The sequence below is a fragment of the Urtica dioica genome, chromosome 12, assembly GCF_054948205.1.
Source record: "Urtica dioica subsp. dioica isolate 48M chromosome 12, U.dioica_male_clone48M_v1_H2, whole genome shotgun sequence".
Taxonomy (NCBI): domain Eukaryota; kingdom Viridiplantae; phylum Streptophyta; class Magnoliopsida; order Rosales; family Urticaceae; genus Urtica; species Urtica dioica.
This window is the reverse complement of record NC_142767.1, coordinates 17,152,090-17,433,858: the sequence shown is the minus strand read 5'-3', so window position 1 is coordinate 17,433,858 and position 281,769 is coordinate 17,152,090. Positions and strand designations below refer to the sequence as shown.

The window sequence follows — 281,769 nt, the reverse complement described above, 5'->3', positions numbered from 1 at the left end:
CGAGTTTATCGGCCTCTTTCAAGCAGAACTTATCTTCCAAAACATCGTAAGAATTCCCGGTCCGAACCTCCTGAGCGAGAGAGCACCAGCAACAGCAAAGCCACAGAGCACAGTCGCTCAACGCGGGTTTCCCGAAACAGAACGTATAAGCTGGCAACCCGAACCGGTTCCTCATTTGGATCCTCCAAAACCCGCCGTAGAGGAGCCCGAAAACGCAGAGAACGAGCCCCGTGACGACGAGAGCCTCTCTGACGACCTCGTCGTCGATGTTGACCGCCGCGAGGCTGAATATCCAGAACGGAGCCGCGCAGAAGAGGGCGAAAGTCGCGATGTGGACGTACATGTTCCCGAACCCGAGCCTCTCCATATTCCACCCGAACACGCAGAACGTGCAGAAGAGAGAGAGGTACGCGAGAGAGATATCCTCCCAGAAGTCGAATATCCCTCCCCTCCACTCGGGTCTCGTCACGAGTACCACCGAGGAATCGCTCGGCGCGAATGAATATCTCCGCTCGAACGATTTCAGCCTCCGGTGGCGATCCACGGACCCTTCTTCTTCGTGCTCTTGGGCTTCCTCGTCCGGGCCCGAGTCGTAGTCCTTCCCGAGCGGGCTGACGATCTGGTACAGGCCCGCGATCGCCGGAGCGGCGATCGCGAAGGAAATGCAAACCCCGACCCCGAGAGGCGGTCTTTCGGATCTCTTGTACCCAATATTGAGGCCGCAGAGAGCGTATTGAGCGAAGCAGTTCAAGTGGAGAAGAAGGACCACGACCATCATGTGGGCCCACTCGTGGGGCTTGTAGGTCCCGTTCTTGCAGTAGATCGCCCTGAGCTTCGACACGTCCTTCGGGCCCCACCGGCAGAGAAGGACGAGGTGGTAGAATCGCTTCGGGTGCTGATAGAGGCACATGAGAGTGAAGAGCGCGTTGAGAATCTGGTTGTTGACCTCGAACCAGGCGTTGCGTTGGGTCTTGCTCGGGAGAACCTTGTTGAGCATTCCGGTCATGACGAGGAAGAGGATCGCGCCGGAGACCGCCACGACGACGATCCACAGAAACAAGGCCATGTTCATCGGGTCTCTTATCCACTCCTTGCTCATCTTCGCCAGAGAAGCCCAGTCGATCTTCCGGGAGAACACGCCGCTCAGGCGGTCTTTCAGGCCGTGTCCGTCCGAGGAGGCCACGGAGCGCGACATCTCGTCTCTCTCCTCGGCCAGCTTCTTGAACCTCGTCGATGCCGACCCGAACTTGAAGAATCTCGCTTTATCGGGACTGGCGGCGGAGGCATTTTTGAAATTCCTCGGGGGTTTTTCGTCTTTTAGAAGCGTTCTTTGGGAGGTTGAGATGTCGAGAGGGACTGGGGTTTTGCTGCCAGATACCTCGATCTCTCCGTTGGGTATTCCGTTTTCGGTCAATCCCATTTCTATGTGCTGAGATTTGAAGTCCAAAGGACTGGTTTTTATTCCTCAATGTGTCCAATGAGGTTGAAATGCCTAGCAGTACATCCCAACTCAGATGCACTTCTGCTCTATCCTAATAAAGCCATCAAAATTGGAAAGAAAAAAAGTGTTAACAAAAACAGAGTAAACAGAAGTCTATAGGTTAAATAATATTGAAAATTACTTGAAAGAATAAGAAACATGAAAATTAAATTTAGGATTTGACATTTGATATTGAAACGTGAGTGTTTGAAACACATACAACTCTCATAAATTAAACAGTTAATGAGCAACCTCCAGAAAGAAAAGAAACCGTCGACATAATTATTAAAGTTTTTATTTTTTTTTTATTTAATTTTTTTTTTTGCGCATAAATTTGAATTATGATCTTCGTTACGAAGCTAGGTTGAGGATTTTTAAAATAAAATTGCTACTTAATTTTTCAAATACTTCTGCAATTACATGGATCGACAATTACTTAAGCACTTGAAAATTAGAAGACCATTCTTCTTTCAAATGGACAGAAACGAATAATAAAGTGGAAAAAGAAAAACCTAAATACATCTTTCTCCCACAAAAAAAAAAAAAAAAAAAAAAAAAAAAAAAAATCTGATACAATACGAATTGGTACAACGGAAAAGTAAGATAAACGTAAGCAACTATTGAGGCGTGGCAAGAACAATCAAATTCGAAAGCTTAAAACGCAGAAATAGAGTCAAAGGTTAAGAAAAGCCATACCTACAGTGATACCGAAACAAAGGGAAGCTTAAAGAGACCTTGATATTTTGTTATTCAACTATCAATCAATATCTTCTCTCCCTCTCTCTCTCTCTCTCTCTCGCTGGCTTCTTCTTGGGCTGTGAGTTATACGACAAAAAGTTGAGTTTTGAGAAACGCAGAGTCTGTAAAGACAGCCTATGTTCTGTATTGCTCTTCACATTAAAGCGACATTCCGAATCTCGTCGTTTTTGGTAGTTGAAAAGAATAAATACCAGCAATGTTTCTTAATTCATTACATTGGCAACCAATAACCATGTGCAAAAGTTGATGATGGAGTCATAAACGGTCAATTTACTTTACATTAGTACCGTTGGGTCAATTTTAAACCCTTCTTATTAACGTTAATTAAACACATAATATTTGTTTGCTAATTTTCTGTAAAAAGTAAATGGTCAATCTGGATTAACTGAGCTTAAATTTAGTCAAATATTTTCAAACGATTTTTCTTGAAGTACATCTAACTTTTACATCTTTAAAAGTTCATAAACAATTGTCTAATAATTCATCTGTTTTTATTTTCTGAACAATTCAATCTTTATTTTTCACATCAAGAACAATTCAAATTCTTGTTTGGATGGCATACAAATACGAAGCTTTTTCAACGTCATCAAAATTTTCAACACAAACTCGATATTTTAAAATGAAACAAAGACTAAATTTTTTTTTTTTCTTATCTTTCCTTTTATATCAAACACCTTTGTTTTGCTTCCCCACTCGGTTTCCATATGACGTTTCCTCTTTATTTATTAAACTATTATAAAGTGTTCAAATTGGCATTAATTAAAAATAAAAATGTTATAATTATCGCTGTCCTCTCTTACGGATATTCTTAACTCATGTCGTTTAACTGTTCTGCCCTTTTCTTTAAGGCAGCTACAGAATCCAGCACCAATTAGCTGTCATTTTTTTTTCTTCTTTATTTGGTGCAAAACCAATCAGTCGTATTCTCACCCAAGATATCAAATAGGGAAGTATGAATTAAACAACAGAATATCTGATAGCTTTAGGTACACAAAACAATCAAACGAGTCGTTGATTAAATACTCCAACACAACACCAACCCCAACCCAGATTTGCTAAAAATTCCAAATTTAAAATAAATCTTGGAATTGACACATTATTGTTGAGGAAAAAACACTTCTATGGACCACAGTAAAACGCAAGAAAAAGAAAAAAAAAATAAACACGAAAATAATAGATGAATCACAAACACTCTGATATGATCCAAATGAATATAAACTGCAACCACAAATGCTCATTTCAATGCAATGATCAACTGTAACCCGAAAACCACACAATAGTTTGTTTTTTTTTTTTTTTCGTTTTTTTCTTTTACCATATTTATGTAAGATCGTCCTCCTCTAATTCCTTGGCCTTGAGTTTTTCATTTACCCTCGGCAGTAGGGTGGTCTTCCACGAGTCCTACACGAGCAAAACAACGGTAAATTATGGGTTTTCTTAAGGAACAAGAAACACGCAAGTGAAGAACCGTGATGATAAGCAAAAAATACCAGTGGGGTCATGCTATCGAACTCCTTGACCATATCAGTGAGTCTTGCCACGTCTTCCTCGTCCGTTGCGGAACCAATATCCTGCCACAGAACAAATAAATTAGAGTCTGTTGATATTAGTTGTGCCTTAACCACGGTTTTAGGTTAGTTAGTATACGTGTAAGCTAACTTGACCATGGTTTATAAATGGTTGATTTAGTATTAGGCTTAAGTTAGTTAGGCTGGGTTGTTATATGTACTGTGCTAACGGCTTTATTGACACACAGACACAAAGAAAAGAAAGAGAGAGAGAGAAACTGATTTAGAGTTTGAGCGAGAGAGTTGGGGAAACAATTCTTGGGTAGTTCATCTTCTTCTCCATCTCTGTTCTTAGGTTGGGAGGTCTCGGATTGTGAGATCACCAGGGAGAGTGTTTGTAACGGGTTTAATCATAGTGCACCGAATTCCGAGAGGGGAATTCCGGGGAATAGGTCGTTTTGACCGAACCTCGTAAACAATCTGCTGTGTTCTTGTGTGCTTGTGCGTCTGAGTTTTTCGTTTAGAGAGGAAGAATAACATAACAGTGGTATCAGAGCCTCGTCGGCGTTTTCTCTCAAATCACGCCTCGTGAAACAAGTCTTTTCAAGCTGGCGGAACAAGAGTCAACATCGGATCAGATCAAGAAAGAAGCCTTTGACCAAGAATCTGTGGAAGGTGGAGATACAGGGGCGATTCAGAGTCGAAGCCGTGGTGAAATCCAGTTGTTCTCGAATTCAACTCCGACGAACAACATGAGAATCGACATCGACAAATTTGATGGTTCTGGAGACTATCGAATATGGCGGAGGAAAATCAAAGCTCTTATCGCACAACAACGTCTTCTCAAGGCGATCGAAGATCTGATAATCTGGCCAGAAGGGACGACTGAGGATCAGAAGAACGAGATCCTTGAAACAGCTACAGGTACCCTGATATTTCATCTCTCAGATTCAATAATTCGCCAGATAGATAGTGATGATACACCGGCTAAAATCTGGAAGAGACTTGATGATCTTTTTCAAGTAAAATCTTTAACAAACAAAATTTTTCTGAAAGAAAGGCTGTTTGGTTTCAAAATGAACTCTTCCAAATCTTTAGATGAAAATCTTGATGAATTTCGAAAACTCACTATTGAACTTGCTAACTCTGGCGAAAAGGAATCAATGAGTGATGAAAATCAGGCTATTATTATTCTTAATTCTTTGACTGACACCTATAAGGAAGTGAAATATGCTATCAAGTATGGTCGAGCACAAATTACCCTAGATGAGGTTGTATCTGCTCTGAGATCCAAGGAATTTAAGATAAAATCAGAGAAGGCAACCTCATCTGGAGCAGAGGCACATTATGGGCAGGACAAGGGTCAAAACAAGAATCCAAATAAGAGTAATAAAGGAAAGTCTAGAAGCAAGAGTCCTCAAAAGTCATCCAGATGGGAAGGAGACAAGAACTTGCTTCTATTGCAAGAAACCTGGACACCTAAAGAAAGACTGCTACAAATGGCTGAAGAAGGAGAAGGATAAGACCAACACAAGCACCAGTCAACAAGATTCAGCAAACTATGGGGATGGATATGACAGTGGAGAAGTCCTGGTCATACCAAATCAAAAGGAGAAAAGTGACTGGATCTTAGATTCTGGTTGTACTTATCATATGACTTACAATAAAGATTATCTTACAGATTTCAGGAGACTCCAAGGAGGCAAAGTTGTGCTAGGAAACAGTGACACTTGTCTAGTGGAGGGTATTGGCACTGTAAACTTCAAGATGTTTGATGGGTGCTGCAGAGTTCTCAAGGATGTGAGATATGTCCCTAGCCTCTCAAGGAATCTGGTGTCTCTGGGAGTTCTTGATGATTTAGGCTATAGCAACAAGACTGAGAAGGGGGTCATGAGAATCTCCAAGGGGTCTATAACAGTCATTAAGGGAGTCAAGACTGATGGCCTATATTAAATTGTTGGAAAAACTATCTCTGGCTCAGCAGCAACAGTGACCAACTCACCAAAAGATCTCAAAGCAATCATGTGGCGCAGAAGACTAGGACACATTAGTGACAAAGGCCTCCAAGTTTTGAAAGACAGTCAATACTTTGGTAAGGATAAAATCTCCAGCGTTGGCTTCTGTGAACACTGTGTTCTGGGAAAACACCACCGTCTGAAGTTCAAGGTGGGAAAACACACATCTACACGTATCCTTGAGTACATCCACTCGGACTTGTGGGGCCCTGAAAGGAACCCTACTCATGGTGGTAACGTGTATTTTCTTTCCTTAATTGATGATTTTTCCAGGAAAGTATGGGTCTTTTTGCTGAAAAATAAAAATGATGCTTTTGAAAAATTTAAGAATTGGAAAACTCTGGTTGAAAACTTGTCTGATAAAATAATAAAATTCTTGAGGACTGACAATGGTTTAGAGTTTTGCAATGAGGTTTTTGACTCTTATTGCAAGGAAGCAGGTATTCAAAGGCATCACTCAGTGAGACACACTCCACAGCAAAATGGAGTGGCTGAAAGAATGAACAGGACTCTACTAGACAAGTCAAGATGCATGTTATTCAGCTCAAGGCTACCTAAGAACTTCTGGGGTGAAGCTGTTGTGACAGCTGCTTATCTCATCAATAGGAGTCCATCCAGTGCACTTGAGTTCAAAACACCTGAAGAGGTGTGGTCTGGTAAAATACCTGATATTTCACATTTAAGAATTTTTGGTTTTTCTAGGCTATCCTGATGGTACTAAAGGCTATAGACTGTGGGTTAAGGGTGAAAGAGGTTTTAAGGTCATTAATAGCAGGGATGTTATATTTAATGAAAATGTTTTTCCTTGCCTTGATGATTCTGATATAGTATCTAGTTCTGTGCCTAGTTCCTCTAACCTCTTAGGTATTGTAACAAGTGAAGTTACAAATCTTCAAAGGCATGAGGTGGCTCATCCGGTGGAGCCTAGACAAACTCCTCGACCGAGTCATGAAAGTGATGCTGAAGAAACATACAGTGCACATCAGACTCCAAAGAAGAATGAAGACTTTGAAGAAGAAAGTGGCCTCAAAACTCCCTCAAGTTACCAGCTAGTCAGAGATAGAGAAAGAAGGGAACACAAACCTGTTGAAAGATATGGGTTTTCAGCTTACACTGAACTTCTTGCCTATGCTTTCATGGCAGCAGTAGAGATCAGTAAGACTGAACCAGAAACCTTCACACAAGCCGTGAGGTGCAAGGAGTCCAAGCAATGGAGACTTGCTATGAATGAAGAAATTGAGTCACTTCACAAAAATCAGACTTGGGAAGTGGTAAAGAGACCTAAAGACAAGTCTACTGTTGATTGCAAGTGGATCTTCAAGGTGAAAGAAGGGGCTGTGGATGGTGAACCAGTAAGGTACAAGGCTTGCTTAGTGGCAAAAGGGTTCACACAAAAGGAAGGAATTGATTACAACGAGATATTCTCACCTGTGGTCAAGTATAAGACTATAAGGGTGATGCTATCTCTTGTAACTCAATTTGATTTTGAGCTTGAAAAGATGGACGTCAAGACGGCTTTTCTTCACGGAGACTTAGATGAAGTCATCTATATGGAGCAGCCTGAAGGGTATGAGCATCAGAGGAACAAGACATGGTGTGTCTTCTCAAGAAATCCCTATATGGACTCAAACAGTCTCCTAGGCAGTGGTACATTCGCTTTGACACCTTTATCACTGCACAAGGCTTCTGTAAGAGTTTCTATGATCCCTGCCTGTATTTCAGAGGGTCAAGTCCTTTAGACTCAGAGTTTCTCTTGCTTTATGTGGATGATATGCTCCTCATCAGTAAAGAAAGGCACAGAGTGAACAAAATGAAGGACTTGCTGAAGTCAGAATTTGACATGAAGGATCTTGGTGCAGCAGGGGAGATCTTAGGGATGAGGATTGAAAGAAACAGGAATGAATCAAAGTTGTTTATGAATCAGCAAGGTTACTTGGAAAAACTGGTTGAAAAGTTTGGAGTTGCAGGTGCTAAATGCAACAGTTTACCTCTTGGAAACCATGTGCAGTTGTCAAAGTCTCAGAGTCCAACTGATGATGAAGGAGTTCGGTTTATGGCTGACAAGCCTTACTCGAATGTGGTTGGGTCTGTCATGTACGCTATGACTTGTACGCGTCCTGATTTGGCCTTTGCCATCAGCTCTCTCAGTCGTTACATGGCTAACCCAGGAAAGTTCCACCGGTTTTCAATTATGGGATTATTGAAGTACATAGCAGGGTCAACTCGAACTGGCTTAGTGTACTGTGGTAATTCAAATGAAGGGGTAAGCCTGCATGGTTTTGTGGACTCAGATTATGCAGGTGACAAGGACACAAGAAGGTCCACGTCAGCATACTATTTCCTCGTTGGCAAAAATTGTGTGAGCTGGAGATCTCAACTGCAATCAGTGGTTACTCTTTCAACCGATGAGGCTGAATATGTAGTTGCTACTGAAGCCGTAAAAGAAGGGATTTGGTTACAAGGGATGCTCAGAGAGCTGAAATTCTTTATTGGAAAAACAACCATATTCTCAGACAGTCAGAGTGCTATACATCTCTGCAGAAATCCTGTATTTCATGATCGAACGAGACATGTTGAAATAAAGTACCACTTCATCAGAGAAAAGGTGGGACAAGGAGTGGTGGATATACAGAAGGTTGGGACTGAAGACAATCCAGCAGACTGTGGGACGAAGGTTCTTCCACTAAGTAAGTTCAAGCACTGCTTGAAGTTACTTGGTGTTCAAGCAAGAAGATAGAAGGCTGAATGATGATCCTCTCGGAGCTATGCACTGTGATTGGTGGTCAAGGAACAACTAAGGTGGAGTTTGTTGATAATAGTTGTGCCTTAACCACGGTTTTAGGTTAGTTAGTATACCTGTAAGCTAACTTGACCATGGTTTATAAATGGTTGAGTTAGTATTGGGCTTAAGTTAGTTAGGCTGGGTTGTTATATGTACTGTGCTAACGGCTTTATTGACACACAGACACAAAGAAAAGAAAGAGAGAGAGAGAGAGAGAATTGATTTAGAGTTTGAGCGAGAGAGTTGGGGAAACAATTCTTGGGTAGTTCATCTTCTTCTCCATCTCTGTTCTTAGGTTGGGAGGTCTCGGATTGTGAGATCACCCGGGAGAGTGTTTGTAACGGGTTTAATCATAGTGCACCGAATTCCGAGAGGGGAATTCCGGGGAGTAGGTCGTTTTGACCGAACCTGTAAACAATCTGCTGTGTTCTTGTGTGCTTGTGCGTCTGAGTTTTTCGTTTAAAGAGGAAGAATAACATAACAGAGTCACAGAGCTGTTTTCTAATCAGTTCTATCAGGCATATTTACCAATCTAGTTACAATGATTAAAGAAACGAAAAAAACTCACTGCCAGTAATTTGAACTCCCGGATGCCAGAAAAAAGTTGGATCCAGAAAAAAGTTGGTCCAAATCCACGTATCCTCCTTCGGTTCCGGTCTCGGCTTGACTCGGAGAATTTTCTCTCCAAAATGGGGCTTAAATATCTGTTGCACTTTGCTTACTTCGATGAACAATTTCTTTACTGAGCCACTGATGAACATCCTATCTCTGTTGAGAGTAGACTCAATGCTCGGGATCCAATTTCCATCCCACAAATCAACAAGTTCTCATCACCGCCGAGCCATGTCGAAGTAAAATGTCCGTCGACACGATTGCTCGCCACACCATCGAACCACTTAATTTATCCTTCGGGAAAGGGCCAAATTTATTGACTTCATATTTGGTGCTAAGTACCGACTACTCACACGAGAACCCGCCCACCAAAAACTAGACCCCCGTGTCATTTACTTCAGCAAGTTATTGTTCAGTGATTGGCGAGCTATCTCTTCGTAAATCTCGATTGCCTTCTGATATCTGCATATCACAGGCCAGAAATGTTCATGGGTGTTTGAAGACGTTATTAGCAACATGAAAGCACACCAATAATAAACCTTTAGAATGCGTTTAGTCATCTTGCTTTATACAAAAAAAAATGTATCAAGAGAAAAAGATGTAAATAACATGTCAAGGTTTTGTAACAACTTTCTTTCTATTTTAATCTTCTGCGCCACTTGTCTTGGGAAAAGTTAAACTTCTGTCTAGTCTAGACCAGCGTTGAGCTTTTACGTTGAGATTTTGGAGCTAAATATACATATAAATACCCTCATTTGAGAGTGGAAAAACTAGCGAATCAAATCAAATAATAAAATAGTTTTGGTTATGTTTGATTTGATTCCGTAGCATGTAACTTTGTTTATTACTACCAAAAAGATATGAGATCAGAGAGCAGGTAAGCCTAATCACATCATGTGTGGAGAAGTTAAAACAAACAAACTCATGAAGTCATACCAGCTTATCTTCTTCATTATATACAAGAAAATAGGACAGCATTAAGTCCAAAGTAAAAGAAATGGAAGCAATCCAAACATCCAATATTCAGCCAGGAAGCACATTCTTATGGGAAGCATGGCCTGGAATACCCAAAAGAGACTGGAAACCAGACCCTTTATATTTTTCTTCTTCATCTTCGTCTTCGGTTCAGGAGTCCCACCAGTGAAGCTCATCGCTTTGGTCCCTTTCCTATCAGAAGAAAAGCCCGGGTAGCCATTGCCGTCGTAAGACCTAGTTATGTACAAGTACATTTTGGGAGATTTCGACAACGAAAACATCGACTACCTTGACGATGATGGCGACGAAGATCCAGAGATTTCAATTTTGGCTCCCCAAACAAAAGGCGGTTCCTTTCGCTCCTCGGAAACTTCCTAGTCTCGTCGCTGGAGATTTTCCGCTGTTCCGCGGCAGATATGGAATTGGAATCGGAAACCGGGAGCGGTAATACGAGCAGGTATTTGACCGGGCATTCGGTTGTCTTTACTGGAATGCCTATTCCCTTTGCTTCCGCCGAATTCCGGGTTTCTCGGGAAAGCCATTGGGTGCTAGGACGACGATGATCTGCATAAATCGCCGCTGAGTTCTGATATCGGAAAATCGATCTCGAGAGCAACGGGAGCGTCGCGCCAAGGAGGCTGTCGACTCTGGGAGAGCTCATCATGATGAACTGACAGAGACGTTGCCGGAGAAAGGGCAATTGCATCACAGCATACAATTTCTCGATGGTACTAATTAATAACTTATTGATTCTACTTCTGCTTCATTTTATTACCTGAAACAATAAATCAGTGAAGTTCAATATTCGGTTGCTTATGACATAAGTAATGAAATCGGGATGATAAAAAAATTAACGATATTAGGTGAGTATTAACACTTGCCTGGATGATCATGGCAGGAATTGAGCAAGTCCGGAGTTTTAGGTTGCTGCGGCTTTGGAAACGGTGGTAATCTAAAGCAATTGCTGCGTTAAAACTGGCGTGGCATAAACAGAAGCATCAAATTGAATTGTTCCTTGCAAGTGGGGCTACATTGAAATAAACTAAAGTTCTTTGGAATGATTGCTAAACAAGTCTGTTTTTCCTTCTACTTTTACAAGGACGTGTGTCCATTAATATAGAAAATGTTAATCTATTTTCTAGTTTTGAAGAGGGTGTGAAATAGTGAAATCAAAATTCAAATCTTTTGTTCTTTTGGTACATTTCTTTTCTTCCAAGTCGAGTAAGCATGACAGGACTGAACAATAAAAAAAAAAAAAAAAAAAAAAAAACACTTCCAAAAAATAAAAACTTTTATAAACAAAAGTATCAAAAAGCTGGAATGAGACAGAACTTGCAAAATGCTAATTCGTAAAAAACATGTATAGTCTAAGAAACGTTATTCCGATCTTCAACTGCGCGGCTGACTGGTTTTCGCAACTCTTCTGACACGATCCAACATGAGAGGAATAACATCTCGGTTCATCATAGCGAAGCAACAACTGAACCAACCGGGCTCTATGCTGTGGCAAGCCGAGCCAGGAGTCACATTGATCTCAACCTCTTCTTGGTGATCTCCAAGTACTCGTCAATGAATCTCGTGCCCGAGAGCACCGAGATCATAAGCCTCTGAAGCGGACCCGAAACGAAACAGAATCTGGTCAGCTTTTTCGCTGCCTCCAAAACACCCTCGGTGTATGAATAAATTACGCCGACTTTGAATCCCGGAATGGACAGGTCTTTCGAGAGCCCGTACACATTGTGAGCCCTGTTCTTGTCGAAACTCTCTGTCTCGATTACTTCGGCGATGCTCGTGAGATCCTTGCCCCTGTGTACGGAACCCGCTAATATCTCGCCGCAGATTACTTGAATTTTCTTCTCCTGGGCAAACTCTAGAACGCTGAACAGAGTTTCTCGGGAAAATATATTACCGACTGGATTTGCAGGATTGGATATGAGTAGCACGCAGAGTTTCACACTGCGTTTCCTTGCTTGGTTATAAGCTGTTCGAGGGTCGTATTATTCAAAGCGAAGTTGTCGGTGCTGCGACAATGTACCAGGATTAACTCCCCTCATGTTCTCCATCTAACATCGCCGTAACTGAGCCAAAGAGAAACTGATGAAATCCTATTAATGGCAGAGATGGATTAGTTTGACTGGTTTGAGACATAGGATTGGCATTTGATTTTGCAAAAGGAAAGCATTTCTCATTGAAGATTACATCTCTGGCAATAAACAATCTTCCTTTTTCACTTAGACATTTGAATCCTTTGTGTTTTAGACTGTAGCCTAGAAAGGTGCATGGTGAGGATCTAAAGTCTAGCTTATGTTTATTATAAGGTCTCAGATAGGGAAAGCATAAGCAGCCAAAGGTTTTGAGGGTTGAATAGTCAGGATGTTTGTTGTATAGTGTGTACAGAGGTGTTTTGAAATCCAAGACTACAGTGGGCAGTCTATTTATGAGATACACAGCAGTCCTATAGGCTTCATCCCAGAATTTTAAGGGCATGGAGGCTTGGGCAAGAATGGTTAAACCACAGTCAACAATATGTATTTTGTTTTCTTTCAAACTTTCCATTCTGTTCATGAATGTGTGGGCAAGGATGTTGGTGATGGATTCCTTGTGAGTTAAGGTACTTAGTGTAGGCTCTATATTCCCCACCCCAGTCAGTTTGTAGGGTTTTGATTTTGTGCCCAAGTTGAAGTTCTGCTTGTGTTTTGAACAGGATGAAAGTATCTAAAGCTTCAGATTTTTGTTTGATCATGTAAACCCAGGTGTATCTAGAGAACCTGTCTATGAAATGTATGTAATATATGTACCCACTACTTGAAGGCATAGGTGAGGGTCCCCAAATATCCGAGTAAATCATTTCAAGAGGAGTAGTGTGTTTGGTACTAGAATTTGGAAAAAGGAGATTTATGCAATTTACCAAGATTACAGGACTTCAGGACCTTCTTCACAACAGTTTCAGAAAGATGTCCTAGTCTATTGTGCCATAACAAAAAATCTCTAGAACTAGACTCATTACTACTAGTAGTTGAGGATAAGAGACATGATACATGTGACAGTTGAGACTTGTTCTGTGAGACTTGACATTGATGTGAGGCTCTTTGTGGTCTTCTAGCTGAGGCAGGAAGGGTCATTTGAGAGGAGTCAAACACGTATAGCCCTGCCTTAACAGTCCCCTTCATTAAAGTAGCTTTGTTGGTGAGATCCTTGACAACACAAAATGAGGGGTGAAATTCAAAGAACACTTGATTATCTTTGGCAAACTGAGATACTGATAATATATTTTTAGTTATCTTAGGCACATGTAGGAGTTTTTAAAGATCAGTGTTTTAGATGCAACATAGGGTGAGTTAAAGTATGAATTTCCAATATGAGAAATGCACAAACCCTTACCATCTTCCATGTGGACTTGATCCTGGCCGTAGAATTCTGATTTGTTGTTGAAGTTGCTTGAATCTGCAGTGAGATGGTTTGTAGCTCCTGAGTCCGGGTACCATTCTGATCCCGAGTTGCAAGTTGTCCACATTGCTTCTCCATTGTCAGGTGTAGCCATCATAGCATACATCTGATCTTCATCGTGTGAGTCAGCTTTAAGTCCTGTTGGAGAGGAGATTGCAGCCAGATTGCCTTGCGCTCTGTTTGGTTGCAGTTGAGCTGGTCCTGTGAAGCTGTGATCAAATCTGTAAAAGCATTACATTATTGTGTGACCAAGCTTTCCACACAGTTATCTTGGATCCTTGATTCTTGAATCCTTCTCTACCCCGGCCTCGAGCTTGAGAATTCCTGTTGAAGTTGTTGTTGTTGTTGTTGACAAATCTTGATGGTCCTTGGCTGTAGTTGTTGTGATTCACTGATTGGCCTGGGCTTGGATTTCTTCTTCTCTTGTTGTTGTAGCTTTGCCTCCCTGAGAAGGTAAGATTGGCCATGGGATTGTCTATAGACAATTGATCCAGAGTAAGATCAGCACTCCTGTTGCGACTCCGAATGTGTGCTTCTTGAGCCAGAAGAAGAGATTCAATCTCATCCACTGAGTATAGATCGAGTCTTGAATTCACAGCCACCATGAAACTATTTTCAGCGTGTTTCCAATGCGTCAATGACAATAAGAGAAACTATTTTTGACAACTGAAGAGGATAATTGAAATTTTGAGGTGTTATAGACCAAAGAAAAATTCAAGTTATGGAAAGGAAAAGAAATACCCACGATTGAGCGTCGGGCCATTGAAAGCCGAATTTGACGAGGTGATGCTAGACTAAACTTGTCGTATATATAAAATTATCTAAAACCTTAAACCAAACTATAAAACAACATGTTGCAGCTGCTCAAGATCAGGCTTCCTTAAAAAATGAAGACGAGCTTTTTTACAATGATTAAAAAAAAACTTCAGCAGCGTGGTGACTTGCTGCCTGAGTGAGAAGGCCTCAAAACTGACCTTGCTTCAGAGATTTTAGCCGGAAAATGGAAAGTGTCGCCGCTTCGTCGTACTCTTCGCAAGCCATTTCCAATTGCTGAACTCTAAAGCTCTCTTCATTCCCGTTTCTAGGCCTCCCCTTTTCTCTCATCCTCACTTTCACGTACTCGTGCACCGTTCAATCAATTATTTTCTATCGACATATTACTGTCCATACATGATTATCTACCTTTTTTCATCACATCGCCGCTTCATCTCCTGGAACAGAACACCATTATACAATGAGTACATAAACAACATAAAGAAGATAAATTAAGATGTTTGATTCAACACAAACGACAAAGACCTCGAATGTGTGAAGTTCGTTAAGAAGAAACTTTGAAGGCACTGTGATCGTCAGAGAAATATTGGAACGCTGAAACCATGGGAAAAAAAATTAAGAATGCATATTAACTAAGCTTATCAGAAAAACCAATCAGAAAGAATTTAGAAGAAAAAAAATCACGAGAATAGTTACATAGTCGACGACAAGCTTTGGGATTTTGTATGGCACTTTCCCGAGCATGAAATGTACTCTGACTGAACCACAAGAAGACAACACACAACCCACATTAATACGATATATCAATGATGAAGAGTGACATTACCGCTGTCTTCATCGTCGTTCAGCGCGATTTTCTCAAGACAAGCACCCAATTCACGTAACAACTCGGAGTACTCTGCAAGATTTTGATGAATAGAACCCATAAATAACCAACAAAAAAAACGTGATGGTAAAAGATATTTCATGAGTTGGAAAAGAAATGTATCATATGAGCTATTCAGTCGCAGCGACTGCAGAGAGTAAGCTATCATAGCAGTCTCTCATATCCTCCAAATCCTTCATTAGTACGCAAAAAATCAAACAGATTAACACTCACTTGAAAACTACACACATATAAAATTTGGAAAAATGGGTCAATCTACCTACGCCTAAAGCTTCAATCTTTATGATCTGATTGAAATTTCTTTATTCAGTTATTTCATCGAACACATGGTGGACGAAATATACCTTTGAAAGAAAGATTCACAATCTTGTATTTTGCGGGAAGTAACGCAATCGTTCTGTTCATAATCATCTTTTTCTTTTCCTTGATTTGGGATCAAAACCTGCACACTAAATCGAATCTATATACCGATTAAAAAAACAAAATACCAATTAACATAGATTACATGGACACGAAAATAATGATGATATTTTAGGCACCTTCTATATATTCTCGTGTTTTTAAAATATCACAAGATTCATAAGATATGACTCAGTATCAGCAACAAATATTCACAATAATCACAAAAACATTCAGCTTCACAATTAATAGAATGAACTGAAAATATAGATAAATGGAACTAATGAAGATAAGCGTGATCTTGAACAAGAACTCCTCTTGCTCTGACTCGTCTTCTCCTCCTCCTCGGCCCATCTGCGTTAAAAGAATTGATTAACTAATAAAGTATGCATAGTGACCGCTTTACTTTATTATTATCCAGCGTAATAAGATTTAAAGCCTACAAATTTGGTTTCCTTTTTGAAGCAAAAAAAATCGGAGTAGGATTGATTTCTACTTTCCATAAACAAATCCGACTTTCCTTTTATATTTCACGTAAGCCAAAATCACAGCACATGGCTATATATAGAGTCGCATAACCTGCAATACACTACACAAGTCTCATATCACGATTCTCGCCTTTAGTCTTTATTCGATGTTTCCCAGCATGGAATTCCAAGGAATCCCCTCAAGAAAACCGAGAATGAGAGTCTCTGCTACCATGCAATACCCTGAGTTCGACGAATCTCTCAGCTTCTATGATCCACCCAATATCGACCGGTACGGCTACGGCGACGAATTTGATGCACCGGACAACATCGACGACGACTTGATGGAGGTCGAGGAAGAGCGCGAGAAAGATCTCGACGGTGCTGACGTGGAGGAACGCGCCGAGAATGTGGAAGAAGGAGAGGAACGGGAAGTTGAGTCCGGGCCTGGTCGGAAACGACAGTGTCGTTGCTGGCCCAAGCAACCTTAGGTTTTTTATGTGGAAACAAGTTTTTTACATGACTCATCAAACATTGGATGAACATGCAGTTTAACAATGCAGTTTATGTTTTTATTATTATATATATATAATTTTTTTTTTTTATTCTTCCATTTATGTATTTTTTATTTATTTGGATCTTGTTGGATTAATCAAGATATGTAAGATAGATAAATAGTATTTGAGCTGTAATTAAGATGCACCCCATGTTCTATAATTTGAATTTTATATCAAGGATCGAAGCATACCGCACAACTTTTCCATTTGACAAAAACGCATTCCATAATATAAAAACAATAAGAATAGATGTTAAAAGTTTGGAAATAATGTCATAATTTGCTATACATATTAATTAACATTAACATGGAATAATAACAGCAAAAAATAGATATAATTTTATATACTTTATTTCTCCGAGTACATATAATTATTTTGAGTTACAATCGCTCTAATAACAAGAGATATTAACATAGAAGAATTAAGTAATGAGACGGTTGAACTTGTGTTTAACCATTCAGATCTAAAGTGCTTATGAGTAGGGGTTGAGATACACGCATATGTGAACTAGGATTCACATCTGCCTCAACGAATTTAATCATTATGAGTTCACAAGTCTACCAATTCTAAGTTAATATGCCAATGCCAAGAGGGTGAGATCTGTGGCAGCCACGACATTGCTGCATATTCACCTTTGTTACTTAATTGTAGAAGACTTGAGAGTCTCGAAGAAAATGTTATTAGGTCTACACTTTACCTGACTTGTCGAACAGTTGCTCCTTTTCTTCCATGGTCGTAGAAGCATGTGAAAATTCCTTTATCATAGGCAAGTTTCCATATCACACCATGACCACCGGGCTTGCATACAGGTGAAAAAGGTTTGCTAACAATCCATTCTCCTTCTTCTGCGCTAACAGTTGGTACAAGGGGCTGGAAATTCACATAAATACGAATGTACAAAACCATCGAGCCAAATTTAATATACCTCTTCAATTGGAGGTAAGAATAGAGCATATATACTCGAGAACAATTCAAATAAAAATAATAACAAAAACCTGTTCAAAAAGTTGAAATCTTGATTGACCTCTTCCAAACCATTCATGCCTTTCACAAAGAGAAGTAACATGTTTGTGGTTGTTCTTTGCAGAGCTCGTCATAATTGCAACAGGGGTGATACACAGTTTTCCATAAAGCTTGAAGTACAAGAATTCTCTAGCCTTTCACAAAGAGCAGTAACATGTTTGTAGCTTGTAATGATTTTGTTACGCATATGTTTAAAATTACCCTTTTTTTTGCAACTCCTAGGTTGAACTAACACCTTCTGTTGTCCTAATTTACATACTTATGTTATTAGTCAAAGTTGAAACGAATTATTCAAACTCAGAGTCAGAACTCCCAAATAAAAAAGCTAAAATTTAAAAAATAATAATTAGATTATATACTATATACAAAACGTTGGGATTATCCGACACATTCCGAGGCAAAAATGTTATTGAAGAAGATGAGGGTTCAATTTATTGAGCACAACAAAAAATGAAAAGAGAAAAAAAAAACAAAATATGAATTTGCAGTATCTCGCCATCGGAGAGGGAGGCCGGAGGTGAAACCATGAATAATTGCCGAGTAGAAAAGAAACGAACTTGAATTCTACAAAAACAAAATTCAGAAATACCCAAAAACCTCGATTAGGTGAGAGAGACTGAGAGACAAACTTAACGTTTTGAACAGCCATATCAAAAGAACCAATGAATGTCACACTCTGTAAATGTCAATGAATGTCGAATAACGCTTGCCATCCTGAACGGCCAAAACATGCGACGTTTCATTCACTTCCACGAGCAGATTTTAAAGTACACGAAATAATAGGTTCATTTTCATCAAATAATATGTTTTAAGATAAGATAATGACATGTCCCATACGCTAAAAACGATTAGGAATAGTCTATGAATAGTAACTAATTCATTGTGACTTATTATATTACTAGTCTGAAACACGTGTTTCGCACGTGATGGTTGTAGTTGTAATCAGTAAATAATTATAATATGTATGATTTAATTTACCAAGTTTTTTTCAAAGCATGAGGTTATAAATGAATATTAAGATATCAAATATTTCAATCATACATAATAAGTGCAAACATTTCAAGTAAATATATAGTCAATGGCATACTTTAAAATAAGAAAAATTGACATAAGTATATAAAAGGCCAAAAGTTTGGTGTTTTGATAGACAAAAAAAAGGAAAAATTAACAAATCAAAAAGTTTAAAAGTCACTTAAGAAACATGTTTTTACTCAAATTTTTTGCCTGGGCAGGTGGCGGCGCTCACGGGCCCGACGGTGGCATTATCACTAATTGCTCCTTGATGAACTCCTTCAACCTACATTTAACATCCCATGAATTTTGCTTTAGGGTTGTTCTATTACCACCCCCACAATAATAGGTGCCTATCATACATATTAGAGGAAATTTATGCAGATAGATATTAGTATAGGGTTGTCAAACACAGAAACAATATGCTTCACCTTTAGAGCTAATAAATGGACAGTTTTAATTCTATGCTTACCAAGCAGAGCATGCCCGGTGTACTTTCCGAGTAAAATGTGGTGCTTGCGACAATATTATTTGGATTCAGATCCTGAACAAGAGACCCAATGTGAGTAAGCCTCTTAGACAGCACGGCTTGAAAAATCGCAACAAAAAATGGTGAAGAGTAGACTTACAAGCCCTGGACAAACTATTAACCTCAAATTGTTTAATAGATTAGTCATTTCTGGAAGTGATAGTGGTTTTACACCCCTAATCTGCACAAGTGAAGTGATCGCGAAATGTATCAAAAATCAAATGCAGTAATAAAACAAAATAATATGACTAAGTTACTCTTTTTATTAAAAATTCAATTCTCCGGTAACAGAGCATATATGTATACTTAGGACAAAAGGTCTCAGGCCATCGTATGCGGACTCATACCACTTCTTGGAGCTTCAAAGGTGGTCCTGAGACCAATCTCCATTGGGGAAAGAACTCTTCCGCGGATACAGTAATGGGATGAAGAAATTTGTTCAAGACTGCTGGGAGGCGAAGCTTCACATTGACCTGCAGAAGCAGATAATGAGACATTTTCAATTTACAAAACATCAGCTCTCCGAGATGGAAACTACAAGCAGAGAATTTAAAATTACCATTTTGGTTCCAACATGTAAGAGAAGTCGAGAACTGCCACATCCCTGCTTGGACGTAGATTCGTAACTTCAAGTGGACATTGCACCTATAAATCAAGAGATATATACAAGATCACGATCTATATGTGCATTGTATACCAGATTACCACAACATACAAATTGTGTTTACCTGTGCCCTGGGAGGAATAGTTTCCGGTACTAAAGATAGCTCAACCTTCAAATGTGACGGAGGCAAAATTACGGCATGAACTGAGTCGAGTGGAGAAATATTTTTGTTTCCCAAGAAAAGAATAAGGCGTCCATGATGCATTCGCCAATATGCTTTTATGCCAATCTAGAATACCACAAGAAGACAATATTTATGGTAAAAAGCGTCGCTCCGTGGCTCAATTAAAAGAGAGAAATTTAGAAGTTGAATTTTACGATGCCCAACGAATACAGATAAATTCATCAACCAAAAACGCAACACCTGTCTGATGAGAGAAAAAAAAATATACAGAAAATGGAAGTACAATTGATGGACCTGGATATACGGATCCTCGTAAAGAACGCCACTATCCTTCAAGCACAAAGCATAAAATCTTTCTGCAGTATTTCCTATCGGCTGCAAATGAGATCAAAACATTAGCGAACAGACAATTGATCAAAATTTACATCTTGTGATAAAAGCATGTATATCAATCTGATGAATTTCCGACTACAACAGAAGCTCTCTCATAACACATAATGGGCAGTCTGTTGTGAATACCAGAAATATAAATGTGTGAAGCAACGGAGTGGAAGCACATAAATATAACAACGCGGCAAGGAAATTTAGATGTTCGGCTATATACAAAACAAGAGTCGAGAACAATCAACCAGTCCTTGTAAATTCAAAGGGTCAGTATGTGGAGCACCTTCCAATTCCACCAACACCTTCAAACGCTAAGAAGCGAGTATAAATGGTCAAGATAGAGGCCGAGAAAGTACTTGCACATAATTATGTGGCTCGTCAACAGTCACTATGGCCGCTGTATCTGCTGCATGATCTCCTTCCAATCCCGGGACTACATTATGGTGAGACTGTACATCACTACTTGGAGGCCTTCAATAGCCAGAGGACCCAATAGATCACCAAGAAGATCATCTGAAGGTGGTTGTGGTTGTGGGTCAACTTTACTCAAAGCCCCATTTTCCTGGGTCAATTCTCGATCGGATGAATTGACATCCTGTTATGAAAGAAAGAAAGAGCACATTAAATTCCATCCTTTCAACGTAATTCTACATATGAGGAGGAGATAATGTCACTCCTCCTAATTATACAGCAACATATAATCAAGAAAATAACATAGAAAACAGAACTAACCTCATCGTACAACTCAAACCTGATTAAGAAAGCAGTATCAATTTCAGTGTCTTCAGCCTTTTTAATCAAAGATGACTGATTCAAATGAAAATATATTATTAAGTGAGAATAATTCCGGAGACGACTTTGATCGATACTTATATTGTACAAAATGAAGCTATAAAATCACAAGTAAGCTAATTAAGAACTGGACGAAGACAACTCAAACCTGTCGCTCAGGGAACTTGGGCATTTCAGCCAAGATATCCATCAGCACAGCACCTTTCCTACTCAAGGCAAAATACTCCGCCGCTCGTTGCTGTATTTCAACATCAATGCAGCTGTCATATCTAAGAGAGAGAAAATGTTTGTTATGTAATGGAACCTTTAGAAAAAGTAAATTAAACTCCTGAGATAAACAAATATATAAGAATATGAATCTCACTTGTTGAATATCAACCATATCTGATTATGCAGTTCGGCATCTGGAGGCTGTGTGTGCATCAAGATCTTAGCATATGTGGAAAGAAGAAATAAAATTGTAGAGGTTATGCAAAATAATAAAAGTGGATCAACATATAATACTTGAACTACGATACAGTCGGCGCGAGGAAGCGTAGAAGGGCTTACGATACACAGAAGGAAGCTTCTCGTGTATAATGCTAAATAAATCTTTTGGGCCACATCCAGGACGTCTCGCCAATAAGTGCCCGAATTCTCCAATGAGATAAGCACTTACCTGTCATGTGCACATTCAAAGCCCGGTTAAAACTTGACTCATTCAGATTTAGATACATGTCAACATCAAAATAAATCATGCACTTCATGGAAATATAAGTAATCACCACATAGAACCACCTAAGTAGAGCTTAGGTTCTGTTTTCAAGCATGCGCTGACTATCAATATATATATATATATATATATATATATCGAGCAAGTTAGGTTTTCGGGAATTATAGGGTTAGCTGAGTTTTTTGGGGGCAGAGAGAGAGCGGGCTTCTGGTCAGAGAGCGTTAATTTTCGGGGAAGATATTGAGACTAAGAAAACGGAGAGACAGAGAGAGAGAGATTAATGACGTGTAAGTGACGTGAGTTAGGATTGGTTAAAAACAAGATGAATAGTCTATTCATAGTAATTATATTATATAGATATATATATATATATATCTCATTTTAAATAAAATTAGATGAATTTATTTTTATTTTAAATGAAAGTATAAACAATTAAAAGAAACTTTAATGAAACTATACACAGTTCAAAATATTCTAATAAGTAATATAAAGAAAAAATTCACGGATCAAGCCACTTAAAAACGTGACTACCCTTATCACAAATAGTCTAAATGCATATATAATATATATTTATCGTAGTCTTCTAGAAATTACCCGATAAAAAATCGTCGTGAGGGCTTATGTAAAATTTACATGTTATTTTTGTGATTTGTGCGCCAATATAAATCTTTCCTCTCCTATATAATAATAATGTGTTTGATAATTGATTAGGTAATGATATGAGATGGGGACGAATGATTTTTCTTCTTCTTAAAGAAGTAAGTATGAATTATGAAGTTGCCAAAAAAAAATGATACAAAGCCTATACGGTATATATTTTATGGGAAATGATTTTTGTCCCGTGAAGTGGGGAACGATCCACTCGTGAGTTGACACGTGTCAACTTACGAGTGGATCGTTCCCACTCGTGAATCGGGACAAATAGCATAACTCATATTTTATAGGTACAGGCTATACCTATAAAAATATATAATAAAAAAAGTTAAAGTTTTGGGATTTTTCGGTTAGCCGAAGAGGATAAACAAAACCAGAAGGAACCAAAAAAATCCAAAATCTTCCGAGCAAAAAAAAAAACCCAAAATCGGATTAGTAAAAACAAAACCTCAAATTCCGGGAACCGAATCGACGGTGCTTTATGGGAAAGTCTCTTCCTTCGTCGTCCAGATTCCAAGAACTCGCCAGAATCGTCTCGTCGCTTGACAAACCCCGACAGCCTAGCCTAGTTAACCCAAATCCCGTTCGAGCGAATTACGGTCAACGCAAGGCCAACTCGGAGATGGACCGGGTTGACCCGGATCGAACTCGACAGCCTCTATCGCTGGTCGTCGCGGATTGCGCTAAGCGATGGTTTCACGACACTCTCAAGGAGGCCAAAGCCGGCGATACTTCCATGCAAGTCCTTGTCGGTCAAATGTACTATAATGGCTATGGCGTTCCCAAAGACCCAAACAAGGTTTTATGTCTTTACGGCAAAATTGTTTCAGTTTTGGTGAAGTTGTTATTGAATATGAATTCTTACACTTTTAATTTGGCTGATTTGAAGAGATTTAAAGCGTTATCTGTTTTCTTTTTCTGCCATTAAAGGGACGTGCTTGGATTAGTAAAGCTTCGAAGAGTCGAGCTTCGGTTTGGAGGGTTGGAGATAAACAACCAGGTTCTCTCTCTCTCTCTCTCTCTCTCTCTCTGTGTTTGTTACTGTGTTGTGTTGTTGTGTTGAATTGTGATCATATTTGATCTTTATTAGGCTACAATGCTAGCGACTCTGATTCAGTTTCAGACGAAGTGAAAGACGCAACAAATACGGTCAGGCAATAGAGTTTATACCCTTTGAATTAGTCTCTTTGTTCTACAAATGTAAAAGGAAAGAGCAATTGTTGAAACTTTTTGCTTTCTTTCTTTCTTCTTTTTCTTTTGTAATGATTCACACCTTTTTATTTTTTTGTATGTGAAGGATTAGCAAATTTGTATGTCAATTAGTACGATAAATATGGTCTGAAGAGTTCATATCATTTATAACAAGTTTTTTTGGGGGTACATTATACATATTGCATACATGTTTCTTAAACTTAAATATTCCTGTTGAATTACAGTTCTGGTGTTTGTTTATTATGTATGGTGTGAATTATACAAGCTCTCAGTATGAACTATCCACTGAATTCGAACTTCGAAGCAGTCATATAAAGAAAAAATTGACTGAAGTATATTATCAGAAATTTCTTCAGCAAATCAACGGCCTTCTCGTTTGTCCTTTCGGTACTCCCACGGCTTCTCGGGGTTCGAGGACGCCCATAACCCTACTCGTTTAGCTCGGGCTGAACTTTCCCACTGACCATAATTTCACAGTGGTTCAAGTTAGGTGGTGAACAAGCTTCTTGATTTTCGAAAAAAAAAATAGAAAAAAAATGCAATTACCTTTGCAAGTTCGGGCCGTTTGTCGTAGGCCGAGTAGTGCCAAGCGAACCCTTTCTTAAGCATGACTTCCTGGTTTGATTACAAATTAGGAAAAGTCATATAAGTTTTTTTTTTATTATTATCTTTTTAATTTTAATTATTATAGCGATGTTGTAGTACTAGTCTAGTAGTAGTACCTGAACGAAGACCCCGTTTGAATATATATCGCCCACACAACGCCCATATCGATCCTGGTCGTAGACGAGGACTCTCAAGCACTGGCCCAAAACGAGCTTGCTGAGCGCTTCCTTTGCTTCTTTTCCGTACGGCATTTTGCTCTCCGGCGAATCGATCCCCCTATAGATAAACATGTCATCGCCAAATCCAACATAAAAAAAAAAAAAAAAAAAAAAACAAGGTTTCTTTTTTCGTTACCTGAGTCGAATCCGATACTTTCGGGCGAGAACATCCTCTCCGTTTTCAACACTTATCACCCTAACAAAAGCATAGGAAACCAATCAGTCCATGACCGAAATTAGTGTTTTATTTTTTTTCGTGCAAAGGATTTTTAACGTACCGATATCCGGATTCCACGATCTGCTTGTGGATCGCGTCTGCAGTGGCGTAGTCCCTCCGAGCCCGCGCTTGAGCTCTCTGGGCATGAGCCACTTGTACCTCTCTGGGCACGGAGGAAGACTCTCTGGGGTCCTCCGTGCTAACATACACCGTTACCGTGTCCCCATCAGCGATCGATTTCGGATCAATCTGATTGGAGGACCCAAAAAAAAAAAAAAAAATCTATAAGCAAGCGCAGATGGACAAAAGGAAAGAAAAAAAATCGGGAAAAGACTTTTACAGGTAATGATCGCAGTTCGAACTTCACGCCCTGAGACAGTGATGGGGCTGGAGGCCCGGTAGGGATAGGGATATCGGGCCGAGAATTAGGGTGAGGGAGTCCATAGAAGACCAAAAGTCCCTGCAAAATTATTTTACAAAAAAAAAAAAAAACATTAACATTATAAATCATTTTTGAAGGACATCTGATGTATTGTTCTCTGTATTATTGTAATTACCTCAACATCTACTTTTTGGTGTCCCTTTAGTGTTTGAACCACAAACCTACCCGTCTCTTCAGGCGTTCTCGGAGGCGGTTTCGCTTCTCTCCATGCCTCACCCAATTTTCTATACCTTCTCACATTTAAATAAAATAAAATAAAAATAAAGCTAAATCTTTTTTCACAAACTCAATAGCTAAGAAGTAAGGTGAGTTTAATTTGCAAAATCTTTTACCAGTTTGCTTGAGCTTTCTTTGACGATGAGACATGTTGGCTTAGTCCATCTGGGACCTTTACAAAAGCATGTCAAATCTTAAGCATCATTTACTAAACTATAAACAGCAGCTTAGTAATTTCAAAATAATAGAAAAATTTAAGATTTGTTTATTTAATGTTTAGCTTACCTGAGAAGTGACCTCGAATTGATAGATGTCGCGAGCGAGGGCCGAGACTCCGGCGGCGGTACCGTGGGGTCCGTAGTAGGCTCCGCCGCCCGTGGCGGAGTCTGCGTGTGGCTTGTAACAATGCTGGTACAGAAATCTCAGGGCATTTCCCATGTCTTAATAATTTAAATTCAGATCACCAAGGAAAGAAAAATTAAAAAGTAATCTGAATATTGAATTGTATTTGGTTTAGGGAAAGAGGAAAAGATCTCTTTCGTTTGTTGCAAAGTCGTTGTTTGATTTGATGATTAACTAACAGCAGCAATAAAAATAAAAGGCCAAACAAAACGTAAAAGAGAATCAGCCTTGGGAATTGGGATTAAGGAAAGAAGGAAAAAATATCAGCCAGTTGAAGGAGAGTTTGAGTACGTGGCTGTTTGTGATTTGATGTGGCTGAGAGCATATAGAGGACACGTTTCTTAGCTGGCGAAATGCGTGATTAATAAACTTCGGATTATACAAAATAAGTCAACGGTTCGAAGCTTCGTTTGTAAGAGAAAGAAAAAAAGTGTAGAGATGGTTGGGAATTAATATAGGAAGAACAACACGGTATTGAGCCCAAAGTTGGCTTTGCTTCGCGACCATGCCAAGCCGTATAATTTTCATTGACACATTTCTACAATAAAATTGTTCCAAGATGCTAATTTTCTAAGTACATACCCTTCTTTTTTTTAAGGGTTTATTAGACATATAATCATATTTACAGTTTTACATTGCTATATAGTTAATGTTTCGTAAATCTTAGATAAATAATCACGTCCATATATTTACATGCATAAATTTATGTAAAAATCTCATTTTTTTTATTACAATAAAAGGGTAAACCAGAAATATCACATCATCTTTATGATTATTTAATATTTACGAAACGTTGGCTATATAGCAATCTCAAACATTTAAGTTGACTAATTATCTAATTTTTTAACTTTTCCGAAATACATTTTTTTTTAATGTTAAAAAAAGTTTAATGAATTTGGAAACAGTGAGGAAAAAAAATCAATTAAAACTGTAAATAACAGGGAATATTCTGAAGAAAAAAAAGTATGCAAAAATTATAAAATAAATGAGTTATTTGAAGAATTAAATATGTCAAGAAGGTAAATGACGCCAGTTCCAAAATTTCCACGCTGCATAATAAGGTACTGAAGATAAATTATTATTAAAAAAAATTATAATATTTTTGTAGGATATGCAATACAATCCATGTTATAACCATTTTCCATCTACTAATTAATTCGCGGAAACTTGATTGTCATTGGAGAACAGAACTTTACGTGAATGATTTAAAAAAAGTAAATAAGAACAAAACCTTACCCGTGATATAATATCATATGTAATGAGAAATTATATAATACTCGGTCCGACCATCAGTAAAGTGTGGTAGTCACTTAGTTTGAGCAAAAATAAAGCAAAAAAATAATAATTGCATTTTGATAACATTGTGAAGAATTTTGTACAGAAAAATTTCATAGAGTGGACTTAATAATTAACAAAATATTGGTTAGATTTGCTATTTTAAAAATATTTAAAATTTGACTTTTGTTTCAAAAGTGGACAAAAATATCTTTTAGACCAAATAATCATTAGTTTTTCTTTTCTTTTTTCTCTAATTTTCACTCTCCCTCCCTCTCACTCAACCAATTTCATGAAGATTTTTTTACAGCTTTGACGTGGGTTTGACGTTCTCGCGTGGATTTGAGCCGGACCCCTGTGGACTGCCAAAAAAAGGTATGAATTTCTTGTTTATTTCGTGTTCCATTACTTAGGTTAAAACGGTATTTTGTCTGCTTTTTTTTATCAAAGATCTAGTTTTACATCGATGGTGTATGATGGCGTACGTGAAGTCTATTTTATGAAATTTCTCTTTGTAAATGTAAGAGCAGAGTAGCAGAAAATCCATTATATTCATTTATTAAAAATAAAATTAAAAAAAAAAAACGTTATCATGTCTGTTCCCGTAGGAAATGCAATATATTCCCTCACAAGTTGCAAATCCAGTTGATCAGCACAAAAATTAATTTTTTCTAATCCAAAATTAATATGTTACTACTAGGGGCCCTAGTTACTACTACTATGTCTCAACTCTCAAGTTATCACTTGTCTATCAAACCGTAACATTATGTATGTGAAAGTGCGGCTACAAATAGAGAGGCCGGACTGAATTTCATAGCTTATAATTGAGTAAAAATAAAAACCTGGATCTTAAATTTATAAACAAATTATAGTTCATAACTTTTAGTTTATTTCAATAATTAAAATTCCATTTTTTCGATTGGGTGTATAGATGTAACAACACAAATGATGATCTCTTTGCGTTTGTTGCAGGTGAAGTAAATAAAAGACCAAGTCAACTTCCTGTACGGAATGATAATTTGGAGTCAATCAACCTCGATTATTGGAGTGTTGAGATGCCTCGACAAAACGAACTTCAAGATAGTTATCAAATGTGTCGCTATAGCGTTAATGCTGTGTTTCAATTTTTTCAAAACGGGATTGCTTGTGAAACACGCAACAGATTTACCTTTAGTTCGATCAACAACCAGCAATGAGTTCTAATCCACCATTATTTACAAATGAGTACAGGACCAAACTCCAATTACAACTTCTTGGGAAATCACCACTTCTAAAATCTAACTTTGAATTCATGAACTTCTTGATTCTTGAAGAGACGAGAGCGTTCTTTCTGTTTTTAATTCACTACTCCTTTACACACGTTACTCTATTTATAATAAATGGAAGAAAGTGTTTACAATGATGATTTGTATCCCAAGCTAACCCGATGATGAAGATCCGACGTTCATCTCGCTGCATTTATGCTAGATTTAGTCTGATCTCACGGCTGTGATTGATCTGACGCTTTTAGAATATAATCATCAGCTCAAAGTGGCCTCGGAGCTCAACATATGCAAAAGAAGTTAGAAGCTCCATATGAGTTCACGGCTAAGTCTTTCTATAGAGATACACTCGGGGACGAAGCCATATATTTTCTTTAAGGAGGGACTAAATTTTCTATTAAAATAATTATAATGTTGCAGATTATATAATTATTTTAAGTTTCTACTTCAAAAAAAAAAAAAAAAAAAAAAAAACTATGACTCAAAATTCTTTTTCTTAGTTGGGGATTGGGGGTCCTTCTGAAGGAGCTAGTTCCCCTTTCTAAAGATAAGCGATTTTATGTAGTTATTTTTCTTAAAATAGTGTGTATATCTAAACAAAACACATAAATGTATCTAAAAGCTTAGGTGGGCGTAATTATTTGTATTTTGTATGGTGCTTACCTATATATTATTTTGTTGCAATGTATATTATCAGTAATAATTTCTTATGATGCAGTTGTATACAACTTTTTATTTAGAAACTCATTTTGGTGACTTGAGCTTATACAAAATTAAGATCAACCGCTAACTAATTTACGTTATACTTCAAATCGAGGGCGCTAAAGCCTCCCCTTGCACACACCACTCGGAGGGAAGTTGCCTCAATCAACGATGTCGATGGTTTCAGACTCAATCTCATAACCACACATTTTCCGATTGCAAATACAATCACTTAATTATTTTTGCATTCACGACGAGATGTGGTTAGCTTCTCTCGTTATCTCCCGGATTTAATGACGCTCACGTAATCATTATGCAAGACTATACAAGGAACATTCTAATGTTGAAAGGGGGTTTCGACTTATTAGACAGCTTTACATTCAAATGTTTTGTATTTTTGATGCTGATGATATAGTGAAATTCGTACGCCAAAGCTCCAAAGGCGAGATATTCATATTTTGAGGCGAGCTTCTATAATTTGTGTTCATTTATTTTCCACACCAGCATATATTATTCTGACGGTTGATTCACGAATTTCCACTGGCAGACACTTTTCATTTCTTAAATGCTAAAGGAAAGCTCTTGGTATATGAAGAGGGACAAAAGACATAAACGCTATATGAAACCATGGAAATAATCCCGTGAAGATAGGATTGCCTTTTGCCATTCCAACGGCTATGAGCTATGTCCAAGTCCTTGTCATTTCCCTCGTGAATTTTTACAGCTATATCCCTCTAAAATACTCTAAAGTCTTTGTTAAAAAGTGGGAGAATATAAAGAGGTATGGACATTAGGAATTCTAAAGCTTCTGCGTCAAGATGACCCGGCAGGGTAATGATTTTTGCCTGCCCGCTTCCACGGAATAAAAAGCTTATAAAGAAAAAGACAAAATAATATAAGATTTTATTTCCATTGCGTAAAGAATCTATTACCTTTTTACCCCACTAACGTTTCAGTATATATGCAAGTTTTGGTTTCACTGGTGGTAGTATAAGAAAGCTGAGAAGAACATTCAGAGAATTCCAATTTAGGAGTTCATCAATGACTAATGTAAGCCACTCAAAAAGCAAAAGAAAAAGAAATCCCAGCTCAATACACAACTATTCTTTTCTTGTGCATATCAGTAACATTAATTCTTTTCTTCTTTTTCTCTTTTTGGTGAAATTGTTGTTTTTAGCTGGTGGAGTTGAAGGTGGGATTACATTGTGAAGATTGCATCAAGAAAATCTTAAAGGCCATCAAGAAAATCGAAGGTAAACCAAATTATAGTACTCATAGACAAATTTTCTGATCTTTTCTTAATTTCTTCTTCTATTTTATAATTATTAATTTTATTTATAATTGTGATTCAGTCCAGTTACTTCAATTTTTTTTTCCACCATGGCAGATATTGAGACATACAACGTCGATACAAAGCTCAACAAAGTAATCGTCACCGGCAATATTACAACCGAACAAGTCATTAAAGCCCTTCAAAAAATTGGAAAATCTGCATCAACTTGGAACAGTCTTGACGAGGAAACGAGCAACTTGGAACAAGTCATTAAATAGCCAATACTAGATCATACACTTGTAATGCGTTCATTGTTCGAATTATTTACAGATCATCAAGTATAGTTATCATGCTCGTGAACTCGTGAATCGTGATTGAACAAATTTCTTTTGGTGTAATTTGGTTTCTTTTTTTCTTTCTAATCTTACTTTATTTATTACTCAAACTACAAAAGAGGAACGACGAAAACAACATAAGCACGGAGATTAGGTTTAAACGAACTAAAAAAAGAGTCGCGACTCTCACAGTCTCACTCTTTCTCTGTACATATAGATTTACAAAAGCAGATTTCTTTCTGAACGATAAAAGACTAGACTGTACTAGACTAGACCTAGACTCATCGAGTTAGTCACACTAACTCGATCTACCTCGGTTGCTGGATCGTCCTCGGACTCATCTTCGTCTTCACGATCTTCGGAGCTTTCTCGATGAACCTCGGCGAATCGGCAAGAACACGGCCTTTCCTCCACTTTTCAGATCCGACACGAACAATCTCCTTCGCATAACCACTCTCTTCTTCTCCTTCTTCTTCTGAAGAGAAAACAAACAGAAACGAAATGAATGAGTTAGATCGGAACAATTCGAAGCAGATCGGATCGGATCGGATCGGATCGGAACGGATCTAGCTCTTACCAGCAGCAAAGTCAACGTCGTCTTCGAAGTCAAGGAGAGAATCGAGGTCCGGGAGGGTAGGATCGTAAAAATCGAGAAAGGAAGGGTCGGTTTGGGGATCGCAGAATCGCTCTTTGAGCCAATAATCGCGGAACCACGGCGATGTCTGGACCAGAGTCCACCACTCGTCGGAGAAATCCTCCACCGTCCGATACGCCAGCGGTACGAACATCGGAGCGTTCGGATTCAGCGTCGACGACGGAAGACTTCCACAAATTACGTCTGTTGCCATTCCTTCAATCGGTGAACGCAAAACATAAGTTCAGTGACTGATATTAAGACAATAAAAAATGAGAAAGATAATAGGAACCTTAAGATGATGACGAAAGAGTTGAGGATAAGACTGATAAATTGATAAAAATATCTTTGCCGATATTGCTATATATATAGCGATGGTAAAAGAGAAATAGACCTCGCTGTAGATTTTATTACGAAAACGCCACTGTCTTGTGATTACAAGAAGACAAACGAGATAAAGAAGAGCTTCAAGGAAAAAAAGCGAACAATCAGTGAAATGTGGGCCATATGATAATTGATTTGCGCTTTTTTAATTTAGATCAAGAGAACCTGGTTTTCCTTTTCTTTGTATTTGTGCACATAGGATTAAATACGATTGATATAGTATGTGTGTATATAAATTATAAAAATAAATATTTGTAATTTATTCTGAATGTTAAATGCTTGTAATTTGGAATGTGGATTGGTAGTGACTGCCACGTTTGGCATTAGTGCGGAGGCAAAAGGTTGGCCCACTTTTCATTTCCTAAGAAGGAGACTTGCTCTCACACGTCTTTGTTCTTATCCGTTATTAGCTTTTTTTTTTTTTTGCTTTAATCTCTTACATTTTAAATTTCCAAGTGAGATGACCAACCAAACTTTTGCAGGTGTGATGTTTGTTGTTATTAGGACCTGGGCCGAGTATTTAATGGGCTCTAAAGTATTGGGTTATTATTATTGGGCTCTCTCTCTCCTTTTTAGTCCATGGATTTCTTTTGTTGACGTGACAGCTCTTGTTAGTGAGGAGGATGGAAATAAAATAAAAAAAGATTTAGACGGATTCATAATTCATCCGGCCAACTAATTTTAATCTTACCTATCATTCTTTCATTTCTACCAAAATACCTAAGAAATTATTTAATTTTTTCTTCTTTCTCCTGTAAGAAAATTCATCCATCCCCTCTTAATCATTCTTACCAAACAAGACCTGAGGGAAACCATTTGGTCTAAGTTATAAATCCCACGTTTAAAACAATATTATTTTTGCAAACTCATAATGGCATCGTTTGGTATAGCTTTGTTTTAAAAAAAAACGCTTTTAGATTCAGTTTTTGGAAAAAACTGTTTTTTTTTTAATTGACAAGTGTTTGGTAATCTGTTTATAAAACAGTTGTTGCTGGTAACAAAAGCTGATTTTGCGTTTGGTAAAATAAATATATTATAGTAAAAAGACTAAAATAGACATAAAATAAATATTTAACAGTGCTATGGATAATCACGTGAGGATATTAAAGTAATTTTATATCAAATACAAAAACGTTTTTTCTAAAAGCTAAGATTCGTAGCTTGTGTGACTCATGTACAATTTTTAAAATCGTTTTTGAAATTTTTTCTAAAAATTGTTTTACCAAACAGTAAGATTGCAGTTTGGTTTTTGTTAACAGCAAAAACAGGCTTAAAAAAGCTGTGCCAAACACGCCCAATATGACGACGGTGATGACTATGGTGTAGTAAGAAGAGGTCTGCAACTATGGTCTTTGGGCGGTGGTCGGACAGCGACATAGGGGCAATAGCAATGGGTGGCATAAGTGTGATATGACAATTGTTGGTTGTGATTTTGGTTGTTAGTGGTGGTGTAGTGAGAGTCGTCGTGGTCAATAGTACATCTGAATAATGGCATGCGGTTTGGTGCGTGTTTTTGTATATTTTGTGTGAGCAAAACTTTCGGGGTAATAGGTCTTCCATAGTTGTAGAGTTTCCACCTCGCATATTTCTCGAATTAAGTTTTCGCATCAAGTTTTCATCATTGTCGCACGTCGTTGTCACAAGATACTCGTTGCTGCCTTGAGGCTTTCCTCATATTTCGATAAATAAAATATTTTTCATTATAAAATTATATTGAATTAAATTATATGTAGTGATTACTTGTGTTACGTTTAGCAACTTGATTTGAGTTAGTAATTACATTTAAATTAAATTATTTAGTGATTGATTAAAGTTAGCAATAAGTCGCTCTTTCTTCACCTGCCATTTGGCGGGAGTTTGTTTTCATTTCCTCATTCCCCAGTTACATACGCAATTAGTTGTGTTTATTCATGACGTCTTAAATCAGTTGCGTCTGTTTCGTTTTGGACACGGACAAATAAATGTGACCCAAGTTGCATCTGTTCGAGAAACATACGCGGTTAGGGGTTTAGAGAGGATTTTTGTCGCATCTAAAACTCATTTTGTCATAGTATTAAGAGAGGGAGGATAAACAAGAAATATACATTTAAAATATTTGGACGGAGTTTATGCGGCCCGCTAGTGGAATTGAGGTGGCGGCATAGTGTGGCGGCGTCGACGATGGATGTGATTTGCAGACTACGTCAAGACCATTGGTTCGGTTATTGTGGTAGAGCAACGTGGGACGTGAGTCTATTGTAGGTGGTGTGCAGGGCCGGCCCGATGTCATCCGGGGCCCTAGGCGAATAAAAATTTTGGGGCCTTTTGAAATTAAATTCTAATCGCTTGATATCTACACTTTAACTCAAACACCAATTCTAATTGTCCTATGTATACTCAAACTCAAATCCAAGCAGCCAAGCTCACACGCAAATTCTAATTGTCCTGCATATACAACCAGAGAGAAGGATCAGCCAAAGATAAAAGTATCGGATATGAACAGTATAAATATTTTCTACATTGTCTTGTTGTAAAACTTGTAACTATCATCTGAAGCAAATAAAAGCATAATTTGAGCATCCATGGCAACAATGAGTATTGAATATCAAGTCAAAGTACATACCCACAATCGCACAATTCAATACCTACAATTCAATTAAATTTGAGCTTCAGTAAAGAAGTAACACTGCAATTCAAATCCCTACATATATCAAGTCAAATTACATTCCCACATCAATTAAATATGAGCTTCAGTAAAGAGGTAAGACTGCAATTCAAATCCCTAAATTCAAAATCAAATCCCTAATTTTCAAATCCATTCTCAATATTCCAAATCCCTAATTTTCCTCACCTTGATTTAGTACGACTCGGTCGGACTCGGAGATGCACTGCTCGTTCGTTTGGGTCGCGCGGAGATGGCGCACTCGGCGTTCGCCTGGGTCGCGCGGGGCGGAGTCGGTGCGTTCGGCGTTCGTCTGGGTCGCGCGGGGGGAAGACGGCGCGTTCGGCGTTCGTCTGGGTCGCGCGGGGCGGAGACGGCGCGTTCGGCGTTCGTCTGGGTCGCGCGGGGCGGAGTCGGCGCGTTCGGCGTTCGCCTGGGTCGCGCGGGGTGGAGACGGCGCGTTCGGCGTTCGTCTGGGTCGCGCGGAGCCGGAGGAGAGGGTCGTTTGGGTCGCGCGGAGCCGGAGGAGAGGAGACGGCGCGGAGGAGACGACGCAGAGGAGAGGGACGTCTTGGGTCGCGCCAGGGATTGAGAGACTCGTTCGTTCGTCTAGGTCGCGCTGAGGGAAGGTTAAATAGAAATTTTTTTTTGGGGCCCATCTATATTTGGGGGCCCTAGGCTTGGGCCTAGCTCGCCTTAGCCCAGGGCCAGCACTGGTGGTGTGATGTGGGGAAATTTGCGTCAATGTCACAAATTCGTCGGGTTTTTGCATTTGTGTCACAAAATTGTCAAAATTGCATTTGTGTCACGTATTTACATTCGTGTCACATGTGCAAATTTCAAATTACTCTTTCTCGTCATTTAATCTTTTTATTAGTTACTCCATGTCTTCTGAATTTTTACAATACTTCATTAAAAATCATTTCATCTTCCTCTAAAACTTTCTAAAAATTTTGCATGTGACTTATTTGCAATTGGATTGCCAATTTGTGACATAAGATGCAAATACCACTGTGATGTGGGTCTCTATCATTGCAGTGGTAGATCAATATCCATGCCATTGTAGTGGCTCGTAGGGGTGTACAAAAATTGACCGAAAATTGGTTAAACCGATAACCGAACCGATCCGGAACCGAAATTCGGTGCCACGTCATCAAACCGAAAATTCGGTTCGGTTAACCGAAACCGAATTTAAGAATCGGTTCGGTTATCGGTTTTGAAAATCCAAAAATTCGGTTATCGGTTATTTAACCGATTTTTTTTATCCGGTTTTGAAACCGGATAACCAGTTTTAAAACCGGATAACCGATTTTAATCGGTTAACCGATTTGAACCGGATAACCGATTTGGATAATTGTAACATCTTTAAAACTGGTTAACCAGTTTTGAAATCGGTTAACCGATTTTTTCGGTTAACCGGTTTCAAAACTGGTTAACCAGTTTTAAAACGGTTATAAAACCGGTTATCGGTTTTACAAAACCGGTTAACCGAATTTTCGGTTAACCGATTTTCGGTTTTGGACCAATTCGGTTCGGTCATTGGTCCAAAATTTTCAAAACCGAAAATTCGGTTTCGGTTTTCAAATTGGTCCAAAACCGAACCGAACCGAACCGATTTCACCCCTAGTGGCTCGATGTCGATATCCAATTCTTTTTTTTTTCGGGATTATTTTATTTTTCAACATTTTATCAAGCCATTGTGTTTTGAATGTTTTTGTTTTGAATTGTAATTGATTTAACCATTATAAATGTTTTTTTTATAAGTTAAAGAATCATATTTTTAATGATTAAATGATCTCTCTAATCTTATAAATACCATTGCAAACAGCTATATTTATAGTTCAATTCGATTCAACATAGATGTTCTATACTTTATTTGTTTGTGTTTCAGTCTATTTCAAATAGAGTACTCAATGCCCACTCTCTAGGCAAGTAAAACATTTGCTTTTCGCCTCACTTCAAAGAAGGCCTACACATTTGTATTTCAGGCAAATACATTGAGAAAAATAAAAATTGACAGTCAAATACTTTGCACGGCCCATCAAAGCAATGGGTTATTAGTTTTTTTTTTTTTTTTTTTCTTTCTTGAAATTAGGAAAGTGTAGAGACCTCAAACCTATTGTCTTGATTACCACATTTAGTAATTCAAACATTTTTTGCTCCTTATTTTTTGTTTACACAATATTCATATGCTCATTTTTTTACAAATAAAAATCAAATGTTCATTTTATCATCCTCCTTTACAATTTCAAGCTTCTATCTTTTTTTATTATTGTGTGGGTTTATTGTTTGTATTCGATGGTATTGTCAATTTTTCTTGGTTTAGTTTAGTTTAATTTATCATGTCTAGTAAGAAAATATATGACTGGGGTATGATAAAATTAAAAAAGAAAAGAAGAATCCGTATTCAATATCAAGTGATTATATTTATCAAAAAAAAAAATATCAAGTGATTATCTAATCACTAATGTATAAATGATCGGTTTAATTTGGAATTGAAGTTGATCAAAAAGTAAAGTAATTAAACATGCTCAAAACTAATCGCAAAAAGAGAAACTAACTTTGAATGGTTGTTTGATAAATCATTTTTATTTATTATCATGTTTGAATTTATTTTGTGTGTTTAAAAAAACAGTAAGATGCAAACATAATTGATAAAGAGAAAAACGTTGGAGGCGTGTCTCGTTACGTTATTTTTATTATTATCATATTTAAATTTCTTATGTGTAAAAAAAATATTATAAAAAACCTTATATTAAATTTCCGCTTTAGGATTTGAAATGTGTTAAGCCGGCCTGCTACATGCAATTTAAAAAAAAAATACTTTATGCTATATGCAGGGACGGAGTTACAATTATCGAAGAGACTAATGAGAAGATCGCGATCATTCAGCAACGATTGAAAACAGCTCAGAGTCGGCAGAAGAGCTATGCTGATAAGAGACGAAGGCCACTCGAATTTGAGGTAGGAGACTACGTACTTTTGAAGGTATCTCCACGTAAAGGTATTTCCCGCTTTGGAAAGAAAGGAAAATTGTCTCCTCGATACGTAGGACCTTGTCAGATTACTGTTCGAATAGGTCTCGTAGCTTATCGACTTGCTCTACCGCCAGTGTTATCGGTTGTGCACGATGTTTTTCATGTGTCAATGCTTCGGAAGAGTGAACCCTATCCTACAGCTATCGTTCAACTTGAAGATGTACCAATTCAAGAGGATGTCACTTACGATGAAGTTCCAACCCAGGTTGTTGATAGGAAAATGAAAAGTCTTCGTAACCGTGAGATTCCGTTGGTGAAGGTTTTGTGGACACATCATGGAAGCGAAGAAGCGACTTGGGAGCTGAAAAGCGAAATGATGGAAAAATATCCGTACTTATTCCATGTACCCAATTAGATCTTAAATTTCGGGACGAAATTTCTCTAAAGAAAGGAGAGCCGTAACGACTCGAAATTTTAAGCTTAATGTTGTAAATTAAGTTTATTAGAAGGATGAGGAAATTATGTAAATTAATTTTCTAAGAATCGTTTCCATTATTTTTGGTGGGAGTGATAAGTTTATCGAGTGATTTAAGATATTATAAGGTAAGGGAAAATCTCATTCCGATTGATCGAGTTATGGCGTGGCGAGACAGACCGAGAGTGAGCTCTTTCAGAGAAACACGGAGAATGAAGACGAAAAAGAACAACGGGGTGGCTGTGTGGGGTCCACAGAGAAACACCCCATCCACATTGTAACTCTTAAATCTTAAAACTGAAGAGAGCCTTTGACTTTTCACCCACTAAAAGCCACAACACCACAAAACAAAAACAAAAAAAAAAGCCACGTCACCTTCAAGCTCATCGTCGTCGTTACAAAAAATGGGCATGAAGATAGGCATAGTCGGATTCGGATCTTTCGCCCAGTTCTTGGCCAAAACGATGATCAAGCAAGGCCACACTCTCACAGCCACGTCACGCTCCGACTACTCAGATCTCTGCGCCGATCTCGGCGTCTCTTTCTTCGCCGATGTGGAATCCTTCCTCGGAGTGGAAAACGACGTCGTATTGATCTGCACCTCAATTCTGTCCTCGTCGGAGGTTCTCGTGTCGATGCCGATACGGCGGTGCCTGAAACGACGATCCACTCTGTTCGTCGACGTGTTGTCGGTCAAGGAATATCCCAAGGAGCTTCTTCTCAGAGTGAGTAAAGTCTCTGCTTTTTTCTGTGCTTGATAAGATATTCTTAAATAATATTGTGGAGTGTGTTTGGTTTTGCTGTGGTTAGGTTTTGCCGGAAGAGTGTGACGTGTTGTGCACGCATCCAATGTTCGGGCCGGAGAGTGGGAAAAATGGGTGGCGAGATCTGACTTTAGTGTACGACAGAGTTCGGATAAGGAATCGAGAACTCTGTTCAAGCTTTCTACACATTTTTGAAACAGAGGTTTTTATTTTCTTATTAATCTTAATCTGGTTTGTGATTTTGACGACTGACTGACTGGAGTGTTGTTATCAGGGTTGTAATATGGTGGAAATGACTTGTGAAGAACATGACAAATTGGCTGCCAAAAGCCAATTTCTCACTCATACTATTGGAAGGTATTTGTTTTTTTTTATATTCTCTTTTAAAATATAGAAAATTACCATGAGGGGTAATATCTAAAGGTTGATTTTGCAGGGTATTGGCGGAAATGGAGGTTGAATCTACGCCCGTTAATACAAAAGGATTTGAGTCACTGATCCAATTGGTATGAAGATGGAACTATGAATTTACACAAATAATGATATATTTCGTGTAACTCAATGGTCTTTTTCTCTTTTTCCTGCAGAAAGAGAACACTGTGAAGGATAGTTTTGACCTGTACAGTGGGTTATTTGTGAGAAGCAAGTTTGCCAAAGAAGAGGTGTGTGAATTAGTTCCTCGCTCAAAATAACGATTAACAAAAACAACCTGAATGCTTTTGATGAAATGTTCACTCTTAATGCAGTTGGAAAATCTAGAAGTCGCGTTCAAGAAGGTCAAGCAGAAGCTGTTAGATAAGATGACTGAAGAGCGAGAAGCTGATGGTCTTGAACGACTTTCACTTACAGAATGACAAGAAAACGAAGAAGACGTTCACAAGAGATATCAAACATTTGGATATACTCGATCAGATATTGTTTTACAGTTTTATTTTGTTATATAATTATACTTTTGAAAATCCGTTGCAAGGTTAGCTGTACTAAGGTATTCAAATACCCGCGGAACCGTCAGACAAGCCAGCGAACGAACATTACTGAAATGACTTTAAACCAAATATTCAGAATTTTACAAAGATCCATGAATCTGCTGGAAGCAAATACTCAGCCTAAATTTATATGAAGCTAAATGCATTCAAAGTGTCTACAGCCTAAAATGGCTGGTCTTTAAATAAATTATGCAATGAATTATATTATATCCTGCATCGTCATGAAAATAAATCGAATATTTTCAATGACTGATGTACAACAGTTGACAAAATGTATCTACGATCCATTTCCTCTCGTTTTTTATTTATACCAATTTCTTCAGATAATCTGAAGGAGAAAAAATAATTACAACATTCTATACGAGAATGTGTTACGGGTTATCACCTCACTTGTTTTGAATTTCGTCTACATTGGGATCTTCTATTGTATTGCATTCCAAGGCCACTGGAGTCGTAGACTCTGTCACTTCTAAGGAGGGTGATTCATCACTCTTACGAGTTTGAAGTCCCGTACTCCGTGCAAGATCAATCCATTGCTGCAACATTCAACAATCAATATCATGGTCATGATTTTCTTGTTCTTTTACAGAAGAATTAAATCAATGATATGAGGCACAATTATATTATGCATTGAGTTTGTAAACTGATCAACACAAAAAGGAAAATTTGAATTAGGGAAAGAGAAGAGTGTAACCTGAGTTCCCCAGTACGAGTTGATTATCCGAGCGACAAAAGATATCGTATTAACCAAAAATTCTTGAGACGCAAATTCATCAGATATGCGATGCTCAATGATGCCGGCGATAAACTGAAGTACAATCAATAGAAGGCAATGTCAAAACAGCCATACAGAAATATAAAGACACAATTCGTTGTACTACTAAAATAAAACTATAGGCAGAGTCATGTTACAATATTCAAGTTTGTTACAGAATATTGCATTTATTAGAGGATATCACTTAGTGATTATACAGAATATTATGTTGTTAATGTAGAATATTAGGTAGTTATTGCTTTTCTTGTATGTTACACAATTGTATGTGTATATATAGCCATACCATGAATAAAGAAATCACAGCCTTTTTCTCTCCAAATCTCTCTGAGTACAAAGTTTAAGCATAAGCTATTTGGTGATGTACCTGATAACGGAGATTAGCTGATATTCCAAGGAAGGCTGAGTAAACAAATGCCGTCTTAAGTATTGGTGATCTTTTAGTTTGCTGGTTAACAATAACTTCTGGGTTAAGGAATCGACGAATGGCAAACAGGGAGTTTGAGGACGCGACGGCACCGATGCTGGAAATAAATCCAACACTGGCAAGTTTCAGACCACCAAAAAGAACCGAAAGAACTCTAATATTGAGATTCCAGTCCTTCCCGACGGGGCTCTTTTGAAATGCGTTATCTGGGATCGATCCAAGGAGACCCGTTATACCGCCCGACCCATTAAGTTCGTTGGCAGACGAAAAGAAGGACAACGTTGGTGCGGGAAGCCATACTGTAAAGAAGTCGACTACTATTCCTCTCACAGTATCTGTTACAACGTAATCGAGCTCTTCAAAGAAGTTTTCTTTTCGCCTCTCGTACTGTGCTAAAAGGTTTGTAGTAATTGAGATAGATTCTTCGATGGCTAATCGGTTCAAGAATTTAGGATCTGCCAACAATCTTTCCCTAAAACCCTACATGAAAGTGAAAATGGGTTAACTCATTTGTTCTTCATCACCACCAACAACTGATTTTTCAAATAGTAAACTCAAGATAAATAGCATGGCCAAGAGGTAGGGTTTTTTTTTTTGTTTTTTTTTTATGGATAATAAATTAACAATTATATCAGTTTTTTCAAGAAAAAAAACTTTGGCCAAGACGTAGTTTTTATTTTTTTTTATGTATAAGAAAGTAACAATATATAAGTTTTTTTCAAGCATACCTGGAAACGATTTGTGAGTTCTGAAAGAAGAGGATTCTGCTCCAAATCAAAAAAGTTCTGTAGTACTTCTGGTGGTACCAAACCACTATCCAATCCTTGCTGAAGATCCTGATAAACATGTCACGATTGATCCAGTAATTATGATTAGTTCATAAAATTAAAGTCATAATGCCATATTTTCATTCAGCTCAAATTGTAAGAGTAACCAAATACCTAACAGCATCATTATCTTAGGAATTATAAGACCATACATCATATACATCAATGCTTGACCAAAAAAAAAAGTAACCTGAGGAAGGTTATCCCGTGTCCTGCCAGCAGCGTTCATAACCCGAGCAATTTCGACACGATCGAAGCAGTTGTGATTGCAGGGTCTTGCAGCAGAATACCAAAGAAAATCAGCAGCCGGGACTTCTCCTTCTCTTCTTATTAGCTGCCTCTCGGGGTCGAGTAATATAACCACTTGGTTTTTCTTTGGAATTTTCTTCGAAATCCTCGCCGGTAAACCAGTTCCTCTGGGCCCGTACATGACGTGGCTCGAACCTGTCACCACCACCATCATACCCTTTTCCACGGAGGCTTCCAAGATCGTCCGAGACATGGTATGGTCCTCGACTGCTCTCGCTTGTGCCGAAAGGAACGAACTTGGTGCGAAAGGGACGGGTTGGTAAGGAAAATTCAGGTCAAGCATCGATTGGCGTGCTACAGAATTGAAACCGGAGATGAAGCCCGAACCCATTGGAGGTGCATAGAGTTTGCGATCGGCCTTCGAGAGTCCGTTTATTCCTTCAGCTTGTACGGTCCTTAAAACCTATTGTTTTCGAATAATTAGAATCTTCATTCAACCAGCAAAAACACCATTTAAAAAAAAAAAATTGAATATGAGAATGCAGCTAAAAATGACCCGAGATATTAGGAAATTCCAAGCTTGTCTCGATATATTTATATGAACAATGTAAAGTACCTCCAGTGGAGTACCACAAGCTACGATTCGAACCGCATTATCGCGGCAGTAACTCAGAAGAGGTTCGTACTCCTGCCACCGCTCGGTTGGCCAAAAATATACGTAAGTCTTCAACGTTTCAACATCTATCCTGTATCATGTATAATTGTTTTCTCACGATCAATTTTTTTATTTTTTAAGGGTTTATTTATCATTACTTATTGATGACAACGAACTTGAGAATCTTTCTATATATAGCAGATGACTATCAGACTGCTTTTTTAGCTGGCAAGAAGAAAATAACTACTGAAAAAAATTAGTATAAATCTCAGTCAAACTCGACCAATTATATAAGAAAATAACTACTCGTGACTTCATTTTACAGTCCTAATCAACACAGATAAAAATAAACTAATATTAATAGCAACTAAAGCCATTTGTACTAAAAAAATTCGCCAAATTACTTCAGACGCGAATAATAAACGAAAATGCGATACCTTTTGTCCATGAACTGGTCGATCTGGTTCTGAAAATCGCAAGAAAAAGCTTCGAGAGCCAAAGAAACCGGGCGATCGATCTCGACGCATCGCTTCTTGAGATTCCTAACAATCTCCAACTCCAAATCCCTGTCGTCGCGAATCGGAACCTGCTCCGCTTCGCCCAAATACACGACCCTCGCGCTCATCAGCTTCTCCCAAACCTTGCTCGTCTTGTCCTTACCCACCGCCATAGGCTCTCCGATCGCCGTCGCGTCGTAAATCCTCGAGTTTATCACTTCCTCTTCAACCACCGCCGGCGCGGAAGAATCCTCCGCAGTCACCGTCGCCGGCGCAGTCGCTGGCGCGTCGTCTGCACTCGCCAGCTTCGATCGGAGAATCCAAGCGCCGAGCGCGAGCGACGGCGCGAGAATCGCTTGCCTCCTCGAAAGCTCCGGTCGCTTTGTCCCTTCGTCGCTCACGCGGCATTGGACGGCGCGTGAGCTCCGCCTCGGCGCGACGGAGACTCGCCGGGAAACGGAAGTTTTTCCGGCGAAAAATCTTCCAGAATTCGACCGAGAATTGGCTACGTACGACGATACAGGTCCGTCGAAGCCATTACCGTGAGAGCTCTGGAGCTTCATTTTCGCGGCTGAGAAGGGTCAAATCTCAAAACGTCATCGTTTTTAGACAGATGAAACGAGAGAGAGAGGACTCGGAGATCCGATTTTGGGCTTTTTCTTTATAGTACTACCCATTTCCCGTGCGCCTCGTAAAATATTATCGCTTTTTTCCTAGTCACATAAATTAAGATAAACGTGACATGTCAGTCTCTAAACTACAGATTTTATTTGCTTGTTTTACTTTCCTATTAGTCTTCAATTTTGCTATTGGATGATTGCTGACCATATGCTAGAAAGTTGGTTTAAGTGGTGGGAGTTTTTGCATTGTCTAGAGTTTTTGTTTCTTTTCCATCTCTCTTTTTCCACCTGGTCACACTCACACCGGACTCTATTCAGATATTGGAAATCTAAAATATATTGTAAAGAGCTTACGCGGAATTGACAAACGAAATCAATCGTACAATATGAGGTTCTCTGTCTTTCTTACTAATGAAGAAATCAAAATAATAAATGTAAAAATTGAAATTACAGTCATTTGAGTGTTTGTTACAAATATGTTTCATGTGATTTATGTAACATGCGCTAAAATTAATGAGAATATAAAGTGAACGTAAATAATGCAGAATAGTAAACGATCGCACAGATTGGTCACTCAATTCGACAAATCATTCTTACGTTTGAGGATTTTTACCAGGTAAAAAAAGAATTTATTACGATTATGTGTTATAGTATGATTTTACTCTCAACGACTCTCTCACTAACTACTTAACGTATGTTTATCATTTTCAACTGCAACTTAGGCTCCCCTAAGTCTTAGATGCCCTCGCTTCTACATAATATCTCTTATGAGACTTCTACAAACGTGTTCCCCGTTCTCACAAAGAACAATAAACCTTAACCTCTTCTTCTAATACGCTCAAACCCGTATAGAATAAACCCCAACAGAGAAACAATACACACTCAAGAGAGTAAGTAACACAAGCCGTTTTTTACTCTCAACAAGATATTTCTAAATTATAAAATATGAGTGCGTGACCTTCTAAGGATTTGTTACATTTCCAAACTTTGAATCGGATTAGGAGTTGCTTGGGCTGAATCGTCGAGTAGATTGTTACAACAGTTTTGGCAACAATTTCGCCGAAAAAGTCCAATAGGCCCATTACGACCTATAAGTTGTTTTGCTCATCAACCCAACTAATAAATGTGCAGTAACAATTGTCAATGTATATATTTTAGCATTATATATATAAGAGATGATTTTATAATAAACAAGTAATTGATGGTATATGTGATCGATTTGAAAACTCATGAGTTATTTTTATTGTGATGCGGTGACAATCTTACACGAATAAATGATTTTTTTTACAAGATCAATATGTTACTACAATCTTAATAGTTAATATGAGTAATCATGAGGTGTTTGTGTGAACCTGACCGTTAGTTAATTTTGATATCATGTGTTGGATCCTATGTGGCATGGTGTGTTTGGCAAAATAATTTGTGTTTAAGTTGTTCAAGTCAAGCTGCAAGAAGATGTTCAAGACCCGGGTTACTTTATCTATACTGTTCTCTCGCGCGAATAAAATTGAAAACTTCATGTTAGAATATTGGGTATATATTATTGGATATTTGGTTTCCAATTCTCTTAAATTCAAGAGAGATATGAGGCTTTACATAATATAAAACTCCTCCAGAGTCGAATTAGGTCATTGTCCTTCTTATAGGTAAATTCGCGTTGCCTTATACATGTAGCTAGTCTCTTTATTCTGGAGATCTTCATCGACAAGTAGCTATTGATGCTTGCAACTTTCTAAGTCATTCTTTGATAAACTTTCTAATTTCACTATGGTATTGTTACACATGAGCGTACAATACAAGTCATACACTATTACATTGAATGTAAAAATATATACGAAACCAAGAAACGAGAATGCTCTTATGAAGTCATACAATTTGTTCGTTTATGGCAGTTGAACATATCTATGAAGAGAAAAATTGCAACAATAACGACATTTCATACACACTAGAATGAGTCACTTCAATAGCAATTCAACTCGTATATATTAATTTTGATCAATAAAATATGTGTATTCTTTATTCGTTAGAGATTCAATGTTGTGCGATCCGTTTTATAAATTTTGATGTATGTTGATGATATTCTCATAATTCGAAATCAGTCTTACGTTTAATTGTTGGCTTGATGGTCTCCCTCCATCGATCAATATTCTTGATAAAGACATGTACGTCCTTTAAGTGTTTTAAGTCTATAAATACGAACCCATTTTCATCTGCTTTAGTTTCATGACCATATTCACAAAGCAAATGTCCAAGCCTCCAAGGGCAATCTTGTGCCAACCAATATGCTTCGACTAAAATTAGTTTTTAGGTCGCAATATAGAACTCATATATAGTTCTAATAAAATGTTATAAGGTTCTTTAGTGCGTATGATTAGTTCCGAGATTACCTACAATTGAACTTTTAAGTTAAATTCAACATTGAAAAGTTGCGAAGCACATTATTATTAATTTTTTTTTTATCTACTTTGCTTGCTACATAGTGCCGAGATTTTTGAAGGTGCATCTTAAGAAGTATCCAAGCTGACACATATTCGAAATTGGATGCACAGCTATTTTCCATCCTAAGATTCGATTTGACATAGTTCGTCTAAAGATACTTATAAAAATAAGATAGACAAACTAAATATAGAACTTCGAACGTAATAAGAAAACTGTTCCGTCCCAAAAAGAATATATTCTAACGCCACGTGAACAAAACTTTTCATAATAAGAAAACTGTTCCGTCCCAAATTAGACCGATTCTTTTCCGTTCTAGTACTACTCATTTAAAACAAATTAAAACCGATATATCCTCTGGTAAAAGGAAAAGATTATGTGACCGGAATAATGAAATTCCATTCCCACACTGCTCACAAAAAAAATCAAACATATATTTAAAAATAAAAATCAGTAGTATAGCTTCTTGGCATGCTTAGCGAAGGTGTGAAACCTGCGAATAATCTCCTTGAAGGCTTTTGAGAACTTCCACAGATTCGGCTTTCGCATATTTCCCGCCGAAAACTTCAGCGCCATTAAGCAACACAGCTTCCCATTCGTCCCATCGTCATTATCCACGTCACCACCATTACATTTGCCATGCAAATAGTCACCATTTTTACTATCACCACTCTCAATAATTCCCTTCTTCTTGCTATCGTCGTTTTTCGGGGTCACGTTGTTGTCGTTTTTCGGGGTCACGTTGATGTCGTTTCTCGGGGTCGCGTTGATGTTGTTTTTCGGGATCGCGTTGTTGTCGTTTTTCGGGATCGCGTTGTTGTCGTTTCTCCGGTCATAGTCCTCGAAGATCTCCCACAGCATGTCCATTCTTTCTTCGTCGTCGCTGAGTCGCTCCTCGAACAGCTTGCAATTATCGGCGATGAGATTGGCGGTGGTGAGGAGAGAGAGGGTAAGTTTAAGTACGGTGGAGAAGAGAGGAAATAGGAAGGAGAAGAGCTTGAAGAGGTACGGAGAGAAGAAGATATGGTATGCTAAGTAGAGCGGGTTTGACAGAGGAAATACCAGTCCTTCAGATTTCTGCTTCGTCGTCATGGCGTTTGACGAGGAAGAAGAAGAAGAAATTAATTCCGACATTGGTTGAGAGTGAAGAAAAAAAAAGTAGTGAAAGAGCGTGCCGTTATTAAAGGAATACGATTGAGATGAAAAGAGAAACTAATTTATTTCGACAGTAAATAAAGGGTAATTTCGTTTATTAACGATATTGTAATTGGAAAGTACCCATAATATCAATATTAATTACGTATATTGAAATATTTTATGCATTATTAGTCATCAAGCCATGTGTGATACCCCAATTTATTCCAAGATACTATTTAAGTTTTATAAGATTCAATAGTACATATGCCATTTATAAATTATGTATAGAGAAGCCCTTAAAAAAAATTACGTATAGAACACATATATAAAAATGGTGCGTGTGGTTGTGATACGGATATATATATATATATATATATATATATATATATATATATATATATATATATCTTATATTATATACTGGTTATTTAGCGGTTAGTAATTCACACGTTTTTATATTATTTATTTACTGGAAGTATATATATGTAAAGTGATAAAAAGTTGTGTGTAATAATAAATTTAAGCTGATATATAATAATAATAATTTTTTATAATAATAATAATATAGTGGATTAGTTTAGTTTCCAACGATCCAATTCCAATGCTTTAAGCATTATTGCTTTTGAATATATGTATATATAATTTATAATCCGGAGGAGTTTGGGATTATTTTGAAAGAGTTTGTTTTTTTTTCCTAGTCAATACGAGAAACAGGTTAACAATAATAAAGTAGAGATAAATATATTAGTTCTCTAGTTTTTATATCTGGTGGAGATATTATGAACTATTTTAGGAACCATATTATATAATTTTTTTTTTGAAGCAGTTAAATGTTAAGTCACGTTTTTTTTTTTTTGAAGCTAAAATGTTAAGTCACGTTAAAAGTGCGTTTTCTCATTCAGCTATCCCTCTGATATCTTCCTCCTTACGAGCTCTCCCTCTCGCACTTTAATTTTTCTTCTTTCTCTCCCTATTCCCTATTCTATCTCCCTTTCCACAATATAAAGTCTAACCACAAATTTTAGATCTATTATCTTCCGGAGCCTAAAACTGTTAAGAAGCTTTTCTCTTCATCTCTATCAAAGTAACTCGTTATTATAAATTTTGAAATGTGTGGGGCTAACGGACAACATGATGTTTTCCTACAGAAATCGCGCGGCGTGTGTGGTCAATTTCTTCTATTCTCCTCCCTGAAACCTCTGTTTTGACTCTCCGTTGCGTCAAAGCGTCGAGAAATAATTCAACAACGGCCTTAACACCAAGATACTCCTCCAAACTTGTAAATCATCATAAACACACACAAAATCATCACAAACAGCCACAAACTTGTATAAATTCAAGTCCGAACATAAGTGATATGTTCGTATAAAACTCTTTTATCGGGTATTGGGATGATGAGGGTTGTGGGTTATAAGATAACATATGATCGGAGAGGTGGTAGATGGCGAGTCCGTGGTCACCGAGAGAGAGAGAGAGAGAGAGAGAGAGAGAGAGCAATTGGTGGAGCGGGTGGTGAAGCAGGGTGGCCAATATGGATAGTGTTAGAGGGGACAACGGAGCCATGATTCGGTCAAGAGATAGAGGTCCGAGGGTGGTCAATCGCGATGAAGACGGAGGTTGAGGGCTCATTGAGTGAGAGACATGAAAATTATGAGACATGGACGATTAATAAAATGTATAAATCGATTAATAAGATGTATAAAACATTATTAATTACTATACGATTTTTAATACAATATTGCTCGATACCGTGGTTTTTCGAGCTTAAAAAAATATAAAGATTAGAAAAGAGAAGTAATTTGCTCATATATATATATATATATATATATATATATATATAATTGAGTAATCGAATAACCATTATCTTGTAATTGAAAAAAAAACATTTCCTAGGAAAAAAATAATAATTTATTGCTTTATTTTATTTCTCGATAAATTATAATTGAATATTATATCTAGGTCTTTTATTGAAAGAATATAGTGGATGTAACTAACTTAGGGATTCTTGATAATTAAATTAAGCTTTATATTTAATCATCCAAAAATCCGACATTGATCTTTTGATCTCCAAAATTTCAGGAAAGATGCTTAGCCCATTGAAGTGGACATATTGCAACTTTAACATAAAGGTTATTTGTTTCAATAGATATCAACTAGTTCGCTCGAGCAAATAATAGAACAAATATATTTTTTCGGGACTTAGTTAAGATGTTGATGCAGGCGGAAGCTAAAGGCGAGGTGATAATTTCGATTGTTGTTTCGGCGCACGAATACCCAACCAAAACTCTTCCAAGTCGTTGTTGATTCGTCGAACGAATGCCAAAACTCGGGCAACAAAATTCGAATTCAAAGAAAACGAAAATTGGAATTTTTTTTGTGAAATATTTATTTCATTAAACTGCCTCCCCAAGTCTGAAAACGAGGAATAAATACAAACCAAAAGAGAAACCGAAAAGGCAAAGAAAACCAAAAGACAAGAAAGCGAAAAGTCACACAATTAACACATTACATTAAACTCGAATTAAGTGCAGTAAATGGCGTTTTTAGGAGCCGAAAATTTGTTGCCGACAGACTTGAAAACGGTTGTTGCCAATAGCAAAACTGATGCTCGAGTCAACCGGTGCGCTCCTTCAAAGTCGTGCGTGCTTGGAACATTTCTCAAATCGTTCCAGAAACGTCAAAGCGTGTTCGATGTGGGGCTGGACTGCATCAGATGTTTAAGTAGTATGTATGACTTGTATATATTAGTGGCTATGAAGGCGGACGGAACAATTTTTGCGGTTAGATTGTTCTCGATGATGGCCACGGCAACTTTGTAGGTGGAGCTAAAGACAGTTTAAGGAGCGTGTAGGTGGGCTCGTGAGGCGGATATTGTCTTGGCGTGGCTTGCTCTGACTCGTCCAAATGTCCGGACTGGACCCTTATCGGAGCTCTTGACGAATGTAATACTCTTTTTTTTGTAAAGCTTTTCTTTGTCTTGGTTATCTAGACTTTTGAATGAAGCTGCTCACTTGGCTTCTAAGTGGGTGACAAAAACTCATTATTTTGGCACCATCTCAATGCAGGAGTTCGCTGTGATTACTGAGATGACTTAGAGTTTTATGAAGTAGCTTATTTTCGATAAAAAAAAGACTTGTATATATTAGTTATTGTATTTATCAGACCATCGTATTTTGTAGTACTTTAGTATTAGTTTTGTAATAGTTGATGTAAAACTCTGCGACTAATGATGACGTGTACATGAAGGCTTCTACGTCTACTTCAAGTTAGCTGAGGGTTTAATTGTAATTCACTAATACCTGGTATATAAAGGTATTTTGAAAATTGGGATCGAGAAACAAAGAAGAAGAAGATTGTAGATTCTAAGGTTGGGAAACACGAGAGAAAATGAGAGGAAGCAATTGAATCAATCTTTGATCAATTGTTTGAGCATGCTTATTGTACTGTGTTGTACTTGTGTTAGAATCGTCTTTCTGGTAAATCTTTGGACGATTCTGAGAGAACTGTCTGGATTAGGTCTTTTTTATGACCGAACTAGGGTAAATCGCCTTGTGTTTGTGTGCCGTGATTCGTGTTCTTCCATTGTTGTCAAGATTTCGCACAGAAGATCAACAAGTTTCTATGACACGTGTACAAATTTTACATTCTCGTACTTAAGTTAATTTTTTTATAATTTTATTTTGATATTATATTTCATCACTCTAATAATTAATTTTTAAAAAAATACAAATACACGCGACTTATCGCATCTGTATTCTCTGTCGTCATTTGGTGAGAGATTATTTTCGTATCCTGATTTTGAGGTATAGACGCAATTTATCATGTATGTGACTTGTCGCATCGAATTAATTTAGCAACGGTCATGATTTATCGCATCGAATTAATTTTAGACAAGGATCTTAAGATGTGGTTAGTGTCGTGTCTGTTTGAGAAACATACACAACTTTCAAAGCTTTTGACGGATAAAATGTGTCTAAACCCTTTTTGTTATATTTTATGAGATAATTCGTGTATAGACTATACAGCTATTTATAACAAAAACACAAATTCAAACTAGCTGTTGGAGTTACCTGGGCATAAAAAGTGGATAATCACTCAAGCTCCTCCAATCCAAGGAAAAAAACTAAAAAAAAAAAACAAAAAAATAAATAATAACATTCAAGAAGCTTCTATACAGCAGCGGGATTAGGAATTCAGGTTCACCTATTGTGGGCATGCATTTGCCAGCGTGATTTTACTACAATAACCCTTTAGCATTACTTCGGATTTTAATATTTTACATAAACGTTGTTAATGTTCATGAACTTAAGGTAAACAAATTCGGAGAAAATTAATTTATCTAAAAATATAAAGTTGACCAAAATTATCTAAGCAATTCGTGAGATTTCAGCTAATGTGAGTTCTATTTGGCCTACTCCAAATACTAGAACAACTCCTTGTTTGTAACTATTTAATTAAGCACATAATGATATGTAATTGTACTTGGTGTAAGCATTGTTCGGGTAATATAAAGATTAATTTTGAATCATAATATAGTGATTAATTAAGGACGCCTAAACAAGGTGTCTTTGGAAATATAATTACACCACACATACCACGTAACCAAGTGAGAGCTGAAAGATTAGAACAAATTACTTCTCTTTTATAATCTTTATTGTTTAAGCTCGGAGCGCGTATTAACTATTAATGTTTTATACATCATCTAACGCTCATTAATGTTTTATACAAAACTCGCATCACACCATTGGATATAAATTAATGCCAATGGTATCAGACGGCCATAATGCAACCACTACCAGTGTTTGAAAAAAACTCTTTTGCAACATAAACACAAACCTCGCCATTTTTGGCAATAAGAGTAGGACCACCAAATGGAATCACACTCGCGATCCTCACCGTCGGATCGTCGCGAAACCGAGACCAGTCAAACCATCAACGCTCCATCGGACGGCCAAGATAGGCGAGTGGTCGATACGCGCGCGTCGGGAAATGACAACACGGAAAATAGACTGAGAAAATCAGAGAGGTTATGATACATTTTCGCGCTCTTTGATTTAGTGTCGCGACACGCTGAGTCCACTCGGTGTTTGCTTTTTCAGTTTTCCGAAAATGAGTCCTTCATGAGACGACCTTCATGCTTTTCTACTCTGCACAAATATTCCGTTTTCTGATCGCTCCTCCAAAGTAAATAAATAGCCTCGTTTTCCTTCGTTTTCTTTTTCTTACTCTCAGAAGCGAGAAACAAACGCGCACACACACAAGGAAAAGGACGAGCAAATTTCTTTTCAACTAGGAGCTTTTGAGAAAATCGACTGTAATGTATGTGCTTCTCGGTCATGGTTATATTTTATTATTTTTTTTATTTATTTACTTTTGCATGTTCATTCGTAAGAAAGGTTTTTTTTTTTTTTTGCACTGATTAGAGATATAAGATCGTAATTTATGTGTTTCTCGTCTTTCATTTTAGTTTTAGGTTTTTTTTTTTTGCGTGATCATCTGTAAGAAAGGCGTTTCTGGTTTCAAAAAGAAAATTATGAGTTTGTGTTTTTTTTTTTTTTTTTTTTTTATAGAACTTTTAAGTATTTAGAGAATCGATCGGGATGTATGTGAATCTCGGCATTGTTTTTAAAATTTTGAATTTCATTTTATTTTCGCTTGATTATCATCTGAGTAAACGGGGTTTCTTGTTGCAAAGAGGTGATTCTGGTTTTGTGTGTTCTTCGTCTTTCTTTTTGGCTGAATTTTAAGTGTTTATTTTTTTTTTTCCACTCATTGCTACAAGTGTAATCCAACATGAAACCTGTATTGCATGCTTGTTTATTTTAAGTGGCGCTGAACTAAAAGAGAAGAAAAGAAGAATAAATTGTTAGTAATAAGAACTTTTCCTCTCATGCTTTTTGTAACTCTTTCTTTTGCTTTTTTGCATTCCTCTTTAATTGGGTTGGTATAGTTAAATTCTTGAGCAGAGATACTAATTTTCCACGTTGACGAATCCATATATGTTTCTATTTCTTTTCCTTACAAGTGACTTCTTTGTCTTGATCTCTGAAATTTATTCGTCAAAGTAAAAGAATTATATGAGTAATCAGTTTATATGAAGGGAAAAAAGGGAGAGAAAAGAATCTCGGCCATTTTAAGCTTAACTGTTGAATTTCTTAACTACAGCCCTCTTTAACTTTTGACCACTTAAGAAAAATTATGCAATCAGTCCAAAATATAGTTGTGTGTAGAAGAAAACCATATAAACCTCATAAGTTTTTTAATTAAATTTTTACATATATAACATATAAAACAAAACCATCATAAGGGGATGAGGAACAGAACTAAAATCTAATTTTTTTTTACTGTTTGGGTTTTGCTTTGCCATTTTTGGCCCGTAACTCTTATGCTTAATAGTTTATCTTTTTTGGAATAGAAGATATTACAACCTCTTTCTCACAAGTGAACTGTTTCTTTGAAGAAGAAGAAGAAGAGGAAGGAAGATCAGAATGGGCGCTGGAAGAAAAACGCATACTTTCACATTACCAGAAAAGTCTGTCGCAGAAAAATATGAAACTCACGGGCACGGCTCATCAACAGTCTACTGTCCTCCCATTTTCAGGAATCTGAAGAAAAGCGATCTCGGCGGAGTTATTTTCGGCTGCACAAATAGCACCGTGCAAGAGTGTCGCAACAGAAAGTTATTCGGTTCGTCTGTTTCATCTTCAATCTCCATGCCTTTTTTTTTGGACACCATATATTGTGAATCTTCTTAACTTTTTTTTTTTTTTTTCTCCTCTCACTTGATTAGGATTACCAAGTACACATTTTTCGTATGTGAAGAACATAGGCCCTGGTTTACCATTGTTTTTGTTCAACTACACTGAGAAGTTTCTCTACGGAATCTTCGAGGCCGTGAGCGACGGACAGTTTAAAATCGAGCCGAGAGCTTGGACTGGGAATGAGCGTGAAATTACCCTGTATCCTGCACAAGTATAAACTGATTTTTTCCTCACTGTTTTTGTTGTTATCTTTTTAACTAATAATTTTTCTAAATGCCTGAGATTTTTTTATTTTTAAATTAAGGTGAAGATTGGAATCAAGGATCAATGCCCGGCGCTGCCCGAAATACAGTTCAAGCAAATAATTAAAGACAACTACTACGAGGAAAAGCACTTTCACTTTGAGCTTGATCGGGCTCAGACACAGAAGCTAATCGCTTTGTTTAGGACTTCCAAAACGACTGCAAGTACTTCGGTACCACAATATACACATACGGTGAAGCCGGAGCCTAAGCCCAGAGCTATTCCTCCGCCGAACACTCTTGGCTTTGCACATCCTGGCAGGAACAGAAACGGAAATCACACCTCTGGTTGGGGCACTTATGATGCCAAAGACCTCGCGGAGAAAGTGGCGGTTAGTGTACTTCTCGAAGACAAAGTTGGAGAAGTCAAGCGTCGGAATCCGTGCCCTCCGACTTGGTCTTCAGTATTGTTCAAGACTGAAAAGAGAAGTCCGGATGTGAACATTTCGGTCCCGCGCAGTTCTGATCATGCTGCTTTGGGATGGGTATCCGATCCTGTTTCAGACAATGCGGTAAATAATTCTTCAAAAGCTTCTTTAGACGAGTCGGAGAAAAACCGGGCGGGACATTTGGGCGCGGGGCAGAGCAATGGAGCTTTGAATTCCTTCAACCCAATTGTCGGAAGTTCCTCTTCTTCTCACAAGGCTTCACATGCTAAGGCCACGTCTAGTAGTTCAGAGTCGAATACAGATTGCAGCTCTGAAGATTTAGATAGTGAAAACCGCCCTTTGGAAGTCACAGAAGAAAGATCAAATCTCTTGGAATCCAAGTCTTTTGATATTTGCTCTATCGTGAGCCAGGTAATTGACTTTCCGCGTTATACGCTTAAGCTTTATGATTTATTCTCCGTTCATAATTATGTTTAACTTGGTATTGCTGTGCATGAATGACTAAAAGCTGGTTGGTGAAGTTGGCAAGCTGAAATTGTCTCATCGCGAACAACAGAAGAATATTTCTAAGTTGGAGCAGGATGTGGTATGGTGCTTGTGAAACTCTTGTATTTTATGATATGTTTTGAAGTTTATGTAGCTTAGTTAGCAAGTCATGGTGCTTTTTTTTCATTTTGATCATTTGTGCAGGTAAGGTCGAGACTCGAGATTCAGTGTTTGAAAGGTAAATGGGAGGGAGTTGATGGCCAGCTGATCGAAAAGACTGGGAGTCTCAAGGAAGAACCAGAATCGACCGACGATCAGACACTTGGTAGCTCTATTATTGTAGTTGGAGGACACGACGGTTCTTCGTATTTGAAAAGTACGGAGTGCTATGTTCCTTCTATAGACCTCACGGAACCCCGTTGTCCCATGCGTGTCTTACTCAAACATTCCTCTGCCACAAAGTTGAGGGACGAGATTTATCTTCTAGGCGGTGGAATCAATCAAGCCTGGCACGATGAAGGTATTTACTTCCATTCGACTTTTGCTTCGCATTTTCCATTTTTTTTATGCAGGACTTTTGCAGATTCGAGATATCTGACTTTGTTTTTCTGTTCTTGGGGTGATATGAAGTTGAATCATATAACCCATTTAGCGACAAGTGGACCAGTTTTCCTTCGTTGAGACGAAAAAAAGGAAACCTAGCAAGTGTTTCATTCAATGACAAGATTTATGCTATCGGCGGTAGCGATGGCGATGAATGTTTCTCTGAGGTGGATATGTATCTTCTGGATTATGGTTCGTGGACTTCTTCCAAACCGATGCTGCAACAGGTATTTTGTCCGTTTAGTGAATATATATTCAGCTGCATATCCTGAATGGCATTTTTACCAGCTGAGCACATTTTGAAACAGATTTTTTAACTTATAAATGTTTGATAAAATTGCAAAGTTTACCTTTCCCAGTACTCGGAATTTTTTTTTTTTTTTTTTTTTGAATGTTTCTGACTATTTATCCCGATGCATTTTAATTTCACCCTGGAGAATCTTTTTTTTGTCAGAGGATTTCTCACGGCGCTGCGGAAATCAATGGGGCGATGTATGTTGTCGGAGGATTTGATCGAAATGTCTACCTAAGGTACTATCACCTTCTGATTGGTGGTCCTTTTCGTAATTCCTTCCTATATTTATTTTGTAGATGAATAGTCAGTTATTCTTTTTCTAGAGGCAGTCACTCAATAATAATATCTGTTAGTTGCATGCAACCTTTCCTCTCAGACCATATTCATAACACCTTAACAAAAATACATTCCCTCAATGTCTCAGCTCAGTGGAGCGGTTCGATCCAAGAGAACGTTCATGGACGAGACTCGAGAGCATGCCAACCAGTAGGGCCTGCCATTCTCTGGTTGTGCTCAACGAAAAGCTGTGAGTTTTATATTTCATGTCTCACTAGTTAGAATAACAATATGTGTATGTGGTTGGTGAAATGAATATCAAACTGTTTGTTATAGGTTTGCTGTGGGAGGGTATGATGGGAATAAATCTGTGTCGACGGTCGATATTTTCGATCCTCGTAGAGGCTCGTGGATGGCTGGAGAGCCCATGAATGATTGTCGGCTCTACGCCACCGCTGTTGTGGTCGAAGATCGAATTTATGCCCTCGGTGGCATGACAGACAATCGTGACTTCCTCAACACAGTATGCCCTTTTTTTTTCCCATGTAAAAATTAGTTATATCTTTTTTTTTTTTTAATAATAGCGATTTCATGAAAATGGAGTTTGTTGCATTGCTTCATTTTTCAGGTGGAGTACTACAAAGAAGGGCATGGATGGGAAGCCACTAAGTTGAAAGGCATAGGCAAAAGGTTGTACTTCTCTGCCATTGCCTTGTAATGAATCTTGGAAGAAGAGGGCTTTTTTTTTCTTTTTTTTAATAACAGCTAGCTGGGATGGTGGTTAATCTTTTGTTAATAATAATAATATGTATATACTATGGTTACAATTGCAGGCTTTATATCACTTCCAAGAATGACTTAACTGCAAACAGTGGCTAATCGGCACATGAGAAAAACGTACTCGTTAATCAACTAGTAGTAATTATATTATAAGATATATCGCTTAAAATGTAATAGTGACTAAAAAGGAATCGATTTCATATAATTTGCTAATACTGGCACGAGTACTTGTGACTTATGTGGTGCTTTGTTTATCAAGTTATAAGACTTAATATTATTATTGCTATTATTAAAGAGAAATTTGATCTTTTATAAGTGGTTTGATTTTATAAAAAAAAAATAATAATAATAATAATAAGTGGTCTGATTTTGAGTTCTATCTCAGTCTAAAATTCTAAAATTGCGAAATTAAATTAAACTTAATTTGACAGCATACTCTTAAAAATAGGCATACTCTATATTTGACTACACAATTAAGTTTATAAACTTTGAAGTAAATGTCAAAATTACGTACATTTCTTCAAAGTTTATAAACTTATTCGTGGGGACATTTCCTTACTAGGACTAAATTAAGGCAAAATTTCATTTTCCTATTTTTTTTCAAAAATTTACCAAACTAGGACTAATAAAAAAAAAAATTTGTTTTTTCGATGAGATGAACGGGAAAATAGAAAGAAAGAGAAAAAATAAGAGATTTTATTGGAGAAGATTGTAAGTTGGTAATTAGTATGATGGTATAATAGGTAGATTTTTGTGTATCTCTCATTTGACTTTTGTTTGACCGGTCCTAGTTTGGTAAATTTTTGAAAAAAATAGGAAAATGGAATTTTGCCTTAATTTAGTCCACCTTTTGGCAATTTTCCTTCAGTAAACGAACTGGATGGGACAATTTTGCATTGTTGACATAGAAACCGTAATTTGATACATTATTAAACTGAAATTCCCCCTTGTTAAATTCATTAGAAACTTGGGCATATGTTAAAAAAAATAAAAAATAAAAAATAAAAGTAAAAATCCTGTCCATGTATGGGGCCCATAGTAATGCTTTTGATAAATTATTTGTTATGGATGCCAAATATTTTTGAGTGACCAGAAAACAACATAAATAACAAAATCAATTACACCAGCGTCCCAATAAACAACACAGGTACATAAAAAAAAAAAGATAAAATAAAACTAAAAAAAAGGAATGAAAATGACTCTAGAACTGGGAAAGCCTCAAAGATCTGCAAGCAACTAGAATACTATTGGAGAGTAACTTCACCTGATACCATGAAATGATGGCAGGACAGCAATAAGAGGTTCTCCGTAACCAACAGCCTCTGTTAACAGAATGAGATTTACGACTTAATTAAGCACGTATTTGTTAAAGATCTGAACCTACCATAGCCCTTCATATAAATGACACAAAAACTGATGGCAAATTTTGGCTCATCATACTCAGTGAATTCTTTGATTTTATCTTTTAGGGTAGAAGATGAAATACAATTCCCAAATAAAAAACCCAACATCAGAGAGAATAATGCATACAAAAGCATAGCTGTTTGTTTTTCACTAACCTCCATCGGCAAAGAGGAGCTTCAGAACTTCACCACCGACATCGGTCTGCTCATCATAATAAGAGCATGTCATCATGAGATAGGTTCGAGGTCTATTCTATTTCTAACACTAGAAAAACACACATCGGAGGTGAAGATAGAAACCATACCTTCACCGGAAGTTCAGTGCCGAATTGATCCACGTATCCAATTACTTGTCCCTCTTTAATTAGATCTCCCTGGAAATCCCAAATCAAGAAGACGAAAAAAAAAACCCGATTCAGACTCGCAAGTTATCTCGGTCAAATTTACATCAGATATACCTCTTTACAGATGGGTGGTAGCCTTTTTCCTTTCAGCTTTCTTCCCCTTCGGAATGATCCGACCTGAAAACGAAAATAACCGATTGCAGATATAGCAATCAATATTCTTACGCAGCACACGGAAATGAAGTGAAGGGTTCTTCAAACAGCCAGAAGAGAGTTTACCGTTGGAGAAGGAACGAGTACATAAGCATTAGATCCAGAAGCTTCCAAGGCCGCCAACTTCGATGAATTGACCAGAGAGGTGTTTGCGAACGGGCTTGATTTTGGAGGAGAAGCTTTGGGAGGCGATGGCTGTGGCGGAGAAGGAGAAGAGTCAACCATCGGTTTGGATGGAATCGGAGGTGGTGACATTGGCGAGATGTTGGACATAGGTGCTATGGTAGCTCCGATGTTTCGCTTCATATGCATTTCAAACCCTCCAACCTATTATTACAAAATAATAATAAAAAAAACCCGGCTGATCAAGGATAATGGAGTGTATAACAAGAAAGTGGTTCTGAATTTTAGGTTCTTAAGAGGTGTTTCGTAATTACTTGGGTATATTTACTCTCATGAAAGTACTTACTTAAAACTTGCAGGACTTTTTGCATGCAAATAACTTCCACAGTAAATTTTGGTTTCTTAATAAGACTTTCGAGGCTTACCTTCAATTTCAATTCGGCAATCTCTGTCTCGTCACAGACCTCTAGCATCAATGCCTTGTGATTCAAAACAATAATAGTAAGTCAAATGTACCGTAGTAAAGATATCACTTCAATTGTATTGAAAATATAATTATGAACACACACAATTATCACCACGACTACAGGATAAATATGATAGCTGAATATAGTCGGAGTTAACAATTGCTAGAAAATGTTTATAATATGTCTAGGTTAGGATTATATTCATATTAATGCGTTTGAACGAAATTAGTTGTGATAATGGTCGTGGTAAAAAATAGATAAATGTTGATCCTGAAAAGTATACTTACTTCAAATCCGCTGGGAAAAGTTGCACTTGATGGAGTTTTCTCCAACGAACCTTGCAGAGCTGAATCTGATACAACAAATAATCACGAGCATGAATGGGGTTGAAAAATATACGAAATAAATAAAAGGCTAATCATGGAACAACATATATTAGATTAGATTAGAGAATCAATGGAAAAAAAAAAACAAATAAACACAAATCAAAACAACAGATTAAATATGAGTAGATGCCATTGAAAGCATTATTCCTATTTAATCAGTCCCCATAGTTCCACACACCACAACAACATCCTCAAAGGAAAAAAAGTATTAGCAAAGCAAACGAACATCGAACTTCACAATTTCAGTCAAACATGATTTAAGCCGGAACAAAAAACCCCCCCAACTATTCAAGATAAATATGAATATGAATCTGAGTTTGAAAATCACAGTAACCTCACCATTGGACTCATCAATCTTCTTAGGCTCGGATGTCTTCACACATGATACAATAAGTCCCTTCTGCCTTTTCTGAGAATAGGTTAATTTGCGACTCGTAGACAAGCTTGAAGCGCCAAATCTACTTGGTTTAAGGGGTCTCGTTTGCACAATAGTCCCAACCGAACCTGATTGTTCAAAGTCCCACGAGACATAATACATAAATAAATATTAGGCAAGCTCATCTTTGCTTAGACAACTCAAAGTTAAGCTCAGCGGATTACCGACACCTGAAAGTGCACGTCTACAACAGCTTCAAAGAACAGTATCTAACATTCGAGTTTTAAGATTTTTTGTTGGTTCGAAATGGAAAGTAATAAAAAAAATGAAAACTATTTAATGAGGCATGTAAACTATTTTCGATCGAAAATTCTATGTCAAGCGTGTAAATTCGAATCACATTAAGATGGAATGACCTGAGATTTTGCAACTCTTTATTGAAGTCAATCAATTCAATCACATACGTAAAAAATAAATTAAAAGAGACGTTAATCACATACACTCAATTAGAATTTCAGATCCATTAGCTTAAAAAAAAAAAAGAAGCCACGTTATCCATCAACACAAGTGAAAGATCCAAATAAAACGCAAATGAAGATCATAGGAACTAAAATCTAGAACCTATGTCCCTAGAACTTGATTCTAACGAAAGAAAATATTCAAAAGAGAAAAAAGAAACGTTCACTTCAATCCTCCGAAGAAGAAGCTTGCCAGCAAATTGAGAACCAAAATATAAATCACGAACCTTGCAGGAAAGTCCGTACTTTCCCTCCAAATTTCATAGTCGTAAACCGAACATCTAAGCTAAAAACCCACTGAAACCTCGTCGATAAAACGATACAGTATTACTCAGATCGGTTGAGATATCGATGAGTGACTTACAGTGAAAGGATCGGAGAACTGCAGAGGAATCCATGAGAGACGCGAATCAGAGAGAAATGTCAGATGCGAAGAACCGAAATGTATTTATATATGAGAGAGAGGGAGAGAGTTGGGGTTGGTTTAAGCGCAGTTGGGTTCGTCTTTGTAATATCCGCCTAATTCACTCACTCATCAGTTTCTCCGTTTCTCTACGGACACCTCCTTTGCTATCGTGCGCATATTAAAAAAAAAAACACATATTTATGTTACATTCTAAGTTTATGATTTTGTCAATTAAAACGGATTATATTATATACAAGTATTTGTTTGTTGTAACTAACTTATTTTTTTTACCTCATTTTAAAAATTTAGTTTAAATTTGAAGTAAATAATTCACATATTTTCGTAAGTACAGTTATTCTATTGTGAAAAAGAGTTAAGTTAATTTACTTTTACAGTTAATTTAATTTGCTGCGAAGTTAGTTTGATTTAATATGTAATTAATTTAATTTTACTTTTCCAATTAATTTTATTAACTTCAAAGTTAATTTAATTTTCTGTTTAGGTTAATTTAATTTATTATCGGTCCAAATTTTCTCCATCATCGAGTCCAAACAGCCTTCGCCGATTTCGGATTAGAACTTTGCCGTTTTGTTTTGTGAGATAAGCACCATTTTCAAATGATTTTATTCACAAACAACGTGAAGGTTTGAAGAATTAACAGACCTTATTTGACAAGATACAAACATGGATTTCAATATTATCTCACTGTTTAATACATCAGAAAATACCCTCAGGCCTAGTTTTGCAGCAGAGAGAGGCGAACCAAGGCGACATCGGAGAAATCTTTTGCTCTCTGAGGGGAGCAAATGGTCGAAGCTTCCTCCGACGAAGCCAGAAGTCTCATTGAACGCTTGGGATTCAAATTCATCGGAATCGAGTGTCGTAAGATCGCGATCAACGTCACCGACGACGAGGACGACCGTCGACCAGAGGAGCGAGATCCGAGTCCAAAGCGTGAGTCGGATTTGGATTTGTGGCCATAGATGAACCTCGCGACGGCTCTGGCGGCAGAGAGGCAGTCCGATCCGGGGGAGGAGATTCGGTGGCAGCGGGGAGGAACTGATGAGGCTACTAAAGGATTCGGAGAAGTGCGGCGGAGAGGTGGGTGAGGAGGTGAGTAGTTTTGCGTGTGTGTTTCAATATGGGAGATAAGAGGGCTATATTACTGATTGTAAAATTATGGTGGGCTATATTCACAATAAAAACAAACTTTGACTACTTTACAAAATGTTGATGTTGGCTAATAGGTTAACTCACCCTATATATACTAATTTTTTTAAGAATAAGTTGATAGATTTTGTATTATATATTTTTTTTGTTTAAGAAATATTAAAAAAATTTATTATCTAAACACTCTTTGATTCAGTTTAGTGAAATCAGGAATCCAAAAAAAATAAGGTCATAGATGATTAATATATTTTCCTTATCTGGGGCGCTGCTTGGGGATTCACAACGGAAGATACCTTATCAAACGGTGCGTCGTATGGAAAAAGTATGAGACAAACGACATTGTGAAGTGGCTGTCCTCTATTGGGAATTTTATTGACACTTCATCTGCTTTGTATATGTTTTTTTATCAGAATTGATTTTTGGCACGATTTACGACTCAAAACGATCCACTCACGTGTTGACACGTGGCAATGAACTGCCACGTGTCAACACGTGAGTGGATCGTTTTGAATCGTAAATCGTGCCGAATAGCTTTACTCTTTTTTTATTGAAGAGAAAGACTGAAAACTTTTTATTACTTCTCAACAAGGAAAGCATGGCCAATACAAGGAGGAGTCTCAAACCAAGTAGCGATAAAACATGAGTGTAAATTACAATGAGATAACTGATGTGCCACTCTATTTCAACAAAGCAAAACCTTGAATCAGAATCCTTGGTTAATGGAACAATGTCTTCGACAACGAAGCCTTCTTCGCTGGCTGTAAAATCTCGGCGTTGTAGAAAACGAAATCGCAGTCTTGAAATCGGATTTTTATATCCACTTTTTATCGCATACCCGCCTTTCTTTCCAAAATGCTCTCTCGCCATAGAGAGAGGATGTTGTCCTCTTCAAAAGGATGAGAAAGGATCCCGAATAAGTTTCGCATTCCATTTCCCGTGAGTCTAAAATAAGCTCGTTGATTGTGGAGTTTATGTTAAGTCTGCGGGGATTGGACTTTGAAACTCGTAGGTGAGAGAATCCATCTATCCTAATATCCGAGAGATTTTCAGTTTTTCCAATGAACCGTTTCTTATCGTTCTCTTGCCCCACCAGAAATCCGCACAAGCCCCCTCAATTTCCTCGTGAATTCCGATCGGCACCTTAAATGAGCTCATACATGTGGGAATTGATTGAATCACAGACTTTATGAGCCCGATTTAGAGAAGATCATTTTGTAGAGGCGATTATTTTCGACATTCCAGTAAAATGATGGTTTGGCATTGTCTATAAATTTTACCGTTTTATTGCAGTCCTCCCAAGAGGAGTTCGATACTAACCTTAAAACACTTTATAATATATTGTTTATCAATTCTAAGTTAATCCGAAAACAAAAAATTACTAATGACAGAGTGAGAGCCATAAGATAAAAACTTAGTCAAATAAGTTTGGAATCGAACTCCGGAGCTGCCATGAAATACAGCGAAGCTTTACTGTTCATCTTCAGCTTCCTGGCCCGCCATGACTTGCTTGCTTTGTGGCCACATCAGAGTTCAAAAGCATCATTTCTTTGCACATCTTGATCAAACTCTCTGTGCATTTCAATAGTTTCAGAAACGAAACTTAAAGAAGAAATAGATTGCAAGTCAAGTATACTTCAAAACGCGCAATCAGGAAGAAAAAAAATAACAAAAGAAAAAGGAAGTCACTGCATACTCGGGAGTTGGAATCATAAATCTTCTGCTATATGCATCGAATTCCCAAATCATCTATAGATTTAATTAACACAGAACCGCACCTTCAATTTCCAGTTCTACTACCATTGTACTCCAAATACCCAAATCAAATTACATAAAAAAAAAGTGAGAAAAAATATATTGATACAAACAGTGGCCAAAAGAACTAAGTTTCTCTCAATCAGGAGGAATTACAAGTCTCTCCGAACAAATTAGGTTCAGACTTCAGATCCGAATCAAAACAATCCCTAATTCCTCAATCCAAAACCGCCGAAATAATAAACAATTTAAATTTTTCTTCAACTTCCATTTCACTACACGCGGGCGGCGAAGGACGGCGCGGCAGCCGAAGCGGCGGCGCCGCCAAGGAACGAGAGGAATCCGGCGTTCGCCGGCTCCTGATCGTCGAGGAAAAGATCCTCGGGAGCCCTAAACGCGCCGTGAGCGCAAACGAGAGCGAATCCAACGCTGAGAGCGGAGATCAGAAGCGATCCGACGCTGGAGACGAAGACGACGAGGACGGTAACGACGACGAGTCCGATGAGCGTCTCGGCGTCGGAGAATGTCCGGCCGAAGAGAACCAGCGGCTGATCGGCGGGCCTGAAGAGGTAGAGGAAGGCCCAGGCGGAGAGGAGCGAAGCGAGGACGATGAGAGAGAAGGGATGGGTGATGAGAGAGAGGCACACGACGAGGGCGACCAAGGTGGCGTAGTTGACTCGGAAGTAGGTCAGATTCTTGCGGATCCGGGAGACGGCGTCGGAGACGGAGTCCGGCCGGGACATGGCGGAGCGGTCCACGAGCTCGAGCCACGGGCGGCGCTGCGCGAGGCCGCCGCGGACGGTGGCGGAGAGGCGCGAGACGAACGTGCGGAAGGCGGGGTTGGAGACCGGTGCGGTCGAGGCGGCGGCGCCGGAGGAGGCCGTGGGCTGGGCGTTCGAGATCGGGAGTGTCGGTGGAGACGCCATGGATGATGGGTTACGTGGTGGAGGAGAGAGAACGTGTGGGGTTTTTGAGTTAGAGAGAGAGAGGGAGAGAACTGTATATTTGTTAAAAAGTCAATTCTAGAATTAATAGCAGCGAAATGAAAGGGGACTATAGACGGTGGTGAGTTGAAAACGGCGTCGTATTTACGAGGGTAAGGACAATCGTAAAAATGCCTTATGTTTTTCTTTAACAACAATTACCGAAAATGGTAAATTTCCCTCTTCATATTTTCTTCTTTAGAAATGTCGGACATTTATAAGTTAAAAAAAAAAGGTAATCTTCTTCATTTCTCAGGATAACTGTGTAGTAAACGACAAGATAACCATAACCTCAGTCGTTGAGAAATTAGTAAGACACTTAGTCATAATTGCACAAAATATACAAAATAGTCCTAAAAACTAATTGTGTAACAAAATAGTCAAAATCTTAAGTTTTCAACAAAATAATCAAAGTTATTGTCAAATATTTTTATTGATGCTATGATTAACATTTTTAACTATTTATAGAAGTGATTTGTTACTTTCAAAAACCTTAATCACATGATACTTGCATATTTTAGTTATTTAATTTATTTTAAACAAATCTTTGCTATTTTACAAATTCATTTGGCTATTTAGCTATAGCACATCTTTTTTAGAGGTAGGAATTTTATGTCATTTTTTTATTTATTGTCAAATGAATATCTATTTAAGTGTTAAATTGTACAAAACTTAAACTAACTAAGGCACTTGTATCATTAGAATTGCATTTTTTTTAATTACATTCTAGCAAAAGTTTCAAGAATTTTTTTTAATACTAGTAGTGAAGCATATTTTTTTGACTATTTTTTTATTTATACATTGTATATTTAATTGCATGGAAGATTTTTAAGCCCAGATTACAAAGACTTTGCAAATTGCCTTTGCGGGGACTTAAACTCATGTCTTCGCGCATGAGGAGACCTCACAGGCAGGAGGTAGTGCAACCCAAGCTAGATGTTTGGAGGGTAGTGAAGCAAATTATTTTGTACATAATATAGCTAGCTAATTAGATTTATTTTTAAAATAAAATCCTAATTGATATTCATCTTTCCAAAAATTTAGGCTGTCGGAGTGATAAAATTACAAGTCATTGCTCTCTCTCTCTCTCTCTCTCTCTCTCTCTCTCTCTCTCTCTCTCACACACACACACACACGCGCGCGCGAGCGAGCACACACACATTGGCCCAGTTTGGCATTGTTGTGCTGCTTTCAGAATTGTTTTTAAAAAGTACTATCAGAAAAAGTGCTGTCAGATAAAGTAATGTACTGTTTGGTTAATCAAAATCAAAAGCAGTTGATTTTCTAAAAAGTTACTGTTTAGTGTTTGGTAAACAGTTTTATTTAATTAGCTTCTAACGTCAAAAAAGACTAAAGTAAATCTAAATAATATTAGGTAAATCTCAATATTAATATAAATAGCAAAAATAAATAATTTAAATAATTTAATAATTTTTAAATAATATAAAATAAAATCTCATCTGTCTAGAAAAAAATATCATTAAACGAATAAAAATTACTGTCCCATCAAACTTGCAGCAATATGATCCCTTAAAATTTTCATCTCTAAAATTCCTGAATTATCTTGACCTTCGCCATCTTCATTGCCGTCGTGATCATCATCTATAGTAATGTTATCTTCAGTTGTATCTTCAAAATCCATATCATAATTTGCGTACTTCCTGATAAAGTTATGCAAAGACATTGTTGCGATAACTATTTTTACTTGTTTGCCAAATGGGTAGCTAGGCATATCGCGTAGTACCTTCCACTTTTTCTTCCAAACTCCAAATGTTCTCTCAATCACACTTCTAAGAGAGGAATGCGCATGATTAAATACTTCTTGGTAACCATTTGGTTGTCCACTTGAACGAAATACTGGAAGATGATATCTTTCGCCTTTGTATGGTCCTAAAAATCCCTTAATTAATGGATATCCAGCATCAACCAAGTAATATTTACCTATGAAATAAAAATAAATTTCAAAACATAGAAATAATAAATTGTTATTAAAATTCGAAAAAAAGTATACTTGATGTGAAACGAACCTGTAGGCGGCTTTTCTCTTTGATCATGAACAACCTGGTTGTAAATAAATGTAACTCGCTACATATCTCCACTCCAGGTAAGGAAGTGACAATTTTCATAACAGTGGCTATGCTAGAATCAAGTTGATCATTTGATGTGGTTGTCGGTGCACTCCTTTTTTCGACAGCTTCACATAAGCGATCAATTTGTGCTGAAAATTTCACCGCACCTCCGATTTTCTCACTTTTTCTCTCTCTTTTTCTTTTCAAGGAACCGAATTCACCTGATTTAGAGTTAAATTTTTTCTTGGTACTCGAATCATGTGACTCGTTATCACTCTCAAGTGGAGCAACATCTTATACTCCGTTGCTAACCTCACTTGGAATAGTTCCAAAGGCAGGTGTCCACGCATGATCACCAGTTGCTGTGGTATTCATAAACATCCTATCTAACATCTTTACAAATTCTGGTTGAAAACCTTCTTTTCGAAATTTCGCTGCATTAGGGTGCATCTGTAAAATGAATGATGAATTTTTAGATTGATAAATGCTCACAAAATGTAGATAAATTCTAAATATTTGATAATTACCTGTAATTTCTTGTCCCACCATTCATCACTTGCATCGATTGTTCTCTTTTGAATGTTCCAGCCAAGACCAGTTTCTTTGCCAATGAGTTGTTTCCACAATTTCCATTCATTTTTTAGAGAATCCCATTTATTTTTCAATTGAACTTTATCGTATGTCTTTCCGGTGTTAATTTTGAATTTTGATCAAATTTTCTCATCCAACCTTCGTAAAATGAGTTCCTGGTCGTTGTCCACCTTCAACTTCTTTAACGCACAACTCACAAAATAAATTGAGAGTCTGCGCGTCCCAAACCGCTTTCACTCTTGATTTAATATTCTTATTTTCTACTTGGTTGTGCTTCCTCACAAATTATAATAACAAAATATACTACTGATGAAAGTTAAGTTAGCTTTCAAAGCCCATATTAATTTTGGATGAAATTCTGTATATAGCTATATTGATAACAATAAGATATTTTAAAATAATAATCTACTTATAATGTAATATGAGGAATCGTAATTTAAGAGAATTATCATATAAACAACCATGTATATAACAAAATATGGTGACTATCTTCATGGTTTTTACACTACTATAAACAGTATAAACATATTCTAAAATTTTTACTCATATTCTAAACATTAAACAGTACATGTATTAAAATTGATACAAACCTAAGTAGTCATATATTATTTCAAACAGTACATGTCATTTATATTATTTTAATATATTATTTTATGTGGTAACGTATGGATGTGTGTATGGAGGGGTTTTTTTTGTTGTGGTAACATTATTATGTATTATTATTTTAATATGTATATAGGATGTGTGTACGTTTTAGTTGCTGAAACTTGAATTGATTTGATAAAATATTATAATTAAAATTTACATGTATTATTTTGGCTTTAGATGGATAGCCAAAACAACAACAAAACGTAACCCAACCGTGAGCTTTTAATGGAACAGTTATCAATAGCAACCTAAGTAGTAATTTCAAACAGTACAAGCGCAGCAATGTACGACTAACCCTAAGGATCCTATTGACTACGTACAATAAAATAATATATTAAAATATGTCATTTATGAGCCTATATATGACTATGCATATAATATCAGGCTTGTGTAATAAAATATGTGTTTTGTATTGTGTACGTCTGAAAGTCTACCACATAAAAAAAAACTCTCCATATATTAAAATAATATAAATGACATGTGACTAATTGAAAGCAATTGAAAGCAAAACAAAAAACATGGAAACTAGCGGAGAATTGTAAACATGGATGTAACCACAGATAATTAATATAAAAAGAGATTTGTAAGTAACTACTCAACTTTAAACATGTGATTTTGGATCTAGGCTATGTTTGACAATTTTTAGAAATATAGTCAAATGACTTATGTGGCAATAATTAAGGTCTGATTTGCTCTTATTTATTAACAAATTCGTCACTTTCTCTCTCCTATTTTTTTCAAATAATTTTTTTTTGTATCAAAACTTCAAAAATTCATATCTTTCTCATACGAACTCAAAATTGAGTGATTTCAGATCCTACAAATCCGTGGCGTCGAGATCTTCAAAAATAGACCCATTGTGTTTGATGAAAAATTATGTTTAATGCATCATAGTTACGTTTCCATTTATTTTTTTTGATAATTTTAAAAATTTCCAGTTATTTCCATATTTAAGGTAATAACGTGATTTTTATACATCTATGGTATTAAACATGATTTTTCATCAAACACAATGGATCTATTTTTGAAGATCTCGGTGTCACGAATCCGTAGGATTTGGAATCACTCAATTTCGAGTTCATATGAGATAGATATGGTTTTTTGAAGTTTTTATGTAAAAAAAAATGTAGGAAAAAAGTAGGAAAGAGAAAGTGACGAACTTGTTAATAAAAAAAGGTAAATCAGACCTTAATTATTGCCACATAAGTCTGTTGGCTATTTCCCTAAAAATTGTGAAACATAGGCTAAAAACAAATTTCATAGTTTCATTTTGGCTATTTCGCTGCACTGCCCAAATAAAAATCACATACCTTTTGATTTTTTTTTTGTTGCAGAGAATTGTGAGAAGAGTTGCGGAAAGAAACCAAGTCACGGAAAGAAACCCTAAAAATAAAAGTTACGGAAAGAAAAATAAATAGTAGGTGGAGGGAGAAACTAATCCCTACAAAAGTGGCTTTTAGAAAAAGTATCAAATATCTGCTTTTAAAATTTGCCTAAAAAAAAGCAGAACTTTTTATTAAAGTGTTTTTATTTTAACTTACCAAACATAAAAATTGACTTAAAATTCTAAAAAAAGCAAAAACACCTAAAAATAAGCAACGCCAAACGCACCCAATAACTTCTACAAAATAGAAATTTAGAAGCAGGATGATTTTATAGGGTGACATGTCGATTCTAATTAGAACTGACATTTCACTTTTAGAGGCTACATGTCGCTTCTAAATGTATCACCGAGGTTAAGATAAATATGAGTTTTAAAGTTGATTTTTAAAAAAACTTTATAAGCAAATGTTGCTTCTAAAAAATTTCCGCACTTTTAGAAGCGAGATGTCGCTTCTAAATTTGCGAAAGTTGAGTAGGTCAAAACTCCTCCTTTTTAGTTTCATAGCTTTTAGAAGTGACTTTAAATTAGAATCATTATAATATGTTATATGAAAATCAAAGATGAGATTGAGAGAATGATAGAAAAGGAGATAGAGAGAGAACCGAGAGAAAGAAAATCATTATAATATTTCGGAAAAGGAGAGGCATAAAATAAAAACTCGTGGAATCTTGTCTTGGTGAGTTTATTCTCTTCTCTAATTCAAAAAATATGAGGAATGACAAGTTAGGGTTTCATTTTGATATCATGTTTGAATGTCGATATTGAAGCCGAAGAAGAAAGAGCTGAGAAGATTTTTAGAAAAAAGTTATGAGTGAGGAACATCAGAAAACAAGCTTGAAGGTAAAATCCATCTCCCTCCCCTTCTGGTTCGATATCCATAGCATGAAGTTCTACTAGGGTCTGGATGTAAGTTCATAATTCGATTATGATGCAAAATTGGCTGCCTTGATTTTCCCTCTTGATACTATGTGTTTGGATTCAATATTGAGTTCAAATAATTATATTATTCCTGAGTTTTCAATGTCTTATTTCATTTAGAAGTGGTGTTTTAGAAACGACGTTTGTCTCTTCTAAAAAACTTTTTAGAAGCGACTTTAATGTATTTAGAAACGCCTTCTGTCGCTTCTAAAGACTATTCTCTCTCTCTCTCTCTCTCTCTCTCTCTCTCTCTCTCTCTCTCTCTATATATATATATATATATATATATATACACACACACACGAATGTCTTCGTACCGTGCAGCATGTTCTTGTTTGAAGTTTGAACCACGGCCTATGACCTGCTGCCACCCACCCAAACCCAGCCCGGTGACCCATGAGAGCCTCACCTTCGTCTTTTTTTCTACTTCTTTGAAAATCCACAATGGGATTGTTAGGTTTTTTTATTATTATTATTTGAGTAAAATCGAAACTAAAATTATTAGGTTTGAAATTGATGATTGATCAAGATGGTTGATGATTGATTCGCTGTTTGATTGGATTTTCTTCTTGAATTAATTGGGGATGTCCAAATTTATCTTGAAATTAGGGAGTCTATCATTTATGAAGAGTTTGTTTGTAATTGATAAAATTTAGGTTTGATTAATTTTGTCTCTTGATTTTATGAAATTAAAATATGGAATGCAATTTGAGATGGATGCAATTTAAATCAAATGATAATGCAAATAATCTTTTCAGGGAGCGATTTTCTAAAAAAAAAAAAAGGTGAGGGTAAATAAATTGGTTTTGTTCATGGGAGATTTGTTGAACATAAATATGTTAGAGTCATTGATGCTACTTGGCTACAGCACCAAAAGTTAACTAATACGTAATATCTATGTTTCAATTTGGGTACTTGGTTACAAACGTAAATGTGGGAGTTATAGTGTAAGAAAAACATGAAAATGTGCATAAAAATCTATATTTCCAAAAAAATAAAGATAAGTAATGCAATTTTTAAAATTTAGTAACGACGTGTTTGAAAGGGGTGATATTGTGTAATCTGGTAAGTTATAAAGTTCTGGACATTGCCATATCTTTCTTAAAAACTAGTTTTATGCTTAGATTTTGGATACAGTTGTCCCATTTTTTAGCATTTATAAGTCTATATTATTGTTTTGAATAAATCTCATTTTTACCCCCTGCACTCGTACCTTCGTTACATTTAGCCCACTGGACTCGAAAATGTTGCACAACTCAACTCAAAACTCATATACGTGTTACAAGGCCCCACTTCCGTCAGTATTTGGACGTTAAGTTATCACGTTTTGATGGCGTGTCATGATTTTAAAGGGTATAATAGTATTTCTGGTTATTCTAAATACTTTTAATATTTAAAATTGTTTACCAAATTGTTATTATAACAGTTCGTGTCACAACATAGGAAAAAGAAAAAAAAATGAGGACGAAGAAGACGAGGGGTCGGAGAAGGAAGCAAACCCATTCACTTCACGCGATTTCCAACGTTTCTCTTCTTCTCCGGCGTGAATTCTCGGCCTCCCTCCTTTTCTCGCGAGTTCTCTCTTTCTTCTTCTTGATTTCGCTCAGCCCTCACCCACGCTATCTCTCCTACTCACTCTCTATGTCGCTATCTTCTTCTTTCCCTCTCGCTCATCTTCTTCTTCTTTCTTTCTTTTTTTTTTCTTCGGTCGTGGTTCTTTCTTCATTCTCTTTTGCGTATTTTTTTTTCTTTTTCCTATGTTTCTTCTCTGGGGCGTGACAGTTCGATTTTGATTGTTCATCAAAGCTTCGCCGTGAATCCATGGACGGAGGGAAGTGATTTTTGCCTGATATCTTCGGTGATTCACACAGCTAGGTAAAAACCCATGGAAATCCCTGTTTTTCCTTCGAAAATTATGGTTTTCTTATTTCAAATTTGGGGCTTTTGTATCTATGTAGATGATGCGATTTAGAAGTATTTACTTGAGTTTGGATTTTGCTCGAATTTGTGGAAATTGTGAGAAAGGAATATCAGTTTCCGAAATTGTTTGTTTGGTCCGAATGTCTATGTGTTTATATGATAGTTTGAATTTTGGAATCGGGGCCTTAGTTTCATCGAGTTGATTTCTTAATCGTGATTCCGTTGGGCTCAGGTTCTATTTGATTCCGTGAGATGGAATTGTAATATTTTCGGAAGCCGACTCAAGTGGCGAGTCACGCTCATAAGTACTTTCTCCGGAGAAGTAACAACAATCGCCAGCGACGCATATCTAGCTTCTTCGGTGAATAAGAGCAGAGCTCGGATTGCTATTGGTGTTGCGATTTGGGGCTTTCTTTGTGTTTTCAGATGGAAAGCTCTGGAGAGGCGAGCAATAAGGCCATCAATGCTTTGGTGGGAGGGTTGGTTCAGGAGAGAAGAAAAAGAAGAAGAAATGGAGGGGACATGCCTCGGAGAAGGAGAAAGAGAAGAAGAGAAGAGAAAGAAGAGTTTTTTTGTAATTTATTATTATAAAAATAATAAAACAAGGGTATATTGATAATTGCACATATTTTAAATCTCACGTGACAAAAAACGTGACATTTAACGTCCAAAATTAGACAGAAGTGGCAACGTGTAATAACGCCATTAGTTAAGAGATTCTCAATGCAACATTTTCGAGTAAAGGGGGTGAAATGTAACCGAAGTACAAGTTCAGGGGGTAAAAATGAGATTTATTCTATTGTTTTTTATAGTATTAAATTATTATATAAAATATAGTGTATTAATATGTTAAAACATAGAAAGAGCTTTATGTGCTAAGCTCTCGTGCTCTACTTTATGTTTGTTGTCAAAATGATGTTCACATTTCATGTTCAAATATTAATTTATCCATGATCATTATTTTTTCATTGAGTGTAAATTAGAATTATTTTAAAATTTTCCCGTTACGGTTATTTTACTAAATAATTAATTTTAAATGAAAATGGATTATAATTCTCTAATATATATGCAAAACATATCTATGATCATGACTTCCACCGGTTTTGCCGCGCGATTCAACAAGTGACCAGTACATGGGTGAGAAGTAGACTTTTAAGACATGGTGTTATGAAATAACCCGACCTTATGACAAGCTAGTCCGGAAATCGTGTTGGAAGTTTTATATATATATATATATATATATATATATATATATATATATATATATATATATATTAAGGAGTCTGGGAAGGTTTTTAGGCCATATGAATGTTTTGAGTGAATGGTTCATTGTTATACCAAAAAAAAAAAAAAAAAAAAAAAAAAAGGCTGAAAGACAAAATGAAAAATTTAAATAGTTTATTCAAGTATCATCTCATCTATTTGACTATTTTTTTAATAAGTTTTCAAATGTTGGTTATATCTCAAACGTGATGTTTGAAATGGCCTAATAAGTTACAAATTTTAAAAAATTAATATATATATATATATATATATATATATATATATATAAACATACTATTATATTATACTCAGTTTAATAGTATATATTCATATATAATATATATAGATATTATTGTGTTTAACGTGTCCAAAATATCTTATATATATTTTGTTATATTCAATTTAAAATAAATAAACAGAGTTTTTAAAGCCTAAATCAACTTAAAATATTATTTTCATATAAAATTTTAACCTTTTTATCTTCTATAAATATTAGTATATTGTGCAGTATATATATACATATAATTCATATGGACATAGATATGAACATAAATTAGAGCTAGCTAATTAAAATATTTATATTTTACATTAAGTGTCTTTATGTGTAAATCTATGTATAAATTTCAGTATTGTTATTTTCAGTATATAAAATCATTTAATATGAAAATAAATAAAAAGTCATATATAATTTATAGATTAGATTTTTTTTTCATTATATATAATGACAATAATCTTTTATATGACAATAAATAAAAGGTCATAATTTATAGCTTATAATTTTATTATTTTACTACATATATTTTCTTTCAAAGTACGCAGTTGTATTTTATAGTCATTTACAATTGTTTTGATATACGTTTAACATTGTAAAACATATTTTTATAATAGATATATTACAAGTATATGAAATTTAATTCCTCTGCAAAGCGCGGACTAAAAAGGCTTGTTATCTATTATATATAATCAAAACTCCATTTGAAAATAGAAAGAAATATTTTAAAAATAGTAACTAAATTTTAAAAAATTGAAGACCTTTTGGGCCCCTTAGATGCGGGTCCGACCCACATTGTCACGCTGCTCATCTTGGCTATTGGAAAGAAATGGAAATTTCATTTCCAATAAGTCACCTTCCATTGCTTATTGGAAATGACATTTCCATTAGCCATTCTAGTGCCTTCCATTGCTTCTTGGAAATGGAATTTCCGTTAAGCTTAATGGAAATATGGATTTCCTTTAACTTCCATTAAGTAATTAAAAAAATTAAAAAATCAAATTTAAATGGTAAATAAAAGGGACTAAACTGTTAAAATTTTAAAAGAAGGTATCAATATGTAAACTGAATTTCATCTTTATTAATAACTTTTTTTTTTAAATAATAAAGTTAAAACATTATAACAATATTATGAATAAAATATTACAACAAGACTACATTTCATTAATAGTCATGTTTTGAAAGTTAATATCAAAGTTATCAACAAGATCAATGTTCAGGTGGTCGATGAGGTGACTCGTGTTGAGGTGGTGTAGGTGATGGTTTGTGTTGAGGTGGTGGAGGTGCATGTTGTTGTTGTTCTTCAAATCTACGGAGTTGTTCTCGGTACACCATGTAAGGATCTTCGTGTGGATTTTGATGTGAGCTAGAAGGTTGGTCGTGAGGAGGATTATGTTGTGTACCATATTGTTCGTGAATTGGACGGGGAGGAGATGGAGGTTGTTGTGAAAGAAATTGTCGTAGATATTCAGGTTGATAATGGGAGATCGGGGCGATTCGGGCTAATTCTAGAAGGACATTTGGTGGATGCTATTGTGGTCATTGGAATTCGATGAAATTGGGATTTTCATAAAGGTTTAACCAATTTTGTGGAAATTGGTGAGGTGGAGAGGGTCGTTGAAATTTGTCGTGTTGCTCGTCTTGTTGTTGTGATTGCGACGGAGTGACAGTGCGACTAGAACTTCGGCGCGATTCACATGAACCTCGACGGGAACCTCGGTGAGATGATGATTCTCCAGACATTATAAATTTTTTATAAACTATAATTAATTAAAACGTAACTATATAATAAATTTTAAAAAACAAACTTAAGTATATGATATAAAAATTATATAAACGTAACTATTTAAAAAAAAAAATAAGAACACTAGCTTAAGTATATAATAAATATTTTATAAACTTAATTATCTTACAAAAATTATAATACTAACTTAAGTATATAATAAATATTTTATAAACTTAATTATCTAAAAAAAATTTAAATTAGTAACTTAAGTATATAAAATTAAGTAGAAAAATACTTAAGTATATACTAATTATTTTTAAACTTAACTATAAAAATAATTTTAGAATACAAACTTATAAACTTTGTATGTGGAGAATATGAGAGAATTTGAGAGATTTTGAGAGTTTGAGAGATTGAGTTGTGATTAAAATTGTTAGAATTCGGATGTATTTATATGAGAAATAAAAAGTGGGTTAAAAATTAAAGAATTGTGTAAATTCGGAGGGTCAACGGTCAAATAACGGATAAATTATTTCAGCCGTCCAAATCATAACCGTTGATGATCTAACGGTTGAGATTTAATAAAAAATACAAAAATAAATGCTGAACATTGATTATAGCCGTTGTCCTTATATGCTGAAGATTACACGCCAATGACACGCCAACGGTACTAAACGCTGACAACCATTTCCGAGTGCCCCTCCCAATTTCCGCCACTTTCAGAAGGAACATTTCCGTGTGTCAGTCACACAGAACATGGTAATTCCGTAAGGCTTCACGCGCGCCACGGATCCCGTCCTTCCGTGGGCGTGTTGTCCGAGAAGCAATCGATGACATGCTGCATGTCATGAACTTGTACTCGGTGTTCAAATTTAAAGACTTTACTTAGAAGTAATCAATTTAAAGCATAGATAAGGATTTTGTATAATTTCCTTTCAAATCATTCACATGATTTGCAATGGTAGTTATAGCAATTATTTTTACGTATGCATTTCTTGCAAGTAATGTCTACAATATATCTGAATTTATGAAGGCACCCTCTTACTTCTTTTTTTTTTCTTCTTCTTCTTCTTCTTTGCATTTATGGTCTTTAACTTGTTGGTCATTGCACTTTGATTCTTAAAATTATTTTTGGGTTACTTTTCATGTGTATGTAAGCAACATCATCACTAACAATGTCATCAAATAAACAATAATAGAACAAATTATTTAACAACATTTTGTATGTACTTTGTGTTTTAAATAATATATTTAATAAAACGGTTAGTGATATTGTTAGAATAAGCACAATATTGATAAACAAAGACCATAGTATTATGAACGATATTTTAAAGGCTAAATATTCAAAATCAAAAGCTAAAAATGTCGAATGTATAAAAATAATGATAAACAAACCAAAATGAAATTATGAGACAAATGAAAAGAACACCAGTTGCAAAAAGGAATTAAATAAAACGTGTAAAACAAATACTATACTCAACCAATGCTTATAACGTAGAAAGACTTCAAACATTCTTTTGAGGAAAAAATGTACATGCATATAACACAGTCAAATATATGTATTTTCACCACGTACACGCCTCTGAAGATACCTTGGTCTCGATGCTGGTCAAACGTAACTCACCGATCGCTATCTATAGAGCATATTTATTACCACATGCATATAGATAAGATATAATAGGGTTAGAACGAATCCTTGTCCTTCACAATTCTCCCTCCTTTAAAAAAAATAACTTCTCTGATTTTATATTAATATGCTTTGTGCAATGTACTACTAGCTTTCGTTTTTAATTAGCCAACGAATCATGTGCTTCTTTTTGATTGGTGAAAAGGATTTCATTAATTAATACAATTACGTAGAAAACGAATGTCTAAACCTATCTTAATATTTTTTAAATAAATGTTGCTCTATTATATATATACACACTACATGTTGATCTGACGCTTGCACTATATATAGCTAGCAAAGTAAGAGAGGTAAACCAAAAAAACTGATCAAAAGAATCCCACATTTTTATTTATTGTTTTACTAAAATAATGGCTTCTCGTACTATTCCTAGCATATTATCATGGATCCAAAACCTCCCACCAATTCATCAATGGAAAACAAGTAATTATTCCATATCTCTCTGCTCTTCGTCTTCACCGTCTCAATTGCCCTCTCTCAACCTCACAATATCGAAAACCAACAACAATAACAACTTGATCAACACCGTTCGTCTCTCCATAGTCGCGAATTTCAGCGTTCCGATCTCTCTCTGGACCTCGAAGCCGACAAACCCTAATTACAAGTCACTGAGAGACCAACAAGCCCTACTCTCTCTCCTCCTGAACTTCATCGAAGACGTCCTTCGCTACGGCTCGAACAGCAGCGACAACAACTCTTTCTCGTTCCTGAGGATCGAGAGCTCCGAGGCCGTCGGAGAGACGTTCGACATGGCGTTCGTGACTCTGCTCTTCCTCGTGTGCATCTACGAGGCTCCATCAGAGCTCCGGCGAGAGGGTCTCGATGTGGTGAAGAACAGCCTCGTCGACTGTCGGACGAGGAAAGCCACAAAGATGCTGATGAAGATGATCGGTACGTTCACCAAACTGCTAATTAGTGTCCCTCGTTTCTTGTCTCTTTATCTTTCAAGCTTAACATGGTAAACCATGCTTAAGCTTGAAGGAGTATATTAGCCACTTAGAATTTTCTACTGTTTAAGAGTTGTTAATTATATGATTGTAGTTAGTTAGTTATCCTTCCATTAGAATTTGTGAATTCTATTGTTTTGATCTGAAAAAATTATACATAAAAAAAAAAAAAAATAGAATCTTTGTATTTTTTTTCGCATGTTTTGAATTTAGGAAAATTTTAAGAGTATATACTAAGGAAAATGATATATATATATATATATATATATATATATATATCAAAATGAAACGTCTGAGTTTAACTTTTTATTTTAAAAAATGTCAAATTTGTAGTTCTTGTTTAATTAAAATGATGAAATTATAAATTAAAATAGATAACTGCGTTATAAATCATATTTTTTTATTAACTTTTCATTAATGTTAATAATGATATTTATATGTGAATCATATTTTACACTTATTCATTCACGTCTTATAATTTCACATGTAATTTATTTAAAAATAAAAATAAAAATCAATCTCCAACTCTCAATTTTGTAATCGAACTAAATCAAAATAGAGTAATAAAAAATTCATACCTCACAAACCGCGAGTTTGATTCTTGTATTTCACGTTCGAATCAATGATTTTGATGATTTTCAAATGTTGATTTTTATCATTTTCTCTGTATGTATTCCCCACGATATTTCAAATTTCAGATATCGTTGTTTTTTAACAATAAATTACATATATGACTATAATTAAAGAGTGAATGAATAAATGTAAAATAAGATTCACATATAAATATCAGAGTTAACATTAATAAAAAGTCAATAAAAAGAATATTTTGACACAATTATCTATTTTGGGATACAATTTGATCATTTTTATTAAACATAGGATATAAATTCGGTATTTTTTAAAACTAAAAGTTAAATTCGATATTTAATTTAAACATATGATATATATATGTCATTTTCCCTAAATACTAATATAAGAAAAAAAAATGTATAACTAAAATGAGATTATATTTTAAACAGAAAATGAAAATCCATCATCAATTTTTTTCTTGCCTTATATACATGAAAAAAATACAATATTAACTTTGATTTTCGTTTAAATTTACATTTTTTTATAAAAATTTTACTTCAAACTTACCATCTAGCTCTAATTAATTGTATGAGTCAATATTCGTAAAAGTCAACGCAATGTTGTCAGGGTCAAACTTGGAGGAGCGGTGGATGAGGTCGGTGAACTTGGCGGTGACGAACTGGATCGTGGAGCTGCGGTTTCATCGGCGGCCGTGTGCTTTGGGAACGCCGTCGCCGCTGTTCTCGTACGCCGTGTCTACGGTGGGGATGTGGAAGGTGCAGCTCTACTGTCCGCTCATCACCATGACCTCCGATTCCAAGGCCGAAGATCAACGGCTCAGATTCTCTCTCGATTACCACCAGCTTCAGGGCGTTATTCAGTTTAACTATAAGATTGTGCCTCAGGAGATGTGGGTCGGTGTCATGGTCAACACGGACAACATAAGGTATATATATATAATTTGTATTTATTTATTTATTTTTTTGCAGTTCCTTAATACAGTACTGCAGTAAAAAAAAAAAGAATTTTATTAAATTTTTAAAATGTAATTTACACTTATCACGTATTGGCATTATTAGGTTTAGGGAAAGTGTCAATTATTTAACTTAAAATTGGAGATTAATTTTTTTTCTTCTTCAAGCAGTTGACCGGAAGGAGAGAGATTTACCAGTCCGTCTATCAAATCAAACTTTACATTTTATGAATAATGTTTTCCTCTTTTTAAATTACTAATTTAGCCTCACAGCGTTTCTATAATTACGTATGTTAATTAACTATCTTAGCTGTTATTATATATGGAGATTTCAAATAACTCAAAATAATATAAGCCAATCAACTAGTAGTGGATTGTTTGATTGGATATCAGCATACATGCAATATATTAAACGTACTTTATATTTTTTCATCTTTTTCCAAAATATATATAATGTGACTACTTTGTACTTTAAGGGCTTTTTGGCTTTCTTTCAACTTGCACATTACCTCTTGATTTCATCTTTTTTTTCTGTTTTTTTTTTTACATAATCTCTTGAATTTTTATATCTTAACATGTTTATTCCTTATATTTTTACTTTTATTATGGCTACTTAGAAAAGTCACTCCTATTTAATATAATTAAAAAGAAAAAAATACAAATAAAAACTTTAAAAAATATTTTTTAAATATATTTAATGAAATATTTAGTGATAATACTAAGAAAACACATTAAAGTCGTAAGTTTGTCGTTGAAAACGTCAACTAAAACGTCTAGATAAGTTAAAAAAATTCGTTAAGGTAAAAGGAGGGAAAAAATGTCAAAACTACAAGCAAAACTATAAATATTCATTGCTATCTATTGGAGCGTTGATCATTTTAATATCTAAGCTAGCTAGGATTTACTTTTTCTTTTATCCTTTTTTTCGTTCCGGCAGAGAACCAAATTGAGAAGAATCTATGCCTGCCTAACAAAATAAAGCCATATATATTCTACAATATCTTAAACTTTCCATCACCATATTCCCTTGGTCCCAACATGCAGATGTGACGTGGTCAAGCTCGTGAACGAGAATCTACTTTCCGAACGAGGCGTGGGGTCATCGGAAAAGCACTTCCCGTCGAGAATCTCCGTCCAACTCACACCCACCGTGCAAACCCACGTCCTAAGCGTGTCCGTAAGCAAATCCTCGGAGAATCCCACTATAGAAATCGGAGTCGAAAAGTCCATAGAAGCCGGGTTCGAGCCTCCGAACCCTTACCCCGCAATTAGGGTTTCAGCGGGAGAGACGATAACGACGAGCCTGAGGCCATGGAAGTTCGAGGAGTCTGTACAAGGCTACAGCGCGAGACTGAGCTGGTTCCTCCACGACAGCGTGGACGGCCGAGAGGTGTTCGGGTCGAGGCCGTCCAGGCTGGCGATGATGAACCCCAGGGCTTGGTTCAAGAACCGATACTCGAGCGCTCACCGCCCTTTCACCAGGCAAGGCGGCGTGGTTTTCGCCGGAGACGAGTACGGCGAGAGCGTGCTTTGGAAGGTCGATAAGGCCGCGGTTGGGAAGACTATGGAGTGGGAGATCAAGGGTTGGGTTTGGTTGACTTATTGGCCTAATAAGTACAAGACTTTTTATACCGAGACTCGGAGGTTGGAGTTTAGGGAAGTTCTTAGCCTTGTCATTTCTTGATTGATTAATGTATGAGTGTGTTGTGTGATGCTATATTGTTATTGTGTTGGTATAATTTAATTACGAGCTCAATTTGTCACGTACGGACTATGTTGTTTATTCTCTTCTTATTCGCTACCGGTTTTATACACTATTTCAAAAGTTTCAAAAATCGCCATTGTTTGAAGATTTTCCGATTTAAAATTAATTCAAAACTCGATTTTCAGTCAAAAATGACTCCCCGTGATTCTTGAATTCTCAAAATTTCTGTCGCTCCACCTTCGCAAGGGTAAAGAACTATTTATCCCCGTCTCTTGATTGTGAAAGATTTGCTAAAAAACCAATCCTTGTTTTCCAACCACTTACATTGTCTATATACTAGCGACCTAATATAAGTCATTTCATTACATTATTGATTGCAAATAATAATAAAATTCATAGAACTGCCGGGGAAAACCTTGGACATTCCGATATTTTTTTATTTATATGTTTTTTGAAATGACAAGATTTCCATAAGAAAATCAAGATATATTTCGAAAATTCTATTAAAATTTTATAATCAGTCATAAGATTTTCATCAGCATTCTCATTGATCGTCGGCATCTAAACTAAAATGATTGGCTTACCATCGCATTTTAAACATTAAAGTGTTATTTTGCAACCCAATATCAGTCATATTGCAAAGATAAGGGTCCACCAGCACGAAAGTGAGGATTTATTAGAAAATGGATTCATAGCCGCACAGATATATACTCACACGCTAACAAAAGTCATTTGCAATCCTATTGGCGATTTTCTCCTGAGAAGCTGTATGAATAATTTGGAGTGTGATAACGTGGATTTATATTATACAGCGCTTTTATCATTCAAACTTTTTTTTTTTTTGTTGTTACCACTGAATTTTAGAGACTTTCAATAGTCTAAAGTATAAGCTCAAAATAAATGGTTAGGTTTCGTACCTGACCAATAGAGTGTAGTGGAACCGGGCGAGCTAGCATTGTTTGGAAATAATAATAAAGTAGTATAAACGCCTAATTTGAGGATCTTTGACACAAGCTATAAAATTAATTGAATATATATTTTTATTTTCTTTAAAAATTGGTACGTATAGTTCACTTTTAATTAGCTACGGTTAATTTAAAATATAATACGATTAAAAATAGATATTCACCGATGTTAAAATAATCATCTGCTCGAGATATTCATCTAGGTACTAAGTTTAATTAAAACAAAGGTCTAGAATCTAGATCACGAGTAATGATTTTTTAGACTATACAACGAGAGAGAATATACATTTATTTAATTTATAAAAACGTGATTATTAAATTTAGTACACTTTAAGAATTAGATTTCTATCTAACCTTCGTGAATAATAAATCTAGTGTGGAAGAATTGGAAATTATATATCGTCCCACATTGTTTGCATATGAATAGAATTTTCAATATACCTACATATAAATACCTACCGCTATTAAAAAAATATTCAGATATTTTGAGAATCTAACTCGATTTGATACTCGATTGATAGTTGAGACAGAGGATTGGAGATGAGAGTGAATTGAGCGGGAAAATATTTCTATTTCATTTTGTTTGAAGGAAGTGATGTCGTAATAAAATCTTAATTGAAAAAGGCAAATTAGAATTTCATTAATTAGTCATGAAAAGTATTAAAATACATAAGAATTTATTCTCTAATTATACAAAGTATATTTTGTTAAATGGATCATCCAAATATTAGTTATTTAGATTTCAAATTTCATATTATTATCACTGAATATATAATGAAATTTGTTAATAACTAGTCTTTTAAAGTGATTTAAAATATAAAAAATTAGCAAAATAGCCAACTCAAACCTTAAAAATTGCTAAATAGCCAATGTTTTGTAAATATTAAATAAATAACAACTCGGATGACGTGGCTCAATTACATGTTTTTTCTATACCGAACCTTGCTCTTTTAAAATTTTAAATTCTGAAATTTTTGAATTTTGAATTGTTTTGTATTTTCGAAAGGTTTATATGAGGGAATTTCAAAAAGTTCCTTATTTGTAGCAACTATTTAAACGTGGCTGACTATTTGTTGAATGGTTTCTTTATATATTTTTTCTTTATTCCTTTGTTTATTGTTCTAATTATTTCTTAACTTTTTAATTTAATGGCCGAAAATCATTCACAGGTCTGAACATATCACTGATCCTCAAGATGGCCGGGTTTTCTCTGAATGAATCAGGTAGTGTATTTTTCTCATTTTTTTTTAATTTTAGTCTATTCTCGCACTGGTTTACATAAAATTACTTTTGTATTTACGTATATTTACTGTCGCTGTTATGTTGCAGTGAAGCTTTTTGAACGTCAATAGCTGGAAAATCATAACTCATTGTCAGGTGGTGTAAATACAGAATGTAATCAAAATGATTTACAAACTGTTTTCGGTAGACGGCGTTATTATGAGCTTCTATATCTGACGGCAGCTATTTTCATTCTTGTCATCGTGGTTAAGCCCTATTAACCATGTTTTACAGTAAATACGTGTTAATATTCCAATTTAGTTAATTATAACAAATTCAGAACTAGACATATTATGCAGTAAATATATGTAAATATACAAACACACATCAGGCCATTTACAACCTGAACCACCAAATCTCGTCCGAAATTTCTAGGGTATATGGAAAATTTTTTTTGGATTATGAATAAGCTATATACGAATATTAACATCCATTTACAATACATGAATCTTTATCGACGAGGAAGATGATTAACACAATATAAATGTTTTCAGAAATCGAATAAAAAATCCAGGTTATCTTTCCACTTTTTGTGTAATTCTTTCTCTGAAATTAGTAAATACTTGTAAAACTATCAAGAACATCTACAAATCCATACCTGAGAGAGTCGCTACCGCCGAAATCGGAGGTCGACGATGGTGGACTGGATTTCGTCGGAGGAGAGACAAAGATTTTTCTTTTTCTTTGAGAGCTTTTTTTTTTTTTTTTTTTGACCGAGTAAATGGTCCAGCGGTTAATGAAGAGGTTTAATAACCTAGAATCTCGGGAATAGAAATTTCCTGATTTTTTTCATCATTAAATGGGCGAATGGGCATGAATTTTTTTTTTTTGGGTATTTTAGTAATCTTGGACGGGTAGTTAATTTCTGCTGGCTATTTACTTAATATTTACAAAACTTTGGCTATTTAGTAATTTCTAAGGTTTGAGTTGGCTATTTTGCTAAATTACCCTTTAAAATAATAACCTACCCATCAACGTATTTACGAAAATGCCAATATTAATTTGAGTTGCCGAAATTGCCCCTTTTCCCCAAATTAATCTCTCCTACATTTAATACAACCGTGGCCACGGCAGAGATTCGATGTCTTCGTCGCCAGAGCAGGAATCGTACGCGTGGCAGAGATCGTGGACGACCGAGTCCAACGATCGGGGAGGGGAGCGATCTCGCTGAGCGAGGTGCACCGGAAATTTCCGATCCACGCCGCGTCCTTCGGCGCGCTCCAGTTCAGCTTCAGAAATGTCGCGCAGCCGAGAGCCTCGACCGAGGCTTTCACAGCAAGCTCGAGCTCCGAGAACGATGGCAGTTTTGGTCCGTCGTCGTCAGAGCCATCAGAGAGCTGACAATCGTTATCTACGTCGGAGTTACGGACTCTGTTGGGAAGAGCGTTGTTGTCGACGACAGAGACGGGAAGGAGAAACGGCTTGGAGTCGTCGAGGAGATAGTCGACGACATGTTCAGGTAAGCGATGGAATCTAATATGGGCTAGATAGCTAGCCTGCCCATATATAATTATAATTGTAACAATATATTTTGCTAGATTTTATACGCTATCATCGTTTAAATAAATTAAGAAGTTTTATCTTAGGCGCATCAAAATAGTGCAAACATGAGAGATATTTTTCTTAGTTAAAATATCTTATTTCATTAATGTTATTCTGATTATGTTTTTTGTTCCAAAATTATTGGACTCATTGCAGAACTTTTTGTTGGCCAAAATATCATTTTGTTTCAGGCGCAATCCACACAAGTCAAAGAGAACTAGAAGAAAATAAGGATAGGAGTACTTGTATTTAAGAATATATAGATCTTTATTAGCTCTTATATTTGGACTTCTAGACTATAAATTGAAATGAAGGTCCATAAATAATAATCCACCATTTTATTATCAACATGATTTTGTTATGATTCATTTAAGAGTTTATTCACCGTGTTCCTCAACAAATTTGTGTGATCTACGTACCAATTTGGTTGGAGATTAAATTAATATCATGCTCATCTCGAAGGCTCATGATGATGTGGACCATGATTGAAGTTTAGGGAAGTTCTTAGCCTTCTAATTTCGTGGTTTAGGGTTGAATATTGTAGCAATGCGCTGATAATGCTACTAAGTAGCATGTTCTCATCCAAAATTACACCGTGGCCAATTTCAAACTATTATTTTCAGTCAATACTTCTCATTTTCTCCTGTGCTATTTGCTTTTGGAAGTTTATATTTTGTAAAGAAATTATAAATTTATGATTAAAATTGTTGGATTCTCAGTGACATGGTTTTATGTTCGAAAAAGAATTGTAAAGTTGTTCAAGACATTATGCAACAAGCTGTTCAAGACTTCGGGTTACTTAAGTCACTTGTCCTCCCGCAAGAATCAATATCTAAAAATATTATGTCTTTAGTTGCAAGATTTATGGATAGATAGATATGGTCAGATTTGGTTTTTCGTTATGCAAATTCGCGGAAGATTTTGTTTCAAACCTAGGTTTGCCACTTTTCTGTTTGGTTGATTCGCGTCGAATTATTCTTGAGATAGTCTTCATTTGCCATGGAGATCTTCATTAACAACTGGTTCAAGTAATTGCTTGCTATTGTAGTACTTTATTTGTATAGAGTTTGTGAGTGCGTGTGTTTGCATTGATTTGCTAAGTCAATCTCCGAGAGAGAATTGTATGGAAAATAGAGGGATGATCTAAGAGGAACTTAAATTCCAATTCATCAGAGAATGAAGGAGACGGCAATTTGGGAGGGAGTTTACAAACGTGAGTATTTGTATATTTGAATGGTTATTATTGGATTGTTTTTCACCGCTGGACGTATAAGTATCATTGACTAAGTGCTTTATCACTGAACATATATGGTTCGCAAATCTCTGTGTCATTTATTATTTTCTGCTTGTTTGATTGTTTGTTTATATGATCATGCTTAAACAATAAGTTGTTCAACTACTTATCATAACCAATAGTTGAATGACTGTGTTTTAACGTGTTTCATAATTTCAAAGATTAATATAAATTTTTATTTGACAATTAGAGAATATTTTTATTGATCCGAAACCAAAAGGTCTTTTCAACAAGACCCCTCCGACACATGTAGATTATACTCTAAAGAGCTTGAAGTGGTGTGGGCTACATCAATTCAAGATCTCGGAATGTTAAAAACTCCAAAACATCAAAACACAATGAAATAAAAAGTAATTTCCTTTAAAGAATAGTTCCCAAAACAAAAGCTCCATTCTTGATCACTCTTAAATAATCTATTTTTTTAATCACAGAAGCTCCATTCAAAACAAAATGATACTCATGAACAAAATACATCGAAATAGAAAACCACAAAAACTAAACTGATTAAATCAGCCAAAAAAGTTGTCGCATGAGGACCACCGTGACATAAACGCATGACCAAACTTACTTGGGATTTGTCGAAGCGTATCCCTATCTCGTAACATGAGATAAATTCATAAACTCCTATGAACACAAGGTGACAAAAATAAAACAATCACCTAAGCATCACACCGAAAAAAATAATATCAGCCTCCACAAACAGGACCACCTCCTCAAGTTCGAAAAGAACCTCAGTGGAACAACGCATATTGTCAAGAAAGAAACTCAGTTAGCTAGCTAAAACCACAATAAACTTATCTAGACTAAATCATAAGAAAAATACTATTAAGAGGCATAACATACTTAATATAATAAATAAAAGCACTATATCCTCTAGGATCTCTTCAACCACCAACCGCACTCCTACCTATAACCGATTAGTACAAGATTTCTAAAACAATTTGATTGTATACGCACTTTCTTCCTCCAATTCAAGTCACTTGCCCAAAGAACACCATTGCGAATGGCGCTGCCTCAGCGAGTCTAATTGCTTTGATTTCAATAGCTACAATTGAAACTCGATTAAAAATTTTGTTGTCCACCAAAAAAAGCTTGCAGCTGAAATTAATAGTAATGAAATAAAATATGCAATCATCGAAGGAAACTTAACACGTCCTAAATGCTTTCACCAACTATACAATCAATTCAAAAGGAACCAAAAGGCACAACTTCCATCAACTTTAACTGGACCACAAAAATGATGACGATTATGACCATTTCTCTTAACTCCGATCTTCAGACCATTATTCATTTGCCAATATGGAATTTCCAACTCAAAAGCTTATCCTGATCGAAAAGTTCCTCTTTGAATCACTTCCCAATTTCTTCAATTTATCTGTTGTCCAAGTTCCAACGGTGTCAAATCAAACTCAAAGTTTTTCTATATCCAACAAAGGCTCTTCCAAATAATCATACTTCACTTTTTATCATGCACATTTACGAAAACACCCCTGACGAGATTTGAGAGGATAGGGGTAATATGGTATTTCCAATCTTCACCTGAAGCCCGTACGCATTTGTAGTTTCTTCTTTCTTCTGCTATGTGGGACCCAGTGCAAAAAATAGCCGTTGAGACTTGAGAGGAGCGGTTGAAGCAATAAAACGAACTCGGGATTCAACCCCAACAGCACAGACATAACCATTAGATCGTTGCACTAACAAAATAAAATAAAAACATTAGATTCGAGAGGGTCAAATTAAAAAATTTCCGATATAATGTAGTACCCAGAGAAGAGCAAATATAAACATACATAGAGCTAGATTTCATTATATTATATAGAAAACTAGCCGTTAGGGTCTGTGGGGAAAAATCAGCAGCCCTGGCACCTTAATGAGTCACCACCAGACAGTTTCTCTCTCCCAATACAAGATTCTCTCTCTCTCTAGAAACACCTCACGTGCCACTTCGCAGTCACAGGAAACCCCACCTTTCTAAAGCTCTCTCATTCACACACCTCATCAGTACTTAAACATTCTTCCCAATTGTGTAGCCCCATTTTTCTCATTCCTTCCGCTTTCAAAGGAGTAACTAAGTAGTATCACTCTAGTGACTACTACTTCTATCCAAAAAAAACCAAAATTAAAACGTAACCAACATGAGAAGAACAACATGGGAGTGGAAAAGGAAGATCTCCTTCTGGTTTTCCATGGCGGTGATCGTCATTTGGGCGTCTGAGCCGGCTTCGGGGCAAGATTGGGACGGCGTGATCGTCACCGCGGCCGATTTCCAAGCCCTCCAAGCTTTCAAGCATGAGCTCGACGACCCGAGAGGAGTTCTGAGGAGCTGGAACGATTCGGGGTTCGGAGCGTGCTCGGGCGGGTGGGCCGGGATCAAGTGCGCGCAGGGACAGGTTATCGTCATACAGCTCCCATGGAAAGGCCTCGGCGGTCGAGTCTCCGAGAAGATCGGTCAACTTCAAGCCCTGAGAAAGCTGAGCCTACACAACAACGACCTCGAAGGTCCGATCCCTTACTCTTTGGGTCTCCTTCCCAGCCTCAGAGGCCTTCAATTGTTCAACAATCGCCTCTCGGGGTTGATTCCTTCTTCGCTGGGTCTCAGTCCTTTTCTTCAGACTCTGGATTTGGGTAACAACTCTCTCACTGGCTCTATCCCTAACGCTCTCGCCAATTCCACTAGGCTTCTGAGGGTTAATGTGAGTCACAACTCGCTCTCTGGTTCGATTCCGGAGAGTCTTTTGAAGTCCGAGTCGTTGACCTTCCTTGCTCTTGACCACAACTCTCTCTCCGGCTCTATCTCCCAAGAGATTGGGAGGTTGAGAAACCTTTCTGTCCTCAACCTCAGAGGAAACAGATTGACCGGTCAAATCCCCAAATCCATCGGTGGAATTTCCGCGCTCACGTTTCTCGATCTCTCGCACAACAAGCTGAGCAGAGAGATTCCTGATTCCATCGGAGAGTTACCGAATCTCAGGCTCTTCAACGTCTCGTACAACAATCTCTCCGGCTCGGTTCCGATTCCTCTTTCCCGAAAATTCAACCCTAGCTCGTTCATCGGAAACGTCGAGCTGTGCGGCTTCGTCGGCGAATCGAAACCCTGCACATCCACGCAGATACCTTCGCAAGGCTCCGAAGCTCCGGGGCCGGAAATCTCCGGTCACCGCCACCGTCGTCACCGTCACAGACTCAGCACCAAAGACGCGATCCTCATCGCAGCCGGTTCTCTCCTCGTGATTCTGCTCATAATTTGCTGCGTTCTGCTGATCTGTCTTCTGAGAAGAAGAAAGAGGGACTCGACGACGACGACGACGGCGAGGAGGGACGGCGGGCGAGCGGAGAAGGGAATTCCGGCGGCCGGAGCTGAGGCATCCGGAGGAGAGGCCGGAGGGAAGCTGGTGCACTTCGACGGAGCGGCGGTGTTCACGGCGGACGATCTGCTGTGTGCGACGGCGGAGATAATGGGGAAGAGCACGTTCGGGACTGTGTACAAGGCGACATTGGAGGACGGTCACCAAGTGGCGGTGAAGCGGCTGAGAGAGAAGATCACGAAAGGTCAAAAGGAGTTCGAGACGGAGGTCAACGTTCTCGGCAGAATCAGGCATCCGAATCTCCTGGCGATGAGGGCTTACTACACCGGCCCTAAAGGAGAGAAGCTTCTTGTCTTTGACTACATGCCACGTGGAAGCCTCTCTTCCTTTCTCCACGGTACCCTAATATAAATCTCTTTTCATTTATTTATTTTAAAATCTTTTTGTTTAATTGGATAATAATATATGTCCATACTTTTTTTTATAAAATAACCATTTTATTTTCCTTTTCCATATGCTTACTAAAGTTGTTTTTTTTTTGTTTTTGAAAACCTACTTAAATTACAGTTATAGGGATCAATTTTAGTTTCATAACTCAAAAGGGAAAAATTGTATCCACTATAATATAACTTAGGGACTTAAAAGACTGTAGCATCAATTTCACCATTAATTTTTATAAAGATCAAAGCGATTGATAATGAATAACCTGTTATTTTTCTTATTATCCAACCATAGGGTTATTGATGTCCGAGTTATCTTGTGATTTTTTTGCTACTACCAAACTTTCCGGGCACTAATTCTTGTTTCTTCTCGTCAATAAATTTTTTGACATGTTCCCGGCTTTTTTTCTTTTTCTTTTTCGAACAGCTCGGGGACCGAATAGCCCGATAGACTGGCCAACCCGGATGAGAATAGCCCAAGGCACGGCCCGCGGCCTTCTATACCTCCAATCCCACGAGAACGTGATCCACGGAAACCTAACGTCCAGCAACATCTTGCTTGACTCGCAAGCAACCCCGAGGGTGGCCGATTTTGGGCTCTCCCGCCTCGTCACCGCCGCGGCGGCCTCGAACGTGATCGCGGCCTCGGCGGCCCTCGGGTACCGTGCCCCCGAGCTTTCCAAGCTCAAGAAAGCGACGTTCAAGAGCGACGTGTACAGCCTCGGTGTGGTGATCCTGGAGCTTCTCACGGGGAAGCCCCCGGGGGATCAGGCCGAGGGAGGGACCGATCTCCCGCAGTGGGTCGCGTCGATCGTAAAAGAGGAGTGGACCAACGAGGTGTTTGATGTCGAGCTCATGAGAGACGCTCCGATGATCGGGGACGAGCTTTTGAACACTTTGAAGCTTGCTCTTCATTGTGTTGACCCGTCTCCGTCGGCCCGGCCGGATTTGCCTCAGCTCCTCCGCCAGCTGGAGGAGATTCGGCCGCCGGATTCCCTTGCCGCCGTGACCTCCGGCGATGATGACGATTTTGATGATGAGGATGATGATCATGATCATGGTACTGGAATTCCTTCCACTAGTAATCATCAGTGACTAGGTAGTTAGTTTTGATGAATTCTTTCATTCTTCTTTCTTTTGATATTGATTTTGGTTTGTTTTATGGTGTAAAATGTAAATATAGTCAGTTTTTTTTTTCTTTTCTTTTTCTTAAGTAGCTTTTCCACTGAGTGGCTGTCGTTTTTGTTTTGTTGTCGTCGTTCTCAATCCATGAGAAAGTTAGGGTGGGACTTGTTCAATTAATGTAATTGAATAATAATAGCTGAGTTGTTCTTTTTGTTGGAATATCTGTCACAGAAAGGAACACCCAAATTATAATGATGATGATGATGGTCAAATTACCAATTTGATATTTATGGTTACATCAAAGCACAATTTATATATTTTCCCAAAACTCACGGTATATTTAAAAATTTTATTCCAAACTCAATAAAATTCCTATCAATATTGAAATGAATAAAATAATTTTTTTTTCAGTCAAACTCCAAATTTTCATGGAAATGAAAATGCATTCTCTACCCCAAAGCCCATATTTATCACAATGGTTTTAATTTTTAAATATTCTAAATTTTACTTTTGAGTTGAATTTCTATGCTTCATTATCCTATTTCCGTGACGTGTTATTTTATTTAGGTTGGTGTTAAGGAATGATCATACGGAGAGAACGAACAAAGAGACACAAAACAAAGAGAAAAAGTGGCATAACATAATCGAGGTTAAATTAAAATTAAGAAAGTAAAAAAAAAAAAAAAAAAGTGATTTTTATTCTCACTATCCATAATATTCCTAAATCGAAATAGAATGATAAAGTACAATAGCCATGGCGACGGAGGAGCTTCCGATCTCATCGAATCCCCGGACGAAATGGAATCCCTCCCTCTCCACGAACCACCTCCGCCGATCGCCGATCCTCCTCCGTTCTCTTCCGACTCATCGAGTCTTCATCGAAACCCTAACCCCTCCGATTTCGTAAGAGTATGGGTCTCCGAGCCCCGGCAAGAGCATGACCAGACCGGCCGAACCGCTTTCTTCACTTACCTGATCACGACGAGCACAGACGTCGTCGAGTTTGGAGGTTCCGAGTTCTGCGTCCGACGGCGATTCAAGGACGTGGTGGCTCTGTCGGAGCTGCTGTCGGAGAAGTTGAGAGGCTTTTTCGTTCCGGTGAGGCCGGAGAAGGGGATTTCGGTTCAGTCTTTGGATTTCTTGGAGCGACGGAGGTCGGAGCTCGAGAAGTACCTGAACCGCCTGGCGTCGCACCCGGCGATCCGCCGGAGCGACGAGCTTAGAGCTTTTTTGGGCGCAGAGGTCGGAGAATCTGCGGCGGCGAAGGAGGGGAGAGGAGGGAGGAGGGAGTTGGTGAAGGCGTTGAAGGAGATGAGGCAGTTTGTGGCGAATGATTGGGGGAGAGTGAAGCCTCTGGTTGTTGAGGGAGACAAGGGTTTCTTGGAGAGGAAGGAATGGCTGTCGGAGTTTGAGAATCGCCTTTGCAATACGTCTCAACAGGTTTGTGCCTTGATCTTTTACTAGAAGTGCAGTATTTTATTTCAATGAAACAGAGTGAGTAAAGAGGGTTTTTGACGCAGCTGTTGGTATTGATTTGGTGACTTTTAAATTTGTAGTTACAAATTAGGAAAATAGATTGGTGTTCTTGTTTTAGTTCATATGGAAATGTTTGATGTTAAAGATGGGAAAATAGAAAGAAAATTAGCAACGTACTACACTCACAATAATACCCAAGCTTCTTTTTTTTTTTTTTTACTATTTAAGAAAATACCTAATTATCATCACAGTACAATTTCTTGTAATGATTTAAACATTGAAGTGATCACTCTATTTGTAATAATGGAAACATTTAAATGACATTGATGTTAGTCTTTGTGGCTTTTTTTAGGCTGAGTCCCTAGTAAAAGCCCAACAAGATATGGGAGAGACGATGAACGATTTGGGATTAGCGTTCATGAAACTATCTGTGTTCGAGGCTGACGAGGCCGTGTTGGATTCACAAAGAGAAAGAGCTTCAGATATGAAAAAGGTGGCGACTTGTGCGGCCAAATCGGGGAGATCTTACCAGGAATTGAATAAGCAAACGGTCAAACATTTGGTACCAAGATTTGTGTTTTTCTTGAAATCTTAACGTGTTTATGAGTCAGTGTATGTATTTAACTAGATCAACGTCTTGGATGTGGTGCAGGATATACTCCACGATTATCTCGGAGCAGTTTTAGCCGCCAGCAATGCTTTCTCTGATCGCTCAAGTGCTTTACTCACAGTTCAGAGCTTGTCGTCGGAGTCGAGTTCCTTAAAGTCTAAGATTGAGAAGCTTGAGGCCGCGTCTTCCAAAATATTCGGCGGAGACAGATCAAGGATGCGCAAGATAGATGAGTTAAGGGAAACTCTAAGGCTTACCGAGAATGCTAAAATTTGTGCAATTAAAGAGTACGAAGAAATCAAAGTAAGGAATTTCTTTCTGTTTATTTTCTTTTCGTCCATCGCTTTTCAGTGACTGCAAACAGTAATAAATGAAGAGGATAGGATTTAGCAGCTTGAGGTGATTATTAGTGGCTAACTTGGTGAAAGTATTTCGCTTTCTGGTCTGTAAATTGCTTTCGGTGAATCAATTACCGGTATTATTCCAGTCTACAATTTAGCTTGTAAAGTGACTTTTGTGTGTATTGCTCGTGATAATTAGGCCTAGATATTATCCAACATTATGGTATTTTACACTGGCAGCTAGATATTTTTTGCCATCATCCATCCTCTCGTTCAAAAAAATAATCTCACCGAACCATTTCACCATCGAAAATTATATGTACAATATTTTTCCCATGCGATAGTGTTTGTTTTCAAATTTGGAACTTTAGTGACTCTGCTATATATATTATGCAGGGAAACAATCGGAAGGAGCTTGATAGGTTTGACAGGGAGAGGCATAATGATTTCATGAGCATGTTGCGAGGGTTCGTCCTCAATGAGGTATCTTCTGCTTAATATATGGGGTTAATAACTGAATGGTGGTCCCTGAACCTTCTTATTTTTAGTCCCTCTTTAGTTTTCTATTTTTTTCTTTTGAAAGTGAGGTTACCCCTATACTTAATATTAAAAATTGCAGCAATTTAATTAATATTAAAAATTGCAGCAATTTAATTAATATTAAAAATTGCAGCAATTTAATTAATATTAAAAATTGCAGCAATTTAATTAATATTAAAAATTGCAGCAATTTAATTAATATTAAAAATCCATGAATTAGGGACAGCATTTTACTCAGTACCTAGTACTTGCCCGATATCCCTTACAAATTAGGTCGGGTAATATTTGGCATAAGCAAATAATGTCGTAAAGGAGTATTATTATAAATGGATAAACATGAGGGTACCGGTTACAGTATTCTGTATAAGGTATACGAAGGGTTTCAGGTATAGTGTTTCATTAAATAGCGGATAAATTTGGTAAGGAATGGGAAAATTAATATGAAAATAATTTAAGCTAACTAATTTTGTCATTAGGCCAAATATAGGATAATTGGGTTTGGAATGGCTATAAAACAGACACACACACACACACACCACCACAACCTTTATCCATTCATAATTGTACTTACCTGATCCGGTTGTGATAGATAGCGGATGAGTAACCATTGAAATGGAATCTATAATTCAGGGTACTAAAAAAGTAATCAGGACTTAATTGCATAAAATTAAAGTGTTATTTAAAGGTTTAGGTTAGTCTAAATATTAATAACAAAAGAAATAAGAGAGGGATTAGGGACTCGAATTTTCCCAGTTAGAAAGTTCAGTGTACTCGCTTAATTTAAAAATAAAAAAGGGTCCAAAGACCAAAGAGCTAGAAAATTCAGGGACCATATGGGTTATTAACCTGTGTCTCATTGAGGTCCAAAAATTTATTTGCACGGTTAATACTTTGTGGCATTTTATTTCGCTCAACATTACTTGCCGGAAAAATATGGTAGTCTCATGAATTTTACTACAGGCAGTATTTGCAGAAAAGATGGCAAGCGTTTGGGAGTTACTTGCAAATGAAACCAGTGGACACATCAGAGATTGGAGCTGAGAAATTACAACTCCGAATCTCTGTTTTCAGAGTCTCCGGCGCTGGAGATCGTAGAGGAAACCCTGTTGATGCTAATCTGACGAACTTGTTAATACAAACCTATGACAACGTGTTAGCGCTGATCTCCACTTTTTAGCTTAAAAAAAAGTATAGAATCACTTCTAACTTTCTTCTTCCAAGAAGTCGTGTGAACACACTGGATCCACGTCTTTGTTATGAAAAAAAAAAATGTCATGTATAAATCATCAAAATAATGATGACCAAACCACACGTGAAGGTAAATTGTCGCATCAAAATCTAATTGTAGGGCTTGCACAGCAATGTAATACATTTCTTTGTCGTTGTATTTTGTTGAGTGTTAATGAATCCCTAATCATTATATATAGTGCTAGTTCTTCTTTTTTCTGTTATGCTTAACCAAGTTAAAACAAAATCGGGCTAGTATAGGAAAGTAAAGTCAACGTTTGAGCCTAAGCCATTGACTGAATTCATCTTTGTTTATTGTAATTTGTGGTCGCAGGAAGATCACATTCTTTAAATGATCTGGGATTGCAAAGTTTATTTAGCAATGAATTAAGATGCTAATTAATCAACTTTTCAAGCTTTATTCTAGACTGAACTCAGGAGTGGTGGCCAAATTCAAAACTTTACATACAAAATATATATATATATATATATATATATATATCGAAATGAATAATAATGATTATATTTACAGCACGAAATTTTCTACCGTTTTGTCTTTCTTTCTTGTGTTGAATAATTACCACGTAGTTAAAATATTCAAGCAGTTAGTTACTTGTAATTAATGCAAATGAAATGTAAACATCATTTAGAACCAAGATGATAACAGCTCATTCAGTAACTTGTTGACCTTTTCTTAAAAGAATTTTCAATATGGAGTTTACAAGATACACGTTTTCCTAATTGCAAGAATTTAAAATAACTGTCTTTTCCTAGAGTGTAACCTTCTAATAAATCAATCGATGGGTTAGTCACAATTGAAACAATAATCAAAACTTAGAAGTTCGTACCCACCAACAACTACCCATGAAAATGAAAACTCAAGAAAAGGACCCAAACATGAGAGCACACTAAGAATGAAACACAAAGCAAGCAGAGAGACGTTTGACTATAGAACTCAAAGTCTTTGCATTTGATCGCCACTGATTTACGTGTCTTTTTTTCATTCTTTTTTTCAATCGCATTACTTATAACGACCTCACTAAATACTTTCTTCTATTCTCGCACGTTTCCTCCGAAACAAACAGACAAAAATAAAAGCAAGCCATAACAAACTCTAGCGACTTAATTTGTATGCCGTCCTTTATTAATTCTTGTTCACCTATCTTATCTCTCTCTCTCTGACATGCTTCGATTCAAAGAGTCTAACGGAATGTTAATCTGCGAGTTCTCTACGCAGATTGGCTTTGTAACATAGTTGAAGAATATACCATAAAACGTGTCAGACACACATGAATGATTATGAAGAAGACGAGAGACAAAATGTTATCATTAAATGAATGGTTTTTTCGTTTGGTTTTAATAACCATTTCAAAAAGTGGTATGGAAAATAAAAATTTTAATCCATTATCATTATGCAATCTAAGGCTAAAAAGCATTGAGCTCTTTAGGTTCTCATTAGTTAGTAGCGATTTACGTACGTTATAAGAGAGGTAAACAACATGTTACTTAAAATGGGTCATCAATACGTTAGCTGTGTTCATCCATGTAAACCTATATATAGAACTTAAATAATGGGGGATTAGTATTGCCGAATATACAATTATTCCGTTTAGAAAATGTACGAGTTCCAACGGGATATTTATTTCTCTTTGGAGTTCATTGGGATAATAATTTTCAAATTTAGAATCTATTCAACCCTATATTAGCTTGGACAAATATGGTAATTCTTTCAAGCACTGATCTCCTTTTAATTTACCATTTATTGGTTTATATTCATGACAAAGCATTCCACACTTCCATATTATGCATGCACATCATAGGATATTATACAAAGTTATTAATTTCTCGACCATCAATCCCAAACAAATTTACATGTAGTGAATATATAATCAAAGTTTTCTAAGAATAATTATACTATACGAATATTTAACTGATAAACTTGACGTATAATATATATAAATGATATGTGTGTGTGTTTTTATTTAGAAATTACGAAGAATAGTGTTTAAAAAGTGTAATATTTATAAAATAACGAGAGTTTTGAATTCAATAGTATTTTATTTTTCAAACCGTAAATAATAATTTTCCTTATAAATACCTATGTATAATTTAAACAAAGTTAAGTACAGCCTAAAACACTAGACAATTTGTTTTAAAAAATATAAGTAAACATCAAGAAAAATAAATATATTTATAAATTGAAAAAAATACTATTTTTGCAATAATAAATCTAACGCTATTCTCGCGATTAGTTAACAAAATATTAGGACGTGCAATTTTTAACATTTTTCCCCTAGGAGTAAATATACTAAGTCTGCTTTCACTTTGTCTTAAATTCCCATAATATTTGGTAGAGTTATAAGAATATATATAGCACAAATAACAGGTTCGTAAAGTTTTTTATTTTTTTTTATTTTTTCTTTCTTTCTTTTCTAGCAGAAAAGACGTAGATTTACATAGATTTCAATTATAATTAGGTGAATGGAATGGAAGTATATTGTTCGGTGACTGACCACCTAATTTTTACACGATTACTTAATTATATCATATAAATATCGTTCCATAACTGAATGTTGTTAGACCCTACCAAATCTCCCATTGGTTAAATGGCAAGATTCTCATATTTCTCTTTCAAATGTGACATTGTTCGATCTATTTTAAAATAGTCCACGTCTTAACCACTTTGTAATAATTATGGCTCTAGTTTTTGTGTAACCACCATGAACATGTGAGATATACACAGTCCTCTTACTTGGAGGGTGTTAGACTAACACTACAATATAACAATGTTTAAAAATATGCTAGGCATATATAATTGTCGTGATAAAATCATATTTCTCTGGTTTAAAAAACTTATATATATATATATATATATATAATATAATATGTAGTTTGAAATATTAGAATGTTTTGCAATATTAAAATTGTCATTGATAAAAAAATACTAGTTCTTTTTGTTCTCTTAGGATGTTATTCAGACAAATGTATTAATCATTTCGGCCATTTTCTTGGTTAATTTATCGACATATATAGCTTCATCATGCGCGACATTCACCACGAACGTTCATTTTCACCATTTGAAGGGATACTTAATTAATTCCTAACTAATGCGAGAACTTTTATGCCGTAAACTATATTTTTAATTAAAAAAAAACCTTTTGACGTAAATAGACAAACTGGAAATTTGTTTTTTATATTATAAATTGAAGTTAGTCAAACGGTGTGTTAAGATTTTGAGTGCATGACAAACACGGATGTACAAGACTTCTCATACAAGGTGATTTTCGATGTTAAGAACTTACGAATAAAGCATAGTTATTGAAAGCATTAAGTTATATACATGGGTGGTTAATAAAGAATAATATGTATACGGTTGACTATAACGTATATACATACGTAGTAAATATATAATAATAAAATAATAATAATAATAATATATAAGCACTTTTGGCCTGGCCTTTTTGGACCAACGCGGTTTGTCATGCAGTATAAAAATGGTATATCGTCTTTAGCCTTTTTTAAACGTTAAGTTGTGGTATTTAGCACCAAAGTAGGCCATCATGATCAAGAATGCGTATACAGTTGTGAACAAAGTTTCTTTATTCAAATATACATATAAAGAGTATTATATATTCGATATACTGTACATTTAGAAAACTAAAATGTTTAATTTGCTTAAGCATCATATCGATAATAATGACACTCGCATGAAAATTTCAACCCATGAAAGGAAGGCTTCATATGCAAGCAAAATGTTGAAAAAGTTATTTGCTTTCTAATCGGCCAGTGGGTGCAACAACTTCCAAAGGGTTGAACTAAGTTTTAGCTTTTTTTTCTTTCTTTCTTTCTCTCTTAACTATGAATTAATAATCTGACCTTAAAATTTTCAAATATTTTTGTCTTGCTGAATATATCAAAATAACCTAATCTTGCCAACCTTAAACAACTTTTTCTCTACGAATCTCCACTATAAAATGAGCATATCCATTGTCTCTTCTCACATCCACTCTCATTGATCAGTTTTCACAAACTATCAAGTAACCAATTATATATCGGAAACAACAAAATCAAGCACCATGATCGTCAAGACCGCTTTGGCAACTTTATCCCTTTGTATTTTTTTCTTCAGTCCGGCATTATCCACCAGTGTCAGAACTCACTACCATGACTTTGTTGTAAGTTAAATACATATCTATGTCACATATGCATGCACATATATAGTATAAATAATTAAATCTAATCTACACTTTGCATGGAATAGATTCAAGCGACGCCAGTGAAGAGGCTGTGCAAAACACACAACAGCATAACGGTCAACGGCCAATTCCCTGGCCCAACCTTGGAAGTCAACAACGGCGACACCTTGGTCGTCAAAGTCACAAACAGAGCTAGATACAATATCACCATTCATTGGTAATTATTCAAAACACGTAAATACATATTAGGGTTTTCGGGTTTGCATGGGACATGCAGTGAAAATGTTGTTTTGTTTGGTTTCTCTCTCTATATATATAGGCATGGGATACGACAGATGAGGACGGCTTGGGCCGACGGACCGGAATTCGTGACGCAATGCCCGATAAGGCCCGGCAAAAGCTACACTTATCGGTTCACGATCGAGAATCAAGAAGGGACTTTGTGGTGGCACGCTCACAGCTCGTGGCTCAGAGCAACCGTCTACGGTGCTCTCATCATTCAACCCAGGATTGGAGAGTCCTATCCTTTCCCTAAGCCCCACCGCCAAACACCAATTCTTCTAGGTATAAATAATAAGTACATAATATACATATATATATATATACATATATATATATACATATATATATATATACATATATATATATATACATATATATATATATATATATATATATATTATACAGGTACGAAGCCACATATAGTGTTCAGGGACTGCAATAGCCCCCCTTAAAAAAATTACACTTTTTTTTTACAGTTTTAATTTTTTTTTTTTAAAATTTACCTCAAATATTTACAGATTAGCCCTCTTTCAATTTTTTTTCGTATATTAGCCCTCCGAATTCCTGACTTCGTCCCCTATCTATATATATATATATATATCTATATATATATATATATATATATTCATATCACTGTTGCATTTATAATATACGGTCATCATATATGAATGTAGGAGAATGGTGGGATGCGAATCCAATTGATGTGGTGAGACAAGCAGCTAGAACCGGAGCTGCACCAAATATATCTGATGCCTATACTATCAACGGTCAACCCGGTGACCTTTACAAATGTTCCTCCAAAGGTATTTAATTATTTTTTTTTTCGATTAGTTTGGTGATAAAAAAAAATTAATGAATATTAATAAGTTATTTGTTTCGTGTAATAAAAAAATATCCATGAGTTGATACTATTTAATGCCAAAAAAAAAATGGTCCATGAATATTAATGTATGATATTATAGTTTTTTGCCCAACTTTTTGAATGATGAAAATATTAATATTGAGGACAACAAATAAAAATGAAGGCTAGATGTTTACCACTCAAAAAGTTGTGATCAAATATCTCTCGTTTTTTTTACACTTTCTAAAAAATGACTGTGTTTTAGACACCGTGATCGTCCCGATCGACTCCGGGGAGACGAACCTCCTTCGAGTAATCAACTCGGGACTGAACCAACCGCTGTTCTTCTCGGTGGCGAACCACAAAATGACGGTGGTCGGAGCCGACGCTTCGTACTTGAAACCCTTCTCGACCTCGGTCCTAATGCTAGGCCCCGGCCAGACCACCGACGTCCTCATCTCCGGCGACCAACCCCCCAACCGGTACTACATGGCCGCCGCCGCCTACGCCACCGCCCAAAACGCCCCGTTCGACAACACCACAACCACCGCGATCCTCCGCTACTCCTCCGCCCCGTGCTGCGCTCCCAACGCCCCCCGCCCCGCCACCGCCCCCCTCCCCGCCTTCAACGACACCCCCACCGTCACCGCTTTCTCCCGAAAATTCCGATTCCCGAGGAAAGCCGACGTCCCCTCCGAGGTCGACGAGAGCCTCTTCTTCACCGTCGGGTTAGGCCTCAACCGATGCCCCAGGAACGCGCGGGCCCGGAACTGCCAGGGCCCGAACGGGACTCGCTTCACCTCGAGCATGAACAACCAATCCTTTGTCCTTCCTTCCTCCGTCTCGATTCTCCAGGCGTTTCGGCAGAGCATCCCCGGCGTTTTCACGGCCGATTTCCCGGCTAATCCTCCGGTGACGTTTGACTACACCGGGAATGTTAGCCGGTCGCTGTGGCAGCCTGTTCCCGGGACTCGGGGCTACCCGCTTAAGTACGGCTCGCGGGTTCAGATTGTCATTCAGGATACGAGCATTGTCACGCCGGAGAATCACCCGATTCACCTCCACGGCTACGACTTCTTCATTATTGCCGAGGGGTTCGGGAACTTTGACCCGAATAACGACCCTAAGAAGTTCAACCTTTTTGACCCGCCCATGAGGAACACTGTCGCCGTGCCGTCCAACGGCTGGGCCGTCATCAGATTCGTCGCCGACAATCCAGGTAATATAATAGTCAAAAACATATAATTAAAAATATTAATGACCTGTAATAATATTTAGAGTTATTCATAACCTTTTTAAGACAAAAAAGAGAGAGAGAAAATATCCAAATTCAAATATATTATTTCGTTTATTTTAATGTGTGTATGTCACAATATTCTCTCATATATATAATATATAACGTATGTATATGTATAGGTGCTTGGTTGATGCATTGTCACTTGGACGTTCACATAACATGGGGTTTGGCTATGGTGTTCTTGGTGGACAATGGAGTCGGAAACCTGCAGAGCATAGAGCCGCCTCCGTTGGATTATCCCACGTGCTAGCCAAATTTATCACTATCTCCTCCGACCGATCATATGATCATACTTGAGTTCGGGATCGGAATAAATTTATTGAGGCTATTATTATTAAGAATTTTTTTCCTTTTTTTAGTCATGTGGTTTTTACATTGTTTTCTGTCCCTGCATTTGGGGATCTATTTTTTTTTTTTTTTAAATGTTTGTGTTTTGGTGATTAAGGTTTTGGCTACAGAAAGAGAAGCGGGTTAGTAGAGTATAATTTGATATTTCATTAGCTGCCCTAGTTATATTTGGTTGCTTTGTATGTTGATTAGAATATTGTATTATTATTTGGTAAAGAACAATGAAAAAGCAGATTTACGTACAATGTTTTTTAACCGGGAAAAAGAAATGTGGTCAATTCGGGTGCAGCTAATTATCAGTAAACACAATTATTTGAAAAAACAACCAAATTCGAACCATAAACCAGCCACCCACACACAAGTTTCTCTTTAGAGCAAAATCCAACACAAAAAGTTAATAGAAGTCATTATATTTCAATGTTATTACTAGAATTATATTTCTGTACGTCCCTTATATCATATCGCATGCAGTTTCTCTCAAATACTCCGGGCAATTAGAAGGAACGAAATTCCGACCAATTGCCATTATTTTTAGTCTTTAACGGAATTAAAAAAAATTAGCGTTGAAGATCGGAATTCTACGTCTAACGAAATTGAAAATTTTCGCTCTGATCGTGAAATATCCACTTCCGATTGGAGATTAATTTAGTCGTTGAAACATCAACGAAAAAGATATACTTAAATAAAAAAAAAAAAAGAACAATTGATAAGAACAATATTGAAAGGAATTCCTTTCGAATTTTATTGGTCATTTCTGCACACACGGAACCGGAACTTCTGATTCCGGTCACCATGAAACTTCAGTTCCATGGAAGTGTACTACCGAGCAGAACTAGAACTTCCATTTAGTTCCACTTCCGTCACCCCGGGACTATTCTCAACGAATACAATACTAATTATTCATAAGAAAATTACTGTTTTAAGTGTAATATTTTTAAAATAATAGTAAAATATTTTTAATCTGAAAATCTATTTTCGTCACGCTATTTTCACAATTAATTAATGTAAAAAAAACAAAAAAACAAAAAAAAACAAACTATCACGTACAACTTCCTCATTATTTCAGTCTAGAAAAGCCCAAAAAATGTCATATTCTGGCGAAAGAGAGAAACCGGTGCTTATACTTTCATATTCACTATATGCTGAAATCTAGCTCGGCAGTTCCCTCTCCCTTTTCACTTCGTCATCTCGCTAGTCTGCTACCTCGCCTAAGCCACCTCACCTAAGTTTCACCTCGTCATGCCGTCACTTCGCCTTTCCTCCTGACAGGCGTGTCTCGGGAACCCTCACTTCTTGGAAATCATCTCACTTGGGAAAATATTGTATTTATTTGTCATTATATTTTCTATGTCTTGTTTTTTGTGTAATATTTATTATTCTCTATTTCCTATACGTAATTATTACACTTATTTATTACACTCTCATGTATCTAGTCTATTCTAATGTATTGGTATAAATAGGTTATACAATTTCATATCAATAATAAGAAATAACATTCAAAGTCTCGGAACACTCTCTCTCATTTCCGACTATTTTCTCTTTATTTCTACACTATATATTCATTTGAACTAAAGAGAGTGAGTTCATCATTACTAGTGAGGGATAGTGGCAGAAGCGGCGGAGTTGTTGGAGACGGAGCGGGGCATCTTATTAGAGGTGCTGCCCCCGGGCTCCCTAACATGGTGCTGCACAACCAGCACAGACACCGTCCCCCCGCGGAAATCGGGGGACGCCAGCATGTCCCCGATAACACCAAGCTCCTCGCTCTCGACGAACTCCAGCATGGTCTCCTCCTCCGCCCACCCGCACCGCCTCCTCCCCACCATCACGAGGTCGAACCGCCCCTCCAGCTCCCTCACCGCGTTCATGGCCCCCGCCGCGTCCCCGACCTCCACGTCCCGCCACGTGCCCCCTCCAGTCCTCAGCCTGAACTCCTCCGCCGCCGACTCGTCCAGCGCCGCCTCCACCTGCTCCGCCCGGCCATTCTCCAGCCCCGCCAGGAGGAGGAGCCTCACCACCGTCACCCTCACCTCCGTCTGGTTGTCGCACATCCGGGTCGCGTACGCTAGCGCCTCCCTGTCGTCCGGCCCGCCCACGAATACCACCGCCACGTGTTGCGAGAAGAGTTGCCCCGATTTGTTCCCGCCGGACACCGACAGGCCACGATCCACCAAGATTCCTACCGTGCATGGCGCGTTCGCCTGCACGTTGATGTTGAACTGGCGTAACGACGTCGCGATTCCGCTCCCCAGATACCTAAAGCGTTATACAAATTTATTATGAATTCGAAAACAAGAGACCAAATTTAAAAGAGGGGGGAATGTCCAAAATTTTATAAAATTGGGTAAAAGTTATAATGAAGATTAAAAATATCAAAAAATTAGGTTTTATAAAAGGTTCAAAATAAAATAATTTTGAACTAAAAAATACGTAAGATTACAAATTATTTGGCCTTAGGCAAAAACGAAAAAAAAATAGGATTTTCTAAATATATTATAAAATAATTAAACCTTTTATATAATAGTTTCATTTATAATGCATTTTTTCCTAAAATTCGGGGCTTTTCTTTTTATAGTAAAAATAAATATTTGGACTTTTTTTTTACTAAAAATAATTATAATAATAATAATAATAAATCTACCAAACAAACAAAAGCCTTAAAGACATTAGAGAAAAGGAGGGCAATAATAATTACATGAGGTTCTTGTGGAATGGGAGGAGGATGAGAGGGATGAACTTGTCCTGCGAGATCCGGCAGAGGCTCTCGTGCATGGTCCGGTAGGAGGCCACCATGATGAAGGGCATGATGGTGACGGGCCCGCGCGAGTTCTTGGAGTAGTTCTCGAAAGCGCGCACCACCTGCTCCGTCCCCGCGGAGAAGGCCAGCCTCATCCTCCGCCGCTTCTTGTCGTAGGGCACCATGAGCGGCGCCGCCAGCCCTATGAGCTCCGAGGTCTGCACCACGTAGGCGCAGATGGGGCTGCCCGCGCTCGGGTTCGACGCCTCCAGCAGCGTGATCATCCCGTGCACGTTCTCCTCGCTGTGGATGCAGCATGCCACCCGGAACTCCGTGTTCCGCCCCACCGACCGAAGCGTGCGCAGGCCCCTCACCCCGCGGGACGACGGGTCCAGCCTCGCCTCCCGGCTGCTCATCACGCTTATCAACGGCGTCACCATCATCGTCACGCCCACCGTTGATAGTATTAGCTGCGTGTACGTTTGGTCGTCTATGAACTGCACAGCCCCACCCAGAATTCCAACTCAGATATATAAGGATAAATCTTACGTACTACCATCTTCTCTAAAATTCAGATCTACCTCACTCGTGGTAAATGTTAAAGATATATTCCGCGGGGAGTGAGATTTAAAAATAAGAGAAATTTGGAATAAAAACCGTGTATAAGAGGGCTGATTGTCTCACCAATTCTATGAACTATATACACAGTGAATTAAGATCCGGAAATCAAACTCAGGGGCAGAATAATTACGAGGAGAAAAAACTAGAACTTACAGAAATTTAAAGTTGAAAATGTATTATAGTGAGATCTATGTTTAAATAGTATAAAGTAATTAAATAATGAATTAAATTTATAGGGGCAATGGTCACGCCAATTCTACGAACTAGACACACTTTAGAGCAATAAATCAAACTTAGGAGCTGCAAATTTCAAAAATAAAAAAATTACGGCGAGCAAAATTTAAAACAAAGAGAAATTTGAAACTAAAAAAAAAAAAAACATGTAAGAGGGGTCAATTTATGATTTTTATACCAAGTAAATAAATAAATTAAATTTAGTGCGCCATTTACAAATGATATATAATTACGTACCCGCCAAGATTTCCATCGATGGTAATGGATGAGCTCAAGGATGCCCTTGATGTTCATGATGAGGCCGAGAATGACGGCGGTCTTGAACCTGATCTTGCAAGCCAGCGAGGCGAGAAGAGTCCCGACGAACTTGGCGAGGTAGGCCAAGGAGATGACGATCTGGAACCTGAAGAAGACGGGCCAGTTGGTGATGGACCTAATGTCCACGCTGTAGCCGACTTGGACGAAGAAGAGGGGCATCAGAAACTCCGACACCACGGCCTCCGTCTTCTGCACGATGGCGGACCCCAGCGGCGGGCCCCCCGGGATCACGAAGCCCAGCAGGAGCGGGCCCAGGATGAACGTGGCCCCGATCGCGCTCGACACGAAGGCCGTCACCAGGACTCCCAAGAGGATGGCCACCGTGTAGGCCTCCGCCACGGGACGGCCTTTCGGTGTCCGGCGGGCCATGCGATGCAAGGCGCGCTTCACCGCCGTGAAGATTAGGATTACGAGGCCCATGAAGGCCGCCACGGCCTGCAAGTAAAGATGCATTTTTTCGGTTTTAAATAAATTATTTTACCTTTTAAATTATTAATTAGAAAGTAAACATTATTCAAATTACATTATAATAATTAAAAGTTACTAACTCTTATTATTAATCAAATTGTCACGTCATTAAATAACATAATTTCCGCGTCTATCATCACTTGCCACATAATATTATTGGTTAATTTTCAATTACTAACTAACTAAGTGTTGGTTAAAATACAATAAACAAGTTTCAGGAAGCTTAGTTAGTTATAATTTTGATTAAAAAAAATTAGCTAAATTGAATTAATCAAATTTAAGGTCATAAAAATGTAATTTAAGAATTAAAGTTAAGCTCAAGAAAATTAATTACATTAAAGGCAGCTAAACAAATTTTTTTTAAAATCTAATTATATATCTTCAATTAATGGAATTATGGTTTTGTTAGCGGGACATGCATATTTACCTGAAGGGCGTGGCTCATCTTCTCCTGCCTAAGGGGGTTGGAGAGGCCGAGGAAGAACCAATAGATGAGATCGTTGAGAACCGCGGCGGACATGGCGAGCTGGCCGAGCTCAGAGTTGAGGAGGCCGAGCTCTTCCAAGGCGTGAGCGAGGACGGGGAAGAATGTGTAGGAGAGGGACATAGGGACGTAGAGGATGAACGGTCCGAGGAGTAAGAGGCCTTCGAACTTATTGAGGATCGTGAAGAGGAGGACCGTCGCGGTGGTGATGGCACATATGTAGCCCATGAACCCGATCCGCCACGAGTTCTTGGCGGACCGGACGTTCAGGAGCGAGTTGTCCATCTTGACGCCGATGATGAACACCGAGTAGATTCCCCCGATCACGGCTAGGGTTTGGAGGAGCTCATTTTCCCTCGGCGGGAACAAGTGGACCCACGTTTTAGGGTTTCGACCCAAGAACGACGGTCCTAGTATTATGCCTCCCTGCGTACCAAAACATAATCAGGCCTTGGTTTGCGATGTTGTTGCTCGAAAGCTTTTAGGTTCACGGCAAAATAATAACAAAAATATTTTGCATCATAAAATTTAGAATATTTTTTCGTAATAAAATTGTCTCCTGGCTATAAATCATGGCTCCGCCAAAAATCTACTTATGTTAGATGCGTCGTGCAAACACGAGTGCTTAAACAATAGATAATTAGTCACGTACAAACTTAAATTTTAATAAATAATTAATGTTCTGCTAATTTTACAAAATAGTCATGCACATAAATTAACGATATACAAATACCCAAAATATATGAGAAATTAACATAAATCAAATTTGTCACATCAGATTCGGTGGTTATATTTGAAACATATTTGAAACGTTATCTAAATAGTAATGTTAACGTTTCAAGTGACATAATCCCTTTTATCATGGGAATCTATATATTTTTCGTTTCTCGTAATATTCCTTCAATCAAAATAAATCACGTCATCAATTTAACTTTTGTGTTGAAAAAAATGAGTAGTTAAAAATGATGACACGGGCTATTTTGATTCGGAGGTACTACCAAATAAGGGTCGGTATAATGCTGACCAGGACATAGCAGACGAATCGGGGCTGTTTGATGGGCCTGAGTAGGAAGTGAAGGAGGCGAGAAATGATGGAGACGATAATGATCTTGGCGAGGACAGTTGGGAAGATAAAGGCAAAAGGATTGTCTCCGTACCAAATGCCTCGGAAATTGACGTTCAAGTTCTCGACCACGCACACTATCGACGCCCTGTGCCATTCGTCCAGCATCGACGCCGACGAGTTATGTTTGTCAGACATGCTTTATTATTCCCCGCCTCTTTGTCTCATCTGGCAAATCACAATCAACAAATTAGTCATACGATTTTTTTTTTTTTTTTTTTTTAAGGAATAGAGAGAAATGGCGTGACATGAGGAGTACATTAAGGTGAGGGCAAACGGCTTTCTAATTGTGGGCGGGCTCTGTACGGTAGATAGTTTAGTTTGACTTTAGGATTATGAGATTGAGAGAGTTTTGGTAGAAAGTGCTTTACATCCGGTTTAGTGTTTTATTTTTAAACAAACAAGCGTGTCCAAACAAATATCTCGTGACTAAGCCTGATTTGAGAAGAAGAAAAAAAAAAGAGAGAGAAGAAATTCTGTGGTCCACACCTTTAAGAAATGTTGAGGTCACAGATAACGATTGACTTCAGTTTATTAAGGGTCTCCTGATACAAGTAATTTATAAGATCCAAAAATAAGATAGTATTTATTTAAATCATATAATAATTTTTTAAAATAAATGGGCTTAAAGGCTCGTTTGGTAGGAAGAATGGAAACATGGGTGTATGGATTTAGTGGAATTGAATAGAAAGGAAAAGAAAGTAATGGATTATAAGTATTAAAAAAGTTGATTGGTATAAAAGATGGAAAGATTAAAATATATTCATTTATTGTTTGGTACAATTAGAAAAAATAAGAGGATGGATAAATTTTATTATATTAAATTGCATAAATACTCTCTTCATTATGACATGAAGGATCTTAGGACGTGAGTAGTCGCGTCTTGTAATTGAGGCATTGCGATTACGGGTTGGATGTATAATTGTTCGGGCGATAACAATAATTTTGTGAATTGGTGACTCATTTTTTCTAAGTAATGAGAAAAAAAAAATCAAAACATGCTATTGAAAATCTGACGAATTTACTTGCCTCGTAACAAATAACTTCTTGAATCGACTTTTCATTTTTATATTTGAATTTAGATACAAAAGTTCACGACTAAAAATGTAGGATCCTCGTTCTTCCACCTCGTTGGGTTGCCACCTCACCATAGCTATACATTAGTATGATATTGTCCGCTTTGGACCCAAGGCCGCACGGTTTTGTTTTTGGACACCTTCTTAAAATGCCTCATACTAATGGAGTTAGTGGAACACTTATATCTAAGATAATATTTGCCTATTTTTCCGATGTGGGACTTGGGTTGTTACCACAACAATCGTCCCCTCAAACCAAAGATCGGATACACGTAGCCTCACCTCTAGCGAAATCATCTTGTACTGCCGTCAGCTACCAACTGGACACGCCGCCTGACCTTTATCATTGTCAGGAAGACTTTCGACACATGACACTCCCATCGCGAGGTCATCACATTGAAGGCTTCTCCTTCCACATCGCAAACACAACTCAATCTCTCAATGCTCCTTAACATTTGGCTCTGATACCATTTGTAAGACCCTCGTTTTTCTACCTCGTTGGGCTGTCACCTCATCATAACTCAATATTAGTATGATATTGTTCACTTTTGACCTAAGCCCGCACGATTTTTGTCTTTGGAAACTTTTTCAAAAGATCTCATACTAATGGAATTGGTGGAACACTTATATACAAGCCAATCATTGTCTATTCTTCGACGTGAGACTTTGGTTGTTACCCCAAAAAAACATGAATTGGGTCACTGTTAAAATTACGTCTAATATAATATTTTATGTTACTTCCGTAGTTTTTAACTTATACTCTGCATCTAAAAAATGAGGTTAAATTTAGGATAAATAATTATATCATTCAGGGTATGCCAAATTATTATGTGGTTTTAGATAAGAATAAAAAAAAATAGATTTTTTAAACATATATATAAAAGAATTGGCCATTGGGGAACGCGGGATTGCTTGTACAATCATATAATAACAAAAATTACATCTTCTTCGACACAAGAGTTAAAAGTGATAATTAATATTATAATAAGTTACAACATGCTTCACCCGTCATACTTATCCTATGATTTATGTATCTCGCGCTAGTGGCGTCAAATGGGTAACGCGTTATAATAAAATATCCGCTTGTGTTCGATAAAAAAAAAAAATATCCGCTCGTGTTATGTATATTATATAGTAAGACAAGTTCAATTGAAATTTGGTCCACTGTTTTAAAATTAATTTCATAAAAGTTTATAATTCAATAATAAATGACCAAAAGAGACGCAGTAAATTCCGTGGTTTTGGACCACCTACGGAAAGCAACTTGACTATTTATTTATAGAAATAACCAGACAACTTATATAATAATGGGGAAATATCCCATTTATCCAGAACAATACTATGTGCCTTATTAAAAAAACGACGCAATCAATTTACATAAATGACCTTCCTTATACCTTAAAGCCTGAAATCCTATAAACTAAGAATCGGGAATCGGGATACAGAACGGGCTGTTTCGAGTCTTGACTCTTGACTTATCCGCGAGATTGACACTGTGTGCATGCACTTTGATATTTGTATGTACGTCTGTTTTCTTGGCTACAGATTATTATGCACTTTATTCTTGAAAAATATCAACAGTGCCATACTTTGGCAATATGTGAATCTAAAAAGACAAATAAAACTTCTGCGGCATTATAAAAATAATTCTCTATTAAAAAATAAGTCATGTATTCTTCAGCCTTTTTCATTTTTATTTTTAGGAAACTCCATATGCTTCAGTGTAGCTAGTAGAATTTTTAAAAATCTAGACTAATTTTATTTTGGAAAAATAGTATGAAATAACCAATTCAAACTATGACTTTTGCAAAATAATCATAGTTTCATTAGGTATAGTAAAATAGTAAATTGAGAGTACTACGACTTTTAATCCTGTCTCGATTAATTTTAATTCAGTTTTCATAAAACTTACATTCTGACTTTATAGTTCGTTGGGATTAAATTTAATTCAACTTAGATTAATATTACTTTGGCTAGTGTACTTATAATTGACAAAATATGACTATTTTGCAAAAACTTAAGTTTTATTTGGTTATATAGCTGTTTGACCCTTTTATTTTTAAATAAAATAAAAATATAGCCATCAATTTTTTGGTAATTATATAATATCTAGCCGCGTAGTAGATGTGGATGGATTTTGGACACAAGTGGGGAAAATCCAAACAATGGACGAACGAGAGACAGCAAGGAATGAGCTGTACAGTCATTCCTTACTAATAAATAATAATGGCCAAATCGCAGTTACTCCGAAGCATCCGGGACAAAACTGGAAAATCAATTTATTTAAACTATATTTTTAAAAGGATAATTTTATTAGGCTTCAACACTAAGAAAGCAAAATCTCAGGCTTTCGAGAATCTTCGAGCGACACGTGCCAAAACGCGCGAACAAGAAAGCGCCACGAATCATTGGAAGTTGACACGTCATCGATATCCACAATAAACAATACATATATAATAATAATAAAGTAAGTATCGGAAATATCTAGAGAAGCTTATAAATATCCCTCTCAACTTGTTCCCTTGTGATTTTTAGATTTCATCAATCAGCTTTAAGACTCTTACACTGAAACAGAAACAAGAGAGAAAGAAAATAAAAAAACAGGAAACCTTGCGTTTTCTCTCAGCGATACAAACACACGAACATATTCACAGTCTTACACACATCTCCGTAGCAGAAAAAGGAAAGCTCAGGAAGAAAGAAGCCCTAATTTTGGTTGCGCGATTTAGGAATTTGCTTGGATAATTGGATTGTCAATTTCTCAAAGGGGATTTCTTGCTATTGTATGTCGTCTAAGCCCACACAGAGGTTAGTTCAATCGAATTGTGCCTTGAATTTTTTTTATTTAAATTTGTCCGAAATTATTGATTCCATTTCGGTGTTTTTTTTTTCGCTTCTCTCTGCTTTTGTTCTTCCTGGTTGAATTGTCCATAATTGCTGAATTTTTAAAAAATTTCTGGAACCAGTGAGTGGTTTAGGGTTTACTCACTCATGATGTTTTCCTAATAATAATAGGAATTACCTTGTTTTGTTTATTGACTCGATCGCATGAATATTTATTTTTAGTGCAGCATTTAGTTTCGATTTCTTGGTGACCAAGTTCAACCTATTTATATTCTGGTTAATTACCAATATTTGTCTATATATTCCGTGTGAAGTCTTGGACGACAAGAAAACTTCCATTCATTTCACGGTCATAAAATTGGACTTTCCTTTTATTATCCTTTTTGCACATCATATAAAATCCGCAACTCCAGGGTCAAATAGGGACTACTTGTTCTAGAAGAATCTTCACACAGACAAACAAACACACACTATTTATATACATAACCCATTCCTAAACTTGTACACATGACACATTGCACAGAAATGGCTGTACTTGATCGCCAAGTCTCTAACCAGTCCTCTCTTCCCTTGGACCCCGCCAGGAAGAGAAAGCCGCGGCGGAGCAGAGACAGAAACTCGGTGGCGGAGAAGCTCGCCAAGTGGAAGGAATACAACACGCATCTAGAATCTTCCGAGGACGGCGATCAGAAGCGGCGGGTCCCGGCGAAGGGGTCGAAGAAAGGGTGCATGAAGGGAAAAGGCGGGCCCCAGAACTCGGGCTGCAATTACAGGGGAGTCAGACAGAGGACTTGGGGAAAATGGGTGGCCGAGATCCGCGAGCCCAACCGCGGAAACCGTCTCTGGCTCGGGACTTTTCCCACCGCGCTCGAGGCCGCCGTAGCTTACGACGAGGCTGCGCGGGCCATGTACGGCGCCGGAGCCAGGCTCAACCTCCCAAATGTCACCCACTACGAGTCCTTGAGGCCCGAAACTCAAACTCAATCCGGTTCTTGCTCTCGCTCCGAGTCTACTGCCACGTCAGCGATGGTGAAGGTGAAGCGAGAGGCGGAGGAGGAGGACGAGGAAGAGAAGAGCCCCAAGAAGTTCAAAGCCGATGACGAGGAGTTTAGTCCGATGCCGTACTTCTCGACGGACGAGATGTTCTACGTCGACGAGTTTCTGGGGCCAATGGGGAAGAGTTTGGATTCCGAGGCTCCGTTGGGTTTTTCGAATCCGAATCCGGATTTGGATTACGGGTTCGATTTCTTGAAGCCCGGGAGGCCCGAGGATGACAGTGCGGTCGGGATGGACGATCAGGGAAACGTGGATATTTCCATATCTGATTATGGGTTCTATTAAGAGGGCGAGGAAAAGAAAACAATTTTATACTTTTAGAGAGTTTAGTTTCGTTGTTTTTTTTATCCTATACCCTTTTTTTTTCATTTGAACTGACATATGAACAAAGCTGATTCTCATACAGTTTTTTAGAATAGGAGAATTTAGCTTGTTCACACACTGAACCTCTTATATGATACTGATAGTAGTGATTTTCTGAAAGACAGGAAGTTTTGTCTGTGTTCTACTTTCGAGAAGAAGTTCATTCTTTGTAGCCTATAGGTGTGGTAGATTCTGTATATTGTAATAAAGGATCAGTGCGTAAATAAAGAGTTTCACAGACGCTATATTATATATATTTTCCCTGTTCAAGCTCGAGCTTTTTTTTTTCACAAGTTATGCTCTTGCTGGGTCCAGTGAATCTTTAATCTTTGAAGAGCAAAAAACGGATTTGAAACCAGTTAAGATATATTCAAGGACATTCATGAAGAATTTATAAATTCGCATCTTTGTAGCTACTTATTGTAATTCAACAAACGCCATGTCCAAAAAAAAAAATCAATCTGGTTACGAGCCAAATAAATACAGGCTCCATCCATAATTTATGTGCGTGTATTGCTAAGTTCAACGGACCAAATAAGTACATATACATGTCACATTTGCTACTAATCTAATTGAGAGTCTAGCAATTATATTCTACGGAAGAAGAAGGAAAAATAATCAAAGAAATATAATGTCATTTTCTAATTTGTACCGGACTAGTGGTTTGATGAGTACAACGAATTTGATTTCTTGATTATGCATTCTATGTATATAAGTATATTCATCGTTGTCATATTCACGTTTCATCCGATAATGGTTTGTATCCATATGAGAAGAAAGTCGAATTAAAGCCCTTGTCTTCTTCATGTACATTCACCCCTCGTTTTTGTGGTTTGGTTATAATTTATTAGTGCGTAGTTAATCTCCATCTTTAATTTTTGTGCTCAGTTCGTAGTTAGCTTAAAAACTTTTCAGTTAATACTTACTTAGTCATCGCGGTAACGACTTGTTCTTACAATTCTACTATTTGTACTTGCCTATGGATATTTTGCAACAATAACATTTGTAGAATAAATGAAATTAGACATCAATATTACTACTTTTTACCGAAATAGAACTACTTTTTTTTTTTCACACGTCACAAGATTTTATAACTAGTTTTATAGTGGTAAAAACTAAAAAGTAGTCGTATTGATGTCACTAGTGGATGTTGTGCTCTCGGGTAAAGAAAAAAATTCGGTTAAAGAAAAAATTTTGATTTAAATTTTAATCGAAATTATTCGGTTAAAATTAACCGTACAGTTAATTTTAATTGAATTTTCGGTTAAAATTAATCGTACGGTTAATTTTAACCGAATAAAAAACAATTAACCTAGGTGAATTGAAAAATAAGAGGTCAGTTACGTCTGTACAATCACATCATGTGGCTTAAAGAAAGTGTTAAAAGTCCTGATGTGGCTAACATTTTCGCTGCAATTGTCCACTTTTCGGTTAAAACAATTAATTGCAATTAATTGTCCACTTTCCTATTTCGGTTAACAATTAACCGTGAGAAAAAAATTCGGTTAATGGTTAACTGAAGTTAACCGAATTTTCAAGTTTACTCTCGAGGTGAACTTGTGGTATGTTCATCATCACGGGATCTATGTTTTAGACTATCCTACAAAGTTTTGCAAATATATAACGCACTGATTCCATGAGTGATCTCTGACTGTCAATTGTGGCTTAGTCCCTCTCTGATACGCCCTTTTATGATCAAGGATTATTGGCACTGCCCCAGTGGTGTGTATTGGCGACTCTCGGGTCGCAAAATATGAACGCCCCTCGTAGGTAAAGTCCATCATCTACGATGGTAACTCAATGTTGACCGGTGACTTCGTCAGTCCCAAATTTGCACTATTTTTCGGGAAAAAGCTCTCCAGAAGTAGTTGGTTTTTGGTTTATTAAAATGGAGATGTTTTTATAAATTATTTATTTTCTAAATTTCTTTGAATTTATGCTCTATTGTGGTGTTTTTTTTTAGCTTAGATTATTAAATGTGTTGTCGCTGAAAATCGGACAATGTTTAAGACTTCGGGCAGTTCGACCCAAGGCCGGATCAAGTGGCCAAGTCCGAGCCGGGTTTGTAGAAACTCAAAAGTCATGAGTTCTCTCATCTAGCTCAATAACGTTCTTCGTTCGTTGCGGAGACCTGAGAGTAAGAAGAAGAAGAAAATAAGTTTAGAGGGGCACAGATGCGGTGGACTTTTTAGCCTTCGTGGGCTCGGATTGGGCTTCTTTGTGGGCCTTATTTGGGCTTTGACATGGAATTTCTCGTAAGCCAAAGGAATTTAATATTTTTTAAAACGACTGACAACAAAATGTATTTAGGATGTGTAGGCTTTGTTGTATTCTTAACACTACTCTTGTGGTTTTTGTCCCAAAAATGAATCAGTCATCTTCTAGGTTTTTAGTTCTACTCAATAGTTAGTATTTTGGCGGTATAAGCACTCGAACGTCTTTCTCTACAGTAAGTGGTCCTCGTGTGTTATGATTCATTCATAAACTTCAGATGGTATTATGAAAGAGCCATAAAATTGATTGAAGTCCGTAAATTTAAGTCTCATACACAATTATAGTATTGAACCATATTTCTATTGAGGTGTTATTCATCTATGCTAGAAAATGTTTTATTTTTGTATATTTAGGTGTTATATATGTTATGTTTTTATATTTACGCATGTCACACTGGGGTGTTGACTACTTAGGTCGAGTGAGTTGGGATATCCCAAAGATAAAAACGAAAATAGCGGTTTTATGGTACAACATTTTCCAAATTCGGCTACTTTAAATCCTTCAAAAAAATAATATTTTTTCAAAATAGTATAAAATTATTTTTCCTTATAAACGATATTGTATACTAGAAATAAAGTTAAACAAAATCCAAAACATTAAATAATTTTTTTAAAAAACAAATTTTAAGCTTTAAGAAAAAAAATATGATTATTTACAACTTAAAAACATTATTTTCGCAGTAAAATTTTGAAACATGTTATTCTTGCTATAAAATACAAAAAACAACTACAAGAATCAATTACCACTTTCCGAGCTGTTATTATCTTCTTGGGTGGTATTTTAAGCCCTGTCATTTGGGCATGAATGGGATTCTTGGCTCATGGGCCCTTGGGATTCAGTTGGAATCTTATGAGGACAAAATTCAACCGATACCACATTTGATGATGGTGATTCTTTGAATACTTCGAATTTTCAAACATTCTATAAATACCTCGTTTTATTTTATATTCTCAGATGACTTCGATGATATTTTTAATAAAACTGTAAACAACTAATAAAAATTGAAATGAAACTATAAAAAAAATATAGGTAAGTTTAATAAAATCATAAACAATAATTTTTTTTTCTTTCAAAAGTTGCGTATTTAAGAATAAAACAAGAAATTCTCAAAATAAGAATAAGAAGCGACGTGTTTCCTGAAAAAAAAAAAAAAAAAAAAACAACAACAACAACGCGAAACGGCTCAAGTAATTTTCACATCTTACGACTTCGAGTTCCGTTAACATTTTGGGCCGAATATGTGATTGTTTTAAAAAAAAAAATGATGAGCTTATTTCCTCGGAATTTTTTCCCAACATATATTAACAAATTCAACTAGTCATAGAAAATTAACGAATCTATCATCCAGCTACTGTTAAAAAAGAAATAACAATTACAATTTGCATTAAAGAGAATATTCATTCAGTGGATGTAGAACTTTTTACTTTGAATTTCGATATAGATGCACACAATGCACCTACTCACACATATCTATCTTTAAATACTGTCAAAGAAAGAATTCATTAATTGTTTATTACAACCATTCCAGAAACAATGGCTTGTGGCTAAAAACCAGAATATTATCTCAAACTAGTTGCGGGTTAGTACACTTTAAGGATATATACAAGTGTATATTGGACCAAATAATCAACATTATAATAGTCATTAAAGTAATCAGAGTTGGTATTAAGTACGGATTAATCACCAATTGGAAATAGGAAATTGATATTTTTCAGTGGAAACTTCTTCGAACCAAACGCCATGTCAAGTTGCCATAAAAATCAATATCCTCTTTAGCATAGTAATTTTGAGCCACAGCCCACATGACTTGAGTTTTAATTGGCATTTCGTGTAATGAATTTTCCTGAATATATTATGCCCATATGATCATTATACTTTAGGCACACAGTATTTATTCAACCATGAATTTTTCTTTCTTTCTCTGAGCTCTATTTTTCCCCCAAGTTGATTTGGATTTCTGGCTCTAGATACAGTGTACCATACAATGTTCTTCGGGGACATCAATACTAAGTCAGATAAATTTAATGATAGAATAAATCGTATATATGTCACATATGAGTACATGCATGTATGTAAAACATTTAAAAAATGAAGTCTATGATATTAAGTAATACCTGAAATTTTGGCTTCAGATTATTAACTTACAATAATGTAACATCAAACAATATCGAAAGGGTCATTATGATCATTGTGGGTTTTTTTTTTTTTTTTTTTATATAATTTCTATTGTATTTTTTTAGGCTGAATGTGATCGCTGTGATTATTATTGATTTGTGCAAATGCTATAATACGAACGTATAATGTGAAATGGTTCAATATACCTTTTTTTTTTCCTCTACGCCCAAATCAGATTAAGATGAAGCTATGGACTTTTGAGGACATCAAGAGAACATATATACGAATTTCTATCTCTCGAATTTTAGTTAAATATTGTCCTTGTAACTTTTTTTCAAGTCAGACATAATTAAATATCTATACTATTAAATTAATTTCTATATTATATTAGTGTAGAAAATCGATTCCTTATTAATCAATATGTTGATTACTCTTCAGAAGAAAAAAAAATGTTGGTAACTTTTTTACTTGTTAATTTACCAAAAAAAAAAAATAGTATAATAGATTAGATAACATCATATAACAACGTATATTATAAATTGTGACCCAAGCTGATTTAGAATATTATAAACTAAAATGAAGATATATACTTTTATTATGCTCATTTTTGGTAAATTGACGACATAGATTCAACACAAATATTGATTAATGAGTAAATTTTCAATAATTACAGAATATATGTTTTTTCTTATTTTCGTTTTTTTATTAAACTACACCAAAAGATCAATCAAAATATTGATTAACATATTAATTTTTAATATTAGTAAAATTTAGAGGCAATTTAACAATATACAGCTAGCTGAAAGCATAATTGAGATATCTCTACTTCAAAATACTACGTATAAATGCAACATCCGTTTTTTTGGACACTTGGCGTGAACGGATTTGGTCACGTGTCTCGCGAAACGTGGGTCCGAAGCCACTTTTCTAAACCTTGGAAAGCTCAAAGAAGATCGGGGCCGGAAGCCAAGCCCATCTGGCGAGGAATCGGTGATGTGGCAGGCGACCACGAGGAATGAGGGTCTGGTGACGTGGCGAGTGCAAATTAAATCTTTGCGTTTGGCAAGATTTTCGATCCCGCTATCTTCAGCTTGAGAGTAGAGAGTCTGAACCACTTAGCCACTTGTGGTTTCTGGTTTATTTTGGAAATGTAAAATATTTGACATAACATTAATCACGTCGAGTAATAGGCCTTGGATTTTACATTTTATTTGGTTCTCAACTAGAACTTGTTCACTATATTTCTCCATCTTTTTATTCAATATAAAATTTGGCTGCATTAATTGATTGTAATAAAATGAAAAATATAAAATTATTTTTTCTATTAAGTAATTAGACAGCGTAATTTAAAATGATGTAATGTGATTTTTAAATGTCATTTTTTTTGTGATAGCTAGTTTGGTCTAGTGGTCATCTCACACATACCTCGTTTGAGAGGTCTTGGACTCTAGTCTCATGAGCTGAAGAAATGCATGTCATTTTACAAGTGGAAGATTTATCATCTTTCATCTTAATGCTCATGTACTATATTATATAATTTTGCCCAATAGTATCATCTATGCTTGCACTAAATTATCATATAATCTTAATCAATAATACTACTTCTAAAAAAAATATCTTTTTCTTCGTATTACCATATATATATATGTCTCTTTCGTATGGAGCTAATTATCATAGAATATACTATTCTGTTTTTTTTTTTTTCATAGCTTTATGTCTGAGAAGAGAAAGGAACAATGGATGTGATACATGTGTTGGAAAAAAAAATATCAATTATCTAGTTGCATATAAAGAACCGGGAAAAGATCGTTCGCTTTATATATGTATAAGCATGCATGCATATGTATGATTATGAATGTTTGTACATAGACTCGCATGCTCGCCTAGCTAGTTGAAAGTGAGACTCAATCTGATCCATTGATATTTTTTGGTTTTTGTTCTAAGAGAAAGCACGTGAAATGTGCCCGGACCCGGAGGTACGTTCTATCTTTAAAATAGATCAACTTGGGATACGTTTGGTGGAAATTATGGGACACAAAAAAGAAGAGAGAGAGTTCATGGAGCCACAAAATTATGCTCAAGTTTGTAAAAGGACATCATGAACGGTGAAACCTCAACAACTTTGTGTTAGAAAAGAAGAATATTTATAAAAAGTTGTTTGTTTAATATTATAGAAAGCCAAGTTGGTGTGATTTGGATGGACTTATCTACCCCTATATATATGAGTTATTGAGTATAACTAGAGAGTGAAAGAATGATGTACGGTAAATAGATTTTTATTTATTTATTAAGTATCCGCTTTTTACGCATGAATTAACGCAAGATATTTTGAAAAAACAATAACGAAAATAACTTAATTCGATCAACTTAATTTCTGAAAGTTATAAGTTTCATATATAAAGAAACGGTAGAAATTAATAATTTGATGATTACTATTAAAATTATAAGTAATTTAATTATTTAAATATTAAAAATATAGTTTGATTCAAGTTTATTTCTCTAATGACGTGAGAGCATACTAGTATACATATTATTTTGATTGAGCTATTTGTTCATTGATAACTAGGTTATAAATGTTAACATAAGAGTTCCAAATAAAAAGGTGGAAATCAAGAGATACAACGTAATTTACAAATATTTTTCAATTCTTGACTATAAAATCATTCAAAACTGAAAAGCTTGATAGTGTGTGGAGCTTAATCAGTCGTCGAGCTGAAGATATTTCGACGATGATTCGCGGATCGATCTTTCGCCGATTATCTTTGGAGAGTGCAAAAGAGTTGTAAACATCTTGTCTCGAATTTGGGTTTTAGTGAGAATCTGCATCGACAAAATGAATGTTGTTTTCGCATTGAAAGTGAACCACTACAAATTTGCGTGTGCTATTTTGTTCTTTACGATTATTTTGTTTTATGATTTTAGGTCGAATTTAAAGATCAAATCCTAACAAAGCTATATAATTTCTCATTTGAATAAATAAAATAAATAATAAATAATAATTTTATCCTTTATCTCTACTTGTCTGTCTTTCTGTATTGTACAAACAACTTGTCTTTTGATTTTGTATAATATAGAAGGAAAAAAATGCTGTATAGAAAACACTTTTTCTCCATATTATAATATATATATAAAGTAGATGAATCTTTTATAGAGTTTAAAATATTTTTCAATGAACAATATTTTTTATAGAAAAAATAAGAAATTGGACCCTAGATATAAGTAGTGTTCATTCGTATCGATTTTTTTTTTAATTAGAAAGATAAAAATGTCTCCAAAAAACTTTAAATTTATTTTTTCAAACCTAAATGTTTTTGGACATCTTTCTATATATTTTTTTTCCTCCAGACTAAAATATATTAATTATTTATCAACAACGCGCAGGATATACTGCTTGCATATCATATAGGAAAGAGGTAAATACCATCTTATTATATAATTGGAATCATGCATAAGAATGATAATTATCGGCAGACGAATTGTCTCCCAGCAAAGAGTATATATCGAAGTCCAACCTCTACTATGCTAAACTTCTCTATAAACAACAAAATTACTTATGAGAACCAATTTTTTTTTTTGTTTCGCAAATTGAAAATGACTTTCATTAATCATGTATAATGATATTTTTTTTACATCCAAGATTCAGAGAAAACAAAATGAACAAGACGAAGAATTGGGAAAAACTTAATCAATTGAATTGAATTGAAAATGCAGACAAACAAAGTATTTAAAGGTATCAGTCATAATAAAATACTAAAGTGTCTTCACTCAAACAAAGTAAGTGAGGATAAAACCGTAGACTAATAAAGCCAATAAAACACTTAAAAACAAACTCGTTCCACAATTACTTAGAAAACAAGTAATCAGAACTGAGAATGCATAAGGGATTTAAAGGAAAGCTGAGCTGAATCCTTTGTCTCAATACTCCCACTCAAGATGGACGATAAACATTCTTGAGGAACATCTTGGACATAATGGAATTCAAGCTCGGAGCAGGGAGAGTTTTAGTAAAAATGTCTGCCAATTGGTGATGAGTTCTGACAAGAAGCAGCTTCAAATCTCCGCGCTGCAAATGCTCACGAACAAAGTAGAGATCAATCTCTATGTGTTTCGTCCGTTCATGAAACGAGGAATTTGAGGCGATGTGAGAAGCTGCTTGGTTGTCGCAGAACAACACTGTTGGACCCGTCAACACCACCTTCAGATCGTGTAGAAGCTGTGTGAGCCAGAGGAGTTCACTTGTAGTAGTGGCAAGGGCTCGATACTCTGACTCAGCTGACGATCTTGAAACTGTAGTATGCTTCTTTGACTTCCACGAGATGAGAGCATCCTCGAGGAAAACGCAATACCCCGTAACAGACCTCCTTGTGTCACTGCACGTGGCCCAATCAGCATCCGAGAATCCCCGTAGCTGTGTTGAAGAAGCAGCTGAGTAAAATAAACCTAGTCCTGGAGTACCCTTGATGTACCTGAGTAGATGGTGAGCAGCCTGTAAGTGTAAATCACAAGGAGCCTGTAAAAACTGGCTCAAGGCATTGACTGAGTATGTAATGTCCGGACGAGATATAGTCAAATATAACAGTCTTCCAATGAGGCTTCTATAGTGAGTAGGATCAGATAAAGGTACACCATCAGTAGAAGTAAGGTTATGTCTAGGATTCATAGGAGTAGAAATGGGTTTTGAATCCAGGAAACCATAATCCTCTAAGAGCTGTAAAGCATATTGCCTCTGATTGAGGACAATACCCTTTGCAGATCGAGCAATCTCAATGCCAAGAAACTATTTAAGGGGTCCTAAGTCCTTAAGCTTGAATTGAGATTGTAAAAAAATTTTGACATCAGAGATCAAAGAGCTACTAGGACTGGCTAAGATAATATCATCTACATAAAGAAGGACAGCAATGAAAGAAGAGTCACTCCCTCGAGTAAAAAGTGAATAATCACTCTTTGATTGTGTGAAACCTGCAACAATAGCATTAGTAAAGGTAATGGTCCATTGCCTAGAGGCCTGTTTCAATCCATAAATGGATTTGTGCAGTTTACACACACATTTGACACCATCATTTGGTAGCTCCCCCTGTTTCAAATACCCAGGAGGCAAGTCCATGTACACTTCCTCAAAAAGTTCACCATTAAGAAAAGCATTATTAATATCTAATTAAGTGAGAAACCAGGAATGAGAGGCTGCTAAAGCGAGAAGGGTTTTAACAGTCACCAACTTTGCAACAGGAGAAAAAGTCTCAATAAAATCCACACCCTCCTTTTGAGTGTAACCTTTAGCAACTAAACGTGCCTTGTGCCTAGCAAGAGATCCATCTGATAGAAATTTATTGGTGTATATCCATCTACAGCCAATAGACTTCTTATTTGATGGCAAAGGTACAACAGACCAAGTTTTGTTATCTGCCATGGATGACAATTCCTCATTCATAGCTTGAACCCAATTAGGGTGTTTGCAAGCTTGATGGTAAAATTGAGGTTCATAATGTTCAGTCACAGATAAAACATAAGACTGAAAATTGCTAGATAGGTGATCATAAGATAAAACATGAGATAATGAATGAGGGCTAGGAAGTCGTACACCTGTAGGAGATTTCAAGATATTGCAATGATAATCCCTAAGGCAAGTTAGAGGCATTCTTGGTCGAGTTGAACGTCTGACAGTCTCATCTGGAAGAGTTTGAGTTTGATCCAAGTCAGTCTCGTTAGTGTCTAGCTGTGGTGAAGAAATAGAATTCTCCACAGTAGGAACTCTGGTAATGGTTGGTTGAGGTTGAGTGTCAATGTCTTCAAACTGATTTGAGGGAGAAATGTTAGTACGTGGCAACACTAGATCAGGAAGGGGATCAGGTGTGTTAGAGCTAGGTGTGATATCATGAAAGGAAAAAAGATTCTCATGAAACACAACATCACGGGATATGAAGATCTCTCGTGTGATTAGATCTAACAGCTTGTAACCCTTTACACTAGAAGGGTAACCAATGAAAACGCATTTTCGTGCACGCGGTTGAAACTTAGTCCTGTGAGCTTTGAGAGTAGAAGCAAAGGTTAGACAGCCAAAGACACGCAAATTACTGTAATCAACCTCTTCATTAAACAGAACTTCATAGGGACATTTATGATAGAGAAGAGGACTAGGAGTTCTATTTATCAAATGAACAGCAGTGAAAACACATTCAGTCCAATATGCAATAGGGATTTGAGATTGGAAATAAAGAGATCGAGCAACATTAAGGAGATGTTGGTGTTTCCTCTCCACAACAGAATTCTGTTGTGGAGTTTCTACACAAGAATACTGATGCATGATCCCTTGTTTTGAAAAATAATCAGCAAAAATGAGTTCCTTTGCATAATTGTTTAATGGTAGTGGAAAACTGATTTGATATAAAAGCATAAAAACGAGGCAAAATAGTATAAACATCAGACTTGTTTCTCATTAGGTAGATCCAACAAAAACGACTGTGATCATCAACAAGGGTTAAGAAAAATCTGTATCCAGAATGAGAGATAACAGAATAAGGACCCCAAATGTCACAGTGAACAAGATCAAACGCAGTAAGAGAAACATGATTATTGGAAACAAAAGGAAGCCTACGTTGCTTGGCTAGAGGACAAATAGAGCAGGGCAGAGTTTTGTTACAAGATTGATATGCTAACTTGTTTTTCAGAGATTCTAATCTCTTGAAGGAGAGATGTCCCAAACGCTTGTGCCAAACATGAGCTGTAAGAGTGTTGACATTGTGGTTGGGTCCATCAGCTAGCACATATAGGTCTTGTTTCTTAGCACCCCTCACAATCGTCTTCAAAGCCTTGGTATCCTGTATTTGAAAACTGTTGTGTGAAAATGATATCATAATAGAGGGGTTTAAGGTCAAGTAATGAACTGAAATGAGATTGAACTTAAACCTCGACACCAAGAGAACATCCCTGAGAATAAAACCATTCCCTAGATTGATGTCACCACAAAAATAAACAGGTATTACCGTATGATTAGGCAGGGTAACTGTGGAGTTTTGCAAGGATTTAAGACTTTGAAAAAGACATTTATATGCACATATATGTCTGGTAGCACATGAGTCTAAAATCCAAGTAACTTTTGATATGGAAGGAAAACCTGTACTGTCATTATAACAGCAAGAACCTGTGTTGAAGGTAGTCATGTTGACTTCATTTGATTTGTTGGATGATGTAGACGAGGTGAGCTGGTTGGAGAGCATGTTAATCAACTGATGGATCTGATCGGAAGAGAAATTGGCCTGGTTGAAGGAGTTTGAGTCTTGATTGCCATAAGGTTGAATGGTTGATCCTTCAGCCGTATTTTCTTTGCCGGTGAACCTATTTTTGTAGCCAGGTGGATATCCATGCAACTTGTAACATTTGTCCACAGTGTGACCTGCAATCTTGCAATGTGTGCAGATAGGGCGATCCTTCTTGCTGTTCTTTCTTGGATCCTCTTTGACTGCCATTGCAAGAGAGCTTGATGAGTCTTGGCCAGCAATAGTCTCTGAGCTAAGCGATCTTTGTTTATCTTCCTGAGTCACCATGGCGAAGACCTTGTTGATTGAAGGTAGAGGTTCCATCAGGAGGACTTGACCGCGAATTGCAGTGTAGCTGTCATTGAGTCCCATAAGGAACTTCATAGCATACTCACTACGTATGAACTCGATCAAATTCTTTGAGCCTCCACATGTGCAGGTACATGGAGGTTGGAATTTCTGCAGTTCCTCCCATAGAGTCTTCAATTTGGTGTAGTAGATCCCCACCGATGATTGATCTTGAACGAGATTCATGATTTCACGCCTGATCTGAAAGATCCTCGGCGCATTGCTTTAAGCGAATCTCTCCTCAAGATCCTTCCAGATCTCCCTCGCCGTTTGCGTGTAGATGACGCTAGAAGCGATCTCCTTGGTGCAGGAATTGAGAATCCACGCCATCACGATATTATTGTTTCTTTTCCAAGAGGCAAGGTGGTTCACATCTTCTCCAGTAGGTTTTTCGATTGATCCATCAACGAAACCCATCTTGTTCTTGACTTCGAGCGCAATTCTCATAGAGTGACTCCAGGTTGCGTAATTGTCACCATTCATGAGTTGAGTGACCAGAATCATACTAGTAGAGTCTGAATGATGAAGATAGTAAGGATCTAGGGTTTCATCGGCAATGGACCTTCGCTGAGCAATCGCAGTGGCTGGTGTATCTTCTCCCTGAAATCCTTGGCTCGCCATTGAAGAAGATCAGCGAGGAAGAATGATGAGAGAAAGATTCGCCGATAAAAGCTAAGATCAGACGAGAAGCGAGATTTGCTCTGATACCATTTTACATCCAAGATTCAGAGAAAACAAAATGAACAAGACGAAGAATTGGGAAAAACTGAATCAATTGAATTGAATTGAAAATGCAGACAAACAAAGTATTTAAAAGTATCAGTCATAATAAAAGATTAAAATGTCCTCACTCAAACAAAGTAAGTGAGGATAAAACCGTAAACTAATAAAGCCAATAAAACACTTAAAAATAAACCCGTTCCACAATTACTTAGAAAACAAGTAATCAGAACTGAGAATGCATAAGAGATTTAAAGGAAAGCTGAGCTGAATCCTTTGTCTCAATAATATTTGATCAAATATTATAGTACTATGAAGTAACATCTTATATGCAGTTTTAGTTTAAGTGATTTAATTGATTAAAGAGGTTTTTTTTTCTTTGTCGCGCCTGCTTGCTTGATCATATTAGTGGAAGACTAAATTTGCAAAACTTTCAACTCATTACCTCATCAAGATCACACACACACACACACACACACACACACACACACACACACACGTATACACATTTACCACTAGTTTAAAACTTTCAGGTCAAGTTTCATTATAAATGCTTTTGACCTAGTCTCGGACTCTCGGTGCGTGTATCAGAATGAATATACAGGCATGATTTTACGAGGTTGATGCTAATTAATCCTCAGTTTGTATTGAGATTATAAATATTTTAACTGTTGAAAATATTTGTTTAATTTTACAGTTAATAATGCTTAATTGATCTCAGATTCTATTTTTTTCATTTAAATCATTATAAAGGAGATGTATGCAAGTTCATAATTGAAACAAGAATCATATTAAGAAATATCAACCATATCCCTCGAATTTTAGTCACATATATATTAACAACATCCATTATATTTTGCTATTTTATACCGGGTATTTTCAGATATATCACAACGATCTTACAGAAATTTGTTTATTTATAAACTTTCTCTTATATATGTTTAATCTGAGCTAAAAATTTATCCTCTATTTTAATTATTTTTCTTGTATCTTAATCAAAATTATCATAATCTGCTACAGTGAACATTAGTAATGGAGATCCAAGCTCATTAAGATAATAATATAAATTATATTGCGATACATCTACTGTTATTATGATTATAAAGAAAAAACAATACGTATATGCCGATAAATAGATTTAAATAAATAGCAACTGCCAAACACTGCCATAGATAAGTATGATTATATATGTTTTCTTTTAGTTCAAAAATTTTCCTCCATTTTAATTGATTTTTTTGCATCTTAATCAAAATTATCATATTCAAGTAGATAATATCATACTGCTACGGTGTATATTAGGAATGGAGATCCAAGCTCATTAAGAGTAATACAAATATACATCTACTTTTATTATGATTAGAAAGAAAAATCAATAAATATGTTGATTAATAGATAATTTTTTTTTTTTAGCAATTGTGAAAATATGTATCACTATTATGTCAATTTAAATACATCAGGAAACAAAAAATCAGTTGAAATTATTATTGGAATAAATCTTTAACTTTAATAAAACATAAGATATAATTTAGCAATACATAACTATATGAGTGTACATATTTGAAAATGGATGTAGGAATTTAACTAAAGCTCAAAAGATATGAATGAACTGTGGGCTTTTACGACGTCTTTTCAAAACCCGTGAAGTTTGCTGCGCGAATCCACGAGCTCTTTTTTGTCCGGAAATAGCTTGAACGTTCATTCTTTAAACTTGTGCATGACTTCGCTTTGGCAAACTCCAAGGTCTTATATTTTTTTTGTTTTGTTTTTTTCTACAATTGGATAACCATTATGCAAAGGCTTCAAAAACCGTCGTGCTAACTTTTAGCATAGGATTTGCACATCATTATTATTATTATTATTATTATTATTATTATTATTATTATTATTATTATTATTATTATTATTATTATATAAGAGAAGTAAATTTATTATCCATATACATTCAATTTATTATTCACGTTAAGATATAATGACAAATTTATCTTTTAGTTTTAAGATATTAATAAAAATGCTGGCAGTCATCATTAATCTAAATCTAACAACATCTTTCTAGATAATAATGCAGTAATAGTCATTATTATATCTTACAACAACGAATGCAATTTTTTTTAATTTGAACTGGATATTTCTAAATAATAGTATAATCATCATTACTGCCACCGGATACAAATTTAAAAATTAAAATCTAGATATTTCTAGATGATTTTCATTTACATGCCTTTTATTTCAACTAGATACTTATAGATAATAGTATAATAAATCATTATTGGATACCAATTAAAAATTTTAAATATAGATATTTCTAGATGGTTTTCATCTATATGCCACTATAAGTAGGCTCTTCGTTTTTTTAAATTTTCGTGAAGTTTTAGCTAACATAAAGCTCTTTATCATGTCGTTGTTTTTATCATTAGTCATTTCTTGCCCCAAAATTAAATAACTACTTTCACCATATTTTTCGTGTTGTATTTTGGCATTCTTAAGTTTTTAACAAGGTATGTATGTCAATGTTAAACAACCATCAAATGAGCAATTGCGAAAGAAATTAATTGTAAATTAGTTAATTTATTGGATACATTTAAGTTATAGCGGCGAAGCGCGTGAATGTATATATATGTATATTCACAATGTTAGATAAAATCACAATTTTGATAACTTCAAATACAAATAGGTCTACATATTAATTTGAAATTACCCATAACTCTTAAGTCTTAACTAAAATAAAGTTACCTAATACTCTTAATAATCAACTATATTAGCAGTAACCCATAATTTAGTATTAACATGAACCTCTTCGGATTTTGACGGATAATTTAGTACTTTTTATGAACACCGTAAAAAATCGTAAAAATAAATCGATTTAATTTGAATAACCAATTCTAAAATGATTTATTTTTAATAAGGCTTTTAAGACTTGATTCTCCACTTTTTTCTAAACAGGTTATAGGTGTTTAATAATTGGTTAAAGAAAATTCTACTCTGGATAATTGAAATGCTATTTTAGACCCATTTAGTCCAAAAAATTGAAAATTGATCATCTTTACCAGACCATCCTTCCTCCGAAATGAACCCCGGAACAATGCGCGCTTCAAACCTTCTTCGAACTTCAATCACCTAAAAATGGCGTTAATTACCAGCCTCACCGAACTCTCATCCTTGAGCCGCCTTCTCGTGATTTTATAAAATTAAAAACCATTGTGCATATTCTCCTATTTTAGGAATACCAACACGAGGAGAAAAGAAGCCTTTATAAGAGTCATTTCTCGCTTTTAGAGGCCCAATTGTTGCCTTTAGAATCGACAAAACTCGCTTCTAAATGACCTAGAAACAAAATGTCGCTTCTAAAATTTAGAAGCGACGTGTTGCTTGTAGGGTCGCCTCGGCCAATTAACTCATGAAGAAATGAGATTAGAAGCTACAGTTTTCTTTCCATTTCGTGAAAGACGCTTAATTAGAAGCGACATGTTGCTTCTTAAGTCTTATTCGCCACCTTAAAAAAAAGTCTCTCCCGCCATATAACAAGAAGTCCATGGTTGGATTAGACGTGACATGTCGCTTCTAATATTTTGTAATTAATTTTAATCGTTTACCTTTTAAATAATTTTTTTTTTAATTTACAATTACATAAAAAGATAAAATAAAGTTCCATTCATACATTTGCGAATCAAAACAAATATACATTGTGATAACAAAACGTGAATCACTAAGTTTGAGATCAATAGGGAAATTACATTCTGCTCTTAGACCTGGGCTGTCCTCCTCCGTAGCTACTGCTTGGACAATCCCTCTGGTGTGGGACCGATGTCAGTGCAATCGTCTCGGCTCGCTATTGTGCCCAAAACAAATATACGTGACTAAGGGCAACCTCAACCCAATTTCTATATTTGGTGTTAATTCAACACAACTTTTGTGTTAATTTAGCACCAAATTTTTTTCCAACTCCAACCACAACACCAAATTTCACACTAAAAATATTATTCATCATTATTATATTATTAAAATAAAACAATCTCTTTATTAATAAATATTTCAATAAATAATTATAATGGTGATATTTTTTAATTAAGTGATTAAAATAATTTAGCATTTACCAATATTTAACAAAAATTATGATAAATAAAAAAAGATAAATAAAAATAACATTACTAAAAATATTACATTTAAATAATTCAACATAAAAACATACATTTGACAGATAGATTACATCGTACTAATTTTTGTGTGTTTTTAGTTTTCATTTTATTTTTTGTGTGTTTAATTTAAACTTTGTAACCTATATTTAAATTTTTATGTTTTAATTGAACTTTGTTTTGATATTTTTGTAGTCAATTTATGAGTTTTTGTGTTTTATAAACATTTATAAGGTTAATATATGTATATAATTATATAAAAAAAAAGACCTTTGAATTTAATATGTTAATTAAAAAAAAAAAAAAAAAAAAAAACAATGCCGTGTTGTACAGTGACACGGCAAATATGTCGTGCCACTGTTTAAAGCACCAAATTTGGTGTTGGTTATAACGTGCGATTGGACCATTTTTTACACTATATTTGATGTTTTAGCGTTGCGTTGGAGACGCCCTAAGAGCCCAAAACAAATAGAGAATGTACACTCTTTTACGAGAGGAATTATGATATACTACTTGTGTTTTTTTTTTTTTAATAATTAGAAGGTTTCTAGTCTTTTAGAGCATCATATTTGTATTAATGTTCAAATAGTTCAGACAAAATGCAAGTTAGTTTGGAATCAAACAAAGATATCACATTAGGTGCATGTGTCACTTATGGAAAATGCCGCAACTAAAACCTTAAAGTTGACGACTATTTTTCCTTCAGCCCTGAGCTTATGCGGTTAGAAGTCCGACACTTATTTATTATAGGGTTGTTCATCAAAACTGCCAAACTGAACAACCCGATTACTCAAACCACACCGTACTCTTTTTTAAACCGCCCCATTAAAATCTGATGAAGTTTGGATTGTAATCAACTCAAACCGCAATTTTTTTCAGGTTGGCTTGGCTTTTTATAGTCGTGAGATTGGGTTAAACCAAACCAACTCGATAGTGTTAATTCTTTAATTTTTTTTTTTTTTGAGAAACGTGGGCGGTGCCACGGAGATTTCATATAAGCCATCACGTATGGCGGAGGAAAACCGTGGTTACAAGAGAAAGGAAAGTACACTCACACAACCACGCAGCCAAACAACAAACCAAACGAGAACACGTTATCCCGGTGTGCGGGATTGCATCTCTCTAGCCGCGGCTCTAATAGCCTCTTCCGAGCAGGGAGGGACAAGCCCCATCCATCTCGAGTTAGAATTGTGCATAACCGCAAAACGGGCTAAGTTGTGAGCCGCAATATTACCAAGACGAGGAATAAACATAATCTTAAACTCAGTCAACTTACTTACCTCTCTCTCAATGTGAAGCAAGATCGTCCCGAGCTCGGTCGTGGGGAACTTCCCCCCGGCCACCGCCTTGACCACCTCCGAGCAATCCGAATGAAGCTCCAATCTCGACCCGCCGATGCTGAGAGCAAGAACTACGCCTTGGAGAACCGCAAACGCCTCCGCAAGCTGGGGGGTGAATCCCCTAGCTTGGGAAAGCGTTTGCGAGGCTATCACCTTTCCGGTGTGGTCACGAGCAATGCAACCCACACCGAATCCTCCCTGGTCCCGATCTAGAGCAGCATCCACAGTCACCGAGATTGTTCCTTGCGCCGGAGGGATCCACATAGGCTTGGCCGGACTCTTGTCCTTATTCTGACCGGCTCCCTTGTTCGCTTCTCTAAACTCCTCTAGGAAGCATCCTGTCCACTGAACGAGCTCCGTCTGATTCCAAGCTTTCTTTCCCGAGACGACATTGTTTCTGTGGTTCCATAATTCTCAAATAATAGTGATATAGAATTCAAAATTACTAACCTCAAGAGAGTCCGCCGCTCTGAGAATGGTGCCATAAGGCCTCTCCCTCCCCGCGAGGCGGAAGGGTCCCCCCAAAGCCCGCTTCTTTCCACACCTTCCTGCTCCACTTGCAACCCCAAAGAGCATGGTGAGCCGTCTCAGCCTTCCCCGAACAGATCGGGCATCGATCGTCGGTGATAATCTTCCTCTTGACGAGCATAGAGCGTGTCGGAATCCGATCTTGGCACACTCTCCAGATGAAGAGCTTCACCTTAGGAGGAACCTTTAATTTCCAAAACTTTTTCCACCATTCCTCCATCGTAGTCCGGTCAGATGAGCTTGCTCCAAAGCTGCCAGAATCCATAGCCACTCTATACCCACTCTTGACCGTGTACTCGCCATCCTCAGTGTAGTGCCATCGACGTCTATCAGGGACCCCTTCACCACCACAGGGGATGCTCAGAATCGCTCTAGCGTCGTCCTCCCCAAACATGTCACGAACAAGCGGCTCATCCCAACTACCGTCATACCTCATCAGTTCCACCACTCTCATATCAGGAGGAATCAGAGGGGGATCCAACCAGGTGCAGAGTCTAGGTCTGGGAATCCACTTATCTCCCATAACCATAACTGACTCGCCATCTGCAATACTCCACCTCGTGCCTGCCAGGATGATCTCCCTTCCCCAAACCAAGCTGCGCCACATAAAAGAGCTGTTTGACCCACAATGACCGCTCAAGACGTCCCCGTGGGGGTAGTAACTCTCGCGGAAAACCTTGCCCACCAGACTGTCAGGCCGTCTGAGGAATCTCCAAACGTTCTTAGCAATCAAAGCTTGGTTGAACTTTTCCAGGTCTCTGAAGCCCATGCCACCCTCCAGCTTGTTTTGCACGAGGGCTTCCCAAGCACACCAGTGAGTCTTGCTAGCCCCGTTGCAGTTCCCCCACCAAAATTTAGTTATAGCCGAGTGAATCTCCGAGATCAGCTTCTTCGGGAGCTTTAGGCAAGAAGCCACATAACACGGGATAGCCTGAAGGATGGACTTAATTAACACCTCTCTGCCGGCCTGCGAGAAGAAAAGACCGTTCCACCCCTTAATCCTCTCCCAGATGCGTTCTCTCACGTATTCGAAGAGCTCTTTCTTTTTCCGACCAGTGAACGCGGGGAGGCCTAAGTACCGTTTATGGTAATCCGACCTTCGGACTCCAAGGGTCTGGGCAAGGAACACCTCCTCATCCTCCGTCCCAACGTCTTTGCCAAAACAGACATCGGATTTTTGAAAATTAACCATTTGACCCGAAGCCGCAGAGTATACTCGGAGGGTCTCAGCCACCGCCTCGCACTCCTCAGGGCACGCCTTGAAGAACATCAAGCTATCATCCGCAAACAAGAGGTGGGACACACGAAGGTTTCCAAAACGGACTCCACTTATGGCTCCCGACTGCTCTCCCGCCCTGAAGAGACTCGAGAGACCCTCTGAGCAGAAGAGGAAGAGAAAGGGAGAAAGCGGGTCGCCCTGACGGAGACCTCTCTGTGGAATAACATGTCCCCGAGTGGTTCCATTGATGTTGAATGTAAAACGAACCGAGGAGACACATCTCATCACCTTTCCAACCCAAGGAGCCGAGTACCCGAGCCTCAGCATCACAGCCTCCAGGTAATTCCACTCGACCCGGTCGTAAGCCTTGGCCATGTCAAGCTTGAGGGACGCCCACTTTCCATTCCCAAACCTTCCTCTCTTCATCGTGTGAAGCGCCTCAAAACCCACCATCACGTTGTCGAAGATAAGTCTACCCCCCACGAACGCACTCTGGTTCTCTGAGATGGCCACATGCATTGTGTCTTTGAGACGATTCACAAGGCACTTGGCGGTTGTTAAAAAATAAGGTATCCATGCCTCTAAGATTGCAAATATTTTATATGTACTATTGTTAAAAAAATATCATTTTTCTAATAATATTATAATTAAATAAAAAAATACTCAGTATTATATTTTATTATTTGTGACTACATGAAAATTGAGTAGTTAAAAATATGCGTAAATTTTATTTTAATATGTAAATTTTCTAAAGATAAGTAAAATTTTGATTTTATTTGACAAAACTTTTTAGATATAATATACGTATATGATTTTCATTTGTGTTATAAAGTCATTTGTCGATAATTATAATCCGAAAAAACCAACCCAAATCAATCCAATTATTTTCGGGTTGGTTTAGCTTGATTTTACATTTCAATCTGGTTGGTTTGGATTTTCAAACTAAAAAATTAGTTGTAGCGGTTCGGATTGATAGCACATGAAGAAACCGACTAACCCAACCCGACCACACCCCTACTAAATATAATAGCAACAATTTTTCGCGGCAATTGCATGCAAAATAAATATATATGACAGTTGTAACTATCCTCACTACTACAAATTTGGTTTTCTGATGCGCATGACTAGTCGCCACCTAAAAATCGCATCTAAATGGCTTTCGGGTGCGACTAGTCGCACCAGATTGTCAACCCGAAGTGTTAAAAATTTCGCTAAAATTGTTTTTTGCTTTTGAGTATCAGGTGTGACTAGTTGCACCCGGAAGTCATAAAAACTATCTGGTGCGACAAAGTCGCACCTAAAATCAAAAAATTATTCTAATTAGAATTTCTATTAAATTATTTATATAATTATTCTAATTAATATTATATAATAATTATTATTAAAATTATTTAATTAATTTAACAAAAAAATATTGTTTCTAATAGAATTTTTTATAGGCTGATTCTATTAGAATCAGCATATTTAAAAAAAAAAAAAAACGACAGACAATCAGATGCGACTAGTCGCATCTGATTGTACTGTAACCCGCCAAAATATTAGGCGGGGAATTACTATCAGGTGCGACTAGTCGCATCTGATACTTTTCCCGCGAAAGAATCAGATGCGACTAGTCGCATCTGATACTATATATCCCGCTTTAATATCTTATTTTGGAGTATATTTAGGTGCGACTTTTGGTGCAAGAAGTCGCACCTAAACTGTCGCACCTAAAATCATCAGGTGCGGACTTTCAGATGCGGCTGTGTCGCATCTAAAGTCGCACCTGATGATACTTTCAGGTGCGACTGTGGTGCTTTCAGAGTCGCACCTGATGCTATATTTTGTACTAGTGCCTAAATTCCTAATTATAACAATAAGAAGTTGAGCGTTAGTGGCTCGATCACAACCATTCAATAAAATTAAACCACTTTGAAATTTTAAAACACTCTATGCAAGTAAAATAATTAAATTAAGTTAATTGAACTAAAAGCATATTCTTATAAAGTTCTCTTTAATATGAAATATAGTGTAATGTTATTGGAGTAAAATTAAAATTTGGTGTAAAAATTACTCCACTTTAGTGTTAGCATTAGCATTGGAGACTAATTAGTTCTAAAATAATTAAATACGAATTCCTAAATGACGATGTTAAAACCATGAAAATAAAAATCAATCAGCTACATCAAGCATTTGTTTGATCCTTTTTATCAAAAGTAATGCTTGTTCAAACCCACCCATAATCTAAAATGATTAGAGGCAATGCAAATAGTGCAAGAATTAATCAACGTTAACTAATATATATAACGCCATTGTTGAAATGAAGACCGAAGACCATATAAAATATGCTACTTGCTCTTTCGAGAGGAAAAAATAAAATCAATAGGGATATGTACTACGCATTAATATATTATGTGATGTACTACTAGCTCAACATAATTTAGTCCCCAATAGCTTAAAATAAAGAAATTAAAAAGATACTATGATTACTTTAACTTTAAAGCAAATGAATAAAGAAAACATAGTAGAAGGAAAAATAATATAAAATATTAGAAATATATATACAGGATTAAGAAAGTGGCAAACTTGTAGTTTGAAATAAAGAATGGGATAATAAATGTATTAAAAAGTCCAAAGGAGGTTTACAAGTTGACGATCCACTTGCGAGCCCGGCGTAAGCTCTGTGATAATAAAACCATCAGTACGTCTCTCTCTCTCTCTCCCTCCTAGGACAAAGAAAGAGAGATAAAATAAATAAAATAATAAAAAAACCACATCCAAGTGGGATCTAAAATTAAACAAAACAACAATGACCAAACCCTCTTCCAAACATCAATCTCAACTTTCTCTCTCTTCCCATCATATATATTACACAGCATCAACACAACCATCAAACGAACACCATATAATTATAAACACATATTAAATTATTTCTCTCTTCTTTCTTTCGTATCAAAACCACTAAAAGAAAAAAAAGAATAATCAAGCATGCCTTCATCGCTGCAACTCCACAGAATCAACCCAAACAACCCGACGACGGACTTCCCTCCGTCCACGTGGCAGCAGCACAAGCACGCGCCGACCTCGACGAGTGTAATCCACGCGCCGTCGGTCCCGGACTACGCGTCCGAGCACCACGCGCACGAGGTGGCCGCGAACCAGTGCTGCTCCGCGGTGGTGCAGGAGATCCACGCGCCGGCGGAGATCGTGTGGTCGGTGGTCCGGAGGTTCGACAAGCCTCAGGCCTACAAGCACTTCCTGAAGAGCTGCCACGTCATTGACGGGGACGGTGACGTGGGCACGCTCCGCGAGGTGCGCGTGGTGTCGGGGCTCCCGGCGGAGTCGAGCACGGAGAGGCTGGAGATCCTGGACGAGGAGCGCCACGTCATCAGCTTCAGCGTCGTGGGTGGGGACCACAGGCTGAACAACTACCGATCCGTCACCACGCTCCACGCGCTTCCCGGCGGCGCCGGGACCGCCGTCGTCGAGTCCTACGTGGTGGACGTTCCGGCGGGAAATACGAAGGACGAGACTTGCGGGTTCGTGGATACGATCGTGAGATGTAATCTTCAATCGCTGACTCAGATCGCCGAGACTATGGCCAGAGCTGAAGAGGAATATCGGAGCCGATCTCTCAGACAACAATATGTTGAGATATGAATCGCTTGATCTCTCTCTATATATATACGTATATGTTGGAAGAGAATCCATTTGACGATGAAGAATTATATATAAATATACACATTTATTTAATGTAGATGATGGTCTGTTCTTTGTTGTTTTTTTTTTTTTTTTCCCATGATTGTTATGATGATCTGGGAAGTATTTGTCGATTTTTTTGGGGGGGGATTATGTTGTTAATTAGGATTGTGATTATGGGGGGGTGAAAAAGGTGACGAGATATGTGATAAGAGTACGATCAATCTGTGTGTATATGTTTGGTGCTCTTGTTATATTGATTATCTCTTCTTCTTCTTGAGCGTTGAGAAATTATTAAGGGAAAAAAATTAACATTTTGAATTGGTTCTTTATTATTAATTTCCTTGATGATGATTCAATTCGATCAGTGTTCTTTCAGTGGTTTTGTTGATTATATTTATGGTCATGCAAATTGAGATGATCATTTGAAAATGTCTTATAATTAGTCAAGTTAAATGTTATTATAGTTAGATTAAGAAATAAAGCTTATCTTCTCGTTCTTCTATATCGTATATATTATAGTATTTCGAGGCGGTGTAGAGTCAACCCTAGTTTTGGTTTGCATGAGAAATCTATCAGAAGAAGATAATATAACCAGACAATATTAGCAGCGCTACAACTATGATCTTCTGTAAATGTGTAAGAAGACAAACAATATAATTGCTGACAACCATATCGCTATTCGGTGATAATGTATTGTAACGATCAAACAAAATCAAATTGCATACACAAGTTAAAATTTTAGTAATTCTCTTGATTAATTCCTTTTAATTTTTCTCGAATAATTATTAAAGCCCAAAAATCGAAGGTATAGTATTATCTGACTGTTCAGTAGTCTCATAATGTAATGTGTAATATATAGTACGGTGTTCAGCAAAATCTATAATATTAATATTAAGATCGTACGATATGAGATTTAGTTTAAGCGTGAATTTCCAACTTCGAAGAGATTCTATTCTGCTTTCCATTACCGTTTCAATATTTGCACTAACATCGATGTGAATGAATTATGAAGCCCCTGTTTGGTTAACTTTTCTATTTTTGTTTTCTGTTTTCTGATTCTAAATTCTAGAAAACAGTTTTAGAAAAACTGTTTGGTTATAAATTCAGAAAACAGGTTTAGAATCATGTTTCTGTTTTCTTTGAAATTTGTTTAGAAAACAGAAAACAATGAAAAGTTGTTTTCTGTTTTATCTCTATACAATTGAATGGAAAACATAACCAAACAACATTTAAAATATTCTGAAACGTAATTCTAAATCTGTTTTTTAAATTTAAAAATTAGAATCAGAAAACAGAATTTAAAAACAGAAAACGAGTTTAGAAAACTAAACCAAACGGCCCCGAAGTGTTCCATACCAAACAGACAATAATTGTATAATGTTGTGGTGCTTAATATTCTTTTACAAAAATGAGAATAAATCAATACGGTACTAATATATGAACTAAAATAAATTGCATTTGCACATGCAATTAAAATGAACTACAACTTTCACCAGCAGATTCTGTCCTTTTTTAAAAAAACCAAATTATGATCCTCTTTTTTCTTGCCTGCCAATTCAAATTTGATTGGTCACCAATTTTTTTTTAGTAACAAATTTTGATTTTGCTTAAACTATCCGAAATTCGCTTCAATACCTGCATTATATTCATACGTACAATAAACCCAATAATATTACTAAATAAATAAATGGAAAGCAAGGGAAAAGGCAATTAAAGTGGAACTATTCAGATGTACTAAAGGAATAGGTGTGGGGCTTGGAATTTTGCCGTAATTTCGCGTGGGAGGTGAGTTTGAATACGGCAATATAAAAAAAAATAGAGTACATAAAGTATATATTATTAATTATGCAATAATAAACAATTTTTGGTGATTTTGGGGAATCCAACAGCTGCCAAAGCAAGTTGGGGTTTTAATATAACTCAACTTGGTGTGGAAACAAAGACAAGTTGCTTTAAATTTTTTTCCCTGCACCTTTCTATTAATTGTATATTTATTTTCTTGATTTTCCCTATCTCTCTATAGTCTCTATTTAGATGTGTACGATCACAAATGATACGTTGTTTGTGACTTATGTAAGCGGCAGAAATAGATTGGGCTTTGCAAGTTGGTGTGCAACTTGACAAGCAGGCCTTTAAATGTCCCCTATTCTAATTTTTCTTCTCCATTAATAATACAACTTATTTTGAGATCGTCAATGAAAAATCTCTCTCTCTCTCTCATCTTTGTGTCCCATGACTGATTTGACTAGACATCTTAATTCAATCACCACAAGTTTCATGGGCGAGTTATTTTGTTCAAAGTTGTTCAAAATAACAAGAAATAACTTGCGTTACTAGTGGGCTCTGGCTGCTACTTGTAGATGAACACACGTGAAAATATGATGTGAAAATTTAATATAGGGCGGAAAAATACTATATTATTCTTGTTATAGACAATGCGAAATACTTGGATATAACTGTTTAGAAATGCTTGATCACTTGATAAAAATAGTAAGTAGTATAGAAATGCTTGATCACTTGATAAAAATAGTTACAGCCATTGTTTTAAAAATAATTGATTAAGTCGAGCAGAATTGTACGACTTGATGATGATCCTAGACCAACGTTAAAGAGCAAACTACTCTATTTTATAGGCAAAATAATATCAGAATTATCGATGATATGCATGATTTCTAACAAATTTTTTTAGTGAAAATCTCATTTCCCGACTCGCTCGTGTTTTTTCGATTATTTTAGTCCTAATTGTCAAGTCTGTGTTATTTCGATTATTTCTAACAAATAGTTACCACTTTCTTTTATGTTTATACTATTTTTTACTATATATTTATTCGTTATTTTGTGTTCTACTAATTAGTTTTAACTCTAACCTTATGAGGGAATTTTTTTTTTCTTTCTTTTCTGATCATATATAAATATATATATATATATATATATATATATATATATATTTGGTTAATTAGATATGTACAACAATCAATGGCATATAATATATGTCTAGCTAGTATTTTAAATCTGTTAATAACTTGTACCAAACATTGATAATTAAATTCTGAAAAAATAATAATAAATGCTTATGGTTGAGTAATTCCTTTTTTTTAGATGTGATAACAATAAATTTATGTTCAATTTCGAAAACCGTACATATACGGTTACATATCGACACAACTCTCTGACTCTCTCTCAAGTTGATCTTTTCTTTTTATGCGCCGAGATCAGTAAGTAACGAAAACAAGAAAAATACAAGCACAAGTGGTATAAAATAACATATCTTTAGCACGAGAAAATTGAATAATGCGATAGCCGAATGGCAAAAACAAAAGTGAATGTGGTTCGATAATCAAAATAGGCAACTCGTTCACTTCAACTTTGCAAACAGACAAATTAGAATAGGGTCCAATAGTCATATTTACATTTTAAAATTGCTATTTAGCAAACGTTTCATAAATATTTGATAAATAGTCATATTCAAGTATTTATACGCTTAAATTGAAATAAATATTTTACCATTTTATTTTAATGAAAAGGTAAATTAAAAATATCACGTCATATTTTTGGTTAATTAATCATATAAAATGTTTAAACTGACTAGTTATCTAAATTTTTAATTAATAAGAGGAGAATTAAATATATAACGCTATATTTGAGTCTAGATGTTGGTTTATTTAATACCACTTGTGTTACTTTCTACTTAAAAGTACGAGCGACTAAAGGGAAGAGTTGAGAGAAAAATTACACGACAAGTGTATTGGGGCATATTTTCAAATTTCAACCAACAACTCTATTTTACTTATTTTATCGTATGTATCATTTAATCTCCAACTGAACTCTATTTTAAATTGAACCTTTGGTATGTATGTATTCTTCTTCGTCTCTTATTTATGTTAGAGCCCTCGTATTTATTTTATTTGTCAATTACATCACTCATAAATATTTCCTTTATATATTTATTTTATTATCTTGTTGGCTTTTATATTATTCATCAAACATAATATAATTAACATATAAAATTCAAAAATAATTTTTAAAAAAGCTATATAATCTTTTGGGGGTAAATATCAAATTATTTTTATTTTTATGACTAATTATATAATTTAAAAACTTTAAACGACTAAAATATAAATAAACAAAAATAAATGTAGTTCGAACAGTGTCCACATTTAGCGTCATTAAGCTTTGAAAACACTCATTTGAGGTGGAGTTTAGAGTTTAAATGGAGCTAAAAAATTTATGCTAAAATGTGTTTTAAACTTCGGTTGGAGATTCTCTAAAACTCTTCGACTCTGAAGTAAAAAAAGTGGTAATAAGAATAAAAACAATTCAAGGAAATAAACATACTGAGTTTTTTCACTATCTAAGTTTTTAATTTTGAAGGAGAGAAAGAATGTTAAAGGAGACAGTAAGAAGTTGCTTCAGAACCATAAATATCGCAACATGTTAGTTTGTTTGATAATAAAGTTGAATATGTAGCAGATTCCAAAAGTACCGTGTGGGTATAAATGATCTATAGGTACAAAATCTATTATATATATATAGTAGATAAACGACCTTTATATCTGCAAAATGATACCAAATATATAAAGTGACCTTTTCATCAAAATTTATACACCCCTGTCTGTCAGCGTATTCCAGGCTTTCCAGCAGTGCAATGTGGTTATCCCTGACCACATATACTAATTTAATTTTCAAGAAAGTAGCTTAACATATATACACACATATATGTATATGTATATATACCATATATAAAAGTTTGTGTTTTATCTATGCAATAATATTAATTATGCTTCTTTTCAACATAAAAGAAAACAAAATATTCTACTTGGCGACTTATTGTATTGCATGGTAATTAATTCTTTAAGGAAATATAATACCAGTCAGTAGACTAGAGGGCTATAACTATTATAATTATTATTATTGCACATCATGTGAGGCTGCAAATCAAAGAAAAATATGTAACTATTGGTATTTGTTTGATATGTATATGAGCTATCAATTGTACTCCAAGTATATGCTACGAAATGGCATGCAAAAGCCATGCAAATTACTCACCTGTCTATTCTTCTTGTTGCCTTCATAATAACCACAAGTGTCAATTTTAGCAATTCATTATTATCCTATGCATTTAAGCCCTACTTGAGCTAACTATTTTGGTCCCCCTCAACCTCAAGTCTTGATCATCACTATGAAATTACTTTCCCAAGGGTATATTAAATCGCTATATCTAAAACTGTTACTTTAGCTAGAGTATATATAACCTTTAAAATTTACAGATGGGTCATGGGTGTCCACATATATATATATATATATATATATATATATATATATATATATATATATATATATACACTTTCTTGAACAATAATGAATCACAAGAATTGTTTTAATTGGGCCCTCGCCTACCAATACCATATAACTTAGGCCAAGAATGTGAATAGCAGTTGCACTATTATTTGATACTAACTATAGTAGTTCTATCTAACAAGCCTTCTTAAACTTCCTTGTGTTTTTTTTTTGTTTGTCCTTTTCTCTCGATCTATATATGCTCCCGCATGGGCGGAAATTTGACCAATGTATCACTATAACTCAATATTTTTGTACGGAAACCCTATAATACCCTCGATTTTGAGCAAACCCCCATAATTTTGATCAAAGTAACGCAATAATTCCCTCCTTTATATATTTTATTATAAGAAAACTCTCAGAATTTGACTTAATGATAAAAAAAAAAAATAAAAAAAAAACTCTTTAAGGGCACTCTAGTAGCAAAATGAAAACATTAAAATCTCATTTTTATCAAAATTTTAGAAAATTTTAAAAATTAATTAATTATTTTAATTAACTGTCTAATTTTTACACAAATGCCCCTACCAAAATTCCCGTCCAAGTATATGTGTTATACTTTAAGAAGAAAAAAAAATGATATTAAAATTAATCGTGTGAATTAAAAACTTGTAATTCAAGTAATTGCTTCTCTAATTTAAGCAATTGTTGATTAATTTGTTTTTAAAAAAAACCTACTCCAAAAAAGAAACTCATAAAACAATACTAGCAACAGTTTATTAATTACTATCGTCGACTATTTACCATGCGTAAATTATAAGTGTGATCACAGAAAACTAAGGGTTATTAATTTCTCTAATTTTCAAAATTAAATTCGTCCAAGGGTAGATGAGGAACAAATGAAGAAAAAAATTTGTCATAGAAATATTCAAAACGAAACTTCGGCGATAACAAGTCTTGTTCTTGTTTTTTTGGCGCTATACGTCCATATGCCCTGCCTGTCTAGAATCGTGAACGGTAATAACCTTGTCCAATCAAAATACATGGCTATTAACTCATCTAATTTGTAGTCTAATAAATTATGAGTACAGAACATAGCAAGCTGTGTGGTTAGACTAGAGTCCAAATCCAATCCGTCTAACTTCTAGAGAAATAGTATAACTATGCTTTTAATTATGAAATGAACGTATATATCAATTTGTTTTAGCTTTTCTTTATCACTTATGAAAATTACACTGGTATATCAGTAGATATTTGAAAGTTGAAATTATAATAAAATATTATTGATATATCAGTCGATAATCGATATATCAATAAAATCAAAATCGATATGAGTATCAGTATTTTAATCCTTGGTTAAACTAGGGTCCAATTCATCTCCATCCTAGAGAAATAGTAGAATTATGCTTTTAAGGAAATGAATGCATAAATCGATTTTCCTTTATCACCTACAAAAATTACACTTTTTTTTTCCTCCCCTTTTTTTGGTTTTGGTTTTTTTTTTTTAATTTTTTTTTTTATTTTTATCAAAACCTCTTTTCCCTTTCCTCTGTATATGATTGTTACACTTGAAATCACTAAAAAAAATGTATAATAAAAAAAAAAAAAAAACCCATCTGAACCCGCGTGCCTGCAGTGTGCATCGAATCATATCACGCACGAACGATGAAAAAAATAAAGGGACTCATTCTTCATAGCCGTGTTTTTCAAGGGTAGAAGAGCTTGGCAAAGAGAAGCTCGTTCCAAGTGTCTTGTAGGCCGGGCAAGCACCAATGAACGCAGTCGGCGTAGCTGACTGGGTCCGCCAGCTGGTCGGGGCTCAGCGGGCTCCACTGCTTCTTGTGGATCGAGGTGTGCGCGTCTTTTCTGTAGCTCGAGAGCTGCGTTATGTTCAGGAACGTGATCGGGAACTCAGACTTGCTGAACACGTCACCTATCACCTCCATTATGCTCTTCCTGCTGTCCGAGCCCCAATAGTTTTGGTCTTCTATTATGCTCGTCTCGTTGTAACAGTTCTTACCCGGCTCGCCACCCCAGTCTATTGCCCTGCCAAAAAAAGCACAGATTCTGAGTTTTACCTTCTGTAGTGAAAGCTTATTAGAGATGAGATGATAGTTATTCCGGTTAATCTGTTGTCATGATGAGACTAGCATTCCTTAATCATCACATTAGTACTATTTGCAAGTTTTGTGGCCCATTTCTCTGTTCTTCCGCATTCTCACCATTAACTTTGTGACCCTACTAATTTCTTATGTGGAAATCAACAGATTGGCATTTCCTAAGTACTATTTGCAACTCTTAATCCCCATTTTAAGCAACAATTTTTTTATAGATTAGAAGTTAGAGACAAGGACGGAAAATCTTACTTTGCATGAGTGGGCGACATGCTAGCGAAAAAGACCCGTGTTTTTTTAGGGTCCATATTGAGCCTAACCCATCTCAGCATGCTCTTCAGCGCCATCCGATACGAATCCTCTGTCGAAAGCTCCATGATATTCTTCTCTTCGTCGTCAAAAGATCCAACCCTGAAACACGTCAAGAGTGATTTAGTTATACATGAAATTGATAAGAGATTAATAGCTGATCGTCAGAGGTCGTTCAACAGCAAAATTTTTTACAATATCTTCATTTTCAAGCCAGTCATCCACCACAAGTAAGTGTTGAACACTATGATATCGACGCCCTTCCAATGCTTCCCGTGCTTATTGACTGAACCTTTTCGGACAATCCTGTCGGCGACTCTGTGGATCACAGCATCGTCTGAATTCGATTCAAGAAGAAACGGAGCCCAATAGAACTCAATTGTGGCGTTGTATGGCTGTCAACAACAAGAAAGGTGAATTGTATGGTTCATCAGTTGAAATCAACGATAACTTGACTTGCAAGTAAAGAAACCACCTGTGTATATATATTATACCTTAGCAGTGAAAACGGTCAAGGAACCAATGGTCTCCATGGATTTTTGGTCTTCAGGAATGAGGGAGTGAAGAAGACAGATCATGGAAACGTATTGGCCGCGGTTCAGAGAATCTCCAACAAACATCATTCGCTTCCCTCGCAGAGCCTCGAGCATTTGACTGGCATTGAAGCTTCAGAAGAGAGACAATCATTCAGTTTTTTTGCTCAACTAGAAATTAATGACATAAATCAGGGAGGCAAATTGCTGAGGCTGTGTAAAAACAAAACATAGATAATAGGCATACCATCAAAACAATAGAAACAATAATTAAAATAAAAAATTTCTGTATAAAAAATCAAAAAAGACTTGAATAGTCTAAAAACAAATGAAAGCTTGATGATCAGCTTAAATTTTACCAGAAAAATCAATTTAGATCCCGGATTTTACATATCTATATAACAAATAACAAAAATAAATTAAATAGCGGTCGGTAATTATATTTCTGAGCGTAGTACTGCAAACACTACAACAAGTAACAACCTCTTTTAATAATTATGCTCATTATTTTTGTCATAGCATACTTATTCCATAGCCCAGTTCCTTCTATCCACGTTATGGCCCAAAAAGAGAGAGACAAAGAATAAAAGGCCGTTCAATCTCCTTCGCCAATTGGGCTGAAAGCTTACATGAAGAAAGCGTGACATATTTGAGTCAAAGCCTCAAAGGCTCCAAAAGTATGAGAAAATCCGTTTTTAATTAAACTCCTTAAAGAATAGGTACCATTTTGTCACATCATCATCAGGCAATTGATGAAAAAAAAAATGAAAAAAAAAAACATACTCATTATTGCCTCATTCATTCATGATTCTTGCATTATTTTCGTCCTCAAACACCAAAAGAATTGCGCAATATATTGCTCACAAAATAGACCGGAATTTATTATAAAATACAAAACTAAAAATAAAAAACCGCAGGTAATGAAGAAAGAAATAATTGATTTATATTGAGCCGAAAAGCCAAAACCAATCCACAAAAATATTTCTCTCTCTTCATGCATGTGAATCGTGACAAAAAATATAACGACGACGTGCAGAGATCCAGACAGAGCCCCACTCTACGGATGACACGTGGCACAACATGCCCCGCGCGAATCCGTGGGTCCCACCACTATCTGTAGGTCAAGTTTGCCCACTTCATTCTCGACAACATGGCACGTGGCGGTTCCCACCGAGAAACGACAAGCGTTTGGCCTTCGTATGCCGTCGTTTCACCAGAGTCGGAACATAAAACGGCATTTTTTTTATTTTTTATTTTTATTTTTTATCCGAATATTATATTTTATTTATACCCAGTGCCGAGTTAGTTTAGTTTCGACTTTCCAACGAATCGCAGGAAAGGAATGAAATTTTATGTTTAATTTTTAAATCGTAAGTCAAAACTCTATCTTATTATAAATGTCGTTTTTACAATTAAATACTCCAATTATTAATTAATATTTACCTTGGAATGTCGCAACCATGGGGTTGCCATCGCCAGTAGCGGTATTCCCTCTCCGGCCGGCCGTGTTCGATGCAGGTCAGCTGAGGCTGAATGTACGGACACTCCGATTCCTCGTACAGAGGCCTCGTCTCGTCTCGGATCCACCGTCCGCTGAACACGTCGCACCTCTCGTCGCTCTTCGCCGCCGCGAACGGCAGTTTCCGATTCTCTCTCTGCCGCCTCTCTGGAATCGCCTCCGAAAAGAAATAGAAAAAAAGAAGGATTAGTTTGAGGTTTTTTTTTTCTCGCCAATCATCAATTTGAGTCGACTGACCGGTTTCGGCGGCGGCGATTGGCCGGTCCGGTGCGGCGGCGAAATTGAGCTCGCGGCTGAAGACGCAGGCTAGGTCTTGGCCGTAGAGGATCGCGACGAAAACGATGAAGATGAGGAGAGAGAAGAGGTACGGCGAGAGCTGACGTGGCTTTCTGAGGTTGATTGAGGACGATGACGAAGAGGAAGGTGAAGAGAAGAGAGGAGGTTTCATATTATTATTTATTTATCTGAAATGAAATCGATCGATTTCTGGTATTGCGTGATTAGAAGAAAGGAAGGACTTGGAGAGACTTGCTCTCTTCTCCTTTTCGTTGGCCTTTTCTTACGGACTATTGTTTTTTGCTGTTTATATTAACACAAACAAAACTCATCTCTTTTGCCATTGCCATGTAAATGAATATAAAAATGATAAGCATTAGATAATTGTGACAATTATTTGTTAGATATCTTCATTGTGCGCTATTAGTTGGGTGGGTGATATGACTTGATTTAAGTTTGATGTGAGAAAACAAAAACAAAAAAAAGGTTTACAATAATTCCTTTACTTCAATTTTTTTTTTTTATTATATAAACTTGGTTTGCATTTGAAATTAGGTTCAAAATAAAATACAACTAAAAAAATTTCACCAAGTAGATCATGAGAATCTGCTATCTTGTTGTTTGTTTTCTACTTAACTAACTGATGATTACTATTCTGCATTTATCATGATTAGCGTAACAAGTACAGCCAATATCTAGATTTTCTCTTTGAGAGTGTTTGAAAGTGAATGGGAACTAACAAGAGGTTATAAAGGTCACGGGTTACTCCTCTCATCACCAATTGATTTTGAGATGGAACCTCATGATATTTTCACATGGTATCAGAGCTCATTAAGCCCAAACGGGTATCCGATCCAATCGTTGGAATTCGGCCCAAGATGAGCGAACGCAAAGAGCCGCCATCTTGAGGGGGCGTGTTAGGAATTCCACATCGAAAGTGAATGAGAACTAACAAGACCTTATAAGGTCATGGGTTACTCCTCTCATTGCCAATTAGTTTTGAGATGGAACCCCATGATACTTTCACATGGTATTAGAGCCCATTAAGCCCAAACGGGTATCCGATCCAATCGTTGGGATTCGGCCCAAGATGAGCGAACGCAAAGAGCCGCCATCTTGATGGGGCGTGTTAGGAATCCCACATCGAAAGTGAATGGGAACTAACAAGAGCTTATAAAAGTCATGGATTACTCATCTCATTACCAATTGGTTTTGAGATGGAACCCCATGATACTTTCACAAGGTATCAGAGCCCATTAAGCCCAAACGGGTATCCGATCCAATCGTTGGGATTCGGCCCAAGATGAGCGAACGCAAAGAGCCGCCATCTTGAGGGGGCGTGTTAGGAATCCCACATCGAAAGTGAATGGGAACTAACAAGAGCTTATAAAGGTCATGGGTTACTCCTCTCATTACCAATTGGTTTTGAGATGGAACCCCATGATACTTTCATATGGTATCAAGTGAATGAGAACTAACAAGAGCTTATAAATGTCATGGATTACTCCTCTCATTACCAATTGGTTTTGAGATAGAACCCCATGATACTTCACATGGTATCAGAGCCCATTAAGCCCAAACGGGTATCCGATCCAATCGTTGGGATTCGGCCCAAGTTGAGCGAACGCAAAGAGCCGCCATCTTGAGGGGACGTGTTAGGAATCCCACATCGAAAGTGAATGAGAACTAACAAGAGGTTATAAAGGTCATGGGTTACTCCTCTCATTACCAATTGGTTTTGAGATGGAATCCTATGATACTTTTCACAGAGAGTAATCAGCAATTGATTAAAAGTTAATAAAACAATTGAAGGTTTGGTTCGTTATGAAGGTATTTATGTTCAATGTAAAGTTTGTGTGAAGTTAAAGCTTTCTTTGTGTATATATATGAAATTTCACTGTCAACTAATGAAAAAAGGGAGGCAGAGATATGAAGTGCAATAAATTAATGGGGTGTAAATGATGATTGTGTACTTATAAAAATGAGTGCATGATTTCGCTTGGCTTCAAAGGCAAGGAAAACGGCGTGTCAATACTCAGTGACTCAGTGTACAGCATTGAGAATTTGAGAGACTCTGATCAATTTGGCCTTTTGATGATATAATATAAGTTGTCACAACATTTTTATTTAATATTATTAGTGTTGTTGTTAAACGTAAGGTTAGAGAAGAGATTAATAATTGGTGAGATCTCAGTTTCAAAGTAGTTGGCTCTACCTGCTCTGCCTGGTTCTCTCTAATTTCTTCCCCCCGAAAATCGGACTATTGAACCATTACATGTTATGTTACTCCAACGCAACCAAGAACTAATAATAGCGATGCCTCAATTGTAATTAATTCCAACATATTTAACCACTTCTTATTATTCTTATTATTAGCTTTTGATAAATTGTTCTTTATTTAACCACCAATTTATGGTGGTTGTTTACTAAAAGACCGATGATACCAACATGTACAAAAAAACGTGTTTTTCTTTTTTAAAACAATACACCATAAGTGTTTTTAAATTTATTGTAAGAAAAAATTAATGGTTTCAAAAGCAAATAAGTGTTTAGTAAATTATTATAAAATAATTGTAGTTGTTAGCCAAAGTAAATTTGGTGTTTGATAAAATATATATTAATATTTGTAAGTAATAATTATTTATATAAAATATAATTAATAATAATAATATATTTTTCGTTATATAAAAAAGAGATTTGTAACTAAATAAGCCACCTAAAACGTTAGGTTTGTGATCTAGCCTATGTTTGGAGATTTTTAGTGAAATAGCCAAACGTATTAGGTGATAAAATATATTTTACTTTTTTGTCCTTCAATAATTAAGGCAGTTTTTAAATTAGAGTATTTTTTTTTTCCTTTTTTTTGCATATTAAGTTCCTATTTTGTAGTAGGTCGTTAACAGATTTTGAATTCCTAACATCCACGTTCTCTCTCTCTCTATCTCTCTCTCTCTCTCTCTCTCTATCTCTCTCTCTCTCTTCACTGACCCTCTTATACCCACAATGACTCTCTTTCGGCGCAGGGGATTGATCCGGGGAGATTGAGATTCCTGTTCCAAAAGGAGCTCAAGAACAGCGACGTTAGCTCTCTCAGAAGAATGATTCTCCCCAAGGCAAGACTCTTTTAATTTTTTATTACCCTTTCTTATTTGGTATTATTTACTCGGTTCTGACACTTTTGAGACTCTCTTAAATTAAGAGTCTTAATAAACTCTTTACTGAATTTGAATCTGCAGAAAGCAGCGGAGGCTCATCTTCCTGTTCTTGAATCCAAAGAAGGAATGGGATATAGATTGTAAAAAATAAATTATAATAATTTTGGTCATATAAAAAAAATTATTTGATAAAAGGATATAAAGATAATTAGAATTAAAAGTTAATATAAGAGAATAAATAGATTATGAAAGAGAAAATAAAAGTTAAAAGCAAAAGCTATGTACAAAATTTTTAAAATGTAATTTTTAGATTCTTAGTTAAAATATTCAAAAATATTTTTCAACTTAAAAAAAACACATGATTTTAGTTTTAGAAAAACCTAAAAATATGCTTAATAAGTTATGACAAACACAACCAACATCTCACTCTTTAAAATCAAATCTACTTTTAAGATGAGAATCAAAAGTTTGAAAAAAAAAATAAAAAATTATAAACAGCCAATGCTTAATTTTATTGCTCTGGCTGTGGCTGATTTAAATGCTCTCACGGGAAAAGCTTTCCAATGTTCACAGAATCACAGGTATGACCTCAAGCTTAGCCTCTTTTTTTTTTTTTCCTTTGGTAGCCAACATTATTTCAATCAACGTATACGTTTTGTCGTGTTGAAGAGTCTATTTTGGACACATTAATTGGACACATTGTACAAATTTCAGTTATGTATAACATGTTTAAAACTATACAAATTTTCAGTTAGTGTCAGAAATCAAGCAATATTATACTAATCATAATAATAATAAAGATAAATTACAAAAATTCCAACTAGGTCGAATCACAAACCACCCATTCAACTGCATTTTTCCACAAAATCAATTTTGAACTCTTGTTTTGCTATATTATTGCACCTTCCGTCAATTTTTTGCTCACTCCGTTAAACTTTTGATGACGTGAAAGTCCCATGAAACTTAAAGCATGTGCAATTATCAAAATACCCTCACTTATTATTATTATTATTATTTTTATAAACTATTATTATTATTATTATTATATTTTAATAAATAAAAAACTTAAAAAGGGAAAATTCTCTCTCGTAGTCGTAGTCTCTATGTGCTTCGTCTCTCCATCACTCTTCAGAGCCAAGCTCACGAATCCGATCAAATTCATGAAACCTAAAGATCAATGATGAAGTTACGTGGCTCGAAATTCCGTCTCTCCATTGCTCTTCCGGGCTTCTGATTCCCCGACGAGAGAACTCAAAGTCCGAGGGGCACTGGAGGAACGAATATCTTTTAATACAACGAGACCGCCATGAGAGAGCTCGCCGAGAAGTACGATGCCTCTTTGGTGGTCCTGAGAGTCACCGTTGTCCCTTTACGCATCACCAAATCCTCCGTCTCCACTGAACCAACAGTACCAACAACCTTAGTCTCCCGATTCGCCGCGGACATGCTCGTGGAAGCCCTGGAGCGTGAGGGAGTCACCAACGTGTTCGCCTACCCCGTCGGCGCGTCAATGGAGATCCACCAAGCCCTAACTCACTCGTCCTCGACTCACCAAGCCGTTTGATTTTGATGAAAACTTTTGACAAAAAAAGAAAAGAAAAAAGAATGCATTGATAAAACATTCTGCTATACATAAAAAGGAGAGAGAGAGAGAGAGAGAGAGAGAGAGATGACTACTGAATTATTCATTTAAAAAAAATCTTCTTTTATCTCATTTGTTTTATTAAAAAAATTATTTATTATTTCAAGGTTCGAAATTTCGTTATCGATGCCGTTTCGAGACTCTTGATTTACGGAAAATCGACAGATCGAATGAAAACCAAACAGAAAAAATGTGAAAATGGACAAATGAAAAGCCGTTTTCAAATGTCGTTTTCGATGGAAAACCGATATGCCAGTAGAGAACTGAACATAAATAATATTGTAGAATATATTAAAAATATATACATATATACATTTTAATTTTATTTATTTATATATAGTGTATTTTGTAATTTGTAGAATAATGTTGTAATATATTAAAACTAAATTGTTATTTGTTTACCTAAGTAAAGTAATTATTCCAAGCGACTAAATAGTCGATCACTTTTTGCTCAATATTCCAACTATAAAAAAATTCGGATAAATAGCAATAATCATACTATAAACTTGTAATAAAAAAGTTCTAATGAATTTAAATCTTAATAATGGTTATAAACTTATAGTTGAACAAGGCATGATAAGAAGCGGTAAAGAACAACAAATAACAATTATATACAGTGGAGCCAGAAAGATAAATACAAGAACGAGAGAGAGAGAGAGAGAGAGAATTATATATTATTATTATTATTATTATTATTACTTTTATTTCTTTAGTTGACCGCAAGAGATAAAGAGACATGATAAAAAAAAATGTAAATTATAATCAGTGGGACCACGATTTCTCTCTCATTTCCCTTATTCTTATATCTTCTTCTTCGTATTGAATGAAATGAAACAAACTCCATTGAAGCCACCATTGAAAGTCTGAAAATCTGAACTTGTCTCGGACAAACAATTCTAGGAGTGACACCGAATTTCGTCGACTGTCGCCGACATATTCATGGTTTTCAACTACAGCGTGCCGAAACGACACCGAAAGAGGTGATTGTCGCCGAAACTCGCCGCCGGAAAATTGAGCCGTCTCCGTCGTTTTTTGGAGTCCAAGGATTGCGGTCGTTTTTCCGCCGATCGACTTGTCGTTTCGTCGAATATCGAACGACATACGACGATGAAACGAAAAATGTCATATGCGTTGGCCGTCAGTCCACCGGCAACGGCTTTGCTGGCAAAATTCGTCGATTTTCGCCGGCATTTAGAACCTTAATTTATTTTGACAAAATTACTAATTAGTCCTCTAAATTTTGATCGGTGAGAGTCACATATTTAAAATATGGATGTTAACAGATTTTTTTTTTTTTATAGAAGGGGCATTTTTGCAGTAAAACAAAGAGTTTAAGAACTGATTATGTGAAAAAATAAAATTGAGTTTATAGTTTGTGACTCACCTGAAATTCAAGGGAGATTCCTGAAATTCAAGGGAGATTCTTGTAATTTATCCTAATAATAATAGTAACCACCAGCCTCATAAAGTATCCATTTTTTAATGACAAAATACGTTTCGGAACCCATCCCACTTATCACGAGGAATTAGTGTTGTTTCATCTAAGAAATTTTTTTTAACTCTTTTCTATTAAAGAAAAGACAGTCCGAAAAAAAAAAAAAAAAAAAAACAACAACAACACACTTGAACGAATATCAGAAATACAATAACACAAAACCACACGAGCAACTTCCTTGAAGAAAAAGATTGAAGCCATAGATCGCATGTCTGGAAATGTGAGGGAAAAATAATAACAATCTGGACAATTTTTATGACTTAGGCTTAGATCCATATTTTGGATGCAAATAAGACGTTTAGTCCAGATTCCTACCCAAAAAGAACTTAACAAAGAATAAAAAGTAGAAGAAGAAAAAAAATAAAAGTTACGCGTGTTTCGAAACAGACCAAAACTTTTTTTAGCGATCACGCTAGCACAATTGCTGACCGAGAATGCGAACAACAACAACAACAACAACAACAAAAAAAATGGTTCCGAGTATTGATTTTGGTAAAAACTATATGCCTCACAAGTTTGATAGCTTCCGACAGTGCTCAATGAACTTTGCTCTTGTCATTCATATTTTCGTGAATGAAAGTAAAGACTGAAGCCGAAGAAGAGGATATGCGGGCTCAGAAATTGACAGAAGAATATGAGCTCCGATGACCTTCAGAAGGTCCCCGAAACCTCCGCACCAGAGACGAGAAAAGGCTCTACAATGAGACGATACACAGAAGATTCAAGATCCTTATGGGCTGTTGTAAAATATAGATGGGCAATGAAAGAGAGTTGAATAAAAAAAATACCTGTGTTCTTTGGGGTATGCTGATCCAGAACTCCATGTTTGGAATAACCTTGAACAAGAAAAGATTGGCATGTTAGGCCTTTTCTGTACATCTCAACATTTAAAATTACCTTTTTTTTCAGTTTGACATGGGAAATCATGAACTCTGTGATGTGCAATAAACCTATATCATTAGAACATGATATGCAAGTACTTTCAGTATGACTAATGTCTGTGTCAAGTTTCCATAGAAAGTCAGATCGCATTTATAAAGATGAGAACAGTAAAAAAAACACACTCAGAGCCATCCAGTATCGGCAGATTTTTGTGTTTTCTATAATAGCCTTTCCATATTATTCGATAAAATTATAGGAGTTACGTGATAAACCCGGTATTCGAGGGACCCAGAACTCTCCCATAAGACAAAACCTAATCCCAAAACTAATCTCTCCACCTAAAGGAATGGTACTAACGCTGACCCTAACAATTAACTAATTACATCATTGCCCAAAGTCGTCTCAGTTTTCAAGGGTTCGTGTATTGCAAGGGCTAGAAGAAATCTCAATCTAAGTCCATAAACGCTCAGTGGCAGGTGGTACCGAAAATGAACATAGCATTGACTATTTGATCAGATAAATAATCAAGTAAACCATAGTGACAAGTTTTAAAGTTGAAATTGTCATAAGTAGCTTAGTCTGCAGAGAAAGAACATACGTCTATGCCACGAATGCCAAGGTAGAAATGCCTATAGATGGTACCAGCTAGCAGGTATGCTCCAAAAAGGCACAAGAGACTGAAACCAGAACAAAAGTTGGTACACAAAAATTAGTAAAAAAAAAAACTCTTGTTCATCATCTATAAGCCAGAACACTATAAATGCTTACATTAACAGGAAGGTGCTAAACCAGCCCCACCCTTTGCCATGAATACTCCCAATCTCAGCACACCCAGATGGGTGCTTTAGCACTGTAACCTGAAGGAAAATCGAAATTAAAAAAGGTGATCAACAAGCTAGCAAGCCAGCTTTTATGTACGGGAAATCTCCAAATTACTATCATATTTGCATGATTATATTACTGCCAAGCAACCTATTCAAAACTCGTCTAGATGATCGCCGACAACTCTTTAGCCTATTTATGGACAAGATAGCCATAAGAAAGATATAACAGTTGGCATAGCTGGCCACTTAATCTAATATTCAATCCACAATTGTATAATATCTAATAACAAAATTCTTGTATGATAATCCAGAAAGAAACAAACTGGTATACCCGGAGAAAGTCTTTGCTATATAGTGTTTGATTGTAGACATTTCTGTATCAACTATCATTACACGCATGCCATTCTAACCAAGGTCTTGAAAATTTAGATTGTTTTATTTCTAGGTCAATAAAACAAAAGCTTTAGCAAAAGTATTACTCGCATAGTTTTCACCTAAACTAAGAGATGTTTGTCCAAATAAAAAGCACTCACATAATCACATTTCCCACTTTTTTCCAGCGAATGCGGTGCCTGGAAAAAGAAAAGAAAATGCAATATCTGGATTACGTAAAAAAAACCAGGAGATATAATATGCGGAAAAAAAATCAGTTTTGAAAAAGCCAAGCAACTACCTCAACTCCAGTTTTATCGCAAACGACAGAAACTGTGAGTGAACAATTGTTCTGTTTGCCGATACTAGACATCCTAACAATGACACCGGTGTGTGGATGCTTCTTATCTGCCAAACGAAATTATAAGACAACACCAAAGCAACACCAAAAAATTATATTAAGACCGCACCGGAGCTCACCGATGACATCGATCGTTATGCCTGAAGCATGCCCAATGGTTGTGCACACTGGATAACCTATACACACAAAATGGGTCACATAAGACAAAATGATCATATCCTATGAATCCCAGAGTTACCAAAAGCAATGGGATAAGCTACAGGTTTATATTACATGAACCATGGTATAAAAGATAGCCCCAGCACGTTTTCTAAACCCTAAACAAGAGACCATGTGAGTTTTTCTGGGCAAAACTTCTATGTCATTGAACTTTGAGGTAAGTCCTAGAACCAAATACGTGAAGAATAATTTCCTGTAATTTTATATTACCATGTAAATCCATGGGACTACTGTGTTATTGGCAAGAAAACATGTAATTGACATAAATAAATAAATAAATAAAAAAAAAAAAAAAAAAAAGCTAAAAAAATAAACGAAAAAATTATATACCTCCTTCCTTCATGGATATGAGCGCGCTACACTCCATGCCACAGCGGGATGAGCCCCCACAACCCTACAATAGAAAGCAGCAGAAGAAAAAAAAAATTAAGAGAACTACTTCGTATAAACTTCTGACAAAAAAAAAATATGAACTGCTCTCAGTTTTATACTAATAAGTTTCACATGATTACTGGCACGGAATATTCCATTGATCCGAATGGAGGATTGGATAGAAGTTAACCAAATTCATCGAACTTGAGAAGCATTACCACACAGTCGACACATTTAGGTGGATCGTGGTTGAAAACCATGCCGTCACAGAGCTGCAAAATAAATAAATAAAAGTTCAATACGATGGAATCTTTATAAAAACAAATGACGAGAATGAACGTATACGACTACTGGTAACAAAAATGTCATAGGAAAGAAAGAAAGAAAAAAAGAATTCAACACTTGAGTGGAATCATTCCAATCAGAGTTAAAAAAAAATGAAGCGTGAAAGCGGGTTTGTATACTTGAAGGATAACAAGGCTAATATGTATATATTATAGATTAATTGATCTCTTTACAGTTTAGGTCAATAGTCTCTGTTTCCAACAGGAGAAACATTTTCTCTTCTACATGTTACTGATCCACATGGTTATTGATTCTTTTGTGGGGAAAACTACTTATCAATGATTATTGTAACAAAACCAATACAAGCACAAAGAAATTATCAAAGAAGTGTGACCTGATAGAGCCAACCTGAAACCATAGCACAGTCTCGTTTGACTCCACCTTATAATACCTGTAGGAACGAAATAAATTTTGGAAATGAAAAAGGTTAATTGAATTCCTGACCATGATTAAAGCTACAGATGTGGAAATTGTTACTCTATATGCACTAGCACAGCATTATTGGTTAATTTAGGCAATTTACTGCAAACGACTACAAAATCAAAGATATCCAAACTCAATATCGTATCCCTCAAAATCAGAAAGCATAAATGTTCATTAAAGATCAAACCAGCATGCAAAAACGACGAGGTAATTGTGAATAACTCAAACCATAGAATTCGAAATTACAGAATGAAATCGCAATTTTTCAAGAAAACAGATGGATCAAAGAATTCGAAACGACAAATGAAAATGTACGCCGGAGAAATAGTACGGAGACCGTACCCATCTTCGCTGAGGATACCGTGAGGGAAGTTTCGTACAGGTGAAGCCAAGTTGAAGGTGTAGAGCTTCTTCCGATCGACGAAGCTGAAATCGCAATCCGAGTTCAGCGACAGAGCTCGTAACGAAACCATCCAGAGTAGAAAAGGAACAAATAGAAGAGGACGAGTCAGTGCCAAATCCTGCGAACCTGCCATTGTTGCTCTGTAACGAAACTCGAACCGGTTGTTTTCAATGTTTCATTGGAGTTTTATTATATATTACCGGAAAATAATACATATATAACATGGCTTAGTGAAATAGAGAGAAATAGAGTTTAATGTTTGATTTTCAAAAATATCGAATCCATATTTTCTGTTTAACTAAAATAACGAAATTTTACTCTGGATAACAATATCATAAATCTCAATTTCATTGATATTAAAGAAACCAAATCAAATCCAAACCAGTACTCAACTTTTCAAATTCTCAATTTTGAAATAAAAATAATTTTAAATTGAAATTAAATAATAAAATTCATATCTTCCAAGATGACTTCATTTTGTGTTCGAATTGCAACTCCGAATCCTGGATTCTCTGTTCGAATCTGTGATTTTGATGACTATCAATTGTCGATTTTTACCTATTTCTCTCTCTCTCTCTCTCTCTGTTATTCACGATTGAAAAACTGTTATTTATCTTGTAGTTTTTAAATAAATTACACATATGATACGAATGAATAAAGATAATTGATGCTTACATATAAATATTATAGTCAACGTCAATGAAAAGTAAATAAAAATTCAATAAAAAGAAGAGTCATGACACTGTTGTCTATTCCAGGGTATAATTTAATCATTTTAGTTAAACAGTGGGTATGAACTCGACATTTTTTAAAATCAAAAGTTAAACTCGATATTTTACTAAAACACAAGGTATATATGTGTCATTTTTCCTATATTATGCTATTTAGTTTAATATACATGAGGAATATCATGTATTCTATTATTGTTTTCATGTTATATTAGAACAAGTAGTATACATGTGCGTTGCTGCGGAGAACATATTATTTAATGTGTTTTTATGGTAAAAGTGTTAATTGAGTTATGTGTGTTAAATTTCAGCATTAAATAAGAGAGTGTCCTATGTTGTTTATTAGGGTCATAGCGGATGAACGTTTTTGGATAATTGTAATGCCTTTCTAAGGCTATAAATAGTGTGTTTTTGTTATTGTAACCAAAATATAGAATCATGGACTAAGAAAATAAGAGTGTGTCTCTTATGGATTCTTCCTAACCGTTTTGAGCTTATCATAATGTTTCCGTGGCGTTCAACAATTTCACTTATCATCTTGATGTTTGGGCATTCTTCTTGTGTATCCTGGTGTGGCGTCTTGTAATTTGTAGGCTTGGTTCTTATTTTTTAGGTATTGGGTCAAGTCTCAAGAATCTTGTCATTTCCAGATCTTTGGGTCTTTTTCAATAATTGTGATTGGATCTTATCACATTTGTTGACATGTCGATCAAATGTCTCCGTCTTGCCATGTGATAGGGTTTTTCTCCTCTACCTCTAATTTCGAGAATTTTGCCTTGCATGTTCGTGTTTGCCCAACTCTTATTGGTGGAAAGTATGTTATGATCCTAGTTGACCCTCAAATTGTTAAGGATGGATTGGTATATGAGAGTCTCACATCACTAAAATATGGACTTAGTATGTGAGTTTATAAGCTCTTGGGCACTCTCTCTTTAGTAATTAGATTTTAGGGATGAGTTATATACAAATGTTTGTAACAATTGGAATCAGAGCTAATTCCATGTTGCAGAAGAGGCAACCTGAGGATGGGCGACCAAGGAAAGCCATATTAGACAGTCGAGTAGGCCAATCAGAATACGTGACGTGGACGTCGGTGTCGAAAGCGTGATCGTATGTTACGATCTTTGTTGACTCTTAAATTTCTAAGTATGAGATTGACATAAGAATCCCACATCACTAATCACTAAAGTATTCGTTTAATATATGATTTTATAAGCTCTTAGACACCTTCTTCCCAGTAGATAGCGCTTTGAGGATGAGTTCTATCCGAAGAGTTATAATAACCAATAACTAAAAACAGTAAAAATTACTACATATGATTCTTAATCAACACCATCCACTACTAGGTATTATGAAATATATTATGGATATCCATATATTATATATTAGGCAAGTATATATAAAGGCTTATACAATTATTATTTTTAATAAACATGATAATATATGTATATATGTGCATGTGCTGATAAAAAAATATATACCATGCAAGTACTAAATTTGTAGAATAAGTAAGTGAGTACTAAATTAAATTCGTGTACCTATATATATATATATATATATATATATATATATATATATATATATATATTCTCACCACTCAACATATATGTAATGGTTTAAAATATTAAATTTACAGCATCCGAAAATTATTTTATGTTTGGATTTTTAATACTTGTTGTATTGCATTCTAGTAATTGACAACTATTCATAATTTTTGGAGTTTTTTTTATTGAACATATATGCATATACATTGAATTTTTATTATATTATATTATAAGATACCCATAGGTATACCTAAAAAATTCAACAGATATAATTCGTAGTCAGTATTAAAATATGTATATATAACCAATCGATGATAATCGATATATCAATAAAATAAAAATCGTCGTTATTTTAATCATTGTTTGTACAAGCTAAAGAACGAACGAGAACCAATCACGTAGTGGTATACTTCACAAACTACGAAAGAGGTTTTATGAGAGAACACTACAGTTACTAGTTGATGAAACATTGAAAGATTGTTAGAACTTATTCGGTTGAATAATAAGTCGCATAAAAAATCTAGAAACTTCTTTGAGCAAAGGTTTACCACTCAAACCACACTTCACCGTAGGGATGTGTTAGTCTTATGATTTTCGTCATCCCTACTCTGCAACAACATGATCAATTCCAGAAAAAAAATTCCTATAATTCATATCGCCACCGAGAGCTTGTTAAAGAGACTCACAAAGATCGAGTGTGCTGTCAAATAGGCATGTGGCCTATGTTACTTGTGCGATGAAAAATATAACTAGAAAACATCGCTCTAAAAATCAATCACTACTCATGGTGTGATGCAAGGCTGCAAGGAGGACAGTAATACAAAAGACAGAAAGTGGAAAATATCCACAGGCCCATCTTAACCTATTTGAGGGCCTAAAGCAAAATTTTGAAAATAGGCCTATAATAATTTTTTTTTTGAAAAAGGACCCTAATATGATGGCGCAGTTGTACTTGTGATGATATACTATTAGAAAAAAAAATTAATAAATGTGAGAGCGATAAAATATTATATTTTTTTATAATCATGAAAACTCAAAGCAGGCCTAAGGTTGTCACATCACGACTTAATTTGACAATATAACTTTTTTTATCAGATGTATTTATTTCAAAGGCCGATGATAATTTTTAGGTTAAACATCTTTAATCTACTTGGATATTTGAGCCTTTCATAAAGATATACAAAAAGACCATATACAAACAATAACGATGATATGCCATTTTATTATGACTTGTATTTTTTAAAATTTTAATTTTAGGTGGTTTAAATAGTCCTTTAAAAAAATGTATAAGAATTCTGGACCTTCTTTGCTGATGGGCCTAAAGCCTTTGCTTTAGTACCCTCAAGGTTTAGCCGGGCCTGAATATCCACCTCGATCACATTGAAGTCTTGCTACGATCAACATCATATTTGAGGTCGATCTAAACTATCGAAATCAAAATGAGGTGCTTCATTCACAAACAAAGCTTCTTTTTTTAAAGGTAAAATTTTACAAATATCTTGTTTAAAACGATAATTTTATGAATATCTCAATTTTTATTAAAATCATATATACTAATATCTTGTTATGAGGATTTTTAACGCTGCAAAGTTGCAAACACTAAAAAGTAGTTTAATAAAAATGTAAACATAAAAAAAATAGTCAACTGAAATTGTAAATGATAAATTTTATTGTTTTTGGTAAAAAAAAAAAAGAAAAAAAGAAAAAAAAAAGCATATTTAGAGGAAAAAGGTTTTATAAATAACACATTCGACGCCGAAAATCCGTATCGGTAATTTTTTCCCAAAATTTGAGCGCTAGTTGATCAAAGCACAAAGACTAAAGAATGTTTTTTTTTTTTTTTTTTTTTTTTGCTCAAAAGAAATAGAATAAATTACTGGAATGCCCCTGAACTATGACCCGAGTCCACAATTGCCCCCTCATAAAAAAAATGATCGTCTGTTTACTTTTAATTCTTATTTTGTGTCGAAAACAGTCATTCCGTCTATTTTTTTCTCATTCTGTTATGTTTTGAGGGTAATATAGTAAATGTAGTGATTTCATTTCTTTATTTCATTTCTCACCAACAATGAACAAAGTACCAAAGAGATAAGGATCTGAGATTTTAAGGTTGTATAATTTTTTTTTAATTTTTTTTTAGCGAGAAAAAAAGTATGGGATCGATTTGTTCTCCGGAGCTGGGAGTGGTCTGAATCTTGTGGTCTTTGAGGAAAGGGTGATCAAAAGCAGGCTGGTGAGAGTTGAGAATTTACAATTGAAATTTTAAATGCTCATAGTCTCCTTAATAACAAAGATTCCGGAGAAATTATTTGAAATAGAACAAGGATTGCATAGTTTTTGAAAAGCCATTAGCTAGGTTTTGAGTTATGCAAATGAATTTCATGGTAAAGCACAAGTCGAGAACTTTGCTTTCTTCGCCTGAATCTGGTGGTCTGAATCTGGGCTCTGCACTCTTCTAACTGCATCTTCTCTTCTATTCTTCTTTTACATTTTTGCTTTTTTCTAATTTGTCTTTGAATCTCTATTCTGCTTTATTTATATATATAAAAGAAAAAAAATTATAGAAATCAGAAATCCATCATTGCAACAACAAAAAAATTACAAAAATAAAATCAAACCCTCGAGTTCAAGATTTGAACCATCAGGGAGAGAAGGAAAAATTCAGATAAAACCCCATTTGCATTTACTTCAAAAGGGAAACGAGGAGCAAAGAAAGAAAAACTGGCTCAACATTCAAAAGGACATTTTTCTTCACAATACAAACAAGAGAGAGAGAGAGAGAGAGAGAGAGAATGAGACCTGGACGAGATTCCGGCGCTAGAGATCGGAGTTCGGGAGCTGGCGGCGATTTCTTCTCAGAATTTGCCGGTCGCCGGCGAGGCTGGTGACTGAGAAGACCGAAGGTTTGAGGAAAGGGAAAACAGTCTGGGTGAAAAATAAATGTGGGTGGTAAAATTGGGTTTATATTTTTATATACGTCTGAACAAAATAAGGGAAAAAGGGTTGTAATCTTTTTATATTTGTCTGAATAAAAAGTTCTTTGTATTCAGTAAGTTTTTTTCTTTTTCATGATAAGTTCATTAAGGATATTTTAGACATTACATCAAGAAATAAGCTCACGTGGTAAAAAAAACGAGCAAAAACATAACAGAATGAGAAAAAATTAGACGAAATGACTGTTTTCGACATAAAATAAGAATTAAAAGTAAACAGCACTTTTTTTTTTTTAGGGGGCAATTGTGGACTCGGGTCATAGTTCATAGTTCAGGGGCATTCCAGTAATTTATTCAAAGAAATATAACTCTTCTGAATTTTAGGTCGCTTGCGCTCAAACGAAACCCGCCAAAACACAGCCGCCATGACAACTGAACCTCCGAATCCCAATCGAGCTCTGACGGAGACGCGCTTCTCCGAGCTCCGACCACCGCTCTCCGAGCCAGTCATCGAAGCCTTGACCGGAGCCGGATTCGAGTTCTGTACCCCGGTCCAGGCCCAAACTATCCCCTTGCTCTGCTCCTACAAAGACGTCGCTGTCGACGCAGCTACCGGCTCCGGGAAAACCCTAGCTTTCCTCATTCCCGTCGTCGAGATCTTCCGCCGGGCCTCTATCCGGCCAAAGCCCCACGAGGTTTCGCCCCAAACCTCCTTGTGATTCATTTTTCATTTTTTTTTTGTCGAGAGGAGTTACGAGACAGAGATGAGAAAGAATGTAATAACATGTTGTGGCAAAAAGGACTTAGGTTGGAGAAACACAAAACCTGGTTGCTGAATTTCGTATGCTCAGTAGTTAGTTCTGACGTATGCTCAACTTAATTAGGTTTGATTTTTGAGAAAGGTTTTTTTTTATTGTTCATTTTAGTAGTCCAGGATTGTGACTACTTATTTGTCCATTGCAAAATTATCTTAAGCTATCGTCGTCGTCGAAAGCAGTTTGTTTAGGTTATTGCATATTTGATGTCTGAGATGAACTTATGGTAACTATTGACCCTGGTATTGCATAATATTGTTTAAATGAGGTTATAAAACAATTTTTTATCCTTAATCATCTATGTCATTAGCTCAGTGTAAGAAGAGTTCTAGCATTCTGACCTGAGGGGACACTTGTTGCATGATTGGTGTCATGATTTTTGGATAATTCCCGTCCATTAAGTTTGTTATTCTGTTGATTGTTTTTTTAGGTAATGGGAGTGATAATCTCTCCGACAAGAGAGCTATCTTCGCAGATATACAGCGTTGCTCAGCCGTTCATCGCGACGCTGCCGGGATTCAGGTCTGTGCTTTTAGTCGGAGGGACTGATGTGGCAGCGGATGTGAAGAGAATCGAGGAAGAAGGAGTCAACTTGTTGATCGGAACTCCTGGGAGGTTGTTCGATATCATGGACCGAGTCGAAATCTTGAATTTCAAGAGCTTTGAGGTCTGTTATTTACAGTTTCACAAGCCATTAAGAACTTGAAACATTATTTTCCTTCTCCGATTTGATTCAGATTAGTGATTGAACAGAGTTTTTTGTTTTTGTTTTTTTACTATCAATAGTAAGTGCTGTATGTGTTAATTCTGTTTTGGGAATGCTTATGGTTTAAGTTTTTAAGGCCGTGTTGGTTATAATTTAACTTTGAGAAAGATAGAAAAAACCCATGAAATTACTTGTGCTAGAAATGTCAAACAGTCTGAGAGATGTTTGGTTTCTGTGTGTTATTGCAGGTACTGATTCTAGACGAGGCTGATAGACTCTTGGATATGGGGTTCCAAAAGCAGTTAAATTCCATTATATCGCGTTTGCCAAAACTGCGAAGAACTGGTCTCTTTTCAGCAACTCAGACTGAGGCTGTAGAAGAGCTGGCCAAGGCAGGGCTTAGGAACCCCATGAGAGTTGTTGTTCGGGCAGAAACCAAGTCCTTGACGGGTTCGGCTTTATCGGATCAAGCTTCCCATTCAAAAACCCCTTCAAGCCTTCAACTTGTGGTATGTCGATTCCCATTAGGCATTTTTAACTTCTCTTCTCTGTCATTTAGATTTAATCCTTTTATTTGCATTTGTTTTGCTACAGTATTTCGAGATTGAAGCAGACAGAAAATCATCGGAACTTGTAGAGCTCATTGTTAAGAACAAGTCTCAAAAGATTATAGTGTGAGTTCAGTGGTTCTTACCATGATAGATATTTCGCTGTTACTTCTAGAGTTTATTAAATGGTCAATGGTCCGTTTTCTTTTTGGGTATAGGTACTTTATGACTTGCGCATGTGTTCAATATTGGGGACTTGTTCTTCCACGCCTTGCATCTCTCAAGGGTTTCAGTTTAATCCCTCTATGTGGGGAGATGAAACAAGTATAAAAATTATAGTTCAGCATTGAGTTTAGCTTGCAAGAAAATAAATTATGTACTTCATTAGGATCGAGTTTCTTTAATACATTCGCTTGCTCTCCGTTTTTTACACAAGGCTGCGAGGGAGAAAGCACTGGAGTCTTTTAGCTCTCTTTCAACTGGTGTCCTTCTTTGCACAGATGTCGCAGCTCGTGGACTTGACATCCCCGGTGTTGATCTTGTAGTTCAGGTATTTTTCATTCTGAATTTAAGACAGTTTAACATGAAGTTATTGAGCTCATTTTTTACTTTTTAATGTTCTGCTTTTGTAGTACGACCCCCCTAAAGACCCGAATGTATTTGTCCATAGAGTTGGACGAACAGCACGCATGGGAAGAGAAGGAAGTTCAGTCGTTTTTTTGACGCCAAAGGTATGATTCCTGTGTTACTACATGTGTAATGGTTGCAACAAAGCATATCTAAAAATTGTCATTTTATGGTATATTTTGTTGTTGTAGGAGGAAGATTATGTCGAATTCATACGCCGAAAACGAATTCCTCTTCAGCTGGGGTTATTGTCGGAAGATGCTTCTGATGTTGTTCCCGAGGTAAAATTGTTTTTGCTATATCGATTATTTTTTACTGAAATATTTATGTAGGGAATAGATATTCGTCGTGTTTACCTATGTAGGGAAAATATCATAGGTATCTCTTATGTGATAATGAAATACTAAGAATCCTACCTTCTGTTGTGAAGTTGGTCTCAACTATTCCATGTTTCCCATTAATCTTGACCTTTCTATATGATACTTTTTCAGGACTAACATAATTCTTGATTTAGAAAAAAAAAAATGGAAATAAGGAAAAAAAAAATACAGATTATTATATGCTGCTCTCTTTATGCACACAAATTTTTTCTTGACGCCATTAATGTATGAACATAGTTGTTTTTAAGCATGGATGTATTGTCAAACATATCAATGCGCCTGAGAGACAATGGAGATAAAAACAGAATAAATTATATTGTTTTGTAGTTTATTATTATTTTATATTGTTGTATTCTGTTTTTTTTTTTTCTTTTAATATCTAATTTTGCTTAATCTTCAAACAATATATTTTGGTAAAAGGATGTTTATGATGGACTTTAGAATAACACAAGAGATGCTTGTGATATTTTCCCCTTTAAGTATATGCCCTCCACATGATTTGAAGTATCTTATTTCTTGTTGATCTCTTTCAATTGTGTAGATAAGAGCTCTAGCTCAACAAGACCGCGATGTCATGGAAAAGGGGCTTAAAGCATTTGTTTCCTATTTCCGAGGATACAAAGAGCATCTGTTGTCTTACATTTTCAAGTATTTAAATGCCTCTCTCGCTCTCTCTTTCTCTCTCTGTCAATTTGTGCTCATATCTCCCATTCTTTTCCAATTTCAGCTGGAAAGAACTAGAAGTTGGAAAATTGGGCATGGGATTCGGCCTATTAAAGCTTCCTTCAATGTCCGAGATTAAACACCACTGTTCCACGAAAGGGTTCGTCCCAGTTGAAGATATCAATTTTGATGAAATCAAGTTCAAGTATGATCCTCTACACCCTTTAAGTGATGACTATGGATATTCTTGCTTTATTAATAAAGCGAACATAGGCAACTCATATCTCATCCACGCTAATGAAATAAAACCTTGGAATTGGTAAATTAGGGACAAGTCTAGGGAGAAACAAAGAAGGAAAAATTTGCAGGCGAAGAGAGAAGCAGATAAGCAAGAAAAAGAAGCGAAACCCCAAAAGGGCAACAGAAATTCAAAAGCAGTGGAAGCTGCGACGAGGAAGAAGACGGCTAAACAGAGACGTTCTGTCCAAACAGCCGAAGATGATGACGAGCTGACAAGAGAGTACCGTCTTCTAAAGAAGCTGAAAAAGGGCGCGATTGATGAAACTGAATTCGCGAGATTGACCGGCACTGAGGATTTACTTTGAAGTTCCGGGATAATTAACGTAGACAGTGAATAGAGTTTTGAAAAGATCATTTTCCTCCCCACCCCCACCCACAATTTTGGCTGTATTAGACATTTTGAAACCTAGTGCAATATGATATTTATTGTATCGTAGTTGGTCCCAGTCAGTCGCAGTATTTTAACAAATATATATATATATATACACCACCGACAATTTTGGCTGTATAAGACATTTTGAAACCTAGTGCAATATGATATTTATTGTATCTTAGTTGTCCCAGTCAGTCGCAGTATTTTAACAAATATATATATATATATATATATATATATATATATATATATATACCACCGACAATTTTGACTGTATAAGACATTTTGAAACCTAGTGCAATATGATATTTATTGTATCTTAGTTGGTCCCAGTCAGTCGCAGGGTATAATTTCGTCATTTTAGTTAAACAGAGTGTATGAACTCGACATTTTTGAAAACCGAAGGTTAAACTCGACATTTCACTAAAACACATGGTATAAATGTGTTATTTTCCCATATATATATAAACAAAGTTGGATCATATATTTCTTAGAGAAGAAAGTATATAGACGGAGCTCGATTCCGACTGTTCTGTTTCCAGTCAGAATCAAAATGGCATTTTGCACGTATTCATCTCGATAAAAAGTGATAATTTTTCATTAATTAAACAATCTCAAGAGGTTTTAAAAGCGACAAATTGATAAACAAAAAAACAAACTAAGTCATATTTTTTAAATCTCGAAAAATTCTTTAAATCGACTTGTCGCTTCCGAAATAAAATATCGCTCCTAAAAAAATTTCGCTTCTAAAAATGCCTGTTTCTAAATGGAAAAGTTAATCTCCAAAATTACTAAAACAGAAAAAGATAACGGACACACAATCACAAAAAAAGTCATGCACTTAAAAAGGAGATAATAATTTGAAAAAGAAAAGTAGCATAATCATTTCCTCACCATTCTTAAATGCACTACAAGCATACTCAAATTTCCGCATATGAACCAAGCTAAAATTAAAAAGGATACAATCAAAGTGCGTGAGTACAGAGTTATTATTTATATATTTATTATTAATCACAATGAATTGAAATATATATAAAAATTGGATAGCGAATCTTTCTTTCTTGAGACCAACAAGAAAAAAAAAAAACAATAAATCATTTCCTCGTCTTCAGTGACTACTCAGTTGCTTTCGTCATATTACTAAATCTCAATAATTGACTATCTCTTTCATTCGCTGACTTTCCTTCTTCTTCTTCGTCTTCATGGTCTTGCTATGTCGGTTCCTCTACTTCCAGCGTATATAACAAACCACCCAGCTTTCAATTCACTCCAAGACCTCCTCTCTCCGATCACCCGAAGACTCAACGACCTTCTCTTCTCCGATCCACCTCCGACGATGTCTGAACGGACCTCTGAGACCTTTGATCCCGCGAAACCGTCCGTGCCGATCTCGTACCCAATCAAAACCCTCGGAGATCTCGAGTCCAGAGCCTATTTCAACTCATTCCACTTCCGCTTCAACAAAGCCTCTGTCCCTCTTTCTCCTTCTTCTTCTTCTTCGTTGCCTGATAGGCGTCGATTACTTGTCTGTCACGACATGGCCGGCGGTTACAGCGACGATAAATGGATCCAGGGAGGGACAAATCCCGAGGCGTTTGATCTCTCTCATTGGAATCTGATGGATATTTTCGTCTACTTCTCTCACAGCCTCGTCGCTTTACCACCGCCTTGCTGGACCAACACCGCTCATCTCCACGGCGTCAAGGTAAAGAAAAAACAGTAATCACTGTGTGCTCTCTTTTTTTTTTTCTCTCTCTCTCTCTCTTTTTTTTTTTTTTTTTTTAAATATCTACTAGAATGAGAAGAATTTATTCATCCAGTCTCTCGTATGAAATCATGTCAAGTCAGGTAGTGGGAGCCAGATTCTGTTGAGCGATTCTTATCCTTTTTTGTTTGGCCTGATCAATGTTAATAGGTATTGGGGACTTTCATCACAGAATGGGAAGATGGAAAAATCGCCGCCAACGAGATGTTATCGACAAAAGAGTCGGCTCAAATGTACGCCGAGCGATTGACAGAGTTGGCTCTGGCATTGGGATTCGATGGATGGCTGGTATTACAAAAGTTTGTTTGTTTCTTTATTTTTTATTTTTTTTTATCAAGGCAGAGTTCATAAGATGTTTGCTGTGATTTTCAGCTGAATATGGAGGTTAAGCTCGACGTCGCCATAATTCCTAACCTCAAAGAGTTCGTCAGCCATTTAAGCACGACTATGCATTCCTCGATTCCAGGGTCCTTAGTTATATGGTGAGAGTCGGTTTTCAGTGATTTGTGCTCTGAATTTTGTTGTGTTGGTAGAGTAACGGCTAAGCTATATAGGCATCGTATTTTTACAGGTATGATAGCGTCACAATCGATGGTCAGCTTGGCTGGCAAGATCAGCTGAACGACAAAAACAAACCTTTCTTCGATCTCTGCGATGGGATTTTCGTTAATTACACGTGGAAGGTTGACTATTTCTCTCAATATAGGATTTAATGAATAAAAAATTTGCGAAGTCCGATACTCTTGTTTCTATGCAGGAAAGCTATCCCAAGCTCTCCGGGGATGTGGCTGGGGATAGAAGGCACGATGTGTACATGGGAATCGATGTTTTTGGAAGAAACACTTTTGGTGGTGGACAATGGAATGTATGTCTTCCTGATCACAGTCTTTCAATATATGATGTGAATCAGTAGGTCCTGCTAAATTTAGGGTACTATAAATCAACAACTAGCATTGACCCCTTATTCGCTTTGAGAACGGTCAATGTGTTTTGAGTTTTGGTGGCTCGAATTGGCTTGGTTTGTGTCACTTTCCATTTGGCGTATTTCATATTTTGTTTTGTTTTGGAGTTTCAGCTTATGTTATTCCTTTTTTTTTTTTTTGTATTTTATTTGCTTTACTGTCATGGATTTCTAACACAATGCACGGCAGTCGAAGGTTGCGCTTGATTTGCTGAGGAAAGATGACGTGTCGGCTGCGTTATTCGCACCTGGCTGGGTCTATGAGACTAAGCAACCACCAGATTATCAAACAGCCAAATCACAGTAATTCTCTTGTCGCAATACTTAATCTTAACATTGCTTTTTAATTACAATCTCCTGTAGAATTCTCTGTTTGCACTTCCATTTCATATGATGAAATCCTAATTTTTATTTTTTGTTTTTGGGTTTTGTAGTTGGTGGGGCTTAGTTGAAAAATCTTGGGGAGTTGCGCAAAGCTATCCAAAATCGCTTCCATTCTACTCAAATTTTGATCAGGTAATAGCTATTTTGTTTTTTGCGTTTGGGGATTCTTATTACTTTGTCACGATCACCCGAAAAAACAGATTTGTGTTATAATTTTGTGATTACGAATACTCTTTTTTGCTTTTATTATTGTTTCCTTCCTTGTTCAGGGTCACGGTCTTCATTTCTCTGTTGATGGAGAACAAGTCCTCGATACTCCTTGGAATAACATCTCTTGTCAAGGCCTTCAGGTTCGTTCATATTGTGAAACAAGCTTCGCCGTGATAACTATCCCTCTAACTCGGTTCTTTCGTTTCGCAGCCGTTCATCGAATTCAGCCCTCAAAACGCTATTCAAGTTGCCATCGAGTAAGCAAACGCATAATTGTGTGATTCTCTGAACGCAGTTGCTTATTCATCAGAGAAGTCTCGATGTCTGATACAAAACGACTTTCATATATTTGCATGGCAGTTTCAAGGAGGCATGCTATAGCGGAGGAAGTAACATAACATTCAAAGGAAAGCTCGAAGGTCACAACGACTTCAAAGCAAGGCTCTTCCAAGGAGATATTCTTTTGGGAGATTTCCCTCTCCACTTGACATTCTCTGTGAGCTATATCTCTCTCTTATTCTTCTTTTTTTTTTTTTAATTATTAATTGTTACCTCTGAGCCTAATATCTGATCTTATAATATTATTGATATTTAATACCGAGGGAAACCAGTAAGATAGCATCTACTTCTCTTATGCCTATATTTATAAATTAACACGCTTATGTAAACTAAAATCTCAATTAAGTGATGCGTCATTCAAGATGATCGACTGGTGCACTTTAACTATCAATAAAACACGAGGTTGATTCAACAGTAAATGCATGGAAAGAATGCAACATTTCAATAAAACTCGTGGGGTATTAATGATATTTTTCTTGAATAGTTTGACTTGAAATGCAGGTTAAATCAGAGCCGGGTTCTCAGCTAGGCCTATACTTCGAGTACTATTCTACGGTGGGAGAAAGAAAGTCGATTCTTCTCGCCCCACACGGAGGAAATGATCTCTCTGCGAAATTCGACCAAGTGATCGAAACAACCCGAATCGCGAATCAATCGGGATGGGTCGTCCAACAAAACAGCATCGCAGTGAAAGGAAAGAAGCTGACTGAGATCGGAGCCGTATGTTTCACCGGAACCCCGGGGGGAAATTACCACGCTGCCCTCGGCCACATTTCGATCAAGAACTCGGAGGAGCCGATCCCGAGTTTCCCACCCTCTAGTTCGTGGCTGGTCGAGGCTAAAAACGTCAAGTGGACCACCACGAAGGGCTCCGAGAGTTTTGTCGATGTGCAAATCGATTGGAAGATGAGGGACGGGAACGATTCTTTGTTCCCGAGGTACAATGTCTATGCCGAGAATGTCCCTGATCTTTCGGGCCAAGAAACGCTCAGGAAGTTCCTTGGAGTGGCTTCAGTGGATTCATTTTACGTTGATGGCTTTGCCGTGCCTTCCGATATTTCCGGGGTCAAATTCGTAATTCAGGTCTGCGGTTCCGATGGAAGCAACCAGAAACTCGAAGAGTGTCCGTTTCTTCGGTTGGACAAGCCCAAGGAATAATCAATTCTTGACTTGTCGCAGTGTAGTATGATCAATAAAGATGCTGAGCAATCTAATAATAATGGAATTTTTATCCCAGCTTTTACACTAATCACCACTACACTAATCATTTATTAATGTGATTAGTGTGTCCATAAAAAAAAAAAAAAAAGGAAGAAGATAATGTTTCATTTTACGCCAGTATAATCGAATCTGTTCCGAGTGGATTGAATGATTGAAATCGCTCTCGTCCTTCTCTTCTCTTTGCCTTACCTAACTTGAATGTCACCACGTCCTTCATTTACCACGTGAAACACTTTCACTCTTAACGACTCTCACCTAATAGCTTAAAAAAAACGTGGATAGGAATCATAGTATTCCTACCTTGCCAATGCCATTCCTACACGTGGCATATTAAGTTTAATTTCGCACTTCCATCAGAGTAAACATTAGTATCTTGCAAGAAAGATTACCACGTCACTTCCCCCCTATAAAACATCAAAGCAAACCATAAACCTCAGCTTCTCATCCGCTCCGAAGACAAACAAACACAAAGCGTCAACAATGTCTCAGCCGTCGGTTCCGATCTCTTTTCCGATCAAAACGCTCGAAGACCTCGAGTCGAGAGCCTATTTCAAATCATTCCACTTCCCATTCAACAAAGCCTCTGTCCCTCTCTCTCCTTCTTCTTCTTCGTTGCCTGACAGGCGTCGATTATTGGTCTGTCACGACATGGCCGGCGGGTACGGCGACGATAAGTGGGTCCAGGGAGGGACGAACCCCGAGGCCTACGATATCACTCACTGGTATCTCATCGACGTTTTCGTCTACTTCGCTCACAGCCTTGTCACTTTACCACCTCCTTGCTGGACCAACACAGCACATTCTCACGGCGTTAAGGTAATACTTTACATACATTTAAGTCAACTCAAGCTTTTTTTTTTGTGGTAAATATTTTCTTCATTTTTGGCGATGGAATATATTTTGTAGGTTTTGGGGACTTTCATTGTTGAATGGGAAGAAGGACAAAAGATTGCCAATGAGATGTTATCCACAATAGATTCAGCTCACATGTACGCCAACCGCTTGACGGAGCTCGCCGCGGTTCTCGGTTTCGATGGATGGCTGGTATAATTTAATTTGAATATATATATGTAGTTATAAGTGGTTTGAAACTGATTGATTAGTTATAAATGTAGCTTAAGTTATAATTTTTTTATTTATTAACAAAATAGCTAAATCTACGGTGTCTATTTTTTTTTATACTGGCAATAAAAATATTGACCTCGGTATTTAAAAAATTTATCGCTATTTAAAATTTATTTGGATGGTCACAAATTAAATTATGGACGCCTGTTTCATGCATATATATTCGTAAATTTGACTATTTCATTTATGTTAGACAAACCTTTGTTATTTTGCAGATCTATTGGTTTCAATTGGCTAGTTAGCTAGAACTTATAATTTAGTTGTGAAGCTGAATCGGTTCGGTTTCGAGTGTTTTAATGTTCGAATATAAACCTTTTCAACTTTTGAAATTCATGCATCAAATAACCTCCAAAAATCATATTTCAGTTATCCGGTTATCTAAAATGGTGTGCCTAGTTTTGAAACGGTAAATTCAGTGATCTAGTTCTTTAAAATACAAATCTACTTTTAAAACTTGTTTTCAAGAAAAAAGCTAATCAATTTTTTAAAATCCATATCCAAATTATTAGATCTAGACGGAGAGAGTGAGACTTGTTAACCAAGGAAACGGTTTTGCAGCTGAATATGGAGGTTTCGCTAGAGCAAAGCAAGATTCCGATTCTTAAAGAGTTCGTGAGCCACTTGACGCATATGATGCACACAGAAGTTCCTGGCTCTTTAGTCATATGGTCAAGAGAATTCAATTACAATTACGTATTCGATAGTTTGTTTTAAGTAATTAGTAATTACTAATTACGTGTATGTTTAATCAAATGTAGGTATGATAGTATAACAATCGACGGCCAACTTATATGGCAAAATCGACTCAATGAGAAGAACAAACCTTTCTTCGATCTCTGCGATGGCATTTTCGTAAACTACACATGGGCAGTATGTGATCATTACAATCCTTGGTATTTTATTTCTTCATTTTATTTGTGCATATAACATATTAATTTTACGGAACTTGTATCAGGCACATTTTCCAGAACTCTCAGCGGTAGAGGCCGGAGACAGAAGGTACGACGTTTATATGGGAATCGACGCGTTTGGAAGGGGCACATTTGGAGGTGGACAATGGAATGTATGTATATCTATGAATCACTCACAAATGATCTCAATTTACAATAGCCAATCAATAGGTACAAATTTTTAAAAATTAAATAAAGAGTGTCCTAGCTACTAATTAATTAAAACTAATAAATTATAATATTTTTCTAAAATTAGTAATAGTGTCAAGCAATTTACTAATTTTTTCTATTTTGAAAAATCAAAACTTAAAGACTATTTTGCAAATCCATCATTTCTAATTTGTTTTTATTTATGTAGTGTATTTATCATTAACAACGATTAATTAAAATTAAAATTATATCACGCATGACGACGCCTTTGCCACCTCCTCTGTCTATGCTGATGTCAACAAAATCTTTTTGTATTTTGTAAATACGCGTATGGACTAAATTTACTACAATTATGATCTAGATTATACGTACATATCAATGAAATATTTTTTTACATCAACTTGACTAGACTTTAATATTACGCAAATTTCTTCAATTTTCAGCATTGATATAAATGAATTATTGATATTTATTTACATCATGTTGGGAGTGTGACACGTTAATTAACTATTAACATCATATAATCTTACTAAGCAAACATTTGTTCATGAAACAAATGACAGACAAACGTTGCTGTAGATTTGCTGAAAAAAGTGGATGTTTCTGCCGCATTGTTTGCACCGGGTTGGGTCTATGAGACTAACCAACCGCCTAATCGCCAAACCGCTAAAGCTATGTAAATATTTCTCCGCTTTCTTTACAAATATATGTTGCTCATTATAATTCTTCAAATAATTTTTATTATATTTTATCCCTTGTAGAACATCAGTTTCTTACTTGGTTTTGAATTTACAGTTGGTGGGGTCTTGTGGAGGGATCTTGGGGAGTCGCACGGGAGTGTATTAGAGCTCTGCCATTTTATTCAAATTTTGATCAGGTTAATTGGATTTGGAACTTTTATTTATTCACTAGTAAATAAATAAATAATAATAAGAGCCTTCCTTTTGACCAATCTGGCCATATTTTAATTCCAAAATGTTCTTCCAAATTGTTTTTTTTATTAGGGCAATGGTTACCATTTTTCTGTTGACGGAAAGGAAATTTCTGATATTCCCTGGAATAACATTTCTTGCCAAGGCGTTCAGGTACGTTCATGTCCCTCAGCCACTCATTTAATTTGTGTAGCATTTTTGGTCCATTTCGAAATACATTAATTAATTTTTTGAAATTCATTACCTAAACAGCTAAACAGTTTTAGATTATCAGAGAATTATTTGATTTTAAATATACCTTCGGAAATTAAAATTAAGCTATTTCAGTTTTTATATATGTTATAAGTTGTTTACGTGTTGAATTTCATGAATAATAATTTCTTCGAAAATGACCGAAAATGTGCAAAATAAATATGTGCCAAATGCTCCAAAAACGGTTAGGGACCAACATAGCGTAATCATAAAAATCATGGGACTATTTTCTTCAAAAAGCCAAAGTTAAAATGAAAATTATTACCCCTCTAAGTATGGGTTTTGGAGGGATTTACATTTTTTTTATATGGTGAAAATTTTATGCCACTCTTTAAATTTGTTAATACCAAAATTCAATCTCTACTTATAAATAAATGTGGGGTATGAATGAGAATGGACATCACTATAAAAATAAAAAATAAAAAAAATAAAAAAACATTTGGAACAATTGATGCCATTTTCCGTCCAAGTGTCTCTACCTTCATTGTCGTTTTCTAAAACAACAATAATGTCGTTCCCATATTTATTGTCGTTGCAGCCGTTTATGAAGTTCGCGCCTGATAGTCCCATGCAAGTCTACATAGAGTAAGTTCCACGGTTGCTTATCAAATACTCATTTCTTAGTAAAATATTTTCTTCTCCTGGTTTTTAATTATAAAAAAAAAAGGCAATATTTGTCACTTTTATTTTATATGCTTAATCTTCACCGAAATATTCAAATAATCCGAGTAACAATTAAATGATAATTTTGTCATAAAATTGTTGAAATGCAGTAACAAGGAAAGTTCATACAGTGGAGGAAGTAGCATCATTTTCAAAGGAAATATCGACCACAATGATTACTTAATGGTCAAGCTATTCACCGGAGACGTTCTCATCGGAGACTCGCCGATCCAATTTTCATACTCCGTAAATACTCATCCCTCTCTTCACCAATTCAATTAATTAACCCTCCTAAGTTAATTACAATAAATAATTACATACGCACACATTAATTTAATCAAACCAGGTGAAACTAGAGGACGACGCTCTTCTAGACATATACTCCGTCTTCAGCGACCCCGTCAGCAAAGAAAACACGACCGTACTCCTCTCATCCGACGGCCCAGATCGCCTCCCGGGCGAGTTCGGGGCTCTGATCAAAGCGCAGCAGATCGGAAGCACCCCCGCTCCTCTCGGGTGGGTCCTACAGGAGTACGAAGTCTCGACGATGCGCGGGAGAAAAATGACCCAAATCGGAGCCGGGGTCCACCGGAGCAGCCGCGAGGGTCCACCGAAGTACCGCGCGGCCCTCGGCCACTTCTTGGCTGCCACTGCGGGGGATTTCGTTTTCCCGCCCGCCACCTCGTGGGCGGTGCGGGGCGAGGACGTCGAGTGGACCGGCGCGGCGGACGATTTCGTGAGCGTGAAGATCGAGTGGAAGCTTCTGGAAGCTGGAGGAACCGAGGTTTCTTGGTTCCCAAGTTACAATGTTTATGGGCGGGTAGAGGGTCGGGCGGGCCCAAAGTTTCTGGGAGTGGCCCGGGTCGGATCGTTCTATGTGGACCGGTTCGCCGCGCCTCTCGGGAGGGCCGATTTCGTCATTCAGCCCTGCGCCGCCGACGGAAGCGTCCAAAAGATTGGAAATTCACCGTCTTTGCGGCTGGAGAAACCCGGAAATCTCTAGACTGCGTTTAGTGAAGTGTGTTGAGAATTTAATATGTTATTATCTATTCGTATTGTAGTTGAGCGATTACCTAGTGGTACTCTTTTTTTTTTAGGTGGACATTATTAGTCAATGGTATAAAAGCAGATAATAAATATTAAGGGGCTAACAAACATAAAAATTTATTATGCTATCACACAAATACATCTTAAAATTAAATAAATTACATGGGCAATATTATCCGTGAGATAAGTTATCGTAAATTTTTTTGGTCGTAAATTTACAAAAAAAAAGTAAATATTAAATTTCATAATAATGTCATGAGAAGGAGGAGACATGGAAATCTTGCTCATCCGACATGGCATAAATGAATATAAATTATAATAATATAAACGTTGATAGATGCCAAATGTATAAAGTTACTTGTTTCGGAACCGGGAATATATATATATATATATATATATATATATATATACACTAGTTTTAGTAACGCGCTACGCGCGAATGATTTTAATATATTATAAATGATAATAGCAAGTAAAATTTGCAAGACTTTGGGATTTTTCGAAGCCTCTCTCTATCTCAAAATTGGAGAAAACAATTACAAATTCATTGATGAGAACGATTATCACAAACATAATTTTCACGGTCTTTTAACATATATATACAGAAATTATATAATAAAAATCAATATTATAAATTAAAATTAATAATGTCAAATTTTTCACACGGCCGGGGAAGGAATGGCTTAAATTAATATAAATGATATACACGTCAATAGAAGTTAAATGTACAAGTAACTTGTTCTAACAATACTGATAAGGCGATCGACATGATATTAGAATGTGTATTGCAGTTTGTTTGTAAATGACTTTCGACTACCAATTATCAAAAGATCGATAACCACGACGGATACCGATAATTTAATTAACGAAGATACCGATGGAATACCAACAACCAGGTCCGGTTTAACCTCCTTTTTTTTTTTTTTTTTGCCTAAAGCAATTTAATTTTTTGGACCCGGCTTAATTTTTTAGGCCCAGCCCAACTTAATTTTTTAGGTTTTTATTTATTTATAATTTAGACTATATTTGAGCGTATTAATTTGGGTCTAAAATATATTTATTTCAAGATTTTTTTTCTTCATATATATATGTATGATCAAGGATGAGTTTAAAGCAATGATTTAACCTCCCTTGAGGTTAAGCTGGTCCTGCCAACAACATACCGGGTATTTCAGGATTTAATTTTAATTACGGGTGATATATATTTGAACCCTAACTAATTGATATATCAATTTCTTTTGGCATTGGTAAAAGTAGTCTAACAGATGACAAATATTTAGTCGTTTCAAATAAACCAGACTAAGAACATTAGTTATTAATTAATGATAAAGAAGAGTATATTCTTTTAAATCCAAAATAAAAATCAACTTTGTGTTTTGGAAGTATTATTTCTCGAGCCCTCAAAATGCAAAACAAAGCTTTCTATGCCCACTAAACTACTTTCTTGTCTCCACGAACAGGCAAAGATCTAGAATTAATGGTATATATGTATGTTATTTATTTTATTTATTAATAACTTTGTAAGTTAAGTACATGATATATAGAATTATGTTGGGGAAACGCATTTGTCTTATTATGTATCTACTTCTATTGTTCGTGTAATTTTGTCAACTTAGCTAGTTTGACTCAAACCTCTCATACTATTATTACTACTATTCAATATTAATATAATAAATTAACAATATTATTATTCAATCATATCATTTAGCTACTGTCTCATGAACCAAGCCAATCTAGGTCAAACTCTATAGGAATGTGAATGCGAGTTGTCAACGATCTTGGAATTCTGTAGCATTTATGTGTTCGTGGCCATGCATGTGAATAAATAACAAAGATTGGTTTCAAATAATGAAAATATATATAACTAAAGCATATCTACTACAAAATATATGTGACACACAGTTGTAAAACGTGAGCTTTTGTCTGTACAAATTTATAATAAAATTTATATTTGCCCATATCTTGTTATTGTCTGAAGCGACCATGTTGTTTTTAGAACTTTCCCTTGTATTTGTGTGTGGACAAAAGAGAAATCCTTATGAGGTTCATAAAATAAAATAAATTTTTATTAAAATAATCATCGTTTGTTTTTTTTTTTAGTCGAACAAAAGCCGATATAGAACTCTCGAGCACGTCTGATTTATTTTCCTTCTGTGATACGGCATTATGTGATCAAACTGGAATAGAAAAATAAAGCTGAATTAAATACCAAAACTACTATATAAAACGCACTGAATAAAGATAGATGAATTATGCGTAGTAATGAAAGCGATAGCTCTTTGGAAATTACAACAAACAAACCAAATACAAAATAATTTAAGGAATTTTATTATATAATCTTTCAACTTTTAAGACATAGTTTACATGCATACAGACAGGGATAATGTACATGTCCCAACAAAGTCACAATATATAGCTTGGTTTAAGTTTGTATAATAATAGTAGTTACAAACTTTGACTAGCAATTGCTTCTAACTTAAACAAAGCTAAAAAGGAATCTTTAACTGATCATAGTTATTTGTTGCCTTTTGTAAATTCTTTGTCGTTTTACGACCTTCTCAAATATATGAATATGATTTGACCTAAAGTGTATTAGGGAGATGGATTTAGAAAAAATATATTATAAAAAATAGAATGATGATATTGTGGGGTAGAGTTTGGCTAATTTTTTTTATCAAATGACATTGGGCCGTCAAGATCGATAATTAGCGCAAAGTCCATTCAATAAAACGACACGTAATGTCTGTCATTTACTCTTCACTTACTCAAACACGTAAAAAAATCATTTGGGCCTGGCTCAAATTCATTTACGAATTCAACGCACCTTTGCCAGAGATCACAACGAGGTTGAAGTCAGCGCAGGAAATCCGATCTCGCCTTGAAATCTGGAGAGTTGACGACTTCTACCAAGGTAATTCAAATAAAGCAGTGACGTGGTAGATGGAGAAGCAAAGAAAGACGAAGTCGCCAGCACGTGTCTCTGTAGATAGCGCATCTCGCCGTAGTATAAATTCTCTCTTTCAAAGAAGATTTGCACGTTTTTTTTTTTCCTGTAATCGCACATCTCTCTCCCCTATCTATCTCCCAATTGTATTTCTGAGCTCATCAATCAACTATGAACTGTTGAGCTCAGCATTTGTAATTGTGATCGGATTAATACAATCATTTGTGCTCTCTTATTCTTTGAGTTCTTTGCCCAGAGTTTAGCTTTCGTTTCCATACGACGTCGTTTTTAAAATCTATGAAAATAAATAAACCGAATCAAACACCTTTATTCTTTTTTTTTTTTGTGATTGTTGAAGCTTGAAAACGATATCAACAATGATCATAGTACTATAAATATATATATATATATATATATATATATATATATATTGCATCATTGTTTTTGTTTAAATGACATCACATTTCGTTGGGAGGTACGAGCTAAATTTAACTGGGAAGTAAAACGAGGATGTCATATTATAGACATCTTTTTTTTTAGTTTATAATGCATTATTGTTCTTCCGAGACAAAGAAAGAGAGAAATTGTAGTTTGCTATCTAGTATCTAAAAGATGTGAAATTTGATAAATTTACCATTTATGAACGGAAAAGTTTTGCGATCTAATCAGAATTTTGGCCTCTAAAGATCGAAATATTCCGTTCGAATAGTACATTTCTTTTCCATTTGTCCATTTCAGTTAATTTTGACACTGTTTAATAAATAAAAAATTAAAACTTTAACATATTTAATATCCGAAAAAATTAATAGTACTGGAACGACAATAATAATACTGGGGCAGTATCAAAATTTTATTTCCATGAACTAAAGAGGAGCGAGAACTAAAGTTCCAATAACATAATAAAATTTAAGTTTATTTTATACTCATAATCTGAGCTGAGCACTTTCGTGCACTACGTTCCACGTGAACAAGCTCCAAAAAGTTGTTGCTAACTTTTTAATTAATATTTTGATTATCATTAAATATACAGAAGAAGCTATTCCTCTTAAGTTGTTTTGGGCGGCGTGCCAATCTAATACACTTTTTTTTTCTCCATATTTTGAAGATTGGACTTTGTCCACTTTAGACATGGAAACATATTAATAGGTCAGTAGGCGCAGCATAAATTTTAATATTGAATTTCATGAATATGGGGCGAGCTAGAAGACAAAACCATAGCTAAGAAACATTCATAATGGGAAATTGTGTAAATAAATAGTCGGTTTGGCGAAATTAAATTTATGGTTCATTTAAAATTAAATAAAAATTGCTTCCAAAACAAAATATGTTCACCGCGTTGAAGTGCAAATTTGTCACACTACATTATTCTTCAGATAATCGAACTGTAGCAGAATGGCTGAAATCTGAACTACAGACAAGAATAATATTTTCAAAAATAATTATGTTTAATTAGGGAGAGAGATTATATAAATCAAATTAACCACACTTATGTTAACGTTTGTGCGAGAGTGCTTCACTCATTAAATTCACGTCTATAAACATGCTTATAACATTTTAATTATAAAGCGAGCAACTCTTTAGTTTTTCGATCTATGTACTGGACACAATATACAAACATTCATAAACACAAACAACCACATATTATAAAATTTCATATATTTAGCTGATTTCACCGATTTTTCGCTTTTGCAAATAATGCTAAAGTGAGAGATCGAAATTATCCGTTTTTCAATGATGTTAGTATGTTGGTTAATTTAAGAAATAAACATATGGAAAAGAATTATTTTCGGTTTTTATATTCGGTCGATACTTTAGGATAGATTAGGACAAACTTTACATACCTAACTGTTTTATATAGCCTTCTCCTCATTAGGACCATAAGTTTTTGTCTTTATCTTTGTGTTAAATAACTTTAAAAGCTTCATAAGGAAAACGCATATTTGGCGCATTAAAAACGTCGAAGAGCATACGTATTATTATAGAATATATAAATACGGAAGTTAGCATGAAAAATAATAATCTAATGATGATCAAAAACATATATACACATACTCATAAAATCATACAATCACATTTCATTACATTTACATATATAGTGAAAGATAGCTGATTACTCCAAAAGTGTGTTTTTTTTTTTTCACGGCGAAAATAAATAAGTAACAAGAATTTAAGTCTGCGTCGTTTGGTTTTAGGATTTCGTTTTTTGATAGAATAAAATCTCTATTTGTTCGAAAAGTAACTAAAGAAGGCTTTTAGTATTTTTCTTTTTTTTTTTCTTTTTTCCCACACGGTCACATGCTAGAGATTTAGTTTTTTTTTTTTTTTTTTTTTTTTTTTTTTTTTTTTTTTTTTTTTTTTTGTGGTGATAGACTTGACCCCACTTCTTACAATTAACTTTTGTCCTATTATTTCAATTTTAATAAGAAAATTGCATTTACAATTTTGTTTTTCAAATTTAGTGACTATACAAAGAGTTAAATTTTCTATCATATTTTAATATATAGCAGTAGTCAAACGATTATACATAAAATAAATATAATAAATTAAGGAGATTCAATGACTTTAAGAGTTATTTGAACTAATTTCCTAATAAATGATAAATATTTTGAATTAATAAGCTAATTCACATATTTCTAGGGTTTCAATACTCTTTCTTATAATATAAAAACCAAAAACATATAAATTTTTTTTATACAAATTAAGTCGTTATTCGGCTTGATTATTGCAATTAAATAGCCAACATTTGAAGATTTAAAAAAAAAAATAAATAGTTAACCAAATAATCTCTCTCTCTCTCTCTCTCTCTCTCTCTCCTTGAAAAATTATCTGTTTGTTTTATGTTTTTGGGTTTTTATCTTATTTTTTTACCTTTCATATAAACAATTGTAAACAACTATAATCGTTGATATTGATGTGGGTGTTCTTCATTTCGTTGATGGACTCATTGAATTAAAAAGCTACATAAACCGTTGTATACAATTATAATACGAATTTAATCACTCATTCAATATAACAGATGTATGATTAAATTGTTATAAATTTTTATGAACAAATATATACAAATTTTTAGTTATTTTTAATATAGTGTTTCGAAGAAGCATATGGGGGAAGAAGAAGGATAGTAGAGTATTCAATAATATTTAGTTGTTGAAATAAATAAACTAGAAGTCAAATAATATCAAACGTAATTTATAATTAAAAAAAAAAGTTAAGAAACCGTCATTAGTTCAAATCCTAAGTTGAGTAAGTTTTTTATATTCTTAAAATTCTTCAAATACCATTCATTGGAAGAAAAGGAGTTCCAACTCAAAACATCATGGCAGTGTGTAATTTTGATATGCAATTTACCTACGTATATGCGGGGTGGGAAGGTTCGGCTCATGATGCCAGAATATTCTTAACAGCTTTGCGTGATCCTAGTCTTAAGTTTCCAAAGCCGCCTACAGGTTCGTTTCACATCAAGTATACTTTTTTCGAATTTTAATAACAATTTATTATTTCTATGTTTTGAAATTTATTTTTATTTCATAGGTAAATATTACTTGGTTGATGCTGGATATCCATTAATTAAGGGATTTTTAGGACCATACAAAGGTGAAAGATATCATCTTCCAGTATTTCGTTCAAGTGGACAACCAAATGGTTACCAAGAAGTATTTAATCATGCGCATTCTTCTCTTAGAAGTGTGATTGAGAGAACATTTGGAGTTTGGAAGAAAAAGTGGAAGGTACTACGCGATATGCCTAGCTACCCATTTCGCAAACAAGTAAAAATAGTTATCGCAACAATGTCTTTGCATAACTTTATCAGGAAGTACGCAAATTATGATCTGGATTTTGAAGATACAACTGAAGATAACATTACTATAGATGATGATCACGACGGCAATGAAGATGGAGAAGGTCAAGATAATTCGGGAACTTTAGAGATGAAAATTTTAAGGGATCAAATTGCTGCAAGTTTGATGGGACAGTAATTTTTATTCGTTTAATGATATTTTTTACTAGACAGATGAGATTTTATTTTATATTATTTAAAAATTATTAAATTATTTATTTTTGCTATTTATATTAATATTGAGATTTACCTAATATTATTTAGATTTACTTTAGTCTTTTTTGACATTAGAAGCTAATTAAATAAAACTGTTTACCAAACACTAAACAATAACTTTTTAGAAAATTAACTGCTTTTGATTTTGATTAACCAAACAGTACATTATTTTATCTAACAGCACTTTTTCTGACAGTACTTTTTAAAAACAATTCTGAAAGCAGCATAGCAATGCCAAACTGGGCCATATATTGAGCACACAGTATATAACGCCTAAATACATAAAATTACATAAAATAATTTTTTTCGTACCATATATCTATACCTTTCTTATTGAAAAGTAGAAAGAGAATAGGAAAGTCAACAGGTAATTAAGAAGTAATCTTCTACCATTATGATAGCAGTCAATAATTAAGCAGCAACATAGTAAAGCATATTTGTACTTATTCTCCTAGCTAGCAACACTAATTAATCATAACATAAGATCAAAACACAACCAAAAAGCATAATTAACAAAGTGAAAAAGTCACCATAAAGAGAGTTTTATTAATTAATATTATTAAGAAACCAAGTGATCATGTCCACCAAAAACACTACTCATCTCTCTCTTGAAAGAGTCATGGATTACAATATCATTATTATCATTACTAATAATCCCAGGAGAGGATGACGTGGCGAAACCGTGGTACTGAGAAGCAGCATGATGAACAAGCTGGTTGTTGGTGGTGGTGGTGGTGGCGTGGCCTAGAAAATAGGGCTTGACGAGATCATCATCGTGATCGGAGACGATCAACGGCTGAGATGAGGGGATGGCAGAGGGGTCTTGGTGCATCTGGATGCAGAGGATCTCGGCTTGCGCGAGGGCAAGTTGCATTTGGAGATCGGAGACTTGGGTTTGGAGGTAAGAAATTGCTCCGACGCAGCCGTAGACAGGATCTCTAAGCCTCGCATTCGCTTCATATACCAAACTGCTCACCGCGTCCCCTCTCTGATGAACCGGAAGCTCCTGATATTTTTCACATTATTAAATTATAAATTATCATCGCGACACTTAAACTATATAGTTAGCAAAAAATTAGACCTTTGTTTCACCTTAATTAGACCTTCCTATTTTTACCGGCTGCTTCTTGTGGTATTGACTCTAATATCACCTTAAAATCAAAGTTCAAAATGTCGTTTTCGATGCCATTTCGAGCATACTAATTTACGGAAAATCAATACGCCGATGGAAAATCGAATGGAAAAATTAAGTGTGGAAAAAAGCAACTGATTTGCCGTTTTCAAATGTCGTATGGAAAATCGAACAGAAATAATGTTGCATAATATATTTAAAATATATACATATACATACTCAAGTTTTATCTCAAAATTAAATTTTTGTAACTAAAAATTAAAGGTTTTCTCCCTTATTATATATCTGGGCGTTTTCGATGTTTTACAGAATGAATTAAAAAAAAATTAATTATGAAAATGTTAAATACCGGAGTAGATGTGAAGTGAACTAATAAAGCTGTTAGCATATGATTATTATTGAGAAGGAAAAAAAATTTACATATATACGTAATACATGTATATAAGGAAAAGGAAATTTACCTGCAACATTTTGCTGACGTTACTAGCGCCGAAGACCTTGTGGACGATGGCAAATTTGTGAGGGTCGTCGGCGGGAAAATAAGGCGCGAAAGTGCAGTCTTTGGCGCACCGTCGCCGGAGTAACTTGCATGACGCGCATGGTGAGTTTCCTGTTGATCCTCCCATTTCTATTTATTTATCTATATCAACAACTCTTTGGATATATATGACTTTTAGAAAATGCCACTTTCTAGAGAGAGAGAGAGAGAGAGAGAGAGAGAGATTACTTTTGTAAGGCAATATGCAAATGAAGTTGAAGAGAACGGAGAGGAACTAGTGTCTGTATTTATCGTAGCTGGGAAGGACTTGAGAGAACGTGTGAGCCTTCTATTTAGAGTGTGAAGTTTATAAAAGTATATTATTATTTCTTGAATTTATAATATAGGGAAATATTGGACTGCAGTAAAATATATAGATGAAGTGCCTCTGATGTAGATTGATTATAATATCACACAACATCTCACATGTGAGAGTACTACTGTTTGGGTATCGTAATAATCATTGAGTTTTGAAGGACTTCAATTTGAAGTGGGATTCTTTTTGTCCTTATTCTCAGACTGGCCCAAATATAATAATATTATAATTAAATAGATAAATACTGCCTCTGCTTTCGATATGGGCATAATTTATTTTTGGTTTTTTTATTTATTTATCATTTGTTCCTTCGTTTTTTGTTGTTGTAATTAAAATATAAATTGATAAATCATTGGACTAATACTAAACAGACATACGACTCAAGTTCTATTGTTTTTTTCGGGTTCACTTTAATAAACGAAAATGTACTGTTTCAATGTTATATTATGAAATAAAATAGGCTTTTGTGATCATACAAGTTTAATTGATCATTTAGGGGTGTCATATTCATAATCATGCCAATGTGATCAATGATCATACAAGTTAAATTGATTTGTCAACTCTAGCTGCAGTCAAAATCACTAGATGATAAAACAAATTACTAATTGCACATTGTTCACTTTTTCATTTTAATTTTTCTGATATTATTGATGACAAAATACGAGTTGTTCTGACGAAAACTTAATATGCCGAGTAAAAATCCCGACACAACAACAATTTATTACGTCTGATTATCTCTTCGACAAATTATGAATCTAATTACAGAAAAAAAAAATTTAGGAATTGTTGACGATAGATGTGGAGTGTGTCTAAACATTTTCGCTCTTTGTCTTTGATTTTTCTTTTACAGCATATGATTTCTTTTACTGTGGGTTGTTCAGACCTACGAGCGGTTACTTGTTAATAGTCATCAAATACGTTAGTTTTGTACGATTTTCGGTATGATAATCATTGGTCGTGGATTAGACGATTATTTTATGCGTTCTTGGTCACTTTTTTTTTTTTATATTTGTTCGACTAATTTTCATGTAATCTATTTCAAGGGTTTTTAACTACTAATTTATGAACCCGTGTGTTTCTCTTTATAGTCGATCCGAGAGTCCTGTTTATAACATTTTATGGTAGAGGTAACCGAGCTGATCCAAACTAGTCGACTCAGATTGAATTAGAGTATATGTGATATAGAAATAATTTTAGTCCACTATGCAAGTTGGACAGAGAAGAGAATGAAATGCCCTTTGAAAATGACCTAATAATGAGCAAGCTTAAATCTCATGTATTCCATAAAAGCGCCACCAAGGAAAGAAAATAAAATGCGTACCTTTGATATTAGATGTCTAAAATATATTCACCCAACACCATGTTACGGTTGTTTCATATATGAAATCTCACATTAATACAAATAATTCCGTAATTAGAGCGACTTTAATAATTACATGTACCCTATCTCTATGGGGTAGCTCGCTCAGCAAAGACATAATGTATTGCTCTGATTGGGTTAATCCAAGTTTAAATATACCTTATATGTAGCCTGTAGACTTCTAATTAGTACTCGTATTTGATTTCCCCCCAAAAAAAAATAAGAGAGAAAAACCAGATCACACGGTACATATATATAGTTGATCGCAGTAAAAAAACCGCAATAAATACTCTGCATGGCTTCCACGTTTGTCATATCGGGAGAGATTTTTCATACCCTAATTATGTTTTTGCTACCCTAATATATAGTAAAAGAAAAATGATCGTGTCAAAATATGTATGTTGGTAATTATGAGTTATTAATTAATAATCCTAATTATGAGATATTCTATTTCTTTTTTAAATTTGATTGGTTATATATATATATATATATATATATATATATATATATATATATTAAACTAAAATTCTGTGGCTGTCGGTTTTTATTTTCCTTCAATGTTCTAAATTTGTTGAATTTTTTTGTATAATTATGAAAATTAAATATTAAAAACAGCATGCTTGCTATATATATATATATATATATATATATATATATATATATATATATATTAAACTAAAATTCTGTGACTGTCGGTTTTTATTTTCCTTCAATATTGTTCTAAATTTGTTGAATTTTTTTGTATAATTATGAATATTAAATATTAAAAACAGCATGCTTGCTACCATGTGAATATAATATTATCTTACAAAAACACATTCAAACGTCATAAACTAGAAGATTTCTCTAATGAAAAATATCAGCTCTATGATTATGTCTCGGCTTGTGACTATGAGCAAATCACTAACCAATTAATAATATGTGACCAAGAGAAGTGGATCGACATCGTCAATGCTTGTGGGCCTACGAAAGATTATCCACGTGAACACAAATACGTGTAATCTCTCATTATGTTTAAGAGAAAGAATATATATATATGCATGATCGGTCAGTTCAAATTTGACCAATATTATTGATAAGATCACCAAATGGTCAGAAATCTTGACTACTTAATTATTCGGCGATACTTCCAAGATGTGAATGGTCTACAAAAAAAAAAGTAATTTATGTATATATACAAATTCTTGAAGTAAATAATAAGAAGTTTCGAATGGCCACAAGAAAACAACTTTTTTCCACTTTGGCACTGTGTATTGTCGTGCAAAAATCGAAGGATTTAACATTTAACCACTCTAATATATGTATACCGAGTACCGACATTAAATCTATTATAGGTTATATGCATGCACATATATTGCTACTATATTAGCTTTATGACGCTAAGAAAAACAATTATATCAAGCATCGTTTTCTATCATTGGAAGAAAATCCGAACTGGGATTTTTGTTTCCACTTTCAAAACCATTGGCTGCGTTAACTAAGAATTAGTCTTCATCTATAAGACATATTTAATAATTAAATAGAGTTGGAAAATTGTTAAAAGAGAAATAATTCATCGACTTTGTATCTTATTCTATTAAATGGTGACCTTGGTCATGGTTACTATTTTTATTCTTTTACATTTTTTTTTTATAAGAATCGAGTTTAAAGAGAAAAAAATCCCTCGACTTCGTATCTTATTCTATTAAATGGTGACCTTCATGGTCATGGTTAATATTTTTATTCTTTTACATTTTTTTTATAAGAAATTGAGTTTAAAGAGAGAAAAAATTAAGAGCTATACAGAAAAATAACATTATGACCAGTAAAAGAAATAGTAATATTTTTCATTTTCTATTACTTTCAAATACAAAATAATAGATTTTTTATTTTATAATATTTTCTCTAACATTTTTATTTTCTATAGTTTTTTTTTACAACGTATTTTCTAGATTTCAATTAGAGCATTGCAAGCGATTCCTTCTAACTTCAGTGTTTGATAGATTAATGCCCGTGAATAAAAAAAAATGGACTTCTTACATTATGATTATATACAAATACAATAAATGAGGGTCGTAAATCTAGTCGTGGCAGCTCATGAACCATGGATATTGTGAAAAAGCATTGACGGTATTATTAACATCATAGAAGAGCATAAGATATGATATCTCGTCATAATTACTCACAAACACACACAACGTAATTATATAAAGTGTTTGTGAACGTGTGCGCAATATAACAGATTTTGACATCTGACCAATAAAATCCACGTAGGACTGCGTTTGTTGGACAACTTTATAATGGTCATTGTTTTATTCGGTCCAATTAAACAAAAATGAGTACTTATAAATAATGTGCGCAAAATCTTTCCATTTATTTTATTTTAGAAACGAGCAAAATGTTTACATGACAGTACGAAGGAGTCATTTTTTGTTTAAGCAAAGTTCTAAATGTTTAGAGTGCTATATACAAACAAATCAGAATAATTAGCTATGTTTAATTTGACACATGCATGTTGAGTAAAAAAAAGTGAATAGAATTCTGCAATGTTGAGATCATTCGATCGTTTATTTGAGAGAAATGGAACTACAAAAAGAATGATCGACGACTTTTTTTTAGTCTTAGAAGTTTTGTTTGTTTGACCAAATGACATTTCAGTTAAATTTTGGTTAATAAGCAACTGTATTACAGCATATGAGATTTCTTAAAAACTTTTTGTCACAGTAGTTTTGGTAAAAAAATATATATATATATATATATATTGGCTAAAATTACTTATGAGATCTATAATATATGTGACCAAGTGTTTTGACACTATTTATTCTAAATTGCAGTCGTGGACTAAATTGAATTATTCTGAATCTTGTAGGAGCGTGTAAGAAAAATATTATTTAACGAAACATATATGATAAATCATATAATTGTATTTTAAAAATATAAAAATTATAAAATAAAATAAAATCAGATGAAAAAATTCTAATTTTCAAAATTTAAGAGTATGTGCTTCACCACTACTTAAAAAATTCATTTGCTTGATAATCATTAATCAAGTCATATCAAAATATGTCTTCATGTTTCAATGACTTAATTTATTCTCCAAATGAGATCATAATGCACAGCCAAAGCTAATGTTTGTATATTATCCTTTATTTAATGAGTCTTTCTTCTCATAAATAAAGTACAGTGAGTCACTGTGAATGAAGAGAAAGAAGACAAAAAGTGGAGTGTGTGCCTCCACACAAATAACTAATTTTAAGTACTGACATCCATTTACTGCACGGATTATTAAAATTGAGTACAATTCCGAGAGGAAGATCAAATCTTATAAATTTGTTGGATTTTTAGAAACCACCGAAGTCACTCCTTGCATTTGATGCCTTTCACTTTCACATGATTCTATGCTTCTTTTTCACTTTTTCCAATATATATATAAAATAAAATAAAAACACCTTCCTTCCATCTTGTATATGTTTTTGTCCTGTGCCCTAAAAATTACATAGCCACGTCAACAATGCGTATATGTAGACAGACAAAAATTAGATACATGCATTATTTACGTTGCTTGAAAATTTTCACCTCTATTCTATTTTTATTCTGGCTTGAAAATTAATGAAAATTTTCACTTCGGATGTATTTCGATTCTCAAAAATGTGGTCGATAAGCTTGAATTTTGTAATTGAAAACCCTAAGACATGTTAAGCTTGGGGTTTTGGTTTGTTTGGTTTTAGTGTGTAAAAAATTCTAAGAATTGCAATAAACTACGAGAAAAAAAACAGACATCTTCACCATGTCACAAGGAGAAACATGAGAGCTTCAAGGAGAGGCATTAAATGAGCATCGTGGACATGAAGATTCACTTTTGCATTTAATGCATTGCTTGTTTGTGTTTTTTTTCCTTCTTTTGATAACAACATGGTAATTGCATATTTTGGTTTTAGTTAACTACATATATTTTTCCTGTCGCATATTGGTACTCTCGCTGCTCAACAGAACAACATTTATATACTAATGTTATTATTTTTGTATTTATTTCCCTCAAGAAATATTATCTTCCTTCTGAAACTCATTAGTATTCTTTTAACATAAACAATCCTTACGTTATTATAATTTATATTAGCTCTATTTTGATCATTAGCTATAAATTTAATAAGAAAAAATATCCTTGCATCGATTTGATAGATATGTACCTATTTGTCATAATACTAATTTTGACAATGAATAGCTTACACACAAATACCTTTAAATAACTATTTTATTAATAATTAACACAAGTAGAATGAAAGAAAATATTAAATTATCATTAGCTAAATTTAATAAGAAAAAATATCCTAGCATCGATTTCGTAGAATTGTAGCTATTTGTCGTATTATTAAATTTTGTAACAATGAATTGTTTACACACAATTAACTTTAGGGATAACATTATATGCCTTTCTACTAGGCCCATAATATTGTTGGTGGGCTATAACTTATTGGATAGTGGGCTATAACTTGTTGGAACAACTGGGCTCAATATATACCTTTCTACTAGGCCCATAACATTGTTGCGTTCAAAAGTATTGGGATATTTCCTTAACTAGGACTAAATAAGGGATATTTCCATTTTCCTACTTTTTTCAAAAATTTACCAAACTAGGACTAGTAAAAAAAAAAATTTCTTTTTCTCGATGGGCTAAGCGGGAAAATAGAAAGAAATAGAAAAAAATAAGAGATTTTATTGGAGAAGATTTTAGGTTGGTAATTAGTATGATGGTATAATAGGTAGAATTTTGTGTATCTCTCATTTGACTTTTTTTGACCGGTCCTAATTTGTTAAATTTTTAAAAAAAGTAGGAAAATAGAAATTGGCCTTAATTTAGTTCTACTTTTGGCAATTTTCCAAAAGTATTTGATTGCGAACATAATGTATTATACAATCATTATTACATAACTGATATAAAAAAAACTCTTTTAAAAGACCATTAACTTTGAAAAGTATACCTTAAAGGCACTCAAATGTCCAGCATTATTGTTTTTATTTAGGAAGCCCTTGACCTTTTCTGTGCAAGTCATGGTTGTTTCGTAAAGATAATGGGGTTATTCTTAAACTAAGACATCCTCAATATTTTTAGATCAAAATCTAATATATCAAAATTAATCCAAAAATATAATTTCTTTATATTTATTGATACAAAACTACCCTCAATGAAATATCCTTTTTTTTTTCCTAGATCATTTACATGATCGTCAATAATCTATCTGATTTATTGACATTGTCGACTTTACGAATTATTTTGTTTGTTTGAAAACTTGGAAAATTTGGAGGTGGATTCAAAATTCCAAGAAAACCAAACGAATATCAATAACTACACATCTGAAATCAATATTGTTTCGAGCCTCTCTCCATTTACAGGCGAGGATATAAGTTTATTGGTCATGAAACTTTAGGGTTTGGGTTTGTTATGGTATTTTTGGTGGAGAAGAACAAAAAATAAAGAAGAAGAAGAAGAAGAAGAAGAAGAAGAAGAAGAAGAAGAAGAAGAAGAAGATAGAGAGCGATTTTATGTCCATATCAACGTGCTTCATGATTCCACTCCCTCCAAAGCCTCGTATATACCTAATATTTTTGAAAATCTGGAACAAAAAAATTTGTTTTGAAAAATCTGGAAATTCGTTTGGAGACTTATTAACATGAATATCAATAAATCTTCAAACGATTATGTAAAATTCTTTGAAGATTTATTGACATTGTGTTGAAGATTTATTGGCATCCATAAATTTATTGACAACGATGTCAACAAATATTTACAAAATTTTCCAGAATCGTTTGAAGATTTATTGACATTCATGTCAATATAAAGACAAAATGTCAATAAATCTTCAAACGAATTTTCAAATTCTTCAAGCCATTTTTTTTATTTCCAGATTTTCCAACTTTTTTTGTTATAAAAAAATTAGGAAAATAGCCAACTTAAACGTTTGACATTGCTAAGTAGCCAACGTTCGGTAAATCTTAGGTAAATAACCGTAAATGATGGTGTGACCTAATATATGGAAATAACTATTTATCTAAGATTTACGTCTATAAATACATGAAAATGGCTATTTACCGAACGTTGGCTATTTAGCAATGTCAAAAGGTTAAGTTGGCTATTCCTAATGGACCTTTTTTTATAACTTCACAGAGCGAACAAAAAATGATCTCTAACTTTTCTTTTGTGATCATTAAGTAAATAACATACGTAAATACAAAAGAAAATATAAAAATATTTCAATAAAGGTATTTTTATACCAACTCATATAAGGAAATCATACTTTTGGATTAATTTTAACTTATTAGATTTTGCTCCTAAAGTATTTAAAAGGTCATAGTTTATAGTTTATGAATAATCCCTAAAGATAAAGACATTCTTTGAGGTTCCTAACTTTGCACAATCATACCTATAAAGACCAACATGACTAGAAGTTACATTTCTTACGCTATGTATAGTAGTACACTATGGCTCCATTTGGCATTGTTGTGCTTTTAACAAAAATGCTTTTAGATTCTGCTGTAGAATATAAGCGGACATGTATTTGGTTAACTGTTATAAAATACTTTATCTGTTAGCAGAAGCAGATTTAGTGCTTGTTAAAATTAATTTTAATATTTGTAATTAATAATTATTTATGTAAAATGTAATTAATAACAATTATAAGATGTTCTTATGTACATTAAAAATATATTAAAGTGAGTGTGTCTATAGATTATAAAAAGAAAATTATAAATTTTTGTGACATCAAAAAAATTATTTGATAAAAGCATATAAAGATAAGTAGAATTAAAAGTTAATATAAGAGAATAAAAGAGTCGGGAGAGAGAAAGTATAAACCAAATGCAAAATTTACGTACAAAAAGCTTCAAAATATAATTTTTAGTTTTTTAGTTAAAATATTAAAAAAACACTTTACAATTTTTTTAAAAAAAAGTAGTTTTACTAAATATTTAAATATGATTTAACTATAAAAAAGGTGAAAATAGACTTAATAAACTATGCCAAACTAAATCTATGTATAGTAAATTTAGATTCGCTTAGATTAGAAATCCTCTATTATTATAATTTTTTTCTAAGTGTTAATACTTCAATATCTGGTGAAGGTTCTAGTGTATAGATTGTAATGACGGAATTGTATATACAATGCCAATAGTCATTTATGTAAAAACTACATTAGCAATAAATAATATAAACTCACATCCTCGACAAAACTTATTCGGTTGCACGGAGGCAAGTATTGATTAGTGGAGGGTAAGGGTAAGCAATCCTGGACAAATGAATACATAATGTTGATAAACTAATTACTATAAACCATTGATGACAACATATGTGTGGTAATGTTAAGGCAAGAGCTCATATATTAATGGATATATTATGAATGTCTTCAACTAAACCATGTTAACGATATTGTGTATAAATAATTTATTGGAATTTATATTGTCCGGAGTAGTTATCTAACCCATATTAACTCATTTTTTTAAAATAATAGTCCGACTATTACTTTAATTGGACAATTAGCTCAATTCACTAATAAACAATAACATATAATCTATTATACCCCTAAACATGAAACCATTCTCCAAACACAATCATTCTCCAAAAAGAAACGAAGTCATTCTCGAGATTTCAATTCGACGACCTTAAAATCTCTTCGAACACCTCAGATAGACTTTAACTTTTCAAATTCACCACTCTCTAAACCCTAGAAATAGTCTATGATTAATCCACACAAAAGTAATTCGATTAACCTTCACAATAAATCCGATTAACTATCACATTTAATATGCAGAACTCGCCGTGCGACCTTCAAACGGCCGGATCAAAGCAATCGCAGGACTCGTCGATGTTCGAGATCGTTTCCGGAGGAGGATCATAATAGTTAATTAACTATCACATTTAATACACAAAATTGGACTTGTGACCTTCAAACGGCCGGATCGACTCAACCGCGTTACCTTCTGATGTTCGAGATCGTTTTTGAAAGAGGTTCGTCACAGTTAATTCTAATTGGATTGATTGTGACAATTAATCGAATTAACTGTGGCCAAACTGGATTGCAGAAGCGAACACGATGATCAATTTCGGAAGAAGAAGAAGAATAACGAAGCTACTTTCGAACATTTTTATTTTAATTTCTATCTATAAAACACCCAAAAAAAAGATTTGAGATTGATGAGACACTTTGTGTCCATGAGACCCGAATGTTGTTGCATTGACGAAGGCTAAGTGAAAAAAGCTTTGGCAGAGATTTCTATGCAGGTTCTGATCGGCGGATCCACCACGTTCGACGCCGTGAAATCGCCGTCGCGGCTCTTCTCCGAGCACAGATCTGAGATCGAATCGCCGGAAAATGCCGAGTCGGATGTTTCGTCCTCGATCAAAAGTTTGAGCGACGACGAGGTTGAGAAATCCTCGTCGAACGACGACGAAACCGAGAGTAAGTTTCGCGGAGGTTCTCCGGCGTCTATGGACTCTTTGGAAGATTCTCTCCCAATCAAATGAGTTTCTTTTTCTTGAATTGAATAAACCGATTAAAAAAAAAAGAAAAAAAAATTGAATCGCAGGACTGGCGTAGAGTTTACATATGGAGAGAGAAAGCTCTCACTGGGGTCTGGAAATCTGGACTTACGATTGCTCGTCAAAGAAATGGTACTGTAAGGATAAAGGGATAAGGGCATTTTTTTAGAATTGTAATTATAATTGGTTATTTCCCTAAATAAATCAATAATTTGGCTACTATTTTAATCTCTCCCTTTAATTTTATGAATCTAATTTTATATACATGCACTAAACAAAATTATTATTGGCCGAGATAAATAAATTAACGTAAGTGCTTCGAAGAAAAGATCAAGATTCCAACAAGCAAATGTTCAATTGATTTACTAAGTAATTACCTAAAGGTTTTTCTCTAATTGAGTTAATGGTACTCAAATGATTTATTTAAAACTTATGGAATGGATATGCGAAGCATTGCGTAACTCAAGGCCCGAATACTATTGGAGAACTTTCAGCGAAAGTTATTGAAAGAATAACAAACAAGATATGAACCTTGGCTCCTAATCTTGAATGAAGTCAAATTAAGATATCATTCGATCCATGTTATGTCTACAAGAAGAAATGGACATGGTCGACTCATTCATGATTGTCATCCTCACTCTAATACGCTCAGCTCTCAGTCATAGTACTTATCCAACCTAGTATACATGTGTTAATTTTTATTACCAAATATTCAAACATGTTTGTGTAGAACACATAAATATGATATCTTAACCTATGACTTGATAGACTTTGGAGAGTGTGTCTTTTAATTGTAATACTCTGAAGAGTGTTCCTTGTAATTCTCTCCATTTATCCTTGTTCTTTATGGTGTTATTGGTTTTCGCAACTTTTTTTTTTTTTTAATTTTCATGTTTTTCGTTGTTTTGACTTTGAAAAATCCAATCCGTAAAATTTTCCAAAATAGTTTTTTTTTTTTTTTTAATTCTGGGCCTTAAAATCATGAAAAGTTGAAAATTATGGAGAAATGATGGAGAAACCGTCGGATTTTTTAAATGGGTTTGCGGGTCATATTATGGGCTGTTGGGTGAAGACGACGACGTTAAACGACATGTTGTTTTTATTTTAGAATAAACTTTGATGTCGTTTTGGTAATATATTGTCGTTTATAGGATATATACTGTTGAATATGCTATAGTCGTCGTTTCAGTTATCTGAGAGGTTATAATTATATTGGGCTTCTTTTTAAGTCCATCATATTGAGTCTGTTTTACAATTTAATTGGGTTTGGTTTTTTATACTGTGTTGAAGCCTTGAAGGGACCGATGCAGTATACCATTTACATGCTGTGACAATTTTGATGTATACTAATATGTTGTTTACGTTATGCATGCATTTACAGTGATACAGTACAAATTTAGTTTGGTGTGCTCTTTTGATGATTAATGCATATAACTATTTATTTAGGGTAATCTTGTGACGTATCCCATTTCAAACATGATTTTAACGATATAGTCAATATTTGATAAATTTTGTAATCTCATTTACATAAATAAACGGTTAGAAAATCATAAATACCCTTATGTAATATAAATCATAGAAATCAAATAAACTGAAATTAACTAAAAAAAAAACTTGATATCGCAACTAATTGGACTAAAAAATGAAAGAAAATATTATGGAATAAATCAAGTTAACGTGTATTAAAGCTGCTATTATTTGGTTACGAACAAAACGTTGGCTACATATTTATGTTCAGTCGATTTTAATAAAGGTTAATGTAGTAATTTGTTAAATGACTAATAAAGTTATGTCATTATTTGTGGTTACATTTGAAACTTAAATGAAACGTTGGCTAGATTGCAATACCAACGTTTCAAGTGGTTTAGTCCGTGTAATTTTTCATTTATATTTAGTATATGTTTTTAATTATATAAATAAATAAGTGATGTTGTTCATTTTATTTGCTTTAAGGATTATATGCAAATGTTTAGTCTTAATTTTTATTGTGTTGATGTGCTATTTATTTAGAAGTTATATGTTTAATGATTATATCTTATTATCAATAATCTACATATAACATTTAGTAAAATAGTAGTTAGCATAATGTAATTTTACTTATTGTATAGTGGTTGATATGATTTTAATTAATTAGAGAGTAGTCACCTTATTGTATAGTGGTTGATATGATTTTAATTAATTAGAGATTAGCCACAACATCGTTAATTAATCTAGATTATATATTTAGAATTAAGATCACGGCATCTTTAATTTGATATATCATGGAATCTACCCACATGAATTTTATAATATTTGTAGGATTAATTACGATAAAATATAAAATTATATTTTTTAATTCACCCACATGCATTATAAAATTATATCATGATCGTGTGAATCTAATGGATTAAGAACTTTAGCCAATATACAAGTTTTATGTCTCTAGATTCATTAAGTAAAAATATGTTTTTACATTGATAACACATGATATAGCTATTTTCTTCAATACAAATTTTAATTAGCATGTTTAATTTCGGTAATTACAGTTAGTCAACATGTTAGTTATTCTAATATTAAATGCGATGTTCCCAAACTCAAAGAGGACAACTTTAAGGTCTGCAAGGAGAGAGCTTGAACCTCCAGCAATCACTGCAAACAGTGCCCCAGATTAGGTTGATCTCTATGAAAAGTGGGAACGATCGAATCGTCTCTGCGTTAAGTTCATGTAGATCAAAATATATATTGGGATTAGGGGTTTCTATTGAGCAATATGACAATGTTCGTCTCTTAGTGAAAGCGATAGACGGACAATTTGCAAGTTCAGATAAGGCTTTGTCAAGTACCCTTATTATGCAATTCTCATCCATGAAGCTTACTGGGATATGAGGCATGGGTGATCATATCATGCACATGAGGGATATTGCAACTCAATTAAAGAGTTTGGAAGTTGATACGTCAGAAACCTTTCTCGTTTACTTCATTTGTTCACTCTGCCCCAGTAATTAGTGCTCTTGATTTTACTGACTTTGAGATTTGTGTAGATTGCATTAAGGGAAAGCAAACCAATAAGTCTAAAAAGAGTGCAAAGAGAAGTACTAAGGTGTTAGAAATTATACACACGGAGCTTTAGGAGCCTTTAAAGTTTTAAAGGCTGAAGTAGAGAAACAATGTGGTAAACAAATCAAGATAATGAGATCAGATAAAGGTGGATAATATTGTGAGAGATACACTAAGAATTGACAAGCACCTGAGCCATTTTCAAATTATCTTCAAGAACTTGATTTGGCTCAGGTGTATCAGAAAGAATTGTGTATCTCTGGTATTCTGAACTAGAATTGTGTATCAGAAAGAAGACATGCCCAATACACTATGTCCAATACACTAAGAAAGAAGACATGCCCAATACACTATGTCTGGTATTCCGAACTAGAATTGTGTATCAGAAAGAAGAAATCAAACTTTAATGGACATGAGAAGGATGATGATTAACACAAAACTTCCTCAATACTTGTGGACTAATGCACTAAAGACGACTGTGAATATATTAAACCGAGTTCCAACCAAGGTTGTTTCAAAGACGCCTTTTAAGTTATTCAAAAATTGGAAACCCAGTTAGCAACATATACGCGTTTGGGGATGTCCGTCCGAAGTGAAATTTTATAATCCACATGAAAAGAAAATGGGAAAAGATTTTCGGCACGATTCACGATCCGAAAACGATCCACTCACGGATTGACACGTGGATGTTCTGTGCCACGTGTCAATCCGTGAGTGGATCGTTTCGGATCGTGAACCGTGCCGAATAGCTTTACTAGACCCTATGATTATTAGTGGGTATGTCATTGAATATGCCAAAAAGTCTAAAAGTTATAGATTCTACTGTAAATCTCACATTACTAGAAATGTGGAATAAAAAAATGCAAAATTTCTTGAGGATGAATTGATTAGTGGGACTGATCAACTGCATGACTCAGTCTCTGCATTTGATGAGAATGAAGCTCAACCTTCTAGTTCAAGTGATAGACAGATTATCATACATACTTCTCAAGCTTGATCGTGAGTAAGACAACCGGATGTTGAAATTCCATAAGCTAATAATTTTGATCCTTTAGATCAAGTTGTTGATCACGATGTTGAACAACCAATCGAATAACCGATTGGACAACAAGATCCTCGAGAGAATGATGAAGAAAAATAAAGAAGATCTACTAGAGTTAGAAGATCAGCAATATCCCTAGTGATAATGAAATGTATTTGCAATAAATAGATTGCAATATTGGAGCCGATAATGAACCTGAAACATTTTCACAAGTTGTAAGTTCTAAATAATCTAACTTATGGTACAAAGCCATGGTTGAGGAAATGCAAATAGGTCTTTAAAACAAAGAGAGACTCATAAGGCAACATCGAGAGACATAGGGCAAGATTTATAGCCAAATGGCTTACTCAAATAGAAGAAATTGATTACACAGATACATTTTCTCATGTATCAAAGAAAGACTCTTCCCACGATTATGGCATTAATAGCTCACTTTGATTTTGTGCTACATCAAATGGATGTGAAACGGTCTTTCTTAACGGAGATCTAGAGGAAGAGGTTTACGTGAATCAACCTGAAAGATTCTCCTCTAGTGATGGTGAGCATTTAGTCTGCAAACTTAATAAATCCATTTGCGGTCTGAATCAAGCTCCCGCCAATAGTATTTAAGGTTCTATGATGTCATCACTTCATTTGGTTTTGAAGAGAATGTCATGGATCAATGTATATACCAAAAGGTTAATGGAAGTAAGATATGTTTTCTTGTTTTATATATGTGGATGATACTTTTCTAGCAACTAATGATAATGGAATGATGTACGAGGTTAAACAATTTCTTTCAAAGAACTTTGATGTGAAAGATATGGGTGAGGCATATTTGTTGGTGATTATTGCACCTTAAATAACCAATTAAATGCGAATAATAATAATTACACTAACATGAGCTAATTATTAACATGGTTATTAAAAAATATCTAGATTACTTAATTAATTAAACATAAAAAACTTCTTCAAGCAACCATATCAGATAAAAGACGAGTTTAAGAAAACTCATCCTTCAAGGACTCGATGTGATGACATCAAAGTCTTCCAAAACATAATCTTCGAGGAAGATAAGACAAAAGATTGGGCTTCGTTATATCTCACTAGATCTGGAAACATGATGTTTCCGATCTTTCTCTTTTATTTCTAAGAATGGAATTGAAGCAATTCCGAGGGGAGGAAGGAGAAGCAAGCACACGGCCACAATAAGAGACTTGTGGGCGTTTTTATCTGTTTAGATTAGGTTAAATTTTGCTTCACATCAGCCCTCTATTTATAGCAGTTTAAAAGATATCTTTATAGAATATTCCTGAATATTCTAAAAGATATTATTTCATTTTATTGTGTTCACACTAATAGATTAAATCTCAGCCCTTGGATCAGTATCTAAGATTTTATTTTATACAATAGTATAAAATATTTGTTGTTGAGAAAATTTAGGAAAATATATTCTCCTAAATATTCTGCTTATACTTAGCCTAAATATTAGGAGAAAATATAGGAAAATCATATCTCATATTTATTCTCCTATATTTTAGGAACAAAAAAACAGAAAAAATAGTGGTTGGCACACCAGCTACAAAAATCGCCTACTAGTGTGTAGGGAGGCCCAAATTTTTGATTTTTCAAGGCCCAATAGATTTAAACATATTTAACACATATTTACTTGTTCAACTATAAATATAAAGTTTATTTACTTGATCTAGCAACAAATAAACAACATCGCCATAATTATTTATTTAATTCCCAAAATACCATTTTTGGAATTTAATGCTGTCAATCACTATTACAACAAGTGAGATTATAATAAAAATACATACTATTATATTAACTTTCTTATCCGCCTTTATCGAAGCCGAATCGGGGATGATGGACCTAGTAGTTGAAGCTTAACAATCTCGATAAAAGACAAAATATTCCATTTTCTTTTCTAATTGAATTGTCTAGTCCCTTACAATACTCTATCGTGTAATCCATAACTGAACCCAACTTTGATACTAGAATTATATTTACTCATCGTAACGAGTGTCCACTGATTTAATCAGTACGTGATCATGACCCTCCAGGTTCTGCCCATATCGAGATAGGTTAATTTGTTCCGTTATACCTGGTCGTACACATTCTACAAGTGTATAATGCTCCCACTGAGTGATCAACATTCACTCATGTTCTACATATATGAGTTTAGATAAGGCTTTCCAGGCGCATATCAGTCATCGACCAAGTTTTAGTTCACCCCCGATCTCGGATGCCCAGCATGCGATTCAGTTTGATACAGAGACTATGAATGATAGTTGTTATTGATTCTGAATGTTATCAGACCTCAATCCACTAATCATATGGTGCTAATAAAGTAAATTCTTATCTTATTTTGTAATCATCATCTTCTAGTGGGCAATATTCCTAACAATCTTATGGCATTGGCATTAAGTTCCATAGGGAAAGATCACGAGGCATTTTGGGTTTGTCTCAAGAGACTTGTATCAACAAAGTTCTAGAGAGATTTCGGATGAAAAACTGTTCACCAAGTATAGCTCCTATCATGAAAGCTTGGATCAATGTAAAGAATGACATTGAACGAGAACAAATGAATGATATTCCATATGCTTCCGTTGTAGGAAGCCTTATGTATGCTCAGGTTTGTACCAAACCTGACATTGCATATGTTGTTGGAGTATTTGGCACATATCAAAATAACCCAGGTCTTGACCCTGGAAAGCTGCAAGAAGGTTGTGAGATACTTTCAAGGAACACGTAATTACATGCTTATGTTCATACGGACCGATGAATTGGATGTATTTGGTTACTCTGACGCTGACTTCGCTGGCTGCATGGATTCAAGAAAATCTACTTCAGAATATGTTTTTATGCTAGCTGACGGAGCCGTGTCTTGGAGAAGTGTTGTGGTATTTTCGTACGCAAGTGCACATAGTCGATCAAGTAAAAAGTTTGTAAGTCGATCCCACAAGGACTTTGCTTAACCGAAGCTGAACAAGCTAGCAACGAATTGAACTTAAGAAAACAATGGTGATTATTAACTCATATGAAGAAAATAAATAAAACAAGAAATAAACATGGGTGAATGGATGTGCAGAAGGCAAGAGCAAAGGCTTTGCAACACTCTCTTATGGTAGAGAATCCTAGAATTACGCACTATTTTTCGTTTCTCTGTCTTCACTAATCACACTCACACACGTAATTATCGCTAAATCTCTTTCGAGCATCTAACAACTTATGTCAATACCAGGTTTTTTCTCTCGATCTCAAACCCTACAAGAGTGTACACAAGACTCCGTAGCAGCCTAACTATCTCTAACTTCGGAATGTACTACGATGAACTAATCCTTATGCACGATTATCTAATTCTCTCTCAAGCAACTAAACAATCCTAAAATTCATGAACGAGGTAGCTAACCTCATACAAGCATTAAGAACATAATTGATTCAAGCGGTAGAGAAGATGAACAGTAAAATACTTCAATTAAATAAACACGAATCCACAACCATATTCAAGCAAAGCTAAGTCATCACGCTTAAGGGTTTCAGTTCATGAATACGAGAGTAACAGAAAAGCAAAATAAACTAAAACTGGATTTTGAATCGCCCGATTTTCACAAATAAGCATGTTTTGGAAAGCTAAGAGAAAGCTCAATCCGATTCTAAAACTGGATCATCTAAAATCTTCAATTCAAAATCTCAAAATCGTGAAGAAGAGAACGCCGTGTTTCTTATTTTGCTTGAAGTTTCCCAAAAATATATGAATCATATTGACTTGCTCCGATTAAATCCTTAACACCAAAATACTCTCTCAAACCTATAAATCACTCACAAATACATTAAACCACTAAAAATCACTCGAGAACGCGTGAAATTCAATTCACAAAAATAGGAGTTTAACACGTATAAAACGCATCTATCAAGAAGCACAAATCAAACATTGACTGCTACTTCCACTATAGAATAGGCAAAGTTCGTATATTGTTTTGAAACTATATTACATGGTGTTTGATTGAAGAGTTTTCATATTTTTGCTTAGAGTTGTCGACTCTATTTCTAGGCCACTAAAGTTACTGTGACAATTCACTGTTGTTTTTATGGCTAAAAATAACAAAAGTGAAAGTCAAAGCAAGCACATCGACATCAAGTATCTAGCCATAACAGAATGTGTTAAAGATGACAAAGTGGTCATCCAACACTTTAGCACTGATTTGATGATTGTCGATCCTTTAACTTAAGGCATGCCACCAAAAAAATTTAAGAATCGTGTAGAAAGCATGAGACTTGGTTCCATGATATAAGCTTTGGTTGTACAATACCTTTATTTTTTATAAACTCTTATTTCAATTTGATATTTTATCATATGGTTGTGCACATTCATTTTAATTTAACGAGAAATGTCGTTTAAGTGGACCTCTAATAAACATATGGTTTATTCACTAAAGGATAAAGGGCTATAAAGTCGAGTGACATGATATATAGTAATACATGGAAGATAATAGTCGCTCATAGAGAATCTATCGCCATGATGCATATATTTTGTTTCTTTTGATGTGAGCATTGGGTTATATATGGACCAAGTGAGAGAATGTAAGATTTTTTTTCCATATACATAATTAATTAATTAATATGGAAATAATCATCACTTATTATAGTCCATATATATGATAATTAACTCATTGATTCTAATCAAATCGCGCTTATATTAATGCCCGAAATCAAATCGTAATCCTTACGATCGTAATATTCTCTATTGATGGTTTGGAGCCTATAAATAAAAAAGATTTTGGGGTCCTTAAGCTCACTCACACATTCAGAAAACCAATATTATCTCAGGGTGAGAGCGAGAGCATAGAAGATCTTCGAAATAACTCGCCGGAGTCGGAGTCCAAAACTCGTTGGAAAACACAACAATGGTCGGAGGTAACTCGATCATTTTCGCTTCCGCTTTTGCATGTTCATGTGGTTAGAACACCTTTAATATGCGTAAAAGATTCTTACAATGATAGCTATGTTCAATAGTCCAAGAGTCATAACGTAATCCGCAGCAATATCACCATCACAAGACAATCATCATGAAAAACAATACCAACCCGACCATGAAAAACATCAGTGTCACAGTTATTTGAAGATCCATGAGAAGTTACACCCACTTTTTTGTCACTCAATACTAGATCTACATCAACTCCTTCGTTTCGAGAATGCGTACTTGTGGATCGGGATTATGGTTGTCATCATTCTGGTGGACTTGTATGATACCCACATTTTCCACTTTCATACACCTTTAGATAATTTTCAAAAGGACTTTTTATTTCAACTTTCTCGAGTTAGCTTCCTTATTTCAAAATTTTAGCTTCGTGTTGTATTTTAAGAGAGAATTTATTTCAATCTCTTATAAATTAAATTTAATTTACTTTTAATTAAAATAAATATAGAAGACAATTATAAGGATAAATTATATATTTCCCCCCTCAACTTTAACACCAATAACGATTCATCCCTCGATGTCTGAAAAGTTGCAAAACCGACCCTATAATCTTACATTGCAACGAATATAGTCCTTCTGTCAAATTTTGTTGACGGACATCCAATCATGAATCACGTTTTAGTCAGATTTTCACTTAATTTTTTTGTTAATACCTAAATACCCTCATTAAAAGTCAAATAAAAATAATTAATTTTATTTACTTCCTCTTTGTCTTGCTCTTCTTCTTCTCCACCCTAAACACCAAATAGGGCAAGCCAGCAAGAAAATTATGATTCGTATGAATTCATTGTTTTTTTTATTGATTCGTTTGCGAAAGATTGGTGCTAATTGATAAAAAAAAAAAAAAAATTATAAGAGTAATGGAATTATGGGGATTAGGTTTTGTTGCGCCGGAGACCGATTCGAGTTTGAGCGGAGTTTGATTGGGAAATAGATCGATGGAAAAACTCATGTTGGCTGCGATCTTGTTGCCTTTGAGAGACAAATAAGTCATTTCCGAGAATCCATTCGGAGACTTCGCAAAGCTTCTCGGGCTCCGACCGATGAGGACAAGGGTGAGGCCTTTCGGAGCAACGACGACGGTGACGATCAGCCAGATCCGACGGTGATGATTTTTGGACGAGGTTGTGTTTATGATTTCATTTTTTGATGCCAGAATAGCCGGAGGAGGAGCGAGAGTCATTGGCAGAGGCACTGAAAAGGTCAAGTCGAGCGACGGATGGGATGTGTTGATTGTTGCTAAGCTCAATTGGGCGAGGATGGTTTGGGTGACAAAGGCAATCATAACGATTAGGGGAAGGCAATAGAGAGCGAGCACGTCGTGGGTTCTTCAGTTCTGAAGCTTTCCACCGGACAGCACAAAATCGAGGCCTTCCGTCGTGTTTCCTTTGAACTGAAGAAAATGAGACGAAGAAGAGAGAGAGAGAGAGAGAGAGAGAGAGAGAGAGAGAGAGAGAGAGAGAGAGAGAGAGAGAGAGAGAGAGAGAGAAATGTTGTTTTAAGAAAATAAATTTAAATGTTTTTATTCCAAATAATTAAAGGAATAGGACGTAATAAGTTGTAAGCGTCAAATTAAAAGCATTAAACAAATTTCTCTATGTAATAAATATACATATATATATATATATATTATGAGAGATAATAATTATTATAAAAAAAAACATTTTATTTTTTAATTTTAATTTTTTGAACAGAATAATAATAATAAAAAGAAGGCAAAAATGAAAATACATTTTTACCCTTAATTGTTTAACACCGTTAAACAAATTTTAACAGAACGATCATGTTTGTTACGATGTAGGATTACAAGGTCAGTTTTGCAACTTTTCAGACATCAATGGGTGAATCGTTATTAGTGTTAAAGTTTAGGGGGAAAATATGTAATTTATCCCAATTATAACGTTGAATGACAACTATACACAAAACATGTGAAACATAAATTACTCTCATTGCTTAATGTGGGCTTTCGAAACTGCACTGAATCAGCCCCAAAATAGAACTAGAATTATGTTTCGGTATATGGTACCATTCAATTATGTTCACGTAATTATTTTTCCCGAGTATTAGAGTTTATTTTATTTTTAAATTTTAATATCATTGTTTTTAATTATTTATGAACAGCACCAACATTAAACGGAACGGAGTGTACAAATCGAGTTTAGTCGAATTTATAGTAGTGTCGAACCGAAATCTTCTGGGTCATTTGAAACCGGAATTTTCATAAGGCCCGATTAAAATTTCAAAGGCCCATAAAAATCTGATTAGACGGACATGATTGCTCAAAGAAATCACCTATAAATGCCTCCACTTGCTCTAATTTGGCCAATTAGTATTTGATAAAAAATAAAAAAAAAATTTAAAAAAAAATAGGCTTAGTATACTGTGAATCTTTTCTCAAATTAAGGTCCAAAATATTTCTTACTTAGATTTCAGCATTTTATTCCATTGACAAAATTAAAAGAGACCGACACACAGCTTGCACATCACACCTACTTACTAAGCCTAAAAAAAAGGGAAATGGCCGGATGTAGTAGTGTTTTCAATAGTTTGGACCAAAATATAGAGTTTCTTGTTTTGGACACTTTAAGTAGTTGCTTAAGTGAGCAAGTACATATTTGCCCTTGTCTTTATTTTTTGTTTTAAAAATACCTCATTAAACAATAGCGTCAGTTAATATTTCAAAACTCAAATGAAACTCATTTTCATCTTCTTGGTTCACGCTCTCTCATCTCTCCTCCGACTCTTTCTCTCTCTAAAACCCTCACCCACTTCGTCGAAATCGCGGAAATCCTCATCCACATCGTCGAAATCTCCAGGTTCGTTGCTAATCTCTCCTAAATATCTCAGGTTCGTTTCTAATCTTCATTATTCTTTCAAATCTCTACGAATCACCTTTTTTCAAACGCTAGATTGCAGAAAATGACGGTCAAAAAATGCGCGCCGGTTCGGAAGAATTCGAGGACGGCGAAGAAAGGTCCGACGCCGCTGAAGAAAAGTCTCTCCAGCGAAAAAGTCTTCCGCCAAGAAGCCAACAACGTCTCGTCGAGTGAAGAAACCAAAACTAGTCACTAAATTGTCGGCATCAAATTAAGATGAGACATCGCCATTTGAGCTCCGAAAACGAAAAGCAACTATAAATGAGGTACATTTCTTCACTTTGAGCATTTTGGGTAACTTTTTGATGGCATGCAAAGCTGAATTTGGGTTATTATTTATGTGATTGTAGAATTCTTTTATTTGCATTTTCTGTGTGTTGAAGATTTCATAGGTTATAATTTATGTTGTAGACATATATAGCTATAGTCACTAGAATTGTAGATGTTTATGTCTAGTGACTATAATTATAAATGTCTACAATTACATGTTTGTGTAGATATAGTTCTGGTGATATGAGGACTGTTTGTAGAGTTTTATGTTTTTTTTTTACATATGCAGGGATTTGTAAGATTTGTCCCCGAAGAAGAGATTGTGGACCACAACTTCATGTTCTTCGGCGCATTGGACAAGTTTGAGGAGACCATGTGGCGGTGAAACTTGCGACCGGCTACGAATCTGACGACGAGTTTCCGACATCTTTGGGCTGGGATTTTTATGTTTACATGAACTCCAATCTCAAACTATGAAGTTACTTTTAAAACTATGTTTTATATTTTTGTATGGTTTTGTATGACAATTTGAAGTTTGAATGCCTAAACATTGCTATATATTTTCGTATGTTTTTGTTTTTTTTATTATGACTGTATGGCTTCAGTATGCTCTTGTTTTGTTATGGCTGTGTCTACAGATGTGTACAGTGATGTCTACAATTGTGATGATTGTAGACATACATATCTACAATTTGAACTGATTGTAGACATTAAATGTCTACAATCACCACAATTGTAGACATAAATGTCTACAATCAGTTTAATTGTAGACAATGATGTCTACAATTTGAACAACTTCTATCATGTAATGCATTCAAGACGTAAAAAAGACATACAACTATAATAATTCAATTTTATCATTAACCCTGTCTCACTGAAATATAACATTGTAAATTCATCACCACCATAACACTTCAAAAATATCAGTTCAAACCAAAAATTGTCATTGCATTGCATTGAAATCATCTTCATTACATCATTACAAAACCCTTAAAACAGATACCTTAAAATCTGATTCGAGCAGCTATTATCTGACTAACCAAACTTATTCAGAGCATGTAAAAAACTACAACAATGACAATGACAACGAACAGAGCCATCTTCAGCTTGAAAATTTGAATTCGAAGTCCCGCATTCTCGGATTCTAACATGTTTTTCCTCCTCAGCAAACCGGGAATGATTTGCTTCGATCTATAGCACATTTCTGGGTCTATCCATTTGAAATACCCGCACCCACCATCATCCTGAGAAAACAAACACAAAGAGGTGACTTTTTGGCGAAAACAAAGACGCGATTCACAATCGTGATTCGAGAGATTACCTTTTTTGTGATGCAACCGTGGAACCTCCTTCCAGGATTCAAAATTGTCCACGAAGCGCACTCGCGAACAGGAATGCCACAGTAGCAAAGCTCTCACATGACTGCAAGATCGCGACTTGAAGTTAAGCAGACGAGAGAAATAAGAAGCAATTTGGGGTCCTTTTCTTATTTAGGGATTTCAAATTATTTTTCTCATTGAGTCCAGAGAAAGAGTTTGATGATTTATGCCGCCAATTCCCCTTGATATGTATAATTGTAATAAAAACTGTAATAAACGGTAGACTTATAAGTCTACAGTTAACAACAATTGTAGATATCGACGTCTACAGTTGTAGTAACTGTAGATCTATAATATCTACAATTGTTACAACTGACATTCCTGCATAGCAAAAACGCATATCTGATTGTTATTATCGTGTATGAAAAAAATTAAATGTCTACAATGAGACTATTTGTATACATGTATATCTACAATTACCCAATTGTAGATATACATGTCTACAATTCTTGTAATTGTAGACATATAGGTCTACAACTTCAGTTGTAATAAACGTATTAGTTTACAACAGCTGAAGGTGTACACCGATATGTCCACATTTACAAGAATTGTAGACATGTATATCTACAATTACAATAACGACGTATAACATGGACAGTCTACAATTTCAGAGACTGTAGACATGTATGTCTACAATTCAAGAACGCGAAAAAAACTCAAACGTCCAAAAACACAAAGAACAACACACAAACAAACCCAGAAACAAACAACACAGAGACGGCGGGTAATGGCACCAACAAACCCAGAACGACAAAGACCTAAAACCCAGACAACAAGCACACGAAAACAAAGATGACCGACGAAAAAAAGCTTTCTTTTAAGATGCACGAAGATGACGTTGAACAAACATGTTCTCCGAAACCCAGAAACTCAGAAACCCGACGAGGATGAACGAAAACCCAGAAACAAAAAGAGAGGAGAGAAGACGACGATGACGTTGACCGAAAGAAGCTTACTTTTAGACGAGGATGAGGTGGCCGGAGAGATGAGCTTCACTTCATAGACACGCAGCTCATGGAGGATGATGAAAGGAAGATGAAACGTCCTTCACACGCAGAGAAATAGAGAGGAGAGAGAGAGAGAGAGAGAGAGAGAGAGAGAGAGAGAGCTGTACATGGCACAATAAACAAGACCGTATTATTGAGCAAGTTTTGGTTTGGGGGCTTGAATGAACAAAATTACAAATTAAAGGGCAAACCCGGTATCAAACTATTATCTCTCCTCAAAACATTACTAAAAGTGTCCAAAAACATGCTACCTTATATTTTGGTCCAAATCATTGAAAACACTACTACATCCGGCCATTTCCCTAAAAAAAAACGAAATGAAAAAAATAAAAATAAAACAAAAACAGTAATCAATTACTTTTGCCGACGATAAAAGTCTTATCTCCCAGATAATCCGTTTTATCAACCACTAGGGCCTAAATAAATTTATTTATTCTCAAATCATATCCCCTGAATCTCTCGAGCTTAGTGATAATACAAATATTCACGCAAAGAAAGGCAATTTGCACCCATGTAATTCACTTTCTTTTTTTACCTTATATTAATCACGAGTTGTTGGTTCGTAATCCGTTTACAAAATTTCTCATTGATAAATAGCATAATCTTTGAAATCTATTTAAAGTTTCAACGATCGACAATTCTGTTACCACTATTATTAGTGTTTTATGGTTATATCTAAAATAAGAACGAAGCTTTATTCGTATTGGCGGATCTGATTCACAATTGTAATAAAAGCACATATTATTATACCATAAAATAGTGAAAGTAAAAACTTTTGTTTATTATTATGTTACGATCTCTTTTAGTTTTGGTCGTGACACGCGTCTATAATAATTAAAGAAGGAATATATCAATAGAGTGGTAATCTAATCATACATCTATTGAACTTTATATTTTACACCAGGCCATGATACAAAGTTTAAACAATCTCATAAACTTTTATAGCAATACTTGACTAAATCTAATTAACTCGGGGAATATAATAATTAAATGTTTTCACAAAGTCACCTAAGTGGACGGACCTCAGGGCTCAGAGTGCCAACTTTTGTCGTCTTTGCCATATTTCAAAAAAGAAAAAATTTTGTCGTCTTTCTTTCGTGGTCATTTTAAAATAGGAAAAAAGAAAACAACAAAAAGAAAATCACAAATTTAAATTTTAAAGATAAGAAAGTTCAGACTCATTCAGATATTTCCACAGAGATTCCTTCCACACTTAGCTAGCCACGAGCTCGCCACACTCCGTTCCCCACTACCTAATCTCTACCCTCCACGTGTCACATTATCAGACGGCTTACAATCCATCTCTATCCTCACCACAAGCCCCTTTTATTCACTCACTCCCTCTGTTATTTCCTCACATCTCCTTCTTCAATCTCCTTCTTTGTTCCAAATTCTCGACCCTTCTCTCTCTCTCTCTCTCTCTGTAAACATACCTGTCTGTTTGTGTATCTCTCTCGAACGAATCACCATGCTTCTCAAAGCTTCCATGGCTTCTAATTCCCTCGTCGGCCGGGAAAATCTGCTGTCGGCTCTGAACTCGCCGATGTCTATGTACTCGACCCTGCGATTCTCGCCGGAGAGAGTCGGATTCGCGGTTTCGGCGTCGAAGAGCGGGTCGAACCACCGTCCTATGACCGGCGTGGTCTTCGAGCCGTTTGAGGAGGTGAAGAAGGAGCTTGAACTCGTTCCAACCTTGCCTCAGGCCTCCATCGCTCGCCAGAAGTACAAAGACGAATGCGAAGCCGCCATTAACGAGCAAATCAAGTAGGTTTTTGTTCTGTCTCGTTTCTTTTTCCTTCGTATAGTTTCGTGTGTTTTCTTGAACGTTATTACAATTCATTTCTCTGATCATTTCTGCCTTGAAAAAACTGATTCTGTTTTTCAGTGTGGAATACAACGTCTCGTATGTTTACCACGCCATGTATGCCTACTTCGACAGAGACAACGTCGCGCTCAAAGGCCTGGCTAAGTAATACATTTTGAATTCCTGAATTCTTGATATTTTTTAATATTCTAGTCAAGCTTTTTGGATATTTACTGGTTTCTTATTTCTTGTTGCAGGTTCTTCAAGGAATCGAGTGAAGAAGAGAGAGAGCATGCTGAGAAATTAATGGAATATCAGGTCCTTGTGTTCGCATCGTTATCTTGCGTATTTGATTTATTTCATCTTCTGATGATTTCGAAAGAAGAAAAATAGATTGTGACTTTTTGTTGATTGATGTTACAGAACCTGAGGGGTGGGAAGGTGAAATTGCAGTCGATATTGATGCCTCTCTCTGAGTTTGATCATGCTGAGAAAGGAGATGCTTTATACGGTTAGTGTGTTTATTTGACCGGATTCTTATTTATTTTGTATTGATAAACTTGTGATTATTGTTTGGATCCTGTATTTTCAAGCACACAGCTGATCTCAATTTGATTTTTCTCATGTTCCTAGGTGATTCTTTGAAATGAAATGTAATTGTGATACTGACTTTTCTTTTGAGAAAATAAGGATAAGGATTGGGACTAAAAGTTGGTGAAGTAAATTGATATTAATTGCTAACATTAAGCACGATGTTACATTAGCATCCATTAACCATGTTAATTGTGTCCACTTGTTGAGAGAGAAGTGGTTGAAATGAATTAAATAAATGCTATATGGAACGTTGAATAAATCTTCACACATATTGCATCCGCTATATGATTGATCACATGATTGAGTTTTGTTCCATTCTATTCAATGTTTTTACAATTCACTTTTACCTCAGCAATGGAGCTTGCGCTTTCTCTGGAGAAGCTGACAAATGAGAAGCTGCTTCACTTGCACAGTGTAAGAGACATTTGCCACTTTTTTTTTTCATACTCTACTACATTACAAAGCAATATCATTATCATGAAGTATGGGACATTTGATATTTGACTATCAGGTTGCGGACCAGAACAATGATGTCCAACTTGCTGATTTCGTCGAGAGCGAATATCTGACCGAGCAGGTAAAATCCTTATTCCTCCTTACTGTCTTTCTCGATGGAGATGGGATTTAAATTATAAAAAGCGGACTTTGATCCTTCTCTAGGTGGAGTCCATCAAGCAGATCTCTGAATATGTTGCCCAGCTGAGGAGAGTTGGGAAAGGCCACGGTACTACTATATGTTCTTTTAACACACACACACACAAAAAAAAAAGCTTATGTTTGAATCGATTCTCGATGTCATTAACTCTAAATCGCGGTTCTGTGTTTGTTTAAATTTCCAGGAGTTTGGCACTTCGATCAGATGCTGCTCAAGGAAGATGCAGTGGCCGCTTGAAGTAGAGTCTGAATTCCCTTTTTTTTCTTTTTCCTTCTCTCTACTGTGTGTGTGGTTTTTCTTTAAGGCATATTGGTAGATCCACTAAAAGACATATGGATCGATGTTAGACTGAGATAATCAAAAGGCAGATCCTGTTTCTTTTCATTGTTAATACCCCCATCGCTGCGAAATCTATTGCTTTTGTCTTGTTGTTATTTGTGGTTGTGGATTGGTCTTCAAAGCTTGTCCACTACACTATTACCTAAGTTGAGTTTCTGTGTAATTTGACTACTTGGTTCCGTGACGCGTTTAAAGGAGACGTATATCACTTGATAATTGGCTGCTTCCGGGTCATACAATCTATCAGAATACGTAATTGTGGAATTGGGAGACTTTTAATCCTCGTGTATTGAGAGGGTGTACATGCCACGTACTTTCTGCGTATTAGTATGACATATCACAGACGTTGTCATTTAATTTTCAAATGTTATCAACAGAATATCTTCAAGGGGGAATTTCCTATGGGGGTTGGTCTGTTGTATCATCATATAGCACATGTTTTTTAACACACAATTGTATCATAGGGTTAAACCTAAAAAAATTTAGAGTAAAAACCTCAAAATTACAGCAACAAGCTTTCCAGCTTTCAAGGTCTTGTCCAGGCAAGATATGACGACAGAGGCGGTTTAGGAATGATGAATAAACCATAAGATATCTCATTAGTTTAGCACTATAAATTATGGTGCCCATCAGATCAGCATCCACCAATTATAAAACAAAGACAAGAAGATTAAAGAGTCTTAACAAGCATAAAAGAAAGGCCATGTTAATGGTGTCCATTTTTGCCCCTTTTATGGCCGTGCTGATTGCAGACCAAGTGTTGGAAGAAGCCTGCTACAAGTTTCACCAACAGGGTAGATCCCAATATTAAATAATATCTCTAGGCTGCAAGATAAGTATAGAATCCTATTTAAAAGGTTCTGAAGTTCTAAACGTCCCTCGGAACAAGAACTGAAGTCGCTTAATCTTTCTTTGATCAACACGAAACAATGACTTCGACCGCAATCTGACTGAAATCCAACTCACGGGAAGGGATTCCGTGAGTGAGACACATTATACCTTCACTTCATACACAATTTGCATTCATCGTTTCCCCAAAATAATGACAGTCTACTTTGTTACCCTTCTACAATATGGTCTCGGCCACCATAGGAGACCTACCAATTTTCAGCCATCACAAGAACAACCTTCATGCTATGATTCATAATCAACTGCATTCATCACATACACAAATGAGGTCGGAAATGGCGTTGGTCAAAAAATGAATAAGCAAATTGTCGTCTGGTTTTCAGCACTAGACAAACCTCAATCTCCATCTTAAGATTTCACAGTAACACTACCACCGGCTGTGATGGCAAAATTTGATTTGAAATCCAAAGATGTGAAAACTAAATCCATCATTAACATTACTAGTATCAAAGACAAAAAGAAAGGTAGCAAAATTTGGGAAATAAATCCATCAAAAAGGTTCACAACTATGAGGAATAATAAAAAAAACAAACACCAAACATGGGGTCTTTTAAGCTATTAAAGTACTTAGGCAGTGGCGGCGGCCTGGGCTGCGAGCCTCTTCTTGGCCTCCTCAAGGATGGTCAGCTTGATACCCTTGCCCTTGGGAAGAGTGATCCACGGCTTCGTTCCCTTTCCGATGGTGAACACGTTGCCCAGTCGGGTAGCGAATTCGTGGCCGGTCGAGTCCTGAATGTGGACCGTCTCGAAGCTCCCCTTTTGCTTCTCCCTGTTCTTGAGCACTCCAACACGCCCTCTGTTCCTTCCTCCGGTGACCATGACCACGTTGCCCACGTCAAACTTGATGAAGTCGACGATCTTGTTGTTCTCGAGGTCGAACTTGATGGTGTCGTTGGCCTTGATCAACGGGTCGGGGTAGCGGATGGTTCGCCCATCGTAGGTGTTCAGGTAAGGGATTCCCTTCTGCCCCAGCTGCACTGAACGGACTTTGCACAGCTTGTACTGCAGAAATGGAAAAAAAAAAAGTGGCGATCGATCAGAAAACGGGACTTCGATAAAATGGTGACTATGGAAAAATAAATTTCAGAAAAGCTCTACCTTTGCCTCCTCGTCCTTGACCGAGTGAAGGCGGAATCGACCCTTGGTGTCGTAAAGGAGACGGAAGTTCTCAGAGGTTTTGGGGATAGATATAACATCTGTTCAATTCACAAAATGAGCACAAGCAATTAACAGACTAGAGCCATAGAGAGAGTTGTTTGAACTATAAGCTTCTACTGAAACTTTGCAGCTTTTTTAACACCCTATAACCATGACATCGTCCATAACCTCACTATTGTCCAATAGCAGATTGAGTACTGAGATTATAAGAACCAGTTATCTTACCCATGAAACCAGCTGGGTAAGTCTTGTCGGTCTTAACTTTCCCGTCAACCATGACATGCCTTTGCATCAGAATAGCCTGAACTTCACGGTAGTTCAAAGCGTATTTCAATCTGTTTCGCAAGATGAGGATCAATGGCAAGCATTCCCTCGACTTGTGGGGTCCAGATGAAGGTTTGGGGGCCTATAAACACAAAAAAAAACATAAAGAAACTTCAGAGACATATTAGAAAACACTTTAAAACCCAAATACACATTCACCAACAGAATTAGAGTATATGCATATATATTTATGTTAATATAACTACAGACTTACGAATGCACCGCCAAGCTTGTCAAGCATCCAATGCTTGGGGGCATTGAGCCTCTTCAAATGCTTCTTCAAACCTCTCGCCTGACATAATCATCAAAAATCAAAGTATTAGAATATAAATTCACTAAATAGAGCAATAAAGTTAATCTTACGATGTATCAACCTATAAATCGGGCTAATACTTGACATAATCACAGATATCACTTGACGAGATAAAAAAAAAGATACATACCCTAATCATCTACAATGCAGAATTACAAAACTATCGCTAACCCTAGTTTGTCTGATCGCCAATTACATTTTAGCAATCTGAAAACCCTGCTTAGTATCCATTCTATGGCTGAGACTTCGCAAACAATTACAGAAAATACGCAGCAATAAAAATGAACGATTCAGATCTGAACATTACAAAACATTAACACGATTTATTTAAAAAAACAAAAACAAAAAACAACGAAGCAGTGACCCGTGATTCGTGATCATGTCTCGGTACACATGATGTGTGATATGTTTAGAAAACAGAAAATCGTAAAGAGAGAGTGAGAGGACGAACCATGATTGAGTTCTAAGCTTGGAGATCTCTGGAGGCGTTGAGTGGCCTCGGAGCTCTGTGCTAGGTGAGAAATAGGAAGAGAGGGTTCAACGATACCTTCGAAAACCCTAGAGCCATTTTGGAGGGGTTCATATGGTGGTGCTAGTTGGGCTTTATCTTGGGCTTTTATTTAATCATTGGGCCATTGTATATTCCAAGTTGGGCTCTTAGGGGTTCAATTATTATTTTTTATTTTTCGAAACGAAAGAAATGCATAATAAGTTATTTAAAAACTATACAACGTGTAGCATAATAAGTTGTGAGCACCTTTTTTTTTTTTTTTTACGAAGACGTTACCCTAGTAATCTTTATTGATTTTCTCAAGTTTTTTTTTTTATTTTATTCCTTCTTAATTTATATTTGAATAAAAAAATATTTTTTAAATAACAAATATTTATTTAAATTAAAATAAAGAGAACTAGACGTCAAAATGCCTGCATCCAAATCTCGATTTAGATTTGTTAATTAATCACAAATGTTCGTCATAAGATTAACCAATCAACTTGAATACATAACGTAGAGACAAAGATTAGTGAATAATCTTATTTTATTATTGATCGATAAGACAATATACGTTATTGATCCCAAAAACTTAAAGCACAAAGAATGATAGATGTAATTTTTCATACGAGGATCCTGTCCGTCAATTTAGATATAAGTCTTCATTTAGTCTCTAAATCAATTTTTAGCTGTCTATTCCGAAAGACACAATGTTATTGAATACATGTTATCCTCACGATGAGTGAATATGGTCTCATGCAAAGATTCGCTTATCCTTTGATTGTGTCCAAAAATGGCAATTTGAGACTTATATGTCCAATTTTTTAGCTAATTTCTTATGATTGATATCGGATTTGGAGGGCTTTTCTCGAGCTCGTTGCCTGAGTTTTAAGTGAGTAAGTCATGTGTTTCATAAAACTGTTAATGCATTTTTATTGAATAACATTCACAAGACACGTGATAAGATTGTGCCTTGACACATGTATCTCTTTCAAGATCCTCGAGATCATGTTTTCGTTGGTTTCGAGAGAGTTGTGACGAATTGGGGCGAATCTAAATGTCATTATCTCTAAGAGAACCTAATGGTTTGTGGGAAGGATGATTGGTTGCTTCCGTCGAGTCCTTTGAGGTCACGTTCTCATTGGTTTCGAGAGAGTCGTGATTAGATTGGGGCGAAACTCGATTCTCACTATCTCAAGAAAACCTAAGGATTGGTTATGAAGGTTGTTGGTTGTTGATTATGTCTTCTTCTCGTTGGATGGTGGATTTGGGCCTGCATCGCCTAAGAACAAACACAAAACAATGAAGTATTGGGGCATTGAGGGTTTTTCTCCGGTGCTCAAAATTAATTTTCTGTTATGATTTAATATAGTTTTTCTTTGTGAAGAATGATCTTGATGATTGATGAAAGTATTGAGAGGAGTGAACTCCCACAAAAAATGATGTTGAGGATGGTATTTATAGAGCAATTGAGAGGAGACCAAACGAGGTCGTGACAAGACCAAACGAGATCGTAACGAGGCCAAACGAGGCCATACACAATCGTTTTTTCTTATGAAAATAACGACATAACGATTATAAGTCCCGTTTATTTATTTTAAGGATTATGATGAAATACTACACAATCACTAATAAAAAAAACAACAATTATTTTAAGATAAACCCATTAAGTAGCCTTACTAATATGCACTGATATATAGAAATGCTTGTAACTTTAAGAGTTAATTACTTTTTTTTTAACATTAGTTTGGTTTAAATTGTCTTTAACTACATATACCATTTTTTAACACTGATAAACGAAGTTTGATTGTCATGGTATTTGATCGGCATTTCTTTGTCTTCATGCTTAGTCCCTCAGAGACCTGTTTTGGTTTCATTTTTCTAGAGTTTGATTTTATGATGTTGCATTTTTGTTTTAGTTGTGATTTTGCGCTTCCATATCTATATATTGTGTTTTTGTTTTTATAAAGATGGGGTAGCCATTTTTAATATTTTATCTATCGGTGTTTTGGTCGTACATGTACTCGCGTGTTGAGATTCATCCATTAATTAATTTTTATTAATTTAATTTATTGGATAACATTTGTGAGACACATGGCGAAGTGGAGACTTTTTACGTGCGTCACTTACGGTCATCATTATCATTTTTCTAACGGTCTCGAGAGCAGGCATGGCCCACCCATTAGGCACCTTAGGCCATTGTCTAGGGCCTCATAAATTTTGGGAGGAAAAAAAAGGCCCAATTTTAAAACATCAATATTAATGCCAACTTTTGAAAGTCCAACTTGTATTTCCGTCAGAAAAAAAAAGCGATGACTACTTTTAGGCCTGACTACTTTTATATATAATATTAGGCTTTTTAAAAATAAAAAAAATAAAAAAAACAAATAAAAAGCCCGTTGAAGTTGAAGCATCGGGAATTGGTAATGAAAGAAGCAACGTGCTAACTGCGACCCAATTCCGTTTTACTCGTTCTGCTATTGCTATTGCCTCAGAAGAAAAAATAAAGAATGAGGTTTGAATTGGAAAAAGCTTACTGGTGAAGAAAATAAGCATCGCGATCGTAAATTTGGAGAGTGAAAAAATCAGTTTCCTTCTTTTATTAATTTTTGTTTAAGGGTTTGATTTTTTTTTTAGGTTTTTATTCTTAGAGAGTTGTGATTTAGTTAGATTAATTCGTTTTTATTTTGTGTGTGTTAATTTGCTTTCTAAATGAAATCGATATAGAAAGAGGTGTTAACAAAAAATATAAATGAAAATCATGTAAATATTTATGATATGGGACAATGAAATGATATTGATAATAATTTTAGAGATATCCTAGTGGAAAAAGGTCCAATTAGAGAGACTGAAATTCAATATTCGAAAGATGAAAACGGTAGGCAATTTTCTTCTTCTTGCTATCGCAGGAAACTACAGAATGGAGAAAAAAACAATAGACGATGATTGATATTTAATAACAATAGTAATTTTTTTAAAAAGGCCTAATTTTTTTTATTTTCGTCTAAGGTCACGTAATATATAAGGCCGGCCCTGCTAGAGAGGGTCGTGACTAATTGGGCGGACTCAAAATATCACTACATCTAAATGATCCTTGTAATCGCGATGAAGACGACAAGAAGATCGTGGCGGATTGGGGTTAGACCTAAAAATCACTATCTTCAAGGGGCTATAAGAAAAAATCATAGAGGTGGTGGTCATCCCTCTTCATGTCTCTCTCTTGTTGGGTCATCGCTCTAGAGGATTAGAAGATAATTTATGGTCTGAAGATAACCTATCTCATTTACAATCACAACGATTCCATGCTCGGACAATTCGATTACGGTGTCCTGATTGTACGAATTCTCAAAATCAAAGATTCATTTATGCATAAGAAACTCAAAAGTGCGATCAATTTTGACCTAAGCACTTACTTGTGAAACACACACACACACAGAGATAGAGATAGATAGATAGATAGAGAGAGAGAGAGAGAGAGAGAGAGAGAGAGAGAGAGAGAGAGAGAGAGAGAGAGATTTTCATTATCTGGAGAATGAGAATGAGAGGAATCAGCGATGAAGGTCGTACCAGAGCCACCGGAAAAATGAGCTATAGCTTTTCAGGAGAGAGAGATTTGTTATTTTTTGTTTTGTTTTATAATAATAAAGAGAAATAATAGTTAATGATATTTTAATAATTTCACTCTTTTTTTCAAGCACGAGATGGACACATGTTTAAAATCGGCTATTTTGACATCAAAAATAACAGAAGGATTACACTTGAAAATTTATTTCTCATGGAAGAGTAAAAATGCAGTTTTTTTATGTTGATGATACAATCTGTTAAAGTGATCATAATTAAAGGGTCAAAAATGTTATTAATTCTAATAAAAGAATCTCGCATGCTTTGGGTTGAAAAAAAAATTCGGTAGGAGGACTTGAATGACATTTATTGTATTAAAGTACCGATGAACTCAATTTTGTATATATTTTATTTTTTTCATAAAAAGTGAAAGTAACACGGTTGCTTTCGTTTATTTAGCTAACAAGCGTTGTGCCCGCGCGTTGCTGCGGGATGGGCACAACTGCGGGATGGGATGATTGATATATTTTTATAACGATATTTCATTATTATTAATATATGCATAAAAATATACAACTATCATCAATATAAATAAGAACACCAATTTAAAACTTAAGAAATATACAACTTATCTTGAAGCGAACTACGCTTTTTTATATTAATATTTGCGGTGCATAATACTATAATCAATCAACTATTTTTTTATTAATCATACAATTAATGACATATGAAATACATATATGAATTTTTTTTTATATTCATAAACATATAGTTGAAAGATGCACCAATAAGTATATTAATTCTTCCGTTTGAAATCGACGTAGTTATTTGAGTTAAATTTGAAAATATTTATATAGTTAACAGTACATCTGAGATATTTTCTTTTAAAATTATTTTATCAGTTTGTACGTTCCTAGCTTGTTTCAGTAGATCTCCTTTTTGCTCTTTTTCGCTCTCACACTCAGAGGGTTTTGTTTTTTTTTTTCCTTCTCTAATCTACGAAGCTTCTCCGTTAAAGCTCTGTTTGGTTTCTCGGAGAGAGAGGATTGAGAAAGGTCGATTCCGGGGGATTTATGTCGGCTGGGTTTGAATCGACGCTGATTGGAGCTCTATCTAAGCAGCTCTGGATTTCATCTCCTTCGTCGTCTTCTTTGTAGAGACTCAATCTGGTGAACTTCGTTTCGATGCGTTTGAGACCAAAAAGGTAAAAATCATTACCTCTCTTTCTTTCTTTCTCTTTCATCGTTCTTCTTCGTCTTTAACTCGTTACCTATTTTAGAACCTCACAAAAATATTTTTTTTCTGTTAATTTTGTGCTCATCCAAACAGGACTTATCCTGGAGTAGAGTGTTTTGGTACTTTTCATATAAAGAGATTTTCCTTCCTCGGAGGCACACTTGAAACACCTTTGATCTGGAAAATTTTATCCTCACTCTTTCTCTCTTTTTTCTTGTTGAACATTCCCAGCCAAAAGACACAGATTATTTTTTTTTTAAATTCTTTTTCCTCATTTCAGAAATGCCTGAGCCTCGGAGGAATCAAAGACCGAATAACTCGGCGGTTTCCAAAATCTGGGTTTGTTATTTGAATGGGATATAAAAAAAAAAAAAGACCTTACAGACATCAGAAATTACGCTGGCTTTGTTGATTATCTTATTCTTTGAATTTGTTTTCAGGGTCGATGGGTTTGTTGATTGCCTGATATCTTTCTATATGATACTTGAATGTTTTTTTTTTTTTTTTTTGCAGGTTGATTGACGTCCCCTCTATATATAGACGAATACATTTCTGCAACTTTCCAGAAAAGAAAGACGTTGTCGAACGATCTAGATTTTTGCAGGTTGATTTCCCTCCATAAGACGAATATTGGCATATTAAAAAAGACACTTCTGCAACTTTCCAGAAAAGAAAGACGTTGTCGAACGATCTAGATTTTTGTTTTACCCTTAAATGGTATTTTCGTAATTTAAGAGAATTATAAGGGCATTTTCGTAATTTAAAAAACCTGCGCAACAGGATTTTGAGTGTGCGTGAAGAGTAAACGTGCGCTTTCCTTTATATATATATTAGTCACAATCATATATAGTCCCTTTCTTTAGTTCCTAATTCCCCTTCACACTCTTTCCTCGCATCAGTGGTTTCCTTGTGCACTTTCTTTCTCTTCAAGACAGAAAATGGTGAAGACGATTCTCGTTGTTGGCTTGTTGTCACTGTTGTTCTCAGTTGCGTTCACCGATTCTAATGCCGACCAAGATTTCGACGTTCGACAGCACCTCTCTACAGCTACCAGGTCTCTCTCTCTCTCTCTCACGATTCGTAGGGTATTCTATTCATGTAAAGATTGATTCTCTATGAGATGATGTTTTGTTGAACAGAAAATTGGTCATTTCTAATTGTTCCGAATTCTGTTATCAATTTATATTATAGGTTAATAAATTATGGCTTTGATTTCGGCTAATTAATTCGTTTCTTGTTTCATTTTTCCCTGTTGCAGATATGGAGTCGTCAAAGGCATTTCTGACAATGCTTTTGTGCCTTCAGATGTTCCAGAGGGATGTACACCTATCCATTTAAACCTCGTGGTAATTGATCTTTCAGATTTTTTTTATTATCTTAATCACCACTGTTTAATTAGCGTGTTTAGTCCTTGAGAATCAGTGAGCTCCTTTTTTTTTTCCGAGTATTAGCTTGGTCAATGTTTCCATGACTTACATTTTGAAGAAGTTAATAAGCAATTTTTTTGTGTTTTGAGTTTTCGCATGATATAGAGGTTGGTAGTAGATTTCAAAACCCTGTTTTGTTAGCAAATTAAATCGTCTGGATTGGCATTTTTTGTGTAACTTGATTATAACTTTGATGTTTAAAATTTTTGAGTTTACTTTCTCAGGCAAGGCACGGAACTCGTTCTCCCACAAAAAAGAGGATCAAACAGCTAGCCAGTCTACCGACTCGCTTTAAAGCCCTTTTAAGCGAAGCAGAAGAAAATAGTCGGTCTTTATCAGAAATCCCTTCTTGGCTCCGGGGCTGGGAGTCTCCTTGGAAAGGAAAAGTCAAGGGCGGCGAGTTAGTCACTAAAGGAGAGGTTGAACTATACAATATCGGGCTACGAATTAGAGAAAAATTCCCGAATTTGTTCGAGGAGGCTTACCACCCAGATGTCTATACGATACGATCAAGCCAGGTTAGCTTTGGGGTTTTTTTTTTTTTTTTTTTTTGTTCTTTTCTTGATATTTAATTGATAAGGGTTTGAAATTTGGATGATTCAAGTTAAGTTCTACATGAGGTGTTGATAAGAAACTTTGATATTCTTCGATAAAATGGTAGGAATTACAAGATAAATGGGAAGCTCTCCCAAAAGCCTAAATTTCCTCCTCAAATTATTAATTACAGCTTTTATTTCGAGATTAATGTATTGTCTAATTAGTCTACTATCGTCCCTTAAGTAGCTAAATATTGTACAAGTACCCTCACCCCTAAGTTCTTCGCAGATGTGACCTCAAATGTTGAGGATATACTTTATGATGAAACTTCATACAATTCAACCGATGCTAACTTCTTAACTTTCAACTATGCATGAGATCAGATACCTCGAGCATCGGCTAGTGCTGTGGCATTTGGATTGGGGTTATTTAGTGGGAAAGGAACTCTTGGGCCAGGTCGCCATAATGCTTTTGCGGTAACTAGCGAAAGTCGTGCGAGTGATATATGGCTACGGTTTCATGAGTGCTGTCAAAACTACAAGGTAAATTAATTATGCTTCCTTGGTCGGTCATGACTCATATTTCTTTTCTCTATAATTTCAAACTAGTTTGATATGCATCTTCAACATCTTGGCTCTCTAAAATGTATAGTGAAGGTCTTCACGAGATTTGGGAGATGTATTTCACGTATGCTTAGCAATTTCTTACCCATATTCGGGTGCAATATACTAGTTGGAAGGTGGAAGAGTATGGCAAGATATTAAGGACTGGGAATATGGGAAAATGGATTATGTAGTTATTTTCTTCCCCTATAATCCTTAATCCTCCAGGGAATGATGTTGTTTATTCAATTATTATTTTTTGGCGCTTGGAAATGAAATCTATTTAACTGGAGAAAGAAAAGAGATCAGTTGTTGATAACCAGCAAAGACTAGGTCGCATTTTCTTTTTAGGTAATTGAATATAAAAATTTATGGATTACAGGACTTTAGGAAAAGTCAGGAGCCTTATGTTGAAAAACTCAAGGAACCTATTCTCGATGAAATCACTTCAGCTTTGGTTGGACGTTACAAGCTTAATTTCACAAGGCAAGATACATCTGTTCTCTGGTTCCTGTGCAAACAGGTATTCTCACTCTCTCATGCTTCTTCTGTCTATCATATCATTTCGTCAGTTGGTTTAGTAAATGATTCCTATTTTTTTTTTTTTTTTTTCCTGATGTATTGATTCCCTTAATGATTTTTGGTACTCAAAATGGCGCTCTTATTATTAAACTACAGGAAGCAGCCATTTTGGATATAACCGATCAAGCTTGTGGCCTTTTCACTCCTTCTGAGGTATGTGTAGTTTATTTATCATCTTACTTGATGGATTGTAAATTAATATCTTTGGGCAGATACTGTTAGATGTATAAATGTTTCACTATGCATGGTAGTAGGCTAGTAGCTAGGGAAAGAAAGTCGGAGGAGAGGAAGAAAACTGTTGGATGTATATAATGTTTCACTATGCATAGTAGTATCATCTTTCTTTTTTATGTTTGGTATGATATAAAGGGGAAAAAATATGTTAAAGATAATTATATTTTATCCATTCAATCCTTTTTTTATTTTTCTCTTCTACCGAACGAGTGATATTTTATTTTTTATCCTAATTTCGCTCCAAGTAGATCTTTCCTTCTCAATTTCCATCATACGAAACAAAGGGCAAAGGGTCAGAGACTTGGATTAAAATATATTATTGTGTCATTAGATGATGTACAATTTTAAAATACTGTTTGCTGTTTTCTCAAACATTGATGTAAAAATTTATTACGCATAAAGTTGGAGATGCTGGAGTGGACAGATGATCTGGAGGCGTTTATACTGAAGGGTTATGGGAAATCGTTAAACTATCAAATGGGAGTTCCTTTACTTGAAGATATTGTGAAATCGATGGAGGACGCTATCCAAGCTAAAGAACGTAAGTTTTATATCGGACTTGTTTATGTTCTTATCGGTTGCGATGGTGTTGCCTTATGCCTTTTCAGTTGCAACAATGAGGAGTGAATCGGGTGAGATTTCTTACAACCTTTGCTTATCGACATGTAGAAAAACTTCCTGCTGGTAGTTACGAAAAGGCGAGACTGAGATTCGCACACGCTGAGACCGTCGTTCCATTTTCATGCCTTCTCGGACTCTTCCTCCAAGGATCTGGTATTATATCCTCTCGACTTTCTTGGATGATCTTGGTTTAGTGTAATAATAATAAAAATAATGATAATTCGATACATGTCGTTCTTCCTTGTGCTATGATACAATTGGCGTTGACTTTATTTCCAAATATTTCAGAATTTGATAAAATACAGAGGGAACAGCCCCTGGAATTCCCTCCAAAGCCGCCGCAGGAGAGAAAGTGGAGAGCGAGCATCGTGGCTCCGTTTGGGGCGAATAACATGCTCGTTTTACACAGCTGTCCAGCCAATCCAAAGAGCAAGTATTACGTCCAAGTGTTGCACAATGAACAGCCCATTCCTCTCCCAGTAAGTCCTTGTCTAGATCATTTTAATCCATTATGAGTGAAATGAAATCGAACGAGTGTATTATATTATTATTTACATGCTTTGGTGGTCCAGGGTTGTGATGGTTCAGATTTCTGCCCATTTGAAGCTTTCAAGGTACTGATTGACACCACTTAGTTGAATCCTTCCTTCTTTCCTAAAAGACTCTTCTCATAGAAAGAAACTTTTCATGTGTTTGTAGGAGAGAATCGTTGCCCCTCATTTGAAGCAAAACTTCACGACGCTTTGCACAGCAAAGCTCGTTACAGAAGAGGATCCATATGTTTCGAGAAGTAAGCCCTCTCTCCTTTACGGTTGGGTTTGGTCATTTTTCTCATCGACGAACGACGACAAAAGTTCCGGAAAAGATGATCTGTAGTGTCTTTTAATTACAAAAGCAAAGCTCACACCTTTTTTTTTTTTTTTTTTTTTTTTTTAACGCTCTTTCGGCTTTAACTGATTGTCAATGCGAACGAGGCTAACACAAATGGTTTATAATCTGCCATAGTGACTTTTAGATGTAGATTTATGGCAGTGAGATAAATAGTTCCATTCTCCCTCACATTCAATAGTAAGGGAGTTCCGACTAATTTTATCTCTAAACACAGCTTATATGCGTGTTCAAGCACGATTTGAACACCGTCTTTTTTTTAAAAAAAATATTTATTTATTTATGGAGTCACGGGTAACCAAAATAAAAGAGTCCATGTAAAAAATAAGCCTTGACATCCAAAAACGCAAATAGCATGTAATAAACAAGTATGAGTGTGGTGTACAAAGATGTGGAACCAAGTCAGTAAACTATTATCAAACAAAACAACACAACACAAGAACAAACAGAATTGGACACAGGGAGTGTTTACTACATGGACAAAGAGAGAGGTAATAAGGGCAGCAGAGACAAACACTGAGACGACGTGTCGTTCCCAAGAATATGCCCATTCCGTGAGGAAACAGTCTGCCGAAAACAGCCAGCGGGATCGGTGTAGAGCAAGGTCTGGCGAGTCTCTCCGCCACCGGACACGACGGAGTGTCCCTTGACCTCCATCCATCCCCCGGAGACCTGATCATTGCTAAATCTCCTCTTTCCGATCCCGTCTCCGACAACAAAGCTCCGCCCATTCACAGAATGCGACACGTTGGTCACCGCCACGTACTCCCCTTCCACTTTCCCCTCCATCCTCGCCGTCACCACCCTCAACTGACCATCCAAGTAATAGTCCGAGGTTAAAATTATTTTCCAGGCTCGACTGCTCGGGTTAAATTTTAGTTGAAATTTTCGATTGATTTTAGGTTTTATAGTTAAATAACCAATTAAAAGGAATGATTTTGTAAAATAGTAAAGAAAGTCTCAAATTAATTAATAAAATAGCTAACTTTACAAAAACGTAAAAATATCAGGTTTTGGTAATTATTTCCATTCTATCATAAAAAAAATATTGAAAGTGATAAATTGTTCTTTTTAAGGGTTTTATAGCTAAGTACTCGTGGCCCACGTACGAACTCAAAAAACCGACAGTAGCATTTTTAATTTCAAAACGAATAACAATTTAAAACTTGGGCTATATTATTAATGAATTAGTTTTTGTCTAATTTTTTTCCTTCATTACCCCAATTACCAATATTTTTAATTTTTGTTATAAAAATGGTAATAATTTTTTTAACCTCGGTTAATCGAGAAAAAAAACATATCAACTGGTGTTACCCTTACCGGGTAACTCTTCCGCTGGGTCTCCCGCCGTACCACTTTCCCGGTGCCGTCGGAGACCGTGACATCCTTCGTTACGCTCAGCTTCTGGTCCACCGTCTTGTGGGACCCGCCGTTGGAGTAGGTTATGGTGTTCTTCAGCTTGTAGTGCTGAGAGAACGACGTCGTGTGGTTCCCTGTGCTCCACATCACCCACCCCGTCGATCGGACCGTCCTCTCCGCCTTGATCTTGAAACTCCCGTCCAGCCCCTTGAACTGCGAGGCTCGTTCCACAGCTAGAGCTGGGTTGAGGACGGGCTTCGTGTTCGTTTGTACGGACGGAGAGATCGGATCCAGCCAGAGGTGGAGATTTGCGTTGACCAGCCAGTACGATATCCCGTCGGTGACTCCGATTCCGATCCGGTGTGATTTTCCGTCGAGGAGTCTCCCGAGGAATGGAGTGAGTTCGATGTCGTAGGTTGGGAGATTGAAGGCTCCGATCGCGACCATCGGCTCCCAGAACAGAGGATTTATGCCTCCGGTGAAGATCACCGGGAAAGGGAATTCTGCTCCGGCGAGCTCGCCGTCGACCGTGGCGAAGATCTCTCTGTAAGCTCCGTTGGCTCGGCCGGTTTTCAGGTCGTTGATCTCCACGTAGGAGTTCGGAGGGTTCGAGTACCAGAACTCGTCGTTTCCGTGAAACGACACGCAGAGCTCGAGGATCGCTTGTCGCGTGTTTCTCGGGAACGAGACTTCCTTGCTCTTCACATCGGACTCGCTCTCCAATCTGAACCAGAATCCCCTCTCGCCGGAATCCGATATCGGAACGATCAAATCCGCGGGTTTCTCCGCGGCGGAGGCTAGGGCAACTGTCTGGTTGTAGAAGAGGAGGTCGATTTCGACGTGGTAGACTCCGGTGAACTCGTCGTCGACGACATTCTCGAGCATGACGGTGAGGTTGAGATCCGATCGCGAGAGGATCGAGGAGTACCTAGTCACGTCTTTCCGAATCTTCCAGAAGATTCCGGACTCGGTCGGCTCGGCGGTGCTGGTTCGGAGAATCTCGACGCCGCCGAGCCAGACGGCGGAGATTCGGTCGTACTGCTCGCCGCGGCATTTGGCGCGAAACTCGACGGCGACGGAAGACCACGACGGGGAGGGGCAATCCGACGGCGGCGCGTAGGGCGTGGAGAACGGAGGGCCGTTGATTGTGTTGGCGAAGGAGTGCCGTAGGATCGGGTGGGTGCACGATGGGGAGGTCCGATCGGACGGCAGAGGAAGAGCGAGCTCGAAGTACTCTTGTGCCTCCTTGGCGGTCTTGCGATGCAGAGAAGAAGAGACTGATTTCGTGAAGCGGTTTGGCGAGTCAAAGGATAAGACTTTTTCGTTGAAGAAGAAACAGAAAAAGAAAAAGACAGAGAAGAAAGTTCTCATCATTTTGGCATTCAATTTTGGGTATATTTTCAGTTAGTAGATAACAGAAATACAAAGGTTATTTCAAGTCCTCAAGTGGTAGTCTATTTTTATGTACCAGAATGGGAAGTTTCAACTAGATAAATTATTGCGTGCCTTTCTAGTTTAATTCTGTAGTGTTTTTTTTTTTTTTTTTTTCCCCCTTGGCAACACTGTTCTATTGGCCTTGTTTCCATTGAATAGAAAGGTTGAATCTTGTATTCCAAGGAACGAGGAGGTCTAGGTCTTCATGTATTGGTACGGCGGTGGAATCATTTTCCTTCCTTGGCAACCTGAAATAATGATTCGAAACTCATGCTTGAACACAATTCATGAGCTTATATAATCATAATTCAAAGATCATATTGAGGGAAAGAAAAAATAAAGAACCGTTGAAGTTTCTGAGCTCCAATTCACGCCGTTCCTGGACCATTGCGCAGCAGCAGCACAAGAGGTGCGCTGAAAAGTCGTCACAAGAACTGCCCTGCAACCACGCAAAATCTCTTTCAATAAAGTAAAAATGAAAAATAAAAATTACAAATCAAAACTCGAATCTTTTGTATTTACCTCGATGTTGAGAAGTCGCCTCAGTTTCTTTCTAAAGCAGAAAGTGTAGCAGCAACAACCGGCGACCAAAGACGATGCAATCACGTTGTTCACCGCTTCTTCACGAGCTGTGATTCAGGTTTCGAATTAGATTCGGATTCAAGTTTTGTATGAAGAAGTGATGATTATAGCAGACTTACATATTTTTCCTTCGGAGACTGTGTTTGCTATCCATGAAAACGTTCCACATGGATACAAAAATGTCTTCGCGCCTGAAAATTAAAATTAAACCAAATTCACACGTCTAAATATTACAGAAAAATCGACCAAAAGTCACGACCGGTCAGTTTCTTCAACGGACTCACTCAGACAAGGCTCGCTGCAACACCCGAAAAGATCAGCCTTCCACTGCGACTCAACTTCCTCTTCGGTTTTCAAACCACAATCTCCATTAGTTATGTACCTATAAAATAAAACAATAATAATTGTTGTGTTTGAATGAAACTTGTTAAGAATATACAATGTTGTTTGCAAATAGTTTTTAAGTGGTTTACATGTTGATTTTTTTGTTTTTGTAAAGTTTTAAGTATTTTTATGAAATGACTACAATACAACAAATTCAATCAATTAAGAACCATTTTACTTATTAAATTGGATTAGCGACTCAAATGCTCTAGAGAACAAGCTAGCTCTTACCCGGATAACACAAAAGTCGGCTCGTTGCTCAGAAGCTTTACGTCTTTCTTGCCCGGAAGAACATTGACGATATTCTCAGTGAGGCTGATAAGGTGTTCGATGACTCGGCACTGGTCGTGATCATCGTTCGTTCTCCATCGCTGCAACTCCAAGTTCAGCTTCCCGTTTTCCTCTCGAAGCGCATCATCGAACCCCGAGTCGGGGTATACACTCGACAGTGATCTCTCAAGTATCTCCGCGTCTTTCCTTGTCCTGTCGGGTTTGAGAATCACAGCTCGAGCCTCGACGTGCTCTTCGTCCATCACGTACTCTCTCTTGTCCTTTTCAACTGCCTCCAAACCTTCCTTCAAGTCCTGTTTTGTCAGAAAAATACCCCTTTCTTTATTATTGGAACTCTTTGAAGTTTGAACTATAGAACTTTCATTGAAAATTAAAGTGTTTCTCGTTTGCCTTTTGCCTTTTGCCTTTTCCCTTTTGCTTTATCCAACTGTTACGTGGTCATTAAGAAATCAATACATGAAATCTCCTGAAACCTTTCTCTAGACTAGAGTGCTCTCTTCCACTTTAGAGGCCTTAAAAAATGCTTGTTTACGTCACCAATCAGCACTGCTTTAGCTTTATTAAACGTAAAGCCAACCATGACAGGGCTTTAGATGACTCCAGAAAATTCAAAACACGTGTTCGTCTACACAGAAATGACTGCCCAGAATCATACTCATGAATCATGATGAACTTGGTTTTATCACTAAACACTGTTTTGTCTTTTATTTGTTTTTTCACGGACATAATCAGTGGCGGAGCTAGAATTTGTACTTAGAAGGAGCATTATTTTTTTAAAAAAAATTCAAGAATGTGTAAAAATATATAATTTATTTATGGAAAAATTGTACGAAATAGCCATTTGAAACTTATTAATTAGCAAAATAACCAAAGTTTCAACTTTTCAGCAAAGTAGCCAAATTTATGTTTTCCAAATTTTTTTGACAACTATGATTAAATTTTTTGACGATTATTATAAACAATTTATCACTTTCAAAAAAATTAATCTTGGGGTCAAATTTTTTTTTGAAATCAGATTGCTGCACATTTTGGCTATTTCACTAAATTAAGACAAACCTATATTGTTTTGCAAATTCATAACTTTAAATTGGTTATTTAACTACATCATCCTTTATTTATTTATTTCTTCTATGAAGGCCATGGACATATATAATGGAGAGAGTCAAAGTCAAGGCGAATCTCGTGATCTCCATTTTAATTTTTTTTTATTTATTTACCTGCATACGAAACTCGTGAGCCAAGGAAATCATCGGGACAAGGCGAATCCGACGGTCGATCTCATCGTGGACTTCGCGGAAGCGATACGCTACATCCCAACCCATGGCAAGCATGTAGAGCCAGCTGCGGTCCCTGCAATGGCAGGACTCAACCAGCTCGAGCGCCTCTTCAAGCGAATCCCTGACCGCCACCACGTCCTTCGACCCCGCCATCTTGTCCAGCAAGGCACCCGCCACCCTGGCATGCCCCGCCAGCTGTTCGCAGTTCCTCCGGTGGACCTGCGCCTGGCGGGCCGATGCTGCCACCAAGCTTGCTAGGTCAGCCATGGTTGGGTTTTTAAGGGGGAAAGAGCTGTGGTTGAGGAGTGAGTTGTAACTTAGAAAGCAAGGAAAGTAAATATAGAGGGTTTTTTTATTTATTTATTTATTTTTATCTTTGTGTGTGTGAGAATGAGTAGTGGTGTGGTATTTTTGTGTCTTTTGTTTCCTTTACTCTTTTTTGTTGTTGTGAGATTTGAGATGGTTAAAGAGTATTTATAGGGTGAGTTGTGACTTAAAGAGCAAGGGAAGTAAGTTTAAAGGGGTTTTTTTTTTTTTTTTTTTTGTGTGTGTGTGTGTTAGTATTTTCGTTTTTTTTTTTTTTTTTTCCTTCGCTATTTCTTTGTGGCAATTGAGATATTAAGAGAGACTAGACATAGAGATAAGGAGAAATGAAGAAGTGCTTTTGTAGGATTGTTTTTATTTTATTTTATTTTTTTGTGAAAGTTGTTAATTGTTATTCCTTGAGAATGGACAACAACTTCTTGTGCTTTGCTGTCTAAGCTTATCTTCTTTCTTTCATATAAAAAAAGAAAACCAGTGTCTAAAAAAGAGAGAAGAAAACGAGTGTTGGGTTATCATATTGTATTCTCTTTTTGGCTCACTTTCAGGATATTTTGAGAATTGTCTATAGCTTTTTCGTGGATTCAGATGATATATGATCAATTATATTAAGCCACTTTCTCTAATTAATTTAAATTGATGGGTGTAACGGATGCCAGAATGGGATTGGAAGGACTAGGACAGGTGGTGGTGGAATTTAGCCAAAAGGGGATTGGATAATTGGTAAGACATAATTATATAAAATTATTATAAGCAAAAAAATTAATACAGAAATAAAATTGCATTATGGTAAGAGCTCGGCTGAAGCTAGTTAAGTAATCAAATAATATATTGTTAGATACACTAACATCTGCCCGTCTAGCTCAGTTGGTAGAGCGCAAGGCTCTTAACCTTGTGGTCGTGGGTTCGAGCCCCACGGTGGGCGAATGTTTTTTTTCCTTCTGCAGCCAAAGCTTAAAACGACACAAAGTAGTGTGTGGACTCACTTTTTTTTTTACTCAAAAGTTGTGTTCCCATTCATGCCTTGGTTTAATATTTTCTACAGCTTGTATTGCAGGTGCGCAGATTTATCTTGTCTTAGCTATATAGGACTATTTATGTAAGAGATGTAATCTTGAACAATAGTAGAGAAAAATGGCAAAGTCAAAATGACATTTTTAAAAGTGATTTAGTATTAAAGTTTTAAATGCATTGCATGTAAGTCGATATGTCCGAGTGGTTAAGGAGATAGACTCGAAATCTATTGGGCTTTGCCTGCGCAGGTTCGAATCCTGCTGTCGACGTTTTTGCTATGTAATCTTTTTCCAAAACGATGTTGTTTCAAGTTTCAACATATCACAAAATAGGTTCCAATTTGAATGTGTTTTTTTAATTATGATTATTGTTTCAAGAAAAAAAAAATATGTCAGCAGCGTCACAATTAAAACGTTAAGCTAACAAAATCTCTTCCCTTTCTATCCGTCTCGGTTTATCTCTTCTAATCTTCTGGTTTTAGTTATAAAGTTGAATTTGTGAATAAAGTTATTTTTTTCTTAGATATTCTTTCATGTATTTATTTAATTATGTGAGTGCAGTGTGCACATAATATACAAACTTGTCCATATTAAAAAAAGATTCGCTAAAATTAAGCTTAATGTAATACTACCACACATTACACATTATTAAATACTTCAAGGTCGATATTTATGAAATTACAATCAAATAAGCACGTGTATTTACCTAATGACCATTGATTTCGTCATTATCATTGTTCATTTCTCGGTGCAGGAAGGACTCGAAAGTCGAAAGGACCTCAACACAAGAAGGACAGTTTGACCACGAGTCTCCGTACATGGCGAGACGAAGTTGTTATCATTTTTTTTTTTTTTTGAAACATCAAAGAAAATCCATTCATAATAAAATGCTACTAATGAGCAAAATACAACGAAGAGGAAAATCACCAAACAAAGACCGACCAGTCAAGTCGAAGGTGCCACCTAAGAACCATCGGGACAACCATACCCGAGACAACCAAACAGGAACGGTCCTGTCTTGGAATTGCCGAAGCATTTCCATGTCTCTTGGGATTTGCCGAAGCATTTCCTTGTCCCTCAAACGGAGATAAACTCCTACATAAACGTGGTTGTCGCTCACCTGAGCACCAACCAACCAAAGCCCTTCCATCCTCCCACCGGAGGACCACCTCCACAAACCCAACTCCCGCAGATTAAGCGAACCTTCGCGGCGGGAGCTCGAGAGCATGAGGTCGGCGACCAACCCAACATCCTTCCTTCGACTGATGCGCGCCTGAAGTTGATGATAAACTTCGATGGAAAAACGCACATTAGAGAACGAAAGATTCGACTGACTAGCTACAACACTAAGGCAATAAACTAGATCTAAAAGAGAAAATACTAGTTTAGTCCTCACTTCTAACAAACCCCAACAGAGTAAATAAAAAAAGACATAAAAAACACAGCCACCAACAAAACCCATTCCATCCAAGCTCAAAATTCCACTGCCGACAGAGGCTAACACCACCACCAAGTGCGGCGTCGACGATGGAGAGCTCCGATCAGGACGAGGAAGGATACGCCGGAGAAGACGACGCCAAGCTCGAGCGAACGGAGAAGAGGGCAAAACGAACCGGAAGGAGAGGGCTAAAAGCGGGGCAACGAGCGGGAAACAGAACAAGCGTCGCTCCCCCCGGGTCGGAGCCACGCCGGGCGACCGGAGCCCAGGAGGAGCGGAGGCAAACCAGATCTAGATCTGGGAACTCTGGTTTTTGGTTTTTTCTTTGGAGAGAGAAACTGTTCTATATAGTGTACCTGACGAAGTTGTTATCATTGTTTAGTTCGACTTATGTCTCAATTTTTATAGGAAAAATATCAAAAGTATTTTTTGTGTTAAATCGAAATACGAGATTTATCCCTTCTATTTCTAAAAATATCATATATATATCTTCGGTTTAATATAAATGATATATACCTCCCTTAAAAATGTTATATTACAAATATCATCATTTTCGTTTATTTTTTTACAAAAATACCCTTAATGAAATAGTTTTTTCATTTTCTATTCTATATACAAAAAAAAAAAAAAAAAATTAAAGAAATTTCTTTATAAAAATTAAGAACTTTTTTTTATAAAGAGAGATTTTGATTTTCTTAATAGTAAATAAATATTTATTCTATTAAGGGTATTTTGGGGAGTTCAAATTATTTTTTTGTACAAAATAAATGAAAAGGGTGATATTTGTAATATAATATTTTTTTAGGAGAGGTATATGTCATTTATATTAAACTGAAGAGATATGTCTGATATTTTTAGAAATAGATGGGATAAATCTCGTATTTCGATTAAGAACGAGAGATATTCTTGATATTTTCCCATTTTTATATGACGAAATCATGAATTCCATATAATATCAATAAAAGCGACATCTCAGTTAAAATTTGTTCATCATTATTCATTATTGAGTGTCCGAATTTAACATCAACAAAAGGTAATTCATTTTAAAGTCAAACTTATAAGGGATAACATAATGCACATGCATATCTGTACCAAAAAACTTAAAGATGCAATATCTTATAAACTTAAATATAGTTTATATCATGTCAAACAGTTAGTTGTGGAGTTAATTTTAAAAATAAAAAATTAATTAAATATAAATAATTCTAATAGTGAAGTTATATGTATAGTGAAATTATGTGTTTGAAGTTTCGCTATTAATAATTTATACAATAGAGTAAAATATATAACTGAATTTAAATCAATCCAAAATAATTTTGTTCAAATTTCAATCACATAAAATGAGTTGCAATTCCGTTGGGTTTATAGAGAGTGGACAGTTTAAGTTGGTTGGGTTTTTATTTGGGGCGGCTAAAAAACTAGCCAAAATGACACCCCTATTTTAAAATTATAACCCAACTATTAACATATTTAGGAAAATAGCCAATTTATCATGACAACATTCCAATATTCCAATTATACCCTTAGGTTAATATTATTAACTATCATAATAAATAATACCATCCATAACAAAAAAATTAGTAAATCTAATTAACAATAACAAAAACTACAATAAATCTTATTTGTCGTTACAAGAATAACAGTAAATATTATTTACCGTAACAAGAACAATAGTAAATCTTATTTACCGTAACAAGAAAACAATAAATCTTATTTACCGTAATAAGAGCAATAGTAAATCTTATTTATCGTAACAAGAACAAAAGTAAATTTTATTTACCGTAACATTTTGTAGTTAATCTAACCGTAAATACGATTTACTAATTATTTCATATTAACAGTAAATCGTAATAACCATTGAGTAAATCATTCGTTTCTATGGTAAATATAACAGTAAATACGATTTACTAATTATTTCATATTAACAGTAAATCGTATTAACCATTGAGTAAATCATTCGTTTCTACGGTAAATATAACAGTAAATCCGATTTACTACATATTTGTTAGGAAATACTAGGACAAACACTTTCAACAGAATTACTACAGAGAAAATATGAAATAACAAAACAAAACGCCCCCAAAGCGCCTCTGTAGTACGCCGATGTTATCGCTCTGTACCGTTCCTGCCCCGCCGTGTCCCATATCTGCGCCTTCACCGTCCGACCTTCCACCTGTCAAATGAAAAGTATAGCAAAATCATTTACATTCAATTAGTATGCATGTCATTTATTTTAGGCAAGCGGTTCTATTTTGTTATATTTGATGATATTTGTTATTAGTTTTTCTTAATTATTTGATTTATTTCTTCAGTTGTAGCAAGCAGTTATATTGATTTTTACGTTGATTTGCTTTAAAATTTCAAAATTTCTTGGAAAAATACGTTGATTTGAAGTTATATCACTTTATTTACTAAAATGTCGAAGAATTTGCAGTCATCGTTGTTCATACTATATAGGCAATTTCCTATAACTTCCATCACTTACTAGTAAATTACTTTACCAATTACGAAACATGCATATGTCCACAACATAATCGAAACTCATCATTTTGTTTGTAAACCCACTTGTAAATCAAGATTACTGGTTCATCTAGATATTTCCATTATTGATTTCATAATCGAACCCCTAACCCTAAAAATATCAGCCCCAAACTCCTTACATCTCCTCATCTTATTCATATTCATCAAACCACACCATTTCCATTTCCTAATTTCTAATAAATAACTACTCCTATCCAAATACCATCAATCACTCAGATCTGGCAGATAAATCTTCAAACTTCATTCACATGTCACTTCAATCATGAGATTCCACAATTTCCAGATCGGATGACAAGTAGCAAGTACAAATAGACGTTCATATTTATACATATATATATATATATATATATAGAGAGAGAGAGAGAGAGAGAGAGAGAGAAGAGACCTGAAGGGTACGAGTGGCAAATTCAACGCCGATGGTGGATTTGATCGAAGGAGCTTGGCGATTTCGGATCGGTTCACCGGAAGCTTCGGAGTCGGAATCGCCGGAGAGGACGACTGAGGCGTCGGAGAAATTGGATCTGACCGTTGTGCAAGATCTCGTCCGCCAATATCGACGAGTCTATCGCCGCCGCGAACACGAATTCGAACTCCGATTCTCCGTCGTCGTTTTCATCTCCCGCGTTGTTGTCGTTTCGGCTGTTGAGCCATGGCTGGTCGTCGTCGTCGAAGAGAAAATTGGCGGCGGAGTCGGGGTTTTCTCGGCGGAGCTCGCTGACGACTCTTGCGGCGATCTCGGCGAGGTTTCTGACGAAAGAGAAGGAATAGGCGTTGGTGGTGAAGCTGGTATAGAGGAAAATCAAGGGACCTGCTTGCATTTTGTTTCTCTTTGGGTCTGGGAGGAACCTATAAAAAGAAGGGTAATTTTGGAATTCAAAATAAAATGGGCCACTCTCTTAATAAAATTGATAGTTGGACTATTATTTTAATTGCTTCTATCCAAATCGGCTACTTTGTTACAAATCTCTTTTTTTTTACTGAAAATAATAATACATAGAATGCTTCCTTCATATTTTAAATAACTTATTTTCCGAACTTTCATACAATTTTATCAAATAAAGAGCTAACAGAGCTGCATGGAACAAAAAATAATATAAAAATGGGAAATAATCATAAGTAATTGTTTTTGTAATTTTTTTAAGGGCATTGTAGATTTATAGCAAAAATTAAATTATAAAAGTGGGATGTAACCAATGTTTACAAACGTATAGGAAAATAGTCAATGAGCGTTATATTTGACTTATATATATATATATATATATATATATATATATATATATTCTCATATTAAACATGCTATGATTAATAAAAAAAAAAGTTAATAGTTTAAAAAATTCGACAATTAAATAACAAGGGTTATACGCTCCGAATTTCTATAAAAATTTCAACCTCCTTTCTTAATTAAAAATAAAATTTTCACAAAATTCATTTTTTTAACTTTTCTATGTAAACTAAAAAAAACTAGACTAATCTTCATTAAATTTTCATTTAATTCTAAAAAAAATTCGTAAATTTCTAGCTATTTCCATAAGAAAAATTACATAAATTTGTAGTTTTTCATAGAAAAGGCTTGGAGTATTACAGAGAAAAAATAACGACGATAATGACGACCCTGAAGTTTTATCATGCCTTGGTCTTAAAGATGCGGATCGAAAACCACCTCTCGCGGGTGAATGGAAAATGTAACAATGGTGGACTCCAGCAGAATTCTAGACAAGAACTTTCATCCAACACAATGAATCTATTTTTGAAGCTCTCATCGCCACGAATTTGTAAGATTTGGAATCACTCAATATTCGAACTCATATGAGAAATATATATATTTTGAAGTTTTGATAAGGAAAAAAAAAACAATATGTGAGAGAGAGAGAGAGAGAGAGAGAGAGAAAAAGTGACGAAGTGTAGAAAAAAAAACTGATTTAAACGAATGACAGAATGAAAAATTCAAATGAATTATTCAAGTGTCACATCATCTGTTTAGCTATTTTTTAATAAGTTTCCAAACGTTGGCTATATTCAAAACGTGATGTTTGGAATGACATAGTAAATTACAATTTTTTTTTTAATATTAGTCGTTAAACCTTCTAATTTTCGCAAATAATCGTTTTTAATAACAGTTATCTAGATTTTCAATAGTTGTTGACCATATTTCAATAACAGTTAATCAAATTTCAATAGTCGTTGACCATATTTCAATAACTATTGATCAGATTTCAATAACTTTTAACCAGATTTTAATAACATTTAACCAAATTTAATAATTGTTTATTTCAATAATTGGTGGTTAAATTTTAATAATTGTTGACAAGATTTTTGAAACATGAAGCTATTTTTGTTCGAAAAAAAAAAGATTACTGATGAAATATTTTGAAAACATGAGTGAAATATGAAAAGTGATTGGTTTTGAAATTTTTCTTAAAAAAAACGAAAATCAATAAAAGGAGGGACATTTCATTATGTAGGACTAAATTAAGGCTCATTTCCAATTTTCTACTTTTTCCAAAAATTTACCAAACTAGGACTAGTAAAAAAAAAAATTCTTTTACTCGATGGGCTGAGCGGGAAAAAGAGAAAGAAAGAGAAAAAAGAAGAGATTTTATTGGGGGAAGATGGTAGGTTGGTAATTAGTATGAGGGTATAATAAGTAGAATTTTGTGTATCTCTCATTTGATTTTTTTTACGGGTCAAGCGGCTATATAACCAAATAGAACTTAAGCTTTTGCAAAATAGCCATAGTTTGTCAACTATAAGTAAACTAGCCCAAGTAAGATTAATCTAGGTTGGATTAAATTTAATCCCAACGAACTATAAAGACAGAATGTAAGCTTTATGAAGACTGGATTAAAATTAATCCAGACATGATTAAAAGTCATAGTACTCTCAATTGGCTATTTTGCTATACGTAATGAAACTATGACTATTTGAAAATAGTAGTAAATTGGAAATGGGCCTTAATTTAGTCCTACTTTTGATTATGGACTAAAAAAATATATGTATAATTCGAAGGATTAAGTTTGAAAATAAGATGCCGAATAAATTTCCAATTTCTTTTCCCTTCCGGCGAGCAAAATTACAAAAGCCATCCTATTTAATACCTGTCGTCGACTCTGTCTCGCTCAACTCAGAATTTCCAGACACAATCTCAATCTCTCTCTACAACACAAATCTCGACTATCGCTCAGGTTTTCTCAGGAACAAACACTCAGAGTAAAAAAAAATGGCGGCGCCGAATCTGGAATGCAGAATGTACGAGGCCAAATACCCCGAGGTAGACACGGCGGTGATGATACAGGTGAAGACGATCGAGAACATGGGAGCTTACGTGTCGCTGTTGGAGTACAACGACGCCGAGGGGATGATCCTCCTCACTGAGCTCTCGCGGCGGCGAATTCGGAGCGTGAACAGTCTGATTAGGGTTGGCCGAATCGAGCCGGTGATGGTTCTTCGTGTCGACAAGGAGAGAGGCTACATCGATCTCAGCAAGCGACGAGTCTCCGAGGAAGACAAGCAAGCCTGCGAAGAGCGATACAACAAGAGCAAGCTCGTTCACTCCATTATGCGACACGTGGCTGAAACCATGGCCGTAGACCTAGAGGTTATCTCTCTTTCCTTCTTTGTATCTCTGTTTGTGTGTGTTGGTTTGGTTTCGTGATTGATGAAATTTGAATTTTGTAGGATCTTTATGTCCATGTTGGATGGCCTTTGTACCGGAGATACGGCCATGCTTTCGAGGTAGTGATTTGAATTCGACAATGGCTATCGATATGGTTGTTCTTGTTTGGGGATTCCTGGTTTTTAATTTTTTTTTATTTTATCGATTTGTATTGTAGGGGTTCAAGCTTATGGTGAACGATCCGGATTCAGTGCTGAGCTCGCTTACCCGTGAGGTGAAAGAAATTGGTCCCGATGGAGAAGAGGTAAAAAAACAAGCTAGGGGTGTACTTGGGTTAGGGTTTCCATGGCTCGAGATGTATGGTTTTGTTTGGTGCGATTTGAATTGATTTATTCAATTTTTAGGCGATGAACACCAGTATAGTATAACTAGATTCAAAGATACGCAATTAAAAAGAAGATGAAAGTGTAATTTTATCAGTGTTGTAATGTAATTTCAACACTTGAAGTCAGTCGAAATATGAAACTACAATTTGAAACATGAATTTTCAAATAACCATTAGTAATAAGTTTGTAGATTGTTTGAAACACAGGCTTAGTTGATTATTTTAATTGACTTATTCATTGGTTTTCTGACAAAAAAAAAAAAAAGGTACAAATGACGATCATTGTAGGCACCTTAACAGAAACAGGGTATTTGTATAGTGAACCATCATATAGTGAATTAGCGAGTGCATCACATGTTTTTTTAATGCATGCATTATTTTACAATGTTTCTGTGCTTAACGTTCACAAACTCAACATAGTCAACGGTACTTCATCAGAAATCTCGTATATAGGATAAACGATACATTTTTTCTGGTTCAATTGACATAGAAGGTGGGTTCTAAAGGGTAGTAAGCATAGCAATAATTTCTGTGATTTTTCTGGGAAAAAAAAGTTTGTTCTAGTTCAGGATGTGCTGTTATTGTGATTGGTGACTTTTCCCTTTTCTATTTCCCTGGGTGCATAGGTGACCAAATTTGTTCCGGCGATGACCGAGGAAGTCAAAGACGCTTTGATTAAGAATATCAGGAGAAGAATGACTCCTCAAGCCGTGAAGATCCAGGCTGACATCGAGTTGAAGTGTTTTGAGCTCGACGGCATTCTTCACATCAAGGTTTTTCTTATATAAATGTTGTAATGCACTTTGGAAGTTCATTTGGTATATTTGGTGTTTTACTAAGTTTTTTTTTTTTTTTTTTTTTTTTGGGTTTAAAAGGAGGCGATGCGTAAAGCTGAAGCGGCTGGGATTGATGAGTGCCCAGTCAAAATCAAGTATGTCGCTGCTCCGCACTATGCTCTGACTACTCAGACTCTCGACAAGGTTTGTTTGTGTCCGCATTTCAATTTCTCAAATTGCTGATTAGTTGGGTTGTACCGAAAAAAGCCAGTGATTGACGAGAAACTAGAAAATGGGCTCTATCTGAAATTTAGGCTTACGTTTCCGAATTTCACCATTCTGTTTTCTGCAACTTTAGTGCCTAATAAGTAAATATATCTCGCCTTGTCACAGCTTTTGCAATATAGTCCGGATTAATGATGTGATCTGGAACTTGTCCCCTAATCTTTTCTTAATCTTTTTCTTTCTTACTGCTGTTTAGGAACAAGGGATTGCCATTCTGCACAAAGCAATCGCAGCTTGCACCGAAGCCATCGAACAGAAAAAGGGCAAACTTTCTGTGAAGACAGCACCAAGAGCGGTGAGAGTCTTAAAATCCTTTTCTTTCCTTTTTTTTTTCAAACTTCACATTGGCTGCTCTGTTAAATTCGGGGAACTACAATCTTACGATTTTCTTTTTTGTGTGTAGTTGTCTGAGAGGGACGATAAGCTGTTCGACGAGTACATGAGCAAGCTTGGGAATGAGAATGAGGAGATAAGTGGCGATGAGGACAGCGAAGAAGAGGAAGAAGACACTGGAATGGGAGACGTTGATCTCGAGAAACTCCAAGTTTAAAAGACTGTCTGAGTCGTCGCTTAGATATAGTTCCGGATAATTTTTTTGAACGATTTTTTTTTTACCTAATTAGATTCTCTGCCACTTGCTTTGGCTTTTGCGTTTAGCTAATACATAACCAATTGACAAGGAATTGTTTCCTTGGTATATATGAGGTTTTTTTTAATGATCTTTTGACAATCATATTTGTTAGTCTCTCTCTCTAGTGATATTTTGACAATCATATTTGTTGGTCTCTCTCTCTCTCTCTCTCTCTCTCTCTCTCTCTCTCTCACTTGATTGGTATCAGTAACCTTCTCTTTAAGAAAAATGTATGTTAGTGGTTGACAACATAACACTAGAAAACTGTGTTTGTCTCGTTTCCGTTGACCTCAAGTTCATAAACCACCGTGTTTATTGAATTATAACATGTTGGCATGTGCGAATGTCTGCTCGGTCAAAGCCGTTTATGGATAGCCACTCATACTCTAATCTTCACCAATATAGTAACGAAATAATAATCTGAGTGATAAAGTTTGTCATAAATTAACATTCTATATGTGTATTCTACGTTTCTAACGAGATCATTCACTGGCAACGAACATTTGTGACATTCTGTAAACAATATCAATAATCTATCAACGGTAAATCATTAATATATATATATAAATATATAGCTTTTACTCGTATATGGTATATCAACATATTTTACCGCGTTTCTTAGCAAGAAAAAGAGCAAATACCGCGTTATACTAAAGATTATAGAACACAAATAAATACCCAATCAATTATTTCTCTCTCTCTCTCTCTCTAGATCTTGATTCTTGAGCTCAAACCCGTGTTTTCTCGTCCATGTAAACAGAGATAAACGAAAAGTCCTCAACAATGGCGATCTCAGTGAAGAACCTCTTCACGGAGAGAAAATACCCGTTCATATTCACCTTCACAGTGCTTCTCTTCTGCGTTCTCATCCTTCTCTTCACCAACGCCAACACATACACCGACTCAGCGACGCCCAAACCCTCCCTCTCTGTCTACACCGAAGTCACGCCTCTGCGCGATTCTTCCGCCGACGAGCTCGCCCGAAACTCCTCCGACGAGCTCGCCGTAAACTCCATTGCTGATCCTCCGGCTCCGAGCTTCGAGTGGGAGCTTTGCGAGAGCCGAGTCTCGGCGACCGATTACATTCCTTGTTTGGACAATCTGAAGGCGATCAAGGCCTTGACGTCGCGGAGGCACATGGAGCACCGGGAGAGGCATTGTCCTCAGCCGAGTCCGCGGTGTTTGGTTTCGAATCCGGTCGGGTATAAAGCTCCGATTCCATGGCCGAAGAGCAGGGACATGGTGAGATTCGTAGCTCTTCGGTAAGGTTTTGCCGAACGTGTGTTGTTATTGTTAGCGTTGTTGCTTGTACACGTTTGGCAATGAGCTGAATGAAGAGCGGAGTAAAATTGAAATATTTCTTTTTGGTTTTTTGGTACGTGATGTATTTCGAAGTTGGAGTGAAGTTCTAGATTCGTGATTTTGTTTTTTTTTTTTTTTTTTTTCAGATTTGGTATGACAATGTTCCTTATCCGAAGCTTGTTGATTACAAGAAGGACCAACACTGGGTTGTCAAATCTGGTGACAAATTTGTTTTTCCCGGTGGCGGTACTCAGTTCAAGGAAGGTGTTGATAACTATGTGAAGTTCATTGCTAAGGTAAAAGAACAGTTTAATTTCATTTTTTTTAATATACTTATAATAGCAAATCATGGGCGATTAGGATAAGAATCGTATTCACATTTGTGGCATAATTTGGATTTGCGCCTCTGTTAGAATGGCTGATTGTAGTACTGATCGATCACATTACGGGGAAAGTTCTAAAATTCAAGTGTCTAATTTTTTTTTCTGTTATTTATATCAGACTTCGTCGCTTGTTAAATGGGGAAAGAACATCAGGGTTATTTTAGATGTTGGTTGTGGTGTTGCTAGCTTTGGCGGCGATTTGCTGGACAAAAACGTACTTACCATGTCATTTGCCCCAAAAGACGAGCACGAAGCTCAGATACAGTTTGCTCTTGAGCGTGGAATTCCCGCCACTCTTTCTGTCATCGGAACTCAACGGTTGACTTTTCCTGACAGTTCTTATGATTTGATTCACTGCGCTCGGTGCCGGGTTCATTGGGACGCAGATGGTAATTTGATTAGCTCATTACTACTAATTGTTTTTGGGTCTGAAGTCTGAACCTTGAGAGTTCTTTTGCTCATCACCCGTTCATTTTATCAGGTGGGCAGCCATTGATGGAGCTCAATAGGATTCTTAGGCCCGGTGGCTTCTTCGTGTGGTCTGCTACGCCGGTGTATCGGAAAGACGAGTCCCATAAGAGCAAGTGGAGGGGTCCGTGATCTAAGCTGTTTATTCAGTTTATTTATATTTGATTTGATTGGTATATATAACATGTTTGACTAATAATATAATCTTATATCTTGGTGCTTGTTTTCTTTGTTTCCCTTGCAGCAATGGTGAAACTGACGGATTCATTGTGCTGGAAGGCCGTTGCTAATACCCGCGATTCTAACGGAATAGGGATCGTCATATTTCAGAAGCCCGTCTCAAAGTCTTGCTACGAGAATCGCAAAGACAACAATCCGCCAGTCTGCGAGGACTACAATAGGAAGAATAATTCTTGGTAAACTCTGATAAAAGCTTGTTTTGGGCTTCATTATGAAAGATGGTTTGACATTGAATAAGGTTAAAAAAAAATAAAATAAATAAATAACATCTGTTCTCAATCTGATTGACAGGTATGTCCCTCTTAGCTCTTGTCTATCCCCACTTCCAGTTGACAACACTGGCAAAGTGGTCACTTGGCCTATGCCTTGGCCTAAGAGGCTGAAGAGTAAACCAGTCAGCTTATTCACCGACGAAGATGTACAGAAGTTCTACGAGGACACCAAATCCTGGTCCAACCTCGTCTCGAACGTTTATCTTCAAGGCCTATCTATAAAGTGGTCTAGCGTGAGGAACGTTATGGATATGAACGCCGGTTATGGAGGGTAATTTGCTACAGCTTACACGTTGGTCAAGATTTTCTAATAGCCCTTTTTCATTGAACTATAACCTTGGGCTTATGATTTTTTTTGTTACTTCCAGATTTGCTGCGGCGCTTATTGATCAACCTTTGTGGGTGATGAACGTTGTCCCTATTCACGTCCCCGACACACTTCCCGTCATCTTCGACAGAGGGCTACTCGGTGTTTACCACGACTGGTGCGAGTCATTCAATACATATCCTCGAACATTCGATCTCTTACATTCCAGCTTTCTCCTCGGAAATCTTTCTCAAAGGTACTACTCCTGAAACTTGTTTCCCTAGTGTTTCGTGCTTTCCAGTTGCACATTGAGTTTTAGTCAAGTAAGCTGAGCATTATTTTTCGATATTCACTTTGGCAGATGTGACCTTATAGAAATAGTAGCAGAGATAGACCGAATACTACGCCCCGGTGGATATCTTGTGGTTCAAGACACAACGGACATGATAAACAAACTTAAGCCGATTTTACATTCACTTCATTGGTCTCTGACCCTTCACCAGGATCAATTTCTCGTGGGCGAGAAGAGTTTCTGGCGCCCGGAAAGACAGCAAACCGTGTAACAATATTTATACATATATAATAATAACAAAAAAAAAAAAAAAAATACCATCTATAGGTAAAATTTTATGAACAATTTGATTTGTGAACAAAAAAATTGTATTAAAAAAAAAAAAACAAAAAATATCCTAGATTCCTTAAAATTTAATTAGATGATGAGGCTCCTTTGGTGATTAGGAACTCGGCTATGTGGTGGTGTCCCATGGCTGTGGCGATGTGTAAAGGACCCACATTTTTTCTGCTCTTGGCATTCACATTGGCTCCTTTACTAACCAAAGCCGCGGCTGATTCTAAGCTTCCACCGACGATGGCCAAATGCAAAGGAGAATGGCCTTCCTTGTCTCGAGACTCAATGTCCAACCCGGCCTCGATGAGCACCGAAATTGCCTCTTTGTGGCCTTTCATGGCTGCCGCGTGAAGCGCCGTTAGACCGTATTGGTCGCTGAACTCTATTGCTGCGTTGGTCTTTATCAGCCACTTGAGCTGCTTTAAGTCACCGTGCCGTGCTGCCGTCAGAATCGCCTCTCCCCGTTCCAGAATCTCCACTACTTGGCTCTGCATTTTTATTTATTTATTCATTACTTCAATACTCATTTTTGTGTTAATAAATAGAGTTTCTAGTCATGATTTATTATGTAATGCCCGTTTTGGTTTCTCAAGTTATCTTTTGGGGTGAAATGATCTTCAGATCATCAATTTCTTATTGTTTTAACTATTATTCTTATTAACGGATTTTAAAACCTAAATCCTTTTTTTTTTTTTTGATAAACCTAGATCCCTTATTTATGTGTTGATTATATTAGAGTAATTAGTAAAAAAAAATGCTCCATTGATAAATATTGTTCCAACATTTTTTTTTCTTTCCAAGTTCAAATATAAACATATAAGTTTCTTTTATTATAAATTTATACATTACTATACAGGTATACAGGGACGGAGGTTTAACTTGGCCCAGCAGGGGCTCAAGCCAGCCCTCAAAATTGTTTTATACATTCTTTTTACCCGAATTTAGTTTTGTTTTACATTTATATCCCTAAAATTTATAAATTATGAAGGAAATAAAATTCATTTTAGACTCTCTAAGTTAGGAGTCTCGCTCTTATAAGGGTTTAATTATAGAAAAAGGACTAAGATACTAAAATGAAAAAGGGATAGTAAATAAATGATAAAGGGATTGGAGTACGAAAAAAATTTAAATAAATAACTATTTGCGCTTGGTGTACGAAAGCATTGTAAATAAATGATAAAGGGATTGCTCACGTGTCCCGTATCGCGAGCAAGGTCGATCGCGGACCTTCCACGGTAGTCCAGGACAGTCGGGTCAACGCCGGAGTCAATCAGCCTCTGAGCCACGTGGCAGTCTCCACTCGCAGCGGCTCGGTGCAGCCCAGTCCTCTCATCCTCCACGTCACCACCACCAATCCTAAGCCCACTCTCCAGCAACAGATTAACCATCCGCTCAGGGCTCGCAAGCTCACTCGCGGCCCGCAAAAGCGCGTCGGACTCACCAAACCCGAGCTCCGACAGCACCGAGCTCATTCGCTTCACCAGAGCCCTCGCCGCGTCGTAGTTTCCGGACCCCACCGCGTGCCGGAGGAGAAACTCACCGACAAAGGCTGTTTTGAGCCTGTGGTCGTTGGTCGAGCAGTTTCCGGGGCGGGAAGCGAACCAGGATATCACCGACGCCGGCGCGTGGGTTTCACGACGGTGATGACGTGGCGGGTCGGGGAAGACTGCGGTTTTGACGAGGAAGCGGTCGGTTGGGGAGCGAGGGAAGGAGTTTGGGAGGTGGGTTTGGGGTTTGAGGATGACTTGAAAGGCGGCGGAGGAGAGAGGAGGGATTATTCCGGCGGGAGGGTTGACCAGGAATTTGTGGGGTGACGAGGTTTGGACTTTGAATGCCACGCTGGCGTTTGGGGTTAGGGATTTCAGGTGGATTGTGGTTCGGCATTTGGAGTTGGGTGTGAAGTTTATGACCACTTCTTGCTCTGAAACCTCTACGAGAAGGTTCTGTGTCTGGGTTTTGGGTTTGGGTTTGGGTTTGGGTTCCATGGGGATAGAGAAGAAGGTTTGATTATTAGGAGGAAGAAGAAGAGGAAGCCATGTGAGTGTATTTTTGGTGGTCCCGCCGTGGGAAGTGGATTGAGGATGAGATGAGATGATTTTTTTGTCTTTTTTGGGTCGTTTTTTCAATTTAATTACGTGTCGAGTTTTGGATTTTTGGCTTTATTTGAATCGTGGAAGATAAAGATATAGCTAAAACTTAAATGTTGATTTTTATGGCGTTATTGAGCATATATAGCCTTTTGATTCTGAAGGCATCCGGTATTTCATTACGTTATGTCTCGTCACTTATTCATTTTGCTGGGAGACATGCAAATATGTACTTTATACCGTTATAAGAGCTTCTCTCTACCACTCAATTTAGTGTTGAAATTACATAATTTTTATATTTTTTATTTTAGTACTAAATTTTTTTTTCAACACCAACCACAACACTAAATTGTACACTAAAAACACTATTCTATATTATTATATTAGTAATTTTAAATAATCTATTTATTAATTACTTTTTAATAAATAATTATAATTTATATTTTTAATTAACTAATTAAATTAGCTCTTACATGTCAATATTTAACAAAAATTAAAATATAATAAAAATAATAAATTTTGAAATAAATATTACACTATTTTAAAAATATTTTTCATTTAAGTAAATCTATATAAAAACAACACATTTGCAAGACGATTGTATTATACTCATTTATATGATTAATATATATATATGTATTAAATATTCAACTATATTAATAAAAGTATGTGTAAAAAAAATTATACCGTGTCATATAGTACCCATGATAAATATAAAGGGATACTGGATCACACAGTATAAATATCGTGCACTATACAGTTTGGTTGGAGGAATATTCACGCTATATATTTGAATTTATACCGTGTCATTAGAGATGGCCCAATATATTAGTATTCGCATAGGTGCCAAAGTCTATTATATGAAATTTTGTGTTTCACTTCTGTTTATATTTTAAAGTTTGACCTAAATCATGGGATGGACATTCAACATTAAAATTATAACATTTTCAGCTTCTAACCATTGACGGTCCATTACCAAGCTTCACCTCCATTTTTCGCATCATGCTCTTTGAAGCTCGCGAACCAACTCACCACATCGTTAATCCACATCTTCGCCGTCTTCACAGACTGTTTGAAAACGGCAAAAGTTTCGATAAGACTATTGGGAATATTGCCCACTTGAAGATAATGAATAAATGATTACTAAATTCGATAATAAGATTACTTTATTAGCATTATATGATTAGTGGGTTGAGTTCTAAACAATTAGAATCAATAACAACTATCTTCCATAGCCTCTGTATTAAACTGAGTCACGTGATGGGCACCTGAGTTCGGGCGGTGAGCTAAAACGAGGTCGATGACTGATATACGCCTGGAAAGCTATATCTAAAGTCATATATGTGGAACACATAGGTGAAGGCTGATCACTATGTGGGAGCATTCTACACTTGTGGTAAGTGTACGACTTGGACATGTCTTGGTTGTAGATGTGTCGTTTAAGGACCGTTACGACACACTAACCGAGGTCACTATGATGGTCACAGTGAGACTTGATCTAAATCCTGAAGTGATCATGGACACTGGGTTATGTACTGAGCTCTTTGACTCATTCGCTAAAAGGCTATTCATGCTAATAACAGTTTATGTCTTGGGAGTTTTCTCAGAGCATAATTCGAGTGGGAAATGATCTACAGATACGGAATCCAGTCTTCCTGAAAGAAGGTTAATGTTCTCTCACCTAAGGGTTGATTCCAGAACCGATATATTGCTAGCACTTTCGAAGTAAGTAACGTTCAAAAGAATCTTTCGCTGGGGAAGCAACAATGCTTATAGCTGATATGTATCAAGAAAAGTATAACGGAAAAATTGACTTCTCTTGACACGGGTTGAACCTGGAGGATCTTGATCACGAACTGACTATATCAGTGGACACTCGACACGATGAGTAAATATAATTCTAGTATAAATGAGAGTTCAGTCTTGGCTTACAAGGTGGAGTATTTGACCAAGATTGAACGAATCGATGGAAAAAGAGAAATGACTATTTCGTCTTTTTCATCGGATTTGTTAAGCTTCTATTACTAGGTCCATAGTCCCCGATTCGGCTCTGATAAAGGCGGATAAAAACTTTCGTATAATAATGTTTATCATTATTAATCTCACTTGCTGTAATTGTGATTGACAGCATTAATTCTGGAAAACGGGTATTCGCAGAATTAAATAAATATTTATGGTAGAATTGTTTATTTATTGTTTGATCAAGTAAATAAACAACTATTAATTATTTTTTTATTATTGGACCAAGTAAATAAATGATTAATTGAGTTTTAAACAATTGAGCCTTGCACACATGGAAAAATCGGATTGGGAATTTTGGAATAGGATTTGCGTAAATCCCCTTGGCCGTGTGCCATCAAATCCGCTTTTTTCAATATTGGTATTTACCAATATTTTCTCTTTGGTTGTTTAAATAAAGGAGAGAGAATAATATAAGATATTGTCCTATATTTTTTTCTTTATTTAAAGGAAAGTATTTAGGAGAATATATGAGAATATATTTAAAGGGAAATAATATATTCTCCTATATTCTCTCACTAAATAATATATTCTCTATTTAAATAGAGAATAATATCCCATAAATATTGATCTGATGGATGAGAGAAAAAGTAGGATTCACTTGTTGAGATCCAATGGCCTAGATTTAATCCACTAGTGTTAACACAATAAAAGGAAATAAAATATTCTGGAAGATTCCATAAATATCTTCTTTTACTATTATAAATAGGGGTTCATGAGAAGGCAAAAAGAAGCAATTTTTTTGTGAAAATTTCGTGCATCACTAGCCTCCCTTGGCCGTGCATCTGCCTCTCCCTCCCCTCGGAAATTCGTTTCCATTCTTAGTAAAATAAGAGAGAGATCTCGAAACACCTAGTTTCGTGATCTAGTGAGATAAAGATTGTGCCCACTCATCTTTCTTATTCGTCTCAGAGATTACGTTTCGGTAGACTAAGGTGTCATCCTCGAGTCCTTCATCAAGACGACGCAAGGAGTACGCGATTGGTTTAGGAGCGTTCTGTAGCTGAACCGAAAATCAATGTAAGTATTCGTTTTTTGTTCAAATCGGTTGCTTGATAAATATGCTCTCGTGAATTAAATTAATTAAACATAACTAGATCTTGTTAATTATAACCATAATTTAATTAGCTTATGATCAGCGTAATTAATTATTTTTCCGCATTAATATGGTTATATGGTGGAATCATCTCAAACGAGTAGCATCAGAACGATTGTTCGTGTCTGATACGCGTCTGATTCACCAACAAAGACCATATCGCCCCACAAAAGAACTACAAATATGATTTTGAGACATTCCATCGCTCGGAGACAAACTTCTTTGGAAGTAATTGGGCCAGCTTTTTCGGCCCATCGTTGGAGCGTCGAGCTGAATCAAAAGCCTTTGGCCCGCTCATAATTTAAAACAACATGGAGTGCGTCTTCAAGAAGTTCATGTTGTCATTGGTGCCCACAAGAATAGTAGTAGTGTCTATTTGTGTACATTTGATGTAATATAATCTCACGAAGACTGTTGATTGTAATTGCTTATTCATTAATAAAAGTTGAAACGTTCATTCATTCTACCTTGTCTGTTTGAAGCTTTATGATAAAACCTTAGTCTTTAGTCCATAAACAAACTTAACATCTTACGAAGAGACAAATGTAGATTTTCATGAACAAACTCTTCGTAGTTTGCTTAAAACGATATATTCGCAATCTAAAGGTCAAATGACTATTGACCTCAGTACGATTGTTAGGAGAATCTATGATGTCTGGTTATTGGGCATTGAGAGTTGGAGACTCTATAGTTCTTCTAGGTATCTTCCGAAGGTACTGAATTGACCAATGCACTTCTAGAGACAAGATAAGAACAAACTATTTAACCTCTTATGTCTCAAAGTTACTACGTATGAATTGCATCATGCTTACCTTAATCATGAAATGAGACATGCCATTTCACAGCTTACGTATTTTTATTTGAGAAAGTCAGAGTTCGGACTCACTATGTGATTCTGAATAGGACCTATTGGTAAAGTACTAAGTTGTGAAGATGTCGTGAGTAACTTTGTGAAGTTCTCATAGATATGGAATTCATGTACAAGATTGCTGAAATGCAATGTATATCACCTCATGCTTTGTTCCTTGGAGTGCGAATAAATGAACTGGCCAATGTCCAAATTGAGTCTTGACTCTTTTGGATGAAATGATGTGACTTGTTAGCTCCTCGTCAATACATTGTTTCTAACTTATTCACAAGCGACAAAAGAGTTGAGGAAATAACAGCTAGAAGGGTAAAATTGTAATTTTGTAAATCTCGACTAGCTGATGATATTCATGAAGGGTAAACATAGATAATATTCAGTGGATCCACTCATTACAATTAGGTTGAATTCTTGAGTAGAAAATAAATTCATTTGAACCGAGAGATTTTCAGTGTCAACTCTTTAGTGGAGTCAGTTGACATTGAGCTAAACTTGGAAAAGGTTTGTGAACTTTTGAGTCCAAGTATTTAGCTCAAGCTTTGTTCATTTGGATCTATGAGGTCACTGTCACAAATCATATCGAGTAGGAATAGTTAAACTAGAAGCTAAGTCAAAACAAGAACGAGACAAGTTTTACGAAAATTGTCTAAATGGTATTTTTGTCTTTTTGGACATAGGACGAAATGAATGTCAATAAATTTTTTGACATTGTCATATGATGACAAATGAAACTTAAACCATTCGGCCATGAATAGTTTATTGGGTCTTGAGGATTAATTTCATTTCATAGAATTTTACTTGAAAATTCTTAATGGGCATTTTCTTATGTTGTCATAAACAAATGAAGAAAAATCTAGAAACCCATTCTAGAAGCCTTGCACGTCCAACCCTAGGAAAAGAAGGCTGAATTTCGTGCATGCCATAGTATGAAAGAGAGTTTATTTTGTGCATTAATGTATAAAGATACTTGTCAAAAGAAAAAGAGGAAACAAATTTCCTCTAGGAGGAAACTAGGATGGGCGGCCAAGGCAAGCAAAAAAGGAAACAATTTTGCTTCTAGAAGGCTTAAGTCACACGCCCAAATGAGAAAGAGAAATAAGGAATATTTGCTCATGAATATGTGATATTCTATAGAAGAGGAAACTACCTTATTGAAGGTAATCCATCCCCTATAAATAGAGGCCTCATTCTCATTGTTTATTCATTCCAAGTTTTAGAGATTTGAGAGCTTCTCTCTCCAGCTTGGCCGCCCATCATCTCTCTCTCTCTCTAAGTTTTTTTCGTTTTTGTTTTGGCACCTAGGTCCACATTTGACCTAGCGTTTTAGCTCTTCGACTTTAAGACTTGTTCTCGAGTCGTCGTGTTTAAAAGTGCACACACACTAATTCCTTTTCTCTCGAGTGATTCTTGTGATAGAAACTGTCGCGGTTGCTCGTGTTGCCGAGGAAAGAAGAGAGACGTGCTACGAGGGGAGACGAACGTTGCAACTTTCCAAAACCTTCTCAACGTTCAAGCTTCTAAAAAGGTTAGTAAATTTATAATGCTCATACTAGATTTTATTTACGTGTACTTGCTCTTTGTTTTGGTTAGTAAAATCGTTTTACTTGTCAAAAAGAAATTTTTTAAATTCCACCGCTTACGCGAAGCGTTAAACTTTTTCTTAAACCCTAGATCAATTTCAACAGTTCACCACAAAAAACGCAGAGCGAGAGACACAAGATATCCCTCTGTTTCAAATTCACATAGGTCGGAAGAGTATCAAACCAACACCTCCACACTAAGTGTTTAATCTTAGAGGGGATCTCTAGACTCCAAAGTTTCTTCCACCACACCGGCTCCACACCGGGCAACCTTGAAGGACCATGAGCACTCCACATTCTTCTTCATAGTGCCATACCATCATGTCGCTATTTGGTCTTTTCTCCCAGTGGGATACACAAAACCACTTTGGTTGGTTTCTAAGTTTTTTTTTTTTTTTTTAGTTATTTTTGAGTTTTAGATCTTGGATTTAAGTATAGTTCATTGATAGTTCATGCTTTGATCTCGTTTTTATATTCATTTGAGTATCATTGGAAATGAATCTCGGATTTTAGATATTGAATAAAGTTTGTTTTGAGTATTGCTTCGAATCGGCTCTCTACTCATTTCAATCAACAACGAGATCAAGGTACCCGTTAGATGTACGATCCGTTTATATATGTTAACTTGCGTGATCTCCAAGCTAGATGCGTGAGGTTCCAAAAAAGATTTAATAGTTGATTATATCCTTTCAAGGTACCTGTTCTGTAAGGAAGAAAAACGAAATTACATATCAATGAAGAAATAGATAACAACAATATCCAAACCCAACTTCACACGAAACCCAGTTTCCGAAATAAAATTTGAACCTAAATTATAAAAACTAAGCACAGAAAACGATCAACATTCAATTTGATTGAATCCAACAGTGAGCATGTCACGAATCAAGTTCGTAACTGGTAATTAATTCACCGATATAATGCTCTTGCTCAAACCCTATGCAACACAAAAATTGGGAGCATCCAAAGCTTTCCATTTCAATTTAATTGGGGAGCAAATAAAGAAGTTGATAGAAAAAAGACGCTTATGAGCAGCTATGATATGAATGGTGAAATTCGGAATCCACCAGAGAACGAATGGCCAAAGCGTGCCGCCGGAGATAACATCGCAGCCGATTTGATATCGCCAAATTGATGATAATAGAATCCACCAAATAATGGAAGGTCGAAGAAATCTCAACGCCACACATAGAAACTAGGGGTATGCACGGTCCTGTCCGGTCTAAAACCGGTCAAAAAATCAAACCGAACCGGTTTAAACGATTTTTAAAAAATTAAATCGGACCGGACCAAATAAGAAAAAAAAACCGGACCGGACCAAACCGGTTAAAACGGTCCGGTCCGGTTTAAACCGTGTTAGACCGTTTTTGATCGGACCGTTAGACCATTTTAAACCGTTTAAAACCGGACCGTTTTATTTTAACCTCTTTTTATTTATATTTTCTTACATAATATTCGTCCCGGTTCTCTTTTAGACCGTTTTGGACCGTTCTAGACCGGAACGTCTTAGATCGGACCGATTTAGACATATTTTTTTAATAATTTTTTTATTTAAATACTAACCGGTCCGGTCTAAACCGCGGATTAAAATTTTTAGACCGGACCGGACCGTTTAAAAGTCAAACCGAACCGGACCGGTGAAATTTTAAACCGTTTAAAACCGGACCAACGGTTTAAAAACCAACGATCCGACCCGATTTACGGTTTTACCGGTTTTTTTGCGGCCCCCTAATAGAAACGTTGCAACTAATTTGATGTCAACAAATATGGAGTGAGTAAGAGTGGGAGGAGAAACAGGCTAATAGAAAAAGAGCGAGAGAAGGGAAAAAAAATAACAATAAAAAAGGAAGTGCAATAATAAATGAAAAAAACAGGGGAAAAAAAATGGCTACGTGGCAACGCATACTAAAATTCATGGTTCTTTTAATTTTTTTGTGTGCAAGCAAATAGATTCATTCTGCTTTAAGATATGCAAATATGATAAAGATGGTTCTTTTATATATAATATACGTATAAGCATAGGTGTCAAAATGTATATTATATGATAAAGTACGTATCACTTCTGTTTATTAGATGAAAGTTTGACTAAAATCATGGATGTACATTGGTACATTGCCGGATTAGCTTACCCTTATTAAAATTATATGAGAATAAAAATTAATTTTGGATCACTTCAGGGCATCACCTGATTAGCTCTTACCCTCATTGCAATGACAACGTGAATTGTCATATAACTCATGTGCTTTACGTAAATTAAATATAATTTTTAATCTAACAAAAAAGTTACCAAATAGAATAGAAATTACCTATAATACCTTCGTCAATCGCAAAAATATATTGTTTACCTTTACGAAATGCAAAGTACACAAATTTTTATTTAAGAAATATTATCACTGCTCATTATTTGAATGAAAAATAAAACTCCTTTCATTAGAAAATACCGAAAAAAGGTGAGCGGAAACATTGGCGATTCGGTGGGTCCCACATTAACCGAAACTGTCATACTTACAGACTTACAATGCTAAAGTCCTTCGCGGTGACCGAATACCCGAGGTATTCTTCTGAAAGGGAAGAAGCCACGTGTCGTCAAAGCAATGAGGGTAGTGCCGAGAAACCCGAACATTCAGGGTCACTTTATCATTCTGCCTTTTCCTTCGCTCCAAGCACACGCTCATGGCGCGCAGTGTCAAGGAATTCAGACTCAATGCACAAACGAAAATAGCGCAGTTGATCTTCGACCGCCATTGAAGCTCTGAAAAAAAACCTTCGTTTTATTTTTAACTTCGAAAATTTCTACACAATCAACATTCCCGGTTTCAGAGACGCAGAGACAAAATGTTCTACTCTCGCCAACTTCTCGCTCGAAAAGCTCCACTAGGCCAAATTTGGTAATTCTTCCTAGTCAATTCTCCTTCCTTTTACTTGTTTGCGATCACTAAGCTGAATATCAACACTAGATAGCTAGTCTAAGCTTGCGTAAAAAACTTGACGAGTATTTTTGTTTTCGTTTCTCACATTGAAGGAGAGCTGCGACGACGCACATGAAGATCCATAGAAGAAAGCTCAATAAAATCAACATCATCAAGATCTGGTATGTTTTATCGCACGTTTTTTTTTATCGTGCTTAGCATTAGCTTGCATTTGATCATACTTGAAATGTTACTCTGAACCTGTATTTACAGTGAGGAAATACTGAATCCGTCTGTTCCAATGGCTCTCAGACTCTCTGGCATTCTCATGGGTGATCAAATTTAGCTCTCCAAGTTTTCTTATATCAGTTGGATTTCGTTTTATTTAAGGCAGAAAATCTTGAGACAGTTTACTCTCTTTGTTTTCAGGTGGAGTTGTACTAGTCTTCGAGCAAAAGGTTAAGCTATTACAAGGTAAGGATGAGACGTTTAATTCTTTTCTATTTTATGGTCGTTTGAATTTCATTTGAGCTTCACAAGTTGAAGCAAAGCTCTAATGACGGTTTTTTTTTTTTTTTTTTTTGAATCTGTATTTATTGTTCAGACGACGTGAATAGCCTTATGGTAAGCCATCGAACTTTTTGATTCTGCTCTCTATTCGCAATCTATGCTCGTTTGGATTATTTTTCTCTTTTGGTCATTATACTTTCCGAACTTGGAATTCTTAGGTGGAAATTAACAGAGCGTGGAAGGTGAAACCTGTTGTAGACCCCACTCTGCTCCCAAAAGGAAAATCCCAAGCCAAGTCAGTCACTGTCTTTGTGTCCATTGTGAATTTTCTTGCTTACCTTCTGCTTTGAACTTAAAGCACATTGTTTATTAGTCCTTGATTTTAGTTTTCTGCTCTGTTATTCGTACAAAGTTCAAGAATAGCCTGGTTCAAAAAGTACTATTAGGACTTTTGTTTATGGTTAATATTATTATGTTTTGTAGGAAGGAAGCTGTGACTCTACCGGAGAACCAGGACACTGATTTTGGGGACACCGAGCAATCCCTCAACTTTTCAAATGGAAATGCCACGATGAGCTTTAGACAAACAGCCTATTTTGCGATGGTAAGGAGTAACATTCCTATGCATTTTATTTACTGAGTGCACCATTTGAAATGGAGAAAATATAAGGATTATTGGTGCTAGTTAGTAGAACCCAAGCCTTGTGGGGTCTTGCACTTGCTGAATTTCTGGTTCTATCTTTTTGTAGTTCATTTCTTCAATACTGAGTTAATCTATTGTGATTTTTATGAGAACAAAGACAATGTATGTCCTTTATTATGCCGTACAATGTCCACAGGAGCTTGACAGTATTGATGAGGCTTTTATAAATGGGAATTTGATGAACCAAGATCAATCTGGGCGTGCTCATCAAGGTCATCTTTAGTTCATTAGCCCCTCTAATAATTTATTGGTCTGCATCATTATTGGTTAAATTATAAGATTATCAATGACCAGCGTATATGCTAATCTTCCTTCTAAATTTCAGCCGCGCCTGAAGACATCACCTTATTTGAGCCATTTATCCAGGATCAGCCTGATGAAACTTTATATAACCGTTATGAAAGGTGATCATATTATTAACCAGATCGACAAAAATAACTCCAGTGTCGTTTCACATTCATGTTATTAACTAATGTCTTTGTGTTTGTATTCCGTCGTTCGCAGATTTGATGGCAGAATTGACGAGGAGTGTGACACTTCAGGAGCACATGCACAGCCCACTCTTTTTCCTTCTCCACCTCCTCCTCAAGAGGAGCCTCAAAGAGGTGATGATGATCACACTGTTTTACTTCCACTCAGATTTCACTTTGCGAATTGATCAGCTAACCTCAGTAAAATATGTATTTGTTTTTACTAATATGCTTCTTTTGTTTTTCACTTAGTTTCTTCTTCTTTTACGTTCGTCTTTGATTTTTAGCTACCGTGTACCCTCCTTGCAGCTTCTGAAATCATCGAGGAAAATCTCGAACCCCAAGTCGATCAGATGGATGATCGCAGGGAGGTTCAACAGGTAATTAATCAATTGTTTTCTGGCTTAGTGAAGCTTAAATTCGACTCACCCTCGAACATGGTGAAGCAGGTCCAGAGGAAGAGGAAAACGAGACGAACAGCTGGAGGTTTGAATGACGAAGAGCACACTGTTGTTCCTGCTCCTGTATATCAATCATGGCTTCAAGATACTTCTGATATAATCTCAAAGAGACACGGAAGACAGGGAAAGGTGTTCCTCCTACAAATTATCTTCTGTTTTGACTTGCAAATAAAGATTCGCTTGGACAAGGAACTTTAGAGATGAGTGGTTGAACGTGAGAATGGGTTCGGATTTCTAAAACAGCTGCCTCGATAGTTTTGCGAATCCTGTTCTTATGCTCTATATTATGCAGCGCACCAAAGTTACACTCTCCGTGAAGTCACCGCGTATTTTGGAGCTTCCATCAACGCTACTCATTATGGAGCGCTTATTGAAATCAGGAAATACAAAAGTCTATTACCCTTCTGAGTTGATGGAGTTGTGGAAGCAAAGCAACGAACATATTCCATCTGGTGAGTACGTCTCTGTCGGATAATTTTTTTACGGTGACATTCGTTTAAGTATCTCAATCAGAATATTCTCTTTGTGCAGAGAGAACTGCGCGGCATGTTCCTCCTGAAGCATCTGGATCTCACACACATGGAAGGCAAAATCTACATGATCCAATGGACATTGTAAGACACACTCGAAAGAGTCATAAACTGATCTTCCTATAACATTATAGATTAATCTGATTATTTTTTCATCATATGTTTGTGTTCAAATGCCAAAGTACTTTGAAGAATTTCGAAGCGTAGTTGGCTCACAGTCACCGAACTTCCCTCAAACGGAGAGGCATCGAGCTGCATTTGCAGAGCGTCCTACCGAAGAGCTGATAGCCAGCCTTGGGAAAGCTGGAATTAATGTAACCGATCCCTTGGCTACACCTGGAAATTCCGGTACACAATATGATAAAAAAAATTCATCCTTTGTGTGGGATTTTTTTATCGCAAACAAGGCCTTTTTTTAATCGTATGCTTGGTCATCTCTCTCGAAATAACAGGAAATGACGTGATATCGATACCAAGCTCAGGTTCTGGACATGGATTTCCTGCATCATTTGGTTCAGGGTCCCCTGCAAGAAGGTCAGTAGATATGAGTATCTTTAAAATCAAACGAACGGATAGCAGAAAAGAAAAAGAATCTCTGATTTGAAATGTTGACTGTTAATAGATCGGACAAGAAAAGGCCATTTTCTTCATCGAGACACAACCTCAGCGGTCTCAACCCCGTTGCAGAAGAGACTGGATTTTTCAATGATGATCCAAATTTTGAGCTGCGTAGATTATCCGAGAACCATGGCCTCACACCAGATCAAGGTGCATATATATATATATATATATATAGCTTAAACATCATTCTCCTATTGCTTATTTCACCACCTTTCTCTATTTGTTTGTCAACAGAACTAGTTGTGGAAACTGGTCCTACGCAAACCCAACGACCAGTTGTCAGCCAACAATATGACCACTTAACTGACTCTATACGCATGTACGCTTTCGAGATCAATTTTTAAAGCTTCTAGTCCAGAACCTGAAGGATCTTCAATCTCTCACTCGTATCTCTTACAGGCAATTAAAGTCGCATTTCGATACCCCGGGAGCCCCAAAATCGGAATCTTTGGACAATCTGGCTTATGGTATGAACAACAAAGGAGCAGCGCAACTCTTCTATCAAACTTGTGGTAATTATTCATATGACTTCAATGCTGAATAATAGATTGATGAATGATATTCATTTCATGCTATCATTTGCTCAGATTTTTTTAGATGGTGATATGAGTCGTCTCTGTGCAGTTCTAGCTTCTTGTGGAGCCCTAAAGGTCATACAAAATGTACCGTATGGAGAGATCTTCATATCTAAAGGAGCAAAAATGTGAGGGAATGGTGAGTTAAGTTTAAAAGACAACAGAGTCGCTTATGTTATACCAAGACCAGTTTGATCTGGTGTTTTAGATCAGAAAATTACCAAAGTTAGAAAATCTAGTTTTAACAGGTTTGAGTCCAATTGCTCATTTATTTAGAACAATCCTCAAATACATTTTTTTTACATGTAGGGAAGTAAATATTCTCTTCCCTTTATATTGAGCTATCAGAGAGCCACATGCTCATATACCTTGCTTGCCATGATTCTGCTATCTTATTATTAATTTTTTTAATCTAATCTGACATTTTGGTATTAAAGTAATAAGATGGATTATGCAAAACAACACATGGATACAGTTAGTTGCTTTTTTTGGTATTCAAAGCTTTACGAATTTTCAACGAAGCATAAGTGGGGAGAGGACAGGTATAATCCACCAGGGATTAGTTGAAGGTTTTTAGGACTTGTGAGCACTCTTTAACAACTTATACAACTACTTGTATTCTTTATTCTAATAATTGGATTCTTCAAATGTATGCACATGCTTTTCTCGGTTACTATATGATTCATATGGGTTTGCCCTTTTTTTAATTCTCAAACTGTTGCCATATATACATCTTTTATTGGTTCAAGTTCAATTTCCATCTGGAGAGTTACACTGCAGTTTTTGTTAGAATGTATGTATTTGTATTTTTGTATGAGATCTTAGTCACACGCAATATTCTTTCAGTTTGTTTTTCTTGTAATTCTTTTGTTTTTATTCATTCAGATAAATAAAAGACGCTCCCCCCCTCCTGCAGATGGAATTCAGTAGTATGAAAATAATAAATATTTCCTATGAGTCCAGCCAATATTCACATTTATTATTTTCAAATTTATAGCGCTTAATTTTTTTTTTTACAGTTTTTCATTCGCTATGATTCGAACAATCGAACCCATCAACTCATCTCTAATTAAAAAAAATCATAACGTAATTTCGATTTTTCTAATTTTAATCCTCCTTTCTTTTTTTTTTTTATAACATTTTTATTCTCCTTTCAATAAAAATAATAATAATAAAAATAATTAAATCATTTGACTGGTAAAAAAAAAAGAAAGATTTTCAGTGGGAAGTAAATCTCATTTTTATAATTTCTTTCCAATACATTATTTAAATTCCATCAATGACTAGAAGAAGTACCTTCCTTTATCGCAAGCTGTATAAATATATTTATTCACATTTTAAAACTACTGAACACAGTCTACTATCCCTATCACCCCCTTTCTCTCTCTCTTCTCTCTCTCTCTTAGGTCATGTGGTCACCATGGCTACTGAGATCGCCAAGCAGACCTCAAAGTCAAACTCCGAGCCACGAACCCAAACCAAAATCCAGACCCAACAAAACCCAATCCTTCTCTTGCTCATCCTTTAAAGACATCCAATCCCTCATCCAAGAAGAAGAAGAGCAACCCAAACCCGAACCCGAACCCGACTCCGATCAGCTCACCCCTCGCCGGGCCTCCATTTTCCACCGGGTCCGGATCTCCAACTCATTCCTCCGCCTCTTGTCGGCCCATAACCGAAACCCGACCCAGACCCTCCCAGACGGCGAGCATCGGGTGGTGATCTTCTACACGAGCCTCCGCGTGGTCCGCAAGACCTTCGAGGACTGCAGAGCCGTCCGATCGATCCTCCGCTCGTTCCGCGTCCGGATCGACGAGCGAGACGTGTCCATGGACCCGCGGTCGCTGGACCAGCTGCAGCGGATCGCATCCCATCTGAGCCTCCCAGCCGTGTTCGTGGCGGGGAGGCTGGTGGGCGGGGCCGAGGAGATCCGACGGCTCCACGAGTCCGGAGAGCTGACGGGGCTGATCCAACGGCTGCCAGCGGTGGACCCCAGGAGAGCGTGCGAAGCGTGCGGAGGGATGAGATTCGTGGTGTGCGACGAGTGCGATGGGAGTCACAAGGTGTACATAGAAAAGTGTGGCTTCAGGACTTGCGTCGGCTGTAACGACAACGGTCTCATTCGATGCCCTTCTTGCTCCACCGTCCGATCAAGACATAAGTAGAACCAAGAAGCGGGGGTTTTTTTTTTTTTTTTTAATAATTTTAAATTTAATTTAGTTTCATTTCATTCCTTCGAAACGGAAACTTGTTTAATTTGATGTAGACTGTTTTTTTTTTTTTTTTTTTTTTTGGTTTGCTTCACTTTGTTCTTTTTCCATGTGATAGAAAGGGATACTCTAAGAAATGTTTAGCCGTTTTAAAGGGGCTTTGTTTGTATTTAAGGTGATATAAAAACCTTTATTCTGGTCTTTTTTTTTTTCTGAAGTAATATAAGGTTATCATTACCTTTATTAGTAGCAGTGACCGAGCCAGAAAAGCCCATCAGGGGGTTAATTTGAAAAAAAAATTTCAGGGGAGGCTTGATTGTAAAAAATTTATAAAAATTGGGCCAAAAGTATAAATTTTCAAGGAAAAAAAATGTAATTTTTTTTAAAATAGGCAAAAAGTGCAAAAAAAAAAATTTTGAGGACCTTAGCTGGCTCCGTCACTGATTAGTAGGGTATCTGTAGAAATGTTTTGTGGGAGTCATGAAGTTGGTAATGCTCATTTTCGAAATTACCTTTATTTTTATTTTTATTTTTTATGTGGGAGACAGGGAGAGTAACATATATAAGAGGGGGTGTATTTTTTTTGTCCCACTTTATCTTTGTCGTTAAAATAATACTCAAATTTAATGTTCGGATATTCATCCTCTCACTTAATGATTCTTATTAATCAGCGATAAATACTTAATGAAATAGACAGAAATCCTGAAAGAGGAAATTGATCGATCTAAATTAAGAACAAGGTACTTATAAAAAAAAAAGAAGAAGGAGAATATGGTAATATTTAGTGAGGATGAGAATGATATCACATTAAATACAAATACAGTCCAAATTGAAACAAGACTAAATTATATCGTATTAGATATAAATGTAGGGTTATGTACTGGAACAAGACTAAATTGGCAAGAAAGTTTGTTGGAAAGTCATTGACTATTGCAGCAAAAGAAATTGGGAATTAGTCGTTTTAGAGTTTAGACGTTATAACTTATACCCAAGCCCAACATAAATAAATCTCCGACATAAAAAAATGTGTCCTTTTCAATTTGGGCTCAACATAACAGTTGCAAATTAAAAGCAGATATTTGTACCAAAGTTACTTCTAATGAACAAAATTGCATCTATGTCACTACCAAAAAACGTGTAGCAAGTAAGTCACTCTTATTTATTATTAGACCAAAATACCCTTAAAGTAAAACCATAGTTAAATATTTATAAAACAAAAGTAGACTAGAAGAAGAAAATAGAACCACAGTTAAATATTTACAAAACAAAAGTAGACTAGAAGAAGAAAATAGAACCACAGTTAAATATTTACAAAACAAAAGTAGACTAAAATATTAAAGGTGTGGGGTTCCATCTAAAACCAAGCTTGGTAATTAGAGGAGTAACCCACAAACCTTATAAAGAGCCCATGATCGTAATACCCAGTCGATGTGGGACTATCCTTGATACACCCCCTCACGCGCACAGGCACAGGCACACATCGGCACAGACACTGGAAGCGTGAAGTATAGGCCCGATCAGGTAGCCCACAACCGAGAATAGGCCCCACTCTGATACCATATTAAAGGTGTGGGGTTCCATCTAAAACCAAGCTTGGTAATTAGAGGAGTAACCCACAAACCTTATAAAGAGCCCATGATCGTAATACCCAGTCGATGTGGGACTATCCTTGATATAAAAGGCTGAATCTGTGATTCCGGCGAGAGTTCCGGCGAGGGTTACGGCGGCGGTGGCCTCGTCGGAGCGGCGATCGGTGCGGTAGTCGGAGCTTAAGCTAGAGAGATTAGGGTTTGAGAGGGAATTTGATGAGAGATTAGGGTTTGGGTGTGAATATGAATTTTTGTTGTATATAAAATAGAAGGGTAATTAAGACATTGTATAGGTGACAAATATGCAAAAAAAAAAAAAAAAAACACCAATGCAATTTAGACTCATTTGTGATACAAATGAAATAATGTGACGTTGTTGTGACTTCAACAACAATCCCATTCCACAATTAAAAGTCGGCCTGCTTTGAAGTTTGAAGCCCAGTAATATATGTAAAACTAGCCCACTTGGGAAATTGATACAGATACTACACCAAACATAGCAAAATATGTTTATTCTCATTATTTTTAATTTTAAACATTTCTAACCCTTGAAACTCACGTCCATGCTATTTGGACGTCAAAGCTGCGAACTCGATATTATAATAGATTCTCGTGTCAACACTCTCTCTATTTCTCTCGCTCTCGACATTGCCCAAGTCCCCCACTATTCTTGAAGACGAGTCTCACAATCGAACTTGGTCTCGTATTCAAATACCTCTCTTTGGAGTTCACTTCTTATTGCACATTCTCCTTTTGCCACCACGCTGAAAATGAACTAGCACACCTTCTAGTTCTAGCTAAGTATGTTTTAAATATTGATGTTTTTGTTACTCGGTATAGTTTTGTTCCCTCAACTATTGTGGCAACTATTCTTACTAATAAACACTTGTTTCAATTGAACGAAAAGCTTCGTTTTCATTAAAAAAAAAAATCTAAAGCTTTAAAATCTTGATTGTCCAATTTCTACAATGAATTTATGTGGATGTTTAAATAAATTCTTTTGAGATGTCAAATTTATGGGCATATCGTTATAAACGATATTTTACGACTAAAATTTAGAAGAAAAAAAAAAGGAGCAAAAATACGAATTACCATCTTGGACATGACTTTTTCTTGTAACTAGAACATTTGAATATTTCTCTCCACTGAACAAACGACTATGTATTTCCTTTTAATAATATATCATGGATTTGAATATTTGTACCAGTAGAAAAACGAATAAGACATTCTTAAAACATACATATATTTTTTGGTTACATAGAAATCTAATCTATGGATGATAAAAGACTTAATCAGCCTCTATTAAACCGACAGACAAGCAACATAAAAGCCTAAAATTTTCCTCAAGGCGTCTGTGTGGGACCCACGTATAAATTATTTACTCTTATTTTCTTCCTTTCTAGTACACTAGATTAGGTAACAATAACAACAAAGACATCACTCTCTATTGATCTAGTCTAATCCGGATACATTAGTATATACTAAATAATAATACATTATCTTACTTTACTACTTAATGACAACAAGTCTCATAAATCTGTCATTCCTTTTTGTTCATGTAATTTGTCTTTCTTAAACCAAGTCCCTTTTGCAAGGTTGTGACTCTCATTTGGTCTCATTCACTATAAAATGGCTTTTTTTTGCCCAGCCAAAAGTTGTGATTTGAGCTCTTTTGCGCTGAACACCAGATTTGATTTACAAGGGAATATTAAATTATTAATCGTGATAAAAACTTAAAAAAAAACGTTGTAAGTGAAATCAACGCTATATTATATATCAAAATTGCTTTTTAACGTGCTACACTAGGCATATACATTATTAAGCTTCGTCGAATTGAAGCTATTATGAATGTAACAAGTCTCCATATAATATATAATTGATTCGGTTTGGTAGTTGGCACTTGGCACTAGGTAAATGATCATTTTATTGATATTGCAACTGCTCGATGAAATGTGTAAACATTTGTTTGTTTGTTTGTTTGTTTTTTTTTTTTTCCTTCAGAATTTCAGTAATTTTCCGACAACGAAACAAATAACTAATAGCTGCTCATCATTAACCCAAAAATCGAAAAAAATAGGTGACTATATATAATCAGCCGAAAAAAATATTCTATATACTTAAATTGCAATTTTTGCCTTTTAAATTGTATCAATTTTCCTTTTAAGTGAGGGCTTTTAATGATTTCTTCCGTGGTTCCGCCCACGTTTAATAATAATAAAAAAAAAATTGTATCAATTTTACATTTTTTATCCAAATTCATATGATTTTTTTTTTAAATTTTCCCCTCTTGATTATATTTTTTAAAAATATGTCCTCTTAATTGCAATTCATGGCTCTGCCACTACTTTTATATATATATACATATATATATATACATATATATATATATATATATGCATTGCATTTTGCAAAAAATAAAATACAAATTATAAAAATACATGACATTAACCATTGGTGGAGCTAAAATGGTTATTACTTGTAAATTTATCAATTGCAAACAAAATACAAATTATAAAAATACATGACATTAACCATTGGTGGAGTTAAAATGATTATTACTTGTAAATTTATCAAGGGGGTAATATATGTTATATTATACATACATATATATATATATACATATATATATATAAAAAATGAGCAAGAGATTTGATTTGGTATATGGAGTGGTTGAACCTTGTGCTATCTAATTCGAATTTATATTATAATAATAAATAGTTCAAGTGATCGTACGTAACTATTTGTAGTACTAATTAAGTCTTTAAGAGTTCAATATTTGAGCACATATTTTTGTTTTTGTCGTTTTGTTTTAAAAAAAGTGTTAATCTAGGGTTGTTGAGTAATTCATGATCTAATACATATTTTATTGACCTATATTGGAGCATTATAGTGACACATTTAGCCTCCAAAAGGAAATAAATAATAGACTCGATCGAAGAAAGCAATTCATGGAAAATTCGACAAATGGAAAATAATAAGCAATTATGAGCCCTAAATGCTAAAAACTTGGCCACGAGGTCGGCCACTAATTTGTAGGTCCTCTTTATCGTACTATTTTATTATGCCCATGCATTATCAGAATTATTCCATTTATTGCACTTTACCTAAAGTCTGTCTTATTTATCCCATGTAAAAAGTAAATAAATTAAAAGTTAAAATCTTTGCACCTTTCATTATGTTTTTTCGAAATCATTTGTACCGGCCATTATTTCAAATATATATAAAATTTATAATATTCATTCGTCTCATGTCTTAATATACGAGCGTGTATGACCATGCGTGATCATCAAAACATATACGTTAAATATTCAATATGCTATCAACTGTAATAGTGAAAACTAAAAAGTATGAGCATCTATGATCGTGTGAATGTTTAACAGAATCGAGAGAAAACGCTTTATAAAAAATAACTTTGTACGAAATATTCATTTGAAACTAATCAATAAGTAAAATGACCAACGCTTTAAATTTCATTTTTTAGCAAAATAATCAGGTTTTTCTGTTTTCTGAGTGAAACAGCAAAAGTTCCTAGGAAGGAAATACATTCTTAGAACAACTTTAATCTTATACTTTCCTTCAAGATTACATATTCTTAAGACCATAATACCATATACATTCTGATTGTTATTAACGTACACGCGTGACTTATCACGTTTATAAAATGTATAATTGATTCAAATAAATTTATGCACGTATGTCATATAATTAGAATATGGATTGTAAAAGTTTTAAGCATGTGCTGCTAGGTACAATATGCATTTATTTAAATATATGTATATACCTTATATCAAAGACATAAAGCTAGCTATATGTGTGTGTGTGTGTATATATATATATATATATATATATATATATATTCATAGATTCAGTTATATAATGTTGCGTAGTTTATAAGATACGAAATATTCAGTGCTATATAAATTAATGTATAGCGCTGATATAAACGAACAAGATAACGACGTCTTCTTAAATAAAAGTGAGAAGATTTGGATGGATGGAAACACGTATAACTATATATATATATATATATATATATATATATATATATATATATATATGTATGTGTGTTTGACATATTCTGTTTGTAATCTTATAATGTCTTATTATTTCATTTGTTAGGCCGTTATGAATAAGGAGGAGCTAGGTATCTAGCTCAACAGCCTTTTTATTTTAAAATTATAGCTCAACTATTAACATATTTAAGAAAATAATCAATTTGTTATAATAACATTCTAATATTTCAATAACACCCTTAAGGGTTGTTATTATTTGGCTTCTATTTCAAGACTGGACTTGCGACCTTCAAACGGTCGGATCGGTGCAGTCGTGGGACTCGCTGATGTTCGAGATCGTTTCCGGAGAATGATCATCACGGTTAATCGGATTAACCTTCACGGTTAATCCGATTAACTATCACAATTGATATGCATAATTGGACTTGCAACTTTCGAATGGCCAGATCGGCGCAACCGCGAGACTCGTCGATGTAGGAAATCGTGTTTGGAAGAGGTTCGTCACAGTTAATCAGATTAACCGTGATAGTTAATCGGATTAACTGTCACAGTTAATCCGATTAACTGTTAATCGGGATTAACTCTCACAGTTAATCCGATTAACTGTCGAACGAAAAATCCTAGAATCTGAAATCACACCACATCCGCCGCCTTCGAGTTCGACACGCGATTTAACCCGGAATTCGGCAACCCGAGCGACAACCACGTCGGAATCAACCTCGGAATCACCGGTGAGGAGAACCGGTGCGAGCTTCTCCGGAAGGGACACGAGACGGTGGCGATCGAGAGCTCCTTCTAAGGCGCCGGCGCAAGATATAGAAGAGAAATAAAAGCTTTCTTCCCTCAGGGAATATACGATTTTCATGGACTAGATCCAATTTTGCAATTTTTTTTTATTTGTTAATAATTTTGAAGATCCGAGAGGAAGATTATGGTGTGGTGTTTGGGTGTGGGTGTAGTGTTTTTGAGACTTTAATCAATGTTGCATATTTTTTAAAATAAATTGATAATTTAACTACTATTTTAATCTCCCATCTTAATAGAGGCTAGATACTAATAAATCCCTATGAATAACCATCATACACAATCGAAGCATATTGAAAATTAAGTTTCATAATTTATAATTCCGCCATCAGTAAATTTCCAACGTATCTCATGTAAATATGAGAATATTCATATTTTAGGGTTTATAATTTGTTAAACTACAATTCTTAGATATTTCATATATATATATATATATATATATATATATATATATATATATTAGGGCGTATTGAAAAATTACAAATCAAAACCATCTCTTAGGAAAACCTACTGTCCACATAATAAAAACGAAATTTTTTACACTCACTGAACTATCCGAAACGTTGAAATTGTAAATTAACCAATATTTTTAACTGAATTTTGTGATTCTGATTTTAACCTTTTTAATCTTTTGTACAACTTTAAAAAAAAAATTGTTGGTTTATTTTAACTCAATCAGAATCAAATGCTGATTAGAAAAATTTATTTATTTATTTTCAAAGTTTTAGCAATTGACTTTTTTTATTTTATTATTAATTGAGACGCATAACCGTTTAATTAAGTATTCAAATTTGAAATCATTCCACTACTCATTCTTCACGTTTTATTCTATTTTTAGCTTCATATTTTGTTGATTCTACCGATACTTATTTACATTTAATCGAACAATTTTAAACTGTCATGCTTTATTTTCTATATACGACATAAACCGACATAAACTTTGCCCTCCGGCGGGGGATATTTAGCTCCATGGTGAATGTCTGTAACTCTATTTCGAGCGCCATGGTGAAGCTCTCATGGCCGGTCAGATGCAGTGAATATCTCAATATAATTTTTCAAATTTTTAGAGATATTTTTAATTTATAATGGAAAGTGTTATTTTTTTTTTTCATATTTCAAATTTATTCTTTTATTTAATTCAATATCTTGTCTATTTAATGGAGGGTATAATAATCTGATCAAGTTGGTTAATGTGGTTTATTGACTATTTCGCAAAATAAATCAAACGTTGGTTAATTTGCCAAAATTAAGTTTTTGATTGGTTACTTTAGCCCTAAAAATAAAGCCGTCAATTGGGCCGGACCGTCCGCAGGCTACCCGACCCAACCCTTATTTTAATTGATTTTGGGCCGGCCCAATCCGGATTAAAGAAGGGCCGGCCGGCTCGGTTTTTAAATTGGTCCTGATTTGGACCTTTGTTTTAGGCCCAAAATCCGAGCCCGGTCCGAAGCCCTTGAAAAACACAGAACCGGCACGGCCCAAGCATAGAATCGGTATAAATCGGGCACAGCCAGGCACAAGCCCGTTTGAGGTCTATTTTTTTTAATCTCTAAATATATGTATTATATATAATATTATCTATAACACTTACATTTGCTTAAAATAAAGTAAAAAAATTAATAATATTTTAGCTCCTGGAGTTTAATTCTCTAAATCGTACATTTTGTATGTAATTCTCTATATAAAGTCAAGAGATTTATTTGATACTATTGTACATCTTTATTTCTCAAATTGAGAACCACGAGCGTGCAATCTGGCTCAATCTCAAAATAGACTCTTAAGCAACGTAAGAAATTAAAAAACAAAGAGTCCAAAACATGATTCTTAAAAAAACAGCCCAAGACAGCTCAAAACAAATCCAAAATAAACCTCAAACAAAGCTCAAGATATATATATATATATATATATATATATATATATATATATATGTATATACTTTAGTCAAATGGAGGGTTCTGTTTTTGTTTTTGTTCTAATTCACTATCGAAAGCCATCATCGACGACTGATATAATACAGTTATGTAATAATTATAATTAAGAAAATACAGACTAATTTATTAGTTTAAACATGAATATATATCTATTAAAAAAATAATGTATATATTTTGTTACAAAATTACCATTTATTTTCATGAGAAGGGAAAAATATTGCGTGTGCATTATCAGAGCTTCTAAATATGTTACGTACGAGGTTAAGTTTTGTTAATTTCTTATTGTAAGAAGTAATATTTTTTTATTTTAGAAAAGTCCTGATTTTTCTTTAACTACAGATTATTTTGTCGTTTGTAATGTCTAGTGTGTCTGCTTGATTTCGTTCTTATTATCATCTGATCTAGTTGTATCAATAATATTTTTCAACATTTTGACTTTCTAAATGACTACATTTTGATAGGGGTTTAAGAATGTTCAGATATATACGAAGATATCTTACTCCCAAAGCCACAGCATAACATATAATCGAACTTAAAGACACAGATAAAAGAATTTCTATATACAAATGCGTCTTAATCACGTAAGCTTTTTTCCACTGTTTTATAGCTTGAGGTCTCTGTCAAATTTGCTTTTTTATTTTTGTTTTTTGTTGTTTGTTGTTTGTTTTGGACCCATGAAAGGTTCCTCTTCGTCTTATATATTAATGGAATATTCGTCATGTATTTCCGATTAATATCATGCACAAGAATTTTCAACATGGGAAACAAATGAAAAGTAAACTTTGATTTTTTTTTTCTTGAGAAGGTTACAATCAAGAAAATACAAAACGAGACTTCTAAAATCCAATTATTAACTTCATAAGACTCAAAATGAAGCCCCTCATCGGGAAGAGGTGTGAGCAACTAAGTTACAACTTTAAAGTTTGTCTCCGAAAATAATTCGATTGCACTAATATATAATATTGAAATATACTGAGGCTAGATATTTCGTTAATTAGATTGGCCGGTTTTTATATGATCTCATATTGTAAGAAAAATACAAAAATTTCTGAGTTGTTTGATTTCAAAATTAACATAATTTAACTATAGGAATAAAAACGGGTCACAAAATAATTAATGGACAAGATCTTTATTTGTAGATCAAATAAGCAATAAGAAACCCCTCTTTAAATCAGCTACAAAATACCACTAAATATCTTGGTTTCACTAGAATCTCTCGTCTTTTGATCTTCCTTTTTCTGATATTTCTCCGCTTAAATCTGACTAGACCTCATTGTTTACATAGACTCATCAGAGTTGTGGGAGCCTACTTGCCATATTTTTCGAATTAGGGTGACTTGTCTAACGATCTAGACCCTTTAAGGTCGATCGAGAAGGTTATAGGCTTACTCGCTAGACCCCTCAAGGTTGATCGAGAAGTTTATTGCTAACTCGTTGGACCCTTCAAAGTCGACCGGGAAGGTAATTGGCTTACTCGCTAGGCTTCACTCCTCATCAGCGGATTGCTAATGTTTAACTTTAGTTTGACATCTTCCTTCTACGTCCAAAACATGCATTTTATATCAATTAAAACGAGTTCGACTTCATTATGTTGATGGCATGGAGATTTCCGATATTTTAATGGTTTGTTTCGAAGCCACAAACTGCGAGGAAAAGAGAAGGAGAATAAAATATGAGACATAATACGAAGATAGATTGTGAGAGAGTAGAGTCACAACTATAGGCTCCATATATGCAAATTTGGATAGATTTTATTTTGGGTAATTAAGCTAAGTAGCCTCCTGAAAATAGCCAATTTATTTTTAGCCAACGTTCTGTAAATAAGCTGTAAATAGCCAGTGTCATTTATTAACAGTCAAATTTGGACGGGATTGCCCTTTCTTATTCCCGCCCATTATTTTCAGCGAAATAATTAAAATGGAAAGAAAAAATTCGACCATAACTACCTTGCAAAAATCAAGGGAGCATTTAAAACTCCATAAATGCATTAACAAACGAATTTAAACATCCAAACCACATATTTGGACGTTATTTTTACTGCTCTTCAGAAAAAAAAAAAAAAAAAAAAAAAGAAAAAAAAAAAAGAGAGATTTGTTGCAGCGATTTCTGCAGACCTCGAAGACGTCGAGTCGCGCCTGAGAAGGAGATCCTCAACCGGGTCAAGATGCAGTGGCTGGCGACGCACGCGAGGGAAGCCGCGACCGACGACGGCGGATCGAGATCGAGTCGCGTCGGACCATCGGAGAGCGCGTGCGAAGGAGATCGCGACCGGCGATGGCTGGGGATCGCAGATCCGAGCGTCCAGGAGCGTTGTTGAGCAACCACGAGCCGATCCAAGATCCAAGCCGCGAGCGACGCGCGAAGGAGATCGCGACCGGCGACGGCTGTGAAGCGCATATCCGAGCGTCCACGAGCGTTGTTGAGCGACCACGAGCCGATCCAAGATCCAAGCCGCGAACGAGTCACCATCGCCGGTCCATTTTGATGGCGGTCACGTCACCATCACTGCCGGTGACCTCCGAGGTCCGCGTAGGAAGAGACAGACATGATTAAATAAGAAGAACAGTTTTTTTTTTTTTTTTTGGTTGCTGTTCATAGAAAACATATTTACAGTATATTCGTGTAAATAAGAAGCATATTTACAGTATATTCATTGTAAAAACAAAGCATATTTACAGTATATTCATTGTAAATAAGAAGCTTATTTACAGTATATTTGAACTGAAATAAAAATTCTGGAAATATTTTGAGCACGAAAATTCTGGAAAATATGAATATTGAACTGCATCCACTTCTTCAATAATTTCGCCATTTTTGAATATTGAATAATTAAAACTTGCCGAAATTTTTTTCAAAATTCAAACAAAAAAACTTCCTAAAAACTTGCCGAAATTTTGAAATATTGAATAATTAAACCTTGCTGAAATTAAAACTTGCCATTTTGAATATTGAATAATTAAAACTTGCCGAATTATTTTCAAAATTCAAACAAAAAAACTGCCTACAAAAAAAAACTTCCAAAATCGGTCAGACAAGGGCAAATAAGTAAAAAAAAACCTTATTAAATGAGCTGCCACGTCATCATCTAGGCTATTTACGGATTATTAACAAAACGTTGGCCAATTTTAAATTGCTAGACATTGAGTGGCTTACGCAGCCAATTATTTGTTTTATTTTTCATTCGATTTTTTAAGAAATGTAGAATTGTCTCTATTTAGTTATACATTTTCTCTTTTTATTTTCCCTCAATCCAAACAACACAAATGAAATAAAGAGCTAGGGATTCCATTTTCATGTCTCTCTTTCTTTTTTTTCCAATACTCAAAATACACCTAATAATCTTCTAAACTCTTTTATTCAAAACATTTACATATGATCATTACTGTTCCAAAGAAACCACCCCCCACGCTCCACCTAGTGTAAATGAATGATTGAAAAATTCTAAAAATGGACCCTCAATTCTTACATTTGTTTCAAATTGACCTTAGACATATAAAATATTTCAAATTTAATCTTGAGCATTTAGAAATTTGTCGTTTATACTCCCTATGTTTATGAATATGACAAAATCACATACAAAGTTAGATTTTTTTTATAAAATTAAAATTAATAACTTCTTCTGATTAATTTATCAAATTAGAATAAAGTATAGATCTTCAAAATCTAAAAAAAAATGATTCTTTTTTCTTTATTATAAAATCATAGAAAATTGATTAGACCTTTGTTGAAAACATAATGAAATAAGATGCATAAATTACATTGAAACAGAGAGGTATTTATCCCTCAAAATATCTGATGTTCAACTAAAATAAGCGAAAAGATGAGAATAAATAATAGTTTTTCAAAGTTTAAAAACTAAATGTAACAAATTTATGATTTACGGGTCAAATTGAAAAGTACAAAAACTTTAAAGAGCTATTCATAATACTTATCCTAATAAGTAAGTACTAATTAGTAATTACAAGTTACATCTCTCTTTCTCCGTCACTCTCTCTCATCATCATCTACTTTTTTATTTTTCGTTCTTTTTTCGGAACCATTTCTTTTACTTTTGGTGTTCTCTAATAAAGTCAAACTTTTAACAAATAAATTAATATCCACTACAAGTGTACACGAATTAAATAGTTCGTGATGGCTAGTGAACGCGTTTTCAAACATTTCGTTCTCAGAATTAGCCTTTCACCACGAGCCCAGCAATGTTTCTAATCTTTACTCATTCCCTTCTTCAAACTCCGATTTATTTTATTTTATTCTATATTCCAAGCTTTGAATTTTGATTAACTTGGTCCAAAATTTGAAGGAGAAGAAAGAAAAATAAAAAAGGAAAGCTTCTTTTTTTTTTTTGCCGAGTCGTTAAAAAATATCCACTGTTATTCTTTCTGGTTTGTTTGATCGTCAAGAAAATGAGCGAGAATTGGAAATTCAATCGGTTCAGAGATCGGCTGAGACTTTTGGCTGTGGTGTTCTTTTACTTCTCGATTCAGAGCTCGAATCTCTGCTCGTCCTTGAACGATGAAGGTTAATCTTTTATTTTTCCTTGTAACTTCAAAAGTAGTTGAAACTGAAGAGATAGTCGTCGGAAATCTCTGATTTAGTTTCTCCTTCTCTTCAGGTTTGGCGCTTCTGAGGTTCAAGCAGAGAATCGTCAGCGATCCATTCAACGCTCTGTCTGATTGGAGAGAGGATTTCGGAATAGTGGATTCTTGTTCCTGGTTCGGCGTCGAGTGTTCTAATGGACAAGTCGTGGTCTTGTAAGCACTTCATATCTTCCTTGCAATATATTTATATATTTTCTTTTTCCAGCTAGATTTTCTCGCATCAACTTCTCTCTTCTTTTTCTTCTTTTCTTTGATTTTCTTTTGGGGTATCCGAAAATGAGATCAAGGATGATGAGTAGAAAATATTATTTCCTTTTGACTGTTTGACAATACTACTGAAAGTCGCACATATTGAACTTTTTAAGATACGATAATTGTTTGCAATTGAAATGGTTTAATGGAATTAGCTCAATGTAATATGTTGTCACTCTGAATTTGGTTTTGGATCCTAGATTATAGCCTCAAGTCTTAGTCTTACGGTAAGAAGAAGTGGAAAACCTAACCAGAATTTTTTTTTATAATTTTAGACACCTACGAATGATTGAAGACTCTAATCCACCTTAATCTTTAGAGTTCTTATGATATTACTTATCATTCAACTCATGAATTCGTTGACTAATAGCAAACTTAGCGGTAATATATACACCGTTAAATTAGTTCAGATAAGTAGTCAATGAGTCTGTATCGGTCAATTCGACCTTGTAATAACTGGTATGCCTTTGCAGGAACTTAAAAGATCTTTGCCTTAGCGGAACACTGGCACCGGAACTTAGTCAACTCGTACACATAAAATCTATGTAAGCAATTGATTGCTTTGCCTTGCTCTTCTCGAAACAGCGTCCATTTTCTGCTGTATCATCGTGCTTATACAGTTTGTGTTTTGCAGTGTATTACGTAACAATTCCCTCACTGGTTCAATTCCCGTGGAGATCAGTGAGTTGAATGAGCTAGAAGTGTTGGATTTAGGATATAACAACTTCACTGGACCAACTCCGGCGGACCTTGGAAATAACTTGTCCTTGACAATCTTGTATGTCTGGCTCTTCTTGTTGACAAGAAGTGTATATATTTGTGTCCATATCCATGTATTTGATTTTTTTTTTTCTTTTCCTTTTCCGGCACGCAAGACTCTTGGATAACAATGGGAATCTTGGTGGTTCGACCCCGAGAACCCATGAACTAAAGATGGTCTCCGAGTTTCAAACCGACGATGACCAACTTTCGGGCGCTGCAACACAGTTTTGTTGCATCCAAAGGCCAACTGCTCGGTATATAATTGAAAAAACTTCGAAATTGTACCTACAGTCTGGCCAGCTACTTTGATATATGTGCAACTATTAAAACTGTTCACGTTTTCCATCTTTTTACGAAAGTGCTGGTATATCGATTACAGGAATATAGTCCAGAAAGACGACCACGTTAATCGTAGAGTGTTGCAGAACGAATTTCAACGGAATAGGCCACCTCCACCAATGAAAGATGTCGTACCAGACAAAAATCCTGATAACGGCTCTATTTCTCCTACACCATTGCCATCATCAGCTGGAAAAGCTACTGCACCAACATCGACCAAGACTTCAAATCTGAATCCCCCGTCTCCTTCTCCCGCTCCGGCGCCGGCAGCGGCGTCTCCTTTTCCCGCTCCGGCGCCGGCAGCGGAATCCCCTACAAATGTTTCTACTACGAGTTCCATTTCAAAGGCCCCCAAGAGGTCTAATCGCGGTGCAGTGGTGGCCGGAGCGATCGGGGGCTCTTCAGCACTTGTTATTCTTGCGATCGTTGCGTTTATTCTTGTGAAAACCAAGGTTACCTATGTCAATCCTTGGTCAACGGGATTGAGCGGACAGCTTAAGAAAGCGTTTCTGACCGGTAAGTCTTTATATTCTGATGGGAAGGGGGGAAAAAAAGTTGATGCAGGTTTTGATTTGGGTTGTTTTTTTGGTTCCTTTTTTGGTTTCAGGCGTGCCAAAGTTGAAGAGATCGGAGCTAGAAACAGCTTGTGAAGATTTCAGCAATGTCATAGGTTCTTCGTCGATCGGTACACTGTATAAAGGAACGTTGTCTAGTGGGGTCGAAATAGCCGTAGCTTGTGTTTCCGTAACTTCTTCCAAGGAATGGTCAGAGAATCTAGAATTGCAGTTTTTGAAAAAGGTATTTAAAAAAACATCACCCAAAAAAAAAAAAACCAAGTTCGGTCGTCTTATCAATCAATACCTAACATTTCCATGTGTATATCGTTTTCAGATCGACACGTTATCGAAAGTCAACCACAAGAACTTTGTCAACCTCATCGGGTACTGCCAGGAAGACGAACCTTTCACCAGAATGATGGTTTTCGAGTACGCCCCGAACGGAACGCTGTTCGAGCATCTTCACAGTGAGTTTTCCTTTCTTTTGTAACTTCTTTCGATCCGCATCACATTCACAAGCATCTTCAAGTACAGCACCACAAGTTTATGATGTGATACGAACCGGTACATTCATAAGCTAACTTGACCTCCAAGTATCTTACATCTAAATTCCGAAACATGATGTGCAGTAAAAGAAGCAGAGCACTTAGACTGGGGAATGAGAATGAGAATCGCGATGGGAATGGCTTATTGCCTCGACTACATGCACCAAATGGAAAAGCCCATATCCCACAACAACCTGAGCTCGTCCGCTATACGCTTAACCGAGGACTATGCCGCGAAGATCTCCGAGTTCACCTTCTGGAGCGAGACCTCCGCGGTGGCTCCGGCGGAATCTTCCGGCGGGAGCAGGAAGGTTCCGGAGAACCGCCCAATCAGCACGGAGTGCAACGTGTACAACTTCGGGGTGATACTCTTCGAGATGGTGACGGGGCGGGTCCCGTACTCGGTGGACAACGGGTCGCTCGAGGACTGGGCGTCGGACTACCTCGCCGGAGACCGGCCCCTGGGGGAGATGGCGGACCCCACATTGGAGTCGTGCCGGGCGGACCAGGTGGAGGAGATCGGACGGGTGATCAGATTGTGCGTCCATCGTGACCCCAAACGGAGACCCGAGATGAGGGAAATCTGCATCAGGTTGCGGGAGATAACGGGGACGACCCCCGACGCGGCTGCTCCGAGAATCTCTCCCCTCTGGTGGGCCGAGCTTGAGCTCATGTCCGACTCCGTGTAATATCGTTCCACGTGTACATATATCTGCACTTGTATAGGGGGAATTGTGTGAGGAAATTAAGAGCTCAGCTCTTTTTTCCCTTTTCCCTCGCTATTTGTTTTTGTCTTACTCTTTGTTTTGTTTTGTTTTGTTTACTTAGATATGCCTCCCGGGGTTTAAATTTTTTTTTTTTTAAGAAATAAACAAGGGTATATAATATATGTTTGCTCTATGATGATGCTGAATAAGTGGGCATTTTGATATTATCTTTCTCGTTGACAATAGGACAAAATAAAATATGAACAGAATGAATGAATGAATGAGAAAAATGATATTGAATCATTATCCGTAGTTTCTTTGCTCAACCAATACGGTTAAGAGATCCCGAAAAAATGGTTTTAAAAAATACTATGGTATCTCACTGGATTGTAGGATATGTTTCTGTATCACTTCTAATAATATGGATTCGAAGTACATTCCGAAAAGGTACGTTATCCTTAAAAGTAAACCCATAAAAAAAATCTTGGAGCGTGGGAGAGAATGTATACTCAATCAAGCAATTAGGATGAGCAAATCATCGTCTTAAGACTCTAAACCTGTCCAATCATTAATATTACATTAAACAAAACCGAACATGCCTTCACGTATCAAGAATGGAGCGTTGACATGCAAAACAAAAACACTTGGTAGCCCTCACGTCCAGCATCAAGATATCATTTCCAAAAGAGAAAAAAAAAATCCCACAACACAAGAGGCCTATTATAAATAGACCACAAGATATAACTCAAAATACAACTCAACCACAATCAACACAACAAAACCCTCCTTGTCCCCTCAACAAAAGAAGAAGAAAACAAAAATGGCAAAAGCTCATCAACTCGCAGTAATCCTCATCTCGACCCTCCTCGTGGCAATCGCCTCGGCTTACCCAGAAGCCGTGGCAAAGCCGGCCCCGAAGAAAGTCGAGGTGGTCGTTGAAGGCATGGTGTACTGCCAGAGCTGCGAGCAGTTCGGGACTTGGTCTCTGACCGGCGCCGAGCCACTTTCCTCGGCTAAAGTCAGCGTGACGTGCAAGAACCACAAGGGACAGGTCAGCTTCTACAAGGCCTTCGAGGCCAACAAAAACGGATATTTCTACGCCGAGCTCGAGGGCTTTGTGATGACCCACGAGTACGTGGACCATCCTCTCCAAGCCTGCAGTCTGAAGCTCGTCGGATCTCCCGACCCCAAATGTAGCCTCCTCTCGAACATCAACGACGGCATGAACGGAGCGCCTCTTCGGTACGAGAACAAGAGGTTCGTCAGTCACAACTACGAGTCGGTCATCTACGCCGCGGGTCCCGTGGCTTTCCGTCCCAACTATTG

At 35.9% G+C, this 281,769-nt stretch overlaps 35 protein-coding genes, 2 non-coding genes and 3 pseudogenes across 45 annotated transcripts in view; 23 read left to right on the top strand and 17 right to left on the bottom strand.

The window, feature by feature from the left end:
• LOC149379721 (uncharacterized) overlaps positions 1-2,457 on the bottom strand; it is a 2,883-nt gene extending 426 nt beyond the window's left edge. Inside the window, exons 1-2 of the mRNA XM_089603785.1 lie at positions 2,177-2,457; positions 1-1,532 (exon numbers count right to left, since the gene is read on the bottom strand). The exon at positions 1-1,532 is cut by the window's left edge and continues 426 nt beyond it. Of these exons, the coding sequence (XP_089459911.1) occupies positions 1-1,420 (1,420 nt within the window). The 5' untranslated portion in view covers positions 1,421-1,532; positions 2,177-2,457. The remainder of the gene's footprint in view (positions 1,533-2,176) is intronic.
• Positions 2,458-11,654: 9,197 nt separating this feature from the next.
• LOC149379720 (putative aminotransferase ACS12 pseudogene) lies at positions 11,655-12,194 on the bottom strand (annotated as a pseudogene).
• Positions 12,195-17,925: 5,731 nt separating this feature from the next.
• Positions 17,926-21,660, bottom strand: LOC149379719 (AP-2 complex subunit alpha-2-like; annotated as a pseudogene). Its single transcript, XR_016294176.1, has 11 exons — positions 21,553-21,660; positions 21,337-21,457; positions 21,129-21,203; positions 20,753-20,991; positions 20,307-20,387; positions 19,953-20,117; positions 19,784-19,869; positions 19,572-19,697; positions 19,325-19,405; positions 19,168-19,239; positions 17,926-18,981 (listed from the first exon to the last, which is right to left on the bottom strand). The product of XR_016294176.1 is annotated as an AP-2 complex subunit alpha-2-like (transcript).
• A 1,183-nt stretch (positions 21,661-22,843) lies between these two features.
• LOC149379718 (uncharacterized) lies at positions 22,844-23,867 on the top strand. Its single transcript, XM_089603071.1, has 3 exons — positions 22,844-23,353; positions 23,485-23,554; positions 23,645-23,867. The coding sequence occupies exons 1-3, from the start codon at positions 23,036-23,038 to the stop codon at positions 23,713-23,715; spliced, it is 459 nt and encodes a 152-aa protein (XP_089459197.1). The 5' UTR covers positions 22,844-23,035; the 3' UTR covers positions 23,716-23,867.
• A 57-nt stretch (positions 23,868-23,924) lies between these two features.
• CAN (Ca-2+ dependent nuclease) lies at positions 23,925-26,102 on the bottom strand. The gene is made up of 9 exons (XM_089603070.1): positions 25,751-26,102; positions 25,582-25,637; positions 25,365-25,479; positions 25,148-25,267; positions 24,869-25,056; positions 24,727-24,786; positions 24,489-24,648; positions 24,313-24,381; positions 23,925-24,225 (listed from the first exon to the last, which is right to left on the bottom strand). Exons 1-9 carry the CDS (start codon positions 25,901-25,903, stop codon positions 24,127-24,129), a joined length of 1,020 nt encoding a protein of 339 aa, XP_089459196.1. The 5' UTR covers positions 25,904-26,102; the 3' UTR covers positions 23,925-24,126.
• A 3,909-nt stretch (positions 26,103-30,011) lies between these two features.
• Positions 30,012-30,777, top strand: LOC149379716 (Heavy metal transport/detoxification superfamily protein). The gene is made up of 3 exons (XM_089603704.1): positions 30,012-30,156; positions 30,284-30,359; positions 30,494-30,777. Exons 1-3 carry the CDS (start codon positions 30,148-30,150, stop codon positions 30,655-30,657), a joined length of 249 nt encoding a protein of 82 aa, XP_089459830.1. The 5' UTR covers positions 30,012-30,147; the 3' UTR covers positions 30,658-30,777.
• A 66-nt stretch (positions 30,778-30,843) lies between these two features.
• LOC149379715 (protein EARLY RESPONSIVE TO DEHYDRATION 15-like) lies at positions 30,844-31,784 on the bottom strand. Of its 2 annotated transcripts, none has more exons than XM_089603703.1 (3): positions 31,641-31,784; positions 31,292-31,564; positions 30,844-31,186 (listed from the first exon to the last, which is right to left on the bottom strand). In XM_089603703.1, the coding sequence occupies exons 2-3, from the start codon at positions 31,560-31,562 to the stop codon at positions 31,023-31,025; spliced, it is 435 nt and encodes a 144-aa protein (XP_089459829.1). In that variant the 5' UTR covers positions 31,563-31,564; positions 31,641-31,784; the 3' UTR covers positions 30,844-31,022. The 2 variants fall into 2 exon arrangements, with proteins under 2 accessions (XP_089459829.1, XP_089459828.1); XM_089603702.1 differs by having other exon boundaries at positions 30,844-31,189; positions 31,641-31,782.
• Positions 31,785-38,107: 6,323 nt separating this feature from the next.
• On the top strand, positions 38,108-39,665 carry LOC149379714 (arogenate dehydrogenase 1, chloroplastic-like). The gene is made up of 6 exons (XM_089603700.1): positions 38,108-38,551; positions 38,637-38,792; positions 38,865-38,947; positions 39,027-39,096; positions 39,178-39,252; positions 39,337-39,665. The coding sequence occupies exons 1-6, from the start codon at positions 38,231-38,233 to the stop codon at positions 39,442-39,444; spliced, it is 813 nt and encodes a 270-aa protein (XP_089459826.1). The 5' UTR covers positions 38,108-38,230; the 3' UTR covers positions 39,445-39,665.
• Positions 39,622-43,674, bottom strand: LOC149379713 (DUF399 family protein, putative (DUF399 and DUF3411)). Its single transcript, XM_089603699.1, has 7 exons — positions 42,944-43,674; positions 42,468-42,597; positions 41,793-42,314; positions 41,504-41,611; positions 40,716-41,255; positions 40,271-40,384; positions 39,622-40,112 (listed from the first exon to the last, which is right to left on the bottom strand). The coding sequence occupies exons 1-7, from the start codon at positions 43,564-43,566 to the stop codon at positions 39,963-39,965; spliced, it is 2,187 nt and encodes a 728-aa protein (XP_089459825.1). The 5' UTR covers positions 43,567-43,674; the 3' UTR covers positions 39,622-39,962.
• Positions 43,675-52,366: 8,692 nt separating this feature from the next.
• On the top strand, positions 52,367-57,376 carry LOC149379712 (uncharacterized). 2 transcript variants are annotated; one of them, XM_089603616.1, is made up of 12 exons: positions 52,367-52,515; positions 53,660-53,883; positions 53,987-54,168; positions 54,262-55,059; positions 55,157-55,234; positions 55,339-55,654; positions 55,765-55,964; positions 56,192-56,268; positions 56,457-56,558; positions 56,645-56,831; positions 56,937-56,998; positions 57,142-57,376. In XM_089603616.1, exons 2-12 carry the CDS (start codon positions 53,685-53,687, stop codon positions 57,185-57,187), a joined length of 2,247 nt encoding a protein of 748 aa, XP_089459742.1. In that variant the 5' UTR covers positions 52,367-52,515; positions 53,660-53,684; the 3' UTR covers positions 57,188-57,376. The 2 variants fall into 2 exon arrangements, with proteins under 2 accessions (XP_089459742.1, XP_089459741.1); XM_089603615.1 differs by lacking the exon at positions 52,367-52,515 and having other exon boundaries at positions 53,423-53,883.
• Positions 57,377-58,113: 737 nt separating this feature from the next.
• On the bottom strand, positions 58,114-61,516 carry LOC149379711 (biotin/lipoyl attachment domain-containing protein). The gene is made up of 9 exons (XM_089603221.1): positions 61,283-61,516; positions 60,364-60,528; positions 59,926-59,990; positions 59,597-59,650; positions 59,115-59,375; positions 58,950-59,012; positions 58,797-58,865; positions 58,648-58,693; positions 58,114-58,410 (listed from the first exon to the last, which is right to left on the bottom strand). Exons 1-9 carry the CDS (start codon positions 61,314-61,316, stop codon positions 58,349-58,351), a joined length of 819 nt encoding a protein of 272 aa, XP_089459347.1. The 5' UTR covers positions 61,317-61,516; the 3' UTR covers positions 58,114-58,348.
• Positions 61,517-64,164: 2,648 nt separating this feature from the next.
• On the bottom strand, positions 64,165-65,261 carry LOC149379710 (PRA1 family protein B1-like). Its single transcript, XM_089603795.1, has one exon. The coding sequence runs from the start codon at positions 65,170-65,172 to the stop codon at positions 64,522-64,524; it is 651 nt and encodes a 216-aa protein (XP_089459921.1). The 5' UTR covers positions 65,173-65,261; the 3' UTR covers positions 64,165-64,521.
• A 12,673-nt stretch (positions 65,262-77,934) lies between these two features.
• On the top strand, positions 77,935-81,959 carry LOC149379709 (neuronal PAS domain protein). The gene is made up of 3 exons (XM_089602371.1): positions 77,935-78,597; positions 79,851-80,169; positions 81,241-81,959. The coding sequence occupies exons 1-3, from the start codon at positions 78,057-78,059 to the stop codon at positions 81,878-81,880; spliced, it is 1,500 nt and encodes a 499-aa protein (XP_089458497.1). The 5' UTR covers positions 77,935-78,056; the 3' UTR covers positions 81,881-81,959.
• Positions 81,960-88,723: 6,764 nt separating this feature from the next.
• On the top strand, positions 88,724-92,072 carry MRLK (meristematic receptor-like kinase). The gene is made up of 2 exons (XM_089603508.1): positions 88,724-90,685; positions 91,156-92,072. Exons 1-2 carry the CDS (start codon positions 89,119-89,121, stop codon positions 91,821-91,823), a joined length of 2,235 nt encoding a protein of 744 aa, XP_089459634.1. The 5' UTR covers positions 88,724-89,118; the 3' UTR covers positions 91,824-92,072.
• Positions 92,073-92,534: 462 nt separating this feature from the next.
• Positions 92,535-96,266, top strand: LOC149379707 (sorting nexin 2B-like). Its single transcript, XM_089603688.1, has 5 exons — positions 92,535-93,293; positions 93,682-93,891; positions 93,982-94,242; positions 94,677-94,763; positions 95,781-96,266. The coding sequence occupies exons 1-5, from the start codon at positions 92,589-92,591 to the stop codon at positions 95,859-95,861; spliced, it is 1,344 nt and encodes a 447-aa protein (XP_089459814.1). The 5' UTR covers positions 92,535-92,588; the 3' UTR covers positions 95,862-96,266.
• A 3,753-nt stretch (positions 96,267-100,019) lies between these two features.
• On the top strand, positions 100,020-103,267 carry LAC5 (laccase 5). The gene is made up of 6 exons (XM_089603444.1): positions 100,020-100,222; positions 100,309-100,460; positions 100,563-100,807; positions 101,200-101,328; positions 101,632-102,585; positions 102,783-103,267. Exons 1-6 carry the CDS (start codon positions 100,124-100,126, stop codon positions 102,911-102,913), a joined length of 1,710 nt encoding a protein of 569 aa, XP_089459570.1. The 5' UTR covers positions 100,020-100,123; the 3' UTR covers positions 102,914-103,267.
• Positions 103,268-104,603: 1,336 nt separating this feature from the next.
• LOC149379705 (cation/H(+) antiporter 15-like) lies at positions 104,604-109,186 on the bottom strand. The gene is made up of 5 exons (XM_089604053.1): positions 108,898-109,186; positions 107,817-108,299; positions 106,841-107,356; positions 105,707-106,245; positions 104,604-105,267 (listed from the first exon to the last, which is right to left on the bottom strand). The coding sequence occupies exons 1-5, from the start codon at positions 109,132-109,134 to the stop codon at positions 104,604-104,606; spliced, it is 2,439 nt and encodes an 812-aa protein (XP_089460179.1). The 5' UTR covers positions 109,135-109,186.
• Positions 109,187-112,591: 3,405 nt separating this feature from the next.
• LOC149379704 (dehydration-responsive element-binding protein 2C-like) lies at positions 112,592-114,455 on the top strand. 2 transcript variants are annotated; one of them, XM_089603365.1, is made up of 2 exons: positions 112,592-112,880; positions 113,501-114,455. In XM_089603365.1, the coding sequence occupies exons 1-2, from the start codon at positions 112,858-112,860 to the stop codon at positions 114,255-114,257; spliced, it is 780 nt and encodes a 259-aa protein (XP_089459491.1). In that variant the 5' UTR covers positions 112,592-112,857; the 3' UTR covers positions 114,258-114,455. The 2 variants fall into 2 exon arrangements, with proteins under 2 accessions (XP_089459491.1, XP_089459490.1); XM_089603364.1 differs by having other exon boundaries at positions 113,440-114,455.
• Positions 114,456-126,550: 12,095 nt separating this feature from the next.
• Positions 126,551-126,946, bottom strand: LOC149379703 (uncharacterized). Its single transcript, XM_089604052.1, has one exon. It carries the CDS (start codon positions 126,944-126,946, stop codon positions 126,551-126,553), a length of 396 nt encoding a protein of 131 aa, XP_089460178.1.
• A 10,044-nt stretch (positions 126,947-136,990) lies between these two features.
• On the top strand, positions 136,991-138,272 carry LOC149379702 (abscisic acid receptor PYL4 pseudogene; annotated as a pseudogene).
• A 6,478-nt stretch (positions 138,273-144,750) lies between these two features.
• On the bottom strand, positions 144,751-148,451 carry TBL33 (TRICHOME BIREFRINGENCE-LIKE 33). Its single transcript, XM_089603723.1, has 6 exons — positions 147,933-148,451; positions 147,620-147,842; positions 146,138-146,309; positions 145,839-146,038; positions 145,587-145,745; positions 144,751-145,266 (listed from the first exon to the last, which is right to left on the bottom strand). Exons 1-6 carry the CDS (start codon positions 148,141-148,143, stop codon positions 144,927-144,929), a joined length of 1,305 nt encoding a protein of 434 aa, XP_089459849.1. The 5' UTR covers positions 148,144-148,451; the 3' UTR covers positions 144,751-144,926.
• A 5,963-nt stretch (positions 148,452-154,414) lies between these two features.
• On the bottom strand, positions 154,415-158,649 carry LOC149379700 (autophagy-like protein). Of its 2 annotated transcripts, none has more exons than XM_089602210.1 (11): positions 158,404-158,649; positions 157,987-158,029; positions 157,512-157,565; positions 157,252-157,315; positions 156,822-156,878; positions 156,643-156,749; positions 156,503-156,568; positions 155,914-156,002; positions 155,744-155,822; positions 155,052-155,099; positions 154,415-154,958 (listed from the first exon to the last, which is right to left on the bottom strand). In XM_089602210.1, exons 1-11 carry the CDS (start codon positions 158,595-158,597, stop codon positions 154,878-154,880), a joined length of 882 nt encoding a protein of 293 aa, XP_089458336.1. In that variant the 5' UTR covers positions 158,598-158,649; the 3' UTR covers positions 154,415-154,877. The 2 variants fall into 2 exon arrangements, with proteins under 2 accessions (XP_089458336.1, XP_089458338.1); XM_089602212.1 differs by having other exon boundaries at positions 156,503-156,541.
• A 5,382-nt stretch (positions 158,650-164,031) lies between these two features.
• Positions 164,032-168,290, top strand: LOC149379699 (P-loop containing nucleoside triphosphate hydrolases superfamily protein). The gene is made up of 11 exons (XM_089604428.1): positions 164,032-164,364; positions 164,915-165,151; positions 165,439-165,699; positions 165,785-165,864; positions 165,957-166,062; positions 166,175-166,288; positions 166,371-166,469; positions 166,557-166,646; positions 167,287-167,393; positions 167,473-167,613; positions 167,737-168,290. Exons 1-11 carry the CDS (start codon positions 164,095-164,097, stop codon positions 168,011-168,013), a joined length of 1,782 nt encoding a protein of 593 aa, XP_089460554.1. The 5' UTR covers positions 164,032-164,094; the 3' UTR covers positions 168,014-168,290.
• An 890-nt stretch (positions 168,291-169,180) lies between these two features.
• Positions 169,181-172,978, top strand: LOC149379698 (cytosolic endo-beta-N-acetylglucosaminidase 1-like). Its single transcript, XM_089604326.1, has 11 exons — positions 169,181-169,786; positions 169,997-170,134; positions 170,219-170,328; positions 170,418-170,529; positions 170,604-170,711; positions 170,998-171,110; positions 171,242-171,323; positions 171,461-171,541; positions 171,612-171,658; positions 171,762-171,897; positions 172,242-172,978. Exons 1-11 carry the CDS (start codon positions 169,295-169,297, stop codon positions 172,896-172,898), a joined length of 2,076 nt encoding a protein of 691 aa, XP_089460452.1. The 5' UTR covers positions 169,181-169,294; the 3' UTR covers positions 172,899-172,978.
• Positions 172,979-173,391: 413 nt separating this feature from the next.
• On the top strand, positions 173,392-178,176 carry LOC149379697 (cytosolic endo-beta-N-acetylglucosaminidase 1-like). Its single transcript, XM_089604327.1, has 11 exons — positions 173,392-173,777; positions 173,868-174,005; positions 174,645-174,754; positions 174,845-174,956; positions 175,042-175,149; positions 175,750-175,862; positions 175,982-176,063; positions 176,191-176,271; positions 176,909-176,955; positions 177,144-177,279; positions 177,380-178,176. The coding sequence occupies exons 1-11, from the start codon at positions 173,442-173,444 to the stop codon at positions 178,034-178,036; spliced, it is 1,920 nt and encodes a 639-aa protein (XP_089460453.1). The 5' UTR covers positions 173,392-173,441; the 3' UTR covers positions 178,037-178,176.
• Positions 178,177-185,603: 7,427 nt separating this feature from the next.
• Positions 185,604-186,911, bottom strand: LOC149379696 (LOB domain-containing protein 12-like). Its single transcript, XM_089604331.1, has 2 exons — positions 186,672-186,911; positions 185,604-186,084 (listed from the first exon to the last, which is right to left on the bottom strand). Exons 1-2 carry the CDS (start codon positions 186,834-186,836, stop codon positions 185,638-185,640), a joined length of 612 nt encoding a protein of 203 aa, XP_089460457.1. The 5' UTR covers positions 186,837-186,911; the 3' UTR covers positions 185,604-185,637.
• Positions 186,912-212,863: 25,952 nt separating this feature from the next.
• Positions 212,864-214,946, top strand: FER4 (ferritin 4). 2 transcript variants are annotated; one of them, XM_089604330.1, is made up of 8 exons: positions 212,864-213,273; positions 213,395-213,478; positions 213,571-213,631; positions 213,737-213,824; positions 214,260-214,321; positions 214,431-214,484; positions 214,568-214,631; positions 214,747-214,946. In XM_089604330.1, the coding sequence occupies exons 1-8, from the start codon at positions 212,978-212,980 to the stop codon at positions 214,797-214,799; spliced, it is 762 nt and encodes a 253-aa protein (XP_089460456.1). In that variant the 5' UTR covers positions 212,864-212,977; the 3' UTR covers positions 214,800-214,946. The 2 variants fall into 2 exon arrangements, with proteins under 2 accessions (XP_089460456.1, XP_089460455.1); XM_089604329.1 differs by having other exon boundaries at positions 212,865-213,273; positions 214,419-214,484.
• A 1,275-nt stretch (positions 214,947-216,221) lies between these two features.
• LOC149379694 (small ribosomal subunit protein eS4y) lies at positions 216,222-218,174 on the bottom strand. Its single transcript, XM_089604328.1, has 5 exons — positions 218,057-218,174; positions 217,507-217,584; positions 217,194-217,374; positions 216,909-217,006; positions 216,222-216,812 (listed from the first exon to the last, which is right to left on the bottom strand). The coding sequence occupies exons 1-5, from the start codon at positions 218,057-218,059 to the stop codon at positions 216,378-216,380; spliced, it is 795 nt and encodes a 264-aa protein (XP_089460454.1). The 5' UTR covers positions 218,060-218,174; the 3' UTR covers positions 216,222-216,377.
• Positions 218,175-222,558: 4,384 nt separating this feature from the next.
• On the top strand, positions 222,559-227,915 carry LOC149379693 (histidine acid phosphatase family protein). 3 transcript variants are annotated; one of them, XM_089602491.1, is made up of 14 exons: positions 222,559-222,860; positions 222,986-223,231; positions 223,406-223,496; positions 223,792-223,946; positions 224,151-224,238; positions 224,544-224,837; positions 225,240-225,398; positions 225,841-225,981; positions 226,137-226,193; positions 226,677-226,815; positions 226,944-227,048; positions 227,184-227,374; positions 227,468-227,509; positions 227,595-227,915. In XM_089602491.1, the coding sequence occupies exons 1-14, from the start codon at positions 222,841-222,843 to the stop codon at positions 227,769-227,771; spliced, it is 1,905 nt and encodes a 634-aa protein (XP_089458617.1). In that variant the 5' UTR covers positions 222,559-222,840; the 3' UTR covers positions 227,772-227,915. The 3 variants fall into 3 exon arrangements, with proteins under 3 accessions (XP_089458617.1, XP_089458618.1, XP_089458619.1); XM_089602492.1 differs by lacking the exon at positions 222,986-223,231; XM_089602493.1 differs by lacking the exon at positions 222,559-222,860 and having other exon boundaries at positions 223,214-223,231.
• Positions 227,916-228,099: 184 nt separating this feature from the next.
• Positions 228,100-230,682, bottom strand: LOC149379692 (Peptide-N4-(N-acetyl-beta-glucosaminyl)asparagine amidase A protein). The gene is made up of 2 exons (XM_089602494.1): positions 229,104-230,682; positions 228,100-228,593 (listed from the first exon to the last, which is right to left on the bottom strand). Exons 1-2 carry the CDS (start codon positions 230,514-230,516, stop codon positions 228,255-228,257), a joined length of 1,752 nt encoding a protein of 583 aa, XP_089458620.1. The 5' UTR covers positions 230,517-230,682; the 3' UTR covers positions 228,100-228,254.
• A 9-nt stretch (positions 230,683-230,691) lies between these two features.
• On the bottom strand, positions 230,692-233,651 carry LOC149379691 (protein MID1-COMPLEMENTING ACTIVITY 1-like). The gene is made up of 7 exons (XM_089602495.1): positions 233,051-233,651; positions 231,774-232,126; positions 231,443-231,540; positions 231,278-231,349; positions 231,099-231,205; positions 230,922-231,015; positions 230,692-230,824 (listed from the first exon to the last, which is right to left on the bottom strand). The coding sequence occupies exons 1-7, from the start codon at positions 233,375-233,377 to the stop codon at positions 230,772-230,774; spliced, it is 1,104 nt and encodes a 367-aa protein (XP_089458621.1). The 5' UTR covers positions 233,378-233,651; the 3' UTR covers positions 230,692-230,771.
• Positions 233,652-234,283: 632 nt separating this feature from the next.
• TRNAK-CUU (transfer RNA lysine (anticodon CUU)) lies at positions 234,284-234,356 on the top strand. The gene has a single exon. It is a non-coding gene; the product is annotated as a tRNA-Lys (tRNA).
• A 276-nt stretch (positions 234,357-234,632) lies between these two features.
• Positions 234,633-234,714, top strand: TRNAS-CGA (transfer RNA serine (anticodon CGA)). Its single transcript has one exon. It is a non-coding gene; the product is annotated as a tRNA-Ser (tRNA).
• A 6,755-nt stretch (positions 234,715-241,469) lies between these two features.
• LOC149379688 (eukaryotic translation initiation factor 2 subunit alpha homolog) lies at positions 241,470-244,255 on the top strand. The gene is made up of 7 exons (XM_089603295.1): positions 241,470-242,018; positions 242,099-242,155; positions 242,254-242,340; positions 243,048-243,194; positions 243,297-243,401; positions 243,679-243,777; positions 243,886-244,255. Exons 1-7 carry the CDS (start codon positions 241,641-241,643, stop codon positions 244,030-244,032), a joined length of 1,020 nt encoding a protein of 339 aa, XP_089459421.1. The 5' UTR covers positions 241,470-241,640; the 3' UTR covers positions 244,033-244,255.
• A 531-nt stretch (positions 244,256-244,786) lies between these two features.
• On the top strand, positions 244,787-247,799 carry LOC149379687 (putative methyltransferase PMT23). Its single transcript, XM_089603293.1, has 8 exons — positions 244,787-245,355; positions 245,562-245,711; positions 245,917-246,187; positions 246,280-246,390; positions 246,511-246,682; positions 246,798-247,049; positions 247,147-247,341; positions 247,447-247,799. Exons 1-8 carry the CDS (start codon positions 244,897-244,899, stop codon positions 247,646-247,648), a joined length of 1,812 nt encoding a protein of 603 aa, XP_089459419.1. The 5' UTR covers positions 244,787-244,896; the 3' UTR covers positions 247,649-247,799.
• Positions 247,791-249,749, bottom strand: LOC149379686 (protein VAPYRIN-like). Its single transcript, XM_089603294.1, has 2 exons — positions 248,907-249,749; positions 247,791-248,201 (listed from the first exon to the last, which is right to left on the bottom strand). The coding sequence occupies exons 1-2, from the start codon at positions 249,696-249,698 to the stop codon at positions 247,791-247,793; spliced, it is 1,203 nt and encodes a 400-aa protein (XP_089459420.1). The 5' UTR covers positions 249,699-249,749.
• An 8,438-nt stretch (positions 249,750-258,187) lies between these two features.
• On the top strand, positions 258,188-262,317 carry SYN1 (Rad21/Rec8-like family protein). The gene is made up of 20 exons (XM_089604051.1): positions 258,188-258,245; positions 258,380-258,448; positions 258,540-258,598; positions 258,696-258,740; positions 258,871-258,890; positions 258,995-259,071; positions 259,260-259,380; positions 259,616-259,691; positions 259,805-259,883; positions 259,984-260,084; positions 260,259-260,329; positions 260,399-260,539; positions 260,703-260,862; positions 260,942-261,024; positions 261,159-261,288; positions 261,348-261,474; positions 261,563-261,708; positions 261,796-261,880; positions 261,961-262,073; positions 262,186-262,317. The coding sequence occupies exons 1-20, from the start codon at positions 258,193-258,195 to the stop codon at positions 262,266-262,268; spliced, it is 1,839 nt and encodes a 612-aa protein (XP_089460177.1). The 5' UTR covers positions 258,188-258,192; the 3' UTR covers positions 262,269-262,317.
• A 1,129-nt stretch (positions 262,318-263,446) lies between these two features.
• On the top strand, positions 263,447-264,537 carry LOC149379684 (uncharacterized protein At5g39865-like). Its single transcript, XM_089603242.1, has one exon. The coding sequence runs from the start codon at positions 263,546-263,548 to the stop codon at positions 264,299-264,301; it is 756 nt and encodes a 251-aa protein (XP_089459368.1). The 5' UTR covers positions 263,447-263,545; the 3' UTR covers positions 264,302-264,537.
• Positions 264,538-276,797: 12,260 nt separating this feature from the next.
• Positions 276,798-280,665, top strand: LOC149379683 (putative inactive receptor-like protein kinase At3g56050). Its single transcript, XM_089603359.1, has 9 exons — positions 276,798-277,201; positions 277,296-277,434; positions 278,007-278,078; positions 278,168-278,311; positions 278,409-278,549; positions 278,675-279,150; positions 279,242-279,432; positions 279,526-279,658; positions 279,821-280,665. The coding sequence occupies exons 1-9, from the start codon at positions 277,087-277,089 to the stop codon at positions 280,423-280,425; spliced, it is 2,016 nt and encodes a 671-aa protein (XP_089459485.1). The 5' UTR covers positions 276,798-277,086; the 3' UTR covers positions 280,426-280,665.
• A 453-nt stretch (positions 280,666-281,118) lies between these two features.
• MOP10 (Pollen Ole e 1 allergen and extensin family protein) overlaps positions 281,119-281,769 on the top strand; it is a 908-nt gene continuing 257 nt past the window's right edge. Inside the window, exon 1 of the mRNA XM_089603800.1 lies at positions 281,119-281,769. This exon is cut by the window's right edge and continues 257 nt beyond it. Within this exon, the coding sequence (XP_089459926.1) occupies positions 281,264-281,769 (506 nt within the window). The 5' untranslated portion in view covers positions 281,119-281,263.

Bases quoted from the DNA above. Each gene is read 5' to 3' on its own strand.
- LOC149379718 (XM_089603071.1), top strand. From the start codon at position 23,036: ATGGGAAAGTCTCTTCCTTCGTCGTCCAGATTCCAAGAACTCGCCAGA. The intron at 23,354-23,484 runs GTTTTATGTCTT...CTGCCATTAAAG, and splicing joins TTCCCAAAGACCCAAACAAG to GGACGTGCTTGGATTAGTAA. The intron at 23,555-23,644 runs GTTCTCTCTCTC...GATCTTTATTAG, and splicing joins GGTTGGAGATAAACAACCAG to GCTACAATGCTAGCGACTCT.
- CAN (XM_089603070.1), bottom strand. From the start codon at position 25,903: ATGGGAAATGCCCTGAGATTTCTGTACCAGCATTGTTACAAGCCACAC. The intron at 25,268-25,364 runs GTAATTACAATA...ATAATTTTGCAG, and splicing joins ACCAAAAAGTAGATGTTGAG to GGACTTTTGGTCTTCTATGG. The intron at 24,382-24,488 runs GTACTACTACTA...TAATCAAACCAG, and splicing joins CAAACGGGGTCTTCGTTCAG to GAAGTCATGCTTAAGAAAGG.
- LOC149379716 (XM_089603704.1), top strand. The intron at 30,360-30,493 runs GTAAACCAAATT...CCACCATGGCAG, and splicing joins GGCCATCAAGAAAATCGAAG to ATATTGAGACATACAACGTC.
- LOC149379715 (XM_089603702.1), bottom strand. From the start codon at position 31,562: ATGGCAACAGACGTAATTTGTGGAAGTCTTCCGTCGTCGACGCTGAAT. The intron at 31,190-31,291 runs GTAAGAGCTAGA...TTTTCTCTTCAG, and splicing joins CGACGTTGACTTTGCTGCTG to AAGAAGAAGGAGAAGAAGAG.
- LOC149379714 (XM_089603700.1), top strand. From the start codon at position 38,231: ATGGGCATGAAGATAGGCATAGTCGGATTCGGATCTTTCGCCCAGTTC. The intron at 38,552-38,636 runs GTGAGTAAAGTC...TGCTGTGGTTAG, and splicing joins CCAAGGAGCTTCTTCTCAGA to GTTTTGCCGGAAGAGTGTGA. The intron at 39,253-39,336 runs GTGTGTGAATTA...CTCTTAATGCAG, and splicing joins GCAAGTTTGCCAAAGAAGAG to TTGGAAAATCTAGAAGTCGC.
- LOC149379713 (XM_089603699.1), bottom strand. From the start codon at position 43,566: ATGAAGCTCCAGAGCTCTCACGGTAATGGCTTCGACGGACCTGTATCG. The intron at 41,256-41,503 runs GTATGCTTGAAA...ACTTTCATGTAG, and splicing joins AACTCACAAATCGTTTCCAG to GGTTTTAGGGAAAGATTGTT. The intron at 40,113-40,270 runs GTTACACTCTTC...TGAATGTTGCAG, and splicing joins ACTCGTACTGGGGAACTCAG to CAATGGATTGATCTTGCACG.
- LOC149379712 (XM_089603616.1), top strand. From the start codon at position 53,685: ATGGGCGCTGGAAGAAAAACGCATACTTTCACATTACCAGAAAAGTCT. The intron at 53,884-53,986 runs GTTCGTCTGTTT...TCACTTGATTAG, and splicing joins TCGCAACAGAAAGTTATTCG to GATTACCAAGTACACATTTT. The intron at 56,559-56,644 runs GTGAGTTTTATA...TGTTTGTTATAG, and splicing joins GTTGTGCTCAACGAAAAGCT to GTTTGCTGTGGGAGGGTATG.
- LOC149379711 (XM_089603221.1), bottom strand. From the start codon at position 61,316: ATGGATTCCTCTGCAGTTCTCCGATCCTTTCACT. The intron at 59,013-59,114 runs GTAAACTCTCTT...TTTCGTTTTCAG, and splicing joins TACTCGTTCCTTCTCCAACG to GTCGGATCATTCCGAAGGGG. The intron at 58,411-58,647 runs GTTAGTGAAAAA...TTCTGTTAACAG, and splicing joins GCTCCTCTTTGCCGATGGAG to AGGCTGTTGGTTACGGAGAA.
- LOC149379710 (XM_089603795.1), bottom strand. From the start codon at position 65,172: ATGGCGTCTCCACCGACACTCCCGATCTCGAACGCCCAGCCCACGGCC.
- LOC149379709 (XM_089602371.1), top strand. From the start codon at position 78,057: ATGGCTTCTCGTACTATTCCTAGCATATTATCATGGATCCAAAACCTC. The intron at 78,598-79,850 runs GTACGTTCACCA...CAATGTTGTCAG, and splicing joins GATGCTGATGAAGATGATCG to GGTCAAACTTGGAGGAGCGG. The intron at 80,170-81,240 runs GTATATATATAT...CCCAACATGCAG, and splicing joins GTCAACACGGACAACATAAG to ATGTGACGTGGTCAAGCTCG.
- MRLK (XM_089603508.1), top strand. From the start codon at position 89,119: ATGAGAAGAACAACATGGGAGTGGAAAAGGAAGATCTCCTTCTGGTTT. The intron at 90,686-91,155 runs GTACCCTAATAT...TTTTTCGAACAG, and splicing joins CCTCTCTTCCTTTCTCCACG to CTCGGGGACCGAATAGCCCG.
- LOC149379707 (XM_089603688.1), top strand. From the start codon at position 92,589: ATGATAAAGTACAATAGCCATGGCGACGGAGGAGCTTCCGATCTCATC. The intron at 93,892-93,981 runs GTACCAAGATTT...GATGTGGTGCAG, and splicing joins AGCAAACGGTCAAACATTTG to GATATACTCCACGATTATCT. The intron at 94,243-94,676 runs GTAAGGAATTTC...TATATTATGCAG, and splicing joins AAGAGTACGAAGAAATCAAA to GGAAACAATCGGAAGGAGCT.
- LAC5 (XM_089603444.1), top strand. From the start codon at position 100,124: ATGATCGTCAAGACCGCTTTGGCAACTTTATCCCTTTGTATTTTTTTC. The intron at 100,223-100,308 runs GTAAGTTAAATA...TGCATGGAATAG, and splicing joins CTCACTACCATGACTTTGTT to ATTCAAGCGACGCCAGTGAA. The intron at 101,329-101,631 runs GTATTTAATTAT...ACTGTGTTTTAG, and splicing joins TTACAAATGTTCCTCCAAAG to ACACCGTGATCGTCCCGATC.
- LOC149379705 (XM_089604053.1), bottom strand. From the start codon at position 109,134: ATGTCTGACAAACATAACTCGTCGGCGTCGATGCTGGACGAATGGCAC. The intron at 108,300-108,897 runs GTCAGCATTATA...TTTGGTACGCAG, and splicing joins GATTCGTCTGCTATGTCCTG to GGAGGCATAATACTAGGACC. The intron at 106,246-106,840 runs GTACGTAATTAT...GGGGCTGTGCAG, and splicing joins ATCGATGGAAATCTTGGCGG to TTCATAGACGACCAAACGTA.
- LOC149379704 (XM_089603364.1), top strand. From the start codon at position 113,442: ATGGCTGTACTTGATCGCCAAGTCTCTAACCAGTCCTCTCTTCCCTTG.
- LOC149379703 (XM_089604052.1), bottom strand. From the start codon at position 126,946: ATGGCGAGCCAAGGATTTCAGGGAGAAGATACACCAGCCACTGCGATT.
- TBL33 (XM_089603723.1), bottom strand. From the start codon at position 148,143: ATGAAACCTCCTCTCTTCTCTTCACCTTCCTCTTCGTCATCGTCCTCA. The intron at 147,843-147,932 runs GTCAGTCGACTC...AGGCGATTCCAG, and splicing joins AATCGCCGCCGCCGAAACCG to AGAGGCGGCAGAGAGAGAAT. The intron at 145,746-145,838 runs GTAAAAAATTTT...GACGTGTTTCAG, and splicing joins GGCTTGAAAATGAAGATATT to GGTTGGATCTTTTGACGACG.
- LOC149379700 (XM_089602210.1), bottom strand. From the start codon at position 158,597: ATGGCAGGTTCGCAGGATTTGGCACTGACTCGTCCTCTTCTATTTGTT. The intron at 156,003-156,502 runs GTGAGTGCTTTT...ATTTTCCTTCAG, and splicing joins AAAGTGGGAAATGTGATTAT to GTTACAGTGCTAAAGCACCC. The intron at 154,959-155,051 runs GTATTTTTTTTA...GTCTCATTGTAG, and splicing joins GCATACCCCAAAGAACACAG to AGCCTTTTCTCGTCTCTGGT.
- LOC149379699 (XM_089604428.1), top strand. From the start codon at position 164,095: ATGACAACTGAACCTCCGAATCCCAATCGAGCTCTGACGGAGACGCGC. The intron at 166,647-167,286 runs GTAAAATTGTTT...TCAATTGTGTAG, and splicing joins CTTCTGATGTTGTTCCCGAG to ATAAGAGCTCTAGCTCAACA. The intron at 167,614-167,736 runs GTATGATCCTCT...TTGGTAAATTAG, and splicing joins TTTGATGAAATCAAGTTCAA to GGACAAGTCTAGGGAGAAAC.
- LOC149379698 (XM_089604326.1), top strand. From the start codon at position 169,295: ATGTCGGTTCCTCTACTTCCAGCGTATATAACAAACCACCCAGCTTTC. The intron at 169,787-169,996 runs GTAAAGAAAAAA...CAATGTTAATAG, and splicing joins CTCATCTCCACGGCGTCAAG to GTATTGGGGACTTTCATCAC. The intron at 170,329-170,417 runs GTGAGAGTCGGT...GTATTTTTACAG, and splicing joins CCAGGGTCCTTAGTTATATG to GTATGATAGCGTCACAATCG.
- LOC149379697 (XM_089604327.1), top strand. From the start codon at position 173,442: ATGTCTCAGCCGTCGGTTCCGATCTCTTTTCCGATCAAAACGCTCGAA. The intron at 173,778-173,867 runs GTAATACTTTAC...TATATTTTGTAG, and splicing joins CACATTCTCACGGCGTTAAG to GTTTTGGGGACTTTCATTGT. The intron at 175,150-175,749 runs GTATGTATATCT...AACAAATGACAG, and splicing joins TTGGAGGTGGACAATGGAAT to ACAAACGTTGCTGTAGATTT.
- LOC149379696 (XM_089604331.1), bottom strand. From the start codon at position 186,836: ATGGGAGGATCAACAGGAAACTCACCATGCGCGTCATGCAAGTTACTC. The intron at 186,085-186,671 runs GTAAATTTCCTT...GAAAAATATCAG, and splicing joins ACGTCAGCAAAATGTTGCAG to GAGCTTCCGGTTCATCAGAG.
- FER4 (XM_089604329.1), top strand. From the start codon at position 212,978: ATGCTTCTCAAAGCTTCCATGGCTTCTAATTCCCTCGTCGGCCGGGAA. The intron at 213,479-213,570 runs GTAATACATTTT...TTCTTGTTGCAG, and splicing joins GCGCTCAAAGGCCTGGCTAA to GTTCTTCAAGGAATCGAGTG. The intron at 213,825-214,259 runs GTTAGTGTGTTT...CTTTTACCTCAG, and splicing joins GAAAGGAGATGCTTTATACG to CAATGGAGCTTGCGCTTTCT.
- LOC149379694 (XM_089604328.1), bottom strand. The intron at 217,375-217,506 runs GTAAGTCTGTAG...TTGTGTTTATAG, and splicing joins ACAAGCTTGGCGGTGCATTC to GCCCCCAAACCTTCATCTGG. The intron at 216,813-216,908 runs GTAGAGCTTTTC...CCATTTCTGCAG, and splicing joins TCAAGGACGAGGAGGCAAAG to TACAAGCTGTGCAAAGTCCG.
- LOC149379693 (XM_089602491.1), top strand. From the start codon at position 222,841: ATGCGTTTGAGACCAAAAAG. The intron at 226,816-226,943 runs GTAAGTTTTATA...ATCGACATGTAG, and splicing joins CGCTATCCAAGCTAAAGAAC to AAAAACTTCCTGCTGGTAGT. The intron at 227,049-227,183 runs GTATTATATCCT...CAAATATTTCAG, and splicing joins ACTCTTCCTCCAAGGATCTG to AATTTGATAAAATACAGAGG.
- LOC149379692 (XM_089602494.1), bottom strand. From the start codon at position 230,516: ATGATGAGAACTTTCTTCTCTGTCTTTTTCTTTTTCTGTTTCTTCTTC. The intron at 228,594-229,103 runs GTAAGGGTAACA...TTGGATGGTCAG, and splicing joins CCCAGCGGAAGAGTTACCCG to TTGAGGGTGGTGACGGCGAG.
- LOC149379691 (XM_089602495.1), bottom strand. From the start codon at position 233,377: ATGGCTGACCTAGCAAGCTTGGTGGCAGCATCGGCCCGCCAGGCGCAG. The intron at 231,541-231,773 runs GTAAGAGCTAGC...TTTATTTTATAG, and splicing joins CCGACTTTTGTGTTATCCGG to GTACATAACTAATGGAGATT. The intron at 231,206-231,277 runs GTAAGTCTGCTA...CCTGAATCACAG, and splicing joins AGTCTCCGAAGGAAAAATAT to CTCGTGAAGAAGCGGTGAAC.
- LOC149379688 (XM_089603295.1), top strand. From the start codon at position 241,641: ATGGCGGCGCCGAATCTGGAATGCAGAATGTACGAGGCCAAATACCCC. The intron at 243,195-243,296 runs GTTTTTCTTATA...TGGGTTTAAAAG, and splicing joins ACGGCATTCTTCACATCAAG to GAGGCGATGCGTAAAGCTGA. The intron at 243,778-243,885 runs GTGAGAGTCTTA...TTTTGTGTGTAG, and splicing joins TGAAGACAGCACCAAGAGCG to TTGTCTGAGAGGGACGATAA.
- LOC149379687 (XM_089603293.1), top strand. From the start codon at position 244,897: ATGGCGATCTCAGTGAAGAACCTCTTCACGGAGAGAAAATACCCGTTC. The intron at 245,712-245,916 runs GTAAAAGAACAG...TATTTATATCAG, and splicing joins ATGTGAAGTTCATTGCTAAG to ACTTCGTCGCTTGTTAAATG. The intron at 247,050-247,146 runs GTAATTTGCTAC...TGTTACTTCCAG, and splicing joins ATGAACGCCGGTTATGGAGG to ATTTGCTGCGGCGCTTATTG.
- LOC149379686 (XM_089603294.1), bottom strand. From the start codon at position 249,698: ATGGAACCCAAACCCAAACCCAAACCCAAAACCCAGACACAGAACCTT. The intron at 248,202-248,906 runs GTGAGCAATCCC...ATAAAAATGCAG, and splicing joins TTGCTCGCGATACGGGACAC to AGCCAAGTAGTGGAGATTCT.
- SYN1 (XM_089604051.1), top strand. From the start codon at position 258,193: ATGTTCTACTCTCGCCAACTTCTCGCTCGAAAAGCTCCACTAGGCCAA. The intron at 258,246-258,379 runs GTAATTCTTCCT...CTCACATTGAAG, and splicing joins GCTCCACTAGGCCAAATTTG to GAGAGCTGCGACGACGCACA. The intron at 258,741-258,870 runs GTAAGGATGAGA...TTTATTGTTCAG, and splicing joins AAAGGTTAAGCTATTACAAG to ACGACGTGAATAGCCTTATG.
- LOC149379684 (XM_089603242.1), top strand. From the start codon at position 263,546: ATGTGGTCACCATGGCTACTGAGATCGCCAAGCAGACCTCAAAGTCAA.
- LOC149379683 (XM_089603359.1), top strand. From the start codon at position 277,087: ATGAGCGAGAATTGGAAATTCAATCGGTTCAGAGATCGGCTGAGACTT. The intron at 279,151-279,241 runs GTAAGTCTTTAT...TTTTGGTTTCAG, and splicing joins TAAGAAAGCGTTTCTGACCG to GCGTGCCAAAGTTGAAGAGA. The intron at 279,659-279,820 runs GTGAGTTTTCCT...CATGATGTGCAG, and splicing joins GCTGTTCGAGCATCTTCACA to TAAAAGAAGCAGAGCACTTA.